Below are 253426 nucleotides of genomic sequence, written 5' to 3' on the forward strand. Positions count from 1 at the left end.
ATTATCTATTACTCTTAACCTGTTTTGCTTATGGGGTGTGGGAATACAGGGCAGTGTGCAAGCGGAAGTCGACAAACCAGACACGTTGACTGTGGTGCCACAAGATGGAACTGAGTTGGACTCAGCCAGCTGTGGACACAATCCTGAAGACATGTCAGATGTGAGCCCTGAAAAATCCCAAAATGACAGACTCAGCAAGCTGTGAGCCCCTGCTGGAAGTCCGCCAAGACACAGATAACAGTCTTTCATCACCAAATGACAATGAATCATCATCTGTGGATGACAGCCAAGAGGTAAACTTAGATTATTTAAAAAAAAAGCTTTGGAAGTACGTCAGTTTAAGTGGGTTAGAATGAATTGATAAAAAGTTAAATAGCTATTCATTTTTACATCTAAATGTTAGATTCTCAGCTTTCAAATGTGTTAAACATTTATATTTTTTAAGAACAACTATTTTGGGAGTATTGTGAATGACATTTGCTATTTCTGAGGGATGTCCTTTTACAGAAAAAAAACATCTTCTTATCCTTACATTGTATGATAAAATTTGAAATATGCAGTTTGGATTTGGCAATTGGATATACTTGAATGCATATCCATGCATACCAGCTTCTAATCTACCTTTCTTACAACTTGTGTTTGCAGAATACCAGCAGTGCCTGCAGTAGTAGCAGTACTACATCATCTACAAAGGACGAAGAGAAGCAGAAATACTTCACCCACAAATTGCCTGAGCAACCCTGTTTTTTTTTCATTCCACACAAGGAATGGAGAAAACTCAGAAAGACCCAACAAAAACGGCAGTTCAAAAGTTTGCATTGGACAAATGTGATTGCAAAAAGGTATCCGAAGTGTCCATCCACACTGTAGTTTTGGTTTCAAGAGGCACAGTGTGAAAATGAGAGGCTCTATGACAAAAAAGCCACTGTTTACCTGCACTGGGTACTGCCGTTTTGATGACTGTCAGGTTAAAGTAAATGTCAAAGTGGAAAGTGAGTCGTCCCTCAAGGCTGTTGTTTGCTTCCAGGGGGGCATTGTGCGGCACAGCCTTCAACAGCTGAGAAGGAGGCCAATTAGAGCTGAAGAAAGGCAGCTGATAGCAGACACTCTTAGCTCTAAACTCCCAAGAACTGTATATTTACAAAGCTTGAACAAGTTGGAGGTAACTGTTCTGCAATCTGGTTGCAGAGATGAGGTGCCGACAACTGGAGTCTTTATCTTGGGGTGAAAGGGAAAAGCAGAGAAGGGACGAAAATGAGATGGTGAGTCTGCAACTTATGTCTGAGGATGTTCAAGACAAAGATGACCAGTGGATTCAGAAGGTAATCCTGCAGCCAAAAGGTGTCATGCTTTGGTCTAAGAGAACAATTAGGTTATTCCATGACAGATCGAAGGAGGACATTGTCTACCTAGATGCCACAGGTAGCATTGTTAAAAAGGCAAAAGGGGAGAGCACACCTTTTTACATCTACGAACTTGTGGTCAGAAATCCAGTAAAAGGTTGCTCCCCTGTCCCTGTTGCCACATATGTTACCTGTGAACACACCACAGCATCGATAACATACTTTCTTGGCTCTTTCATCACAGACTGTGTCAAACAACATGGGCCAAAAATTCGCAGAAGACCAGTTATGTTACTTTGTGATGGCTCTGTAGTTTTGATGCAGGCAATGGCTCATAATCTATGTGGCCTTAGTCTCAATGAACTACTATCACAATATTATCACATTGTGACGGGACAAGGAAAGGAGCATGCACTTGCACTTCCTATCCTACATAGATGCCTGAGCCATGTCATGAAAAACGCAAAGGACCTCTGCAAAAAACAGTGAGTGATGTCTTCAAATGAATATGATTTAGTTATATTTTAGTTTAGAGTATAGTGGCATTGTAGTAGTATTAATTCTGTAAATTCTTCCTCACAGTGCCGCAAAACACGATCGTCTGTGCATGCATGTCTTCGGGCTAATGACCCAGGCTACTACTCTAAAAGAACTTGATCAAGTAGTAGTTAGTGCCACCGTGCTGCTGGCAAGTCCATGCAGTGGGGAAAATGTTGAGAAACATTTTAAAGACCTTCAGACGCTTTTGACAGCAGTTGCCCAGCCAGTCATTGATGACTCAGGCATTGCTGAGGAAGACTTTGTGGTAGGTAATCCTTTGTAGAATTGTAAAATAAAATTGACGAAAAAGTAAATATTGTCTAAAAGTAAATATTCTCTGATTCCAGCTTCTTAAATGTGAATATTTTATGCTATATTTACTCCTTTATGACAGTAAATTGAATATCTTTGAGTTGTGGACAAAACAAGACATTTGAGTATGTCATGTTGGGCTTTGGGAAACACTGATTTTCTGAGATTTTATAGACCAAGCAACTAATCGATTAATCAAGAAAATTATCAACAGATTAGTTGACATTGAAAATAATTGTTATTTGCAGCCCTAATGTTTGTGTTTTTCTGGGTGCTTTGAGTATTTCCCTTTTGTGAGTTATGCCTAAATGGGTATAATCTGTATGGACTTTTTTCCTTTGTAGAAATGTTCAGCAGATATTAATTTGTAACTGCAGTCCATGCAAATACAAAATACACAATTACATGGACCAAAGAATTATAATATTGTAAGTAACATCTGGTTTAGTACTCAAAAATGCACCAAAATTACATGAACGTGATTATGTGTCTTACAGAATGATTTGAGCCCAACACCGTTTGACTACCACTTTAAGGATGTCATCCAGCAGGCATTATTGGATAAAGTTGGAGAGCCAAATGAGTACTTTTGCCCAAACTTTACCCCCAAGCTGCTCAAGTACTTTCTGCCTCAGGCTGCTCTGTGGTCAAGACTACTACTGGGTTAGTTAACTTCCTCTTCTTCATGTATGTTTTAATTTTAAGCTTGTTTTTCCTATTATTAAAGTTAGATGCTTCTATGGCAGGTGACCTTGGACGTCATGGAAGAGGTCCCTTTTATGAAAAGCTGTCAAAGAGGTTCAAGACAGTTGCCCAGAAATCAACACAGGTAAACTTGAACAAAAAAACATAATTACAGCTAACCACAACTTTATGACATGGTTGATATCCATACAGTTGTAGGCACACTAATTCACCAAAGAGCTGTTATTTAACAGAACTACACTAAAGACAACATGACCCAGGGGATTATGGAGAAGAGCCAGTGGGATCTTAAAAAGATTCGCTTTCAGCAGAAGAGGCTCACAAGACTGGATGACTTTGTGCACACATACAAGGTCATGCACAACGCACTGTTGAGAGAATACCAAGACTCTCTGAAGACAAAGAACAAGGTATGATATTTTGGAAAAGTCTTTACTTATTGTAATTGCCTTTCTCTGTCATCGCTGTCCTTGTTTGAGGGATCATAATGTGATCAAACTAATAACTTTGATCAAAGTTTTATATTTTCAGTTCTGTCACTGAACATGTTTTTGCAGAAATTGACACTACATACGTGTAACATAGTAGCTGATGTGAAAGTATATATTCATTTCTTTGCATAGCAGAATTACTTTAAATTAGTTGTTAACTTTTTGTTAATGCAAATTACATCCCATTACAGGTCAGAATCACTTGCAGGACTAAGACAACCTCAGGTTTAAGCACCATATATATTATTGAAAACATCAACTAACCATAGGTGATGAAATTGCCATCACATAGTTGTCTAGTTTTGCCACATATCCACTAATGTGTGCCAATTTATACAGAATGCAATTGAAAATGTTGTGGAAATATTGTCTTCCATTTATAGTAACTACACCTATTGCTCTGTGTTTATTATAATTAAGACCCACAGGGTAGATGTGGAACGGTGGAAACAGAGGAAACGGAGGAGGAGAGGTGTATATGTTACACCAATCACAAAGCCTTTTGATTTCAAGAAATCTAAAGCAAAGAAGGTAAAGGAAAGGTTACTTCATTGATCACCATTTTTTACAAGTGATGCTATGTGTTTATATAATACAGATAATATAAAATGTTGACGTCAAGTACATTTGGGATTAAACACAGACAGCTTTCCACAGCACACACCATCTCAGGTTAGTGCCTAACATTTTGCTCCATTTATTTTTAAATGTCCTTCAATTGTAAAAGATGACAGAATGGCTTTTTTCCTTCTACTAGAAAGAACAAAGAATTACAGTTCTTCTTTAAGAAGATCTCATGATGATCTTATGAAATGTTGTTGATGTATCTTGTAACTTTTCTATGTGTAACATTTCTTGTCTCCAACTTTTGTGTTTACCATGACATGCTATCCCTCCCATCTCATTCTGAGGGACATGGACAAATAGTCAAATAGCTAATGTACATGTTTTATAATGGGGTGATGTTTGTATTTCATGGAATTATCTGTATTACATTGTTCACAGCTCAAGTCCCCCCACCAGTCAACATCAGTCATCACTGATGCACATGAACAGAAGCCCTCTCCAGAACATGTGACATCACAGGTCAATTTTCTTAACAAAGCATTAAGATATATTTTAGGAATAATGTATTTTTTAAATTATTAACATTAATCCAGGGATGATACTACAAGACTGTAGTATCATAATAACATTTTCAAAATTGCATTTAGATATTGACTTGCAACACAGATGTCATTGGCTAATTGGTCATTTTATTTTATTTTTCTTACATGGACTTTAAGTATATGTTCAGTGATAAAGGATGGACAGTATTACATATACATTTTTGAATGTATTCTGAATAACTTTGTTTACTGGTCACTCATAACTTTATGTCTGTTTTAGATTTTACAGTTAATATGTTTAAACTTAAATGTTCCCTTTTATCTGAATATTAATTATGTAGAGTTTTGGATAATTTATCATAAATATAGTAAGACTGATTTTTTTTTTTTTAACAAGTTGTTAATTTGTTTCTGCAGCTAACATCAATGTGGAAAAGGAAGGACACTGAAGTTGTAGTTTCTGTGCTCCCCTCCCATATTAGAGGGAACAATTTGTTGATCCACCACAGTGAGCTTGAGACCTCACCAGTGGCTAACAGGCGAGGTATTTTGTGGTTAAAAAAATATTATCCACAGTAAAAAAAAAAAAAAAAAAGTTTAGTATGTAATTGTATTATATATTTTATTAGTGTTTAATCCGCTGCATTTTTTTTCTGTCTTCATGTCAATTATCGGATTTAGGTTATTGAGGGCCTATTCCATCTGTATGCCAGCCAGTTCAACACTGGAAACACAATTTACATACTCAATCATTACACAGCAGGTATTATACTTTTTGGAGAACGAACCCAGCTCAGTCGGCACGGCTTGCCAAAGGTAATGTGTGTTTTCATGCCTTTTACCTATCCACACCTTGTAGAGCCAAAATTGGCTGTGAAATGGCTTACTTGCATGTGTACATTGTGTGTTATAGTACTTTGGGTTTTGTAATTTAATATACAAATTCAAACAGCATGATTTATTTTTAATAAAATAAGGCATCATATTCCTAAGAAATCTTAAAAAAAAGTATTTTTATTGCTGTTATAGATCAACTTTAATGATTATCAAGTCGTGATCGCCTTTGTAAATATTGAAAGAACACTGGAAGTTGCTGGTTAGTGATTGTTTTCATTCAGAAATCCCTTTCATTTAAATATGTATATATGTTTGATGCTGTTTTGAAATAACATCCCTTTTTTTTTAGTACTTATTTCCTGCCATAAGATCAGTATTTTTGGTGGATCCAGCGGCAAATTCCGAAGAGAAAGCAGACTCGTAAAATGCTACGAAAAGAGTACGGTAAGTCAGCAAATTAGATATAAAGTGATCTTAGAATTATATTTAGTGCTGTGTGTTAACAGAAATTCCCAAACCCACACCACTGAAGCATTTATTTTGTGCTTGGTGGTCTCAGCTGGTTTTTAAATGATATTTCCTTATCCCGCCCTTAGTATCTGTGTACACAATTCTAAATGAAGTAGCTCAGTAAGCAAGGTAACCTACAATATTTTCCAGTGTCCATACTGTTGGGATGGAGTGTTTTTATTTTACACAATATTTAAAGATTTGTATTCTACATGTGTCTGTTGGGAGTTACATTAGAGACTATTCCACAATGTGTTTTACAAAGGGAATACTTCAAGATGAGGACCTGCTATGGCAAGGAGGACTGGGGGACTGTCAAATGGAGAGGAGCAACCATGCACCATCCAGTTCAACGTGATGGCAGTAGCTGTGGGGTCATTGTTACCATGGTAACATAGTTTTTTACTTCAACTACTGTATGTAATATTTATGCTTCTGCTACATATATATATATTCTTACATTTATTTCAGTGTCTTGATTATTATACAAGTTTAAAGTATAAAATAGTCAATGATGTTAAAAAATAAGTCATTAGTTTCTGAATTATCAATTTTCAGTTTATTTTTTAGGGGAATTGTGTAAAAGTGATGAGAGGGCTGGTTGTTGACACAGCCCATGTAGTTTGTCATGTACATTCTTCAAGTTGTGTTAATGACCTCATTACAACTATTAGTTATTAATTAGAGATGATCCGATCACGTGATCGGGGATCGGAGCCTATCACTTGATTTTCAAAAGATCGGAATCGGGAGAAAAAAATCGGGGATCGGGAATTTAAAAAAAAAAAATGTATATATAATTCTTTTTATTATTTAATGTTACAAAACTAAAATGACCATGTTCACGTCTTAAAGTCATCCTGAGGTCTTAGTTTTGGTTTAAAATGACACAACATCATGTATGTGTTGCTTCTTTTGGCTTGTTTTCATAGACCTGGTTGCTTATTTCTCTCAAATCTGGCAACAGAGTGGGCGCAGTGTCTAATAGTAGCAGTAAGCTAACGAGAGGCTACGTTCAGCTGGTGACTCGGGAGTTGGGACGGAGAAAATGTCAGGAGTTTGGAAGTATTATAAAATTGAAAGCGAAGGCTGTGGAACAGCCAGATGCAATGTTTGCAAGGCGGAGGTTCCGCGTGGTGGAAAGAACAGAGCTACGTTCAACACGACCAATCTAATACGCCGCCTGAGAAAAAAACATCAACAACAACAGGACGAGTACACAGCGGCCACTCAGGGAACAGCACTGACACAACCGACACTTTCAGAGACTTTTAAAAGGAAAGAGAAACTGCCCCAGAACAGTGAAAAGGCCAAAAAACAACAGCCAAGATAGCTGAATTCATCGCGTTGGATGACCAGCCGTTATCTGTTACCTTTTTTTTCTCTTAATGCATTGCATAAAGATCGGATCGGGAAAAATCGGTATCGGCAGATTGTCAAAATCAAATGATCGGAATCGGATCGGGAGCAAAAAAAGGTGATCGGGACATCCCTATTATTAATAGTTTGATCATTTTTTATTGAAATATCAATTCAATGTTGTAATTTTACTGGCAAAAACAATGTAGCGCAGATGAGAAGTGTGATTCTGTGTGTTGGTGTGTAGATGGCAAGAGCAGTGATGGAAGCCTTTCCTGCATTACCAATTATGTCCTTTGGGACATCCAAAAAGGAGATGGCTTGTGAGAGGAGAAAGTTTGCACTTTCAATACTCAATGCTTCAGGTTTGTAAGTCATTTGTCCTGCTTTATGTTATGGTTCTTAGTTAGTTGTTATGGAAATGATGAACTTCCATTAATCCAATGCAATCAAATCTACAATAACTACAGCCTGTAAAATTGCCTTTGAGTCCACACACTACAGCATTTATAGCCTACAGCATCATTGATTTTAAGCACAGGGCCCAAACCAAATATTCCATACATATCTCAGTTGAACCCATAACTTATATTTCTCTCACACACACTCCATTGAGACATTAACAGTTGAGGAATAACTTTCTTTCCTGCTGCAATAAGGAATGTAAATACTGACACTTAAACTGTCACGGTTTGTGTCAGGAGAGCAGGGAAGAGGAAACGAATACAGATTGTACCAGGCAGGCAACCAGGAACAGTTTATAGGTGGTTTATTGAAAGCTTACAGGCAGAGTGGCATGGGTGAAATATGGAAATATGGAACACAAAACAGGGCTTAGAGTGAAACAGTGACAAATATAAATTCCTGCATTTTTTAATTTGTTGCATACAGGTTATTGCCTAGTGATGTTTAGAATATTCCGGATTGTTTATGTATGTCTGCTTATATGTTGTTCTGTTCACACTGTGTACATAGTCTTCTTTTTAAAACATCCATCCTTAAGTTTAAAACATATTAAACCTGTGTTAATGATCCCATTCATGATCCATTTAGAGTTCATAAGCTATAATTTACAGCTGAACAGCTGCATAGAATTTGACTGCACTTCTGCTGCCAATAAACTGTTAACTGTATACATATACAGTATGTCTAAATAACATATTTTCTTTTCCTGCAGTGTTTCACATGGAGAACAACTGTGCAATGTGCTCTGCCTCAAAGCCCCCAGGATCTGGGCCTCCCACTACAGATTGGGTGAGTATTTGTCGTAGTGTAGTTATAATGGGGCTTCATCATATTCGAATCAAATTCAATTTATGATATTAGATGTATTTACAAAACTGTTGAGTCACTGGGTCTATCCAGATCAGGCGGTCCAGCGAAAACGCTGCAGGGCCATGCTTCGATTTCTACTTTTCGGCGCATGCCGAATTATTTTTTTACGGCAACCTCGTGCGTCGCTGCAGCCCACACACATTAACTCTATTCAAAATGACTGTGGAACCGATATAAATTGATTCACTAACAAAACAGTCGAGACAACTTCTCTCAGATAAATGGTAATGTATATACATTGTTTACACATAATGAACAGAGAGAATATAAAATGTGATGAGTAGTGGAATAGGGATACTGACAATTCTAATCATGTCTAATAGCAACATATTAAATTAAAGTGTAACTTCACCCCAGGTTTGAGTCTAAGTCCACCCACATGATGACAATAGCCTCAATGCAGCGTTGGCAAAGCTACATTAGCTTGGAAAATAGCAATATGGGGCACTGAATTAGCGCACCCCGCGGTTCCTCCACCTCACTCTACGCCGCTGGGAGACTGACGGTACATGTCCACCAGATCAGGCCTGGAAACCAAGTTATACCTTGAGGCAACACTCCTAATGTAAAACGGACCACTTGGAAAGAGGTTTGTGTGTTTTATCTGCTGATGTCCTCTTTCACACACCAACATCCTGTAAGTCACTATCAAAATATGGCAAGCAGGGAGAAGCAGCTCGTATGCAATACATAACTGACCAATTAAGAATACCAAAAGGTAACAACATTATAGTGATGCAACATGGGGTTTTCCCAGAACTATAAATCTTCTACCTATAACTACCTAAAAAACATTTTTATTTGAAAAACTGAAAATGTAGACATAATATAGTTATTTTCAGATATTAAACTGGTGTTTGAGGTGAGTATGCTACAGACTATAGCTACATGTAATAAAGTTGACATGAATCTAATTTTGCCAAAATTATTCTCTATTGCACTTCATTACTTCATCATTTCCGATGACAAAATGTATCAGATTTGATGGTCACTCATTTCATTTTACAGATACAGTGTGACATCTGTGAAAGATGGTTCCATGAGCAGTGCCTGGGGATGAATCAGGACCAACTCCAAGAAGCCAGGGCAAGCAATTGGAATTGCTTTCTCTGCAACTAGGGCAGAAGAACATGGCAGTGTCATATGTCTATGGAAGAAATGTTTTTTAGACCACATTAAAGTTGACACTCATTCTTGTTCTCTGGAAGGGACTTTGAAACTCAAATTACTGAAAAAGTACACAGTAAAAGTAGTTCATATTATTTTTGCAAGTAGTCCTAGAAGTACTAAGTACAGACATGGCAGTTTCATAAACTACTTATGGAGGAAATGTTTTTTAGACCACATCAAAGTTGACAAAAAATGATCATTCTTGTTCTCCAGAGAGGACTTTGAAACTCAAAGTACACAGTAAAAGTAGTTCATATTATTTGTGCAAGTAGTCCTAGAAGTACTAAGTACAGACATGGCAGTTTCATAAACTACTTATGGAGGAAATGTTTTTTAGACCACATCAAAGTTGAAAAATGCTCATTCTTGTTCTCCAGAGGACTTTAAAACTCAGATTACTCAAAAAGTACACGGTAAAAGTAGTTCATATTATTTGTGCAAGTAGTCCTAGAAGTACTAAGTACAAACATGGCAGTTTCATAAACTACTTATGGAGGAAATGTTTTTTATCCCACAGCAAAGTTGACAAAAATGCTCATTCTTGTTCTCTGGAGGGGACTTTGAAACTCAAATTACTCAAAAAGTACACAGTAAAAGTAGTTCATATTATTTGTGCAAGTAGTCCTAGAAGTACTAAGTACAAACATGGCAGTTTCATAAACTACTTATGGAGGAAATGTTTTTATCCCACAGCAAAGTTGACAAAAATGCTCATTCTTGTTCTCTGGAGGGGACTTTGAAACTCAAATTACTCAAAAAGTACACAGTAAAAGTAGTTCATATTATTTGTGCAAGTAGTCCTAGAAGTACTAAGTACAAACATGGCAGTTTCATAAACTACTTATGGAGGAAATGTTTTTTATCCCACAGCAAAGTTGACAAAAATGCTCATTCTTGTTCTCTGGAGGGGACTTTGAAACTCAAATTACTCAAAAAGTACACAGTAAAAGTAGTTCATATTATTTGTGCAAGTAGTCCTAGAAGTACTAAGTACAAACATGGCAGTTTCATAAACTACTTATGGAGGAAATGTTTTTATCCCACATCAAAGTTGACAAAAATATTCTGTTTAAAACAAACAATGTATCTACCATGACTGTGTAAATGCTATGCTAATTCTATGCTACCGAGGTAAACACGAGGGCTAACGAGCATTCCCAGACCTCAACACCGATGTTAGCACATGGCCTTACGTGTATCTCATAGCAGGAGAATGTCTGCAAACACACATGAAATACTCATAGACAGTATACTCCGGGTGATTTAACCGTAAGGTCAGTAATTACAGTTGCCGTTCGTGTATTCTACCGAGCTACCATTAATAAGCTAAGCTAGAAGCTCTAACCTAGAGATGTTATGAAAAACATTGTTTTCATGCCAGCTACAATGAATGACCGAACGTAGCAGACTAACTGTATAATATTGCAATTGTAAGATGTTCTTGCTAAGCCTAGACTAGCTGTTAAACTGCATATTAGGTTAGCATATTAGCTGGCAAGCTAACTGTGTTGATTACTGATAGATAATCATAGCTGGAGAATTTCGTCTGCAAACACACACGAAATACTCATAGACAGTATACTCTGGCTGATTTAACGTACGGTCAGTCGCCAAACATAATTACATTGAAGTTGGCAGTCCTAGCAGCTATGCTACTGAGCTACAAAGAGTCTGAAATATTACGCTACATGGGAAAAGGTAGCAGACTATCTGTAGAACATTGTAATTGTAAAAGTGTTGCTTTTATTAAATTGACTGTTTTCCTCGGATACAAAATTAATTGTATGAATACTATGTATCTTTCTTAGAGTACATCACAGCAGGAACACAATACCCACCGCTCCAGTACAGTCGGATGTCAAACAGACCGTCCACAGACTGTTTGTGTGGGAACTCAGAGGGTTGAGACACGGTCTGTGGGAACACAGACAGTGGAATGTAAAGTGTCCGCCATTTCTGTTGCTACACAGTTGGCCCGGGGAACACTGAAATCGGCACACGTGAGAAGCAAAGGTAGACTATAACACTGACAAATCACAGATAAATTACCTTAATTGTACTTTTATTACATGTACAGCACTTGGGCTCGACCAAAAATCGATTTTAAATGTGCTCTATAAATAAAACCTTATTTGATATTATTGTATATCACAGAAATACTGTTATGTTGACTACAAGAAATACAGTGCTGTTTGTAGTTTGTACATTTTTCATGAATTAATCTGTCAGATGTACACAAGTTGTTGGCCTTTTACAATGTATTAGTGTCTTATCTACTGTACATAGTATTTATGCACTTTTCCCTTTTTATTAACAGGCATCCAGGCGACGGTGTCTTTCAAAAGTGTTGGCACTAAAACTTCCACCTGCACAGAAATCCCCTTGTCCTCTACACCAATAAAGGGCACAGGATTGGGACCTCGCAAGAGACCTCGACTGGAGTTGGAGGAGGAACAAGCAGAGACGTCGACAGAATTTGAGGAGACTCTGGGTTCGAGTTACCACCCTGATGATACTGTAGAAGAATGCGACGTATCGTAAGTTTGGTACATTTGGTACACATTACTATTACTGTTTTTCAGAGTTGAAATCTAAAACTTATTTTTAATTTTTTTTGTTACATTAGACCAAAGGCACAATCCACGCACCGTGACGTAAAGTACATTGTTTTTGAAAGCTGCCTCAGACAGCTGTTTGAAAAATGTCCGGTGTGTAAGACAGACTGTGATGTCCAAACAAGAAAAGTGGGGACCTATGTGGCGTTCACACAGCGTTGTTCAAACTGCAGTTACTTCAGAAAATGGGAGAGCCAGCCCGTCATCGGAAGTACCCCGGTTGGCAACTTACAATTATCCGCTGCTACATACTTCACTGGGGGTTCCTTCTTCCAACTACGAAAGGTATTTTACCATCTCTAACATCTATAGCAGGGGTAGCCAACACGGTGCCCGCGGGCACTTAGTCGCCCGCAGGGGCAACGTGAGTCGCCCGCCGGGCATGTTCTAAAAATAGCTCGCCAAGCAAATCCAAAATGTATAAAATACACAAAACAAAAAAGGAAATGTAATTAAAAGAATCTACCCTATGCAAAAACGAAACCTAAATCATAGCGAACTCTATCTACTTACTACAACTCTATAACACCCCTCCCCCACCCCCACTATGAATATCGACCAATCACGTTCTTGCTTGATTTGCGGGACCAGCGTTGCAGTCGGGAAGAAAACCAATTTGTCACCTCCCCGCTGATTTTCCTTCTGGCAGAATCTACACTACACATCAGCCCCATTGAACACAGCCTATCATGCGAGCCTATACAACACATGAGGGGCAGAGTTTTACTCTGTGTGTTGTAACTTATATATTTATTGCACTTGACGCACACACACACGCATGGCGTAATTTCCACTGGGGCACTTTTCGAAATCACCTTTGTGTCCCCACTTTACAAATATGTTATTTTTTAACGCAATCCGTCATCGCCACGGAGGAGCACACAGCCTTTGTGAGCGAGCGAGACAGAGTGAGCGAGCTAGGGAGGGAGGGAGAGAGAGAGACGGAGAGAAAGAGAGCTAGGGAGAGCACACCTTTATCTATTTAATATAGATAAAGTAAGAAATAATTCCAATGTGTACTATAGGACAGTAAAAAAAACAGTTTAAAAGGGGAGTGGTTAGTAAAATATGCATAAAGAAAGAATGCTAATAGGTAACATAAGATAAGAATAAACAAGTTTAAATTATTTGTTATTGGTTGTGATCATATTCTAAAGATGTATGGATTATTGAAAATACAGCTCCCTTTCATGGGAGTGTTGAGAGCTGTATCCATCAATTCATGTTGTGCTCAAAGTGCACCAGATTGATGCATTTCACTTCAACATTTAAAAAAAAAAAATCTTCCATGCATGCTCATGAGGCGGTAAGGACCCCCCTAGAGGAGGTGAGATCCACCCCCAAATAAAGCAGGTTAAATTAATTAAATTGCAAACATTTTCTTTTAGTAAACACTGCAAACGGGTCCCACAGACCCAAACAGCACACAAAGGTTAAAGGTCAGCATATAATAATGTTAAAATGTGTTAAATATATACACTGCAAAAAACAAAAAAAAGAGGAGTAAAAGTAGCCCTCGACTTGTTTTATTATTTGAAAGTAGCCCTCACCCTAAAAAAGGTTGGTGACCCCTGATCTATAGCATATGAAAAAGGACAGCAGTGGACTTTTTCAAAAACGTTTCCTTTTTTTCGATTTATTCATGGGTATGCAGAGCCATGCAGCTGGAGATCATCGGGTATGGGACCTTCAGGAGGCATGCTAAGAGTTACCTGGAGCCTGCTATTATCCACAAGTGGAACACTGATCAGCAGCAGAATTTCGATAATCTAAAACAACAGGGGGGAAAGGTCGCAGTTGCAGGAGATATGAGAGCAGACTCTCCAGGTAAGCAGAAACAGACAAGACAGTCTAGTGCCAGAGTTACTGGTGTATATTACAATTCATCTACTTATCCATTGAAGTTCTGTTGAAAAGCCTTGAAACCTCCTGTATTATATTTTCTTCAGGACACTCGGCTAAGTTCGGGAGCTACACACTCATGAACCTGGGAAGCAACACCATTCTGGACTTCCAGCTTGTTCAGGTGTGATTCTCTTTCTGGGTGCTATCATTTTAGGCTTGCTGGCTGTTGATGCAGGCTTCTGTGTATGTATGCCCCATTTGTTATTCCCCAACAGAGCAATGAAGTAGGTGGTAGTTACCACATGGAAAAGGAGGCACTCAAAAGATGCCTAGATCATCTGGAGTCCAAGGATTTGGCGGTTGAGTACATTGTGACTGACCGTCATCCTCAGATCCAGAAGTACCTGAGGGAACGCAACATCGAACAATTCTATGATGTGTTGCACTTTGAAAAAGGTACCGTACTTTTCGGACTATAAAGTGCACCTGCATATAAGCCGAAGCAGCTAAATTGTCCGTCTGTCTTGCTCTCGTTCTGTCTCTCGGTTCCACTTTTACTTTGGCGCGCTACCTGTCACTCTTTTCTGGCCTCCAGCTTTTCCTGCTGGAGCCCGCCCCTTAAAGGTGGCGGGCGCGGACCGGTCATAGAGCCCATAGTGTTAAAGGTGGTTAATTTTACCTGTAAAATCCATAGATTTAGGAGGTTCCCTATTGGCCGTTAGCTGTACAAAAAAAATGGGGGAAAAAAGTCGCGGCTTATAGTCCGAAAAGTACGGTATTTATCCCTATATGTTGTAATGGAAGAATACCAAATCAGAGGCACTGTACTTTGTTAAGATATTCCTTTGTTTTACTATGCAATTTATCCTGAGCTTCTAATCGGCAGCAGACATGACATAATGTCTGAATACATTCATTATATCTTCTACAATTTGGCCTGCCAGACCACTTGATCACAGCACCTTTTCTCATTGTAAATTACATTTCACTCACTAATCCTAGGATAATGTGAGTACTCTTTAGAATGGGAATTTACAGTGATATGAATATGTATGGAGGTTTCCTGGCTATGAAATGTTTTCAGACAGAAGGGTGTCGCACTGACAGGCAATTATCATGTGTATGTTATGGTTGATGATATATGAAGTGTGGAATTTCCACCACACCCTTGAATGTTGTCCATCACAGCACGTCATTTCCACACTATGGCTTGAATATTAACTTGTGCATGTGCTTTTTTTTAATCAGGTTTGTCCAAGAAACTTCTGAAACTTACACAGAACAAGGACTGTGACACGAAGTTGGTTTTAGAGGTGGCTGCGCAGCATAAAAAACCATGTCTACTGGAGTGCGACGAGCACAACCTCGGGGCCGGAGAAGGTGGCAAGGTGGACGTCACTGGTCAACCACCTACAAAACGTTCACGTGCATGATGACCCCCTGTTCCCCAAGTGCACACATCCTGTCGGAGCCGCAAGCGATGCAAATAAACCTTACCTAAAAGGTGGTAAGTTCAATATTTCACTTCCTTCATAAGATCAACAATATAGAATGTAAATATAACATTGTTGTTATGGCAAATTATTGTTGTAATGTTCTAATGTGCTGGTGATTTACCTAATGTCTTTGTCATTTTACTCAAGGCTCAATAACACTCGCCAGAGTTGAAACGATACTCACCAACAAGAGAGTTCTCAAAGATGTGCTAAAGCTAAGCCATCACTACCAGACCTCATCCCTGGAGTCCTTCCACAACTTAATTCTGCGTTTTACCCCAACAAATATGGTTTTCCCCTTCATTGGAATGTTGTGCAGGTAATACACTGTATACTTTATTCTGTAGCATCTTATAATACAGTCACTGTTTAGTGGCATGAGGGTTTTATTCTGTCATAACACAAAGTCTCATTTTATTTAGCTATTCTATAGGTTGTGTCTAGCAGCAATGCATCACAACGAGAATGCTGGGCGTGACCAAGTGACAACTGCTGCAGGAAAACTTGTCTTCAAATTGGCTTATCCAAAATCAAAGAGGGGAGAGTGTACGGTCAAGCCTGTTAAGAACGACCCTACATACAGTAAGTTGTGAAATATTTGTTTTTAGTTTTTATTATTATTAACAGAACTTACATTTCAAATGATTAAAGATACAATGAACAATAAAAGTATTACATTAAATACAAAAAGTGAATAACAATAACAAATTATTTATACAATGCTTTCTTTTTCAGTCTATGTGGATGAGCTGACGAGGCTTGTGTTTCACAAAGTCTTTCTGGACCCTACACCCTTTGTGGACGAGCTGAAACGAATCCACGTCCCAGAGGACCTGTCAACTCAATTTGACAGGCCCCCCAAGGAGGAAATGATTGTCAGCCGTTTCTCCCGTTTCCCCCCAAAGGAGGTCGAAATCCTACATATTGTCCAGCCAGATCTGGAAACTCCTGGCGGATCCGGAGCACAACACACGACGGAATCACCGCTCTGATGCCTCGCCCTAAATATCCCCAGCACCAGCTTACAAAGCTGCGATACGCAAGATATAGAAAACGCCTATCAGGAGAGGAATGGATGATGTACAGTGTATAAATATACATTCACACATTTTGTACATTTGTAAAAATAAAATTTGATGGAAATACTTAGTAGCCTTTCTTTCCTGAATTATTTGCTCCTAGAACATATCATTCCTATATAGCAAACCATGATTTGATTTTTCATCAAACGGTAGTAGTTTATTACAGGTAACAATAACTTACTCTTCTTCCGTTGTATTTGTCAAAGGTCCGAAACTGTATTTATAAATATTGTGGAGATTCTGCAGGGTGTATGGGTTCAAGCAGTTAGGCTCTAGTCCTGGGTGGTCAACCATGCAGTTAATGGGTTCTGGAACTTGCAGCATGCGTGTTACAACGTATGAAGGTAAGATGTGTTACAAAACACGTTTAGCAATTAAACCAACTATGGGAAAGGTTTACAAAATAAACATTCAATTACTAAGGAAGTAATAAAAGTGCATATAATAGTCTATTGACATTGAAATATGTATGCTGTATATCTTGGTATATGTGTGCTACTGTTGGTGTTTTCAGCTAGCTGCCGACATAATGTAACTAAGCTAGGCTACCTTTCTTATGCTATTGCAGCACACTATTTATCTATATAACTCTATCGATTCTCAAATCTAGTATTGCTATGTTGCTAAGTACCCGCTAAACCACTTTACGGCAGATGTCAACAGGGGCAGAGCCTCTCTGGTGGTTGACTAATCGGAACAGAGTGGCAGAGCTGACCAATTGGAGCACACTGGACGCACAGGAGGGTGGGGGCAGGAACTCCATCGAGCCGTTTAGCACAGGGAGTGAAAACTCATACTATACAGAGATAATGTATGAGAAACCAATCTGAGTTTGGAAAATGGCACAGTATTTTTCTATTGTAATATCCTTCAACAATGGTATTATGATCAGTAGAAAGGACCATGCCATGGGACCTTTAAGTTAAATCTACCTGATTTTCATATCTACTGTGCTAACAAAATAGCTAGTTGAAGAGATATGAAAATGTTTAAGTTAAAGATACTTGATCTTTATATGTACAGTGTTAACAAAAAATATTAGTTTAAATAACTTAATATATCCATGTTTCTTTAACTTAAAACAATATGTTTGTCACTTAAAAAATTACTAGTAAATAGAACTCAATTGATAAGATTATACTTTAACTTAAAACATTTAAGTTATGGTACTCAAAAATGTCGATGTAATCAGTTTCAAAAAAACGTTTGAGTTCTATTAACTTGTCAGGTTTTACAGTGAGTGGGGCAAAAAAGTATTTAGTCAGCCACCAATTGTGCAAGTTCTCCCACTTAAAAAGATGAGAGGCCTGTAATTTTCATCCTAGGTACACTTCAACTATGAGAGACAGAATGGGGGGGGATCGGGATTTTTTTAATTTTTTTTTATAAAATATATTTTTTTTATTTAATGTTACAAAACAAAAATGACCATGTTCACGTCTTAAAGTCATCCTGAGGACTTAGTTTTGGTTTAAAATTACACAACATCATGTATGTGTTGCTTTCTTTGGGCTTGTTTTCATAGACCTGGTTGCTTATTTCTCTCAAATCTGGCAACAGAGTGGGCGCAGTGTCTAATAGTAGCAGTAAGCTAACGAGAGGCTACGTTCAGCTGGTGACTCGGGAGTTGGGACGGAGAAAATGTCAGGAGTTTGGAAGTATTATAAAATTGAAAGCGAAGGCAGTGTGACAGCCAGATGCAATGTTTGCAAGGCGGAGGTTCCGCGTGGTGGAAAGAACAGAGCTACGTTCAACGCGAGCAATCTAATACGCTACCTGAGAAACAAACACCAACAACAACACGGCGAGTACACAGCGGCCACTCAGGTAACGGCACTGAAACAACCGACACTTTCAGAGACTTTTAAAAGGAAAGAGAAACTGCCCCAGAACAGTGAAAAGGCCAACACAATAACAGCCAAGATAGCTGAATTCATCGCGTTGGATGACCAGCCGTTATCTGTTACCTTTTTTTTCTCTTAATGCATTGCATAAAGATCGGATCGGGAAAAATCGGTATCGGCAGATTGTCAAAATCAAATGATCGGAATCGGATCGGGAGCAAAAAAAGGTGATCGGGACATCCCTAACTAGAATATATGTATGTTACACTGTTTTTGCACAAGAATCAGCCAACTAGGCTTCCTTTTTATAGTAGTTTCTTAACAACCTTTTTTTCCTTTTACAGCGTGAGTGCCTCTCAATCCACGTTGGTCAGGCTGGTGTGCAGATTGGCAATTCCTGTTGGGAGCTTTACTGTCTGGGACATGGGATCCAGCCGGACGACAGGAAGCCTGGTGACCAGGGCCCTTTCTCATTTCATCAAATCCCCCTCCTCGACTCCTCGGTCCTCCGGTAGTGACCCGGAAATGAATTTCAGCGCGCCATGTTGAAGGACATCTCATTTCTCTAAATGCACTTCGAGCGTCGAGGAGGCTCTCTGGAGGAGCTATAACCGAGGATACACTGATGGGTCCTCCACGGCTCCTTCGTGGATGCATTTCCGGGAACAGAGATGTGACGCACGGCCGGACTTATCTCAGCTAATGACAGCTCTGCATGTGTCCCCTGGATATTATTTTATTAACTGCTTTCATCGCGATGCGATGTTTACAGTGAGAACAGCTGTGAGGTCGTGCAGAAAGCAAAGCAGTGTGTATAATATATATCACTCAGTATAAGAGGCCTACTGTTTTTATTTGCTTTAGTTTAGTAGATATCTACAAAGAGTATATCTTTTTGAAAATTCCTAAAACCATTTAGTGCTTCACATAATAAAATACACAACGGCTGTAGCCTGTTTTAGGAACTGTATGTGCGTGTGTGTGGTACAGCGTGTAGGTGTGTGTGTTGTACAGTGCGTGGATGCAGCGGACAGACAGGTCTATATATATATATCCAGTCTCCGATAGTGTTACGTTATTATGAGAGTGCTCTGTTTGATTTTGAAATTGTATATATTTATATATATATATATATATATATATATATGTGTGTGTGTGTGCATGTCCGCATCTGTAGCCTGTTATTGTCTCATTATACCGCACTGTGAATGAATCAAAGTAAATATAGATGTCGTCATGAACACATCTGTCCATCAGACAGAGGGCTGCTGTGCCTCCTGTCATCATTAATGGATGTCTCTTTAAAATGATCGCTCAGAGGAGAGGAGTTCTCATTTCTCTAACCGCCTGCTGCTTCCCCTCCTCTCTCCTCGGTTCCCCTCCTTGGCTCCTCCGCTCGCATCTCCTGTGGGCGGGACTAAGTATCGAGGATAGGAGTCGAGGAGGGGAGTTAGAGAAATGAGAAAGGGCCCAGAACATCTCAGGAGGAGGAGGAGGGGACGATTCCTTCAACACCTTCTTCATGGAGACTGGAGCTGGAAAGCACGTCCCCAGAGTTGTGTTTGTTGACCTGGAGCCCACTGTCATCGGTAAATTCTCATTAATTATAAATGATAAAAGTATCATAAATGCCTTTCCCCCCCCTCTGTCATTCAAAACCTATAATAATCTAATGCTCATTAAACCTTAGATGAGGTGCACACTGGGACTTACCGCCTGAGCAGCTGATCACTGGCAAGGAGGATGCTGCCAACAACTACGCCCGAGGGCACTACACCATCGGCAAGGAGCTCATTGACACTGATGGACAGAATCCGAAAGCTGGTCAGTACATTTAGAACAGAAGTCAATTTTGCTGAAGAGTATTAAATGGAAATGAATCAGTTTATTGCTAAGCAGGTTTTCACATACAATCATATTGTGGTGAATGGCAAAAATAAATATTGCAAAAGCCAAGTATCATAATTAATGTGAAGTATGTTTTTAAAATGTAGAGCTGTACAGTGTTTTAAACAAACACAAGACATAACAATCTTGTATCACTCTTTCAAAGTGAGCATATTTCCCCGATTCTGGCCCACTTGCATCGGCTTCCTCCACCCTGCAGAATTCAGTTTAAGATCCTCCTGATCGCATTCAAAGCCCTCCATGGTATGGCACCCTCTTATCTCTGATCTGTTCATTTAATCTATATGTTTACATGCTGTGTGCACTAATACGCTTTTTTATCATTAGCTGTGAACCTAGCTGTTGTCTTTGTATTATATAAATACATTTATTATTTGATGATTTTCTCTTTTTGTTTCAGTCTGACCCATGCACCGGTCTTCAGGGTTTCCTGGTGTTCCACAGCTTCGGAGGGGGCACAATGCCATCCTGACATCAAATTGTTCACAGGCCAAAACATCCCCTTCTGTTGTGTATCGATATACATCTGTAAATTGAGGAACTTACATCATGCAGTGATTGTTTGTTTTTTTATTAACATAAATCCTTTCTCTTGTTTGCTCATTCTATTTAAAATCTAACAGGAACATACAGTAGCCTACTGTGACACTCATAAGCTATTGCCCCCGTTTTCAGCTCCCAAACCAAAGCAGCAAATTGACAATAATGCACATAAATCCCAGTGAAAAGAGAAAGTTTCACAGTGTACAGTGCACCATGTCTCAAATGCAATTAGTTGAAATGTAACTCGACATGCTTTGGAGTCTTAAGAGACAGAGCAGCAGCAAGATGAAAACAAAAACACTGGCTTAATGTTAGATTGCACTATTTCAGCAGTTTTTTGTTGAAAATTGTAGATAGTTAAAACAATAATACCACAAACTTATCTCGTGCCCTCATTGGTCATGTGCGCGTTCGTGCGTGTTGGAGGAGGGGCTTTGTATGGAAGTCTGAAGGAATGGGCAGATTTTTTTCGGCGGCGTACTCCCGCACTCGAGCTGGTTTCTCCATTCTTAACTACCCTACCTTAAAGTAAACTCATTTTAATGTACATTTAAAGATAAGTAATGAAATCCTATCAGACATTCCGTTGAAGACATGTTATGTTTACACCAGCAGATGTCAGCGTCGAGCCACGTTGCTATTACGCCACCGGGGGGATTCGCAATTTCGCATAACGGAGTGCTGACGTCACATGTCAACACTACGCAAACGTCTCCTTGGTGGCCAATCAGCTTGAAGCCACAGAGACTCTTGTAAAGATGGCGACTGTGGGGCACAGGAGTGAAAACTGGACTCATTACCGTTATCAAACATAGCTGCTCCAGGGACAGTAACAATTGACACGGCAGCGGGAGCGAAAGCTAATCCACCCGTGTGTCAGCTGCAGAAAGCTGTTCGATGCTGGGAGCTGTCACTGCGGGCCTGCTTGCTTTTGTTTTCGGTTGTCGTTGCCTTGGATAGCTTATTAGCTTCAACTTGGAAAGCGAATGCTAACCCAGGGCTAGCCTTGTAGCTCCATCGGCTGTTGGGAGCTCTCTACGGCTTTCATGGATTGATATGCTAGTTTTATAATGATGTATTGCATGTAGCTATTTAAAGTTTGAATTTTAACTCCTTTGACTTGCTTGGATTAAACACTTCAGGAGGAATAAGGGGTGCCGAATACCTGGCATTGCGACACTGTTTTGAGTGCCGAGGCGGAGTGAGTTTACCGTCATGTATTTTCTAACCGGCTGGCCACGGAGGCTGCTTTGTCCGCTGAGGAGTGAAGAGGAGCCGTTCCACGTCCAGCCCAGTTCCCAGAGGTTTTACTTCGCCGTGCTGTCAGAGACCCAGCTCAGCATCTGGTTTAGTCGGGTAAGTGAAGCCTGCCTCGCTTCAGGCATACTCAGCTGTACCGACAAAAACAATGGGTACTGTGCTGCTTTCATTTGTGCTTACATGTTGCACATAGTATACCATAGTTACCTTATTACCCATACTGTTCAACCACCATTATTTTTTAATCGGTTGCACTACTGCGTGGCATTCTGGCTGTCTGCCCGACATATTTATTAAAGGGGTAATAAATAAACATGTACAGCAACCATGGTGTCTTAAGTGATGAGCTGGAGGTAATTCTGAATGTGTTGGCAACCTGTGCTAACTACACACCTATCACACAGGTGACATCCGTACGCATTAGGACAGTGTGAGTATATCCGTATACGTGTGACTCACTGTCATAAAGACACTTGTTTGTGAATGGCATTCCACGTGCGTATTTCCTCCCATTTACTCACTCATTAATGACAGGCTGTGTTTAATTATTTCAGTTAGAGGCACTGAAGTTCACTTAAGGGAATTTTCCATGTCAGATAGAAGAAAGGTGTCCACTAGTTGAGTTTTTCTAGTACATTCCGAACTTTTTCTATTTGTATCACTCTGACCCAGAAGGCTCATTGAGTTCAAAGTGTATGGTGTGTTCAAAACAAATACTCTTGACTGCATGGTGACATTTTAACTGGTTTATTATCCCTGGTTGATATTCAGTACTTTTGGTGACATTTTAAGTTTGTATCACTCTGCCTCAAAAGGCTCCTCAAGTTCAAAGTTGAAGTTACTATCGGCAAGGGAATTACAATAGTGTTTAAAACAAATACCCACTGACCGCATGTTCAGGCAAGAGATCAAGAGCTTTTAGGCTACCAGAGTTAAATGATTATGTAAATAACTGTCAGCACATCATTTGATCCCTGCAACTGCAGTTATAAATTATAGCATAATACAGAAGCAAAGCTGCTTTTTAAGACAGTGTGTCTTGATGGGTTATTCTCTGCAATGAATCATCTGAAGGCCAGTGTCGACTTGCTTTCAACAAGAGTATAAAAAAAAGAAGTATTTATAAAGTAAAAAGTATTTTTGGGGTTGTGAGAGGTATGGCTAAACACAAAAGGGCCTTGCTCGAAATGCACCCTCATTACAAAATATTGACCCCTTTAAAGTGCCATGTCAAGAACAACTGCTTAAATTGATTGCCCCTGAAGTAGCTGGTCTAGAGCCAGGCGACCTGTACAGTAAGCTGAAGGATAGTGTCATAAACCTGCCATACATAACAGACCAGAATCGCTGTGTGAACAGAGAGAATATTACAATTCTGACCTTAGAGAAAAAAACCAAAAGAGAGTAATAGTATAAGACAGTGTTCTGTCAAAATGATGAATGCTGGTACTGGTTATCTTTTTCGTAAGAGAGAAATGCCAAAAATAATTATTTCTACGAAAAGCTTGGTGTCTGCTGGGAGCAGATATAAGAGGGAACAATGTTTTTCAGGACAAGGGAAACAAATCCTTTGACGGAAAACATTAATCCTTTGACTGAAAATATTAATAAGTAGTATTTAGTGAGTCCTAACCAAAGACTGTTCTAAGGTTTAAAAAGTGGTGCAGAACAATCCACTACAGATAATTTAATTGTGCAAGATAATGGCACCTTCCACAGATGAGTTCTCATTTTTACCATTGTTTATATACATTCATTAGATATTGTAACTGCATGACAACGAACATTTCTGGCTGTCGAGCCATTTGTTACTAAGGATTTCCTCTACCTAGACAAGTTAGTAACTTAAATGTTGTAGAAATGCAGAATGACTTATGACATGTTGAATGTGTTAGCACTGTTTCCAGGGTCAACACCAGCACCTTGTGAAGTAGAAAAGTCCTCAAATTCCAAGAAGCCCTGTGCTGTGAGCCCTGTGAATCTCATTTGTTTTTTAAAACCACATATAATGCTTATAGCAGTCTGTGTTCTATACAGTTTGTATATTATTTAGGTGTGGCAACAATGGATCGGGGTCACTGTTTATTTCCTGAGGCCCACTCAAGATGTGACCATGTTTTCCTTCCCCTCTTTCTCAAGAACTTTGCCTGTGAGTGTCAATGAGGCGTTCAGGAAAAGGACATTGTCAGGAATAACGATTGGAGCAACTTCTTCCTCTTCACATGCACCTTTCACAGCTGTTCTATCCATTATCTCACTTCACAGGGATCTAGTTGAGGGTTTTGTTTTTCAAAAGAAGTATTATCCTCTGAATGAATGTAAATACTATATTCTTCTACATAACAACAAGCAATTAAGCATGTTGCTCAGGTTATTTGTCATATCGGTGATTGTAAATCTGCCATTTCCCATCAGCCACCACGCCTATTTTCTTTAATCCTTCCTATCTATCCTCGACCTTGGCCAGCGCAGCCTCAGCCAGACTTGTTCTGACCGAGGCGCAATCGCTTAATCCGTGTAGCACAGTAGCTTAGCCTTTTAGTCATTCTGCTCTGTCTCCTTACAAGAGCCTGGAGGGAGGTCACCATGTCTAGGAATAGAGGGATAGAGATATTGGTGAAGCTGCATTGGTACCATAGTAGGCCTTTGGGTGCCTGCAAAAATTAGCCACATTGTGTGTGTACATGCTCATGTTTGGTTGCACTAGTGTGTGTGTGTAAAGATCTACACTCCCCTGGGATTTATTTGGTTACAGTAGCTGACTGAATTTAATTGTGGTTGAGCAGTGAAATAGCAATTTAGGAGAACAAGCTTGAGCCACTAGTTCACTATAAACCACTTCTCTTTTAGGCTAAATGTAAATTATATATACTGGTTCTTTATTTGGGATGTTGTCATGCAAACACAGGTCATTGCGTTCTGTTTGCAGGCCTGTCTGTGTTGATGAATCCTATGAGCATTTCAATTAATAGTTCATTCCCTTTGCCATTTACGTTTATTCCAGATTAAGTTTGAGGTATTTGTTTTGCAGTAAATGGTATCTGATATCAATCAATCAATGTTTATTTATATAGCCCAATATCACAAATGTTACATTTGTCTCGGTGGACTTCACAGTTTGTACAGAATATCAGTATGACAATACGACACACGACACCCTCTGTCCTTAGACCCTCACATCGTACAAGGAAAAACTTCCAGAGAAAAACCCCACAGTTTAAAGGGGAACATGGGAGAAACCTCAGGTAGAGCAACAGAGGATCCCTCTCCCAGGACGGACAGACGTGCAGTAGATGCCATGTGTAAATCGAAGAGATAATACATTTACAACATAGGTAGTCCAAATGTTTGGAAATGCGTGTGTCTATAATAGGAAGATGAATCCACAAGGATATCCATCCAGGACTCAAGATCCAGGGCTCGCGATCCAGGACTCAGGACCGCAGCAACACGATCAGCCACGACTTAAGATCCAGGGCTCGCAATCCAGGACTCAGGACCACAGCAACAGGATCAGCCACGACTCGGGATCCTGGCGTAGATAGACGCCAACATTTTTTTTGGGGAAGCTGGGTTATTCGGAACATGAGAATACAGTACACATACAGAAGGCGGTCCTTGAAATTGATTTTACGTGGGCGTTAAAGGATAAATCCTGATCAAATATAACACAAATATTATTGCAATTGGTAAGGTTCTCGTTCTGTTTCTAACAGGGCAAGCTTTACCAGTACAGGTATCGTTGGCATTATTAAGATTTCATGCTACGAGAGAGACACTATCAGATACCTGAAACCTGCTCTCATGACGGTGACTGGGTACGAGGTGTAATGTTGCTCAACTGGAATTACATAAGATCTTTCCCTGCTTTTGTTATCTGGCCATAGTGATTCAGTGTCCAGCATTCTTTAACGTTGAGACCTGTCACTTGTCTTAACTCGTTTCATTACATTGACAGTATGACTCTATTATTCTGCTCACCACTTTTGGTTGAAGTTGCACATTTACAGCCACTCAATTGTTGTTATTTGACTGCAGATAAACACAATATTGTTGGTGGTGATATATTAGGGCGTTGGAATGAACCGTGTTGTGATCCAGACAAATATCTACCCTAGCGATACAGGGGTAAAAGCAAATTAAGGGCAACTGCCTCAGACAAGGTCTGGTTGTGTACGCCTGTTTATCTTTCAATCTGTGTTGTATGGTTTTGCTTGCTAGGCTCAAATGTAGCCTATTACTCAAAGTAAATTAGCCTCACAAGGAGACGACAAGCAGTTTAACAACAGTCAGTTATCCTGTTCTCCAGGAGATACTTTTATCTGTACTGCCTCTTGCCTAAAAACCAACATTCAGTTACAAATACAGTTTTCATAAATGGTGGTGTGTTGCTGGTTTGTTTTTAGTTAGTCTGCATTCAAATATTTAACCATAAAAATGACATGGCATTAAGTTGTATTTTTGTTTTTGTTCAAATGTCATTTAAGTAAGAACCTTAAGAAAATTGACACAGTCAACAATTTCCTCGAGCTAATGTAAATGTCCAACCAACAAAACAAAATGCTTTCATTTTTCTGTAAATATATCAAATCTTTTAAAATCAACCTCATTTTTAGCACCGATGGTTATCCTGTGGATGTTTTTGGTTGTAATATGTGACTGTCTTTGACCTGCAGTATGTTTAACATGCTCATTTTTTTTCCCATATCCCTATTCCCCACCCACAGCCCAGTGTTTTGATAGTCAGCTATATCGAGTCTGCAAAGGCGGCTACCCAGTTTGGCTTCTACCAGAAAGCAGAATGGAAACCAGACGACTCCATGATAGCTGTGGCGGTAAGTACAGCGATGCTCCTTCTCATCTCACGTTTGACAAACTTTGCCCCATATACTTACACTGTACGTACATTGATATCAGGTCAGCAGAAAGTCTACACATCCTCCGTAGCAGACTGAAAACCCATCTGTTTTCACTGCTTCTTGGCCAATGGAAAAAGCATAATTTCCCTCTTCTGTATCTGACACAACATTTGGCTTGTTTGAAGCTAATGCATTAGCATTTGCAATGGTTTGTCTTAGTGAAAGCTAATGTAATTGCAGGATTCTTGCTGTTTCTTTATGGTTGAAAGCACTTATTGTAAGTCGCTTTGGATAAAAGCCTCAGATAAATGTAATGTGATTACTCCAAGAATGCTAAACTTATTGGATTTTCAATCTCTAAACCTCTGACGCTAAGCCAACGGTCGGTGTCGTCGTGTTTTTCCATGTGTGGTTGACTGTCTCTTGTAATCACCCCTTTGTCTCGTCCTCTGTCATCATCTTCTTTGTCTTACCTGTTTGTTTTTCTTTTTACTTTCCATGACAGTCATGTCCAATCATCACTTATTGCACGTGGAGTTTCAGTTAGTGGATTAAAGATGCTTTAAGTAATGAACCACTGAAAATAGGATTTGATCCGGATCCTTCAGTTATATTAAACCACGAGAGCAGCTTCCTAACAAATGCAGTGCATCACAGTAACATGACACATGCTAGAAAGAGAACAATGAAAGTGTGGCTGCGCTTCACTTAACAGCAGAGTTTATCCTATTTTTAGTTTGCTCCAGATAAAAGGAAGGTATTCCTCCAGCAATAAGTGCAGGATTGAAAACAACTACCTAAGCGTCCTACATCATGTAACCGCTTCACCGTTAATCAAAGTGTCTTCCAATGCAGTGAGCCATGGTGTCACATTAGTGTGCACTTGCAATTTCCAAATGCTACGAAAAAACTGCAAAGGCAATGTTGAGAAATACTTCGTATATTATAGGTAAATTAATAAGGGTTTAATGAACAGACCGGCCTATAACATGTTGAGTTAACATTTGAAAGACACAGTTAATCTTTGCTCCCTATCTGACTGAGTCAATCAACTCAAAGTGAAACCGTTTTTTTAATAACAGAGCATGATGTTTTGTGTTTAATCACAAATTTATTTACTTTACTATCAAAGTAGCCAGCCAACCTCTTTTAGATTTATAAATAAGGTAGACATCACTCACCTTTGCCCTTGAACCCTGACCTCATTCATAACAGGTTGTGGTTGTGGGCGAGATATTTTTGGAACAGATTACAGCAGTCTGAAAGGATCTTGCTTCATCAGCTCTTTTTTTTGGGGACATGGAGCGAGCCTTTTTTGTTGTGTGTTTTGCAAATCGATACAAATTCACTCTGATGGGGGGAGGACACACAGCCTGTGCCCGCCTGAGTAATCATGAGATATCTCCCCAGGTTCTTCCTGCCTGCCTTTGTGTAAAGTCGTGGTAGAGACCCACAACCCATAATGCAAATGATCAGCCCACGAAGCTCGAAAGATATCATTTTTAAAATTCATGCTCATTTCCATGGAGATAAAATGTTCTCGCCAGCATGTTACTGTATGTAAGTCAAGCCCACACACGATTACTGATGCTAGTTTGGACACATCTCTCCTACACTGTCACGCTTTTCGGATCATCATACCATCACCTATAACAATATGAAACATGAAATTGAATTGTATGTTCATAATAATGTCCACTGTAATATAAGAATTATTTTTATTTTAGGGCAGTTTTTCAAAGCAAATGAACATGCCTACATTTCTGTGAAGCATTATGCAACACTTTCTATTTGATATTCTGACATCATCACTGTCCTTGTTTCTTACACACAGGTTTCCACTTTTCAGTTTGAAAGCACTACCAATATAATATTTAAATAAAATGCCCCAAACAGTGTCCTTGTTCAGGGAGAGACAGCATGTTTGATACACTCTCTCTGAGCATTGTCCCTGGAAGGTTGCATCGTACATCTTGGTTGGATTTGTTGCTCTTATCTAATTTCAGGATTGAATGTAAATCGTTCCTATCGAGCGTAATCCTCGATAAGAGAATTTAATTAGTGTTCAAGTAATGTCTGAATGCATGCTGAGAGGGGGGATGCTGCATCTGCTGTGTAAAAGGTTTTCATGTAAATAACCAGAAAGCTTATCAGCATAAATGTGTGATATAAGCATTACTCAGCTTTCCAGTGTTGCATCTGGTCTTGTGCATTAGTTTGAAAGAAAATAATGCCCCTCAAAGATGAGGGGTATTATTATTATACCATCTAGTTTCATTGTTTACCCAAAACAAAGGGTGCAAAGTTTTCTTGTAACTGCTTTGAAAGCACAATACATTCTGGAAAAAATGATAGCGCTGAACTTCAAGATACATCAATCGCTGACATTTTTGTGTTCTTGCTACCATTACTCATGATTGCTAGCTGAGCAATCGTCACCTTAGATGACTGTGCGAATAAAGTGTCTTGTTGAGTAAACTCACACAAGGCAAGCGCCCGAGTCAGCAGATGACTCAATCGGCTTCCAAAGGCCGTGATGTGTAACACATAGGGTGACCGCCAAGACCCAGATCAGAAGCAAACGGCATCAAAACAAAGCACACACGGATTAAAACCATTAGATCACACTGGTAATGCTTTGTGTTTGTGTGCGCTTGTTGTATCTCTGCTTACACATGTGTGGACTCAGTTAGATGCCTGCAGTACTACAGCTTTTGCAGGTAAACATTTGAAAAGTCAACAACGATAGAACGCAGGTAATTTAAAGCAAACAGCTGTGTATTGGTACAATATTGAAATAATATTTAGACATTGTAAATCAGAATGGAAATCTGACCACGTACCTAACAAAACTAATGCTAGGTTTTCTTAACAAAATAATCCCGCAGGATAATATGTCTCAAGAGTATAGTTTTGAATTCATCCACATATTGCAGGACCAGATAATTTCCTGTAGAAGTGTTCTTGGGTTTAGCAGTTTCATCCTGGATAAGCCATATTATTTGGTTTCTTTCATACAGTATCATAACCATATTTAGAATGTGCTGGATCAGAGTTTCTCATTTATTTATTATATAGCCGCTTAATGCAAAACAACCTGTTGATTTTAAGGTTTATTAAAAAGAAGGATGTTTCTTGAATAATGCAGCTCTGTATTCAAGAAGTTCAGAATCCCTTTTTTTCTATGTTTCATCAAAAAATTAGAAAAGCGTATTTTGCACCTTTTTGTAAACACTGCCAGGAAATACTGTCAAGGACACACGAGGCTGTTTTGAAGTCAGTCTGGCAGAGGGCTGCAGTGCACTTTTGGGGGAAAAAAAATTCGCTGTCATTTGGATGGCGGTAAACACAGATTCTGAAGTTTTCAGCAATCACATAAAAAACTTAAGAAAACGCGCTTTTAAAAAAAAAAAATCTACAAGAAGCCCAATTATGATGGTCAGACAGGCAAACTATTAATAAATGTCATTGGACATGGATGACCTGCGTCGATTTATAGTTTAATTTAAATCAATAGGGAAATTATGAATTAGATCGTTTCTTTTACTGTCCTTTTTTCTGTAGTGGAAGTAAAGAAACCGTAACTCGCCATGTGTTTGTTGTTTGAGGTGCAATATATGACTCGGCAGCTTTAAGACATGAAGAAATTATTTTATTTTTGGCAATTCGCTCTGATGCATTGTTTTCCCCCTAAAGTGGGCGGGCCGTACTTTTTCCAGGAAGTGACGTATGTGTTACTCTCATCTCTGGTCTCATGTAAATTGTCAACACAGAAATGGCCGATTGATTAAATAAAGTGACTACTCTGCATAAGGTATTGGAAAATATTACCACAGTGACCTCTTGGTGTCCGTCTCCGCCCCCCCTCCCTTTCATACCCACCCGAGTACACATGAATGAATGCAGTGAATGTGTCTGGAAAAGCAGTAACTCGGGCTCTAACCCGGGCCAACCATCCAAACACAACAGGTAGCAGGTGGAGGAGCTACAAATAACAGTTCCCTCACTTTCTGGGCTCCAAAAACACATAGTTAGATTTTCACTCATGACTGGTGAAAAGTATTTCATTTTAATGATGGGAAGACTGGCCATGCTATGTGTTCTGCCAGTAGTCCTGTGGCATAAATGTGTATCGACTGGAAACACCACCATCGCAACCACAAACTGTATGTGATTTGCAACCGAAATCCCTCTTTATTGCCAACAATGTTGAAGCCCAATATGAGCTGCAGCTTTAATTCTAATCAAGCTTTCAAATGACTCATTATCCTTGAGTCCCAGATGAATTCAACTTGACAAACCTTCTTTCATCAAACCTGAAATGCCTTTTAGGAGGATGTTATCATATTTTGTTGTGCGTTTCTTTCTCCAAGTTTATTCTTTTTGGCACTTCCTTTCACACACAAAATGTTTATTGCAAGGGCTTGTTCACTTGAGAGCAACAGTTTAGGTGCGAGGGTCTGCATTTGGTTTTTCAAGTCATGAAGTGAGATCTACCGACTAGAAACAGCGCTTTTAACTGCAGTGACTAGTCGTATATCTAAAGGTTGCATTATCTAACTTCCTGAAAAGGGGCAATAAGGAGAGAGTGATATGTAGTTTAAATATTGTGTCCCAAACCAAGCATTCACTATGTTTGCTGTACATTTCCATTTCCATAAACCTATAGAGAAATCAGAACAGAGCTCTGTATTCTACTCAAATAAGATTTGAAAAAACATTTGACGGCCGTCCTTAAAATCTGTTATCTTTTGCGCCTTCAGTGGCTTCAGTCCCTGCAAATAATCCAATGGCTATTTCATGTTTTGACTAGCTGCCCTCTTTTTTAAATCTTCAAGAAGCCATAACATTTCTCACCCTCGCTAGCATTGTAATTTAATTATAGGGTGAGCAGTCTTAAAAAAGTCAGGGACAGCAGAACTACAAACGCCATGGTTGCAGGCAAAAGATCCTGGCCTAGGCTACCAGCTGTTACCCAGATGTTTGACTGCTCACACACCCTGCAGACCTCGAAGCAGACGTAATCACCCTCATAAACCGTAGCTATCTTTAGTAGAGTGTGTCTGCATGTGAGAGTGAAAAACGTCTACAGCAACTGAGAGAGCAAAAGGGACTGACTTTGTTTTTGTGCGGCGGGAGTCAGAAAGGATCTTCTAACAGAGGAAATGCTTTCAAGCGTTTAGCTCTGTGTGTTGGGATCTATCCAAGGCCAAAAAGTTCCCTCTCTCCTTTTAGACTCTCGGTCACAGCACTGTTTTTAACTCTGTTTTTCTCTGAAACAGACATTCAACATCTCTTAAAGGGGACCTATCATGCAAAATGCACTTTTTGATGTCTTTTATACATAAACATGTGTCCCCGGTGTGTCGGGGAACTCACCCACCATCAGAAAAGAAAACCCTCTCTCTTTCCCTCCGTACCCAAATCTCTAAAAAAGGGGGTAGAACGGAGCTGATCCAGATTTGCGTCCGTTATGACGTAATATCGGAAATGCGAACTCACAGCCCTATCGGAAACAATGCCCGACGTGTTTTGGTCGTAATATGGTCTTTGTTTACATTAGCAAGCATCGCTAACACTCAGAGCTAACCTGTACTGTATGTGTAAAAAAGCAGGAAATAAAAAAAGGAACCCGCAAGAGAAAAAGCATTTGAGCTCCATACTGTTTCAGAAATAATCCTGGATGTGGTTTGGAACATGATATGGCGTTTAATTACGGGAGCACTTCGCTGAGTATCTCTTAGAATTCCGAGCAGGCACAAGCTTCCCTTTTCTTTTTTTCAAGCTATGGACCCCGAACCTGCAGTTCTCTAACAGGCCTGAAACAGAGGGATATGAGAGATTTTTTTCTATCTGAGACACATAATATATGCCTAAAAATAGCATGATAGGAGACCTTTTTAAGTACATTTGAGCTTATTCTAGATATAAGCATTGAATGAGGGAAATGCACATGGTTTTCCAGCTGGAGTCAACAGGGTGAAAATGTAAATAAGGAACAGATTGCTCAAATTGCACAGTCAAGATTTCCTGAAGCAGTTTATGTTTTTGTCAACATTTGCAACCCTCAGCTTCTTATCTTATCTCAAGCACATACTTTCAGGATGTGTATGCAATAACAGGAGCAAACATACCTCTGCAATAAGCATAGTTCTGCTGAGACTGCATCAGATATTTCTCTGGATACTACGTGGCTTTACTTTGTGTTGTGGCTTTTTCTAGATTAGATGCTCCTTTTTATTGTGTCGCTTCCTTTATCAGACACAGCTGGTAAAAGATGTCTTGTTGGAGAGAAACAGTTGTATTCTTTTTTGTTTTTCCTTTCCTTTATTCTAATTGAAGAGGCTAGCTTTGCCTAATACACTTTCTGCACCCGCATCTACGGTCTGTGATCGCATCCTTTTATATTGAAAGTACACTTCATTTCAGAGAGCCATTGCAGATATCCACAAGCCTTTGTGTGTGTTACTGTTTTTGGATTTCTAGGGCTTGTTGAAACATGCATAAAAAAGAGGCCCCAGTACGCTGGTGCAGCTTTGTGCTGACTCAACACTATCTCTGCGAACCACCGACTTTCATTCTACATGCAAGCCTGAACTCGAGTAGCTACCAGTCAGCTGTTTCTTCTTCATTTCTATTCACTTTGTATTTTACAGCAACATTAGGTCGTTCCTTTGATGTCCCACCCTTTCAAAATGCGGCATCATGTCGTAACAGTTGGTTTGCAGCGTAGAAGTGCCTACGAAAGAAGAGGAAGTGTTATGTGACAAGAATTAAAGCCCTGTCTTAAGTCCTATAAATATAGCATCATCTATTATGCTCCTCTCGCATAACAACTGTTGTATGTCCTAACTCTATGTGCCCAAGTTATTAAGAGAAACCAGGTTAAAGCAGGACATCAGAAGACCAGCACAGCAATGAAAAATGTATTTGCGTTAACTAGGTTTCCCTCAATTCCAATCCTCACTTATATTTTAGAAAGGAAACCTGTTTTATTGATTATTTGGTACATGTACAATACATGAAATAAATGATAGAGTAGAACAAATAAGTGAATTTGGCACTTATGTTTTTGTCTTGATTATGTTTTGTTGAGAGGGACTTCCTACTGGCCATGCGGTCCTGTATCTGCAGTGGAAACAGCTGGTCCTTTGATCCCTCATTTGTAGATGTATCCTATTTAGCAGGCTCATGAAAGACATTAAAGTACCACCGACTGATTCAGGAGCTGCCGCTATTTGTTGTGTCACCCATTTGTCAGAGGACATAAAGAGAGAACTTTAAACTTCCCCCCACATTGATCCACTGGCTGCCTTTTTTATTGGGCCTTATTTAACAAAGACCGGCGTCCTGCCTCTTCCTGTGTCATTACCTCTGCATGTGGGAACGTATCTGAATTCAGGCGTCCCCCACCTATTTCTTCCACAGTTTTTCCCTTACTATCTGACAGGTTGAGTAGAAATGAAGCTCATCATAGTCCCATGAAAAGATGAATGGTTGTGTGAATGCTTTTGTGTATGTAGTGTGATCAAACCACAGATGAAAGGGAAGTGATGTTGATAGAGGGAGACACTGCTGAAGTTTGCCCTGGGTTGCCAACTAGTTGTACCACCCCTCCCCCTCCTATCCTTGATACTTCTGTGAAGATCCCTTCCTTCTGTAATAGGCATGCTTTTGAAGTACAAGCCCGCGTCTGGGATAGAAGCTTTGTCTGATTCTGTGACTGTCTGTTGTCAATAAATACTAATGGAGAGTAGATTTACTAAAGAAATGTACCGGACTCAAGTAAAATGAGATGCCAATGTTACCTAACTTTATACTTCTACTCCAGCACACTTTAGAAGGTAATATTTGGTTTTTTGCCTTCATTTCTATAAGAGATATGGGTACGTAATGAGCATTGTTAGGGTTTAACGAGTAGGTTCACAACCATAACAACACCTATAGAAATACCTGAATAACAGTGTCTTCTCATGTGGTTTCAATTTAAATAAGTGTTAACTGTGTATTGGTAATGAACCATCACATTAAGATGCAGAACCACATGCAGTTTCAAAAATTAAAAACATTTCCTGTTGTTAAATGATCAGCCGGTGTGCAGGTACACGCTCTGCGAGTGCTTACTCGTTTTCTATGTGGGCTGCATAAGTAAGTCGGGCTTTAATAACTAAACTAGGTCATTGTAATCAGACTGGGTCCTACTGTGTTCATATTGAACTATATACAGTGCCAACGTGAATATGAAATGGCTCTTTCATCTCTGCAGTCTCAGTGCAGAATAGATGAATTCTTAACATACGTAATGCATGTAACATTGATTATATCTCCTCAAAGTCTTAGGATCACCTCATGGTTAATGAAACTCGGTAAAGGTCATGGTGCAGTCGCGGACCGGTTGTCAATTTGAACTGATTTTAATATTTACTCACCACCAGCAGGTAGTAACAGAGGCTAATTGTATGTAACAGCCTGAACAAATACTAGAACAATATGCATCCAAAACATATGAACAACGTTTAAAAAAGAACCAGTGTCGTTTTTTGGAAAACCAAAAAGCCAACGTTATTCAGTTTTTAAACCAAAACGGGAAAACCGATAAATCAACTGTGTGTGTGTGTGTGTGTCGACAGCATTTAGCACAACATCAAGATTAAACTAACTTCTTATGGGAACACCCGCACATACCTGTGGAGTTAGCCAGATGTGTGTAAATTACTGTTCATGGTCATTTGAAAACAAATAACGGTGTCGGGCAGAGCACATACACACACACACATCATGCGCCTTGGTAACTGGACATCTCCTTCATAAAACTATTAAAAGGGGGAGCACTCGGGCAGTTCGATGTGTGTGTGTGGTTAACACGTAGCAGCCTGTAGTCACTCTTAAGCTGTTCTGATGAAGGTAAACACAGTGAAGGCGGTGCGTAAAAAGGAACATCTTTACCCGCTGGCTGGTGCTGCACTTCTCAGAGGCGGAGTATACGTCCCGCTGCCTCCTGATGCTGCAGCCATTTCATGAAGTGAAGGAGGTTTTCCTTCTATAAAACAGCTGCGGGCAGCAGATACTGCGAGAGTCCTGGACATGAATTCATAGATCAAGGCATGGTTTACTCTCCTGTTTTGCCAATCCGGTGCTTAAACAAATGGCTCTACACCCCTGGCCGACATGTCCTTAAAATGAAGTCCGAGTTTGAAATATATCTCAAATAATGTATGCACTGCCATTTCCCCACATAAACATAACAGTCTGCAATCAAACGGTTGTCTCCTGTGCGCTCCTCTTCCTACTTGGCGCACCGGTAACTTTCTCGTGCGCACGAGAGGCTGAGACCAGGCTGATCCGCCGAATCGCTCGGAACATCATAAAAGCCATTTTCAACGGTTTTCTGGTGAAAGATTAACTAGGAACCCCTGGTCTAGATCAGGGGTTCTCAACCTTTATTGTGCCAAGGACCGGCAGATACATACAAAAAAATGTGCGGACCGGTTGTCAATTTGAACTGATTTTAATATTTACTCACCACCAGCAGGTAGCAACAGAGGCTAATTGTATGTATTGTGTGTGTGTGTGTGTGTCACTGTTGCAGAGATGGGGAGTCTGCGACTCGGACTCGAGTCGCACTTAAGTCGCACACACAGAGACTCCAGACTTGACTTGGACTCGTGACCAAAAGACTTCAGACTCGACTTGGACTCGTGTGTTGGGACTCGTGAACAATCATTGTGTTTTCTATTTTTTCCGTATTAAAGGTGGGGTAGGTCAATTTGAGAGAAACCGGCTCGAGATCGCTAGAATTTGAAAATATACAACCGGAGATAATCTGCTAGAGGCTGCTACTTCCTTATAGAGCCCGCCTCCTCCAACACACACAAACGCACACATGACCAATGAGGGCACGAGATAAGTTTGTGCCCAGATGGAAGGCTGACAGGCAGGTAGGCCATCCAGTTACTTTAGCCGGGCTTGAATTTCATCAGGCACTTGAAAACTCACCCGGAGAGGTCCGTCAGTCACATTAACGCATGGACGGTTAGCAAACATGTTTAGCTCGGCATCAGCTATGTAATGTTAACTTAGCTTGCTACTAGCTTTGTAACTGAATATTTGAAAAGATTAGTGAATTGCTTGTCACACTTGTTTGAGTTGAGTGGCGTTGACATCCAACTCTTGACATGACATAAAAAAGGTCGGTAACGTTAATCATATTGCATTGCAATAGCCTGTTTAAAGTGATCATATAACAAACAACTAATCAGTACTGATACTGTATGCTAATAGATATAGGAGTGATAATAACACAGTAAATGCTTTGAATTTCTTAGATATAGCTGTGCAGTATTCTTAACAGACTGGATAGCAGCAGACAATAGAAGGCTTATTACAACCAGAAGAGACATGAGACTTTTATTTTTTTAGAGACTTGACTTGGACTCGTGACCAGAGACTTGATCAAGTCTCACCCCACAAAGACTTGAGACTTGACTTGGACTCGTGACCAAAGACTTGAGACTTGACTTGGACTTGCAAAAAAAGACTTGTGAACATCTCTGCACTGTTGTTCTCCCAAGTATTGTGCTTAACTCCGCTAATATGTTTGACATCATGGATGCAAGCTATAGTGTAAGCTTCTCCACAGTTCACAGCCTGGAGCGTGTTTTTAAAAAAACCGCATCATTATCAGTAACAGCCCAGCCTTTTTAGGAGTTTGCTCTGCAGGAGAATGTCAACTATCATTCCCTGCGCATACAAATATTTACTTTACTATGCAGGTGTATTGTGAATATAATCCTTAATAGCTCACAGGGGAAAACCATGAATTACAGATACAATTAGGGCTGCTCTATTATGGCAAAATCATAATCTCGATTATGTGGGTCAATCATTGTAATTGCGATTATTCATTGACTTTGAAAACATCCATTTATTGAAGAAAAAAAATGTGAACAGTATGTTTTTCACAGTTGATTACCCTTTACTTTAAGTATAATTCAACTGAATAAAAAAATAATCATTTTATTTAGATTACGTTTTCGTAATCGTTGCAAGCCGTAATCGCGATTAAAATACGATTAATTGAGCAGCCCTACATAAAATACTGTTCAAGACTTCAGGATTCAGATGGACTCTACATCAAACCGTATGGGGGTGGATTCGGTTTTCTTGAGATAATTAGAAGGTCCTTTTTTTAACAAGCACGCACAGCGTAATGGATTCTGTTGCCTTCTCTGTGACGGATGATGTTTTTGTTTACTGCTGGACCTTTTTTCTTCCTTCCAGTTTGCTGCATAAAAAGGCAAGGGGTGACTTTGCATATGTGAGGACATTCAAATAATACAAATATAAATTCTACTTACCCGACACTTCTCTTTCCATTTCTCTGTCTGAGAAAGACACAGTGACTGAACTATATTGATGTGTTTTTTAATGGCAGTCCCTTCTCTCTGTTTTTCAGACTGCCAACGGCTACATCCTCCTGTTTGATGTGCTGGGTGGGGGGGGGGACAAGTACCTCTATGAGCCTGTCTATCCAAAGTGAGTGCAGCACACACACACTCACACACGATGACACACACGCTTTAGCAAAGTGTGTGCCCCCAGTGAGGTGCCCCCAAGCTTGTCTCTGTTCCTTTACTAATCCCGCCATTTCTGTGCTTTGTATCAAGTGTCCATTTCTATTGTGTATGTGGTGTTGTGTGGCCAGAGTGTGTGTGTGTGTGTGTGTGTGTGTGTGTGTGTGTGTGTGTCTTTCACATTCCTTGACAGCATACCAGCAGAGGTCAGGCAAGTCGGGAAGTATTCTGTGATCCTTTCCAGCTCCTGTTCACCCTCAAGTTCTCCTCCTAAATCATTCCAATGATTCTGTGTATCATTATATTGTGTGTTTGCACAGAGGGAGTCCTCGTGTGAAGGTGACTCCGGGCTATAAGGAGGAACAGTGTGCCCCTGCTTTGTCTCTAGAGATGAAGAAGCCTGTGGATCTGGAGGCCCCCATCACCAGGTATGATAACATCTTATCTCCTTCTCTCGTTCTCCGTTTTTATCTCCCTCTTGGTTTTCTCTGTTGTGTCTTCCCTCTGCCTCTTCCCCACATAGACCCCAGCTAAGATTCAAAATCACACCAAAAGATATGATCACGGTTATGTCTTGATGTTTTTTAACCCTCCCCTTGTGCATTGCTTTACAATTGTATATACAGAAAGGTTCCTATTCTTTCAGAAAATATTCTAAAGACGTAAACTACAAACTGGCGAGTTGTCTTCAATTAAAAACGACACAAAAAAAGCATTGTTTTTGATAAGCTCTTGCATTTAGTATCTATTATACATTTCAAAGTGTGGAACTCACTGACACTATGATTTAAACTGCAGTCATGTTATGTTTGCTTATGCAGCTCACCAGGGGATATTGAAATAATGTCCTCCATACTTGTAGCTGTTAGAAGTGACCCTCTCTTTGTGCATGGAAAGGGCATTTAGCTCAGAATAAAACTGGGGAAATTCTCTTCCTCCTCTAATGGAAAGTCAACATTGGCAGTGAGAGATGGCTGAGGCTCAGCTCCTTCAGTCAACGGCAGAGAGAATTTACAAATCTGCAGAGAATCATGGATGTGTGCGACGTGATGGACGGATGAAATTAGGCGGGTGGAAGGGTTTAGTGATGATTGATGAAAGGACGACAGAAGCTAACTTTATTTCAGTGCTGGCTGGATGGGATTAAGCGCTGCCTGGAGCGTAAACGGGTTTAAATCAGCCTCATCCGTTTTCTAGACGGTATTTATTCAGCTTATAAACAAGGCATTTTAGGAAATTCACTTAAGTGAGATTGATTACCTGTTAAGCTGCTTATTACATATTCAGGAGCCGTTTCTATTTCGTCTCGTCAGCTACATAACATATTATTTGGATGAATTCGTTACTTCATTGTTTAAATGGCTTGTCACCATTTTAGATGGCTCAACCTGATTTTTGTAATACTTTAATAAATCAGCATTACCTGTATGAAGACAGATCCATTTGTAAGACTTTAGCGATGTTGACACACTGCACAAACCGGCCAGCTGTAAAAAATAAAACATCTTTTTAAAACCACCCTAGATGTGAGATCACAGCATTCATTCAAAACATTTATCTGAGCAAGTCCTTTCATTTTCATCTAAGCCAATGTTAAATGTACGGTCAGTGAGAAGAAAATATACACGGTAGATCTACATACGGATATGCACATCCCATGCAGTTTTATGGAGAGGTGCCAGAGTAAGAGGCTGCCAGGTTTTCCTGTGCCAAGGAGTTGTTTGGGTTCAATCCCTTGCTCAAGGACTCCTCTGCAGTTCCCAGGAGAGGAACTGGCACCTCTCCAGCTACCAGTGCACACCGTTATCTTTGTGGTGCGATTGTCCCTCATCTCAGATAAGATCTAGTGTCTCCTTCCTTCTTATTTTCTTGGGTTTTCTCCTTTTTGTGCTTCTTTCCTTTTAGTTTTTCACCTTTTACTCTTGTCATCCCCACATCTTGACGTCTTTGTTTGTCGAGTGACTGGAACGGCTCTGCTCTTTTGTCACTATTTGTGTTTGTCTTGTGGTTATACCGCCTGCGTCTTTCAATGCCTTGTGTTCATCTGTCACATCTCCGCTGTGTGCACTTGACAGAGATTACAGAGTAGTCGTGTGAATGAGAGAACTCCTGTCGGCATTTCAAAGGCACAGCTTGACGAGTGGGTATCTCCTGCTGTTACACTGCAGAACAAGTTGTTGCTTCCTCCACAGTTAAAGCCAACTTCGCTTGACATTCTCAATTGTATTTCTTTTTTGCTTGCTTTTCTCCTCTTAGTTGTCCCATCCTCATCTTAAGTCTTAGACCTGTTATGGATGTGGGAACAGAATGAAGGTCTTTACTCACAAGCACACTGTTTGTTTGTTCCCTTGTGTATATAGAGGACAGTGAGAGTTGGCACGGGCAGCTGTGTGGCCTCATCACAGCTGCCCAGTGAACGCTTCAGGCTCCACTCGGCTGGATGCTGACTACTCCTCTGTTTTCTAACACTGCTGTTTATCATCTCATGTCCACTTCCTACCTACCACCCCTGCCTGCTTTCTTTCACTTCCTCCTCCACACTTTCTGTCTTAGCTTTTGAACCTCAATGCTCATTTCTGTGTTTCCTCCTCCTCCTCCTCCCACCAGTCTGCAGTCCCTCCAGGAGGACTTGCTGGTGTGCACTGCAGACGGATACCTGCATGTGCTGCACTGGGATGGGCTCGGCAGCAACGGACGCAAAGCCATCTGCCTCACGACAATCCCCTTCTCACTAGACCTGCAGTCTGCTCGAGGTTAGAGGAGACCCAAACACATAGCTGAACATAAGCGAAGAGAGCACACATTATTCTAGTTGACAGTAAATGTCCTGATTTCTAATGCTACGATATCAAATCTCAATACAAAGTGGACTTTTTGAATATACACAGACATGTTTTGGCTACTTCAGCTCCTGTTTCAGTCCTTTTGTATGGTATAATACTTCCACCCCTGTGTGTGTGTTCAGGTGGTCCCTCTCCTGACCTGGAGGGAGTGTATATCCGTTGTATGGAGTATTGTGTGACGCTGGACGGCTTCGCTGTGGTGCTGAGTGACGGACGCCTGGGCTTCATCACGCCGCTCACCAACACCATCACCGCAGATGTAAGAATACTCACAGATTAAAACGAGCACACAGTTTACTGAAGGGCAAACATCCACACATAGATTATGAACAATATAATAGTTACTCATTTAAAGGCTGAAGAAAGTCTCTGATTCCTCTTTTTAAGACGTCTGTGACAGCGGAACTGTCACCAAACTATCAGGAAATGAAATGTTAACCAGGCCTTTGTCCCACTTTTGAGTGGCTAAGGGCATTTATAAACAGCCATATGATGTGATATTCATGTGAGGGCATCATTTAAGGAACATATACGATTATCATTAATACATACATAGAGGCAAAGTGTAAGATAAGGGAGCTTTTGAGAAGCGACACCGAGATGATCATCTGTAGCAATGAGGCAACATGTTCTGGTCAACAAGTTTTTGTGGTTTCATAAATAGCGCTGGCAGTGGCAGCTCAATTTCTTTAATTAATATCATGATACGATGATTCATTACAGGCCTCGCGGCTATTACTTTATCTAGGCAGCATTTAAAAGGCGATTACATTATCTTGAAATTGGAAAGTGGGTGTTATTTACTGCTTCTTCAAGATGAGTCCAGTGTTTGACTCAAATCGGGACCAAGCAGTCTGTTGTAGAGTCTCATTTAGACTTCTCAGTACATCCATGAGATACATGTAAAGAATGAAGCAGTTTAAACGCATGTTGCTGACCTGCGACCGACTTCACACACACTTGTTATTCAAACATGTTTGGCATGTGTGTGTCCAGCAGCTGCAGGGCGTCTGGGCAGCAGATGTGACTGACGGTACCTGCGTGGCTGTCAACAACAAGTACAGACTGATGGCCTTTGGCTGTGCCAGGTACGTGTCTCCCGGTCTGAATATTTACAAATAAGTGAAATCCTGTATCTGTTTGTTTGCACCCTTGTGTTCCAGAGGTACATTGTTGTCCTTGTGGTGTGTGTCCAGTGTGAGAATCTGTCCGTTTGTGTTTGCAGAGGCTTACCTAGTGTGTGCTTGTTTAAAAACTCAGAATGGATTGTGCAATCTGTCAGGTTGGCAGGAATTCCTCATCTACTTCTCAATCTCAGTCTGAAAGTTGTCTGGGTTTTGTACCTCATTGACGCACATGCAGTAGTCTTTTTCTTTGTCATATTTTCCCTAACGAGGAGATAAAGTAGAGGATGAAATCAGTCATGCTGTAGAAGAGGAACATATTTTCAGTCTTTAAAACAATTTGGGATTTTGCACCTTTTGACCTTTTAGATCAAAGTGCTTAATACTCTGATGTGATTTTCACTTATGAATGAGCAGGAGGTAACATGTCAGTTAGCAGCAATTGAAGAAACTAGATGAAAGCCTCTATGATTAATCATTTGCACACACACAACTCAAATAATGACCTTGATCGTGTTTTTGAGTTAGAGGTACATGCTTGTGTGTATGTGCAGTCAACGAGAGGTGTAGCTTGGAGGTGCAGCTCTAAATTACAGCCCCAGGTCACTGGCAGTGAAGCAGCCTACTGACCTGTAGTTTGTTCATGTTGTATCACTGCACAGCTTTTACTCCCTGACGCAACTTGTTTCCATCACAGCGGCTCAGTGCTGGTGTACACGATAGACACTGCGACAGGATCAATGCAGCTCTCACACAAACTGGAGCTCACCCCCAAACACTACCCAGGTATCACAACACATCTCTCTCTTTCCCTCTCCTCTCTGGTTGTCCCTCTCCTCTCTGGTCACAGATCCGCTCAGATTCCTCTGTGAGATCCTTTGCATTCCTTCAGTTTCCTTTGTCTTGGGTTCACAGGCCTGTTATTCCCCTCAGGTCACATCTGTTTTAGTCCTGTAATAGGATCTAAAGCCATGGCTCCCCCTAGTGGTGGAACAGCCATCATAGGGCCAACACCACTCTAACAATGAACCTAATTCCTTTATCCATGACTAATTATTATTATTGGTATTAAATTAAGTTTCCTCAAGAAAATGGCATGAGAAGGTATTAAAATGTCTTAAATCTAATTAAGGAATAGTGTAAATATTTTCTATTGCCTGCTAGGCAGTGATTGGCCGGTATGAAATGTTATTGTATCTGAAAATGGGCCGTCTGAAGACGTCACCCATTTGTGGAACTGAGGCAGCACCATTAGACCTATGATAAGTTCTGTCACTTCTTCTAGCTGCGTTTGTGCATCAAATTGTCTTCTATACAGAAAGTCATTCTCTAGCAAGTCTTGATACATGTGGAGATTTTGTAGCGAGCATACAGAAGCAACGAGAAAAGATTCTTTAACAAACTCTGCCAGGTTAGCCTGTTAATAATAATAATAATAATAATAAAGTAATACATAAATAATAAATCACAATATAATGTGATTCAGTGTGAAATGTGAGAGAATACACATCAATAAATCAATTGCCCCTTTGTAAAAGCATATACTCCATTTAAAATATAAAACTATAACTAAAGCTTTTTAACTTTTATGTGTTCTTTCCCTGTTCAGACATTTATAACAAGACGGGTGCAGTCAAGCTGATCTGCTGGTCACCTGACTACAGTGTTACCATGGTTACATGGGAGTGTGGCGGCCTATCGCTGTGGAGTGTCTTCGGAGCTCACCTTATCTGCACTCTGGGCGAGGACTTTGCGTAGGTGGACACACACACACATACACACTTCATGAAATGCAAATTCCATTCAACATTTTTTGAATGTGCCCTCTCCTCAGGTATCGTTCTGATGGTACCAAGAAGGAACCAATTAAAATCAGCTCTATGGCAAGTGGATTATTTAATACTGTCCCACCCACCTATTACCATTAAAGGGACATTTCAATTTAAAATGGTTAATATTTTTAAGAAATATAATAAGAGAGTTGAAGTTACATAAATCAATAAAATGTTTAAAATTATATAAACAATGGCTACAAACGAGTCGTATGAGTACAGGTGTCATGTTTCTAAATACTATCCACTTCATCCTGCTTTTTCTTTATTAAATGTTTTATTGGATGTATTTAAATACTTTCTCTACTCATATATAATTTATCTTTGACATGTTAATGTTTTTTGTTATCATTTTGCATAATGACTTGCACTCTTCCCCCTCCAGAGCTGGGGCGCGGAGGGCTACCACCTTTGGGTGATCCCTATCAAGCAGGAGAAGAAGAAGGAGCAGGAGGTGGAGGAGATGGAGACCCCCCCTCACCCCACCCTGCAGGCCGGCATACTGCAGTTCCACTTCATCAAAAGTGCCCTCACAGTCAACCCGTGCACGGTGAGAGGAAAATACATTGTCATATTTGTACACACATACGCACACTCCAAATACTAATGCTTTCTTTGCTCCTCTCGGCCGTATAGAGTAACCAGGAGCAGGTGCTGCTGCACGGGGAGGACCGCCTCTACCTGACTTGTGGTGATCCGTCGCAGGTCAACAACCCCTCTGACACACATCCACACACACACGTACACCCGCACGACGGCAGCCCGCTGCACCACCCCCCCAACCCAGACTCCTCTCTCTCTCAGGGACTCAGCACTTTACTGGGACACAAGCACTGGCACGTGGTCCAGGTAAGGATCATCACACCTGCTTTTGGGAGATTTATTTCACAGGGTCAGAGTTTTGAAATATTTCTTGGGACATATTATATTTGACTGCAGCCTCAGGCCATCCTGTACGATCAGCAACAGCGGCTTTAAGAGTTGTGATCATTATTAGTGGATATGCCCATTTTTTTTTTTTTACAATTGATTCATCATTTTATCATAACAGCAGACAATAAATACCTATCACAATTTCACAGCTCATAAACCCCAAAGTATTCAATTATATAATGTAGTGCAAGTAAATGCTACATGCTTCTCATATGAAAAGCAGGAATCATCTAATATGGGGCATTCAAGCTAGACTTTTACATGATTTATCAAAATAGTTGTCTGTATATTTCAGTATGACTTGAGTTGCAACCAATGAAAACCATGATGCACTGAGAGCAACTGCATATGCTTGGTAGTTATGTATTCAATAAGGGCAGATTTGCATCTATGTGTATTGTTTAATGCATATAACTAAGGTATCATTTGCTATCTTTTATTAATCATTTTTTGTCTTCCTCTAGATTCACAGCACATACCTAGAGAGCAACTGGCCTATAAGGGTAAGTATCCAAATGTGTGTTATGCTTCCTGCTTCATTAGGTCAAGTGTCAGGAAGGTTGTGAATCATACAAAAAAACATATTAAATCATCTTTGAAATGATCCGGTCTGATCTGGTTCCTCTAACATTAGTCACAGTCATCATTTCTCCCATGTGTGCTCAGACTCAGAAGCTGCTCTAGTCCTGGGTACACAAAGCAGTATTGTTTACAAAGTACTCTAATCATACTGCCTTCACAAGGTTGTGTATATAAGCTGAATTAGAAAAGCCTATAAAGCACATGTTGTATGATAGATGGCTTTACAAACAAACCTGACTGAGCTACTATATCAGTAGCTAATACGATTAAAACTGTTTTTGTTTATTGTGTTTGTGAGTGTTTTTATGCTCTGTCAATACATTACATGTTATTGTTTGCCTTATTGACTTGTGTGTTTATATATGTGTGTGCAGTTTGCAGCCATAGACACAGCAGGCCAGTGCATGGCTGTAGCAGGGAGGCGGGGCTTTGCACACTACTCCTTATTCACCAGAAAATGGAAGCTGTTTGGAAACATCACTCAGGTATGTGACATTTGTAGGCCAAGATAAATAACATGTTAAATGACATATTTTCTAGATTTATTTAATATATTCTCTATTCTTTTTTAGATTTTGTCCAGATGATGGTCGTTATCTTCTGTATTATGATCTAGCTTTCAAAACATAATTTAAGCATCTTGTTGGGAATCTTAGGTTTGTTAAGTTTGAAAATATTGCCAGTTGTGTTTCATGCTGAAATAAAAAACCGTGTGTTTGCATGTGTGTGTAGGAGCAGAACATGACGGTGACAGGAGGGCTGGCTTGGTGGAAGGACTTTGTGGTGGTGGCCTGTTACAATTATATAGACCAGCAAGAGCAGGTGAGACTGAAGCACCACCTTTATTTTCTCTTAAATTCCCCTTTCTGTTTATCTAGATTCCAGTTGTGTAAGTCAGGTTCTGAAGTTTCCTTCTGTTGACTCTAGTTGAGGCTCTATCAGCGCTCGGCAAACCTGGACAACGCCTTTGCATCCGTCACTAAGCTGCAGTCAGACACTCTGCTGCTGAACGTCTTCAGAGACATGGTCATCCTGTTCAGAGCCGACTGCTCCATCTGCCTCTACAGCCTGGAGCGGAGGAACGACAGGTACACATCACACATCACACCTTCAGTCTTACATTCAGAACTAGCATCGCTCCCACCGTCACCTTTCTGACTCTGGCTAGGAAAACCCTATGTTGATTAAATATACTATAAATAATATTTTCCCGTCAACTTTTAATAATCCCTGAGGGGAAAGTCAGCACCAGTAGTCATATTGTTAGGTAATATGTTCCTCTGCCACATTTCCCCTTGGGAAAAGAGGCATTTAGTAAAAGCTATTGACTCGACACGACAGAAGTGTTCCTCAGCATTATGTCTGTTGAGATTATACATTGCTTTTAATGAAGTATTTGGCGGTCTTCATAACCTTTAAAGGTTGCCAGATCTGTAAGGATTCCTGCTTACTTCCTTATTTTTAATGACATTTATTTCAAGTCAGACACAAGCGATTCATTAAATCAGGGAACCTTCCTGAATAAAACATTAAATTGAGCAACATCAAGTTGTCTGTCGACATTGACTGCATTGACGTTTAAAGAAAATGAGATTCTGTTTGTCAGTCGAATGCTGTTCCCTCGGATACGGAAAGCCCTGCATTTCTTTGCGTTAGGATTTGTTGGAGCTTTAGTGGTTTACCTGGAAGATATGATTCTGCCTTTAATAATGTTCGCCTTTATTTCCTGTTTCAGTCCACACCCGACAGCCAGTGTGGAGTTGTTGCAGGAGGTGTCGATGTCTCGCTACATCCCTCACCCCGCCCTGGTGGTCTCTGTCACACTCACCTCTGTGCGCACAGAGACCGGCATCACATTGAAAGCCCCGCAGCAGGTAAGAAAGCTACACACACTTTCTGATATATACTGCCTCTAAAGTACCTTCATGTTTAACATATGTGTGTGCGTGTGTCCATCTCAGGCCTGCATGGCAGAGAGCATCATGTTGAACCTGGCTGGCCAGCTGATTATGCTGCAGAGGGACCGCTCAGGGCCGCAGGTACGGGAGAAGGAGACGCCTGCCAACTCCAAGAAGCTGGTGAGTCCCAACAATAACCAATGCATTGTCTCCAGTTTTACTTTAAAGGTCCCCGATTATACTATTTTTCATCAATATATCATATTTCTCAGTTATATACAAAACATGTCTCTGAAGTAGGCCTGTCGCGATAAGGAATTAATTGACTTATTGTACGATAAATAAAAATGAACTCGATAACTTTTCTGACTCGATAAATTGCCGTTTACATGCGTGTTTGTTTACATAATGATGTGACCGGCTAAGCGCGCTGTGGCTGCGGGTCACTCTACCGGCCAGGCGCGCTGTGGCTGCGGCCACTCTACCGGCCAGGCTCGCTGTGGCTGCGGGCCACTCTACCGGCCATGCGCGCTGTGGCTGCGGCCACTCTACCGGCCAGGCGCGCTGTGGCTGCCGGCCCGGTGCGCTGTGAGGGGCGGGGCTCACACACAGCCATGTCAGGACACTCCGCGTGCAACAGTGTAGCAGCCAAATGAATAATATAGAGACAAGCAGAAGACAACGTGTGACTTATTCGAGGGGAATTTGAAGTGAAATGGAATTTGTCGCAAAACCTAATTCCACATCCCCGGTGTGGGAATATTTTGGATTTAAGCCAAATCAACAAGGCGAACCTACGGACTTGAATGAGCCGGACAGTGTGTCGCATTTTTTTTAAAAAGGTAGCAACAAAAGCTAGCAATACGACCGACCTTAAACTGCACCTGAAACACAACCACCCCATTTCGTTTTCCCAGCTGGGAGCAAACACGCTGGAGAAGGAGAGCCCCCACCATCCCGACTTACTTTATTTTTAAAAAACATTTTTTACTACTGCATTTTCACAAAAGCAATTGTGTGTTTTGGCCACAAGGGAGCTCTGTTTTCCAGCCTGAGTCTATTTCATTTATTGTTTTGGTTGTGTGTGATTTTATTTAATAATTTTTAAATAATTTAATTTATTTGTTTTATTTATTATATATCATTTATATATTTAAATATTATTTCACGTTTAATTTGTTGAATGTTCAATAAAAAAGGATGTACTTGAATTATTATTATATATTATCTAGTGCTGTCAAAATTATCGCGTTAACGGCGGTAATTAATTTTTTGAATTAATTGCGTTAAAATATTTAACGCATTTAACGCATGTGCAGAATGGCCCGCCCCATACGTGCCACCAGTGGCAGCGCCAGGGTATGGCTGGGGTAGGCTACACCCATACCAAGAAATGGCTTAGCCCCATCATGAAAAATGATGTTAAAGTAAGCAAAATAAAGTCTGCCAACTCGCGCGGAGTAAATTGCACAGACAGCAGTTAGTAAGATTGATTTCAGTAGCCACGGTTTTGAAAACTTTTGTCACGTAGTGATCGTCTTCTCAATAGAACATCTTTGATAACGGCGTGGTGTTGTTGCAGGAAGTCCCGACGGAGAATACTTTTGCTTAGTAAATATACAAAGAATAGACACTGAACATGTATTGCCTGTGCCCTAGAGATACTAATATCTAACTAATATAACTAATTATCTCTCTATGGCTCTGCTTTTGGTGTAGTACAGGGGTGCACATAACTGGTACGCAGGTTATGTGCGTAATCTGAAATGAGTACCGTCACTTGTGTCACAAAGCGCATTTGCGTACCGACGTACTTGTGAAGCTTTTCCAGAAGGCGGTTAGATCACCGGACGACAGAGTCGGTGCACAGACAGAGAGCTGTTAACGTCGGTCTGTACAACGGACTTGTGCCAAAACTACGCCAACCGGCTGCGGAGGGAGAATCTCCCCCCCCCCCCCCCCCTCACTGGAGAACTGCGCTAAAACAGCTGATCACAACGTTCACACTCTGTGGTCACGAAGTACTCCACTAGCACAAAATCTGATCAGCTCATTTTCAGACAGGATTTTATATAAATGGATCAGGACAAAAAGAGAGGGTGTCTTTTTTCCTGAAACTTCCAGAATCTCTTTACACAGAGGGGACACATGTTGATGTATAAAATACATGACAAAGTGGACCTTGCATAATGGGTGACCTTTTAAGTCGTTTTTTCCTTTGAAATGCTACAAAAACATGCAGGGGGAACAATGAACCAATACTGAGACAGCCTGTTTGAGTTTTACATTATTTATTTTGCTAGCCTCCTAACTGACTGGGGAAATGTTGCTTACAAATCACTGGTGTTCATATTCGTTTCCTGTGCTAGCTTATACCACAGATGCATTCAACGTTCAGTAGTTGATGGCAGGGGATGTTGATGCTGGCCCTGATAACTTTTTCTTACGGGGCTATTTTTATCAGGTCTGTAGCCTTTGGTGTCACTGGCTTAATGCTTATGTTAAATACTGTTCAAGCATTCTAAAGCAGACTAAAGTGCCAGTGATGGTAAATCAGTAACCAGAGGTGTGTCCTATAAAAGACACTGTTGGGGTTAGTTATAATCTTTAATGCCAGTGGTCTTAAAACCTTAAGCAACTTCACACATCTTGTCAATAGAAACATAACACAACCTGCACCCCAAAAAAGGGTGTTATACAAGTTGAGGTTAGATTTGTTGTCCCCAGGAGCAGCATATTAAGTCTAGGTTGTGTTAATGAATCCCTTTCCTTTTCCCCTAGCTACAATTTTGTCCTCCCGTGGTGCTGGCCCAGTGTGTGGAGAACGTGTGGACCACCTGTCGCTCCAACAGGAAGAAGCGCCACCTGCTGGAGGCCCTGTGGTTGTCCTGCGGCGAGGCGGGCATGAAGGTGTGGCTGCCTCTGTTTCCCCGAGACCACCGCAAGCCCCACTCCTTCCTCTCCAGACGCATCATGCTGCCCTTCCACATCAACATCTACCCTCTGGCCGTGCTGTTCGAGGACGCCCTGGTGCTGGGGGCCTCCAACGAGACGGTGCTCTACGACGGGCTGCAGGGCCCCTCTGAGCCGCTGGAGGCGCTGTTCCCCTACTGCACCGTGGAGAGGACGTCCCAGATCTACCTCCACCACATCCTGAGGCAGCTGCTGGTGCGCAACCTGGGTGAACAGGTACGAGGAGCCGCCATACTTTGGGAGAAATCAATATGAGTGTACTTACGCATTCTAAAACGGTTCCATTACATGATGAGGCTTTGCTTGTTTGCACTCCTACAAAGTACATAGACTCCTTTCCATTACTTTAAAACAATTAGATTTTTTGTTTAGAGAAAAGCCATTTTGGTACATCAATGGTAACCACAGTTACAGAATAAAAACAACCCGTGATCGTCGTAGTCTTAACTTCTATTGTACATCGACTGAAGAGCCATGCTTTTGAATTTGTTCCCTGTTTGTTCTTCTCCTGAAGTCATACAAAATTCAAACACACATTCATAACCAAAACAAACCAGTCAACCAAAAAGGGAGAGAGTAATGCGCAAACTGACAGATAAAAAAGCATACAAATAAAAGGAAACGGATGAGGGACGGTGTCTCCATTAGACAAAAATGGACAACATTGAAGAAGGGCTGCCACTTAGTGTAAGACGTACAGGAATCGCCTCGGAGATGATTTCATCTTTTCCAGTTTGAGGAAAGACATAACGTCCCTGAGCCACTTATTTGGAAGTGTTTTATTCCATGACTTAACGTCCTCTCTACCACAGGCTTTGATGCTGGCTCAGTCCTGTGCCTCCCTGCCCTACTTCCCCCACGTCATGGAACTGATGGTGCACGTGGTGCTGGAGGAAGAGGCCACGTCGCGGGAGCCCATCCCCGACCCTCTGCTGCCCACCGTGGCCAAGTTCATCACCGAGTTCCCCCTCTTCCTCCAGACCATCGTCCACTGTGCCAGGAAGACGGAGTACGCCCTGTGGAACTACCTGTTTGCCGCCGTGGGAAACCCCAAAGATCTGTTTGAGGAGTGTCTCATGGCCCAAGACCTGGACACAGCAGCCTCCTATCTGATTATACTGCAGGTAGAGACACGATGACTCTGCATGTTCATGATCAGTTAGCTGTTCAGAGCATAATGCAGCGATGATCAGACATCTTTTGCCTATTTAGCCTATTAATAACTATAACAAAGTCTCATTTCTAGTGCGAGCACAAATTAATTCATTGTGATACCTGACTTAAAACTGTTCAGGGCGTCATGCTATCAAAGAAAGCTCACAGTCTCCATCTGTCTCCATTTCTGCTCCTTCTCTCTCTGTGAAGAACATGGAGGTTCCAGCAGTGAGCAGACAACACGCCACTTTACTCTTCAACACGGCACTCGAGCAGGGCAAGTGGGACCTCTGCCGGCACATGATCCGATTCCTCAAAGCCATCGGATCTGGGGAGATGGATACTCCTCCCCCAACACCCACCACTCAGGTAGAGAACTTTCAATAATCTCTACAAACATTTATTTCCTTTGTTTGACACTTTTCTTTGACTAGCTCTATAGAAATCAGTCAGCAATCCGTTGGAATCTGTCCAACGTTTTTTATCTCAATTGTGTTTTTATTCATCAACATTGAAAATGCCACCTTATTGTTTTCCCTAATCCACAAAACCTGAAAAAAGTGGAATAATATGGTATAAAATACGTCATTTAATTCCTATCCATTTGCCATGTCGATTCCTGCTTTAAAACAAGTACCAATGTATTCATTCCTGATGTTTTAAATACTAACAACTATTCAAAAAGCAGACGATCAAAGTGACTAAATGCCATTTTATAACAATTCAACATAAAGAGGCAACTCAAAGAAGTGCAGAACAGGCATCAATTTAGTCGGTAGTAATCTGTCCTTGATCAAGCTAGTCTGAAACACTTTACACTCTAACATGAAAGTTGAACTGTGTGTCTCTGTGTTTAGGAACCCAGCAGCTCAAGTGGCGGTTTTGAGTTCTTCAGAAATCGCAGCATCAGTTTGTCGCAGTCAGCGGACGCCATCGCTACGGGGAAGTTCAACCTGCAGAAGACCTTCAGTATGCCCTCGGGACCCTCGGCTAAAGGGTAGGGACACACGGGGTATGTTTTCTTCAAAATGTCCTCACAGCAACATCTAAATTCTTCTTCTCCTTCTTCCTGTGTTCTTCCTGTCAGTCGGGAGGTGGACTGTGCGGAGAACATGTACATCGACCTGATGCTGTGGCGTCACGCCCGCCACCTCCTGGAGCAGGTCCGCCTCCGAGACCTGGGATGCTTCTCCGCACAGCTGAGCTTCGAACTCATCGGCTGGTTGTGTCGGGAACGGAACCGCGTGGCCCGGGTCGAGGACTTTGTGTCTGCGTTGAAGCGACTCCATAAGGACTTCCTCTGGCCCTTCCCTGTTATCCCCGTGGGAAGCATCAGCTCGCCTCTGAAGAACGGACGCTGTCGCCCAGGTGAGCGAGACACGATCGAGGCAACACAGGAGCTGTCTGGGGAAACTTGACAGTTTTTAGGTTTTATTAAGGGTCCCCTATTTTAGTCTTTTTCATCAATATATTATAGTTATCGGTTATATATAAAACATGTCTCTGAAGTGTTTGGTCAAAACACCAAACGGATCATTGCAGCATCCTATAATCCCCTCTGTTTCAGCCCTGTTTCCAAAGTGCTGATTCTGTCTTTTACTTTAGATGAAAATAAGGAGCCCCTCCCCACGCCGCTCTGAGAGATATTTGGTTAAAAAGAACACAATGTTGCTCTAGGAGGAGATTCAGGTGATAAGGTGGGGGGGGGGTTACCTTGGTTGGTGATTGGCTAATGGTTACACAACCCAAAAAAACATTATGACATCATAAAGTGGCCAAAATCTGATCAGCTCACTTTCAGACAGGATTTTGAGAGAAGGGAATGAATCTTTGTTCCTGAAACGTTCAGAATGTCTTCACACAGAGGGGACACATGTTTATGTTTTAAAATACATGAAAAAGTGGGTTTAGCATAATAGGTGACCTTTAACATGAACCTCTGCTTCCCCAGTTAGCAATACTCTCAGCTCTATCCTAATATTTCATGTTGTGTTTTTGTTGTTTCCTAAGCGCTGAGCACTCGGCTGTTGAAGTCTCAGTCGGCTGACAGTCTGCTGAACAGCGACATGGACACGGAGCCCCTTCAGGTGGACAACACCAGCCACAGCTGGCTGGACAGGCTGGAGGACAGAGCCAAGGACATGGACACAGCCTCCTCCGCCCACTCCAACCAACACTCCCCACAGACACACGACGCCATCCTGTCTCTGCTCACCAACAAAGGTAAACAACAGTTACTAACAGGAGAAGTATTTAAATGAATCCCCATTTCCTCTCTTAACCCTTCTCTTTCTCTCCCCTCTAGTGGAGGAGTACAGCGTGGGCTCGGCCACAGACCTGACGGAGACCAGCTCGGTGGTGGATGGTGATTGGATGATGGTTGATGAGAACTCGTCCACTCTGAGTCTCAGTCAGGCCGAGTTGGAGCACATCTCCATGGAGCTGGCTAACAAAGGCCCGCACAAGTCACAGGTGCAGCTCAGGTGAGACCCTAAACAACACTAACTTTGATCCAATGTAAATCATAAGCCTGTATTTGACAGCGGTGCCTCTCTTCCCCTTCAGGTATCTCCTTCATGTGTTTATGGAGGCGGGCTGTCTGGAGTGGTGTGTGGTGATTGGTTTGATCCTGCGGGATGCCAACGTCATAAAGCAGGTGATCTGCTTCCTGGACAGCCCCGAGGTCCCCCAGGAAACTGTGCAGAGCATCCGGAACGGCCTATTGGCTGTCGACTCGTGGGTGTCCACTAACTGGTGGGTGTAACTTTGAAGTGTAATGAAATAGGTACTTTTACATAGAAAGCATCATTTTTGGAATCAGAATATAAGTGATTAGTAGCCATTATGTGATGAACTCTACAGCATTGGTTAAGGCAGCTGTGAACACAAACATGGAATAAGTGTTTTAACACTCTGGATGTTTGTGATGTGAGATTCAAGCTTAGTTTCTTTAGAGCACATTTTAAAACAACAGAGGTTGACCAAAGTCAAACATCCAACAATGCAATGTATAGGAAATCTTAAAACATAACAAAAATAGATACAACCAGAACAGTGAACATTTCCCCGTTGTGAGACTTGTATATAGTTTTCTTGTCTTAACAATGACAGTGGCGTGTATAAAACAAAATGAGGGCAAATTCATTCATAAATATATATCAGAGTATTCATTTGTGCCCATTTTTCAAATAAATTAAAGTTGGAAACATTTTCAAACTAATCTTAGTTCATTTAAAAAGCCCAATCACTTAGTTGCATATCAAATCTTTTTATAAGCAATCTGAAGCTTCTGTTTTAAGGCATGAGCTGCAAACTAAATGAAGTAAACCCTATGGAGAGCTGTGATGAAGGCTGTTGTGTTTCTAGCAGTATCAAGAATCATTGACCTACATTGGATAGATGTTTCCAACTTATAACTGAACTTAAGAGGCAATAATCCTCACCTCTAGTGAGCGGCCCAGCCCTTCATATATTTTTCTGTATGTGGCCCTCGGTGAAAAAGGTTTGGACACCCCTGTGTTGGAACAATCCAAAAAGGGTAGAAAATGTACCCACTTTAACCTCTTTCCCTCCTCACTCTCATCCTTTCTCCAGCTTGGGCTACAAGCCCTTCCTGAGCCTGATCCAGCCCCAGCTGCAGGACCTGATGGAGGCGGCGGTGGAGGCGGTGCAGCCCGAGGCCTTCCAGCCCACCAGCCAGAGCTCCAAGCTGGGCGGCTCCGAGGGTCCGGGAGGGGCCGCGGCGCCCCGGGCGGAGGACATCCGAGGAGTAGCGGCTCCTCTGGGCCTCGCCCTGCCCTCCCTGGAACCCCCGGGAGGGTTCCCCCGTCCCCCCTCTGCGGACTGTCCCCCCGAGCAGACGGAGGAGCAGGGGAAGGAGGAGGGGGCCTACGACTGCACCCTGTCATGAAGCCAGGAGCCTCCTCTGGACTCACACCTGTGACGGAGGGGGGCGCAGCAGGGGCTGGACTGGAAATATACTCGTGTGTGTGTGTGTGCGTGCGTGCGTGCGTGCGTGTGTGGAGAAAGTACCTCTCCTGCAGGTTCTTACTTCAGTCAGTATTATCCACTCTTCAGATGTACCCCCCTGTGGATACCGAGCTACAAAGCAGACATCTCACAGACCATAATGTGCTGTTAGACAAAAGCCACCTATCAGGTGTGTGGAAGCTGTGGACCAGCACATTTCATTTGTTCAAATTCCAAGACAAATATTCTGTGTGCGTAGCTTTTCTTTGACACTCAAGTTCAACTGGAGGCTTTGGAACGTTTTATTTGTTTCACTGTCCAGACAAGAAGCTCCATTGTTTCCTTTGGTGTAATGTGTGCAAGAATCAGTTCACAGACGAGCCCGGAGTGTGTTAGCATCATGCTACATCGCCTAGCAAAACGTAGAACAAAAAACCATTTACAGGAAGTGTGACTGAGCACACAGCGTGCACGAGGTGTTTCATACTTTCATACCTCATATGATTTAAAAATATTTTGTGATACCTTTTTCAATAATGTAACAGTGTACAAAATAACATTATTTTTCTATCCATTACACCTCGTCCTTCATGAGCCTCCCCTTAGAAGCATGGTATGAATTATTTGAGAAGTGGTGCCCTGAGCATTTCTCAGAATACGATCGCGGATTAGTTTCCAAACACATTTCGTACACCACCTTTGCTGATACCAGACCCAAATATGTCCGAGTGCGCTGTCTGATATTCTTCACGTGTTCCAGATGTAAGACAACAATCAGAGCAGTGTTGAGCAGATTTTAAAGCGCCATAAAAACCAAATGATGTGATATGTTCTCCAGCTTTTAAACACACATTTGGGTTTAAGTGTCCGTCTAGGAGATGAGAATGTGTTTCCTTTCATCAGCGAGGCAGATTTTGTGTTATTAAATCCATCCTACTCTGAAGACTTCATGCTTCCTTCCCTCAGCAGCAGTGTTAACAGTCAGTATCATTTTTGAAGTGAGAATGGTTGCATTGGCTATGTAATGGAAGAATTGTAATTTGACTCGTCTTTCTTTCACACCTCCCTGAACCTCTAAGACTATGAATTCTGGTTTGTGTACCACATTGTATTGAGAATGTGTCGACTTGCTTGGTGACTCATCACATGCAAATAGATTTTAATCGTATTAGTCTTCATTTATGGTATTATTTATTGGCATTATAGCTGCCTCTGAATTTTGCTCGGTTTGTTTTTACTGACTGATAACAAACTTGTCCCCCTTTAATGAAATCAAACTCGTATTGGCTCTCTACCGCAGGAACTAAACGGTTCATCAGTCAGTATTATATTGTGCAATGTATCGAAATGTTACTCAGCTTTATTTTTGTATGTTCTTTTCCCCAGCTTTTACTGACCATGATAGACCAAATTATATTTTATAGATACCTTTTAGCTCTCTTGTAATGAGATGAGTCGGGTGTCGTATCTGTATGAAATTCTTCAATGTATGAATTTCCTGTTTTGTTCAAACACTCACAAAAGGGCAGAGTGATGAACTCAACATAACCCCCCCCCCCCCGAACAAGTGTACAGCAACACTACGCTGCTCCGCTGTGCGCTTTACTTGAAAAACGGTAGCACGACGAACCAAAGACTTGACGTCCAGAGGCCTTCTGCTCCCACCGGTTGCTTCAAATCGAGTGTCTCACAATGCAAAGGGGAGACAACAAAAACACCCGCCCCCCTCCCCTCTCTTCAGAAACTAACCATTGATGCTCAAACTCATTCTGACGAGACAGTTTCCTAGGGAAATGATGAATACTGCAGATGTTTTCTGGTTCCCTTCTCTGCAGGTGGGCAGGTCATGGTACTCTAGGTGCACCCCCCCTCCGTGTACAGTTTAAATTGTTGCCTGATTCTTGAGTAGATTTGTTTTCTTTCTTTTTTTCTGGGGCATCGGCTGCAAACGTACTCTCTTGTACATTTGCCTTTTCTACTCATGTTTGGTTTTCTACTTCATTTTTTTTCCTTGTACATAAAGACCAATAAATTATTTTTAAAAATGATGAGTGGCCTGTGTTTCTCCTGTTTGTGTTTACATGTGATATGAGTTACTGAATTAATAACAATAAAACCAGTTGTCTTATCTGTAAAGCTTGATTCTAATTTCTGGTATTGGTCACATGACATGGAGGCTATTGAAAGATGAACCGAGTTTAAAAAGGACAATACAACCAACAACAATATTGTAATAAGCGTTTTTAATGCTGTACAGGTGCTAATTTAATTCAAGCTTTTTGCATAAGATCAAATCATCCTGTCCAATCAACATGGATACCCTGTCACCAGATCAATCCCGTCATATCAATCAGTTCATTACAATTGACTGACAAATATGCAATTTTAAAAAAAAAAGCAGTTCAAGGAGTTATTGAACATTTCAAATAAATCACAAAAATGAACTAAATCAGTTTAAAAAAAAACAACATTCATTTAACAACAGTTAGAGAAGTAGGCATGAGTGATGTTGGAACAAAAGCGTTAATTTGAACATCTTTTAAAAAATAAGGACATCCAGTTTCCCTCTGTCCCAGAATAGATGTCAGTACATTGTGTGATGAAGGTAAAGCTACATCCTAGTGTGATGTTACTCCGCCTCTCAGTCTAAACTGAGTTACATTAATATATCAGATTCTGTTGCAAACTATTTCAAATCACTGTTTAATTTATGTTAAGCTCTCTCTGTATCTTTACTCTCACAGTGGGAGCGTCAGGGGAGCCGTTTCACAGCGTTTTATATCGAGACGTCTTTCATCTGTGTCCGACGTTTACAGCAGTTCCTCCTGTGGTCGGGCTTTTATTGAAACGAACGGACCTCTTGTCGGTCATTACCCGCCAACACATATAACTCTAAACACATCTTGAAATGGTCAGACTCTGAAGGTCGTTTGACAAACTGTTATCTTGTTGGAAATATGAAGCTCAGAACATTTGGGGAAAAAAATCTTGTTTCCATGTTTTCCTTCAGTGTCTAACAAAATCACTATATGACTTTTCCACAGATTATTAGAAAATAACCATTTAAACTTGTTAATAAAGCTTTTCCTCCCGGAGACGCTCTGCATATTCACTTTCAATAAAACAGATTTAGATCAACTCAAGTCACTTACATAAGCATCTACGCACTGATGTGTCTCTCTGTTGAGGTTCGGGGAGAGCAGCACTGAGTTAACGCAGCAGCAGCAGCATCTGTTACACACATTTACATTACTGCCAACTCCTGTCCATGGGTTTGACTTGCTTTCACTGCTGTAGTATCTGGGGTTAATGGCTAAAACGCACACAAAACACAGATATGGTCCTATTAGGATTGACAAAAAGAAACAAACGTGATGAGTAGAATCAAATCTCTTTCACCGGCCAATTACAACAAACTATTCCTACAATACAGTCTAAGTGAATTCATAACAGAAGAGGTCTGATGTGTTTAGTTAGTTATAGGGACACTGAGGACAGATGTGTCACCTGCTCTCACACACAGATGGAGTTAGAGTACGTTAAAGACGTGTGCATAAGAGAAGGAGCAGAGTAGGACCGTTAACTGCCGAGTGTCGTCTAAGGCTGGGATGGATTTAAGTTTAAACTCTCCAACAGCATAAAAACAGTGCGGCACCTGATAGCTTTAAAAACCACTGAGTCGTTGGTGTCCACGACAGTAAACAGTTTGTGTCGTTGAAGCGAAATGTTAAGGCCTCCTTCATGTCAGCATGTCGGAAAACATGGATCACAACGACATGTGTACACAAAGCGGACAAAAGACGAGTTTTTCTCCCACGCCTTTACAACCCGATGTCACATTGAGAGGGAGTCAAACTTTAGACAAGCAACAGTGGACATTGTTGTTTGAACAGATTCCTCAGTGGGGGACGGTCACTTGATAACAGATGCGATTTAACCGACTGCAGAAATCAGAGGTAACTGCAGATCATCATAACGGTGCTAAATAATCTCTCTAAAATGAATTGGCTAAATCATTCCCATATGTTCAACAGTCACATTCAAACCACGACACGAGGACAATAAAAGCTGTTATCACAAAGTATGGATCACTGCTGAGGTAGCGGTGACACTCAAGGGGCCAGTATACTCCCTCAGACGGCTTGTTAGGTGGTGGTGAAACAGCTCCGTGAAGCCCCTCCCCCACACCTGTTCATTTCTAGAACTTTCCGAAACCAGCATTAACAACCACTTTGCACTTAAATGACCGATGTTACGGTGATCCTTGAACCTTCCTCTAGCTTTATTGGCACTACAATTTGCGTCACTTTTCACATGAGCGACCAAGTGCAACACGCAGAGTGCATTTCCTCCGGGAGAGATTGACCTTTACCCCCGTGTGTAATCTCTCCAGTCACTGCGCCGCTTCTCTTCAAGTGTGACCCGGCCCTGAATGTACCGTGGTGCTGTCAGGGGCCGGCTATCTGAAGGAGCAAGTTGTGGTACTTAGGCTCTAGATGGAAAGGCTCCACATGAGATGAGTGAACTATGTGAAATATTAGCAATACACACACAAGATAAGATACTGCTAAGAGCTGTCGGCAGCAGCACCGATGTGAACGTTTAAATGATTGAGGGCATCTACATTTAATTGACCCTTAAATAAAACCTATATAACTGCTTTTGGTGATGCCTAATGTCTGTTATTTCCCAATGACCTCAGAGGGTATTTTCTGTAGATAGTGATGACATTTGGTAACAATTATAGTTTGGAGTTGGTTGGCTTTCCGGCCGCTCACCCTCAAGGCCCCGGGGAATAATGCTAGTCACGGGACATTCAGACTGCCCCTGTTTCCCTGGGAGTTCTCATCAAGACCATTTCAACACAAGTTAGCTTGATCCCACCCGGGTGAAACATTAAGACTTATATCGCCCTCTGCACAGACTCCCCAGGAAGGCTGCTCCTTTAAAAAGGACACATTGACATTTTGATTCTAGTCAGCTGTTGCCAGCTCTCTAACAGTTAACGCATATTGTTGGCGTTCCTCATGTAAACACAGCGGTACGACTTGCTAATCAGTGGTGCTACTGAGGAGTTAAAATGAGTAATTTCACTGTTAACAGAAAAACGATTTGCTCAGAATATAATATAAATGTTGGTGAAAAGCAACTTTCAAATTGTCAACGTTTCCAGTCAAAGTCAGTGAAAGGGTCAAACAGTTCCATCGGTATGTATCTACACCTACAGTGGTTCTACAGGTAGTGTTCATTCCTGCATAGGAAGCCTGATGTAATCTGAGGGGTTAGCAGGGGAAGTGGTTATTCATTCAGGAGGAATGGGCGAGGAAGGAGGCATGAGGGAAAGTGAGGCGGAGGAGGGTGAGATGAATCGAGTAAAGCAAAGGCACGACAGATTGATTAAAAAAAAATAAAAAAGGAAAACGGAACCCCTTTGTTTCGCTAACCCAGGAGAGAGCACGAGGCTTGTGTTTGTAAGCTCTCTGATAGGCTTACCTCTGCCGTGTCTCCGCGCCTCCTCCTGCTCCGTTAGCTATAAGCCTGCTGACACAGTGATGGGGGTCTCTCAGGGAGCAGGAGTGTGTTAGAGTGTCAGAGAGGAAAGGCGCCCGGGCTGGTCCTCAGTATTGTTCCTTTAAAATCAGTTTGTATGTCTCAGGGGGGGACCTTTGACCCTCAGCTCTCCTCAGCACCGTCCTCTGCGATATGTGGCGTCCCTCAGTATCGGTACATGTCGTAGGTACTGACCCAAGACGAAGGAAAAGCCCATGAGGGAAACCTGCGGAGGACTTCCTCCAGCTGAGCAGTCCTACTGTCCTGTCCGAAGAAATAGTGGGTGGAGATGGCAACGGAGATCATCCCCTCGGGGCCTGAGGGGTCCGGGTCCCTGGGGGGCTGAGGAGGAGAAGGACAGACCCCTGGTTAACACAGTTACCATGTGAGAGGACCAGCAGTGATCCCAGGCCTTAAGAAAAGAACACCTTGTCTTTGGCTTAGTTACGCTGCATGTGTTTGAGCTTATGCAACGGATTTCAAAAGAGTCTTTAAAAGGTCATGGAGTTTGTCTCAACAATTGGTCAAATGAAGTTTAAAATTGGAAGTTTAAAGGTTCTCCCATGACAGCAGCCCAGCTGTGTCCTGCCAGGAGCTAATCTCCTACAGACATCACTGAAGCGAAGGTATTCAGAAATGCAGAGATGTGAGGAATGAAAGGAATGACATCAAAACAAAACTCAACATCTGTCTAAATACTACACTGTCAAAGGTGCAGCAGTGCCTGGTGATTTACAGAATGTTGGAGGCAAGGAAAACAGTGTTCAAATAATAGTTTGGGTATTTTGTTGTTGGGCATAGGAGCTGGTTAGGTTAGCTTAGCATACATACAGGGAAGAGGGGTAAAGAACCAGCCTGGCTCTGTCTAAAAATAGAAGCCACTGTTATCAATTATTTCCTTTAAATACACAGGTTATAACCAATTCATAAAAAAACATGTAATTTAACATTTAGAAAATGAGTCTGTGATATAAAAATGTTCTGCCAAAAAAATGTCAATGCAATTTATCTTCAAAACCCAAGCCAACAGATGGCAATGACTAACAGATTATATTCTCTTACCAAAAATAGAAAGCAGTTTGAGCAAAAAAATATGAAAACAACACCAATATAAAATGTTATTGCACAATGTGTACAGACTCTTCTCGGGCTGCAGGCAGTACCTGTATTTCAAACCAGAAGGTCCACGAGGGGGCGTCGAGGCCTCGAGAATAGAACACAAAATATTCTCCACTCAGATCGAACTGAGGCGTCCCGTCTCCGAAGGACCACGTGGAGAGGCCGGCTCCTCGATGGGGCATCAGATACAGGGACATGTGACTGGGGCCTGCACGTAAACACAGACACATCAAGATCAGCCAATTGAGAAATGAATGCATCCCATTATTGATAGTTTATATCCGTGACAGTGGTTATACTTTATTGGTTACAGCAGAACCGCTTGGCACCAGGGACCTAAACTGAAATGTAAACAAAGACTTAATACACTATAATAATGAAAGCATATCACATGCTGTTCCTCTGCAAAGGGTTTTTATGGCAAGATGGACTTGTTCCAATGTTCTTACGGTGCTCTTGAACATCAACATTTCTATGACAACTTGGTAAACTTGACCTGTAGACGAAGGTTTGTTTTAAAGCTCTCAAGCAGCTACCGAATGGACCTCGGATAAAGTCATTTTTCATTATGTTAACAAGATCAAAGTTGACCTTTCAATCAATAACTTCATGTCTTAAATATCCCTGTGCAGACATCGTCTCAGTGCTGATGTAAACTCTCCACCTCATTTTATGTGTAACCAGATATTTTGTGTGTGCCCAGTCAGCCTGTCTGAATATGCTGCCGTCATCAGGGAGATTCTCTGCACTAATCCTCTGACTCAAGTTCAACTCAAGTCACATGACATTGGGGCTTTTTTATCGTGTCTCTTACCCCTGCCTGCAGGTCCTTAGAGCAGGGGTGTCAAACTCAATTTCATCGCGGGCCACATTAGCATTACGGTTGCACTCAAAGGGCCGGTTGTAACTTTCAATCTCAATCTTTATTTATTTATATTGCACATTTAAAACCACCTCAGTTGACCAAAGTGCTGTACAGGGAACACATATAAAAGAACACAATGGGAGTAAAATAATAAAAGGATAATTAAAAACAAGATAAAAAGCACAATAACTAGAAACATATAGAAACACATACAAATATCAAAATGTTATGTTCAACTAGTATTAAAATCCAGTGCAAAACTTTAAGACTATATATAAATATATATACATAAATATTTAATATATATAAAATAATGTATTATATTACATTATTGCCTCTGCATTGGATTATTATGGGATAGGGTAATAACTTCATAATTAACTACATCTGAAAGCAGAAGTCTATGGCAAATAATTGCAAATCTCTTCAGTGTGCACGTCATAGAATGAGATGCATTGTGGGACATGTAGTTTATGTGCAATGTGCTTCTGTAAAGCGGCATTCAACCATGTAATAAACATATGATATTCTTTGCAAGCTCTTGCGGGCCACATAAAATGAAGTCGAGGGCCGGATTTGGCTCCCAGGCCTTGAGTTTGACACCCCTGCCTTAGAGGAATGTGTGTTCTTGGTGTCGTATTTGTGAAGATCTGATTACATTAAGTGCTCCTGACCTTTCACACTGAAGGTCATCTTGACCGTCCCCCAGCTGGTCTCCTCTCTGGACAGCAGGCTGAACTCCACAGGAGAGCTGGGAGACACTTCTGGAGCAGGGAGGTACCAGTTCTTCCTGGAAATGCAATCAAAACACTTTAAGGATTAATATGAAATATGAAAATCAACATGAAGTCCATTCACAATTCAACAAAACAAAGTGCAGGGAAACAGCGCATTCAGCTAAAAGCATGTTTTATGCATTACTGACTTGCTGAGGAACTTGACGGGCAGGAACCAGGGGTAACCGCAGAAGGGCCGGTCCTCGCGGCAGCTGGTGCGGATGCTGTCGTTGATGTCGGGGATGTGAGGCGTGATGTGCTGGATGCCTGTGTAGTCAAAACTGTTGATCCACAGACCTGAGTCCCGGCTCTCCACCTGGCCCTGCAGGTTGTGGAAGGTCCGCGTCGTGTGCTGAGAGGGAGGGTGGAGGAAACAAAGGTTTCATGTACTTTGAAGGGAGACACTACAGGTGAATATGGTCAAATGTTTACAAATAGATCAAATGACGAAACTTCCACAGTTTATTACTTAGTTTTAGAAATGTTGTATTTATATAGCCTAATGAGGAATTACCCAATGAATCTGCAGAAACAAATAGGTAAACTCTATTAAAATAAACACCTCTGTATTTGTAATGCATTCCTTCCAGTAGTCTGAAATCTTTTGGGAGTAAAATAGCCAAACCTCTCACATTTGACCAGTGCATGAAACAAATATATTTCTGCCTGTCATGTCCCTCCTGAGCTCTCTGTGATTTACATCAGCAAGAGGTGGAATCAGAGCACTTCTATCCAATCACTATATCTTGTTGAGAGATGTCATGGTGTGCCGTGTTCCAGTTACAAAAGAAACACGATGAATAGTGGCTTTGTATTTCACCTGCTGTCAACAAGAGATTTTAATCAGGCACAAAAAAATGTGTGGCCAAAGAAAAGGCCGAAAAAATGCAATTGAATGTTACTTTTTAAATGGATTTCCACCCAGTGAATAGAACATGAGTAATGTATGGGGGTTTTCAATATGCTTTCCTTAGCCAGTATTAGAATACATGTTTATGAATGAGTCTGAGGGCACATATTTGTGCTTCTGTGAGTGTGACTTCTAACCTGCAGGAAAACTCTTTTTGGCCTCGGGCTTTCTGGACTGGCCGAATAAGGAAAGAGGAAGCCACAGGACATCATCAGGAACGTGACGACGAAGACTGATGCCAGACCAGCCAGGATCCACTTAGTGCTCCGTGCCAAGTAGATGAAATGCAGCTGAGACACACAGGGAAACATAAGATGTTACGGGAAACAAATATGAGGATTTTTTTATGTTATGGTGGATTATTCATTTAAAAAGAATAGTTTCAGACAATAATCCAGTCTCGGGTGTCCCCCCACAGCCTGTGTCCAGCCGTTCGCGGACCGGTTGTCAATTTTAACTGGTTTAACTGGTATTTACTCACCAGGTAGCAACAGAGGCTAATTGTATTTAACAGCCTGAAGAAATACCAATATGCATCCAAAACATATTAACAACATTTAAAACCAGGATACAATTAAAACAAAAAAATCAGGACCGCTTTACAAATATTAATATAGCCTAATATAGGTGACAACAGTGGCTAATTGTATGTAACAGCCTGAACAAATAATAGAACAATATGCATCCAAAACATATTAACAAAGTTTAAAACCAGGATACAATTAAAACTAATTAGGACCACTGTACACATATTGATACAACTGAAATGTCAGTGAGATCCCTGGGCTTGTTTGCCAGCCATAATAACCTAGGAGTTGGCCAGATGTGTGTAAATTACTGTTCATGGTCATTTGAAAACAAATGCCGTTGTTGGACTGGACACGCCACGCAGAGCGCCACACACACACACACACACACACACACACACACACACACACACACACACACACACACAACACACACACACACACACACACACACCACACCACACACACACACACACACACACACACACACACACACACACACACACACACACACACACACACACACACACACACACACCACACACACACACACACACACACACACACACACACACACACACACACACACACACACCTTTGTGACCGGACATTTCGTAGCAGCCTGCAGTGGGGAACACAGTGAAGGCGGTGTGTACACGCTGGTGCTGCACTTCTCAGAGGCTGCCTCCTGATGCTGCAGCCATTTCATGAAGTGAAGGAGATTTTACAAATAAAAAAAAATAGCCCTACACCCCGGGCCGCAATTTCCTTAAAATGAAGTCCGAGTTCGAAATATATCTCAAACTCAAATAATGTATGCACTGCCATTTCCCCACATAAACATAACAGTCTGCGATGAAACGGTTGTCTCCTGTGTGCTCCACTTCCTATTGGCGCACCGGTAACTTTCTTTGGGCACGAGAGGCTGAGACCTTATGCTAACCAATTTTGATTTATTTTGTATGTAATAATATGACTGGTATAGGTGCGAAAATGTAAAAAGAAAATTCAATATTTTTTTTTATAAAATATTTTTATATATTTATAATTCTGCAAATATTACAATAAACTCACAGCTATTTCGCGGCCCGGCAGTAACACCTCCGCCGCCCGGTACCGGTCCGCGGACCGGGGGTTGGGAACCCCTGCTCTAGAAGGCCCGCTAGTTAACTGGTTCGAGACAGAGGATCTAGATCAGGGATGGGCAACTTTGATGGTGGTGGGGGCCACATCATTGATGTACTGGCCACCAGGGGGCCGCAGATTCACTTGGAACACACACACACAACAATTCCATGTGTTGTATGTAATTATAAACAAATATACTAAGTCTGACATCTTCATTGACATTTTACAATCAAAAGGGAACATCCCCAAAAAATGGGAACATCTTCTAATAAACTCACTAAACAAATATCAGTTCACAGAAATGTTATTTCATTTTTACAAGTGGCATGTTTGTATTGAACAGGTTATTAAACAGTGGAATAAAACTATTTTAAACTATTGGAAAGCACGGAAAATGTGTGTGTATTGAGATTAACCATTAGATGACATACACATTAAGTCATGAACACTAACCCAGACATTAGTTGTCTAACTTGAACCTAAAACACTTGTAGCCAGTCTCTGCATTCCCCTTATTCCACAATAAGGGGAATGTCAACACAGACACCTGTCAGCCCGCACTCTGCTGTTCCTCAGCGCCACTCCCCCTCCCTCCCGCTGAAATTATGAATGAAAAGCGTAGTAATCATAGATAACACGGCAGGGTCCGTGACAGTTTGTTTTCATCTGATTTCAAATAAACAAAGTCTTGGTTTTAAGAATATTAAACTTGTTTCGCCAAATTCAGATGATAAAAACAACTTTTAAGCTTGTAAAGGCATAATTACAAGAGGCAACTTAACGTCACAGCAGGCATAACAACAGCCGGTGTTTCTTGTGAGGGTTTCCCCGGGAAACAAACACAATACACACAAATGCATCACAGATTATTTTGTGGTATTTGAAATCATCTACGCAGCTCGCGACGTAACTAGGAGTCTAGTGGACGGTATCAGTACTACAAGTAACAAACATTTTTCTTATCAATTACGTTGTTTATAAATTAATCTGAGGGCCGCAAAAAGAGGAGGTGGGGGCCGCCATTTGCCCATCCCTGATCTAGATGAATGCGACGAAGCAATTCATGCCGTTTTATTGTTTTTAACGTTGAAATGACAAGTGCAACAGGTGAAGATGAAGTTGTTGCGGAATTGTTGTTTTCACAAATAGAATAAAGGTTTCACAAATCTGAAACGGTGTTATAAAGAATCTTTAGCCTCTCTGGGATAATCCAGTCCAGATTTGATGAGACTAGGTCTAGTGGTTTTAGATCAGGACCTGGTCTAATGTGGTCTATATGTAAAAAAAGCGCTGAAATCTCCCTTTTTGTATTTTCACAAATAGAATAAAGGTTTCACAAATCTGAAACTGTGTTATAAAGAATGTTTAGACTCTCTGGGATAATCCAGTCCAAATAAATCGGCTATGCAGCGATTTAAGAGGTTCAAACACGGAGGATTGTTCGCTCAGCGCTGTAAATTAAATGTCCCTTAACTTTCCCCTTAACTGCCGAATCGGATGCTCTGAATCGGAAGCCAACTTCAGCGTCGTGTAGGTTTGCTTATCTGTAGGCAAATAATGTCTGTCAATAAATTGTTTAAACAAAACTTTGCTACCAGATTTCTACCAGTCAGTGCTTACACTCCCCAATAGTACTTTTCCCTTTTAGTTCAGATAGTTCCTGGGAGTTTGCGTTCACACCAAAAAGAGAACTTAGTTCATGAGAAATGTCCCCCCCTTTTTAGTCCCTGCTAGAGAGCAGGTACTTTCCTGGGGAGAAAAAAGTTCCCATTTCTGATTGGCTGGGCGAATTGCAAATCACGCCCAGTAAAACTCTGAAAAGTTTTGTGAAGCCGCCTTTGTATTTGCTGGCATTAGCATTATTAGCATTAGCCCAGCGCACCAACGGAGAGAGACTAATTTATGGCAACACAAAAAAAAACCTAGGAGCGGTGGAGTGATGAGGAGGTGTCGGCGTTCTGGCGATTTACTCGGAAGGCTTCAGTAGAAGCTGCTGGCCAGTCCCCAACTCCGGGGACTTCGGGTGGCAGTATACGCCGTGAAGTTGTTTGTGGCCTGCCAGACAGTAAACCCAAAGCAGAAGAAGAAGTGACATCAGCGACTTCATTTGCGTAATCTTCCCTCAGGGACTTATTCCGGTGTGAACGCGATCTGCTCTTTAGTTCCATGGGGGAACTAAGTGCTGGGAACAAAGTACGGAAAAGTACTTGGTGTGAAAGCAGCTAATGTGACCTCAAGGTGAATCTTCTGTAGAAATAAGATATATACCTTGTATTCATTGTTGTACACAATGTGGGAATACTCACAAAAAAGGAGGAGAGGAAGATGGTTGCCAGGGTGACGAGGGTGGCCATTACTACCTCAGGCGGTATCTCGGTGCCGCTGCGACCCATAATAGGTGTGAAGATCTCAAACACCACCCAGATGAGGAACATGAAGTGGACGTAAGGCAGCCCCAGGCCCAACAGATAGAGCACACTGTACTTCAGTGACGCTCCTGCAGGAAGAGAGAGGGAACAGTTGTTCAAATTAAACAGCCAAAGATCCGACATTAAAGAATATTTTGGCTGCCCTGTAGGTTTTTTTTAATGTCTTTATGTCTTTATCAGGATCCCCATTAGCACTAGCATGAGCATTGGCTATTCTTCCTGGGGTCCTCACACACACAAAACATACATACAACAACATTTTAAAAAACAGCTCATCATTTCATGCAATTTACGGTGCTGTATTAATTGAAAAGTAAAATGGTCATCCAGTTATCGCCATTCTAAGGCTACTTTTATATACTGAATATAAATGACTAACTGTTAACACTTCTGTATATGTATACTTATCTTAATGCATATATATATTTACTATATCCCTGTTTACATTGAAATCATTATTTTGTAATTACTGCTTGATATTAAATGTATAGACTATCATTATATTTGTATTGCTTTATCTTCTTTTCATTTATAATACATATTTACTTATTGCTAGTGAAAGCCTGAGACTTAATATTTGTTTTTCTAAAGATTGCTTTTATGTAATAGTTTTGTGTACGATGAACAAATAACTTTAATATTTTACTCAACTCAGATCTATTTTCCATTCAAATGTGTCCCAGTTTCTAGTAAATGATTCCCTATACCATTAAACATCCATTGTGAATAAAGTTGAGTTGAATGTGTACCTCTGTTTTTAAACTCTCGGGCCAGCAGCAGTCTGGTGGCCAGGGGGAAAGCCACCATGAGCATGGGGACATAGGCTGAGCACAGGCCCTGCTGGGTGAGCCACACCAGGCTGCAGCACCATAGCAACAGGCTCACGTCAAAGTAGAGATCGCCCAGCTCCACCAACCGCACACCCTGCAGGGAACACACACAACAGCGCTTTGATGTGTGTGGAATCAGCTGAGTGTATTAATATGCCAAAAAGAAAACTCTTGGGACTGAATTATGTTGACATAGAGGTATGCTAAAAAAATTGAGAATCGCACTCCTTGCTCATCACGTAAACAGCCTCATGTAGAATAACTCAGTGGAGGTTGTTTCATAGGTTACTGATATAATGAGGTCAGATCAGTCACTGCCTTGTATAAAAGCAAAATTCATCACAAATTATATTTATCTTTTTACAAATCACTGCGGAAAAGACAATCACTACCTCTGTTGTGGATGAACACCAAACAGGAACAATCAATACATTTGACTTCCTAGTTTCTACATGGGGAACTTTACACCATGGCCACAGTGTTCTGAACATCCAGATCACAGCGTCACTGAGAGGCCCTCGCCCTGCTCTTCATGGTGTTTTAGGTTGAATGATTTGGTAACCAGCTGTTATATAGAAAGCCCTCGTATACAAAAATAAATATGTACAGCAGTGTTTGGTCTTGCATCACTGCCACACAAATAAATCCCCAGTGGGAGCTTCGCACTGCAGATTCTTGTCTTTATTGATGTGGAGCTACATCCACACACAGTTCCAATTCAACCATTTGCATGTACTTTTGTAGGCAAAACTAATGTATGATTGAATCAGCTCTTACACTTGTGTTTTATTTCAGAGTGCAAAAGAAAATATTTAGCGATGAGCGGAAAGTGGACAGTTAGCTAAATTTAACTGATAAATGGGTGAAAATGATAGTTACAATTGTAAAATAGCTAAAAGTAAAGCATAAAGTTATGAAATAGTCAGGTAAAAGTAGCTTATGAATGGTTGGGAACATACAGCGTAGGCCACTGGCATTTCTTGAAAAACAAACCCACTATTACATCCACTTTAACATCATTTATAGGAAATTATATTCAGTTTAAAATCAATATCATCAATATAAATGAGTTAATTTGGAACATAATGATTGCTGTTAATGCAGCAATACATTACACTCAGGAAAGAAAGGTTTAGAAACCACAGAACCACAGTACAAAATGATCAGTAAGTAGACAAGCAATTTGTACAAATAAGTAGAGAGAGACAGCCTCTTGCTTGCTCGCGGGAGTGTCAGCCTCACTCGCTCGCAGAGTCTGTCTGCGCCAGCATGAATAGTTTGGGGCGGAGCCACTGGACTTTGATTGACAGCTGCCAGGAAACCTGGAGTTGCCAGGTTGGATAAATGCCTGAACTACCAAGAGCCGAGGAGTGACAGCAGCAAGATCAGTTGGACGAGATTAAATGGTAAAGATGTCCATAAAAAAACGTTGTATTCGTAAAGTGTACAGCTAATAATAAACAATATATTTTTGAGTGGGCTGTATCTGTCGAAAACTGCTAGCTACTGTCTGCTGTAAGCACCTCCCTTACGAAATGAACTATAAATGAACTATATATAGTATTACTATAGTATACTATAAGAATTGTATAGTGTCCCATAGTAAGTTTGTAGTATTTTTCACCAGCTATCGTATTACTATAGTTTTTTCTGTAGTGCCATTTTATTAGCTATAGTAGCCCTATAATATTTCAATAGTAATACTAGACCTTTGTAGTATTCCTATATTATTTTAAATAGTATAACTATAGTATAATATAGTGTTTCATAGTTGTTGTTTTTAAACACACTATAGAACACTCCTAGTAATAGCATGATATTGTCATATAAATGCATATTATTACTATAGTGTTTGTAAAAGTATTACTATAGTGTTTTTTTTGGTGTTTCCGGATTAAGACTATATTATTTTAAATAGTACTACTATAGTATAATATATAGTGTTTCTGTAGTTGTTTTTTGAACACACTATAGAACACTCCTATAGTAATAGTATGATATTGTCATAATGAATGCATATTATTACTATAGTGTTTGTAAAAGTATTACACTCCTAGAATGAATGTGTCAATTTTTTATATCAAATTAATTGAGATATATATATTAGCTGTACACTTTACGAATATAATAGTTTTTTATGGACAACTTTACCATTCAATCTCGTCCAACTGATCTTGCTGCTGTCACTCCTCGGCTTGGTAGTTCAGGCATTTATCAAACCTGGCAACTCCGGGCTTCCTGGCAGCTGTCAATCAAAGTCCAGTGGCTCCGCCTCAAAGTGTCAGAAACTTGTCACCAGCGCGCAGACCATAGAGGTTTCTCAATACTCTAATTTCCCCTCCTCGACTCCTTTCCTCGACTCCTATCCTCGATACTTAGTCCCGCCCACAGGAGATGCGAGCGGAGGACTGAGGAGGGGAACCGAGGAGAGAGGAGGGGAAGCTGCAGGCGGTTAGAGAAATGAGAACTCCTCTCCTCTGAGCGGTCATTTTAAGGAGAGACGTCCATTAATGATGACAGGAGGCACAGCAGCCCTCTGTCTGATGGACAGATGTGTTCATGACGACTTATATATTTACTTTTAATTAATTGACAGTGCGGTATAATGAGACAATAACATGCTACAGATGCGGATATATATATATATATATATATATATATATATATATATATATTAGTGCTGTCAAAATTATCGCGTTAACGGCGGTAATTAATTGTTTGAATTAATTGCGTTAAAATATTTAACGCATGTGCAGAATGGCCCGCCCCATACGTGCCACCAGTGGCAGCGCCAGGGTATGGCTGGGGTAGGCTACACTCATACCAAGAAATGGCTTAGCCCCACCTTGAAAAACGATGTTAAAGTAAGCAAAATAAAGTCTGCCAACTCGCGGAGTAAATTGCACAGACAGCAGTTAGTAAGATTGATTTCAGTAGCCACGGTTTTGAAAACTTTTGTCACGTAGTGATCGTCTTCTCAATAGAACATCTTTGATAACGGCGTGGTGTTGTTGCAGGAAGTCCCGACGGAGAATACTCTTGCTGTAGTACAGGGCAGAGCCATATAATAGTAATAATATGGCTCTGGTACAGGGGTGCACATAACTGGTACGCAGGTTATGTGCATAATCTGAAATGCGTACCGTCACTTGTGTCACAAAGCGCATTTGCGTACCGACGTACTTGTGAAGCTTTTCCAGAAGGCGGTTAGATCACCGGACGACAGAGTCGGTCTCCGTGTGCACAGACAGGGCTGCTGTTAACGTCGGTCTGTACAACGGAACTGTGCCCCCCCCCCCTCTGTCGACTTTCCTGAAGTACTCCCCGTTGATAGAAATCAACACGTAATGAATTAAGACCCCACGGTTTGATGATTGATAGGTGTGGGCTGTCTTTCATTTTGACATGCAGAAAAATGTTATAATAAACATAAATACTGTATGTTAAATGAATATATCCGCCTTCTTTCATTTATCTTTCCATTCCCACAACAATATACATAAATAAATGGCATATTTTGGACATAGTTCGAATGGTGATTAATCATGATTAATTAATTTTTAAACTGTGATTAATCTGATTACAAATTGTAATCGTTTGACAGCCCTAATATATATATATCAGTGGCGGTTCTACGGGGTAGCACGGGGTGGCAGCTGCCACCTCAGAAAAAGGCCTTGCCACCCCAGCTGCCACCCCATTTGGCAGCTTTGTTTTGAAAGAAAAGTTGAGGCTCATCGGACATTTATGAGAGAAAATCTCTAATGTCCGAGTGCAAGTGAATGCAGCACAAGACGCGAGCCTTGTAACCCCTCCCCCCCTGGCGCGAGCGTGGAAATATGATTGGCGGCGATTTCATTTGAACGGGGGACAGCTCAAAACGAGAAGCATTTCGGATCCAAGTAGACGGAAGGAATGAGGTATTTGCGGTCAGGGTATGGCTGGGGTAGGCTACAGCCATACCAAGAAATGGCTTAGCCCCACCATGAAAAATTATGTTAAAGTAAGCAAAATAAAGTCCGCCAACTCGCGGAGTAAATTGCACAGACAGCAGTTAGTAAGATTTATTTAGTAGCCACTTGTCTGGAAATACCGAAGACTAGAAACGGTTTTGAAAACTTTTGTCACGTAGTGATTGTCTTCTCAATAGAACATCTTTGATAATGTCTTCTGGCCAATCAGAATAAAGATAACGGCGTGGTGTTGTTGCAGGAAGTCCCGACGGAGAATACTTTTGCTGTAGTACATCTCTATATACATCGATACAACATTACGTGTTGATAGAAATCATCAACACGTAATGAAATAAGACCCCACGGTTTGATGATTGATAGGTGTGTGGGCTGTCTTTCATTTTGACACACAGAACAATGGGGGCTATCCACCCTTATCCACAATGTAAAGTAATTCACAGCCTCTTCCCTCTGTGAGGAGCAGCAGGTTCAGCTTTCAGAACACAGTAACACAAAACTAAAATGGCATTCATTTTTTAAATGTGTAGAAATAGATTTATTTATTTTTCTTCTCAAGAGAGTACCAGAATGTGTATTTGATGTTAGTATTTCAAAAAGTCTCCTGGGGGAGAATCCCCCCCAGACCCCCCTGCAGGGGTTGGGTTTTCAGCATGTCAACTCTTTCACTTGTGGGAACATTGCAGGATTGGCTCCAGGTCGCCCTTTTTATTTACTACAAGACAAATGTGCCTTTTTATTTCATACAGTTCAATTTGGATTGAGACAGGGAAATTATCTAAACCTCACGTGTGGCGTTTCACTGTCAAGGCGAGCGTGTATGTAATTACATTGCAAATACTGACTTGAGCCCCACCACTGTATGGGTTAGCCCTACCATAGATTACCCAACACAAATACTCTGGATCCGCCACTGTTTGCGGTCTACAATGACAGAGAAGAGCCTGTCAAGTTTGACTGTACTCAGCATTGAATCAAAACGCACCATAGCTTTAGATCTTAATAAGTTTGTGAGGCATTTTGCTGATCAAGATGGTAATCGCCACATTCAGCTGTTATAGGCATGCCAACTTGATGCTCTGCTCACGGATGAGTCGATGAGAATAAAAAACTGTTCAGATGATGACCTTACATGTGTATCACATTTGTCTTCTTTGTGGGGTTCTGCCCCCAAAAAACTGTTTCAAGTCCTGAGAATGTCAAATAAGACGGTGTGTAAAACTACACTGCCCAGCCAACAGAAAGTAACCACTTTGATTGAACTAGGCCAGTAGGTAAGGACTTTCCACTGGATAATAACTGCAGCGATGTTGTTTTAGCTGAATACACGTTTTTTAACCCTAACTGAGGCAGTTAGTCACTTCTTTAATATTTGTTCTATCTGATGTAAAGTCAAGGTTGTAACTGTTTGCAATGAAGTTGTGGGGCGCTGAACTGTTCTTTTGAATATTTTGATTTATGATAGTAATTACTTGTCTTTCAAATTTGAAGGAGGGTGAGCAAGCATTTTGAGGAACATTCATCATTAACTTAAAATATAGTTTATTTAATAATAACACTGAATATATGAATCATAACAGTGATTGACAGCCGATAGGAATAATATGATTGTTAATATTATCATATTCATACAGACACACATCGACGAGACAGTTAATTAATGTACTTATTGCAGCAGTCTTCATAGATTTGGTACCCCTGCTAGTCTAAGAGTGAAACAAACTCATTCAGTTATTGTTCAGTTAAAATTCATTCAATTATGTCTGCCACCTTATATATGTATATGTAAGGCTTTACTGATGTGCCACAATAATGTCACCAAATGTTATTGAGTTAAAATATCAATATTGTGGCTTTCCAAGTTAACATTGTTGATATGACTGCGATTAAATCAGCATATACTTCTGCCAGGGGATGCCATCTCTGAAATTCTCCTGCCACCCCATGAATATTTGTCTAGATCCGCCCCCGATATATATATATATATATATATATATATATATATATATATATATATAATTTCAGAATCAAATAAGTATGAGAGCACTCTCATAATAACGTAACACAATCAGAGACTGGATATATCCCCCCCCTCCCTCTGGTTGCTGAAATGGGGAATTGAAATTACGGGCCAAAAGTTGTATTTGCAAGTATTAAAAGTAAGCACAGGACACCAAACCAACTGAGACCCGTCTGTCCGTCGCATCGACGCACTGTACAGTACAACACACACACACCTAGACACTGTACCACACGCACCTACAGCTCCTAAAGCATAATCAGGCTACAGCCGTTGTGTATTTTATTATGTGAAGCACTAAATGGTCTTAGAAAAATATCGACTCTTTGTTTGTAGATATCTACTAAACTAAAGCATACAAATACAGAGAGTAATGTAGGCCTGTTATACTGAGTGATATATATATTTTACACACTGCTCTGCTTTCTGCACGGACCTCACAGCTGTTCTCACTGTAAACATCGCGTCGCCATGAAAGCAGTTTCTAAAATAATATCCAGGGGATGGATGCAGAGCTGTCATTGGCTGAGATAAGTCCGGCCGTGCGTCACGCCTCCATCATTCCCGGAAATGCGTCCGCGGAGGAGCCGTGGAGGACCCATCAGTGTCTCCTCGGTTAGAGATGCTCGATACTCGGTCCTCGATGTGCATTTAGAGAAATGAGATGTCCTTCAACATGGCGCGCTGAAATCAATTTCCGGGTCACTACCGGAGGACCGAGGAGTTGAGGAATCGAGGAGGGGAAATTAGAGTATTGAGAAACCTCTCATGGCGCAGACAGACTCCGCGAGCAAGAGAGGCTGACACTCCTGCGAGCGAGCAAGAGGGCTGTCTCTCTCGCGAGCGAGCGCATAGCCGCTCGCGGGGGTTTAATCTGCACGCGAGGGTCATTTCACACGCGTGTAAAAGCACATTTTCCGCTCGTGAGTAGCTAGCTTGTTTTGCGCGCTAGAATATTGACCCAAATCTGACTCCATTGTAAAATGAGGCCGAAGATGACTTGTGCTCTTTCAATAGAGATTTAGAGAGGATGAAGCCTTATGTGGTCTGGCACAAAGGTTAGTCTGTGTCCTTCCTGGAAAATGTCCATGGAAAGCTGGAATTCACAATGTGTTCAGCTCCAGATGAAAATAAACCTTCTCTAATGGTTTCAATCTCAAATACAAAATGTCAGAGGGACAATATTTCAGCTGAACAGCTCCTAAAATTACAGAAAGAAGAAGTAGAGATGTGAAGAAGTTTACCAAAAAGGCTCAAACATTGTTCTTGGCCAGAATAGGCTTTGTTATAAGCAGGTGGATATCAAAAGCACAGTGAGAGTGCTCCATTGTGTGCCAGCAGTAAATACTTATTTGGTAAAGGAGTGACACGTGACTGCCACATGGCTGCTGGTCTTACACATCACCAGTTTTATTATCGAGCACACACACAAAGAGCTGCTGTTCTCTAGTCAAGACGAACTGTCTGACTTTCTCCTATTTGCACTTTAGTACCCATTAAACATTATCTCAATCAGTCAACATGAGATATAATAGGGCTGGCCTACTTAGTTCATTAAGCAAAAGCTCACAATTTAAAGATAGTTTTGTGTTGAATGAATCTAAGTCCATTCTTCGCGCTTTAACAGAGCAAATATTTAACCACTCACTATCGGACTTGACCTATGGCTACACATCATTTCTCCATTCAACTTTTCATTAGAATTGGATTTTTTGAAATAAGTGATTTGACATTCTGAAGTTTCCAAAAGTGTGATTTCTACTCGTGATTTCTTAAAATTCCCCTTTCCCATTTCACTTCTCTGATTTAAAAGTTCCTCCAAAGTTAAGAAATTATTTACTTTTAATTTCCCATCTTGCCAAGTTAGATAATAAAACATAAAGCCGGAACCAGGTGGTTAGGTTAGCTTAGCCTACACACTGAAAACATCAAGAGAGCTAGTACATCTATCTCCAAAAATGTCATATACCTTTGAAAAAGACTTAGATTAAACACTCTACTTACTCCGTAGTACAAGTTCTTGGCCAGGGTGTGGATGAGGACCATCTTGCCCGTGGCAGCAGCCCCATACAGGCAGATGGATGCGTAGAAGTGGTTGTACCAGAACATGGAGCTGCCCAGCAGAGTGACGAGCAGAGCAAGTATCAGCACCGACAGCAGCGTGACGACCCAACTCAGGACTGCTACACCTGTGGCACAGGCCAGTTCCCGGACATATCGGCCACCTGAGGGAGATGCAGATGAAAGGTAAGTGAAGACCAAGCATCTAACTCTTCTAGAGCAAAGAGAAACAACAATTGTGATTTGACTCCACAAGCCAATTATTTTCCTGATTAATTGATTAACACTTGGTTGTAAAATGTCCATCCCTGCTTCTCTAAGTAATTATAATATCTGTATATGTTTTATCCAGCCAGGACATAAAGATATTAATTTTCAAATAATACAGAAAAATCCACTTTTTCTGATATTTTTTCATGAGAAGATTTCTTAAAAGTTTAATCGATTATTAAAATAAATGGCCAATATTTATTGACTGTTGACTAATCATTGCAGATCTATCTGCAAGTTTGGACTGGGCCATTCTCATCTTACAGTTTGCAAGAAAACACTTTAATAATCCCAAAGGGGAGAACACATGCATCCAACACAGGAAATGGAGACCTACCCCCATTGCCTGGCATTGAGGCTTTCTTAGCCAGATAGAGGAAGGTGGCTGTGGCTACCATGTAGTTCAGGATGGTGCCTACACGGGCAGGGTAAGCCACCACAAATACCCCCAGCAGGTCGTAAAACACCATGTTGCCATGACGATACTCGGAGGAATCGGCCAGCTTCTCTGAATTCACAAGGTACTTTAGGACCGCCAGGATGTTGTCGCCTGTAAACAGGAAGCGAGTTTCAAGGTGAAGAGGTTCAAAGCTGACACAATGAAGCCATTGAGCTGCATTGATTTCTGCAGTATAGAGACAACCAGAGGGCTTGATCCCAACTTTAAAAACGGACACATAATAGAATAGAAAGAGACAAAATGGGAAATACTGAGTTTAATCTATTTTGGTTTTCGGTTTCCACCGTTTGTTTCCACCCTAACATTAACAGGAAGAAAGTGTTTGATATGACTGAACATGAAAGCGATAACTTTCATAATGACACAAAGGGTTCATCTTTCAGAGCTGAAACAACACAAGCAGTACATTTTATTGCTGACTCAGAATCACCTTGTGACCAGCAGGGACCGGCTACACTGACGTAATGCTCTGTATCATCCCTGCACGGCCACCCAGACAGAATCTCTGCAGCACACATTGTTAGGTCTTCACATCTTTCACTACTTTCTGAAAATGTAATGTATTTTAATGTTATGCTTTGTTAGCCCAATCCCTAAACTACAAAAAGCGAAAAAAGGCAGGAAATCTCCATATTTCAGAGACTTAAAAGGCATTTTCTGTTACTTTTGCATGAAGGATAAATTAAAACAATTGATTGAATTTCAAATACCTGCTGATTTTTTTTCTGCCATCTACTTTCCATTGCAGAAATATCCCACACATACTTACAAATCCTTAGATACAAATTCATAAATGTATACTACCTTTAATGCTCTCCCACATATAACCTCTTAGCCTTGAATACACTACTCAAGTGTTTTCATGGTGTTTATGAGTGTTTGATGTGTGTACGCAAATAACACAGTAGTGTGTCAAAGTGTATGATGGCGTATGTGTGAGTAAGCTTAAGTCAGATATATGACCTAAATGGCTTCTCCTAGTTACTCAACAGTTGTATACCAGCATGTGGGACATGTAGAGGACTTCTAATGCAATTGGCTAAACAAATACGTATAATGTAGTTAACAATCTGGCAACGTAAATGATCAGTAAGAGGTCGCTGTGTGGGTTACTGCCACCCGAGGCCAAGTCTCTTTTATCTGTGCTGCACTATGTCACACACACACACACACACACACACACACACACACACACACACACACACACACACACACACACACACACACACACACACACACACACACACACACACACACACACACACACACACACACACACACACACACACACACACACACACACACACACACACACACACACACACACACACACACACACACACACACACACACACACACACACACACACACACACACACACCTCCATTGTTCTTCCGCCTGGTAGGCTCACTGTGGCCTAAAAGAGTAAACAAGTGAGTGTACAACATCTACTTGTTCTTGTTGGGTTTTCTGCTTAGCTACACCGTTCTTCATAGTGACAGACCAACATCTCTTCTTTCCAAATACAACTATGACAACACAAAAACAAAGATAAGATTAATTTAAGAATGATATTTACTAACTTTACTCACACTGCCATTTAATAGTTATATTGCCAAGCTCTTAGGTATATAACTCATTATAATGACTGACTCTAATGTAGGCCATTGACTACAAATTCCCTCTACCTATATCTACGATCTCACTTCCTCTGTGTAATAATTCAAGCCTTTCATTGAGAATTACTGTTCGCAGAATAAGAGGAGGGAGATGTCTAGTTCCTGCTGATGGAGAGAGGAAACATGCCAACAGTCTCAGGTTTAAGTGCTGACTGGGACTGGATGTGTCTGCTAAGTAAAGCAAAAAAGTATTCAGCAACACAGATGCACAAATGAGGGCAAGTGCAACAGTAAAGGTGTGTGGCTGCAATGTACAGTGTTTACACGCGTGTGCATTTCTTAGTTCTCAGGGACATAATGAGATCAGCAGAGTGCTGACCCGTCTGAAACAGAGGGACGGAGCACAGCATGTGTTGGTGACAGAAAAACAGCGTAGGCAGTTGTTTTTACAACTCAGGTTGACTGCTACAGTGACCGCTCTCTCCTTCACAGAACGAAACAACCAGTATCTCCCAAGTGCTGAATCTATTTGCAATGCGTGGTAAATAAAAGCACAAGATGAAACCTATGTGAGTTTAGTTCATGTTGGTATACTAGGGGAGGAGTTGAAAATATCATGTCATGCTTATCCTGGTCAAATTAACTGCAACACATAGTAGTATACTGATAATCATCAACATATGCTTTAGTAAATGGCACTGAACCGTACTGGAATAACTTAGTTGTATAAATAAAAGATAAACAAATAGCAACATTCTGTAAATGTGTTCCTTTTTACATGATAATTCCTGTATTTTTCTAATCTGACTATTTTGCACTTTTCTATCAATACAATGAGCTAGACAGCTTTTTAAAGGATATTCACAATCATCCAATGACTTGAAATTCATCAAATTCAGTCCTATATAGTCCCCGCAGACTGCGTGCGTGCGTGCGTGTGCGTGTTGCATACCGGCTCTCTGAATGGAGTCGGTCAGGATCCTGTCAGCGGTGTCGTACTTGGTGTGATAGATGAAGCCGTTTTCAATGAAAGCCAGATCAATGCCTATAAAGATAATAAATAAAAAGGAGGGAGAAAAATAAATAGAATAAAAGCGCATTTAATGAATCGGCCACTGGACAATTTTGACACATAAATGCTCCATACTTCAAATATAGATTTCTATTTTTGTACTTTAAAGACTGTTCTGCATTACCTGGGATGTTTCCAAAGTCCCTGTAGATGCGGAAGTCAGTATCAGAGGGGATGATGCCGCTCTGAAAGACCTCCTGGCCCACCACAGAGGCAAAGGGGTGTTTGGCTGCTTGAACGTAGGCCTGGACCAGCCAAGGGTTCTCTGGACCTTTAGGGAACAGGAAAATAAATTATAGATATTTTATATATCGGACAACTATCTCATCAAAGAATAATTATCCTGTATGAAAAGGTCTATAACCCTATTTCTTTCTGTCTTTGATTGTAGCCGTTTTGGTGTTTTAGGCATAAGCTTGTTTGTGTCACTTTCAGACAGTTCACTTGTTTAACAGAAAAAAGGCATTGCAATTATTTGAATGCTTTTCCAGTTACATGAGAAAGATATGCGTACAAACAAATATATGCAAAACTAAAATGCAGAGGATATCAGAGGGAAAACATGCTCATAAAAAAACAGAACTTTTGTTTGATACAGTACCTGTCTGGAAAACAACTTCTTTGCCCCCAACACCTGCAGCCTCCAAGTTAATAAAGGCTCGCACCTGCTTTGCCCATGGATGCTGAGTAATGAAACCATGACTGGCCTGATGGAGAAGAAGAATAAAAAAGGGGACAAATAGTTAGAGAGGGAGGAAGTTAGAATGAAAGAGAGGGAAACACAACATAAACTAGAAAATGCATTTCCTGCAGGAAATGCGTGCGAATGTTGTAAAACATTTGTGGCTGAATTTAGCTGAAAATGCAGAAAAAGCTGAATATTGTATTAGTTGAACAGTCTCTGTAGCTGCTTTCAGCTACAAAAACCAAGTAAGTGTGTTGCTGAACTTAGCAGAGAAATGCAGAAAAGTGAAATTATTTGAATCAAAATTGTTCCAGCTCAAATGCATTGCAATGACTTCTGTTTGTCATTGTTTGTTTCGGTGCTGAGCACCTAATCATAACACCTGTGTCGTGTGTGAGTCCAGAGATCAAAGGTGTCCATGGTGACGACGTTATCAAACACCTGTGTGCAGAGATCACAGGTTTCCATGGTGATGTGCAGTGATCTGTGAGAGGAGAGCCTTTCCACTGATCTGAAATAAACCTCTTACATTTGAACGTTTTGTTGAAGAACCGTAGCAGCTTTCGGTAAAATATCAACGCGTGAAGCATGTCAGGACCGTGAGGAGCATCGGAGTCTGCTTTTTGTGCACTTTCGGGTCAATAATGTGGCATTTTTGGCCGATTTACTAAAAGGTGTGCAGCTGCTGATGTGAGGAAAGATCAGGCTGAATTTACAATGGGCCTTAATGGAGACATGTTGAAAGCTTTTGTGACTTCATGCCCTCAATTGTTTTTTATTTTTCAACGTAGGCGACGTTTTCAAGGAAAATGATGTCCAAGGAGTGTAGGGTTTGGGAGTTATGGCAGATTAAAAAAATTAAATTGGGCGAATTTCCAGCACTCCTGCACTCTGTTTTGAGATCGAAGCACTCTAGACTTAACGAGCTGCGCAATACACACTAATGTTAAAATCTGAAGAAGGCCTCTTTACCAAGCTCCAAACTAAGTTAAATATCTCAAAAAGTGTAAAAGATATCAAAAATCTGAATACGATTTTAATAGCTGAAGGTCTTGTGATCATTCTAAAGTTGGAATTAAGTGTCTAGCTGAAAGTATGTGGAAGGAGTAGCATTTGGCGCAAGGTGTAGGTAAAAGAGAATTTGAAGGTTCCTCCCATTGAGTTCCATGTTAAAAAAAGAGTTTAAAAAGCTTTTCCCATCATGTGCTGCAAAGGCTGAATAGTTTGATATTTGAATGGTTTCTGTAGCTGAAAGTATGCTGAAGTTATCCGACGGCAAAATATCGGTTGAAATAATAATAAGAAGATTAAAGAGAAACAGAAGAACTATAGTGGAATGCTACTAAATTTGACACTTGTCACTTAAATGTACCTGCAGGATATTTTCCTCCGCCCCATTAAAGAGGAAGACAACTCCATGAAGAAGAGGAGTGGACTGATTGGCCAGAGAATGGAGGACCTCCAGCATCACTGCACAGCTCACTGCATCATCACTGGCACCTAAGACATGAAACCAGTGAGTGTTTGTCAAAAATACAAAAAATAAACCCAGTTTTTACTTGTCGTTCACATTTGCATCAGGCAACAGAAGCTTGGCACCTGTTTACAAAGATCACCCAACTTTCCAAAACTCTGTGGCTCAGTCTGAGATTAAAACACATGGAGGAGATAGGGCTGATGTGTATTAAAATATCACAAACACTTGAGAATGAAGGCTGAGTGCAAACATGTGAAGAATGTGACTAGCTGGTATTACCCCGGTGGATAATGGTGAGAGCACAACGGAGAAGGGGGTAACAGTGAGAAGAAAAGAAAAGAGCATGTGAACAGGGCATGTGATGCGATAAGATTACACAGGTTGGTGGTGACGAGGAACACAATTGACTGAGGATAAAAGGGAACAAGAATGCCCGAAGATCAGAGAGCCACACTCAGACATCATGTGCTCCAGCTTTCTGGATTGACTGTGTTCACGAGGTTCAGACCAGAGCCTGTTCACTGTCTGTCTGCGTACCATTCATGCTCCTGTCGCTGCCACTTATGTCAGCATCATATTAAACCTTGTCCCCCAAAACAATCTCTGAGAGTGTAGAAAATGGCGATCACATAGAAAGCCTGAATAGTTCCCCTGTGCCTGTTCATAATGTTAAGTAAAACAAAAGTGTTCCCCCCCCTTTTTATTTTGAGCAAGAACAATTGTGGAATAGCCTCCCAACTGAGATACGGGATTGTCCCACTCTCAATCATTTCAAAGGTCAACTCAAAGAATGGTTGAGAAACAAACAGACGTGCAATCACCGCTAAATGCACTTTAATACAGGGGTATCTCCTTTTGCACTTTATGTAGCTTTTGTATCTTCTCTTGCACTTTATATGTCATTGCTGCTATATTGTATTACCATGGCATAAATACTTGTGTGTGCTGCTCTTGCTCTCTTGCACTTTTTGCATAACATGTATTTTGTTTTTACAATGTTTGTAAAATGTACATTTCTTAAATGTTTTTATGTGAGGGACTGCGGATGGAAATGAGCTGAAAGCTAAATCTGGCACTGTTACGCTTGACACATTTTAATGTTTGAAGTGTTCATTACCGTGCATTGTCCCTGCGAAATAAACGATTACATACAATTATGTACAGTTCCTTCCCAGATATCAAAGGCCTGGCAGGCAGCATTTGGACAATATAATCTATGTGTACCTTCCTGGTCCACACCTCTTGGATCTACTTCTTTTTGCTCCTGTAGCTGTGTGTGCTCATGTGTTTGTATTTAAGGGGGAAATATGTCTCTCCAGCAGGCACAAGGGCGTGGTGTGCAACTCTGAAAGTTCCCGAATTTAGACTAATAAATCATGCCAGCACAGCACACCACAATGTGCAATCTATCATCAACAAACAAGGTTATTACTGTGCAGCGTAGATATGATGCAGGCCATTTGCATGCCCTGATATCCAAATGATGTGGATTGGTTGAATTTCACACTGTGTGGTCCACATGACTACTTTGCCAACCATAGGGCACAAATGAGGGCATTTTTATCATAAAACACATTGAGACCTGGAGACTTATGGCTTTTGCACGCTGTAAGAAAAAAGCTGCATGTCCTCAGCCATGCTAGCAGCTCTGTAAGGCTGTATATATAGCTATATTATCATACTAGCATGCTAACCATAACATTGCTAGTATGTTGATATTAGGAAATAAATTATGTTTAACATATCTGCTGTTTTTTTTTTTTTAAACTTAAGTTCTGCTAATAATCTAAACATAAAGTAGAGTGAGGTTTCAGGGGTTGCTTTTCACAGTTTATCCTCTGGGCACCATGAATGCCTGACCCAAATGTCTTGACAAACCACCACGTAGTTATCAAAAATATTTCACTGTGAGAAAAGAAAAAGCACAGAGGATTCCCAAAATCAGTGTGCTTCAACACCCCCTAGAGCCGCTAGCTTGGCTTTAAATACATATTTTAATAAATACAAAGGAATAGACTATAAAAGGCTCTTCAGAACAGTATCAGGACATGACAAAGCAATATAACCTAAAAGCAGACACCACAGGTTCAAATTGTGGATATGCAAGATGGCCCTTAAGGAACAGAAAGTTGTAGAAGTTGAAATCAATTAAAAAAATAGTTATGATCAAATATAAAAGGTGTTGTTGTTCAAATGTATATTCACTTGTATTTACAAATTGATATTAAGTCCTTTCCTTTCTGGGAATTCAGGTTTGAAAACAGGTGGGAATGGATTCTGCATGCTCTTACATGCAAACTGAGTGCTAACACTATTCACCTGAGGCTAAAACACTTGAATTGAACTCAGTTCTCAATAGGCAGGATCCTAAAGTATAGGAGGAACGTTTTCGTACCTGGACTGTTGGCCACTGTGTCAAAGTGGCAGTTGGCGAGCATGAAATGCTGCGACCCGGATTTAGGCTCCAGCCGGACAGCAATGTTGGTGACACGGTCATAGAAGCTGGTGAAGCCTCCCAGAAAGTCAATGGAGAAAGTGCCGGTGGGACGCTGCACATCTACCGTGACTTTATGGGGGCCCGCTGCGGTCTCAACCCGGATTTTCTCGATCTGCTCCAACAGGTAGCCCACTGTCAGGACTTCGTTCTCATGGCTGCCCACTGGCCGAGGGCCCACGCTGGTGATCTTCTCCAAGTGCTGTCTACATTTGGAGGAGAGAGAAAGAGGATATTGTGATGCTTTTTAAGGAGGAGGACCAAGCCTATTTGTTCCATCACCACATTACAGCATTTCTAATTCATATCCTGCATTTCAATGTTACTGTTAAAGTGAATCATCGCATCTTTGTACAAGAGCAGAGTCTATAGCTCTTTCTTTTCAAACCACCTTGAGGTTACAAATCTTAAACTAAATGTGTTTCCTGAAGATATTGATGTGCTTGCTGACTTGCATGCACACATAGTTTGTGGCATTTACAGTACAGTGTGTTCCAGATACACCTTTTCTAAATATTACAGATGCACCGTACAGGAGAGTGCTACTGCTTTCTTGAAAATTAAATGATGAAGTGAAACCAGATATCTTTACCAACTCTGGTGTGGTCTTGAATAGGAGCTTAGGGGGACGATTATGCACGTTTCATTTCCATTTATGTCAGACAATTAACGGGCAATGATGCCTATAAGTATGTGTGTTGGCCCGTGGTCAGAAAAGAGTAATATCAACTTGTTCCATGAACACAGTGTTTTCAAGGAATATACAAGTTAAAACATTAGATGACATCCCTTATTCACATGGCGACCTGGAAGATCCAACAGAAGACACCATAACAAAATAATGTTTTGACATCAAACAGGGTATAACCTGCCTCTGTTATGCTAGCAGAGTCCTGAGTTTGGACCCTGCAGGCACAGTATTCCATGTTTCTGTAACACTGTGACCCGATCTACCTCATCCCCACACAGACTATTAGATGGAAGCAGAATATGAAGCTACGGAACCCATAAGGCAATCAAAACAGATGTTTTCTTTAAGAAGCAGCTGCTGCTGGGGTTTGCTGCAGCTGTTCTACAAATGCCATGCCATGTATTTGATCCCAAGCATAGATCAAACACAGCATGTTGGCTTTTGGTTTGTTGTTTCTTCCAAAGTCCACCCATAAATGTATTCCTCTTGTAGTGACAAAATGGTACTAAATGATAATGATTTCATTTCATTCTTACAGCAGCGTTTAAAGCATTGTTTTATGCTTAGGCTCATAATTTAAATCTGGATTGGAAGAGGATGGACTCATGACAGCCATGATTCTGACCAAAGAAGCTCAGAGCGCTAATCAGTTCAATGCAGCATGCTCCACTCATGTATAGAGCAACCAGCCAAATGATGGCAAATCCCGTCGCCCAAGCACTTTCAAGAGCTCAACTGCAGCCCTGCGGACCTCAGATTCAGCATAATCCCCACCTCTCTTCTCACAGGGACGTAAAATCTGATCAAAACTGCTGCACTGTAAATCTGAAGAGCTCTTTAATCTGAAAATCTTACAGCTACTTGGAATTAACCAGAGTCATAAAGCTTTCTGTAGTTGCGCAGTAAGATTTCTATATTGAATTAATCTTTATAATATTTCTTTGTTCAGATTTCTGTGCCATAAAATGTCAGAAATTCCATCTTATCACAGGTTACAAGTGCCCCTTTTTCTCACGCAATGTTTCATTTTCAAAGGACCCACAACCCGGAGATATTCATGATACAATAACATCCAAGAGAAATTGCTCACAAATATTTGACAAATTATTGATATTAACCTTAACAATTAGAACAACATTTTTAAATTCAGTTTTTTTTAATGATGCATTTCCTGTTTAATGTCCATTTTTCACTTTTTGGGGGCATTTTTCATTTGAATGAAAAATGTCACTGATTTGAAATATTTTGGTTTTTGAAGGATTCATCTAATAAAGAAGTATTTAGAGTATTTTTTTAATTGAAAGACATAGGTAATTTTTTAACTGCTTATAGTAAAGAAGGTGTTTTAAGTCAAATGCGTTACCTTACCTGCCAAATCTACTATCAGAGCTTGATATTCCATGTTTGGAATTTGAGTCAGTGTGTAAAATAACTAAGTATATTTACTGAAATACTGTACTTAAGTACAATTTAGAGAGAGACTACATGTTGTGCTACTTTGTACTTCTACCCCAATTTAATTCAGAGGTAAATAGTGTCCTTTTACTGCACTACATTTATGTAATATCTTTAGTTACTTTGCAGAAGACTTTAGTTACACCTCGAGTTACATTCTACAATGCAGCATACAAAGTAATTACAACTAGCTACACCTTTAACAGCTTTGATAAACACATAAATGCATCAGTAATTCTAACAAAATAAATATTATTCTGAAATGGGCCAATGAGTACTTTTGGGATTTGAAGTTTATTTGTATGCCAATACACTTGTACTTGAGTAACATTTTGAATGCAGGACTAGTTGTAACAGTTAACCTCAAAATGTTACTCTGGTACTTTTCCTTCAGTACAAGTTCTGAGTGCTTCTTCCACCTCTGCGTTGAGGTAATGGAATCATATTATTATTATTATATTTGGACTCTTATTGTTTAGGCTACTTTCCTAGAGGCTGTTGCAGCTCTTATCTCCCGGGCCAACAGTAGCCGTTAGAAACCGTTGAAACACCTGTCTGCCCTGCAGATTACCTTGGAGGTAAAAGGTGGAGGTGGAGGGGACACCCGGTAGTGGTTTCTAGGCGGGTCTAGTAGAAAGATTAGCTGGGGGACTCTGCTGCTTAGAGACCGTTAGCCAACATGTGAAGACAAAGGGGTATTTACACTAAGCAAGGTACACAACTCACCTTGCTCTCACTGCGTTGAAGTCTCCGCTCGGCTTGCCAATGACGAGCTGCTGTAACGACAAATGAACGAGTCCCCACAGCACCAAAATAAACACTGAGACCAGGGAAGCTGCCAGTCCTTCCCGCAGCAAATATAGGCTCACTTCGGGCTTCCTCTTCGGGTCACCGTTGTAGCCGTTATCCACGCCCCGGTCCCGAGAGCCGTCAGTATCTTGCGCTACATAATTCTGTGTCCCGAAGGGTTTTATTCTCCTGAAAGTGGTGTCGCTCTCCATTTTTGAGCCAGCGGTACATCAGCTGCAAGCGTCGCTCTCAGGCGTCGCTTTTTTCTTTCTGGACGAACGACGGAACGCGCTGAGGGATAAACCTCCTGAGAGGGCGGGCGGTCGAAGGCGGTTAGAAAATGAAAAGGCAGAGGAGGAGAACATATTTAACATACTAAAATTGTTATCTCTCCCACTTGAGTATAAAACGGGATAACCGGTTTTATACTTTAAAACATTATTCAAAAACCTATATTATTAGCTATCAATTATTGTGTAGACATTTAAAAAAATGCATTAATCGTAAATCATATTCTCTTTAGTTAGAGTTAGTTAAAGATATCAATATAATATCACTCTCTCAGCGTACACTAGTTATGATCTTATAATAACCTTCCCAAAAAGCAAATGTGTATTCCCAAAATGTCAAACTGCTTCTTTAACATGAACTCAATGAACCCTGAACCCCCCCCCCTTGTAAAAGTTCCCTAATGCAATCCAACCAGAAAGGCCTGACACACACACACACACACACACATACGCACACGCACACGCACACACACACACACACACACACACACACACACACACACACACACACACACACACACACACACACACACACACACACACACACACACACACACACACACACACACACACACACACACACACACACCAGGTTTATTGCCAAGAGTTTTTCATTACAAGGAATTCGCCTCGGAGTTTGGTGCATACAATATTACAATTAAATATAGTAAACTAGTTTTTACAATGAAAACTGTGCAGTTGTGTGCAACCATATCCAAAATGATGTCAATGGAATGTGCAAAGGTTCACAGTAAGATATACCTAATAATATTACCAACACAATATCCAACTCTTTTTTTTTTAAAGACGAAAATCCAGGCTATGGGGACATTACAAACATATTTTACAATTAGACTTTATAACAAATATTTGCCTAACTTTTATAAGCCAATTTATTTAACTCTTAGAAAAAATAGAACACAACATTATTTATTTATGTATTTGGCATAGTAATATTGCTGCTGGCTGAACTGAGATTGTGATGTGATTTGATTGATGTGACACTGGGAGTATGCAGATTTGGTGCTACTTTGTCTCCATCATGTGGACGAGATGAGAAAAGCAGATGAGGTGTTCTTCGGTTAAATTGATTCCTTGCGTCCCTCACTTGCGTCGTTTCCCTGCGACTAGTCCCTCCCACCAGGGAAGCATGGGCTGCAGTGGGATAGTTTAAAAATCAGCTCCTAAATTCTAACCCTATCGTCTATTCCTTGACCTCTGAGTGAAACGTCACGGGGTTAAGGGATAGTGGATAGGAGAATTCAAAAGGACTTAGGAGAAGAGACTGCGGTACTTTAGAGAATCCGAATGCACTTTCACTATCCGACGTGTTTATGATGGTCCAGCGGACGTCATTGTGTGCGTCTGCTGCTGTGGACGACAACATGGATGTTTAATAAGAACGAGGGACTACTGTAAACTCATCTAGAGACTCTGCACCGTGCTCTGATGCTGCTGCTTTGCTTTATGAACGTGGACAACAGAGAAACATATTCTTCATGACCAAAGTTGGAATTGAAATAAAAAAGGAAAGTGAAACTTCTGCTCGTCACCCTCTCCCTCCGGTCCACATTAATACAAATGATCCCAATACGTATGATTGTATGAACTAAAGATCTTAAAATCAATACAGATGTATTTATTATAAACGTTAGTCCTTAACATCTATCACTGCGTATATCACCATTCAAACATCTTTTAAAAGTTGAACAAACCCCACACAGTTCAGTAAAGACTGAAATGTTGACTTTATTTGATAATTTCAGTGAAAACTAACGTTCATATTTCTCTTTTTGATTATAACTGATGAACGTTCAAAACAAAGCACTTTGGCAACTTACCACCTATGTTTTAAAATGCTTAAAGGCCCTGACACACCAAGCAGTCACCAGAGGACTAGCCGACGCTGAAGTCGGCTGTTGCCTGGCCGTGTTCTCCTGCGTTTTGGCCATGTGTCGCACGGGAACACACCGCACCGACTTCAGTGCGTGAGTGGCAATAACTCTCCTTACCAGCAGGCGGCGGTAGTGTGTATTCGTCATTCAAAAGAGGCAACAACCGGAAGACAGAGAAGAAGAAGAGTATATTTTCTCCGTAATATCATACAGAGCTGGCCTCTCCTGGATCAAGGTGATGAGCAGGTCTTCGTTTGCATCATTCCAGATCGCCATGATGAGATGAAAATGAATAGCAGTCTGTGTGTGCCTTCTGAAATCGTTTGTTTACATCCCTCACTTCCGCTTCGCTTCTCATGCACTGATTTGCTAGCTGAACAGCCAATCAGAGTGATTATTTGGTCCGACTGCCAGACCCGATGCATGGCCGATTCAACATGTTGAATCGGCCATGCATCGGGTCTGGCAGTCCAAATAAGGCGTGTCACGGTCGACGGTGCGGGACACACCAACCTGACTACGGCGCCGCGAATGCCCGACAGCCTCTGACGGCCTCTGACTCCCAAAATCGGGTTGGTGTGTCAGGGCCTTAATAAGCACCGTAACTTTCATGATATCATTTCTCGGTCATAATCGGTTGTTTCCGTGAACGGCCGACTGTTGAGTGACGGCAAATGCTGCGGCTGCAAGGCATTGTGGGGCAGCATTTTCGCTTCTCCTGTCGGTTAGGGAGGTCCAGTGGTTCCTAAGCTAAAGGAGGTTATAAAGGAAGTTTGAAACCTCCTTTCCTATCATTCTCATCATTCTAGAGAATTCGAACGGCACTTATCGTGGCTGCCACTGAGGGACTTCCGGGTAATTTCACTCCTTTAGGAAGGTTCCTAAGCTAAATGGACTATTCGACTTCAGCCATGGAGAGACGCAAGGAAACCACGAGAAGCAGGGAAATGAGTTTTAAGAGCAATGGGACGTCCTTTCCTCCGGGGCGTCACGTGAAGCGACGTCCGTTTGTGATGACACCGCACAGCTGATCGTCTGACAGCAGCTCTGTCCCCGATGGGTTCACAAACACCCCCGCCTCTGTTAGTACACATTTACTGACACAAACATTTGTATCATCTGTTGTAGACCCAAATACATTAAATCAAATAAGAACTCATTCTCAAAAAAGATAAACGCCATTCTTAAAATGTATAAACGAACAATAGTTAGATTAATATTGATTAGAGTGCACAGTAGAAATAAAATAATTGAGAGAAGAAAAAGAGATATATTATCTATCAAAACCCAGTTAGATTAACATTCATTGGATTGCACACTTTGTTTGTTTGGATATGTAGCACATTAACATTTTAATAGCACTTAATGATTGACTGAATGGAAATGACAATAAATGAAAATGTAAAACGAAAAAAGCGATCATGAAAATGTTTCCAAAAAATGAATAAAATGATTTTTGACCACTTTGTTGTTCAGATATATCCACATATTTGTAACTAAATGATACATGAATTGAAACAAAACACGGTATAAACTGAGGAGGGACTCTCGTGAGGTTCATGTGTTTTCTTCACTCCGCTGGGAAACTGCTCTCATGTCAAGAAGCATCAGATCAGTGCATGCACTGCATCGTCCAATCAGTGAGCGATACACAGTAAGGGGGCGGGGCGAGTGTCTGAGGATTTAATCGAAGGATGGTCTGGTGGTTCCTCGATTAGCTCCTCCATTATCGCTCCTCGCTCCTCGCTCCTCTGGCAGAAATAAGGCCATTGGGACGCTACTCAAGATGGCGCAGACAAATCAACTTCCGGTGATACCGAGACCGAGGAAATGAAAAATAAGAGAAGTGAGAAGGGCCCTTAGTCATTGCACAGTGCACACTAGTCTTCCGGTAGCTGCCATTTTACGCGAGGTGCAACCAGGCAGGGGTTTCCGCCATGTTACTTACTTGTTAGTTACAATACTTTGAAGATGGTGAAGTGGTGTAGTGCTGGGACTTGTAGAAATCATCATTGGATGGCAGATAGTGATGGGAAATCCAAGTTTTCTTTCTTCAAGTTCCCCAGTCACGAAAAACAGCCAGGACGGAGGGCCCAGTGGGCGAGAGCTTGCGCTCGCGTTGATCCGATCACTCGCAAGCCGTGGAAACCCAAGGACACCGTGCAATATGTGTACATCTGCTCGGCACACTTCATTTGTGGTAAATTGAAGTTGTATTTCAGAACAACTACTATGTTTATGATTAATCTGATGTCCGCCGCTAGCCCGGACTGGACCAAACTACTGTTTACCTTTCTCTACAGCAGAATCATAGCATGGTAGCATCATGGTTGCTCTTATCTGTTTTTCAGGGCAGCCTTCTAAGGAGCTTGGCCATCCAGATTACATCCTGACCAGTAGGTGTTAGTTATCACCCCTGGTAGGGCTGTGCAATTAATTGTATTTTATATAAATGATATATATAAATATAAATGCATTTATATAATTTATGTTTGTATTGGTTTTTCAGTTAAATTATACGTTCAGGGTAAACAACAGTTAAAAAGATACTGTTCAAATTATTATTTGTTTTAAAGTTCAATACATTTATTTTTCTATGTCAATGAATAATCGTATTTAATAATCGTGATATCAATTATTGACCCAAATAATCGTGATTATGATTTTTGCCATAATCGCACCACCTTAACCCCTGGTATATGTAATTTTGTGTGTATTAGGTTCTCGAATGCTATGTGTCGTCATGGCAAGAAGATGCTTGGCAAAGCAAATGGGCCCTCAAAAAATAAGTGCAGAGTGGCTTACGCAGGACACATCCCTTGCATCCTCCGAACCTCCACAGCATCAACCTACTCCTGATTCGCCTCAACCGTCGACCAGTTCAGTGTCTCCACCTTCCGTGCCTCAACAGATGCTCTTTGATGAGATCTCTGCACTCAGGGCGGAAAGAGATGCTGCTTTTGCTGAGAGGGAACATGCTAGGGCCACCCTCAACTCTGTCCGGCTGTCTTCTAACACTGTTGCTGAAAACAATGAGAAGTGTCAGTATTACACCGGACTAACTTGGCCCATTTTTCTAGCCACTTTTCAATTCTTGCTAGTTTCGATGATATGCAAAGGTACCCCATCCATCCCCTACATTGATCAGTTTTTTTTATATGATAGTGAAGTTGAAACATGGCATGAAGTTTGAGTATTTGGCAGACCAGGTAGGCATCCCTCAGAGCACGCTCATAGATCATTTTTGGAAGTGGATGGATGTAGCCTTTGTGAAACTGAAGCGTGTTGTTAGTTGGCCAGAGAGGGAGCGCATATTTTATAATATGCCACCTGCATTCAAGGCTCTGTACCCTAGACTGACTTGTATCATAGATTGTTTTGAAGTGTTCATTGAATCTCCAGGGAACCTTAAAGCTCGTGCCCAAGTCTGGTCAAATTATAAGCGTCACACCACTATGAAGTTTCTTATTGGATGTAACCCACTTGGTGCCATTTGTTTTCTGTCTGATGCCTGGGGTGGGAGGGTGAGCGATGTGGAAATAGTACATCAAAGCGGATTCTTGACTAAATGTGACCATCACCCGGGTGACCAAGTTCTAGCGGATAGGGGGTTTACAATGAAGGAAGAGTTTGCGGGTATTGCTGGTGTAGAGCTGCTCACACCAGCATTCACTAAAGGGCAGAGTCAATTACCAGCCAAAGACCTTGAATCCTCTAGGAAATTGTCATCTGTGAGAATTCATATTGAGCGTGTGATTGGCCTAATGAAAAACCGTTTTGTTATTTTGCAAGGCACTTTGCCGATTCGACATATTACATCTCTGAAGGATGAGGCAGATCAGGTAGACAAATCAAGTGCAGATAAGATAGTTGGGGTATGTGCAATTTTGACTAACCTTGGGGGTGGGATTGTATACAAGGAATGAATTTGTATGTGTGGTTGCTAGTTCACATGCCTACATTTAGAGTTGACCATGTTATATTTTGTATGTTGATTCTGTGATACTTTACCTAGGATTCCATCCATATTTTCTGTATTATTGTCTTTGTTCAAATATTGACCTGGTGTCTTTGTATAAGACTATGATGGATTTTTTTGTGTCCCATAAATAATACATGTTCCCAACAATATCGTTTCAATTGTAATTTCATCTGGGTTTATGAAGGAGTACAATGATCCACAATAATATGAGAATTAATAATCCTTCTCGGATATAATTATTTATAAAACATAACATGAACACACATTTATAAACATGACATTGAAAAACTATACTACACATACTTTCAAAAACATGGCAGAATTGTGCCAAATGAGAAAGAGAAAGCGTCAAAGGAGACAGTGAACGTTCACTGTCGAAACGTTCACTGTCTCCTTTGTCGCTTTCTCTTGGTGTTGCTCGACTTGCAATTGTCGCAGTACCACGTTTTGGACCTAGGCTCCTTGGTAATGCCAACGCAAGCCCAGTGGAACCATTGGTGTGTGCATTTCTCATCATCACACCCTAGCATGGGTACACTATCTGCGGAGCCAAACGAACAATGACCCTGCTTGTTGCCATGTTCAGTTTGCTTTGTACCCAGTTCCAACTTTCTGAACAACAGCTCAAGGCGAATATGTCCCTCCCAAAATGCTGTTAAAACAGGCACAGAAGTTAGGGTGTACTCCTTGTCAGGGAAAACTGTGCATACATGACCCCCAGTGGGCAGCCACACAAGGAAGTCGCAATAGCTTGCACCAGTCACATACATCTGATGTTGCGTTTGGGTGTAGTACTGGTGTGACACCTGTAATAACTTTAGCACAGTTATTATGACAGTGCTCTCATACTTTAAATTGCATATATTTATATAAATATATTTGTGTGTGTGTGTCCGCATCTGTAGCCTGTTATTGTCTCATTATACCGCACTTTCAATGAATTCAAAGTAAATATGTGGGGGAACAATGTTCAGCTGATCTAACAGAGATTATAAAATATGACAAAACACTCGACAGCTGATGCAGCTGTTGCCATGTAATAATGAACGGACGTCGCTTTAATATGACCGCTCAGAGGAGAGGAGTTATCATTTCTTTAAACGTCTGCTGCTTCCCCTCCTCGGTCCTCCGCTCACATCTCCTGTGGGCGGGACTAAGTCTCGAGGAGGGGAATTGAGAAGCCTCTACTGACTTCTTTCCTGTAATGCTACCACTTTGTTGTGTGTGTTTATACTTCCAAGCAAAACATATGTATCTAATCAATTAATAGAATCTAATGATATATTTCATTATCTTCAGTTATTTATAGGAACTTTACAATCAGAAGTTTTCCATGTGAAACCTTCTAAATTAATATGCAAAGTAATAAGTAGCCTGTATCTATATGCAACAAATGTGCTGTAGTAATGAGTACAACATGTGTAGCCTATAGCCTAAAATGTAAACAATCACAATAATAAATACAAATACTTCACAAAATCGATTTAATATATTACTGTTAACACTCAGATACACAGGCCACATTAATTAAGACATTGTTAAAGGGATGAATGTCAGAATAAAGTAAAGGTCAATAAACATATTAAAATCATAGGCCTTTAGTGTCTTTGTTTTTCTATGTCCTCGGTACTTTTCCATTAGACGCCCTCATGTAAATACTATAGCCGCTAGCCTGTCGGCAGCTAACACAGGTAGCAGAAATGCTATTTGTTTTCAATATTCTGGAAGGACGCGTAGTTAGTTTTGATATTAAAATGAACTGTACTTTATACAAAATATATTGTTTAGTGGTGGTACTCTAGATATTATCCGGCGTTTTACATGTTATTTTATCAACGTGAAGTAACAGTCATTTTAACTAGGATGTTCAACGCTTAGCATTTATGCTTAGCATTAGCTTGTTAGCAGGAGTGTGAAGCTAGCTCAGTTGAGGCTTAGCTGTCAACATGGCTTCCTCTTTCAAAACAAGGTTCTGGAATAAGATATTAAAGATAATGTCTTTCATTCCAACCATACAGTCTATGATTCCAACCCTAGTCTATTTCTTGCCTGGGGACACTAGTGTAAAATAGTTTGTGCTTAACAGAACAGAATGGTGTCTGCTCACCTAAAATGCATCAAATAAATGCAGGGAGCTATAACACCCCCTTGTTATGTTAACAACGATTATCTTTAATGTATAAATGTTGTGAATAATGTTCTAAATTAATAATTTATATCGTTCTGTTGGATAATAAAATTATCTAAACAATTAAACAGAAATGATCCTAATGTGAAATATGAAAATGCTAAAATAATTGACTATCTTTTCATGAAAAATGTATTGTGGACAGGGACCTCAAATGTTAACTACATTCCAGAGAAATGACAATACAAATGGTAAATTATTTATAAAACACAGTATATTGAAAGCATGAAAGCTGTCAGCCATTATATTTGTCAAACAAACAGATTTCTTGTCTTATTATGGTTAAATTACATTGAGTATTTGCTGGTCTTAATGGAGCGAGAGGCACAGATGATGCAATTTGTAAGTCAATATTGTTTGTTAAATCTGCAATACAAATGTTACTAAAGATGTGATTGCTTTAACTGTGCATGAGCAAATAAAAACATTTTCGATGACTTGTATTTTGAAGGGGAAGAAAACAACCTGACGGAAACGTATGACTTTTATTTCGGGTGACTTGACTGTTGTTATCTCTACCAGCTTTCGACTCTGACCGATCATTAGCTAGCCAAACATTGCAGAGAGCAGTCAGCCCGTCGTGTCTCTACCCGAGGCCGGATGGTAAAATCCAACCTCCAGCGGATCCTAAACAGTCATTGCTTTGCTCGCGAGAAAGAAGGAAAACAACAGTCTTTAACTACCATGGCGGATTTAAGTAACGGTATCTGTGACATGATTGGGAAGTAAGTAAACGATTAAAAACACCAAACCTAGCTAACGGCTAACCGTGATGTGTGGGGGAGGGGTGGCTAAGCTAAGCTAGGAGCCACGGAAAAGCGGAAGTAAAACGCGTTTAACTTTAAATGTAAGGTTTACACTGTGTATCACCAATGTCACATCGTTACATCAGGTGATAGCTGCCGTTATAATGTTGTTTTAAAAATTGTCATGGTGAAATAAGCGACGGATATTAATTTGCTATATTAACAACCTTAGCTAACGTTAGCCAATGAACCTCGTTGAAATGGTAACGTTACATCACTGGAGTTAGGTTCGTCACCTAGCTCAATTATGATGCATCAACACTTCAACAGTTTCCGATTTTTATACGGAGAAAGTAAACTAGTTTAATTTGCCGTTTATACAAGGAACTTATACAAGGGAATTATACATACGTGTTTCAATTTCACGTTAGCCAATTTAAAGACCAAACATACTTCCATGTATATTAAATACACTGACAGTTTACGGTCAACAAGTGGGGACGAGGGTGACTTAAACGAGTGATATTATTTATTTGTTGCCGAAAAAAGTGCCTATTAAAACCATAGACTGTATTTAAGAAATTCCATCTTCGGTTAAAACGGTGTAGGGTTTCACCACATATGTATACACCTTAACTAACCCTATTATCATTGGTGATCAATAACAGGAAGACCAACACCAGGTTAAAAATGTGCCCGTAAAATCGTCAGGTCAGTACATATTTCTGGCCACGTTTATCTCGTGAGCTGACAAGAGCCAGGTTGCTTATTACGCAACTGACAGTTTACTGCTGCAGCTTCGTGACGGCACGACAGAGACTTAAACACGACAACATGGTGAATAATTAACATACACCAAGAGGTAATAGTTGTTCAATTAAATGTTTTACTCTTCGCTCCCATTCCTAATCTGCCTTTGCACAACAAACTGAGAGTATATCATCAGCCATCCACCGTGGGTGGACTTGTTGAATTATTTACAGAAGGCCTTAGAAAGCAATTATTCGACTGGTTAACGATTTCTCAATCGACAGATAATGTATTTGCAACACAAATCATAATACAATATATACTTATATTTCCCATTTATCCTAATAAATAAAATTATCCACGGTGGTTCAAATGTATTGATTAGGTGTATTTGTTTGTCATATATGATGGTAAACCGATGGCTAATTTCACTATTTTTAGACATTAGAAAAATGCATTTTCAATATAAATAACTAACAAATAATCAATCCATGATGGTAATGGTCAGTTGCATCCCTAATATAAACCAGCTAATGAGATAAGCTTATATTTGTATGATAATGTGCATTTGCATGGCTTTGTCAGTAGCTCTTTTACGCTGTGTACAAGGTCACAAGATAAGGTTTGTTTACCCAACAGGTTGTGCTGTTGGCAGCAAATCTTTTCACTTGGTTGCCTCCCACGGCATCCTGTTGTGTTGGTGCATCCTTTAAAATCGTTCTGTTAACAACTCAGTAAACACAGTGCCATTGTTTTGGGGAACATAAACTGTAAGCCTTTTGAAAGAACACTTAGGCCTGCTTATATTACACATGTTGTGGATTGAGCACTTATGTATGAATGTGGACCATATTTGTGAATTGATATAGCTAATTCTTCCTGGAACACAAGGACAATTTTGGTCAAGGTCTGAATTTGTCTATGTTGAGTCACTGCCATGACATGTCTTTGAAGGTTGTAGTTTATAAATCCAAATTATGTGCACAACACAATGTTGAATTACAGAAAAAACTTTATTACAAGTCCTTAACCGTGTTTGATTATCTCTTCCTCTGCAGTTTGTCCCTGCACTGTAGTAGTAGTACCCGCGGCCTGGGGCCTCAGTGGTGCTCCTGATGCCCCTCTCCCACCCCTGAAGATCCCAGGTGGGCGAGGGAATGGCACACGGGATCACACTCGGCCACTCCACTCTGTAAGTCTACACAGCATACAAACACACGCATGCAGACGCTCAGCAGTCACACATTGCTGAATTTCCTTTCCCGCAATAGTTCAATGTTTTAGCTTTATTTGATCAGCATTACAGACAGCATAAAAAGGCAATTTTCATGCTAGTTATATTATAATTGGACATGAAATATAACACACAAGTCACCCACTGCTGTTATAACATGTGGTAACTAACTAGTGTTTGTGTTTCTAGGATCGAAAGCTGACTGTAACGGAGGAACCAGCAGGGAATGGTCGCCCTGGGATCCTCCACTTCCAAAGTCGTCCCACCGTTACCAAGACGATACAGTGGGATGCTGTCTTGAGCAGCAGCGCACTTTACGTGGAGATACCTCTTGACCCTCTTCCTGAAGGCAGCAAGGAGAGGTGAGGCTACACAGTTAGCAGCAGGAGAAACCTCGAGTGGAATACACCGATTTTTATAATGGCACACTTTAGTCATATTTGGAGTAAAACACAAATACATTTCATATAAGTGTGTTTAACGGAAAGTGATCTGATCCTGGCAGCATGAACCAAATCAAGCTTTTATCGATGTTTAGCCTGATTTTACAGAATCAGGGAGGCCCTCTTTTCAATCTTCAAGGGAAGCCTAAGCAGAGCCTTTTTAAAATGATCATTTTTTTGGTGCTTTATGTTCTGAGGTTGTTTCCCATTTCTAACCCAAAGCCTCTTTCTGTTCTCCTTCCAGTTTTGCAGCTCTACTGGAGTATGCTGAAGAACATCTGAAAGTCGTTAGCGTGTTTGTCTGCTTTTACAAGAAAAGAGATGATCGTGGTAAGTGCTAACAACCCTGTTTTCCCCAGCCCACCTTCTTTCCTTCAGAATAACTTTAATAACATCATTATTTTTGGCTTCTGTGATGTGACTTTCACTGCAACCTAAAACCTGTTGCACCTGCCTTGTTCTTGCAGCTAAACTGGTGCGTACATTCAGTTTCCTGGGCTTTGAGATTGTGAAACCGGGCCATGCCCTTGTCCCACCTCGACCCGACGTATTCTTCATGGCCTACAACTTTGACCGGGACTCTTCGGATGAAGAGTAGCCCACTGGATAGCCCCCCCCTACTTCCCTCCCATTGTATGTTTGTCCATCCCGTCCCAGCTTACTCATATAAAGCACCGTCTGTGTTAAACCCTCTGCCGTAGCTCTGTATGCAAGTATCCATTTCCCCCATGCTTGTTGTGTTCAAGGGAATATGTAAGATGTGCATCTCCTGTTTCCACCATCTATCTCTGTGTTTTATTATACTCTTTTCACATTGAAGATTAATTGGTGTTGTCACCTTAAAAGGAGGGAACCTTTGTTTTGTTCAATCATATTGCAGTTGTCATAGCTATAAGTTCTGGTATATTTTCCATTTATTGTCAAGTCTTTGTTTTTATTGATATTTCCTTTTTATGATAGATTAAGGTGGAGGATTCTTCAGTTCTTGAATGTACAATAAAAAGGTCATCAGGTTTACACTCGGGTACTCCAGCTTTTTTTTGATTGGCTAAACAGTGGCTTTGGATTTGTCTCATTTTCTTTCTCTCTGAATGAAGTGACACTCATTTCAGTGGGACCAGTTTTATTATGTAGCACTAACATTCTCTTGAAAGTATTTGGATTTTTTCAAATGTTACTTTTGAATGACAGCCCCAATAATTGGTACTTCATAGCTGGATAGTGAATGCATTTAGATTAGGGCCAGAGTGAAAAGATGAATGCTGCTACATGTGTCTGATGTAAGCGCTTCAGTTTCACGGTAAATATCCTACGTCGAGTGTATTGGTACAACATGAAAGGAATAATCCAAAGTGCTTTCGCTTCTTTCGGCCATGTTTATCTTTATGATTTAGTATTTTGTTTTGGAGGCTGAACAAATGCTGTGATGTTATGAATAGTTATTTTTTGTCTTTTTATTAGCATTCCTTTTTACAACTTTGTTTCTCAAGATAGTATTGACTTTGTTGTTCAGCATAGTGGTACCTGTTGTGCTTCTGTGAAAATAAAACAAACAATCCATTGTGTACTTTTCTGCATCTGTTCAACACATAAATACACTCCAATATGTATTACCTTTGGGTTAGAAGAAATACTATACTACTTCAAATCAAGCAAAAAGGTATTTTATGACCATAACTCAATCATTTAAATCTAATCATAACTAAATGTCTTGCAAATTACCAATAGGATAAAACACTGCATTACCCATAATAAAAATAAACACAGACTGATCTGCAGGAGCATGTTGTACACACTGAAAGATGTAAGTCTCTTCATGATAAAGAGTATGATCTGTCCCTTCATAAAGAGAGTTTTAGAATGCTTTGAGCTCTATCATTCCTCTAGTCTATACTCTGTAAAAACAATTCTAAGTGAAGATGGAATGTTTCTTAATGGAAATATTCATTTAAATCATACAAGTCAATATAGTGACAACTTCCATTTCACCAAAAATACTGTACATTGAATTCCTTTTAATTTCTCCAATATAAGTCCACAGACATAGGCTTGAACTGGAACATATATATTCAGGCCTTGAATTCAGTTGTGTAAAGCCTGGATACATTATCTGACTAATGTAACTACTGGGGGTTAATTTATATGGTATGGATGGATTTAAAAATCAATGTAAACAATCATCTGTGCAATATACGTTATTAATATACATCATTACAAACGAACAGAGGAAACTATAAAGCACATTAATACTCATACTGAAACTATTATCCAACATGACGTATTTTGTGATTGTCATTTTGCGGACACAGAGCAGGGCAGACATCCAGAGCATGTCTTGAGTCTGCTCACCACCAGGGGGCTCCACAGGACTCGGGACCATTCAACTGCTGACTTAAAGCAGCATCTGCAGTAGGCCTATGTATCAATGTGAGCAGTTATACAAACAGAAGTGCTGCTCAACTCCCCAGGAGGCCTGAACTACAATAAGAGCTCAGGGTGAATGATAGTGATGGTGGGATGAAGCCTTATGAAGCTTTCCAGACAATTGGTTCGCAAAAGGGTTCATCTCATGAGGCTTCATCATGGGCTTCATTTGAACACAAACCCCCCTGTTGGTCAAAGTGTGTAAAACAGGCAGATTGGACATCTCAACAGTGTGCTCATCTCATACCGAGTTCCCATTGAGTAAAGCCTTAGAATACCTCTAAACAACGAACATTAAATCATATTTTCATGTTAACAATATTGTATTTATTGCAGTTTAATGAATGTGATTGAAAAGATAAGGAGGCTGGTAAACATTGCAAAGAGGGATTTGTATTCCTTAATAATATTCATAAACTTAACCATGTTGTAGCCTGAGACAGGCTAAACCATATCAAAGAATACATTTATTAACTACATTATCTCATTTAGCTGTAGCTTTTATAAACAACAAAAAATACGTATTGTTCAGTCGTTGAACCAGGGACCCTGCGGTCATGAGTCAGTAGGCTTGTTTGAGACAAGCAAGACCTGCGCAGTTGCGATCAACGTCTTGCTAGTGCGTTGCATGATGGTTAGTCATTTTGTCCGACTTGCTCTGGAGGCTTGCCCACATGAGACTTTGAAATCTCGCGGGACAAAGACGCCCGCAGCCTTGAGAGCGAGGCGAGTTGGCGCAGTTGGCGCAGTTGCTCTCCACGAGCTGTGGAAGCGAAATGCTTGATGGGAAACGACTCGCTGGTATCTCGAGCTGAGCGCTCATTGGTGGTTTTTACCACGTGCTGCTGATGAAACTCTCCAATTGGCTGGCAAAAGTTTGTTGTTGTTTTGTGTCAGTTTTACGTCGCCACATCCATTCCCATTTTTCATCATTGTTCCACAATGTTTATCATCATGAAATTAATATCTATATATTTTATACTATACTGCTTACCGTTTTCATACTTTATATATCTTAGCATATTCATACACACTGTTCATACTGCTAACAGGCTGATGTGTATTCATACCCCACTGTTTATTCATCATTCAATTCATTCTATATGTTATTCTGTAGATTGTGTACATTACTTTCCACTTCACTGCTTGTTGCACCTGGTTAGAAGCTAAACTGCATTTCGTTGTCTCAGTACCTGTAATATGTGCAATAACAATAAAGTTTCTCTTTAAGTTAAACCAAATCATTAAAATAAAATCTATTGTAATGTAATGATTTGGTTTAACCTTATTTATTGAATACATCATTTAAAATGGCAAGATTAAATCAAATTACATCCATGTTGTACACATCATAAAGCTTAAAGTGGCAGCTAAAGAATTAACACAGCAGCAGGTCTGTTCAATTCATGCTCATTAAGCTTCATGTGTGCGGATCTGAAGGGACTGATCATTTGTAGCCTGTCCACCTATCAGTTTTGCAAACATTAAGAGGGAGGAGCATTTCTAATTATAGAACCAAGTCGTGGTTCATCATCATGTCATTCTCCATACAATACATGTGGGATTTCTATAGCATCCACTTCATCTGCAACGAAAAACGCCAACGCAATTTCCGCCATTGCAAACCCAGCCAGTCAAGCCGACTTCGAGTCCGAGCTGTCCGACTTAAGACGAGCTTTTTGACACCTCCCCCGGCTGCGATCGGCTACTCTCGTCTACTTTCGAGGCGGGCCGCAATAGCCGCGTTCACACTGCGGTATTTTTCCCACAAAGGTTCATGCGAACTTAGTTCATGCGAACTCTTTAGTTCTCATGAACTAAGTACAGATCGCGTTCACACCGGAAAAGTCCCTGGGGGTGGATTAGGCAAATGAAGCCGCTGACGTCACTTCTTCTTCTTTTTCTGCTTTGGGTTTACTGGCAGGCCGCAAAGCACTTCACGGCGTATACTGCCGCCCAAAGTCCCCGGCCGGAAGTCCCCGGAGTTGGGGACTGGCTTCAGTAGAAGCTGCTGGGAGTCCCAGCAGCTTCTACTGAAGCCTTCCGAGTAAATTGCCAGAACGCCGACACCTCCTCATCTCCACCGCTCCCATGTTTTATTTTGTGTTGCCATAAGTTAGTCTCTCTGCGTTTCTGCGCTGGGCTAATGCTAATGCTAATAATTCTAATGCGAGGATAATAAAATGGCGGCTTCACAAAACTTTTTGGGAGTTTTACGGGGCGTGGTTTGCAATTCGCCCAGCCAATCAGACATATAGCTCTTTTCTCAAAAAAGAGCCGCTCGAAAGTCCCTGCTTTCTAGAGCCAGGCCCTCCCATTTGACATTCCTGCCCTCCCCCAATAAACACGTTTTTTATTATTTCTAAAAATAAAAAAATATATATATTTTATTATTTTAATTATAAATAAACTGTGAACTTTTATGCTACGATATATGTGATGTCAGAACTAAAAAAAAAAAATGCAGGCTACGTCAAATAAATGCATGTGTCTGTTGTGATTTGTGATTCGTCCCCATTTAGACCAATCACAGCGTCACACTCTGCCGCCTATTCTGGATTTGTTTATAGAGAGGCGAAGTCACGCCCATCTACTTCCGGCCCATGGGACCCCGGAAGCGAAAAATTAACATTGAATTCAATGGAGAGAGAACACGTATCTTTTGATCCCGTTTGAATTGTGCCGCGAACTACACATATGATGTTTGTCAATCTTAAACAATAAGTTCCATGTCAAAAAAGTCACATTTTGTCGTAAAACTGTTGAAATATAAGACTATGAAAAATACGCGACTACAAAGACTACAAATCCCATTCTGGCTCGCGTAAGTGATGTCACAGGCGATAATTCTCCAAGTGGTTGCGACTCGTAATTAAAGCGAAGAAGAAGAAGAAGATCTCATAACCGATTTATTCCCTCCAATAAATAAGAGATTGCTAAAAATAAATTCACTTTTACAAGATGCATGTGTGCTTTGTACCAGGTTGTAATCACATAAGTGATCAAACCACTTGCTCGTTCTATCGCTTCCCGTCTGATGAAAGGACCAGGAGTCGCCGGATCAGACATCTCAGGTAATATACATGTTGTGCATGGAACACAGTCAAGTTAGCTACCTAGCTAGTAGCGACGAGTAGCGAGCACGTTAGTTAGCATTACATTACGTAGCCTTGTCATTTTTAGTAGCCTTACCATGAAGTTATTATTTTATTACATGAAGTAAGAGTAAGAGTAGATGGTAAGCATTTCGTGAAACATTTGAAGAGTAGCCGACTGCGCCATCCACCGGGTGCTAGGGAAGCAGTCAGGGAGAGTCGAAGGCAGGCAGGGAGCTTTGCATGACAGATTCTTCTGGACGTGTTTCATTGTGATGACAGTAAGGGTGAGTCAATCTGTTTGTTGGAAAGACAGTAGTTGAGTGATTACTGAGAGAAAATTATTAGAAGAGATAATTATTCAGTGTTACTGTTGTGTTACTTTAAAGTGTTGTTACTGACCTTTTTCTCTTTTATTTCCTTTCCCTCACCTGTAACTGCTGAGACCCTGAGGAACATGCACACTGACCTGCTCTGGCAACCTGATTTCCACTGTACGTAATAGTATTTGGTTATGGTATATTATTTATATACATCAAAGGCACAATGCACCCCCCAGAGACACACATGTATTGAGTGTGATATTTTGCATAGGTCAAGTGAAATCATCTTTACACACTAGAAAACTGTAGGAGCGGCAACTTGTTTTGAAATTGAATTTTTAATATCCGATAATAAAGTGTATCTGTTTTCTTTATTCTTCTCTCTTCCCAGCTCCATCCATCACCGTGCTCTGTTCCTGCAGGTCCTGCTTGCTAATCATTATGCTCATATGTTTTCACACAATTACAAATAAAGTCAATGTATTGTATGACATGAAGTTGTGCTTCATTCGGAGTCAATAATACATTCATTCTGCCTTCATCCATTCTGCCTTCAACTGCACAATGACTGTGGACTGCACCGACATCCATTTAGCTGCCCCCAGTAAGATGAACCAAGCAAAGAGGGTCGCCATCATGCCCAAGGACATCCAGCTGCATCCGCGGAGAGAGGGCTTAGACTGACCTGAGACCAGCACACCCAAACACAACGGCTCTTTTAAGAGCCACCTACAGTTTCAAAGAGTTGCAATCCTACGTTGTTATAATGATCAAACCGGTTCATGTGTCACTTAGTTTACTGAACCGTGATGAATGAAAGAAATGAGTGAGGTAGTGGTTTACTGAAGTTACAAAGACATTACTATATGAGTAACAGGTCAGTGTAAACACAAGCTTCTGTCAATTATGGATCATTCAAACTATATACAAATAATATGTAATAAAGTTCTAAAATAAGTATTCGGTATATTCCTTGATAGCTTTTGGAGAAGGTTGTTTTTAAGTTTACTAAAAATCTATCGTTTCAACTGTTTCACTTTATAAAAAGGAACAGGTGAGTAGAGCATTATTGAGTTTCTTATTCTGTCAGTAAATTATCCAAATGAAATGTTTATCATTATTTTAGTCAACCCTAAACAAATTGATTGTACCTTTTTAATAATGACCTTACATGGTCGGCAAAGTTAAATTAACTTCAATCAAATCTGTTCTGAGAAAAAACTAATAAATGTTTAAAGATAGGAACTTGCCATCCCACTGAAGAACAGTCCGTAGAGATTTAAAGGCGTAGTTGTAGTTCAGTCCAACGTTTCATTTGGATTCATTTCGCCAACAGGCAACTATTTTCATAAAGAATATATATATTTTTCAAAGTCAACTTTATTGTCAATCTTACTCAGTTTGTGTTTATAGACAGAGAGATCAAAAAGACGTTTCCAACAATCCCAAATACGAAAAATTAAATTATACAATTTACAGATATGTAATGTATACAAATATATATATCCTATATACACCATCATGTATAATGATGGTGTATGATGTAGAAGGAAGTGTGGTAGATAACAAGTAAATATAGAGTTGCATATGTAACAGGCCCCGCTATGCAGGGCGCGATGACAGATAGTATTTCCTGTAAAACAGGAGAAATTATGAGCAGAGAATTCCTTTTACTGCTCGTTTGGCGGGTCTTGCCAGAATTTATTAACAATTGGCACAAAACACAATTGTCCTGGCCCTTTACTGCTCTCAATATAAACACATGTTTATATCTTCAAAATATACTTGTAGTATTCAAAATAAACACATTTGTGTATAACCAAGTGTCATTAACATCATGACTCCAAATAAGAATGTACTGCTTCAAAACAGATATTGGTGCTGTATTCAAACACTGTTAATTACCTTTTCAGGCAAAGTATTAGCATTGGTCTAATATATGCTAGCATTAGCATCAAGCAACACGCATTTATAATAATTCAATTATGACTGACCATAGGACCCATAGACCATACAAAACACACCTCAAACACTTCTTAGCTATAAACAATTCACTTGCATCACTAGCAACCGCCATTACACACACAGCCACCACGAGGTGGTCTTCTACGCGAGTCTACTACATCTAAATAGCGACCACCATTACACATACACACACAGCCACCACGAGGTGGTCTTCTACACGGCATTAAACATAATAAACAACATCTAAACACCACTTCAAACTCAAGACAATGTGATTTATAACATTTGTGACAATCTGTACACATTACTGACCTGTAAAACAGGAGAAATTATGAGCAGAGAATTCCTTTTACTGCTCGTTTGGCGGGTCTTGCCAGAATGGCAAGCTAACGTCAGCTCCGTCATCACGTTACGGTAGACGCGTAAATAATAACAAACCCCTTTATGGCAGTGTTACTCTGCCATCTACTGCCCCCTGCTGTCCATTGTTAAACAGGTAATATAAAATGATATTAAATATAAACATAAAATTGTGATCACACACTGTGTGGGTCACACACTCCCCGACAAAGAAAAATGGCTCCCGACATTAACCATCAACCTCTTAACTTGTGCCCCTTCTCTTTGAACTTAAAACACTTATACACACTCTCATAAGGGCACTTCTTTAAATGTACAGGTGAATACTGTACAATATGGATGAGAGTGGGTGTAACAATCTTTCCTTCTCAATATGCATGTATGTATGGTAGAATTACAGTGTAAGGCAGTGTCTGGTGTGTAGTGTAAGGCAGGGTCTGGTCTGTAGTGTAAGGCAGTGTCTGGTGTGTAGTGTAAGGCAGTGTCTGGTGTGTAGTGTAATGTGGCATAGGAACAGGCTGCATTCCCCAGAATGGCATGGCTTGTACAGTATAGAGTCTTGCTGGGTCTGTAGACCCACATGGTCTGGAGGATGGCTGCCCAAGGGAGTCATATGTCAGCGTTTGAGGAGGTCTCCTGTCCCGTGTGGATTTCCTCACTGGCTCATCCTGAGGTGTCACAGGTCGGTCATAGCCATAGGGTACTTGTACATACTCATGCTCTTCCGGTGCTTCAGAATCCACAGGCAGGTCTTCCTCATCAGCCCGTTCTTCTGGTTGTTCTTGTCTGGTTTCTCTCTCAGGTGTAACAACTCCATGTTGTTCTGGTGTATGATATCTCGATGGCACTCTGTATCTATGTGGTTCAGGTACCCTTTTCTGACCATCTGTGTTTCGCTGAGATCCAGAGCTAGGTTCAACATTCTGTGAGTGAAGTCCAGCTTGTGGAGGTACTCTTAGCCAGTATCGTACTCTAGGTGCCTCATCATCAGAGTTTTCTGAGTCACTGCTTTGTGATGTCTCTCTCCGTCGTTGTTTCTCAACATGATGACTCTTGCTTTTCCCTCTAGGTGGTAGCGGATTTCCTGTTAGTTCAGGCAAGTTTACAGGTAGGTCATTGACAACGTGTAGGAGATTTCGATGGAGGGTACGGATCTTATCACCACCTGTCTCGGGGCACACTTTGTACACAGGAATTTCACCAACTTGTTCTTTGACGACATACACAGTTTGTTCCCAATAGGACCTCAATTTTCCAGGTCCACCTCTCTCACTCATGTTGCGGACTAGGACTCTATCACCAGGTTGGAGCACAACTCCCTTGATGTGACAGTCATAGTACTTCTTGTTTCTTGCACTGGAGTGTTGACTGTTTTCAGATGCAATCCGGTAAGCCTCTTTCATTCTCAGAGACCATTTCTTAGCATAGCCCTGTGTTGTTTCAGTCTTACCTTTGGCTGACAGGCCAAACATTAAATCTACTGGGAGACACGGGTGTCGTCCAAACATGAGGTAGTGGGGTGAGAAGCCTGTTGCCTCATGCCTGGTGCAGTTGTATGCATGTACAACCAGGGATAAGTGGTCTTTCCAGTTGCTCTTTTCTTTTTCTCCCAGGGTCCTCAACATTTGAAGCAATGTTCTATTGAACCTCTCAGCTGGGTTTCCTTGGGGGTGGTATGGGGTTGTCCTTGAATGAGCAACTCCAGCCAGATGCCTCAGGGTCTTGAACAGGTCATTTTCGAACTCTCTGCCTTGGTCGTGGTGGAGCCTGGCCGGGTAGCCGAATCTTGGAATAAAGTCATTATAGATTTTTTCAGCAGCTGTTCTGCCAGATTTATTTTTTGTTGCATAGACTTGAGCAAATCTGGTAAAATGGTCAATAACTACTAAAATGTACTCGTAGCCCCCTTTGCTAGTTTCCAGGTGCATATAGTCTATAGACACAAGCTCAAGTGGTGCAGATGAAGTGATGCTGCCCATTGGTGCTCTGACGTGTGTCACAGGTTTCTTTTGTTTGATACAGGGACACTTTCTGGTTACATAGGTTTCAATGTCCTTTTTCATGAAAGGCCAGTAGAAACGGTCTCGAGCCAGGTGGATGACCCTCTCAGCCCCAACATGTCCCATGTCGTCATGGAGATGCTTTAGTACCAGGGGGTGGTATCGTGATGGTAAGACGAGCTGCTGCCGCTGACTGGCCGTCCGGTACAACAGTTGATTTTCCATGTGCAGTTTTCCCCACTCGTGCATGAGCTTTCTGAGTGTACCACTGGCTCTCTTCTTGTCCTCATTGGTCAATACTGCCTTGGCCTCTTTAAGTTTGATAAGCTCACCGATTGCATGGTCCTCCCTTTGAGCATTGACTAGCTCACTGTGGTCAATGGTAAGGGGTGACACATTCACAGGTGACTCTGAGCATGAAGCCAGGTCCAATGCAGCAACATAAGCAACATCCTGCCTCTTTGCAGACTCACAACCATCCCATGTGGTTTGAATGGTTTCTCTTGTGAGTTCCTCAGTACACTCTCTAACGTAGATGTCAATGTCAAGAGGGAGACGAGAGAGCGTGTCTGCGTCTATGTTCACTCTTCCTGGCCTGTATTTGACATCAAACCTAAAGTCTGCTAGCTCACCTACCCATCGGTGGCCCACAGCATTCAGCTTGGCAGTACTCATCATGTATGTGAGGGGATTATTGTCTGTGTATTCTGTGAAATGGGGTGCATAGAACAGGTCATCCCTAAATTTCACACATATCGCCCACTTAAGAGCAAGAAACTCCAGTTTCCCTGAGTGCATGTTGTAATTCTTCTCAGCGGGAGACAGAGTTCTTGAACCATAGGCAATGACTCTCAATTTTCCATCCTGTCGTTGATACAACACAGCGCCGAGTCCCTGCTGAGAGGCGTCAGTGTGGAGCACAAATGGCAGTTCGAAATCCGGATAGGCCAACACAGGTGGGTGTGAAAGCGTGTCAATCAGCTGTTCAAGAATCCTTTGGTGATCATCAGTCCACAGGACAGGTGTCCTTGATGGCATCTGAGCTCCTTTTCCCACCTTATGTTTCCCCTGTGTTACGGTAGAGTTTCCTTTAATTTTTAACAGATCATAAACTGGTTTTGCAATGCTTGAGAAGTTTTGAATATAGGCTCTATAGTAGCTTAGGAAACCCAGTAACTTCCGCACTTCTCCAACTGTGCTTGGCCTCTTCTCTTTCAGAGACATAATGGCATCAATGTCTTTTGGGTCAATCCTGACACCGTCTGCAGAGACCAGCCTCCCAACATACCTGACCTCTTTCTGGAACAGCTCACACTTTGTTGGTCGAAGCTTGACACCATGGGACTGCAAGGCTCTCAGGACTTGACGTACTCCCTCAACATGGCTAGTGAAGGAGTCGGAGTAGCAGAGGATGTCATCGAGGTAAGGGATACAGCAGTTGTCACGCAGAGAGTCCAACATTTCCTCCATGCTGCGCTGAAAAGCAGCAGGGGCGTTGGAGAGTCCAAAAGGTATCCTCACCCACTCATACAGCCCCCAAGGGGTGATGAAAGCCGTCATGTGTCTGGATCCTTCAGCAATGTAGCCTTGGTGGTAGGCCTTGCCTTGGTCTAAAATGCTGAACCAGCTTTGGCCTTTTAGGGTGTCGATGAGTTCCTGAATACGAGGCAATGGGTGACGGTCTGGTACCGTTTTCTGGTTTAACATTCTATAATCGATGCATAACCTTAGGGACCCATCCTTTTTCCTGACGCAGACAACAGGTGCTGAGTATGGAGATTTGGACTTAACTATCCACCCTTTTACAAGCAGGTCTTGGATGTACTCTTTAACCTCTTTATAAAGGGGCTTGGGTACTGCACTGTATGTGCGCTGAACTGGGATGTTGTCCTTTAAGTTGATGGACATTTGCAGGTTGGGAATGCAACCTATGTCCCCATCATCTTTAGCAAAGGCTGCCGATTCCTCGTGTAACATCTGTTCCACCTTCATCTGTTGCTCATCACTCAGGTGGCTGACATCCACAGGTGGGTGCCACAGTGCAGAAGTGGGTTTGTCACTGTTAGAGTGTGGTGATGTGGAAGAACTGGCTATATTTGCCTGGGCTTGATTGTCCTTGCTGCTTTGGTTATCTGTCTCTATCACTCTGTCAATGGTTTCGATGTTGCCTAGAACAGTACCGCTGGGCAGAGTCACAGCACTTCTGGAATGGTTTGACACAGGCACCTTTACGAAAGGTCTCTCTGTCTGTTGGATCGCCATTAGTCCTTCTCCAACACTCAGCTGTGCCAGGGGTGTAGCTTCTAGATTGGGTTCGAAAAGCACAAGTGAGTCAGATTCACTAATATCTACTGGTACCCTGCACTTAATATAAGCTACCTGGCCAGGATAAATAGTGACTTCTTTCCTGCCTATCTTTACTGCAGCATTCTGTTGTTTCTGTTTTTGCTCAGTCTTTATGAAACTCACCATAGCTTCTGCCATTGCACTGTCCATCTCCAAAGCACCCGTAAGCAAGTTGACAAGGATAGATATCACTTTGGGTCTACTTTCATGACTCCTAAAGAGTTCCTGGATGACATTAAAACCAACTATCGGTCTGTCTATTTTTATTCGACTCACTAGGAAAGGCACTCGAATAGATAAGTCTGGATCATCGTTTCCCTGCAGGTTTACTACCACTTCAATCCATCCTTCATAAGGTACTGCATCTCCTGTGACAGCCGTCACGTAGAGATCATCCTCCATGAGTTCACTGAGGGGTCTAATATCTTGTCCAGGTAAGTATCTGTCTTTCCAAGCATTGTCTATTATGCTCACATTGGCCCCAGAGTCTAAAAGAGCGGTTATGGCATAACCGTTCATGCTACATCTCAATAGCGACTTTCGACCAATTAGCGGAGCTATCTTTTTGATTGGGTGTTGTTCGTTATTGTTCTGCGTGTTGATAGGTGTATGACCAGTGCTTTGTCTTGCTGCTGCAACCTCCTGGGGGTGGGACTTTTCCTTTGGGTCGGTCAGTGGTCGTCCCGTTGCCCTGACCGGTGCCCGTTTCCCGCCTGCTTCTGTCTTTTCAAGCAGCCTATAGCACGATGACCCTCCTCCCCACAGAAAAAGCAGTGGCTACAATTTGGTTGAGCCTGAGCTATGCATTGTGGGCACCCATACGGTCTCCTGGTCTTCTTCTCTGGTCTGGTTTTGTCAGAGCAACACTGGCGAGTGGTTTGATGTAGCCCCTCAGGCACCTGGGTTGTTGTTGATAGCTGTTTCAGTGTTTCCATTGCCTGTGTTAAAGCCTCAACCTGTGCACTCAATCTCTGGATGACATTATCCTTACTTTTAGTCTCTCCCACACTGCTGAGTATCTCTTCAGGTTCAGCGAGTATGCTGTGTGCTTGAGTTAACTTGCGGTTGGAACTGCGTCCCAGTCTGCGCTTTCTTTCACTTTCTTCCATCGTAGTCTTGATAACCTGCCTTAACAGAGCTTCATCAGACACAGTGGGGTCAGCAAGCAGAGGTTTCAGCTCCCGTCTGACATCCTCATGTCTCTCTCCCATGCCTTGATAGACTGCATTCAAAAACACACCCTGCAGTGTAGACGCATCATACTTAATAAGTGCATTTTCCTGCCTGGAGGTGAACATTATTTTTTGTTTCAGTCCTATCATGCGGTATAGGAATTGCTGTGGAGCTTCATTTTCATGCTGTCTAGCACACATCAATTCCTGGAAGAGCTCTGTGCTGCTCTTCTCGCCAAGGTGGGACTGCAGGAAACTCTTCAGCTCGGTGACTGTAAGATCTTCCTTGTTTGTCAGCATGTCTTTAAAGTTTCCACCTTTTATTATGCGTGACACCCCTCTAATGATCTCGTCATCAGTGTGTTGCTCTCTGCAGCCTTCCTCAATCTGTTTACATAAGCTGTTAAAGCTAATGTCTGATGAAGTGTCAGTTATCTGCCCTCCATGAATCTTAAACTCCCTTCTGTGCAGAAATGAAAGATCTTTAAGGGAAATCATGCTCTCTCGGGTGGGATTAGAGAGTCCTTCTGTAGATGTATGTGGTGAGTTAGGTGTATGCTGCTTACTGGGTTGGCTAGAGTGAGGTTGCGGTGTGTCTGAACTAGGTGTGGTGACACTGCGTTGAAGTTTGTTTTGCACCTCCTCTAAGCCCCTTAACAGTTTCTGTATGTCTGCGTCATGAAGGCCAGTCTCAGTTGGATTGTCTAATGGCTCAAGTTGTTGGTTAGCGTTAACAGTAGCAGATAACATCAGAGGTGATTTAACAGAAGTATCAATTTCACCCTCTTTGGAACACACGGTACCACTGCTACGGTTTGCAATAATCAAATTAACAGTATCTTGTAGACACAACAACATTGACATTCCCTCATCTTCTAGGTTTAGTAGAGTCATACTGTTCATATTCGCAGCAATATACTCAACACAGCCCTCGTCGTCGTCCCTGTTTAGCTCTGATGAGTCAAGTTCTTCCACTGGATCGAGGTGTGTGGCAACTTCATACGCTTCATCTGCTGTTAGCTGATGAAGTCTTTTCTTGATGGACCAGCTTAGTCTCTTCCTCTCGTTGTCCGCCATCCTGTGTGTAGTGGGCAACTGTGGCAAACAGTTCTGCACTCCTAGGCGTAGATCCCCTTCAACCTGGTCTCTCTACCTCTTGAGTCGCTAACTGGAAGCACCTTCACTCCGGCAACACGTCGTCAGTCCGGTCCTTTAGGTCCAATATCACTGGATCAGCATGTGGTCGTCTCAAACGATGCTGATCCCGGACGAGCCCCCAAGAATCTGTAACAGGCCCCGCTATGCAGGGCGCGATGACAGATAGTATTTCCTGTAAAACAGGAGAAATTATGAGCAGAGAATTCCTTTTACTGCTCGTTTGGCGGGTCTTGCCAGAATTTATTAACAATTGGCACAAAACACAATTGTCCTGGCCCTTTACTGCTCTCAATATAAACACATGTTTATATCTTCAAAATATACTTGTAGTATTCAAAATAAACACATTTGTGTATAACCAAGTGTCATTAACATCATGACTCCAAATAAGAATGTACTGCTTCAAAACAGATATTGGTGCTGTATTCAAACACTGTTAATTACCTTTTCAGGCAAAGTATTAGCATTGGTCTAATATATGCTAGCATTAGCATCAAGCAACACGCATTTATAATAATTCAATTATGACTGACCATAGGACCCATAGACCATACAAAACACACCTCAAACACTTCTTAGCTATAAACAATTCACTTGCATCACTAGCAACCGCCATTACACACACAGCCACCACGAGGTGGTCTTCTACGCGAGTCTACTACATCTAAATAGCGACCACCATTACACATACACACACAGCCACCACGAGGTGGTCTTCTACACGGCATTAAACATAATAAACAACATCTAAACACCACTTCAAACTCAAGACATTGTGATTTATAACATTTGTGACAATCTGTACACATTACTGACCTGTAAAACAGGAGAAATTATGAGCAGAGAATTCCTTTTACTGCTCGTTTGGCGGGTCTTGCCAGAATGGCAAGCTAACGTCAGCTCCGTCATCACGTTACGGTAGACGCGTAAATAATAACAAACCCCTTTATGGCAGTGTTACTCTGCCATCTACTGCCCCCTGCTGTCCATTGTTAAACAGGTAATATAAAATGATATTAAATATAAACATAAAATTGTGATCACACACTGTGTGGGTCACACATACAATGTATGTACAGCAAAAGATGGAATAACTAAGAAGCACGCAGTATAATAATAATTACATGCAACAATTAAATAACTGCTCAGCATCTCCACCACAATCCCAATCTGCTGTGTCCTGTTTTCCTCCCCTCTGCATAACACCCATCGCACATACGGAACACAATGCAGAGTCTGAGGGTGTTAAGAGTATGTTTATTTAAATGTCCTCCTCTCTACTGGCCAACACAGGGAGCATATGCTGGGTGTAGAATTGTTCCAGGAGGAGGAGATTTCCATGCCATGCAGGGTCTTTGGGGATGAGGATGATGATCGCCTCCTTCGTGGTCCACACAACAAAGTAGCAGAGACTCCGGTCTGTGATGTGCAGCTGCCCTTGGACCTGGTGCCAGTATGGGTGATATATGACCCACCCTCCTCACGAAGACAGAAGGATGGTAACTGGACTGCCTCCGCGATGGTCATGTTCATGTCACCAAAATCCTTGAATCTACACACAGCAAATAAACTCAAATGACACATCGAGATGTAAAAGGAGATCACACATACAGTATAGAATATCCTGTATAGGCGATATAAAACTGGCCGCTTCAATCTGAAGAGCAACTAAAACAAAACACGGGAGTTTACCTTGTTCTTGTGAACACTAATGTTATCCACAGCACACACAGACCACGAAGTTCTAAAGGAGAACACTAGTTACTGAAACAAAACACGTTAGTGTACCTTGTTAGCTAATGTTAGCTAGCTGACATTAACGTTACACATTGCACTCATATTACTCACCAACATCTTGTAAAGCCGGTCCCGCTGCTCTTACAGAACCGACTAACTCCCCTTTCGTGTATGTACAGCTTTCAACGTGTCCAGACTTGTAGTCACCTCGTTTTATACTTTTATTCTCATTCTGAAAGAAACAGGTGAAATTTGCTAACGTGACGGCCATCTTTGTGATGGTGACGCGTATTGTGCGAGACGAGAGACCTGTAGTTCACTCAGCGGTTTCACACAAAAAAATGTGTAACTTCACAGTTTTACGACACATTTTAATTTTTTTGACTTGCAAAATATTCTTTTAAATTGACAAACATCATATGTGTCATTCGTGGCACAATTCAAACGGGATCAAAAGATAACCTTTCTCTCTCCATTGACTTCAATGTATAATTTTACGCTTCCGGGGTCCCATGGAGGCTCCCGGAAAGGGAGGGACTTCGCCTCTCTATAGGCTACATGCACAGTCACTTCCGCATTCTACTCAGAGCTGCTGATGCATTTCCTGTTGATGAAAAATGACGACCTTCTACACCAGCTGCCTACAAGAGCTTCCGAAATTAAAAATGTCGGATGTTCATCGGATTTGCCGGACGACTAAAGCCCCATCCAGCAAACTCGATAAAGGCTTCAAATTATATGCTGCGTCATATATACACAACTATGAAGGTAAGAAGGTAACAGGTACTAACCAGCTAGCTTATGCTCCGGGTTATGCTAACGTTAGCTGTCAAAAGCTAGGTAACGCCAGAGCCCTATAGTATAACTACTATTATTATTATACTATTACTATAGTAGACTACTATAGGGCTCTGGGTAACGCTATGTACTGTTTCTGGTGTTAATTCTTTAAAACATTAGCCATTTTGCTAACAAATACTATCGTTTAATAGCCTTATAGCCTAGCCAAGGTTGTCTTGTTGTTAGCCACACTGCATAATGGTATCAGCTTTTGTAAAGCAATGTTGCCATAGATGTTTTGACGTGAGTATAGATCTAACGCTGTTGCTCTGTTTTTTTTCATTCAGTGTCCAATAAAGACAGGCTGACAGGGCAGGTCAGCGTGAGAGCCTTGTGCTACAGGTCAATGAGGAAGAGCGAGACAGCACACAGTTTGAGTGTAGGCAGGCAACATTGCCACTGTGTTCCCCCCTGTTTATTGAGTTTCAGTTAAACATTAGTTTACCTTAAGGGAATCTCAACAGTGTCCTACTGCTTTATCACAGCTGATTGGTCAGATATTATTACATTGATTATGGATGTGTAAGTATGGGGGTTCAAATATATAGTCAAAACTGCTTTAATACAATTTTCAAGGCATCTTAGTTTCCAAAGAAAGTTCATTGTGGTATTGTAGGGTAAGAGGGTAACACTAAGCATTCAGGAATACATGCTTCTTCTAGGATAATGGGTCAGTAAAAATAACCAATAATTCTACTCATAACCTCCTGGCTCATTTACCACAAGTGAGGTTACTAATCACTAGTATTTCTTCTCTCTTTTTTAGATAACGCTTCGTGACTCATCACCAGTGGTGCTCACGCACAACCAGTGCTCCTGTGTTGCAGGAACTGTTTTGTGCAATCACACAGTAGCATTGCTGTTCCAAACAGCACATTACACTGAACTGAACATGTCAGTTGTGCCACCTGTGCATAGCTGTACTGAATCGGAACAGCAATGGCACAAGCCGCGAACAATGGTAATTTCAATGAGGTTCAAATACTTGTAATCTTTCACAGAGTTTTTGTTTTAAAGTGACTCAACGAACAGTACTTGTCTTTTCCTTAAGGGTGTGAAGCCAGGGCCCATCAACTCCATGGTCTTCACCAAGCCTGTACCAAATAGGATGGTGCAGACTGGAGTAAGGTCAGTTTAGCTGGAAAATTGTGTTTCCTGTGTTTTTTAAATTCATAATTCTGGTGCTGTATTCCTAACCTTTGTCACATTAATGTGCTATATTGTCTTTGCCATTCTTTGTAGGAGTGGATTCTACAGAGGCATGGTGGGGCCATTACCAGATCCCTGCCTGTTCAGAGTTACGGAGGCATACTCAGCGTTCAGCATTGAAGACAGACCGCTTGTGACCACAATGAACATGAGACCTGACAAGCCCCTTGTGGAAAGTGCCTTCGGGATTGTGCAGGAGGGCAGTGTTCTGTCCTATCAGATGCCTGCTTTGACGTCTCGGTACACCACACTTCACACTGACACACCACCAACACCCCACTTGCCCATAGAGGGGTATGTGATCTTGCCATGTGATTTACCGCTGGTGTGCTCAGAAGAGGAGCAACTGCATATTAACAGCTTATCTGTTGATTTAGAAATGTCTCACAAAATTGAGGAGGCTACCCGTGAGCAAAGCTCTAGCTCAGAGTGGCACCTGCTCCGCAAACCCAGGGTTACTGCCTCTAGGTTTAGAGAGATTTGTCACGTCAGAGGTGAGAGCTCTGCTAACTCTCTTGCAGAGCGAATACTCAAAGGTACAAGGCAGACTGCAGAAATGAGGAGAGGTGCAGAGATGGAGCCCACAGTAGCAGCTGAATACAGTAGACTGGCAAACATGAACTACTCCCCTTGTGGCCTTGTCATTCACCCCTCTACGCCCTGGCTTGGTGCCTCCCCTGATGGAGTTGTATTTGACCCAACAGAATATCCCCAATTTGGCCTTGTTGAATTCAAATGTCCCAATGTCCCAAATTATGTCGACTGCAAATATGTGCAGATGGAATGTGGCTCCCCTAAGCTCAAGAAGCCATGCCTATTACTGGCAAGTACAGGGTCAACTTCTTGTGTCTGGGATGCAGTGGTGTGACTTTGTAGTGTGGGCACAGGAGGACTACCTGGTGCAAAGAATATACACAGATCCAGAAGTGCAAAGAGCAATCAGAGAAAAAGTAGACTTATTTTTTTTTTACACATACATGCCGAAGTACCTGTCATTACAAAAGTAGTGGGCACTGCAGCCATTGATAACTCTGTGAGCAGTTAGCTGCTAGACCCTGGCTCAGCCGCCATTGTTTTTAGGAGGCAATCCCTCAATCATGTGTTCTGAATGACAACAAAATGTGAATTTAATATTTTGTTTTTGATATATATTGTTTATATTGTTTGTTTGTTCACATTTCATATATGTAAATAAATATACAATTGTATTTAAAAAGACAATAAAGTGAAGTGATTTTTTTGTAATGAATAGTAAATCATTGCATTTGTAAGAAATCATCAACGCATTGTAATTTGCTATTTACCATTTATTCAAACAAAACACTAGCGTGTGTCAGGCAAAACGGTGTGCTCACCCAGCTTAATCACAGCTACCTGCACAGGTGTCATCATCTTGTCTTATTTCACCCATTTCTTGACCAGTGCTTTGTTCTGATAGTTTGACAGCATACATGCTACTGCAAACAGCTGGGTGATGTTGTAGGCATGGGACAGGAGGATGACGCCATCAAAAAGTTTGTTCTCTTTTATCCTCCTGATGACACGCTCCACATGAACCCTCAGTCTGGCAATGGCCTGTGTCTCCCTCACCTGATAGGCCGGCATTTGCTTCTGCTTCGACAGAAAAGGTGGGCAGTACACTTTGCATTTGCAGCAATCGCTGATCAGGAAGCCCTTATCTACCATCACTGCCATGTTTTCAGTCAACAACGCAGCTATTCCAGACTGTTTGAAAATCTCCTTGTCGCTGACAGAACCACCATACAGACTGGAAACAAATGTCACTGCGCCATGTGGGGCTATGCCAACCAGGGCTTTCATGGTGCAGTGAGATTTGTATGTAGAATACATTTCACTTTGGAGGAGGAGTGAGGATGGTGTTTGACACCTCAGCTCTGTGCAATCCAGGATCACCTGTGTGTCTGGGAAATCTTTGAAGGCCTCTGGGAGGTGGGCTTGAACTTCTGCAGGTGTAAGCCAGATGCACTGTGACCCCAATAAAGTTGTAAGAAAACTTGTCCATGTTGCAATGATGCGGCTCACAGTGGACTGGTGTATGTTGAAGCGGTTTGCAAGGTCCCTTTCTTTCAAACCCACCGACAGGAAGCAGAGAAAAAGGAAGAACTCGTCAATTGGCTGAAGCAGCTGTCTCTGGAAGATAAAAACAAAAAAAGGGTACTATATTAATGTCATGAGAGTAGCACACGATGGGAAAAACATTAAGTTGTTTTAGTTCTCTGATGTATTCAAAAATGATTGAGTACTATAGCCTTTTAGCCAACACAAAAGCAATGAAATGTCAGAGAAACATTTTCCCTTCAGTTTGTGTTTAGAGTGTGTGTTAAAAGAAACGTAGCCTACCGTTGATGGACGTGCGTGTGTAACCACTTCTTAATTCCTCTTGGCAGCTGATATCGCTCTTGTGACACGAACCATTTTATAAATGGAAGGCTCAATCAGAAACCAGAAGGCCATCAGGTGGTTATAGCTCGGGAATCTGTACACAAAGACACATGTCAGTCATTAATGACTCGTTAACTGACACACATGGGCTAATGCTTTCCTCTTGTTTGCTGTAATACATTACAATTCAAATAGACTGATTAAGAAGGCACTTGGTGCAGGTATAGTAATATACAGCAGTAACATGTAACAACTACATTAAAGCAGCAGTAATAATCTAAAACATAAAGGGAACATTTTACACAGAATGACTACTTTTACTCTTCATTCTTAAGTGTGCAACTGGGAGAAACGCAGTGGATATTGACATGTACTTTTACTTTGGTAAGGTTTTGAAGATTTCCACTTGTAGTAAAGTATTATCAGTATGTTGTTAGTATAAGTATGTTTTACTCCACCACATTTAGTTAACCTTCATAGTTTCTAGTTACTTATAAAAACACATGATTTATGATTCTACATGTTCAGTTCAGGAGTATTTTCAAACCATAGTATTTGTACTTATACTTCAGTTAAGTTGAGTAGCCTACTTATTCCAACACTGCATGCATATAGTCAGCAGTCAAACGGCAGGTAAACAGGATTCTTTATAAGCTAACCCATCTCAAAAACTTGGATAGAATTTAGCCAAAACATTACCTGGTATAGAATCGGATGTTGTCGTCGGAGCCAGCAAACCGCTGTAAGCAAAACTCTCGCTGGACTCTTAACTCCTGCAGTTGCTTCTGCAGATCCTCCACTGTTTTGGAGTTGTCTTCTGTAGCTTGAGAGGACATGTCCAGTGAAGCTGGTTCAGGGGCTGAGCAGTAATCATGGTCACGGACATCCATGTGCTCTTCCTGCTCCTCCCGAGAGACTGGTTCAGTGGGCCGCTCCCTTCTCTCCCAAACACTACCCCGCGGTGTTTGAGCAGTGAAGTGATTCCACTCAAACAAAGTTGGTACAGCACCTTTCACAAGCCTCCTACGGCCATCAAGGGTTTTTGGCTATATTAGTTGATCCGTAGCGAAGTGACGACTGCAGACCTTGGAGTGAGAGGAGATTGTGAAGTTATCGCGTCGTATTTTAACCAGCCACTGTCTTCGCAGCTCGAGTTCGGTCGGAAAGCCATGGAAACTTAGGACCCCGTTAAATTTAGCTGATGCCGTACAAAGTGGGACACAGCAGTGCTCGGAGTAGTTCTTTACTTGTCTTTGCAAATGCTCCGTTTTGAAAATCTTCCGTCGACTCATATTTAAACCATAGATTTAAACAGTAAAACATTTGTGGACGCTCAGCTACGCAGACCGGAAGCAAACCGGAAGCTCCCAAGCAGTATTACGGCTAAGGCGGAAGTACGTCTCAGACCCTAGTGCATGTAGCCTATTGTGCATTCTGTAGACTCCCATTTCTGTTTGAATTACAAAATGGACATCAAAAATTGGCTTAAAAGGTCTAAGGATTTATTAAAACGAAATAGCGATGAAAGAACTGCAGCCTGCACCTGCCATTGCAGCAGCACGCCATGGCTGCAGTCCAGGGCTGAAGTCGAATAGTCCATTTAGCTTAGGAACCTTCCTAAAGGAGTGAAATGATCCGGAAGTCCCTCAGTGGCAGCCATGATAAGTGCCGTTCGAATTCTCTAGAATGATAGGAAAGGAGGTTTCAAACTTCCTTTATAACCTCCTTTAGCTTAGGAACCACTGGACCTCCCTAACCGACAGGAGAAGCGAAAATGCTGCCCCACAATGCCTTGCAGCCGCAGCATTTGCCGTCACTCGAGTCTCGGCCGTTCACGGAAACAACCGATTATGACCGAGAAATGATATCATGAAAGTTACGGTGCTTATTAAGCATTTTACAACATAGGTGGTAAGTTGCCAAAGTGCTTTGTTTTGAACGTTCATCAGTATTATAATCAAAGAGAGAAATATGAACGTTAGTTTTCACTGAAATTATCAAATAAAGTCAACATTTCACAGTCTTTACTGAGCTGTGTGGGGTTTGTTCAACTTCTAAAAGATGTTTGAATGGTGATATACACAGTGATAGATGTTAAGGACTAATGTTTATAATAAATACATTTGTATTGATTTTAAGATCTTTAGTTCATACAATCATATGTATTGGGATCATTTGTATTAATGTGGACCGGAGGGAGAGGTGACGAGCAGAAGTTTCACTTTCCTTTTTTATTTCAATTCCAACTTTGGTCCTGAAGAATATGTTTCTCTGTTGTCCACGTTCATAAAGCAAAGCAACAGCTTCAGAGCACGGTGCAGAGTCTCTAGATGAGTTTACAGAAGTCCCTCGTTCTTATTAAACATCCATGTTGTAGTCCGCTGTATAGAAAACTGTGGTTTCCATAGTTTCCCCACAGCAGCAGACGCACACAATGACGTCCGCTGGCGCATCATAAACACGTCGGATAGTGAAAGTGCATTCGGATTCTCTAAAGTACCGCAGTCTCTTCTCCTAAGTCCTTTTGAATTCTCCTGTCCACTATCCCTTAACCCCGTGACGTTTCACTCAGAGGTCAAGGAATAGACGATAGGGTTAGAATTTAGGAGCTGATCTTTGGACTATTCGACTTCAGCCGAATAGTCCAAAGATCAGCTCCTAAGTTCTAACAGCATTTTCGCTTCTCCTGTCGGTTAGGGAGGTACAGTGGTTCCTAAGCTAAAGGAGGTTATAAAGGAAGTTTGAAACCTCCTTTCCTATCATTCTCATCATTCTAGAGAATTCGAACGGCACTTATCATGGCTGCCACTGAGGGACTTCCGGGTCATTTCACTCCTTTAGGAAGGTTCCTAAGCTAAATGGACTATTCGACTTCAGCCCATGTCACAAGCTTGACCTCGGCAAACCCCGGGGCTGAGTTAGCGATGATCTTGGGGTTAATAAACCCAACAGGTGAAGCTGGATCGTTATCCAGGGAGATTGTTTTCAGGAAAGAAGCGCACTTTTGCCACTGCATGGTACAACAACAGACCATGGCTTGAATATTCGTTAAAAGCAGACGCAGCCTTTTGTTTCCCCTGTAGACAGTTTAAAGTAAATACGTCTTCATCTGATGTGGCTTTTACTGTCAAAGGTTTTTGCGACTGCAAACACGCATTACAGACTGCTAAGGCATGCCGCATCAAAAGAACACATTTCATGTGAGAGTTTGTGGAGAGAGAGAGAGAGAGACAGATACGCGAGGAAACAAATAAGGAAATTAGTACTTTGGTGCAGATCAGCTGGCACGGAGCCGTTATTACGTGTCAGCTGTCGTTGATATTATAGCTTTTTTAGCTGTCAACTCCTCTCAGAGGTGACCACGATTCACTCCACAGCATGTCCGAGTGCAGTGCATAGGAAAATAAACCATGCCCAAGGCGGGCTAAACAGTTCATCGTCTCTGTCTCTACTATTTGTCTCCGAGTGCAGCGATGAGGAAGCTGCCATCCGTAACCAGTGTGCCTTGCTCATGATTTACCAGTGTCTGTGCTGCCAGGCACACAATGTTTCAAAGTGGTTGCTATGTTGCCCTTTATTTGTGTATGTTTGCGATAAGTGTGCGTCTTTACCATACGCAATGCTGTTGGCCTTGCTGTTTGATATTGTGCCGCAGGCCCGCAGCACGTGACGGTTTTGTATGGGCTCAGAACAGTCTCATAATACACACATGCACACAGCAGGATTCAAACTTGTATTTCCGGATCCATACTTGTGTTTTTCAATGCACACACAAATGTATTCCGTTTCATATACATGTAAATAAAATCCAAATACAGAAAAAAGTTTTACATATGTATTTTTGATCCTCACTTATTAGTTTCCCGTTTAAATCCCCTGAACCTGCAAACACAAACAGCGTTCTGTGCACGGATCGCTTTGCATTCATGTGTGGGTTTTTTGAGACTCCCCTGACGGTCAGCCGATTCGTACTTGTAATTTTTTCTATCTATAGCCAATCAGATGTCTCCTCCATTCTAAACCAATCACACGAGCGCGCCCCCACGAGGGTATGATTACTTCATACGCATTTTGCGCAGTCCGGTCAGCTCGCTAAACAGAGGGAGGAGCATCAGGTGATTATGCAGAGCAGCGTGTCTCCATCAGACTCAGCAGCTGATCTGATCTCTCTCTCGCGTCCGGTTATACTTCACTCGCGTTTATGTCCATATCGATCAGATCCAGCTCTCCTGATCGGCCTTTATAGAGAGCACCGATCAAACTATTAAGAGTGAATATCGGCCGATAATGACCGACGGGGCTCCCCCCGTTAACAGGTCTAGCACTGGCTTCGTAGTGCACTGATCGATTAGGCTAAGCTAACCTGTAGCTGCTCCCTCCACACTCACAACAACTTCATACAGACATAAATAAAGCAGCTGTATTCGCCACACAGGAAACACACATTTAAAACGGTTTTGCCTGCCGTTTTTGTGTACACAAGCATTCATCCATGGTTTGGAAAGTGGCGCTGTACCTTAATAATATAAAGGCTTGTATTTGCGTGCATTTCCTGTTCGGAAAGTGGCGCTGTACTGAGAGTGGAGGGTGTCCTGACATTAGCGCCTGCAGGCAGGCTCCATGGAGCTGTCAGCTCCGGACTGCGCAAAATGCGTACATGAAGCGCTACGTCATGAACGCAAGAAATCTACCCTCGTGGGGGCGCGCTCATGTGATTGGCTTAGAATTGAGGAGACATCTGATTGGCTATAGATAGAAATAATTACAAGTACGAATCGGCTGACCATCAGGGGAGTCTCAAAAAACCCACACACGAATGCACAGCGATCCGTGCACAGAAAGCTGTGTTTGCAGGTTCAGGGGATTTAAACGGAAAACAAATATGTGAGGATCAAAAATACATATGTAAAACTTTTTTCTGTATTTGGATTTTATTTACATGCATATGAAACGGAATACATTTGTGTGTGCATTGAAAAACACAAGTGTGGATCCGGAAATACAAGTTTGAATCCTTTTGCGGATCATGAAATACAAGTGTGAATCCTTCTGTGCGCATGTGTGTATTATGAGACTGTTCTGAGCCCACAGTTTTGTGTGCCCTCCCATGAAAATCATATGCCCTTCCTTTAGATTTGTTCTGGCGCCGGGTCTGCACAGCACACACACTGAATATACCTGAAAACACTGCAACATATTTATTCCTGTATTTATTCATGTTTTTATTCCTACATTTATTTATGCTTGTATTTATACTTATGACATGTTTCGACCTCTATACAGGTGAGGGTCTGAGCTCTCTTGATTCCATCGTGTCACCGGGCCCGGGTACAGGAGGGGTAATATGGTTCTTATTATACATTCCATGGGTATTATGAGCGTTGTGGTTCAACGGTTCAACCGATTGAATCGCTTCGTGAAGCAGTCACGTGGTATCGACAGGCAGCGAGGCTTCGTTTGTCATCGATTACGTCACTGGCCCAAAATGATACAAGCCTCGATACATGCTTCACAAAAAGCTTCGGGGATTACTCGACACACGCTCCGAAGCCTCGGCGCAATACGTAACATCACTAGTGAAGGACAAGTCTTATTTAATATGTATGTATGTGTTCTGACTATGCTTGATAGATGGCGTGCCTTCCATTGCTTTGCTGCATCTTTAAACAGTTTAAATCGTTGTGATTAGATCAGTAGTCTGGTGACTTTGTTATTTCCAACATGGCTCTTATCTTCAACCTGAGCAGAGGTCCAATCAAGAGGAACTCAAAACACCTGTGTGGGTGTGCAGGGCTTTTAATTAAGAACGAAGCAACACCTGGTGCTCTTGATTGGGTTAGGAAGGCCTGTTTTTTCTACAGTAGCCATTTTGATTTGTTGGAAAAGCACAGGTGTTGCTAATACCATTAACGATGGCTCTATTCAATTCAAGCATCCCAGTAAGCCAGGACAGGACCATGGAACAGTAGCTGCGAAATTGGCTATCGTTTAGGATTGAAATAAAGGTAATTTGAACATGCTTATGATGTAATTCCTTATGGCATAGTGTAGTCTTCTGTAGATCTGCTTGATTTGTAATGTTATTTTGACTACTCTTTTAAATGCTAAAATGCTTTCAAATTGACTTTCTTTTACAAACATGCAAAGAAACGTGATTGTTTAAAATATCTGTAAAAACAACACCCATTTATCATATGTTTTAATACAGGACAAACACAGAAGAATAATTCGTTTTTCTGGAATCCAAATATTTAATAGGTACATATCAAGTATTATTATGACATGTATAAAATTTCAGATCACAATATGAAGCAATGAATCTCCTCAGACTGGCATATGTTTGAGGTTGCCACATAAAAATGACTAATGATTAAAGTAGAAGAGAAGCAACTAAAACAGTAGAAAAATGGTGTACAGACATAATAGTAAGCATTCTAAGAAAATTAAATGCAACTTTTTAAACTTTTTTTTCAATAGGGTGCAATAAAAACAACACAGCACTGAAGCCAAGCGTCCACAAGACGTCTAAAAAGTGTTAGTACTGTAGGTTCACGGAGGGCAAAGGACAACGGAGAGAAGAGAAGGTCACAGGAGAGAAAGAAACCGGGGCTAAGAGCTCGCCAGTCAATGCAGGGAGAAAATAATCTTTGAACAAGATTGAGCCACAGTTGAAGTAATGCACATCACAGTTAGCTTTAAAGACCATAGTAGCATTTGTACTTGCATGTTGTTAATATAAAAAAAATCCTGAATGATTGAACAGAAACAAGGACATCACCACAAACGAACAAACGGCCGATGAAAAGGGATCTGAACGTCGACAAAGCAGTAAGAAACGGATGTGTACAGCAGCGTGATATTTCTCTCAGCTCTACACTAAACATGGCTCTGCCTCGAAGGCTGATACCGGTGAGCGTGATGATATCAATGAACGAGGGCTACGTTTCCCCACAAAACCAACGACTAAGTATTCAAACTATTTTGGGAGCATTATCTGAAATTCAGTTCTAGTTCCTATCAAACCTGCCAACCTGAGACATTTTAAAGTACCATATCAGCAACGGAAAGGATGCTAATCTGTCAGCTGCTCAAGATAGGAATATGTATATGATGTGCGCAAAATATAAGTATTGGTGTGTCAGATGGAAATGTGAAGATTCAATAATGGAGCATGTGTTCATGGCTCCATAAGAATACACTTCCATCTATCCAGCTGTTCCATATTACCATGTGGTAATATGGAGAAGGTAAATAAAAAATATGTCAATGCTGATATACGTGTTCAGTCTTGGATCATGGTAAATTAGACCTGAAGATTTGTTCTGTTTTTGAGTTACACTGTTTCCTGTACAACAAATTCACCTCTGTCGCCAGAAAACTCAGAAATCAAATAAAAAAACAATCCATATCCTGACAAGATATTACTTTTATCTATCTGGAATCAACTGTCTGTTGCAAAAAGTGGGTCTCTGTATTTACTTTCCCATTTTTGATTCAAATCTGACTAATTATTAAGTTGAATGTGGATTGAAACACACTTCTTACTGTAACATTCAATATTGTTTTTATAAAACAACCACTGTAATGCTGTTGAAAAGCTCTCACTATTGAAAATGATTAACTGATCCTTAGCCCCAGCACAGAACATAAACCCATTGATACTTTTACAAGAATGACATGTAAACTGTTAAATGTTACCTTAACACAATAACACATATTACAACTTGGCCAAAATAAAATGGTCTAAATGTAGAATTTTAAATCAGCATGGAATAAGTAAGTAACATTAGCAAACTGACCAGGCATTGAATGCAGATTTCAGTACTTGACAGTTTTAGTGTAAAAGGCACTCTTTTCCTTGTGTCTGGACTACATAACAAAATATCATATTGACAATATCAGACTGGTCGCACAGTGTATTTCTGTCCATCTTACATTCTGTATACTGGGATGACTGCACATTTTGGCCTCTGAGACTCTGATGATGTGAATCTATATAAGGATCATAATGATTCCTCTTTGTCAGGGAATATAAATCTATTTTCTGCATGTAATGAGACAACAATTAACTCACATCATCCTGGCTGTGCAATCCCTAATAAGACTACGTTTGAAAAAAATTAAGCAGAAGCAGATTGAGTTGGATATCCAGAGCTCTCCAGAGATTATACTCAATCTAACAGAGAGAACAATAGCAGATGAATATCTGCTGAGCACAAAATATGCTAACCGTCTTTGTGTGAAGTCCTGGTTGATTATGGTTGCTTGGTAACACCGGGGACAACCAGTGTGCCCTTCGAGGCGTCGTTCAAAATAACAACTGCAGTGCAACTCACACTTTCAAGCTCTTCAGGTGCAAAGCCTGCTAGTCTTTGATTTCCACTACATCACGTAATGTAGAAGGACAGTTCAGTCTGAAAAAGTGCAGCTATGAATGAGAGTACATTATATAAATGTCTTAATATAAATGTTTAATGCATCATTTCAATAGTGTTAGAGGTTTCAACAGCTCTTGAGAGAGAGATCTAGTAACATGTTTGTCTGGCTTGCACATTTATTTGAAGCTGCTTGGAAATGGAACACAGTGCCTTTCTAGAGGAAGAATTGGCAAGGTCATGTTTGAGATAAGTGTGTTTTCTTTTCAGGTGTGGTTCCTCATTAGAAATGACTTTGTCCGGTTCTGCAGATATTTGCCTCTGAACTGCTCTAGCGCCTGATGTCTTTGGTATGTTTATGAACTTAATGCCTTTATTTCTCCTTATTAAATCTGAAAGAGTTGTGCCTGTTGATCAGTGTTACGAGGTTGCTCTTTTTTTAACGCAGAAATCTCCGGACGCTCCAAACAAACCGGACACTGCTGCCAAATTTCTGTTATCTGAAAATGCTCTGGCAAGACATTTTATAATGGCATTCTTCCAAGTGATAGGAGCAGTTAACGGATTGCCAACACATGCTCCTGGTTCACCTACAAAATAAGTCATGTCATGGATGACGTGCTTCAAAAGACATTAAACATTGCGTGCTTCTATTTTATATAGTAATACAAGTTAATTTCACCTTGCCAACTGGTCATGTAACCTTTTTGCTGATTCTGAATGTAGGGCAGTGGGTGTTATTTGCTGCTGTGCCTTTATCTCTGCATCTAACCAGAAACTTTATTTGCCAGCTGCCTAAAATACTGCAAATATTTGAAGCAGCTCAGTATTTTGCTTACATGGTACACAATTGCATACAGGTTGGCAGGAGAAGAAGGAACGATCACATAATATTGCCGGGGAGAAATTTGCACTCAAACATTGTCCTGTATGTCAACATATGAGTGAACACAGTGGAAGGGGAAACAAGGGAACTATATCTTGAGGTGGCTAGTGGGTTTGAATTTAAGCTCCTTTTGTGCGTGTATGGGGCTAGAGTAGGGAGCTTATAAAATGTCCTTTTGAATTTCAGGCTGGTGATGTTAATAGAGACAGTCCAGGTTTAACAGATGAGGTCAGGCCCTAGTGAGGTTGTTTGTGTATGAATGATTGTGTACATTAAATGGCTGTATATGCAATATACATTTGCCCGTGGGAAAGTACAGTATGTGTGCGTAATGCATTTAAAGTGGAGCTCTAGGTATTTGTACACAGGTGCACAGAATGGATGCTTATGTGCGCGTATGTACGTATTCTACTTATAAAGTTGATGTTGTCCTCATCGGCCCTTGCTGTAGCCGGGAAAGAACTGGTCGAGCAGCACCTGAAGCTTCGAGTTTTGGGTCATCACGTAGTCTGTGCCCAAGTCTTGACGGCAGGAGGGGCAGGTGTACACCTCCGCTCTGAACGACCGCTGTAGACAAGTCTGAGGAGAGAAGAGGGCAGCAACAATTCACATATACATTTAAGGACGGGGGTTTAGAGATGTGGTGGTTACAAATGCATCCAGTCTGCACCCACCTTGCAAACATTGTGTGCGCAGACAGTGGTGATGGGTTGGAAAGCCAGCTCCTGGCAGCACACACACATGAAGATCTGCTCCATCTTCTTCAGGAAATTCTATACATTTGCAAAGACAGAAGAACAGTGAATGAGGAAGGGGTAAAAAGGAAGGAAATACACACAGAAGAAAATATATAACAGTAGAAAGATAGCGAATTAGCGGAACAGCTGCAGAGCTACGAATCTGCGATGTCACTTTGTTCTGGTGAGATGCTGATATGGTTCTGACTCTTCAGAATGATTGCTAACAACACACTTTCTGCTGGTACAACGTAACTACAGACCAAGTTGTTTATTTCCCTCTATCTGCCCTGATATTGCTTCCCTTAAACAATACAAAGTTATAAACAATGACAAAAATTGTTAGCTTAATTTGATTTGGAATTTAAGATCTGTAGACTAAGGGGAATCATTCCATTTCCATGGTCAGTGTAATGGGATTCCTACCGGTCCCTCTGTAAGGTGTTCCATGGCTTCATCCCAGTTCTTCTTGTTGGCTGTGTCCTCCCGGATTAACTGCTTCTGCTGCTCAGACAGCTGGAACATTTCCTCCATCTTCACCCTCTTAGAGAGAGGCTCTGCCGCTGGTGATGATTCTGGTATAAATCGACAAACAATCTAAAAATACAGATATTCTTGGAGAATAAAAAACAGTATTCAAAATGAAGTCTACAATAGTGCTATCTTGTGGTAAAGATATTAAGGTTCTCTTAAAATAAGTGTTACTGCTCACGCTGTTCTCAGCTGTCTTCTTCTCACAACACCTTGTCTGACCTGCTTTGAGATACTTTTGTAAAATCACCCACCAATTTCTCTGGTTGTCTTCTTCTCTCCATTACTCTGTGGCTCCTCTTCATCCGTACTGGCAATTGGCTTTCCGTACTCCTCATCGTCGTCGTTATTCTCTTGTTTCTCCTTGATCTTACGTCTCCGTGGTCTCCCCCTCCCGGGATAGTGCTTGCCCCGGCCGCCCCGGCCGCCGCGACCTGGTCTGGCACAGGCCTCCTTCTTTGTTTTGTTAGCCATGGCAGACAAGTAGCCGGGTGGGAACTGCAGACAATGACTTAGTAAACACTTGATAAACATACTAGATGCAAAATGTATACAGTATTTTAATGAGACATTTAAAGCAAAGATAGGTATAGGTGGATATCTGAAGTTGCAGTCTCACCTGAACAACAAGGCCCAGTTTTGTGATCCTCTCTAGTCCTTCAGGTGTCCACGGTGCTGGTTCCAGATCGTCCCGTCTCAGCAGGTACCGCCATACCAGGTAACCACACTTTCCAATCTCTGGCCAGTATTTTACCACCTAAAATTCGTATATAAACCAGTATAACATTAAATACTGCCATGCTTCCCTATATTTCCTACTTGTTACTATGACATTGGCCCCAGCCCATATTTGTAAGGCACTATTTGTATGTGATGCGGCTCTATTTGAGGTTAGCAGACCTCTTTCAGAAAAACAACTACATGTGAGCCTGTACCTTGTAAATACCATCGTAGCGGTTTCCCTCCTCAGGAGCGTATTTGCTGATGCGTCGACCTTTAGAACTGCGCACCACTCTCACCGGCTTTCCGGCCCGCCAGTTCCTGGACTCTGCCCCGTCTTTGTCGTTCAGTGGTGCATCACAGTTTGCAGCCAACGCCCTGCAGGAGTCACCATTAAAGAGTTCTACTCAAAACACAATGATGTTCAAGTCTGACTAGCGATTAGGGATGGTAATAAATGATCAGGTAATGATTGATTTGATCAAGTTCATCACTAAAGCTTATCTATCTTTAGTAGTCTTTAAAAAAAATCTTTCTTTGTAGTCATCTTTAAGTGTTGTACCTGTTCATGTGGGTCAGGGTCTGGTCAAAAGAGTGCTCTCCAATCCGTTTGTTGCCTGAGAGGTCACGACCCCCGCTGCCGGTGTAGGTGAACTCATCCCCCCGATCCTACAGACAAGATATGGAAGACATAGTGAGGTGATCAGAAAATCACCTAATGCATACATGACTCAGTAAACTAAAGAGTAAAACAACAATGCAAACAACAACATAATAGATATTAAAAAAAAATGTTGGTTAAACCCACCACTTCATCCTCAAAGCCCCCAGCCAACACAAGCGAATAGGAACCATCGCTACCGCGCCCATGGATACCACCAACATGCGGCCTGTGAACACCTGCCTCACTCACCTGGACACAGACAGAGACAGAGACAGAGACAGAGACAGAGACAGAGACAGAGACAGAGACAGAGACAGAGACAGAGACGAGAGAGAGAGAGAGAGAGAGAGAGAGAGAGAGAGAGAGAGAGAGAGAGAGAGAGAGAGAGAGAGAGAGAGAGAGAGAGAGAGAGAGAGAGAGAGAGAGAGAGAGAGAGAGAGAGAGAGAGAGAGAGAGAGAGAGAGAGAGAGAGAGAGAGAGAGAGAGAGAGAGAGAGAGAGAGATGCATGAAAGAGCAGAGGAGAGCCATTCATGATACTGTATAGGCAGTGAAATAACAGATAGTATATTACCAAACATAAAGCATTACAACAATTCTTAATGCCATATTATTGACCAATAAGTAAAGAAGATGAGACATGGTTGACTGCTCAATTTTCTTTCAGTTTTTAATCAATTCTCAAAGTAAACCCACTTAATTTATGATGCACTGTAAAACTTTGCTAACCTGAACTCTGAATTTCCAGGTGGTTCCAACAGGAACACCAGGTATGGGTCCATAATGGTTTGAAGGAACAATTGTGCACTCCTTAGTACGCCCCACACAGGCCATACCCTGGAATTACATCAAGAAAAACAAAAAAGAATGTTAACTGCATGCAAAAAAATACCATTAAATGTCTCCACATCACACTTAAATATTGTTTATGAGCATAACTGCTGATGGGTTTTACCAGAAATCATCAGATTCACATTTAAGAGGCAACCCGGATTTTAAAAGTAAGAAGACTAAGAAAAGTATTTTGTTTCATCCATCCATCTTCTCCCGCTTATCCGTGGTCGGGTCGCGGGGGTAGCAGTTCCAGCAGAGAGCCCCAAACTTTCTTTTCCCTGGCGACATCAACCAGCTCTGACTGGGGGATCCCAAGGCGCTCCCAGGCCAGCGAAGAGATATAATCCCTCCACCTGGTCCTAGGTCTACCCCTTGGTCTCTTCCCAGCTGGACGTGCCTGGAACACCTCCCTAGGGAGGCGCCCAGGTGGCATCCTAACTAGGTGCCCGAACCACCTCAACTGGCTTCTTTCGACGCGAAGGAGGAGCGGCTCAACTCCGAGTCCCTCCCTGATGACCGAACTTCTCACCTTATCTCTAAGGGAGACACCAGCCACCCGGCGGAGGAAACCCATCTCGGCCGCTTGTATCCGCGATCTCGTTCTTTCGGTCATGACCCATCCTTCATGACCATAGGTGAGGGTAGGAACGAAAATGGCCCGGTAGACAGAGAGCTTTGCCTTCCGGCTCAGCTCCCTTTTCGTCACAACGGTGCGGTAAAGCGACTGCAATACCGCTCCCGCTGCTCCGATTCTCCGGCCCATCTCACGCTCCATTGATCCCTCACTCGAGAACAAGACCCCGAGATACTTGAACTCCTTCACTTGGGGTAAGGACTCATTCCCTACTTGGAGTGGACAGTCCATCGGTTTCCTGCTGAGAACCATGGCCTCAGATTTGGAGGTGCTGATCCTCATCCCAGCCGCTTCACACTCGGTTGCGAACCGATCCAGTGAGTGCTGAAGGTCGCAGACCGATGAAGCCATCAGAACCACATCATCTGCAAAAAGCAGTGGTGCAATCCTTAGTCCACCGAACTGCAGACCCCCCCCCCCACGACTACGCCTCGAAATCCGATCCATGTATATTACAAACAGGATTGGTGACAAAGCGCAGCCCTGGCGGGGGCCAACCCTCACCGGAAATGGGTCCGACTTACTGCCGAGGACCCGGACACAGCTCTCGCTTTGGGAGTACAGAGATTGGATGGCCCTGAGTAGAGACCCCCTCACCCCATACTCCCGCAGCACCTCCCACAGTAACTCCCTGGGAACCCGGTCATACGCCTTCTCCAAGTCTACAAAACACATGTAGACCGGATAAGCGTACTCCCAGGCCCCCTCCAGGATCCTTGCGAGAGTAAAAAGCTGATCCGTCGTTCCACGACCAGGACGGAATCCGCATTGTTCCTCCTCAATCTGAGGTTCGACAATCGGCCTGACCCTCCTTTCGAGTACCTTGGAGTAAACTTTCCCGGGGAGGCTGAGTAGTGTGATGCCTCTGTAATTGGCACACACTCTCTGATCCCCCTTTTTGAAAAGGGGGACCACCACCCCGGTCTGCCACTCCTTCGGTACCGTTTCCGACTTCCACGCAACGTTGATGAGACGTGTCAACCATGACAGTCCCTCAACACCCAGAGCCTTCAGCATTTCCGGGCGGATCTCATCCACCCCCGGGGCTTTGCCACTGTGGAGTTGTTTGACGACCTCAGTGACCTCCCCCCGGGAGATTGGCGTTGATCCCCCGTCATACTCCAGCTCTGCCTCTAACATAGAGGGCGGAGTTGTCGGGTTCAGGAGTTCCTCAAAGTGTTCCTTCCAACGTCCCAACACTCCATCAGTTGAGGTCAACAACGTCCCATCCTTACTGTACACAGCTTGGATGGTTCCCTGCTTCCCCCTCCTGAGGTGTCGGACAGTTTTCCAGAACAACTTTGGTGCCGCCCGAAAGTCCTTCTCCATGTCTTCTCCGAACTTCTCCCACACCCGCTGCTTTGCCTCGGCCACGGATGAGGCTGCTGCCCTTCGGGCCTGTCGGTACCTTGCAACTGCTTCGGGAGTCCCCCGGGATAACAAATCCCTGAAGGCCTCCTTCTTCAGTCGGACGGCTTCCCTGACCACCGGTGTCCACCAGGAGGTTCGAGGGTTACCGCCCCTTGAGGCACCTAAGACCTTGAGACCACAGCTCCCCACCGCGGCTTCGGCAATAGAGGCTTTGAACACCGACCACTCTGGTTCAATGTCCCCAACCTCCACAGGAATGCCCGAAAAGCTCCGCCGGAGGTGTGAGTTGAAGGCCTCCTGAACTTGGGCCTCCTCCAGACGTTCCCAGTTCACCCGAACTACACGTTTGGGCTTACCAGGTCTATCCAGAGGCTTCCCCCGCCACTCGACCCAACTCACCACCAGATGGTGATCAGTTGACAACTCCGCCCCTCTCTTTACCCGAGTGTCCAAAACATACGGCATCAGGTCCGATGATACGATAACGAAATCGATCATGGACCTTCTGCCTAGGGTGCTCTGGTACCACGTACACTTATGAGCATCCTTATGTTCGAACATGGTGTTTGTTATGGCCAATTCATGACTAGCACAGAAGTCCAGTAACAAACCACCACTCCGGTTCAGATCAGGGGGGCCGTTCCTCCCAATCACGCCCCTCCAAGTGTCTCCATCATTGCCCACATGTGCGTTGAAGTCTCCCAGCAAGACTAAGGAGTCCCCTTCAGGAGCCCCATACAGGACTCTTTCCAGGGTCTCCAAGAAGGCCGAATACTCTGAACTGCTGTTGGGTGCATAAGCACACACAACAGTCAGAGTTTTCCCCCCCATAACCCGCAGGCGTAGGGAGGCGACCCTCTCGTCCACTGGGGTAAACTCCAACAACGAAGCACCTAACCGGGGACTTGTGAGTATCCCCACACCCGCCCGGCGCCTCACACCTTGAGCAACTCCGGAGAAGAATAGAGTATAAGAATATTTTGTTTCAAGGGTTATAAAATTGCAATAATGTGAAAAGCATGAATAAATGCTGTGTGACTCACAGAACTTTAATGTGCCCAAACACACAAACCAGCCTGTTTTCAATTAGTCCACAGAGAAAGAGAGCATTCTGGTAAAGAAACTAGTTATTTTCCGTTGGCAGTTCCAGGAAAGTGGCTAAGTCATGCTTAATGGCATTGTTCACATTACACCAGGGAGACAGCCAGGCCAGGATAGGAAGGAGCCACACAATATCTCAAAGTGTTGCCATGAGAAGACTCCAAGGAGATTGTGAGGGGGAAAAAATTAAACAGTAGGCTATGCTTGAAACAGATGCTTTAAAAAAAACTATTTTAAATACATGTCATCTGTCCCCCTCGGTTTCATTTTCTGCCCCAGCAGCCAGCATGGGATGATTTAAGTGTTGCCATGTAAAAAATATAAATGTGATTTTAGCTTGATTAGTGATATGACTCAACCGACATTATCAAAATCATGTATTTTATTTAAAGAGTAAGTAAATAACAGGTATTGTTGACTGGATCTGATCTTATTGTTTGATTCTAGAGAAAATGAACATTTGGTACTTAGGCAATATTGAAAACTCTTCACATTAAACAAGATATTTATCTCCGATTGAGAATAGCACAACACAAAGCACAGAGAAGATTACTTGCTTCATTACTTTGCTACACAAGGTATTAACCACATACACTGAACAACAAACCTGTATGCAGGAAATGAAAGGGATATAATGTGTTTGATGCAGGAATAATGCACTGAATGAATGCTAATTAAAGAGTGGCTCACCCCAAGCATTGCATACTCAAATAGCCATTCAGTACTAAAAAATGCTGTACCACTGAATACATTTGAAAGTGCCAGTTTCATATGCAAATGTAGCTTTGTAGTTATGTCATATCATTATTATCAGCAATCTGGTGGTGATGTAATACATTGAAAATTGCTAGCAGGGTAAATCTGATGGTGGAAAATCTGTCTTCTATCTCTGTGGAGCATTAGCATACTTTTTTCTATCTATGCCCAATAAGGGAGCAGCATATTATTTTCCGTTCTAGAAATCACAGGCCCTCCTTTAGACTTACGGTTTTTATACAGCCGCTGTCAGTTCATCTAGTGTGTGTGTGTGTGTGTTAGTCTGTGTGTGTGTGTGTGTGTGTGTGTGTGTGTGTGTGTGTGTGTGTGTGTGTGTGTGTGTGTGTGTGTGTGTGTGTGTGTGTGTGTGTGTGTGTGTGTGTGTGTGTGTGTGTGTGTGTGTGTGTGTGTGTGTGTGTGTGTGTGTGTGTGTGTGTGTGTATCCTCTCGGGTCTCACCTTTCCCCAGTCCCTTTGACTTTCAGTTGTCGCCGAAGGCATCTTGGCTTTTTTCTTGCTGGCTTTGAGCTTCTCGCCTGCCTTAACAACCTCACTGGTGTCGTTCTTACAGGTGGGACAGTACCTGGCAGAATGAGAGGCAGTCGTGTGTGTGAGTAAGAGAGTTTGATAACAGCAGCAACAAAGCCCCAAATTAACCAGAAGCAAAGACTGACATTTTTCAACGCCCTAAAGAGAGATGTTGCAACAACTACATTTTTGTATTCAGTGAATATCAGAAGGTTGGAGACAGAGGTGGTTGAGTAATGCTGTTGGTCGATTTCATCTTTAACTTTTTGCTGTTTGAGTTCCATTCAGTAATACACGAGGCATTAAGCATGAGGACGAGGATCCTTCTCTCCATAACTGTCAAAATATAAAACAATATTCTCACCCTCATCTCCACTACATTAAAACAAACTCACACCTGCATTATGTCATTATTTTAAATTGATTTGAACCTCAATCACCCCTTAATTACTGCCTAAATGCACTTCAGCGTGTACTGAACACCATTAATCAGCATTGTTAAATTGATTGTGAAGTGGTGGTTAATTGCGGCGCTACGCTCTCTCTCACCAGTCCTCGTCATCTGGGATGGTGCCCAGCGGCGGGTTGAGGCAGTAGATGTGGAACGCCATGTTGCACTCGTCACACAGCAGCTGCATGTGAGCATCCTGCTTCCCGCCGCACACACAGCAGGAGCAGAAGCGACACTCTGCCTCAGGGTCAGCCTTGCAGTGCTTACACTCTGGCCCACTCTTCCCTGGAGGAGGAAACATTCATACACATGCACACGTGTTTGAAGATGTTCTTTTGCTATGGTCGCGGGCATGTTTTGTCACCTTTTTCACAGTGTGTTTGTATATGTGTGTGCAGTCTGTTGCATACGTTTAAATTGTCCGTCTGAAGCTGAGAGTGCAGGAGCTCCTGGTTTCTCCAACTGGTAGATTTCATCCAGAAAATGAACTTTACAATCCCCGATTATATCTCCAGAACCCCTGAAGGCAGGGCAAAACAAATAAAAGGATGGGAGAGAAAGCACAAGGAAATAAAACCAGAAGGGATGATGAAGACTTTTGACTGAGTACAGACTAAAGGATCATCTTAATGAGCAAAAAAAGATTATTGACCAAGCAGACATTCTAATGAAGATAAACGACTATCCCCATAACCTCCCACCTAGGAAGGAAGATCCTCACCCCAGGAGAATCTTGACTCGGAGCTCTTTGTTGGTGCGGGAGGGTTGGTTAAGGGCCTGAACCTCGGCATCAAACCAGAAGCCCCTCTCCTCTGGCGTCTCCATGTTGTAGTTGACCATCACCCGCATGCCCACCTGCAGCTGGTCCCACCGCAGCAGAGTCCTGGCACGGGGTCGCACATCCACCGGCCGTATCTCCACCACCCCGTTCTCTGGGTAGCTGGAGAAAGAAAAGGGGAGAAGGAAAGGAGTGAGAAATCTGCCTGCTATCATCACCTTGATGTTCACACTCCTGTCTTATTAGTCAATCAGAGGTTAATGGTTACAGACACTTTCTTTTCTTCAAAGATCAGATTTCTGTACATATTTAATGTGCATTTCATGAAAGTCACATTCTTTGATTAAAAGTGTTCACTTCTTATACATTAGCTGCATTCGCCATTGTTCGGAAGAGTTTAACCTTAGAAACAGGGTTCAACAGTGTACAAATAATTCCCAGCAGAAAGCAGCCATTCAGAACAGTGTTTGGTAAAAAGATGGATGTGAATAAAACTATTTACCAGCTCAATGCAGTGAGAGATTCACAGTCTGTCCAGTTGATAAGCAATACAAGCCTTTGTGCAGTCTGCTGAGCCACTACAGGCAAACACTGTCATGCATTTGGACTTTTCACAGAAAGCCAAATGCTGATTATAGGAATAAAGTCATGATTAGAGGCATTTTCTTATTTTAGCAACTTATTTAAATTACACAAATGATTTAACTATCCTTGTAAATTCTGTATATATAAAAAGAAATGGCTTTACATACTATAAGGCAATTCCACACAACAACTTCCTGACTGGGGTTTTGGAGCAAAGGATTATAAAGGATATTAACTGCTATTGCCTCCCTGTAAATCTACACATTCTAATTACAGCAGCCTTACAGCCCTAGTGACTTTTCTAGTCAAACAGTTTTTTAATTAGTCTTTTAAAAGTTATAGTCAGGAATCAGTCATTCATTCTTATGTTAAATTACGAATATTGAGGATATCTGGACTGGATCCGCTGTTTGAAGGGTGGCACTACATGGCACTACATTATATTCATGAATATTGTTTCTGCTCACTTAACACAGTCAAATGTTTATGCAAACTCCTGTCTGGGATGACCAGGCATGAGATTCCTACATCCTGAGTATGAGTGAGTAAAGATTTGAGGTGAGTAAAGATAACAACAGCCTTATTAAGCTTCTTTTGTAAAAGCCTCATGTGTCTTAAAGGTTTACTTTTCAGTTTTAAATAGGTTTTACGGTTAGGGTATATAGGGTAAGGGTTAAAAAAAAACACGTTACCCCACAACATTTGATTGCCAGCTTTACATAAGGAATAGTTTGATGGCTGTTTGCCTTTGAACAACAATTCAATTCTCGTCTTAATGTCGTTGTTAGTTTGCCAGGCAACCAATAGAGAATGCAGAAAGTTATTGCACCCGTCCAAGAATTTGTCTGGCACATTAAACCCCAACATGATGTTTTTATACCTCGGTGTTGGAACAGATTAAACAAAAGAGTGAGCTTTGGAGGTGCTAGTAAACAGATTTAGCTACATTTGTACAGAGCCAAACTAAAGCTGTATGCTCAAAGTTAGCCTTTAGCCTGTGTTCTCATCTATGTGCCATGCTAAGCTACCTAGCTTTATATTTCCTATACAGCCACTAAGATTTGATTGAACTCAGAAGTCTTAACAAACAAATTCCTAAATGTTTTTTTAAACTGTGATAAGGTTTTTTATTTTTAATGTTCATAAAGAAAATTAGTAGCAAATCTTGTTTAACTCAAAATGTTTCTCCTTCTGCCATAAGTATGAAAAGTATTCTTGTGTGGCAAAACTTGGAGATGTCATCATTAACTGTTAACAGATTAATTAACAGCTTGCCTGCGTGCCAATAACTGGAACTATGCTTCCATGAGTACAATGTGTTGGCAGAGAAGTTTTACTGCACAACAGCCTGCACGCTCAGAGCCGCTTACACAGTGGGAGGTGGAAGGGGAAGTTGAGAAACGTGTGCAAACTGTGTTTTTCAGGGAAAGTTGAGTCTAAGCGTGGTACTTTGGGAGTCTGAACCGATGACACAAATTAATTAACCAAAATTCCAGACATTTAAGATGTCTATCATTCCAGAAATTCCCTACTTAAGCTTTACTTTCTTACTAACAAGACCATGCTGCATGTTTTAAGCCATTGTAAATCGAGGAGAGGTCCTACAGAGGCAGACTGTAAGAGTAGCGCAAAGCTAGCGTTCTCCCAGGAAGAGGAGGCCGGGGCACAGTGTGGGGATTTCCTTTTTTAGGGCCAAGGGATTACTGCAGTTTTAGGTTTAGGATAAGGGGGGGTGAATACAAGCAACAGAAATGTAAACAGACACACACCAATATGGACATGTGTACACACTGAAACACACAGCGGAGCGGAATATCAACCTTGGAGCACATGAACAGAAGGAGAACACGGAGCAACACAAGAGGAGCAGAAGTACCCGAGTTTAAGACCACACAAGCTCACACTGTCTGTACTGTTGCACACTGGCCCTGCTCCAAACCCATGACAATTCACCAACTGAGGCACCAGATTAATTAGGAATTACATCAAATATCAATTTGCAAATGGAAACATCCTACATATTTTTTGAAACGCAATACAGTGTTTTCCTCCTTAAAACTGCTAGTTATTGCACCAGCAGATATCAAACAAGAAAAATAAGAATCTGTGCTGTAAGTCTGGAGGAATAAAGTCGAACATTTGAGGTACGAGGTTTAAACAAGAAACCAAAAATCACGTCAAGACTCTTATCAATGCATAGTTTACCTATATAGAATGCTGAAACCTTTTTAATCTGTAGGGAAATTGAGAAAACATGACTGATCTACAGACGAGCTCTTTTCTCTCAGTTTTTCTGTTATGAACCCATCATCAGCGTTTTGTGTGCTTAGCCGAGGTCCCTGTAAGGAGGGAGACAGGCAACGGAGAAAATGAGAAATCCTCAATTTGCTGATTAGCTGCCGAGTTAGAAATGCTCTGACACTAAACAAGCTGAATATAATTGCTTCAACTGTAGGGAGGGAAAGTGTCTGCATGCAGGCTCTCTCAACCTCGGCTTTGTTAGTAATTGAGGGCAAAATGGGAGCCTCTTTCATAAATATATATCTTAATTTAGTGAATGTTAGTATGAGACATTTTCAAGTTAAGTCACGAGAAAGACATCAAAAGACAACTTCAGGTATTAAAAAGAGCCACTTTAGTGATTTTAAACATGAATCCTATTATCCTAATGTGACATTTCTACTTCTTACCTCAAGTTGTAGTAGTATATATAATGTAGTAGTATATATAATGTAAACACTACAGCTTGACAAATATGGGATTATTGAAGCTCATACAGATATAAAACTGTGATGCTGAAAACGGTCTGATAAAGAGTCTGATAATATATATGTATATACAGTTGTGAATTAAGCTGTGTATGTAATAAGGCATGGTCTTACACAGTTGTTACATGTAGCAATCATGTGACTATTAATAACACCTGTGTGATCTCAATTGTGACAGGTAAAAATGTCCTTTGTGAAAAAGGCCTTTAAAGCACCATGTCAAGGATTACAGTCACAGTGAACATGCCCCTATTCCAAAATGCATAATATCAATCAATCAATCAATCAATCAATCAATCAATCAATCAATCAATCATATATCAATATCTGCTCACACCAATATAACTGTATAAGGCACATTTTTGACAGTCAGCATTTTGATACCCAACAATCATACAATAACTGTCTAGAAATTGTGATGGAGAGTGGGCGAGTGAGAAAGAGAAACTTATATGAAACTTCAATTAGACCTAATTTCATCCTCATTTCAATGTCACTTACATAATTGGAATCGCAGCAAAAAAAGCTCTCTGAAAGGCACTCAGATATCAGCCGCGTTCTAACAACTGCCACAGCTTTAGATGCTGCTGGTAAGATCTCTTCCACTGCTACGTTGATCCTGAACAATTAGCAGACAGAGCCCATTTAAGAAGAACGTAAGCCCAAAACACCAATTTTACTTTAAATAGCTACATATGAGATATTATTAAAAAAAACGATCACAAGGTGCAGTAATTAAGATAGCAATAACCCATTATTCACAAAAAGCTAAGGGGTTACTAAGAGCATTTACAATGGCTCTATTATATTCAGTGGTTCCAGTAAACAAGGGCAGTGTTACAGTGAGCCATGAACAACACTGTAACTAAATGGAATTAAGTTCTAGCTTCACTATTATTGACACAGGGGCTTTTCCTACAGACATGTACAATTGACCTCCATTGTGCCAAAAGTCTACCATGCTGCTGCAGATTCTGAAAGCTCGCCTGGGACTAATCCTCTTGTCTAGTCACTAAGGTTGAATGACGAGGGCAATATATATATATATATATATATATATATATATATAAAATAAAGTGTATGACATACTGTGTGGCTTTGGCATAACAAGTACTTTTCTCTTGATTGATCAGGCCAACATTTGCCATGAGTTCAGACTAGTGCTCAATGTTTAACAAGACTAATTCAGCTGGAACCTGAATATTTTCTTTCATTTTGGTCAAATGATGCAAGAGAAAGCACTGTTTTCTTTAAGGAGACATTCAATTTGTAATTTCTGTATTTTATTTTGTGTCACCTCTGTAAAATTAACTGACTTAAGACACAACCATACGTTAATTATCATTACATATTACACATATAATGGTCCACTTGAAAGTAGAACATATTATATTTGTCAATTTTATGTCTTTATTTACTCTCTGCAAAGATCATCTTAAACATGTTTAGCTGAACCATGGAACCATATCTGAAAGTATTGTTATGCACACACAAACACCACTTTATTTCCTGGTAGCAGCAGAGGGGAGGTTGACCCTACATATCCCTTTGATCATTACATTCTGTAAAAAACAGAGTTCATTTTGTAGGGCTGGTTTTCATTTCCCATGCAGGCAGGTGTTTAATGGGGGAGTATGTGTGCCTGCGTGGGAAGGCGGAGCAATCATTCCCACCAACCACTTTTCCCTGGCAAACAAACATATCTGCAGAAATCTGGAATGCCTCTCAGGACAAAGTACTACGCATTTAGTAAAAGGCAAAAGAGTATATTTTACAAGTAACCAGACAAACAGAAAGGTGAGAATTTAGATCTATTGCAGTTGTAGCAGCGGCTTCTCAGCAGCACACAAAACCGGGGTTGCATTTGTGGCTCATTTGGTGAAAATGCAAATCACACATGAGGGTGACGTCCTGGGTTTAAAACTAGCGTGGGCCCTTTGTTGTCATTTTTGTCTCACTCTCGCTACGTTCCCTGCCTCTCTACCCTGACTGTCAGCTATCAAATAAAGCAAATGGGGAACATGAGGCAAAAAACAATAATCTGAGTAAACAAACCAACAGATAAATAATGAAACCCACTGAATTCAAATAAATAGGAGCACACAAACGATGTGTATTGTTGCATTTTCCCTGCAGAAACACTCCTGTCCTGTTTTAAATGATGAAATGAATAAAAGCCAAATACCAGGGATTTGGAAGATTGCAGAATGTCAAATGGGAATGATGTCTGCCTGAACAAAAACCCACATTTATTGCTCAACAACCCTTGATGCTGTTTCTCTGGCATAACATCCCGTGACAGAAACACACAAACACACACACGCACAGGCACACACCGCATAGACGCAGTGAGGAGGCTATGTCTCACCGGTGGCATGTGCACAGCAATTACAGACAAAGCTGAAGGAGGCAAGCAAAGAAGTAATGCTCCTGAGAACTCGTGAGTTACCATGGAAACATCGGCTTCTGAATGAATTTGCTGGAAAAGCAGAGCGCAAGAGATAGAGTCCAAATTGTAGCACCAACTACCCAAACCCCCTCTTTCTATCCCCTGAACTGCCAGGGGACAGCAGAGGCTGCAATTCCCGACGCACCAAACACCGTAACTGATGCCTTGCATGGATGTATGTTTGGTGCACAGTTTTATCTTAAACACAACAGCATATTTTAAAAATTGATATCTAGTCAGAACATAACATTGTGCTGTTACACAGCGTATTAAAACGAGAAGGTAAAGAATCACAGTATCCTAATAGAGCCACAACACTGAGTTATATTCCAATCCTACACAGATATTCATTATCCAGAATGATCTACCTGACCAACCTGACCTGACCAAAATGCAGCAGCAAGGACACTGTGCAGATGTCTGCTTTAAAGGTCTCCTATCATGCTAAATGCACTTTTTAATGTCCTTTATACATAAATATGTGTCCCCGGGAACTCACAAAGAGTCAGAAAACAAAACCCTCTCTCTTTTCCTCTGTACCCAAATCTCAAAAAAATGGGGGTACAACGGAGCTGATCCAGATTTGCGTCCGATATGAGGTAATATCGGAAATGTGAAATCAGAGAGTTGCTATCAGAAACAATGCCTGACGTGTTTTGGACGTAATATGGTCTTTTCTTACATTAGCAAGCATCGCTAACACTCAGAGCTAACCTGTACTGGAGAGAGCATGTGTAAAAAAGCGGGAAATAAAGAAAGGAACTCACCTTGTGGTAAACCCGCAAGAGAAAAAGCATTTGAGCTCCATACTTTTTCAGAAATAATCCTTGATGTGGTTTGGAACATGATATGGCGTTTAATCACGGCAGCATTGAGCTGTATCTCGTAGAATTCTGAGTAGGCACAAGCTCCCCTTCCTCTTTTTTTTTTTTCAAGCTAAGGACCCAAAATCAGTGTTTCTCTAACAGGGCTGGAATAGAGGGGTATGAGGGATGTCAACAATTCATGATCTGAGCAAAACACATCATAGACATGTTGCCTAAAATATGTCTAAAAATTGCATAATAGGAGACTTTTTAAACAGAAATCTACTATTTTGATCAAATCTGTGATGATGTTTTTGTTATCGCAACAACTCAAATCAGCTCAGGTGCAGCAGGAACACATGTCACTTACTCGTCATATTTAATGTGGTACAATAGATCCTCTTCTTTCTCCTTGGTCTCTGAAGCTGCTGGAGAGTCTGTCTGCGAGGTGGAGGCTCCGTTACTCTCAGAGCTTAGCTCAACATTATTCCTGTTACTGTCTGTGGTTTGGCCCTGGCCGTGGGCCTGTCCCTGCTCGGCCTCCAGCTTTCCATTAGTCCTTTTTGGGGGCCGGCCCACCTTGCCCTTGGTGGGCGGTATCTGTCCTTTGGGAGTCCATGTCACGTTTTCGACGCAGGCCTCAAACCAGGCACCGATGCTGACGTCTCTACAGTCCACCAGCTCATGAAACTGTGAAGATACAAAGACAAAAATAACACCTGGCCTTTTGATCTTCTCTGTCTGCTGTTTGAACAAACACGCCATGTATCAGCCCATTTACTACACACCATTAAAATAGCTTTACAGAGAGTATCAGATGTAAAGAAAATGTTTTCCTACCCCTGGGAAGTCAAACAACTCATTAAAATACTCTGGGTAATAAAAGTTATGGGCAATTTATAGTAAACAAAAAGTGATACATGCAAACAACATTTTGCATTTATTCTTTTATTAGCTCTCTGCATTACATTCCTTCTACTTTTTAGAAATAGATGTAACCCCTAGCATCGTTTAGCTATATTCTGCTTTTAAATCAAATATAGCAGATTCTGTGGTGAATGTTCTGTGAAGAATATAAAAAGGCATTTGACCTTGATATCCAGTGAAGCTGCACAATTTAAATTTCATCTACTTAGTTACAGTATTGATCTCCCTGCATGCAGAATTGAACTTTTGGCATCCATCAAAAGAGTCCACTCATATCATTCTCAGACATGTGGGTCAGCCAGCCAGCAGAGCTCAGAACACATTAGAGTACACTCACAATCGTAAGGGTTTTGACTGCAGTCCATTTATAAATCTGTAAATTGGTTAGTGACAGGGTTGTAAAGATCTGATTCTTATGTGTGGCTTGGCCTGTGCCTCTCTGGTAAAGTTGGCCACATGCTTGTGTGGCATTAGTCCTAATAAAATCAAGGCATTCAGGGTGAGACAGAGCAGTTAAACAATGAGAATGAATGATTAATTTGGATAAAATACATCTAAATATCTAAGCTACAACACAAGACAGTGGGGAAAGGAATATAGGACTGCTTAGTAATTTAAAATAGAAGTAATTTCCAAGTACACATGGGAAAATAAAAAGCATAGTGGTATTGTTCCTTCATCATTTTTGTTAAGAAACTGCTGTAAAATAATAAAGTATTCAACCTACTGTAGAAGCATGTACACTACTTGTTTCATGCAAGCTAAATTACACAACTAAACATGTACTTTTTGTAACATCTCATTTATAAATTATGAAAGCGATTTACAGGGTGGTTTTGAAGTTTTAAACCACATTGGAGCACAAGATAAATAAAAAGTGCCCAGCCCAAGAAACTCTGGCATTGATTTGCCCAAATGCTCTGTAATTTAGCTAAAAGTCCAGCCAGTACCATGTAAAGCCTTGCAAATACATTAGGAAAATTAACCCTCTCATCCTCACCTTGTACACACCGATTCCCGGGTCCACTAGTGTGTTTCTGCTGGATGTGGGGGGCTGATTGTACCATGCTGGACTGGGGGTCTTGAACACACTTTTGGTACAGGCTGAATGACTGGTAGCGCTGGTGTCCGGCTTGGTTTCGTTAACAGTGCTGGTAGTGACGCTGCTGCGGTCATTGTCTATAGTGGGGGAGGTTTCCATAGCAGCGGGAGAGCCGGGAGCTGGGGAGTTGTGGCTTTCCGACCTGCAGTCAGTGGGGGGGGCTGAACTACAGGCCATTCCGGAGGAGTCCTTGGTGGCGGGGCTGTCCGGAGGCTCGGTCTGCGAGCGGATCAGCAGCTGCACGATGTCATTCAGTCCCACGTTATAGTCATACAGGGTATGGCCATCTTCCATCTAAAAAGATACAACATTAAAAAGTCACTGACATGCTTGAGTAGACACCACTTTACAGATGCTGAACATTCATATTTGTATATAGCGCTGCAACGCAATTATTTTTAACAGTCAGTCTTCAAAAGGCATGTTTTCTTTCTAGTCAGTAAACTCAATAAGAATTACATTTAATGTATACACATATATTCAAAAAAGAATCCAATACATTTAAAAAGCTATGACTAAACATGTTTTGTCCTTTGTTTTTTTTATGAACAAAAAATGATTAATCAAATCTTCAGTCAACTAGTTGTTGCAGCACACATAAAGATATCTTAAGCTTGCCCATCGATGTGTATGTGGACAATGACATAAATGTCCATGAAGACATATTTCATTAAATATTGTACCACAATTCTTTCCAAATAGGCATCTATGTGGTATGAAACGAAAACTGTGCCACAGAGCGCCCTCAGACAAATAAACTCGGCTGCTTGTCAAGGACAAACAAAGAACGAAAAAGACGGAAGACAACATTGAGCATAGTGAGAGAATACAATTATGTATTGTTAGTACTGCACTCAACAGCTACAGAGCACATCAAAATATACACACACAGCACTTTAAATACACCAGTGGTTGAGGACGATGCTAAGGAGTTTACTGAAAAACATCTGCTCTCTGCTTTAAATGGCCCGATGGTTTCCTAGTAGCCAATAAATATATGTACCTCTGAACTGATTTGTGTATAAGGGGGTAAACAAGGCAAAATATGCACTTATGACTGGTAAGCCGTTGCTTGGCATTACTGATTTGCCACGTTTGTATTAGTTAACATATCCAGTCCAATAGACATGGATTGCAAACCGCCGCTCCGTTCTCATAAATCCCACATCGCTTTTCAGCAAGACGAAAAAGAAATAAAAGAAACTAATGCATGAATTAAAGTGATGGGAGATGTAGCTGGGGGTGAAGAAATGAACTGGGTTGCTATGACAACCAAAAGAGAGCACCCCCACCCCCATGAACCTGAATCATGTATACAATCTCTGTCGACACCAACCCACCATCATCATCAGCGCCCTTTTCAGGCAGTGCGGCGTGTATGGGCATCAGAAAAATGGTTCTCTCGACAAAATCATGGGCCCGTTAGAAACCCGTATTTTACCACAACCAATCTACTGCTAAGTATACAGTACAGCTACTGCCTTAGGAATGGAGCTTATGGCAAGCAAGCCAACTCATTATAGACATCAGCTATTCATTTCAGCCCTCAACCCCACAAGCCCATTGTACGGGAGAGACGAGCATGGCCGCCACTCGCGCTCCCCTTCTCCTCTTCGTTATTTGACAGCGAGCAGCAAAGGGAGCAAGCGCAACGTCCCCATCCCTCCCTGTTTTTAATAGTCTCATGAAATTTAGATCAGAGGAGCACTGGTGCAAACACAGTGATTGCTATACTCACCTGTCTATCTGTTATTATAGGGTACTCTATCTCAGCATTTCTTTGTCTGTCCCCCTGCCTAAACTCCATCTTCGATTTGGTTTCAGTAATTGTCTATCCTCCTCCCTGCTTTGCTTGCTGATACTGCATCAAGAAAAACCATACGATTGTTGGTAGGACCTGCAGCAGGAAGCCTTGCTGGTGAGAAGTACTTGGTACGCAGACAGATTTTAGTATTAGAAAGATGCGGTTGAATTTCATGCACCGCAGCAAACCTCACAATTGATATCTAAGCTGTAGTCGCTTTCCACAGCGCCTTCATTGTGCGATCAGCCTCTCACTGCGAGGTGCAACAGCCCTGATATCAGTAACCAGCTGAAAAATCCTTCAAACAAAGAACCGCCATGCAAACAGGCAATGTCAGACATGTTTTTTCTGTTTTCATGGAGGTCAAGATCTCTTTGACAGAAATATTAGCTTTCTCTCGAGCGAGTAGGACGAATAACATCATCAAGGATATGACATTTTCTCCTACATCATAAATAATAAAGAAAATACATTATGGAATCTCTGTTATGTGATTGTGTTTCAGAGGGAGACTTTAGTTAACAGACCACGTTATAACAAAGCTTTAGACAAACCAGAGACTGTTAATATAAATTACTCCTCAAAATGCAAGAATAAATCACAGTTGGAATTCCTTGGCATGGCAACGGTGTGAATGCTTCCATGTCTACGTATGTGTGTATAACATTGTTCAGTTGATCAAATGAACACCTCTGTACTAATTTCAGTTTCGACAGGCAGTCTTTCTAACACTCATTTTTAGTATTGTAAGAGGAACAAAAGTACAGTCAGAAAGAACGTCATTCAATGACAAGAGAGACTGCATAGAGACTGAAAAAACCTCTTAGACATGCAGGCCGAAACATGTTCTACCTATTCTATACAAATATCAGTCATGAAACAAATGTGTTAACATTATGATAAAACTACAGACAATAATAACTACCATAGAGCAGAAACCGTGGGTGGGGTAAACCCCTTACTCCGACACGATTTCTTCTTCGCCGCCCACAGGCAGTCTTAGCATAGAGCTGAGAAAAATAGGTCAGATTTCCAAAAACAATGACATGGGGTGTGTCTGTGCGCCTGCATTACCGAGCGCCCATGTTCCGTCTTTTATCCCTCACTCTGCTCACAGTCGTTCAATCTTAAACCAACACTTTCCACTGTTAATTAGCACATTTAACCGAAAGGGGACTTGCTTGTTATTCGTTTGCTGCTGTTTTGATAACTTTATGTTAGTTCCTAAAAATAAGCATTTGGTCAATTTGTCACCTTCAAAATACATTCAAGGTCCCATGGTCATATACCACTCACAAAGTAGATGTAATACAAATCACAGTATTTCCCCCCAATAGATGATTAATTGTCATTAGGAAGGGAGAATGTAGGACAAAATAGTAATAAATACTATTTACTATAAGCGTAAACTTGCAGTATTCAAGTATATGTGACCAATATTTGTAGTTTATACCTATAAATATAGATTAAAAACATTACTAAAGTACAACTCTCTTCATTATCATAAAATAGCATGTTGTATATTAAACTGTTTATTCACGATGCATGTGTAGGCGCTAACATTTTGCATGTAGGCCATTTGACCACCAGGCAAGCTAGAGCTACTATTAGGAGTGAAGTAAATTATGAAAACATGGGGGAGTGTTAGAAAGCATGCAGTTGTACTCTAGATTTAGTGCCTCTCTTTGTCTTTGCTCTTTGTCCAGCCTATCTGTCGAAGAAGGGTGTGACTGGGTGTACATGCATGGCTGCAGCCAACTTCGTTTCCCCTGAAATTCTACCGCTTGGCAATGTCCAAAGAAAAGCCATCAATCGAGGAGCCACAACATCAATGCATGTATAATCAAATTGTAACTATATATCTAGGTCACTAGCCAATAAAGCTTCCGTACAGCCCAACAATAAGCAACAGCAAACAGTGGAGGACAGCCCAACCATTTAAACGTGAAACATGTTGCTGCCTCGAAAGAAAAAAGTGAACAGCCTCATATTTGAAGCACAGACGCAATACAATCTGAGCTACAAACAAGCTAATAAACAGGAAAAGGCTTCTTTTTTTATTAGTAAAGTAGTCTTCTGAAAAAGTGAGTGCAGGGGTGTAGCAGAAAGGCTGCATGGACAGTGGAAGGTGTGTATTAGTCTGCCCGTGAACAACAACGTTGCTCAATGTGAAACAGAGACATGAGGAGTTGACAGGAAAACTGCAAAACCAGTCAAAAAAGCTAAAAACAAACACTGGGGCCAAGTTGTGCGGCTGCTGGCTCGAGACACTTCCGAGTCAAGGGCAAGCATGACTTTGAACCGGAGAGGCAGCATGAGCAGTGAGCTGGGGGGAAAAACAAGACGCCATTTTGGAAAGGAATTAGAGTTATTCTGCTAGAAGTCCAAATCCCAACATGCATGTAAGGGCACTAGCTAGAATACGCTGCGTGTCGCTGCCTCATTCGATGCATTACTTAAAGTATGGAATTGCCCTAATCAACCCTCCCCACTTTATTTCCAGTGAAGGATTTGCTACACTGGCCTGGCCTTTGCAACCACATCTCCAACAGATCACTACAACTCAAGTGGTACAGATAATTAGTTGCTAATAGAGCAAATAAGAAAATGAACTGCATTGTGGCTTCTGCTGTGCTCCAATCTTGCTTTGTCACTGTGGTGTACTTAACTTGCACAAGGGTTTTGTTGAAGGATATTGGTCATAACTGCCTATATTTGTATGAGTTTATAAGTACAAATGCATCTGGGGCTTTCATAATAATGGTTTGCCAAGTGAACCATTGTTTGACAAAAAGCATGTGCTGTAGCCAACAGATATAAATATAAAAGCATTCTATGAATTACAATCTCTCAAACAGTTCATGAAGCATTTTTCTAATATCCATCCTGCAGTGGATCCAGCTCACAAACAAACAAACAAAAAACGACCTAAGTGGTCTGTACTAGGATTTAGAGTTCATTAATTACCTAACAGGAAGTAGATTAGACAACTCGAACATGCAGAAAGTCATTTATAAAGGAATTGTTTGCCCTACATTTCTGCCTGGCACATATTAATGAAGGAGAGTGTGACTAAATGTAAACAATGTGAGACCAACACACCATGTGGGCTGTTTGCTTCCTGGGGGCTATCTGCCTCGCTGACTCATGTTGAGTTATCAGTTTTGTAATGTTATTCCTAAATACTAAATAAATCATGTCCCCAGTTTCCTGTCAGAAGTGAGCATATCCTGCATATTACTGATAGAATAACAGCTGGTACTTTGAACACAACGTACACATTAGGATGCCTTTCTGTCTTTTATATAATGTCCTTATGTTCACATATTTGGAACAAACAAGAAATTATCTGAATAATAGGATGTCAAATCACATTAATGTTCAATCTGTAATGATTTTCCAGAGTCTAACAACTAAAATCTGACATAAATTGTGATTGATATGATAAGCAAAGACAATATTATCGTATATCATACAAGGGTTGGGTGGGTGATTTCGACAAAAATCAGTATTTTACAGTCTAATTATTGCAGCATTGCAGTGATATAAAAATACATATTTTAAATATTGTCTACCGTTTACAACAGTATTAAAACAAGTGTGTTAAAAAGGTTTAATTAATGTCAATCCCGCTCTGTTCCAGAAACAATATTACCAGTATTTGTTATTAAATGTCTAAGATCTCATGCTGTGGCAAAACATCTAAATCTATCACAACTAAATCACAATACCTTTAAGGAATGTTCCATGATACACATATATATAGGGGATAAAGTGCTTAGAAACATAGGTTCAATATACGCTCATTTCTAAAAGTCTGCATTACTGATGCAATTATACAGGTATGGAGTGTAGTAAACCAAAGCTACATTAAATAGTTGGTGGAGTGAGCAGATATCTAAAAAATGATTACTTTCTTCCTCATTTAGCTGGAGATAAATGTGAAATAAAGAGATTCTTAATGGTTTGCACAGGATTGCCCTATTGTTCAACAATGACTGATTACATTATCATTATGTTTAGAAAATGTAAGATTTACTGAAAAATAAAGCATAGCAATACAAATGAATGTGGTACTGAAGCAAGTCGTATTACTACAGAATGTATATTATTGTATCATGTTTTACAGGTGACAGCTTTGTCCATCCTCACTGTACTGTGTGCATATTTTAGTGACGCCAGGGTGTAAACACAACTGCCTTTAGCTGTCAAGGCACGTGGAGCCACGAGTCCACTCCTCCCTCAAATTATCATTAACATCATCATAACACACCACATGCACGAGCATGCTGGACCACTGAGTGCAGTTTAAAGCCACATGTGAACAATACAAAACAGATTTAGAAAGGAGATTTTGAATCTGACACACGGTTAAAAACAAGTGCTGCGGTATGGTGCACTATCTCCTTTGGTCTGCATGGGGAAACTGAGTGCGATGTTCTCTTTTCCCTCGCGTCGCAATGTAAACAAACATGTCTACGGTAGTGAGACATTTGTTGCACGCACTGCAAACCCAAACAATGGAGTACAGTGTGAAAATATGACCATGCATCCATGCAATGTTGCTGTTTTTCTCAGGGGCTGGCACACCGCGTACCTCAGGCTCTTGCGCAATAACTATTGGCGAATTCCTATCAAAACAGGAAGCTCGCATGGGTCCGAAAAATCGCTACAACACCAGAGATCACACACTCTCCACAAGCACCAAAACATTAAAAACTGACTGTTGCATGACGGGTTGACACGGGGTTTGTGTTTACCTGCTTTCCTCGGTAGAACAGGCGCTGCTGCTGTGGGTTTACACTGAAGATCTCCTGTATTTTCAAACGTAAAGACTCAATTTTGGTCAATCTAGAAAGATCCTCAACGGTTCGCGTCTCCTTCCCGTCTATCGTGCGAACCTGGATCCACATTGTTGCACCGCCCTGTAACGCTTCAGATAAATAGGAGATAAAGCAATATTTTGGATACGAGTTTTGTTTTCCAGGGGTAGAGGGAGATATAAAGGAAAGCGATCAGGGATCCATTGCGTTTTCCTCTGCAGAGGTAACGTCGGACTGGTTCGCGCTGGAGTCTCACATGAGGTCGCGGCGCCAAGCAAATCTCGCGAAACAACGTTTAAGCGATCACAGTGTGCCGTTAAAGGCGCAGCTCTCCATTTCATGTGCACAGAGGACAACATTCACAGCACTGTAGTGGTTGGAAGCTTACGAAGTTGCGTCTGAGAACAGTAATTCACCTGTCTTAATGTCTTTCATTTCTTTTTTGTAAAGCACTTTGAATTACCCTGCGTCGAAAAGTGCTATATAAATAAACTTGCCTTGCCTTGCCTTGTCTTCAAAAATCATTATTTGATTAGTTATGTATTCCTGATTTATTCTTAGTTTTACTTCAAAAACACTATTTTGTCGGACAGTTCCTTTGCAAATGTTCATAAAGAATTTGCTCATAAAAAAACATTGCTAAATCTAATAGGCTATCTATTGGTCAAAATGTAATAATATAATAGGATCGGGGGCCATTCTGCTGCACATTTCATACTTTACTGCCCCTCAAACATTTAGTAGATAGCATATTTAAAAAACACCATCTATTAAATGTGTTCTAAATATAACAATATAATTACATTTTTGCCATCCTGTTTTTTAACATGGCATAAAATAAAAGTGTCTACACTATATCTATTATTTAATTGATAAAATATGAGCCCGTTTAGCAGCATACTATCATCTTACTTTTACTGTGTAGCAAACTGTGTAAAAAGGTCCTTATCTAGACTTATCTAGGGGACCTATTGTGCAAAATCTGTGTAAAGAGATTCTGAAAGTTTCAGGAAACAAATATTCGCTCTCTTTTTGTCCTTATCCATTTATATAAAAACCTGTCTGAAAATGAGCTGATCAGATTTTGGCCACTTCATGATGTCATAAATATGTTTTGGCTTGTGTGACCATTAGCCAATCACCAACCAAGGTAACCCCCGCCCACCTTATCACCTGAATCTCCTCCTAGAGCACCATTGTGTTCTTTTTAACCAAATATCTCTCAGAGGGGCGTGGGGAGGGGCTCCTTATTTTCATCTAAAGTAAAAGTCAGAGAATCAGCACTTTTGAAACAGGGCTGAAACAGAGGGGTTTATGGGATGCTACAATGCATGATCTGTTTGGTGTTTCGAGCAAAACACTTCAGAGACATGTTTTGTATATATCTGAGACCTATAACATATTGATGAAAAACAGTATAATAGGGGACCTTTAATACCTAAAAGGCCTCAAGATCAGATCATGACTAGTGCAAAGTCCATATCCTTTTTTTAGATACCATTATTCAAATTACAAAGCACACACTTCATAGTGACCCGAGGAGTTTGCTGACCCCTCGGAATATGGGGCCCATTTAGTCTGAATAGTAATCCAATGATGGTTAAATATACTGGTACTCTTTAGGATTTCAAATGTTGTCATGTATTTCATTGCCTTAATCAAAATCTTGGATTTCTATCTTACAATAAATAAATGATGAACCGAAATAGCCTACACTCTCTGCAATTTCTCCCAACTTTAATCAATATAACATTTTCCTACGGTGAAGTAATGATGAATTATAATAATACCCTTTACAAATATTTTGATTAAAAAGCCAATCCATACAATTCCGAAGAGTAAATAAAAAAACGTAGTCTGGAATATAAATCTTACTTTCCCAAAACATATGGTTGGTAAAATCCAGGTTGTGTCTATTTGACAGAAGTGGATTGCATCTGTCTATGTTCCTTATCATATTATTACACACCACTAATGCACATCAGGGGGGAAAGCCTATAATCAAAGGAAAACCTCTTGCCCTGACTATTTCTCCTAGTTGAGCTAAAATCGCTGTAAAGCATATGCCTCTCGTGGCACAACTGCTTAATTAACAATTTCCCCAGCTGGAGACCTCTTCGATGTGCCACAGGCAAATCCATTATTGTCAGTATAGGGGAGGATAATAGGTATTTTGCTCGCTTTGCATTTGCTGTATGTCTTATCTTGCATGGTAGGCCTAGTAATATTAAACGAATATGGGTGCTAAATATATCTAAAAATACGGTTTTAAAAGATCAATCTGGTAACAAACAACTCTAATCTCACACCTCATCCTACAGCAGTGAAGGTCTACATTGAGCAGGCAAAATATTATGTGGGAGTCTATTACCCTGATGAAGGTTTCTCGTGCAGTCAATTTACTCAAGCGTTGTACAAATTCTGCTTCCTGACGATTTGATTAACACACAGTAGTCCATAAATAGATAAAACCAGAAAAAAAACATGTTGTGGAGCTTTTTGGGGGCGATAAATAGTCTGGGGTCAAGAGCTACCTGGAAGTCTAAACAAAGGGCAGTTAAACCCTTTAACGCCACTGCCTGTAGAACATTAGCGACTGGCGACATCTAGCGGTTAAAAGTAAGTCATGCGGGACACTGGACACTCAGGAGTTCACAGTGTGTCTTATTTAACTAACTGAAAGGCTATCCATTAATACGTTGACATTATGATGCTGCTTCCTTGCTGTTTTGCTGCCTATCGATATTGAGACATTTTATAAATAGGTTCGGATGACAGCTGTGTCCAGATCCTCCTCTTTCAGTTAGTTCAACGAGAGAACAAATCACAATAGGTGTGTGTAATAACACAACGTAAAGCGAATGAGTGTGTATGTGTGTGTCAGCAAGGACCCTAAAACAAAACTAACAATTTAATATAACACTGGACCATTTAGATAACGTGCGTAAGGCAGCGCACATTTGCATTGGGCGCACGAAGGGTGGAAGTGGAGTGGACGGGGTATTCAGGCAAATCAGACAGGCAGTTAGTGGGATACATGCTTCTCATAAATCCAACAGGGTTTAGAATATTTCTGACACATGACGCAAATGTGTCTCTAAAGTAAAACCAGATGTTCTTACTTGTCATAAAGTGACTGTTAACTTACAAACCTAGCTTGTTAGCTGGACAGCTAGTGATAATGAAGAGTCGGACAATCAGCTAGTGTTACACCGGCTAATGCTGCTTTAGCCATCTTCCTGTCACTGACATCACTCCTTACGCTGACGATATGAGATGTGTGCATGACTTTTTATCTGATGGACATGTTATTGCTACCCGTTTTTCATTATGGACAGCGATCTCAGCAATTGAAGGCCCCAGATTGGAGACAATGGCAAGCTAACCTGGCTAGCAAGTTGCCTTTGCTGCTAAGCTTGCTAAAAGCTGGTGCGTGTCTGCAGCCGCACTAGACACGTCGAGGTATGTTATTTAACCAGCCAAGCTCTGCCTGTGGTCTGTTTGTTTTGGTCATTATCTACACGTGACAGCACATGCTAAGGGAGTTCGCTGTATATGTTCCTATTAGCAAGCAGGACAAAGTTTGTTTACTTATTGTTGTGATAACTATCGTTAGCTAGCTCGCTAATAGCTAACTCCAAGCTAGCTAGCAAATGATCCGGGGGAAATAAAAAGTTTGAAAACATCAGGCAGGTGGATAAAGTGAGTATAACTGCTAGATATGTTAAACTATCCAATTGTGAAAACATTTCAGTGTTCAGGGCATCAAGTCTTTAATAGTGTCAGGATAAAATGACAGGATATGTAATGTCAGGAAACTTAGCCTAGCAATTTGTTATTTTAGGTAGGAAAGCCTCCTCTTGCTCTCATTTCTTCTTGATCTCTCAAAAATAAATGCTAAGTAAGCACCGTTTTTTTGTTTTGATTTATTTTGCCCTCGTGTCAAAACTGTGTTTGAGTGTTATTTGCATCTATGTTCACCATATGTGACACCTGTTACCCACTGCAGGTGTCTTCACCACGAATCAGGTGGATATGACAGACCAATTCACAGCAGCTTGTAGTCAACCGTTGTTTCCCAACCAAGACCAGGCTATGGCCGGCCAAGAATCATTCCCCCAGCAGCCCTACTCCAACATAATGTCTTCACAATCCAAATGGGTGAGCAGCAGCAGAACTGAAGACACTGACCTGATCATAACTGAGGATCTGCTCAGTAATGGCACCTGTGAGATTGAGACAATGGTAGCATTACACTGTCCTGGCGAGAGTGAAGATGTCATTGTTGAGGGTGACCACCTTGCACTAACCAATGATGGCATTACAGAGATTTCTAACAGTGACCTCTCTCTACCTGAGGTCTGCATTTCTACCAACAGCAATAGCTTTGAGGAGGATATGAACTATGAGGTGCAGCAAGCATATCGGATATTTAATGGCTTTCTCTTGGACAAGCACAAAGGGATCACCAGCCCGTTCCTCCAGCCAATAGGCCAGCAGGAAGCCCAGCATGGTATTGGAGGCGTGCGGGGCTGGAGTCAGGCACAGCTCAGGCAGTTGATGTGCTTGCGAAGGATGGAGGAGAAGTTTATCAACCAAGAGTACGAGACCATTACAGAGTTTGTTGCAGACTTTAGGCTGATGTTGGAGAACTGTTACCGTTACCATGGGGTGGACCACTGGATATCCAAGCAGGCTCAAAAGCTGGAAATCATGCTGGAGCAGAAGCTTACATTGCTATCTAGGTAAACATCATTTAAATACACTGTCTAGCCAATTTATTAGTTGGCAAATGTTTAAACCCACTATACTGCTATCGTGTATTTTACGTCACATGCATGATAAGTTAGTGTTGCAAGGCAATACATGTTTCTCTGTCAAGGATAGCCCTCAAACATTTTCTAAATAGCGTATTTAAAAAATGCCATCTATGAAATGTGTTCTAAATATAACAGTATAATTACATTTTTTCCATCCTGTATTTCATCATGGCATAAAATAAAAGTGTCTACACTATATCTATTGTTTATTGATAACATATGAGCCTGTTTAGCAGCATACTATGATCTTACAATAATGGTTCTCAAAAACATGTTTTAAAAAGGTAAACAAATCTATGCATTTTAAACAACTCTTGTTAAATTACATGGCTGCTAGGTTACAGTGGTGTAGATATACTGTCTTTTTATTTCAACCAATACTGACCTCTATAAAACAGATTTTTTTTCTGTCATTCCAGGACACTGCGAGAGAAGACTACTTTGGCAGTGACGTCTAAAGGACGTTTTGGTGCAGAGGAGGAACGAAGTTCAGGTGGCACCTCCACGAGGAGGAGGCTGGCACCTCGTAGCCTGGCAACCATCATTGTTGGTGGACATGAGTCTGTCATGGTTCAGGCCCTACGGATGGAAGAACAACAGAAGGCCAAGGAGGAGAAGAGGTGAGTGAATATTTGATAAAGGAAAAAAAAAAGATGCTGTCGTAAACCCACTAACAATATACATATTTTGTCTTACTTTTCAGGCAACGTGAGCTTGAGAAGAAAGAAGCAGAGGAAATGTCAGCCAAAGAGGTGGAAGAGTGGGAGCAGAATTTGCTGTCTCAGGCTTCCCCCCATACTGTGGACACACTTTGGGAAATCCCTGCTATAGGGCACTTCCTCTGTCTGGCTCAGTCTGCACTTAACCTCCCAGAGATTGTGTTTTTTGATCTGGAGCGTAGTTTGCTAATGCCCCGATGCAGCCTTCTTCTCTCCAAAATAATGTCTTCCCTGCTGTCCCCATCCCAGCGAAGGGCCACTCTGCACCGCCGTCCTGTACTGCCTTACCGTCGCTGGGAGTCAGAGCTCAGGCAGCGGGTCATGGGCTGGTATCGGTCCGTCGGTGCCTCCCATAATCAGCCAGGTCGGGCTGAGCAGCTGGGACTCTGCTACACATTTTTCAGCACCCTTGGAGAGGTGAGTCCTATGGAAGAGAAACCCTTTCACTTACTGCCCTTCTACCAGAGAGTATGGCTTCTGAAGGGGCTGTGTGATCATGTGTATGAGACACAGAAACATGTGCAGGATGCTCTCCTGGCCCAGCCAATCCATGAATGTAGGGAGTCTATTTTGGGATATGACAGCAAGGACAATGCCTATATACATTTCCCACATTTCTGTGGGGCAGACCTGAGGATATACTGCCAGAGCCCCAGCACAACCCCAGTGTCCCCTTTCCCTTCTGTGTGGGTCAAAAGGGTTGATATAGAGCAAGGGACGGAGGGTGAAGAGTCGGATGGAATGAAAGAAGAAGGGGTTACAGGTGGCGGTGGGTGTTATGAAGGCTCAATGGACACAGGAGAGTCTGATGACTTTGGAAAGGGGAGAGCAGAGACACTCAGGGGTTTAAAAGGGGAAAATGGGGATGGACAGGAAGATAACATATTTCAATCCTGGTCATTGAAGAAGAAGGAGGGGTCTGAATCAGTGTCCTCTGATGAAAACTCCTGTGAAGATAAATTGGACTTTAAAAAACACATTAATTCCATAACACTTTCACACACAAGTCCTATTGGTGGAAGTGATGCAGGAATACATTTGAATACAGAGACTGTAGAGCTAGAGCATCAAGCCAAGCAACGGACATTAAAACAGGAGCAGGGCCTCTCATTGGGCTCAATGCGCACCATTAAAGCAGAGATACAGGAGCCCTGTCTGAGTGTAGGGGAGCACAGCTACACAGGCAGGTCACCTGCTCGCTTGGTGAATCTTGCCTCCCCTATGAAACCAATCAAAAGGGGAGGAGGAAGTCCCAGTCAGGGGCAGCAAAGGTCTTCCTGTCTGGATTGTTGTAAAAGCAAAACTAGTAATGTTGAATCTAAGGAGCACGACTGCAGCTGTGGCACATCAGGGATAGCAACACAGTTGTCTCCCGAGAGTTCTCAAAATTCAAGTGATGAAAGGGTGAATGAAAAAATCTGGCCTAAGAAAAAAAAGCGAAAGAAAAGGCGAGGGAGGGAACAGCTGCCAAGGGTGAAAGGGGAGCACAAGCAGCTGCAGCCTGTGGACAGGATGAGGCTGTCCCCAGCGGAGACTACCAAGTCTGCGGTGCGGAAAATTGCCACACCGATCAATAGAAAAGACAGGAAGAGAAAACATAAAACAGGTGAGGAATAAAATGCACACTTCCTTCATTTAATTTAATATTTAGTTTATGTTTTTGAATAATAACTTGTTGGTTCAGTGTTTATATCTGCTATCTTGTTGACAGGAAAAAAGCTGGAATCTTCAATGAAAATTAAAGATGAACCTTCAGTTGAGCCATCATTTAAGGTAGTTGCACTGAAATATACTCTTATTTCTTTAGGAATGTATTTTGAATGCTATATTTATTGAGTTCACATTAACAATCAAATGTTATAACCAGTCTTAGCATACTCCTGTCCTTTTTTTTGATTTTCTTATGCAATCATGTTGTTATTTCTCTTCTGTAGTTGGTATGCTGCAGTCTTGAGGGGCTGCGAGCGCTGATCAGTAAGACAGAAGATGAGCTTGATGATCTGGAGAGCACCAAAAAGAGATTGGTAAGGGGCATTCTAAGTTTTGCAAAGAGACTCACTTGCTCGAGAGCCTTTTGCTTTTGGTGGAGAATGCAATGCAGTCGAACCTTTGCTCATATCTAATCCTGGTGACTTTAATAAAGTTTCGTCTGCATGTTTGGACTGACAGGGTCGGTGGTACCACAGGAGAGAAGCAGTAAAAGACCTCCACAGCACTCTAATCAGACTACTGAATGAGCTTTCACTCTGGGAACCCAAACTTGTAAAAGCCTTCCAAAGGAACAGGTATTACTTATTTGACATTTAAGAGGACCACCACAGCCACATACATAATCATGTCGCACATAGTGTTGGAAAGATAATACAAAGTTCACTCTCCATAAAAAGCCTACATGCACAGTATCTCAGCTTTTCTCAGAAATTTATAAATATACAACTGAATTTTACATTAAAGAACATTTATAACCAAAATGAACAAGGATCACATTTTTTTTTTTAAAAACCTCTTTGGGTCTTCAAATGATTGCTGGACTGAGATAAAACCTTGCTCTATCTTTTTCTTCTCTTGGTTCTACATCAGGCTTCGTTTGAAAAAGGAATGTAATGATTTCAAGAAGCACCCAGAATACAATAACTTTGTGCGTGAGGAGTGCATTTCATCATCATCATCATCAGATGAGGATGATGATGAGGATGATGAAGAGAGCGGTTTGGGAAAGGAGTTGTGTTCACCCTTGGATAATTACAGAAAATCCGAAGAGGAAGACCTGGAACATATGGTTCCAAGAGGTCTTTGGAGTGGAGGTACAGTATTTAACTTTGAATCTCACGTTTTGGATTTTGACTGTAATTGAAAAATGTGTTTTCCTTAAGGCTATAGATACACATTTCTGGTCTTATTATACACGTATAGATGGCTAATTAATCAGTGCATCCCTAACAGACATCTTTATTATTTTTTCAGCCACTAACAGAGAGTTTGAGGCAGAGTCTGCTGGAGAAAAAATGATGACCTACTTACCCCCCAACCACCTAAAACCATCCCTTTCCAGCACAGAGAAACACATCAGTCCACTGACAAGAAGTCAGGCTGGCAGCAGTATCAATCATTCAACCCCTGAATCTAGGAAACATTCTCGATTCGACCTGAGATCATCAAATCAATCCAAGGATTCCATCTCAACCCAGGCTCCACTATTACCCAGAACCCCCATCCTCCATCCCACCACTGGACTACCTAAGGGCTACACGCCCATCCCCACCCTGCTGGCTAAGAGTGTGGGAAACAAAGTGACCTTAATGAAACGGCCTGCTGATTTTACTACACAACTTTCAAAAGCACAATGTTCTCCATCCAGTTCGCGACAAATACAGATTCAAGGACTTAAACAAACAGAAGTACTAAGACAGCCAGGATTGGCTACAGCTCTTCCTAAATCGCAACAGGGGAAACCAACACAGACTTTACAAAATAATCCTGGCCAAGTTGTGTACACAGTACCTGACAGGCTGGGTCACCTTGTGAGGAAGGAGAGCCCAGTCAAGATCTCTGTTCATCCTGTTGTGGACCAGAACACTGGGGAGAAGATCATGCAGCAATTGGTGATTCTGCCTTCTAAGCTTCTCATTAACAACACTGAAGAAAATGTGTTTTCTAAGGGCGTTCAGGTCCCACTTTCTAAAGTGGCCGGCCCCTTCTGTATGTCTACCAATGTGCCTGGGTTCACTATTCCCGAAAACAAAATCCCTGTTCAGCAAGTGGCTCCCTTAAAATATGCCAGGACACCTTCTCCTTCCCCTCATCTAAACACAGCAGGGCTCAAGGGGATACAGTTTTGCAGTCCCCAAGCTAGCAAACCACAAAGTGTCATGCCAAACCCCTCACCGATCCCCACTCCTTCTCGTGCAGTTTCTACTGACCCTGATAAACCCACGTACCCTAAACAGGAGCTTAAGACTGTATGTATCCGTGACTCGCAGTCCATCCTGGTTACAACTAGAGGAGGCAACACGGGCATCGTCAGGGTCCAGACCTCCTCAGACCAGTATGCTCTTGGTTCGTTGACCAACAGTCCAGTCATCACCATCTCACCCCAGTTTAAAGCCTTCCTCATATCCAAGGCTCATTCTGCACAATCTCAGACTTCCCCTTGCACCGTCCCAGCGTTGACAAATATACCAGTGGCCCCAAATCAGGAGCAGGTTCCTGCATTCACTGGTGGCATTTCTGTTACACGTCCAGGAAGCCATACAGCAAGCACCACGGTTACACAAAATCAAAGCCCCAACACATCAACGAATTCAGCAAAGACACCCGCTCTTGGTTCTCATTTTCAAGCTTCATTAGGAAAAAACACAGTTGCTGTCTCATCATTGAGTAATTATGGTGTTCCCCAAGTTCTCACACAAGCTGAGTTCAACAAGACGGGTTTGAAGAGGGCCAGTACAGAGGAGAGATCCCAAGTTACTAAATTCATTCTAGTTACTCCCTCTTCTTCCTCTAATTCAGCCTTATCAAAAGGTAAACCCTCTTTCACCAAATCACTTCCTGGTTCAAGAGTCATGTTCATCAACCAACCCACAGCGACATCATCCATAACCTCTATGGGAAGCTTTCCTAAGCCGACAATAGCGCCAGGGGCGAGTGGACAGCTGCTGAGCACTTCCTTATCAGGTCAGACTCTACAGATGGCATCGAGCACAGGCCAACCTGCGGTCAACTCAGAAGCTTTCAAGAACATCACTCTGCCCTCAGGTGGGTTGGTCTGAGTTGATGAACTGTTATTCTCATGTCTGCTCTATTTATATTTGGGTTCAGTCAGTACATTTTTAAGCTGACACGATTAGTCAATAGAAGAAGATATTGGCAACATATCTTACAAATGTTAAAACCAATATACATTTTCTGATTCAAACCTCTTTTAGGCCGAACCAAACAAGTCATTTCAAGACAAAAAATGTGTTTATGTAGTTTTTACAATTATTATCTATTATTATTTTGAAAATAATTGGAATATATTGTAAGAAATTGTTACTTTCAGCCCTAGAAAATGCTGCAAGAATGGGACATTTTCTATTTAAACATATAGAAATAGCAGTTGGAGGAATGTAAAACCTTATTTTGTAAATTTGGTAAGACTAATGCCATACATTTAGCCCAATTATCAGTGTTGAGCTACTCAAACAAATATCTCTTGTGTGTCTCCAGGTGTTCAAATCCAGTTGTCAGGGAAGACAACAACCATTGGACAGACCATAGGTGCTCTGTCGCGCTCTCCTGCTAAGAGCACACCAGAAACAACCCGTCCATCAGCCACCACCACTGGTCTGGTCCCAGTTACAAGTTCAAATACCATCACAAGTTGTTCTGCTCAGCTTGCCTCTCAGGCGTCTCAGACCCCGAGCTCTAAGGGTATTTCATCCTTCAACATGATCTCCCAACCATTCTCTTCCACATCTACTTCTACCACTCTGCCTGCAGGAAACATCAACAAGAAGGCCGGTGGTATGCCAGCAGGTCGCTTGTTCAGCAACTCAACTGCTCAGGTAACTACTGCTGTGCAGAGTAACCTAGCTCAAACCTCCACATCCACGCTTGTTCATCAGCATTCAAATATCCAAAGTGGCATTGGTCAAGAAATCACTTCCTTCTCACCTCCCCAAACAACCATCCCCTCAGCATCAACCACCAATACCCCGTTCACCACCTCCACTCCTGGCACAATCCAGCAGCGCATAGTCATCAATACCTCTAAGCCCCTTGCTGCCGGTACACAGATCCTCCTCAACAATGCACGTTTTGTAGTCCCTCCCCAGGGTTTGGGCCCAGGCAGCCATGTCCTCATCATCTCTAACCCTGCGCCACAAAAAGTGCCTCCTGCCAGTGCCGCCAGCACTGGAGCATCAGGTCCTGCCCAAGTGGCAAGTCATGTCACTGTAGCCCCTCGAGCACCAAGTTTACCCCAATGCCCCGCCAGGCTGCCTGGTGTGCCAGCCGCGAGTTCTCCTTTTGTAGCATGCACACCTGCTGTTGGTCCATCGTTGCTAGCAAATACTTCAAATGTCCCGCCATGTCCGGGCTCCACGTGGTTACCCAGTAAAACAAAAGTAGTGTCTGCTCTGCCGAGACTGCCAGCTGCACAGGTCTGTAACTTTGCTTCTCCACCTGGAGGCACACCCTCTCTTATGTCATCACCACCTAGGTTTGGCAGTGTACCAGCTCTAGTTTCCCCAGTGGTAACCAGTGCCCCTGCTCTCAGCTCAGCACTCACTACCTTCAGGTTAGCTGCTGGCACTCCTATACCAGCTGAATGTTCTACCATTTCACCTGCAGTAGCATCCCCCTTGTCAAGATTGTTTGCACCTCTATCATCATTGCCTGTTTTATCAAGCCCTTCAGCTGTTGCCCGGCCCAGCACTGTCACACTGCCCCTCTCCTCAGCAGACGCCCCAGCTTTGCGTTCTTCTCTTCCTGCTCAGCAGGTGGTTTCAGCAACAACACTGGGCCCAGGCACACAGCAGACAGCAGTTGGAATTTCAGCCTACTCCACAGCTCCATCACAGGCTTTGCTGCACATGGGACTAGGCAACATAGCAGTCAAAAACATGGCGCCTGCAGTCATGCATCCAGTTCTTGCTGGCACACAGACACAGGTACTGCCCACAGTGGCTGTCCAGCCAATTGTAAGTACAGCGTCTAGGATGTAGACGCTGCCCATTGCTACAGTTACACCCAACGGAAGCACTCAACACCTGTGAAACAGCGCCTGTGGTCACAGCGCTCTCCTCCAGAAGCACTGTAGTAAGCACTCCATCACAACCAATCACATCACTGAAGACAAACACCATCCTACCACCTTTCGTTTCGACCAATCAAGCACTTGAAAAGCATACCAGTGTAGCATCCAAGCTACTCATTAGTCCTGATGGTGCTGTTTTGAACACAGTTCAGTGCCGGGTCAATTCAGTTGAGCTGACTGCCTGCCTCATACCGCTGGATGCACTGCTGGTTTCCCCCAACAATTCCACTGGAGCTCTACACACACAAGATTCCCCTTTACAACCTTCACACACAGACAGAAAGTGAACCGATAATCTCAGACTTTGACATCCATGTGAAGACTCAGATGCCACCTTTCAGATGCCTAGTTTTTCCAGGACTCATATCATCTTGTAGAAGTCCTGGGGTTAGTTGAAAACTGCTGTCCAGCTGTAGTTTGACTTACATTTAGAATGTAGTAGGTTATACCTTCCGGTTAGAACATCTTATAGGTAAAAGGTATGCTCAGACATACTGAACATGTGTACTGTGATGGTTTTCACAAGTGGAAAATGGGGAGGTTGCCCTAAGATGAATGTTGGAGACTTTCCTTTTTCTTAACTTTATGGCCAGTAATGTTATAAAAGAGCAGGGTAGATGCAATGAAGTTCAACTCCGGTATTTGTAATACTTTTCAATGCCATAACATACTGCTTCAATAAGGAATAATAGGATACTATTCACCAGTACAACTTGGCTTTACTTTATGTCTGTTTTACAATACGGATTGTTCAAATCCAGATTGTCATGTGGTCCTCTACAATTTAGAAATATTGATACATTTGTACTACATGTTGCACCCCATATACAATGTTTTAAATTCACAGTTATTTATTTTTACCATAGATTTTTCAACAAATATTTACTAGGTACATTTTCATTGAACAAATGTGGACGTTTCTGCATGGGAATAAACAATGCAACTGTCCCCAGCAAGTGTGTTTGAGCGGCTTCATTATAGACAGACTTGTGGAATCCTTTATTTATTTATTGAATCAACCTACAGTATATACAGTACATCGTGTTTGTTCATGGGAATAATTGTACAAAGTGAGGAATAGGATAGTTTCACATAATGGTACATTAAGCTACAAGGTATAAGGCACTCGAGTGACATAAAATGACATACAATCAGACTACGGATGAAGTTTAGAGTTTGTTGTCCAGTATTTTCCTTTCTTCTTCAGACATCTTTACATCTTCTAGAAGTCCTTTTAGGGGGAATATGGAGGGGGCATTGGCCCTGTAGACATCTTTTCGTAGGCTGGAGGAGCATTGGGAAGCTGAAATAGATTGGAACAAATACATCTGGATAAAACGGCTGTAAACAAAGTTTCCAAACACAGTCAAGGTAATATATTTCATTGAATCTCTATTAAGTTTTTAAGGATATTGAATATTTAAACCCATGTTGCCTTTGTATTTAAGGCTTTATCTACACATGGAATTCAGCACTGTTTGTTTAAACAACCTTGGGCTTTGTATCACATTAGATGTTTCAGTATGATTACTCTTAGAACTGGTGACTTCTGCAGCATTAAAGGACATTGTGCTTTTCCAACTTCATCTCACATGTGAGGGTGCTGATCTGCCCCCCACCCCCTTCACTTTTCCCACACATGGATACACATACCTCCCTCGGGAATTAAACATTTGTAAGACCTACCCCTGGTCTGATGACACAATAATCCCCCTAAAGGCATTCATTACATCAGCTTCACGTGTTTTACACTTTTGTACTAAACAAGTAGCCTTTGTCGAGGACTGTATACAGAGTTAAGGAATAGGAACTGTTGATTTAAAAGATTATAGCTATAATTAATATAGGCAAATATAATTATATGTATCCAATTGTTGACTGTGTTGCCAGTTTCCTGTGTTTGCAAATTCTTGATTTAGGTACTGTGATACAGGAAATTCAGTGATGGGGTAACTTCCTATGCCTCACCGCTGATTTGAAGCTGCCAAAATCAGTGAGAGCCGTCTTGTTATCTGCTGAAGTTCCTGTCTCTGAGAAATGGACTTCTGTCTGACGTGGAGACCCCGATCTAGGGCTCTGCAGGCAAGAGAAAGATTTATGAAAGTTATGAAAACAGATCAAAAAAATTAAGAAGGTGTGATATAGTGGGGGGAAATACAGTAAAGTAGAGTGGAAAGATATGTAAACAAGACTGGTATTTCACAAATGGTCGCACCCTGATTATTTTGTAGCCACTCCTCTTCTTGAAGTACCAGCAGCCCATGATGAGGAGAGCTGCCAGGATGACCACCAGCAGAACTATACCCACTGCCCTGTTTTTCACAACCAAATTCATTTTCAGTTAATGGATTTATCTATTATATTGTCATATCAGTTTTATTATATTCACCACAATGTAACAATAGAAGAAGAGGAAGATCATAATACAAAAAAGCTCCATGGAACACAGGCATTATTTTCTGATTACAAAAAAAAAAGTTACACATACTCCTCAGCTCTGACAAATCCTCCCCTGCTGCTGGAAAAATAAATGTTGAAGTCTCCACGAGGCATTCCGTCTGAACAATTACGCGGCATTAAGCTGAAAATCAACAGAAAATTCCTTCATAAACTAACCAAGTATGGACTAATACTTTGTACACTTTAATAAGACATTATGTACACAAAGGTTTTTTTAAAGTGTCTTTATAATAACAATTAATGCGAGACTATCATGTTAAGTCTGCTGTAATGAACAATTAAAATGCATTTGTCCAACACATTATTTTATCACCAGGTTGCATAATAATATAGTCTAGACACACTTATTTACCATGAAACTGGGCATTGTTTATTTGTTGCCTTTATATTACTATTTTCTTCTCATTAAGATGCAGCAATAGGAAATACTGTCATATTAACTATTTTATCCCAAAACTTTGAAGGATCTCATATATCCTCAAGTGTTCTAGCCTATTAGGAAAATATTATCTGTGACTGCTTTCCTCACGCCACTGCCCGGACTCTATGACTAATGCTTTAAACAAAAAAGTGAAAACATGATTTTTCTTTAGCGAATAACGAAAATTCGCATCTCAATGTGTCGTGTTTCACAACTCAACTTAGGCTGTATGAAATATGTAACTTAAAGCCTACAAATAAAAGCTTACATACGAATCAATAAGTTTTAATATGGTAAACCAATCGGAAATCTATCGATTATGCAACGTGGATCTCTTGATAGCACGAAGTGTCACTGTTATTCTGTTGGGTGACAGCATCACTTGTTTTAGAAGCAGTAAATGTTATAGTTTATTCAGAATTGATTTCAGAAAGTGTAAGGCAGCATCCAATGTATTTATCCCCTACTAATTCAGGTCATACCTATGTGGGTTGTAATATTCATTAAAAGCATCTATTTGCACAATACTACTCTGCTAGAGAAACAAACAAACGCACCATCATCTTACCAAATTGGATAATTCGAGTTCAGGGAGCAGCTCCTCTCGTCGGTCGGGATGCCTTCTCAGAATGACCTGTTCCTTAGCTCTGTGTTTCTCCCCTCCTCGGTTTGCCGGAGAACAGAGAGGGGCAGAAAACCCTCATGACCGTCACGGGATAGAGGCTCATGGATAAACCCATTGAAGTAGAGTAATTACCGTGAACCCCCGCGGTCCTGAACGCAACATTATTATCCACACGTGGAACTACAGGCGTCAGCTGCTGGCTTTTCATATGAGGGTGTCTCTGTCTGTGTGTGTGCTATTGTTGTTCCCACTTACCCTAATCCATGAGTTACAGTCAATGTATAGCTACTCTGTAAATAATAGATTACAAAATTGGTCGGGGATAGCATGTGCCTTGGTAATATTATGGTTGTATAAAAAAGAAAAGAAAAAGTTCCATAAGAAATATCAGTTGATTTAAGCTTCTTATCATAATCGTATAGCAAAGTAGAAACATGAATATTTCAACTGGTATATAACTGAGGACATTAGGCCTACTAATAATGTGTGTAACATGAAACCACAAGATGTGTCTTACCAGTGGTTCTCAACGTGGGGGGGGCAGAGGCATGCCATGGGGGGCGCGAGAGACCAGGAGGAAAAATGGTTATAAAAAAAAAAATCATATTTTTGAAAGATTGATTCGAAAATAATATGATGCAGTACAGTACTATTATATCTGGGTCTCTGTGTTTCATTAAAGCTCGTGTGTGTGTGTGTGTGTGTGTGTGTGTGTGTGTGTGTGTGTGTGTGTGTGTGTGTGTGTGTGTGTGTGTGTGTGTGTGTGTGTGTGTGTGTGTGTGTGTGTGTGTGTGTGTGTGTGTGTGTGTGTGTGTGTGTGTGTGTGGAACGAGCCATTTTGTGTGCGCGAGAGAGAGAGAGCGTGCACCAGTACCGGAGATCGTTGTTGTTAGCTTCTGGTGCTAGCGAGCTACGCTAACGGATATAAGGAGTTTTTTCAACAACAAAGTGGAGCAGAGTCCTCTCCTGTCAGACGCTCAGTGAACTAAAGCAGGGGTTCCCAACCTTTATTGTGCCAAGGACCGGCAGATACATTAAAAAAAAATCGTGGCCCGGTTGTCAATTTTAACTGATTTTAATATTTACTCACCACCAGCAGGTAGCAACAGAGGCTAATTGTATGTAACAGCCTGAACAAACACTAGAACAATATGCATCCATAACATATTAATGTTTAAAAAAGAACCGGTGTCGTTTTTCGGAAAACCAAAAAACCGACGTTATTCAGTTTTTAAACCAAACGGGAAAACAGATAAATCAACGTTTTGGTTTTGTTTGTATGATTTACGGATAATAATGGGAAAACAAGGAGAAGGCGTGTGTGTGTGTGTGTGTGTGTGTGTGTGTGTGTGTGTGTGTGTGTGTGTGTGTGTGTGTGTGTGTGTGTGTGTGTGTGTGTGTGTGTGTGTGTGTGTGTGTGTGTGTGTGTGTGTGTGTGGGTGTGTGTGTGTGTGTGTGTGTGTGTGTGTGTGTGTGTGTGTGTGTGTGTGTGTGTGTGTGTGTGTGTGTGTGTGTGTGTGTGTGTGTGTGGCAGGCATTTGTTTTCAGAAGATATTATGATAGTGACGTTCGTTCCGGTGCACGTCCGACAGCATTTAGCACTACATCGAGATTAAGATTAAACTAATTTATTTTGGGAACACCCGCATATAGGCTACCTATGGAGTTAGCCAAATGTGTGTAAATTACTGTTCATGGTCATTTGAAAACAAATGCTGGTGTCGGACAGACACAAACACACAGAGCAGAGCACGCGCACACACACACACATCATGCGCCTTGGTAACTGGACATCTCCTTCATAAAACTAATAAAAGGGGGAGCAATCGGGCAGTTCGATGTGTGTAGAGGTGTGTGTGGTTAACACGTAGCAGCCTGCAGTCACTCTTAAACTGTTCTGATGAAGGTAAACACAGCGAAGGCGGTGCGTAAAAAGGCACAGCTCTCGGCGCGCTGGTGCTGCACTTCAGGCGGAGTATACGTCCCGCTACCTCCTGATGCTGCAGCCATTTCATGAAGTGAAGGAGGTTTTCCTTCTATAAAACAGCTGCGGGCAGCAGATACCGCGAGAGTCCCGGACATGAATTCATAGATCAAGGCATGGTTTACTCTCCTGTTTTGCCAATCCGGTGCTTAAACAAATAGCTCTACACCTCTGGCCGACATGTCCTTAAAATGAAGTCCGAGTTTGAAATATATCTCAAATAATGTATGCACTGCCATTTCCCCACATAAACATAACAGTCTGCAATTAAACGGTTGTCTCCTGTACGCTCCTCTTCCTACTTGGCGCACCGGTAACTTTCTCGTGCGCACGAGAGGCTGAGACCAGGCTGATCCGCCGAATCCCTCGGAACATCATAAAAGCCATGGCATTTTTAACAGTTTTCTAGTGAAAGTTTAACCAGGCTACTGGATGAAATAATATGACTGGTATAGTTGCAAAAATTAAACACTTTTTGAAAAAAATATGATAAAATATTTTTAAATATTTATAATTCTGCAAATATTACGATAAACTCACAGCTATTTCGCGGCCCGGTACCGGTCCGCGGACCGGCGGTTGGGAACCCCTGAACTAAAGGACTCTCAGTGTTATTTCAGTGGGCCTCAAAAAGTTTTGGTCACCATTAATGTAAACAATTATTTCCGAGGCACACATTTATATGATCATTATAGTTATAAAAAAATAAGAGAATAAATGAAAAACAGCTATGAAATATTATATGACAGTAAAACAAGAATACAGTTTAAAAGGGTGATTTGTAAAATATCCATAAAGAAAAAGTAAATCTGTTTACAGTATATGTTTCAAATGGATATTGAGAGATGTATCCATAGATCTCTTCATTTTGCTCTCAAAGTGCACCAGATTGATGCATTTAACTTCAATATTTAAAAATAAATCTTCCCGGGGGAGCTTGCCCCCGGACCCCCTATGTGAGGTCCACACACCACCTATAAAAATAGCACTTGACCCCTGCTTACACCTATATGCCGTGAGCTGATTATCGAGCCTTCATTCTAACAGTTGCGGGTACACTGTGTATTTGCGTGGGGATTGTTGCAGTAGAAAATTCCACTGTAGCGACCGGTACATTAATGGGAAACCCTAAATGTTTGAGCACCCTCTATGAAACGTCAATCTACCCCACAGCACCCCCAAAATAAATCTCTGGCGCCGCCACGGAGCCTGACTATTTGTGTTGAGGGGGCCCGACTTTTTTTTTTCTCCAAAGGGGGGGCTTGACAGAAAAAGTTTGATTACCACTGGTCTAGACGGTGTCACTAATTTACGAATAAGACCAAAACTTCTCATCAACATTTCTGTTGCTTTTTAAATGTGGTAAAATGTTTTCATGAATGTATCGCTGTAGGGTCACCAGTCAACAAACTACAAGGATTTTCCTATAGGGAATAGTTTTGTGGTATTTAAATCAAATAAAAAGTAATCTTTTAAGAAAAATGGGAGCTCAGGGTTGTGTCTTTGTTGTGAACAAACAGGTTGATTCAGAATAAATACCAAATGTGTTTTAAAACTGTGATTGGTGCAAAGAAATGAACTCTGCCAACCAATAGGAGAAAAGAATGATTTGTATGATTCCTTAATCCTTAATAGTCTCAGATAAGAGTCAAATGGTCCATTACGCTCTTTAATAACAAATAAAAGAAGTATTATTTGTCAATGAATCACCCTATTGATCTTGAATAAAACTTAATCCAGATTAAAATTCAGAGTTTAAATATTTGTTTTTACAGTTGATAATCTCTTTAAATTTGTTTGTTTATTTGTTTACATCATCACACATTAACTACAAAGATATTTTCATCAGATTATCAAAATGGAAAGTGTGACAGTTTGAAAAGGGTTAACTGGAAGGTATAACAACTTGGTTGACAATGCAAAATAACTTACAATTATCCCCACAAGAGGGAGACCAAAACCTGTTTATAAAATTCAGTCAGTTTTGTCTCAAGCTGTAATTACTATTTCAATGCTTATCAAGTAGGCCTACATGTTGGCCTACTAGATAGAATACATTTATGAATATTTCCAGCTGATTCCCTTTTTGCTATACCTCTACATCCCTGAACAGTTTGGATAGATGCAAGAAAGCCTAACTTTAGCAGCTTTGTGTAATGCTTGGTCAGTTGTTTTGTGGGCAGCAGTCAGCTGATGTTTGTTGTGATGACAAGCCTACATACTTCACTTCTCATTAGAAATTACAGGCAACAATTTTAAAAGTGAACAGCATCTGAACAGAAAATAACATATAATGACACGTTCCCCCACTTGGCGCAGTATAATATGGCAAAGGACATTTAGTCGTGCTGGCCAAAGCTTTAAAGCGTCAGATATAAACTTCACCAATATCAGAATCAGAATACCTTTATTAGTCCCACGGATTGGACATTTGCGTAGTTACAGCAGGAACAAGAGCCACAGACAGCTTAATGTTACATATGTTACATATGTTACATGCATTAAAAAAAAAGTACTAAGTTAAGATATAATAAAAAATATAATAATACAAAATTAAAATAAAAGTTACATAATTTTCAAAATACACATCCTGTAACAGTTCTTAGGATTTAGCAGCCAAGTATATTACACAGTTATTAACGGCACATATAACACGTATATTGCACATTATATGATCCTAAACCTGAAAAAGACAATTTAATCAGAATTACAAATACTTTTATTGATCCCTGGGGGGAAAGTGGGTTAGGTTATAGTTAATCTCATTGTATATACATATAAGCATTGAGAAATTAATAGATACATATGAATGAAAAATAGGTATATGTGCATATGACAATATCACAGTATATAATAATGCTAAAATAGGTCTATAATTGCTACCATGCAGTAGTGGTCTATAAAATACGTTGAAAAGTGCAGTATTAATACAATAATAATATCACATTTTAATTATTATTATTACATAGTACATTTTTGTACACAACTATTGTACTTTTAAGTCAGTTGGGCAGAGTTGAAGGTATACATCATGATGGGGTTATCGCTGCTGACTGGAAGGCACATCAATAACGGTATTTCATGTATAATACTGTCTTTAAATTTGTGTACCATTTTAATAACATTAAATGGATCCAGGAGGTCCTTGCTGGCAGTTGTCAATGGTCACCAATGTTTATTAGCCTGGCTCCTCACCGGTTGAGGGAGTTATTCCCTTTACCGGTTCTTCCGGTCGGCATTTTGAGAGAGAGAAAGAGAGACAGAGAAAGAGAGGAAGAGAGAGAGAGAGGTAGGGGCTAGACAATGTGGATCCCCCTTTTCTCTGTCCCTCGATTGTTTTCATTCCCGAAAATAAACTCGCAAACACAACACCCAGCGTCTGATAAACTAGTCATCTGAATTTGAGAGGATGCTCCCCAGCTCCCAGCAGATGTACATGCTCACCGTGAGAGAGAAGAGAAGCCCCCGGTCCTCCCGACAGGGATCACTGCCGTTGTGTTAGCTGTTAACCGAAGGAGCTGTTTGAACGGTGGGACGGAGAGGGAGCTAGAGACTCTTCTCCAGCTGCCATCCTACTCCTGCTCCTCCCCCTCCCCCTCCTCCTCCTACACCACCAGAACCACTTCTCTTTCTCATCACATCCAGAGGTAAATAAGCCAGATTCAACAATAACAACCTCTATTCAGAGAAATCGTTCACCTTCCCCGAGTGTTTCCGGTTTGTCAGACACTCTCGGGCAGCCGTTGGTAACCGTTACCGGGATCAGCTAAAGGCGATCTGATTTGTGATGGGGTCTTTGCTTTGTACCCCTGCCTCCCTGGCGTCGGGTCGGGGTTACGCTTCCTAAGGCAAGTCCGAGGTCCACTTTGTGAGCTAGAGATGCGTCAGGGAAGGCCATAGTAAGTGTGAGGTGGAAATTTAAACCCATACACGACCTGCACGGTAAAGAAAAGAGCGTTACAGAGTATGCTAACCGGGTTTGATGCACTCCCGGTGATGCTAGCTTAACGTTAAGCAAGTTACAGCACCTTTCCAGTTAGCATACGTTAGCTAACTACATCTCCAGTCGCTGCTAATCGGCTAACCCCGAGTTGATTTAGTCACTTTAATAAACTTAGCTATGATGCTAGTTCTCTTAGCAAGTGTCTACAATAACAAGAAAATAAGAAATGAGTAATAATACCGTCATATGTGGGGATAAGATAAGCTAATGTTGCTGTTGTGTGTTTGGTCAGCCCCGGAAACCTTAACTGATACTGTAACAAAAGAAATAATTTTAGCCTAAACTACGAGGTTGTTTGAAATACGTTTGCTAGTAGACTTCATGTTTACGTCAATAAATAAAAACTCAGACTAGCTGACGTTTTACGTTGGAGACAGAAAGAGTGAGACAGAATCGTTGTAACTTTTTATCCTTAATTCTACCAGATAGCTAGCTATGTTTGTCACCACTGCATTGCACGACATCTGTATGAGAGCTAATATTGTTAATTGTATGTTTCTTCAGTTATGTAATGTTTGACTTAAGTTGGAATATCACAGGTAAAAAATAATACACACACTCAAGCTGTGTATGCAAAGTGGAAGAATCACCAGCAGGGGACAAGATGGTTTGGCCATAAGAAGCTGCCTTTAATCAATAACTTGTAAGGCATGCCCAGGCTTGCTATAAGGCTTCTATAAACTGTCTATGTCAGAGATGCAGTTATGTTGGCAGTTTAATAATGCACACTCATAAGCTGACACATCCCTAAAAGAAGCACACTATAGCTATATGGGGAACTATTAATTATCATACTCCTATCATGAACAGTGTTCATGATAGGAGGGTATCGATGCAATGGCATCGATACCTTCATGGTAGTGAACATTCTTTAAAAGTGTGTGTTGCCATTTTTTTGTTTTGTCTCCGCAGCCTTTGGAGATGTGAGGAATAGAAAGAGATTGGTGATATTGAGCAGCCTGTGCATTGACACGACCTCTTGACCTCATCTTCAGCATGAATGGTGATATGCCTCATGTTCCCATCACTACTCTTGCTGGAATTGCTAGCCTGACAGACTGTAAGTGCAACATCATCTCTCACTAATGCTGTCCACACAGCCTAAATACTAACATTTTAACCAAGTTATGGCCAGGTTAAGGAATTATTGACTGCCGAAATGTTACTATGTGAAGTCTTCTTGGGCTTCTAGTATAATGTGTAGTTATACTGGAAGCTAAATACTGGTAATTATGATGTTTTCACTACTGCTGATTTCAGGGCAGACAGGAGTGAAGTGGCTTATGTTCCTAAAAAAGGGAAGTTGTAGTCTTACAGACCTCAAACAAGTTTGATTTAAGAAAAATAGTAAAGCAACAATTATACAGATGACAAAGATATCATAGCCCTTTCATACTTGATTGTAATAGATTGTAAAAATCGAACTTGTTCAATGTAGAGGTTGATGGACCTTTATTTCTTTCATTAACTTTCAATATAATGCTACCATATATTGATGGCTTTTTGATTACAAAGATAGACAGAACTTAAAAAAATGTATTCTGAGGCCTTTAGTAAACGGATTAGAGATGTTAAAACCCCAACATTAAATCCTTTACTTTTTTATTTTAGCCTAAATATCAAGCTTAAATAAGCATACCCAAAATGTACTTTCTTAAAAAAAGAATTAAAGTGTATCATAGTCATTTGGCAATACTATCATCAAATAGTTGCATGGTCTACTAATACTTTTCCTAAACATTTTTTCTTTGATATCTTTCCCATCTTTCTTTCTTTTTATTTCCAACAAACCTAACTAGTCTGTGTATCATCCTTTTAGTGTTGAACCAGCTGCCCTTGCCTTCTCCTCTCCCTGCCACCACCGCTAAGAGTCTGCTCTACAATGGAAGGATCTCCGAAGAGGTCAGCAACCTCCTGGTGTGCCGGGACGAGAATCTGGTGACTCAGCTGGCCCATAGCCTCAACCAGGTCTCCACTGAACACATGTAAGTGCCAATCACTGATGTTTCACAACATCTTTTAATCATTTAAATTGAATAGACAAAAGCTTGCCAGTGGCTACTACAGTAGGTTTGTAAAAGTGTGATTTAAAAAATGGTTTACTAGTTAAATCACTAGTTTAACCTGCACAGGGAATGTAAATTGAGACTGGAAGGAATCAGATTGCATTACTCAATACTGCATTTAGGCCTAGTGTGCAGCTATTTCCTGCAATATGACTGTGTGCTATACTATTGTTTGCTTTTCAGAGAGTTGAAGGACAACTTGGGGAATGATGAACCTGAGGGTGACATGCCAGCGCTTCTACAAACTCTGCTGTCCAGGAACCCCAAAATATTTGGGGACAAACGTATGCCAAGTCATTACATTACTCAGTACTCTTGTTTTTTAATATGACTAGTTACAGCTAGGTACACACAAGGACTTCCTGTGTCAGATGCACTACTTTGGTGATTTTCTAACAACAGGGGCAGAAGTATTGCAAGAGGAAAAAATTCTTATTTCTATGGCTGAACTAACTCTTAAAAATGTGTAATGGACGGAGGTGAAATCTTTTTTTGGCCTCTGGGAATAAAGCATCTCATCCTGTCCCACTTAGTATAGTTAAAACAGCTTGTTAGATAAAGTTATTTCATTAGACATTTTAAGTAATAGTTGTTTAAGTATAGCACTTGTCACACCATTTTTAGCAACACAAAAATATTTACTAATAAACCCATACACAGCTCTTAAAGGCTTAGCTGTGTTTATTTTGTCATCATAGATTAAATGACTAATTGCCATAAATAGTTGAACATTTCTCTTTTAACTTTTGTTCAGGGAACCCTTCTAGTTTTATAAGCAGCTGCACTAGACTGCAATTACGGTTGATTATAATTACATAGTTTTCATGCCCACTTTCATACTAAATCATTATTTGAAGAGAAAAAATTAGGGATGCTCCGATCGCCGGAATCAGTATCGGCCGATACCGATCGCCGATCAGATCAAGTGGGAGGAAGATTTAAACATCACTTTAAATCTTCCATTTAAAGTGATATTTAAAACTCAGTTAATGGGGCTCATTCACTGGAGCTTCCACAAACAACAATCAACTTAATTATTACATTCAAATGATGTACATTATTCAAGTTTACATTCACTTTGGATAATAACACGGGAGAAATGAGCGGAAGCGCTCTCTTTCCCTCTCTCTCTCCCTCTCTCTCTCCCCCCCTCTCTCCCTCCTGACAGCCTGTCAGTATCTCATGCAGCTCACTGATCCAGTAATGAGTGACCCGACAGTCAAGAATAAATATATTTATAATAACTAGTTTAGCTTGTTCCAGAGGTAGATCAAATAGCTAAGTAGGTCTAACTCTTGTGTGTTTTGCTCCGCTCACCGGTCCGTCACCGCGGGTGGAGCTGCAGGATTTCTGCTTCACACACGTTGCAATACTGCCAGACCGGTGAAGCCATTTTGGCGAGCTTGTTTTGCCGCACACAGAGAAAAGTGTCATGTATTTTACGTAATGCGATCGGCTCTCGCGATCGGCATGTTTAGAGAGCACCGATCGATCGGTAGAGAGTGAGTGTCGGCCGATCTCGATCGGTGACCGATCGATCGGAGCACCCCTAGAAAAAATACAGAAAAGCTGTGTGCACAGTGTGAACTAAACAGCTTGTGTATGACTGAAATCTTGATTACTTCTTATTTTTTACAAATGTACACAGATTTACCAGTTGACTGTGTATACATGTAATTGTTTTCCCAAACCATTACTGCTACAAATCCTATATTTTACTTTCTTTAAAGCTTTAGTGTCATCTTGGTACTGATCTTGATTTAACTAAAGTAATTGGTAATTGATGACGCTGCATATGATGGGGGTGTTATGACATTGTTTGGTGTAGAGTACATAGGGTTTGGTTTAGTTATTTCACTTTTGATGTTGTTAAATCTGAGCTGCCATGTTTCAAGAAGTGTTTATGTTATCAAATATGTAACCCTATATTACTGAGTTGCTATTCCTGAGGTATGTTGGCGAGTTTTGTTGCTGTGGAATTGTGCATGTTCAGCTCATTGTTTGAACCAACGTTTTGTTTTCAATTCCTATCTCGTAGGTGTAATGCAACAGCCAATGGTGCAACAGTTTAAGATTTCTCAAAACCAGGTGCATGGGAGTCCAGGATCAAACTATCAGCAATCTCAGAGCCCAGCTGGGTAAGGCCTAGCCGGCATTCAGTCAGATGATGAAGATGTAAAAGTATCTGTATTTATAACAAGAGTACTTCTTCCTCCTTTGCAGATGTTTTGCATCGCCACAGTCTGGATCAGGTGCTCAGTTCGTCCCCCAGCAGAACAGCCCTATACCCAGTCCCTACACCCCCCAGAGTCCTGCAGACTACATGCCGTACAATCCACCCAGTTATTCCCAACACCAACAGACCCAGCAAGGTAAGTACCAATACAATCAAGAACATTTGAATTAGCTACCTGCCACACTTCTGCAATGGATAGCAAAAAGCAAACATTTAGATTTGAATGAACAACATAGAAAAACGGTTATTTATTTAATTTATTTTGTACACTTATTTGTATTCCAAGTCAAGGTGGAAACAATTCAACAAGAAAAGTACTGTGAATTCCCATTTTGATTTACCACATTTATTCTTTTTATACTTAAGCATTCTGCCTGAAACAGGAAGTGTTCTGCAAGAGACGACAGAACAAATAGTACTTAGTCAAGGTGTGGCTCTGAGGCGGTGATCACACATTTTTCCCCAGTACATACCTTTTAAAGTCCACCCACTATTCTTTGAGGGAAAACCCTTGTACAATTACACTGCCATTTCCTTAATATCTTTCATTTTTGTAAAGCACCAACTAGATGGTTTTTCTTCTTTCGTCGTGGTCAAAATGCTTATACTGTAACTTCACTTCTTACATTTATTAAACCATGGTTTCTGTGGTTCTTAAATTCAATTATCTGAAATTCAGGCACAAAGAAGTAAAATTGAGGTTTTCCAAGACGCTTAGAATTTACTTCAAATATTAATATAATGGTCTAACCCTCATTGCTCTTGAGTTCTCTATCGTATATCTAATAAGGGAAAAGGACAGAGACAAAATGACACAAACAAATCTTTAAAAATGTGATTAAATTAGGTCCAAATAGGTTTTGAAAGTCGTGAATTAACTTGTTGAAACCTGTGGTAAGCCATTTGCACGTCACAAATGATTAACCTGGAGATTTTCTTACGCTCTCTGTTTCAGTTCGAACCATCCATGACAACAAGGTCTCTGGTCAGCTGTCGGGTACTTCATCTAATCATAATGCGAGACTAGGCTCAGATGAGGACTACATCCACATGGCCCACAGACTGGGGAATGAGGTAATAAAGAATCAAACTACCTGACCTACAATTAGAAGACACTGACTGATAAACGTGATGCTAAATGTCTCGTGTTCCCACAGGTAAATGACCCCTCCATGAGGGCCTTTCAAGTGAAATCCCCACAGTCTGTGTGTTCCCCTGCTGGGAGTGAAGAGGCTGCAAAAAGTATGATCAATTCTTCTTCTTCTTAATAAAAGACAAAATCTTAGCTAGCTTAACCTTAAATATATTTGTGTTTAACCAGGGTCCAGGCCTCCCCTCATCATGCAGTCTCCTCCCCCCGATGGGCCCCCAGGTGCAGCAGCTGACGTGCTCCTCAGCTCCGGGGACCGCAAAAAGAAGCAGAAGGAAAGGAGTAGAGAAGAAAATGAGCACACGGAAAAAAATCTCTCGTACGACATTGTCAGTTCTCCCTCTAAACAGTCCGCCAAGCTTACTATAAAACTGTCCCGCATGAAGTATTCAGACTTGGATGAACCTGAAGAACATCCTCCGAGGTCACGGGTCGACTCAGACCGTGAAACTGATTTGATGTATAATAACATTAATCAGTTGTCAAGGTCTGCACAGGACTTGTCACACAAGTTAGGCGCTGAGGAGCAGGCCAACTGTCAGCAGATTCCTGTTCGGCCAATCACTAAGGAGTCCGGAGGCGTCAGCGGGGTCGTGTTTGATGACGCTGAGATGGACACACTAACGGAGATCGAGAGAATAGACCGCGAGTCGGCCAGCGAGAGAGAAAGGTGGTCTAAAGAAGTTCAGGATAAAGGTAATGTTCGTCTGCCTTTGCCCTGTTCTTTCTGATTCTTCCATGACCTACATCTGTTTGTAGAAGATCTCATTTTCATTTTTTTTATATCACAGATAAGCCACTGAAGAAACGAAAGCAAGACTCATATCCTCAGGAATCCGGAGCTGAGTCCAATGAAGGGCCCGCTGTACAAGTGTGCAACGCTGACAGCAAGTTGACACCCAAGAAGACGAATGCTGCGAGTAACGGAGCCGGTCGGCCTGCTTTGATGGTCAGTATTGATCTGCAGCAAGCTGGCAGAATGATAAGACAGCCTGTCGTGGTCTTGGAAGCACAGAAGATGTGTGACGACCACGTACTGCACATCAATTCAAAGAATGATGCAATCGCAGATAAAGTTGTTGAAAACACAGATAAAGTGGTTGAAAACGCAGATAAAGTTGTTGAAAACGCAGATAAAGTTGTTGAAAACAGACCTGGGATCATCAAACAGCATACTGACAGCCCCAGGAAGTCTGGCTCAGAGGGGCAACCTGTAATCCCCAAACAGAAGCAGGAAAGTCGACGCGATTCCAAACACAGACATGACGATAAAAAAACAGTCAGTGGCAAGGGACATGTCGACAAACAGCCAGACAAACAGCCAGACAAACAGTCAGACAAACAGCCAGACAAACAGCCAGACAAACAGCCAGACAAACAGCCAGACAAACAGCCAGACAAACTGCCAGACAAACTGCCAGACAAACTGCCAGACACACCGCGGCAGAAACATGACAAGCATTCAGACCCACGCCACAAAGAGGAAAAGAACCACAACAGTCATCGATCCAACGTCGGCCAACCTGAGACTCCAAAAACCCCGAGCAAGGCAGAGCGTAACTCCAAACATGGAGAAGACAAAGTCAAGGAAAAAGATAGGGATAAAGATAACGAAAAGGAAAAAAATATAGATAAAGAAAAAGATAGAGATAGGGATAAGGTTAGAGAACGAAAAAAAGAAAGAAATAAAGAAAGAGAAAAGGATAAGGTACGAGATAAAGATAGAGATAAGGAAAAAGACAGAGATAAAGAAACTGACAAAGATAAAGAAACTGACAGAGATAAAGACAAAGATAAAGAAACGGACATAAATAAAGAGAAAGATAAGGAAAGAGACAAAGAGAGAGATAAGGACGGAGTTAAAGACAAAGAGAGAGATAAGGACGGAGTTAAAGACAAAGAGAGAGATAAGGACGGAGTTAAAGACAAAGAGAGAGATAAGGACAGAGTTAAAGACAAAGAGAGGGAAAGGAAGCACAAAATGTCGAGGGAAAACTGCAACCGACCCTCTCCTGACGGGCATACTAAACCTGAGAGCCCGAGAGTGAAGCAGGATGGTAGCAGAAAATCTGCTGATCTCAATGGACGACAGAGGAAAGAGAGTTCCGGCCCTCAAAACTCCCAAAATAAGAAGGAGAGGAAAAGTGGGGAGGGAGTCGTTACTGGCCAAGCTGGAAACAAACAGCAGGCTGTGGAGGCCAAACCCAGCGAATTCCCCGCTTACCTGCTGGGGGGCAAGTCCACTCTGAAGAACTTTGTGATCCCTAAATTGAAACGCGATGTGAAAGAGAAAGACCCCCAACTCCTGAGCAAACTGACAGAGAGCGAGCCCCTGGTCCGGCTGGAGAGAGTGTCATTGGTGGAAAGTTTGAACAAGGGAGCCAAACCCCTTGTGGTGCTCAACAAACTCAGCATCGCTGAAGTCAAAACCATCATCAAGGAAAGCAGGAATTCACACAAATCCAAGACCTCAGGGAAAGGTACGATTTACTTTGAAATATGTACAATGGGCCCAGTTTCCAGATTGTGTATTTCCTTCACACCACTATCATTATTATTATTATCACAGTCTTTAATGACTCAGTAACTGATTGTATTTTCTTTTAAAGTACAGATGTGTCTGTGCAGGAAACTAACTCATCTCTTGTTTTTACAGAAATGTCTTCTGCTGAGAAGACAAACAAGCGGAATCACAGTTTGATCAGTAAGAAATCCAAGTACGCTGAGTCGGATGATGATGAAGAAGATGACAAAGAAGAAGATGAAGATTACTCTGAAAATGAGTGTTAGTATTTAACATAAGATTTTTTTATTTTTGCACACATCACAAAATAAGTCAAAAAGCACTTCTTGTACTAAATAAATCGAAGAAGAAAAAAAATATACAGTGGGGCAAAAAAGTATTTAGTCAGCCACCAATTGTGCAAAAAAAAGAATTTATTTGCAAATTATGGTGGAAAATAAGTATTTGGTCAATAACAAAAGTTAATCTCAATACTTTGTTATATACCCTTTGTTGACAGAGGTCAAACATTTTCTGTAAGTCTTCACAAGGTTTTCACACACTGTTGCTGGTATTTTGGCCCATTCCTCCATGCAGATCTCCTCTAGAGCAGTGATGTTTTGGGGCTGTCGCTGGGCAACATGGACTTTCAACTCCCTCCAAAGATTTTCTATGGGGTTGAAATCTGGAGACTGGCTAGGCCACTCCAGGACCTTGAAATGCTCCTTACGAAGCCACTCCTTCGTTGCCCGGGCGGTGTGTTTGGGATCATTGTCATGCTGAAAGACCCAGCCACTTTCATCTTCAATGCCCTTGCTGATGGAAGGAGGTTGTCACTCAAAATCTCACGATACATGGCCCCATTCATTCTTTCCTTTACACCAGGGGTGGGGAACCTCCGGCCTCCGGGCCGTATACGGCCCGCGAGACAATTTGGTACGGCCCTCAAGGTAATTTATAAACACACGCAAAAAAGAATAAAATGTAAGAAATCTAGACCGCAAAAAAATTAAACAAGCGAGTGCCTGTTTTTCCTGGCCAAGGTCAGGGTCCTTGAACACAACACGAGCCTAACGTGTCATCACGTGGTATATATGTCTCGACTGACAAGGGTGCAGTTCTGACGGAGAGCACCAGAACGCCACTCCAGCACTTCAGAAATTGCAGTACCGATAAGGAGCCTTACACATGCCGTAGTTTCTGTGTGTCTGTGTCTTTAGTTGAAAGCCCAGTGGCGATCTGTTCATCTGTCATACTGATCATACAGTCAATAACTTTGTTGTTATTAGCATCTGGTTAGCTAGCTATGCTAACGAATATAAGACGCTTTTTCTACAACCAGTGAGGTAAAGGCACATCTTTATATGATCATTATAGTTATAAAAAAATAAGAGAATAAAGTATAGGTTTAACAGGTATAAAATACTATATGACAGTAAAAAAAAGTTGTTATTAATAAAGAAGAATACAGTTTGAAAGGGGAGTGATTTGTCAAATATTCATAAAGAAAAATAAATCTGCTTCCAGTTCTGTTTCATATGGGTGTTGAGAGATGTATCCATAGATATCCTAATGTTGCTCTCAAAGTACACCAGATTGATGCTTTTAACTTCAACATTTAAAAAAAAAAAAAAATCTTCCCGGGGGAGCATGCCCCCGGACCCCCCTAGAGGAGGTTAGGTCTCAGCATTCTTTCTCCTCCAAACACGTCTAGTTGAGTTTTTACCAAAAAGTTCTATTTTGGTTTCATCTGACCATATGACATTCTCCCAATCCTCTTCTGGATCATCTAAATGCTCTCTAGCAAACTTCAGGCGAGCCTGGAGATGTACTGGCTTAAGCAGGGGGACACGTCTGGCACTGCAGGATTTGAGTCCCTGGCGGCGTAGTGTGTTACTGATGGTAGCCTTTGTTACTTTGGTCCCAGCTCTCTGCAGGTCATTGACTAGGTCCCCCCGTGTGGTTCTGGGATTTTTGCTCACCGTTCTTGTGATCATTTTGACCCCACAGGTTGAGATCTTGCGTGGAGCCCCAGATCGAGGGAGATTATCAGTGGTCTTGAATGTATTCCATTTTCTAATAATTGCTCCCACAGTTGATTTCTTCACACCAGGCTGCTTACCTATTGCAGATTCAGTCTTCCCAGCCTGGTGCAGGTCTACAATTTAGTTTCTGGTGTCCTTTGACAGCTCTTTGGTCTTGGCCATAGTGGAGTTTGGAGTGTGACTGTTTGAGGTTGTGGACAGGTGTCTTTTATACTGATAACGAGTTCAAACAGGTGCCATTAATACAGTTAACAAGTGGAGGACAGAGGAGGCTCTTAAAGAAGAAGTTACAGGTCAGTGAGAGCCAGAAATATTGTTTGTTTGTAGGTGACCAAATACTTATTTTACCGAGGAATTTACCAATTAATTAATTAAAAATCCTACAATGTGATTTCCTGGATTCTTTCCCCCCATTCTGTCTCTCATAGTTGAAGTGTACCTAGGATGAAAATTACAGGCCTCTCTCATCTTTTTAAGTGGGAGAACTTGCACAATTGGTGGCTGACTAAATACTTTTTTGCCCCACTGTATATAACAAAAATAAAAAGCACTTATGCTAGAATATTGTTTACAAATACCCTAGTTTTTAAGATTTAACCCAAAAAAAAAGCGGATATGTTTTGATTAGAATTATTGCAGCTATTGAGCAACAATTGGAGCTTATATTACTTGATATTTTCTGACCTATCTTTCCTGGGTTCTGTGTTTTTCTTGTTACAGCTCCAAAGAAAAGGTCTAAGAAAAGTCACGACAAACCATCTAAGTCTGAAAAGAGGGCGGGCTCTGGAGAGCACAGGCGAAGTAGCGGTTCCCACGCTGCCCGTCGGGGGTCCGGTGGCCGCAGCCGTGAACTGAGTGAATCAGAAGAAGGCAGCCCGACTCCAAGCCTGAGTGATTGTGAGTTTATTTTCCACAAGCTTAATATAAATAGATACAATTATAAAGGGTTTTTTGTTAAGTATCTCTAAGAAGACAACATGAATTTACCTTACACAGCATACACTTGTGTAGGTCAATGCAAATCGTGATTGCCGTGTCTGGCGGCTGTCGTTCAGATTATTGCCATCTGAAATCAATGATCCATCTGGCCAATCCCCTGGATAGTCAGATTACTGCACCAAGTCTTCCTCTAATAAATATTCAGAGCTCGAGGGTGAGCAGCTGCTGTCAAGGATTTGACAAATGTTGTTTTCCTTTTGGTCAGCTGCCAGAAAATTGAAGAAGAAGGAGAAACAGAAAAACAAGAAGGCGTATGATTCCAAGCTGACAACAGAGGGTATTCTTTCACCACGTTGATTACTTTTATACTAATGGTGCATTTTAAAGCTAAATATGTTTTTTTAATCAATTTGTTTACATTTCTTTTAACAGAAAAGATGGACTCCTCCTCATATAAGAGATTCCTGGCCAATGTGGACAGCATTCTTGAGAGCCTCGAGGATGTGGACCTCGCTGCTACAGGTGAACATTTACTGCTGCAATATTTTTATGACATTTGATGAATTGTTAAGACATTTTTTTGACTATTATAACTTTGTTCCCCTCTAACAGATGATGATGATGGCATACCTGAAGAGCTGTTGCTCGGAAAGCACCAGTTGAGTGAGCTCTGCAGTGATTCCACTAAGCTCAAAGCTATGCGCATCTTTCACAAGGTAAGAGGAGTGTGTTTGTGACACCGGTTGATATTTAGCTATTGTAAGTTTGATTGAAAGTAATCATTTCTTTGCTCCTTAGTTTCCGTCTGATAAACTGGTGAAATTTCTGAATATCCTGGAGAAGAACATTCAGGACAGCGTCAAACTTACCACGTTAATGAACCATGTAAGTTTACAGGCACCTATCATTTTTTTGTTGCTTACTTGATTTAACTTTTGAGCTTTTCAATAAGATTTTCTTTTGTTTCTGTAGGATAATGATTCATTGGACGAGGAGCGGTTGTGGCGTGACCTCATCATGGAGCGGGTGGCTAAGTCTGCTGATGCCTGTCTGACTGCTCTCAACATCATGACATCTCCACGCATGCCCAAGGTTGTTTACATAGAGGACGTGATTGAGAGGGTGCTGCAGTACTCCAAGTACCATCTGCAAAATTCTCTGTACCCTCAGTATGACCCCGCCTACAGAGTGGACCCCCATGGAGGTCAGCACACTTTTCTTCTTAGTTCTACAAAATCTGTGAGTGTTTTTGTGCGTGTGTTCATATAAGCTCCAATACAACTATTTTTTCAACTCCGATTTCTCTTTGTCTTCCTCACCTAAGGTGCTGTGCACACTCCAAAGTCCAAAAGAGGAAAGGGTTCCAGCCACAAACAGAAGGTGGTGGTCATGCTCTACAACAAAGTGTGTGATATTGTCAGCAACATGTCAGAGCTGCTGGAGATCCAGCTGCTCACTGACACCACCATTCTCCAGGTGAGACTCTTTATCTGTCTGTCATCATTTCAGTTCATGACCCTGTTAAACCTTTGAGTTCTAACACACCTGATACTCTTGTTTCCTACTTTTAGGTGTCGACTCTGGGTATAACACCTTTCTTTGTGGAGAATGTCAGTGATCTGCAGTTATGTGCCATCACACTAGTGACAGCAGTAAGTCTCCATGGCATCCATTTTCGTTTTATTTCAGCAGTCAGTTTTGTGTTTTATGACACCCACACAGTGTCTTCATTTTTCGTTTTGATTCATTGCTTTGCTTTTCTCCTCCTCAGGTGTTCACTCGCTACGAGAAGCACAGGCAGCTAATTCTTGAGGAGATATTCACCTCCCTGGCTAGACTGCCAACGAATAAACGCAGCCTCAGGAGCTTTAGGTTACTATATATTTAGTGAATTATATCATTAAAATAACATGAATCAAAAACGTTATCATTTAAGTGCTTTGTGTTTCTCTGTAAACCTAACGACAGTTGTTTCTCGCCCAGGCTAAACAGTGATTCAGGAGGAGATGTGTATATCCAGATGGTCACTGCACTGGTTCTTCAGCTCATCCAGTGTGTGGTTCACTTTCCAGAGAAGGACGGAGATGATGATCATAATAAGAAGGTAACCACCGCAGATTTAGAAAATACTAAAACCATATTTTTCAGAAATTATGCTTTTATTCAGAAATGATTTAACATATTGGATGCTTTTCTCTAGGTGGATAAAGATGTCTTCATCACAAACTCTTTTGAAACTGCCATGCGGACAGCTCAGAACTTCCTATCAGTTTTTCTCAAGAAGTAAGTCACTGTAGAACTTTAACACTTGTCTTTCATCGTTTTCACACTCTGTAAATAAACTTTTGTTCAGAAACATATACAAATACAGATATGTGTCGCTAAGACAGCTGAGAAATAGGTGTCAAAACTAATCACCAAACATTTAGGCAAAGGTTTCGCTCCACTCCACCCAATGCAGTTTGGTTTTCGTGCACACCACTCCACTGAGACAGCTAACTGTCTTTGTGGAAAAGGTTAAGTCTATGTTGGACACGAGCCCATATGTAGGTGCTGTCTTCCTTGATCTCAGGAAGGCTTTTGACACTGTTGACCACCAAGTGCTTCTTACAAAGCTCACTCATTTAAATTTGTCAGCAGTTTCGATACATTGGTTTAAGTCTTACTTATCGAACAGAAAACAGTGTGTTTCGGTCAAAGGTGCCAAATCCCCCTACCTTGTGAACCCTGTTGGGGTTCCACAAGGTTCCATTCTTGGACCATTACTGTTTTCACTGTACATAAATGACATGCCTAATGTATGTCCTGAGTTGAATGTGCAAATGTATGCCGATGATGCGGTGAAATGATCTCACCCTGTCTCTCAAATGCTTTGGACAAGGTTCAACACTGGCTGAACAACATTTGGCTGAACAACATTTGCTTACAGTTAAATGTAAAAAAACAGTATGCATGATGTTCGAAGGATCCAATGTGTTTTTAAACGGATCAGAACTAGAACTAGTCTCCCAGTTCAAGTATCTTGGAGTCATACTGGACTCAAACTTGACATATTAAGAAAGTATCCAACACAATTCAATTCAACTTGCGAAATGTTAAACAAATTAGACCTTTCTTAACTGTCAATGCTGCAAAGTCATACCTCCACTGTATGATTCTATCCCACATTGAATACTGTTTGACAAACTGGTCGTTTGCTTGTGCCACACAAGGTCGATCGCAAGGGTAGTGTGGGTAGATCGCATGGCATTGAAACCCTTTTTTCTTTTTTGGATTTTTTAATGTTAGCCTATCATCCATCCTTACTATGGCATTTGCCACTTGATTGACTTACAGGTAAGCCAGTCTGAGTTGTATTGTGCCATACGGGTTCATGCAGTTATGAGGGGGCCTCACCTCCTCATCTGAAGCGCAAATGCGGCACACTATTATACGCTTATGCGGCGCAATTAGTGTAAGCGCGCCACCGTTTATCCGCCGTTTCATCCACAAAAGACACACTGGACGCTGCACAAGGTCAGAAGCCAGAGGAGACTGTGAGGTCCACCATAGACGGACAACTTTTGGACAAAATGTACTATCAATTAAAGGCAGCTCATTGTGGAATAGCCTCCCAACTGAGATACGGGATTGTCCCACTTTGAACAGTTTTAAAGGTCAACTAAAAGAATGGTTGAGAAACAAACGTGCAATCACCGCTAAATGCACTTTAACACAGGGGTATCTCCTCTTGCACTTTAGGAAGCTCTTTTATCTTCTCTTGCACTTAATATGTCGTAGCTGCTACATTGTATTACCATGTGTTTAATGCTTGTATATGCTGCTCATGCTCTTTCTGCATATCAAGTATTTATTTTTGCTATGTATATAAATGTCATGTTCTTAAATGTTGTATGTGAGGGACTACGAATGGAAATTAGCTAAAAGCTCAAATCCGGCATATTTACATTTTGAAGCATTAATTGTTAAAAATGTTCATCAATGTGCATTGTCCCTCTTCAAATAAACGATTACATGAAAATGAAATGAAATATATTGTATTGTGTGTGTTTCAGGTGTGGCAGTAAGCAGGGAGAGGAGGACTACAGGCCTTTGTTTGAGAACTTTGTTCATGACCTGCTGTCTGCAGTCAACAGGCCTGAGTGGCCTGTAGCTGAACTGCTGCTCAGCTTACTGGGCCGGCTGCTGGTGAGTAACATCAATCACTTTAAAGGAATCACCCCCCATCATCTGCTCGGTAGAAACAGCTGCTGATTCCCCTCCACTTCTCGTGCTCCAGGTGCACCAGTTCAGCAACAAGCAGACAGAAATGGCGCTCAGGGTGGCGTCGCTCGACTACCTCGGCACCGTGGCATCTCGCCTGCGTAAAGATGCTGTCAATAGCAACATGGACCAAAAGACTATTGACCGCATCCTCAAAGAGGTAGACTAGATGATCACACAATTACTTTCACGGAGCTACATTAATAGTGGTGTTGAACTGCTTCTGAGCTGCTTCTGGTTTATTGATTTCCTTACAGACTCAAGGCAGTGATGAGATCCAGCAACTCCAGAAGGCCTTGCTGTACTACCTTAATGAAAACATTGAGACAGAACCCTCTCTTGTGGTAGGTGTTTAATATTCACCCACTAAACTGTGAATATACAGAAATCATTATGGGCACATTTAGGATTTTATTATGAATGGATACTAGGCAATGGTTAAACACATGGACTGTTTATATAGTTAGACAGGGTTCCTTGATGTCAGATTACTTTATAGTCTTCTTAATTACTTATGTATTCATTTGTTTCATATAGTTTGCCAGGAAGTTTTATATTGCCCAGTGGTTCAGGGACGCTACGACTGAGGCAGAGAAAGCGATAAAGTCTCAAAATGACGATGAGGAAGTGAAAGGCCTTCATCATTCCATGGAAGTTGACTCAACTGAGGAGATTATGCAGAAATCCGAGTCACGAAAGAAATTCCTCCGCAAAGTCATCAGGACATCACCGTCAGATTTCAACTCTCTGAGGTAAATACTACTGTACTCTGCATCAATGCCCTGATTTGGTACGCTGTTTGACCTTATCTCCAATCCTGTTTGACTCTTGATTGTTCTTTCAGGGTAAACTCTGACACGGTAGAGTATGAGGACTCATGTCTGATTGTCAGATATCTGGCCTCCATGAGGCCGTTTGCACAGAGCTTTGATATTTATTTATCACAGGTGAGAGGATTCATTGCAAATAAACGTCAGTGAGAGACTTTGTTGTGTTGGTAGTCTCTAACTTTTTTAAATCTTTTGTAATAGATTCTGAGGGTGCTTGGTGAGAGTGCCATCGCAGTCAGAACTAAAGCCATGAAGTGTTTGTCTGAAGTAGTAGCTGTGGATCCAAGTATTCTGGCGCGGGTAAGTCATCCTGTATTGTTGCTACATGATGCTCATATTACTGGATTGATAGGACCCAGATGAGGGTGTTGCACTTTTTCTTTGTACATGTGATGTGGGTGGCTGTGTGGATAGTGTGCTGGACTTCGAATCAGGGTATAGCAAGTTCGAGTCCCACTGCAGTCAGCATGTCGTTGTGTCCCTGAGACACTTCACCCCAAATTGCTCCTGTGGGGATTGCCCACAGTACTGAATGTATGTAAGTCGCTTTGGATAAAAGCGTCTAACAAATGACATGTAATATGATGTTTCGGTGTTGTTGTTTTTTGTTTTGTTTCATTCCGTTAACTGTCAAGTGGGAAGTACGTTTTCGTGTTTCTCTTATTATCCTATGATACTGTGTGAATAAGAAAATATGAAGGACAGACCATCTATTTCCATTTATTTATTTATTTTTTAGAAAGGGGCTAGTAACATAAGATTATTTTCTTCTCCCTGCTCCTTTTCGGTTAATGGTGCGTTAATAGAGACATGTTTTTTAAACAAGTATTAGACATTAAGTTGTGCATACCATGAACGGAACAAATACAAATTAAATTAAATAGAGGTAGCGCTAAATATGTTTTCATTTGACAGATAAAAACCTTTTTTTACTGTGAATCTAACAAATTCAACAGGAGATTCTGTTAAAGCCTGGTTGTAATGTTGCTACATTCTAACCAGCATAACGCTCAGTGATTTGTTTCTTTGCTTGACTTCTCTTTACGTTTTTGTTTTGCAGTTGGACATGCAGCGTGGGGTTCACTGTCGCCTCATGGATAACTCTACCAGTGTGCGAGAGGCGGCGGTGGAGCTGCTCGGCCGTTTCGTGCTAAGTCGACCGGAGCTCATTGAGCAGTACTACGACATGCTCATTGAAAGGATATTGGTAATTTCTTTAGCTTCTCTCTACATTTTGAACAGCTCAATGAGAGCTTCTGTATTATGAACAAATGAATCAACTCCTTCCCAGTTTAAAATGATTGGGTCACATCATTGCCATGGCTTACATTGGTCCAACTGAAGTGGAACCTTCCCACTTACTTAAGCAAACTCTGACCAAAAAGTTCATTTAAAGTGCCAAAGTTCAACTGAGGTTAAATCATATTCTCCCACACTGCCCCCTAAAGATCACATGTAGAACTACAACAATTTAGCAGTTTGAATATGCAATCGAGAAAGATATTTCTTATTGACTATACTGATCTTCCCTTTAACTCATGTTCACACAGGACACAGGTATTAGTGTCAGGAAGAGGGTCATCAAGATCTTGAGAGATATTTGCCTGGAGCAGCCGGACTTCCACAAGGTGACCGAGATGTGTGTGAGGATGATCCGAAGGGTCAACGATGAGGAGGGGATCAAGGTTAGTGTTTGTTACAATCTGAATGATGCTTACATGAGGCACATTAAAAAAAAAAAATCTTATATACTAACTTTTCTTTTCATATGCAGAAACTGGTGAATGAGACTTTCCAGAAAATCTGGTTCACCCCCACACCCAGTCATGACAAAAATGCAATGACCCGGAAGATCCTGAACATCACAGACGTGGTGCGTATTACCTTGGCTTCCTAATAAGAAACTAATTGTGCTGTTTCACTTTTTTATTTCCTGACTCATGTCCTGCTTTGATTTCATGCCAGGTGTCTGCATGCAAAGATTCAGGCTACGACTGGTTTGAGCAGCTTCTCCAAAATGTGAGTTGTTGACCTGTGTGGTCGTAGTGGTATCTCAACATCATGCCCTTTCTCTTTATGATAGCTGTTTTTTCGGGCATCTTACTGTATCCAACTTCTGTATTAAATCTGTTTAGCTGCTCAAGTCTGAAGAACAAGCGTCGTACAAGCCTGCCAAGAAGGCCTGTGTTCAGCTGGTGGACAATCTAGTGGAACACATCCTGACATATGAAGACACTCTTGCAGGTAATGAAAAAAACACCATATTAGCTTACTGCATTGTAGAGTATTGCATTGTTTTTGTGTTAGCTTTGACAAATCTCAATGCTCTTTGTGTTTTGCCATGTGTTCAGACTGTGAAGACAAAGGGGTCACCTCAGGTCGTCTGGTATCATGTATCACCACTCTATACCTGTTCTGCAAGATCAGAGCACAGCTGATGGTCAAACACGCCATGACTATGCAGCCCTACCTGACCTCCAAGAGCAATGTAAGTATCATCATTGGTTAAGTATAAGTCTAAAATTCTGACTTTTCTAAAAGTAAGAGTTATCATTTGTTGCTCTAAGGACAGATAGGAACAATACCAACTTGTATGTTGTGCTATAGGGCCATCTAGTGGCAGCCAAATGGAATGAACGCAGTCCTTCTCAGAATCAGAATGCCGTTATTTGTCCCACAGAGGGGAAATGTGCGTAGTTACAGCAGGAAAAAGGGCCACAGACAGCTTAATGTTACATATGTGACATGCATTTCAAAAAAAGTACTAAGTTATGATATAATAAAACAAATATAATAAAGAATAAAAAGTTACATAATTTAAAAAAAATGCACATCCTGTAACAGTTCTTAGGATTTAGCAGCCAGGTATATATTATACAGTTATTAACGGCATCTATATAAATTGCACATCTAGCACATATTGCACATAGGTGGTTGGTATTTAACAGCAGCAAGTTACCCAATTTACAAAATACACACCTTGTAACAGTTCTAAGGATTTAGCAGCCAGGTATATATTACACAGTTATTAACGGCATTTATATATTGCACATCTAGCACATAGTTTGTTGGTATTTAGCAGCAAGGGGTGATCTGTGTTGTGGTGTGTGTGTGTGGGGGGGGTCAACTAGGGGCTCTGCTGGTTGTACCCACATTTGCTGTAATGTGTGAGAAATCAATTGCTTACAATCAGTTGCCATATATAATGGGGCACACCTGTGTAATAAAGACATTCAAATACTAAATGCGTTATACTCAAATGCTAACACTAATTGTTTAATTAAGCTTTATATTGTAGGATAAACTATACAGTGTTGAATTCATAATAAAAATCCCACACTTTTGAGCTGAGAGGAGGAGTCTAAAGCAATTACTTGTTTTTCCGAAAGTTATTTCCCAGCTCAGCTTTGGACTGAGCAGCTGTCTCTGCATTTATATTCCAGACTCAGAACGACTTCATGGTGATCTGTAACGTGGCAAAGATCCTGGAGCTGGCCGTGCCTCTGATGGAGCAACCAAGTGAGACTTTCCTCACCACCATAGAAGAAGACTTGATGAAGCTCATTATCAAATATGGCATGACGGTCAGTGTGATTTACAGCTTTCACAAATATATCCCAGGAAAACATAACAAATTGAGATGTGATACTGCTCTGAGCGCACTGATTTTATTTTGATTCCATTTGTTGTGTTTGTTTCTCAGGTCGTACAACACTGTGTCAGCTGTCTTGGTGCTGTTGTGAACAAGGTCACACACAACTACAAGTTCGTCTGGGCGTGTTTCAATCGCTACTATGGTAAGGCTTCTGTAAACATCAATTATAACATAAACAACACACATTTTCTCATACCAGAATCAGCATTCAGCTTGAGATGGGAAAGGCTGGAAAGAAATGTGAGAATACACAAAAACATCGCAAAATATACGTAGGGATTATTATTGTTAACATGATAATTCACTTTCAAATGTACAGGGTTACATTATGCTCTTATCACCTCATTATACTCACTTTCATTTCACATGGATATAAATAAGAGCATTAAACACACCAAAAGTTATTTCTATAAACTAGAGAAACAGAAGTTGGTATTCAATGCCGATTTGTATCTTTCTATAGGAGCTCTTGCAAAACTGAAGACCCAGCACCAAGAGGACCCCACCAGTGTCACCCTGGCTACCAACAAACCTACTCTCCTGCGCTCACTCTTCACTGTGGGGGCTCTCTGCCGACACTTTGATTATGATCAAGAGGAGTTCAAGGGCACTAGCAAGGTAAACAGCAGCCCTCAAACTATTTCAATCATGTGCCTTCTGACTTCTGTTGAACCTGACTCATAAATGACTGCTTTCACTCAGATCGTCATCAAGGAGAAAGTGTTGGAGCTTCTGTTGTACTTCACCACTCATGAAGATGAAGAGGTCCAGATCAAGGCCATCATAGGTCTCGGTAAGTTGCTCCTCATCTCATACTAACATAACATAGATCACTGTCATGTCTTCTTTTTATTTGCATATGTCTTTGGGTTCCCTCTATATTTATTTAAATGATTTCCATTCTCTCCAGGCTTCCAGTTCATCATGCATCCAGAGCTCATGTTTGTTCAGGATGTGAAGGTCCTGTATAACAACACCCTGTCAGAGGATAACCCTTCGGTCAGTCGGAGGATCCAGGTGCTGAAAAACCTGCAGATATACCTGCAAGAGGAGGACTCTCGAATGCAGGTGGCCGATCGTGAATGTGAGTTTAATTAAATATTCCCATTTTGGCCTTATTGTGAAGACTAATCTGTTTGCATGGCTACTCAAAATGAATGTTCCTATTTAAATGCCCTGCTTGTATGTTCTATGTCAAACATGTAGCACCTTCGAAGACTAACCAAGCCAGTGGTCGCGTTAACCGAATATTTTCCTTCTATGACGATTTGTTTTTAATAATGACGGAAAAATTTGCCGTACAAATCATTGAAATGTCTGTGAGTTTCCGCTTGACGCTCCTGTGCACGCTCCCGCGAGGTGCATGCATATTTCGGTGGGCATGCATAACACGGCATAACACCGACGCTAACAGTTCTCTGCACCCCGACCCCCCCAAGATGACGGGCAGTGAAAAAGTCTAGCGCCACCACTGAACCAAGCTGATGCTTTTTTTTTTATTCAGGGAAGAATCAGGAAAAGCAGGAGGATCTGAAGGAAATGGGAGACATCTCATCAGGCATGAGCAGCTCCATAATGCAGATCTACCTGAAGCAGGTGCTGGAGTCCTTCTTCCACTCTCAGTCCACTGTTCGTCACTTCGCCCTGAGCGTCATCCTTCTGACTCTCAGCCAGGGCCTCATCCATCCTGTGCAGGTATGCTCACAGTCTCACTCCAGCACCCTCACACAAGACTGAGTTTAAGATCTTACAAGCAAGAACTGTTTTTTTGTCTCGTAGTCATAACTAGGTTGATGATTAGTCACATTTAAACCTCATTTTCTAATTGCAAAAGATTCAAAAGATTGTTGTTCTGCAGTGCCTTGTTGTTCTTTTTTATGATTGTATTTATGATGGTGATGTAAATATGATCTGTTTGCAAGGCTTGAAGTTACAGTTTACAATATTCTACTTTGTTGGAAGGTTTTTTACAATTGAAATGGTGACATGAGCGAGTGTATTTGACTGTTTTCCATGTTGTTCCACCCCAATGACAACATTCTCTTCCCGTCTTGAATGACTGATGAGCTGATCACTGATTTGAAATCTTTTTTTTTTAGTGTGTGCCATACTTGATTGCCATGGGAACCGACCCGGAGCCAACCATGAAGAACAAGGCCGATCAACAGCTGGTGGAGATTGACAAGAAATATATTGGCTTCATCCACGTGAGTGACTTGTTCGTTTATTAACGGCAAACTAGATAAGTTAGATTTTTGCATTTCTGTAAACGTACTCATCTCATAATGGACTTTGTGATAGGCATCGGAAGGATTTGGATCATTATCTATTATCTACATCCATGCTGAGTTGTATTTCTTTGTGAATCCACAGATGAAGGCCGTAGCAGGGTTGAAGATGTCTTATCAGGTGCAACAGGCCATAAACGGAGCCAAAAGCCCACTGCTTCGAGGTTTTCGTCCGGATGACACAGACACCGCTCTCTGCGCTCATCTCTACTCTATGGTGCGAGGGAACCGACAGCACAGGCGGGCTTTCCTCATTTCTCTGCTCAACCTGTTTGATGACAGCTCAGTAAGTCACCTTCAGTGCATCTCCAACCAGGCAGTATCCATTAATGCTGGCCATTAATAGTTCATTTAGGTCAGGGGTGTCAAAATCAATTTCATCTTGGGCCACATTAGCATCATGGTTGCACTCAAAGGGCCAGTTTTATATACAATAATATAAAAGATACATATATAAAAATGTAATATATATAAAATAATGTATTATATTACATTATTGCCTCTGCATTGGATTATTATCGGATAGGGTAATAACTGAATAAGTCTCTTCAGTGAGAATGTCACAAAATGATTTCAAAAGAAAAGCCAAATTCTGGAAAAAAAGTCAAAATCAAAAAAAAGATATTACATTTTGAAATAAAAGTCAGATTCTAAGAAAAATACAAATTCTGAGTGCTTCTGTAAATCGGCATGTAACCTTATAATAAACATATTATATTCTTTGCAAGCTCTTGTGGGCCACATAAAATAAAGTCACGGGCCGGATTTGGCCCCCGGGCCTTGAGTTTGACACCGCTGATTTAGGTAGTGATTTTCTACCTTTTGTCTCCTGCAGAAAACAGAGGTGAACATGCTGTTGTTCGTAGCAGACAACTTAGCCTGCTTCCCCTACCAGACCCAGGAGGAGCCTCTGTTCATCATGCATCATGTAGACATCACGCTGTCAGTCTCTGGCAGCAACCTGCTCCAGTCCTTCAAGGAGGTGCAAAGCTTGGTTTTACTTTGGATGGGAAATATTGCTCTTTTTTGTGAGATGAAAATAAAAGCTCAGGTAATACATCTTCTGAATGATTGGTATGCGTTTGGTTCTCTGTGCAGTCTTTACGGAAAGAGCCTGTCAATCAGGAAGAGGAGATGAAGGCAAAAAAGAAGAAGAAGAAGAAAAAGAAGAAGAAGAAGAAGCATCATAAGAGACAACTGGGCTCGGATGAGGACGATGAAGAGGAGGACGAGGAGCAGAGCAGTAGCTCCTCCAGCAGCAGCAGTGAGGAGGAAGAGGAGGTGGTGCACAGGGCGAAGAAACCTGTGGATCATGATTCTGACTTTGAAGATGAGGACGCAGTGATGTCCCGCCTGCCCGAAAACTCCAACCCTCTTCTGGAGTTTTCCAGCTCCTCGCAGGGCATCCTGCTGCTGCTGATGCTCAAACAACACCTGAAGAATCTGTTCGGTTTAACAGACAGGTGGGCCACCTCAGAAATGGACGGTTTAACCAATCTATATTTAAAAAAGTAATGCAATTGATAATATGACTCAGACTAAACTTGTTTTTTGTTTGCGTTTCAGCAAAATCCAGAAGTATTCCCCGACAGAGTCTGCCAAAGTGTACGACAAGGCTGTGAACAGGAAGTCTAAGGTGCACTTTAACCCCGGTCAGACACTGCTCTACCTGAAGAGTGATCTGGCCAACACGGAGCTCAGCCACGAGACCAAGAGGAATATTGTTAAACAGTATTTGGATGTAAGCATTCAGCACTATGTTCAAAGTGAATGTGTATTCATGTTTCAGTCTCAGGAGTATGACTAATATTATATCTGCTTTTATCTCTTAGTTCAAGGTACTGATGGAGCACTTGGATCGTGACGAAGAGGACCAAGAGGGTGAAGCGAATGCAAACGCCAGAAACAAAGCCATTACTTCACTGCTGAAGGGCCCAAAACCAGTGAACCACAACCACAATAACCACACTGCTCCAGTGGAGTCAGAGGAGGAGGAGAGTGAAGCTGAAGAGCCCCCTGTGGTAGGAATTTTAAAACATTTTAAAATAAAGAACCCACATAAGATTTCTATGTTCCTGTAATAAGACTGCATCAACGTGGGCAATAGTGAGGTGGATATCAAATTGAAGTTACAAACCAGAAGGGTTGAGGAAGGTTAATAAGAAATAAAAGAGAAAAAAAAATGTCATGATCAAATACAGGATATATTCTGTCGACCCATACAGAATGTCAATTTGACATGATATGACTGTAATGTCCATGACCTACACCAACATCTTAACATTCTTTGGATTATCTTCATTGTTGTAAACAGAAACTCAACTTTGATGGCCGTCTCACTGCAGCTTCACACATTATCCCAACAATTCTGTGAGATTTGTCTGTGGTGCCTCCTGTGTAATAAAGTTGTTTTCATGTGGTACACCCTCTGCTTCTTCCATCAACAGCGCAAACCGAAGAAAGCCGTAGAGACCCCAGAAGACACGGGCAACCTGCACGAGAGAGTAAAGGCCATGGACATCATTGCCCTCTGCTGTCCCAAATTCAAAGACAGACCACAGATCGCCAGGGTCATCCAGAGGATCAAAACTGGCTACAGCATACACTGGATGACTGGTTCTTACTCTGGGTCCTGGGCGGAGGTAAAGAAACGGGAAGGTCGCAAAAAGGTGCCTTGGGTTGACACCATCAAAGAATCAGACATCATTTACAAGAAAATATCCTTCGCAAGTGGACAAAAGCTGTCGAACAAAGTGGCACAGACGTTACGGGATCTATACGCTGCCAAGGACGGGGACTAAGAGTCACATGGAACCTCCTCCCACACCCCAAACCTGTGCGGACCCAGTATGTTACTCAGAGGAAATCAAACCTCTTTAGATTTAAGGACCAGAAGGAGGAAAAGTATTGTGAACTATGATCTGTTTAAATACAGACATGTTTAAGTTAAACACAAGAAAAACATAAGAAGGAAATGTTTGGGAAAACATTGTGTGGGAGTTCCTTCGCTGTTGTGCAGCAACTTCGTTGTTTGATTTTTACTCCCACTGTATAATAGTTTAACTAAACACATGTTTATATCTGAACATAATTCTGTAAAAAAGTAAACTGAATGTTGGAAATTAGTGTTATGATGATGTTCTTAATAAAGTGTTTTTGGAGTTTAAACTAGCACCAAATGAATTTATTCACTTGACCTGAGCTCCAAGAACTTTTAGCTTTCTTTTTTGTTCTTGTTTCGAACACTTTGTTGTTTACCTACACTGTGTAATGGAGTATCTTTGATATGTTTTATTTATGTTAAGAGCAGTGCAGTATCTGTGCCTATATGCAGGGGAAGTTATATTGTTTTTAATATAGATTTTGATGTTATAGAACACAGCAAGAAAAAAGTTATCCCCCGCTCTTCTGGTGAAACAAATACTGCAATAAATTTTTCTTACGTCTTTGTTACTTGTTTGCGTTTTTTTCCTCACCTAAGAATATTTATTGTGTCATTTTTAAAAACGAATGCCTCGTTTTTTTCTGTCTCACCTGTCTGATGGAGATTTAGAATAGTGAAGTAAGACTTGGAAGGTTTTTTACAGATCAAATTGGACGGCAAACAGCTCTATCCGTGCCTCTAAAGGAATCATAACAGAGCATCCTAAATGGTTATTTAATTATCTAATCATTAAGCAATGTTTGCCATAACAGCTCATCTTGCTTTGATTAAGACTGGAAGGTCATTTTATAAAAATCAGTTGGATGTTACTCCACACTAGTGGTTGATGTACTGTGCACAATTACGTTTTCTCTTTAGGATTATTTGCATTCTGGTAAAAAAACGTTTGATCAAGCAGATGATTTGAATTGAACAAGAATGCCCCTTTTCTACTTGTTTTTCCTCTCTTTATGCTTTAATTTATGATTGCTATGAAGCCACTTGCTTTTTGGAGAACAGGGAAACACAGGAAGTTCTTCGTAGTATCAAAACGATGGAAACCTCCTAAAATGTACATGTACTGTAACATTTGAAAGTGCTACAAAGTCATTATAAATCATGTCAAGGGAATCAGATATTCTTTATTTTGATGCTGAAATAAAAAACACTTGCAATATTTGTTAAGAATAGAAAATAAAACAATTCTATAAAAGAAAAAACAATTAGGTGTTTAATACCTCTTCTTTGAATACTAAGGCAACAGGTTCAGTTGATTTAAATTATTCACATATCATTTTTACAGGATTATTTACATGCTTTGTGCTGTGAATTACAGATAAAATAACATTGACCGCTGGGTGGCAGCATAACGTTTTACTTGTCCCAGTCTGCGAAAATTAGGGAGACGAAGAAGAATTTGGTCCACCGGAAAAAACCTTTCACCTCTGCCGCTGTGTGTGCATGAGGTTGGCGGGCTGCTAGTTGTATGTATTTGTTTAAATTCTGCTGCTCCATTGGCGAACACAACTTATTTGCCAAATAACCCATTACTACGCGGAATATTTTCAGTCGGGTAAAGCAACCAGTTCACTTTAAAACTCTTAATTTACACTTAGCTAGCATTTAGCTTGCAAGCTAAATAATAAGACGTTACTGCTAGCAGCGGGCTAACTAACCGGTGGTCTTCCATCAGCATGCTAACATCAGCTAGCACCAGACAGAACATTTGATTGGTAGTGAAGTTGGCAGGATATCTCTTTATTATTTACATTTAAAACCTGGCCACCTTTGCTGACACTATCGTTAACTCTCATTGAACGGTTCTGTAGGTAAGTTAGCGGAGGTAGCTCAGTCATGCCGTCCGGCGCTGGACCCAGCAGCCCCGCAGCTGCACTCGCTGAAGCGCTGGAAAACTCTTCCCGGCTGATCGACAAACATCTGCTGGAGGACCGATGCTTCCCTGACCTGTCGGAGCTGCTCAGCGTCCCATGTCACAGTGAGTCCTTTGGAGGGATGGATCACAGAGACCTTGGTGTAGCTATCAAACTTATGTGGTTCTGTTGACCAGTGGTGTAGTCTAACTTTGTGTAGTGGGTAGACTGTAATAATTGTACTCATCCATCCTAGAGCGACGCATCGCGGAGCGACACCTGTCTCGAAGCAACACCTCATGAACACCATCACACTCACTAATGCATAGACTAGTCTTGAGACTGGTTATGTGTTATCAACATGTCAATGTATTATAAGCATTTTTATGTGACTTTTAACTGCCAGTGACATTAACAATAAAAGAATGAACAATGATGGAAAAAGCCCACTTATCTTCTAGGGTTGAACAATCGACATTTTTATCAAAATCTCAATATGGCCTACTGCAATTTTCAAGTAATGTACAATAAATATGGTCTTGCTACAGATGTCCTGACCCACACATCATATTCTACACTTCAAAAAACATCTTTGTTTCGCATAGATCTGCACAAATATCACACAATAATCATTTTAAACATATTTTTCAATGCATTAGATATTTATTCAAACTTGTTCAGCCCTATTATCTTCCATAAATCATTGTCAAACTATGTACTGTATCAGCTTAAATTAACAAGCAAACATCCTTGAAGTGCTACAAGATAAATTAGCTTCAAACAAGAAACAAATTAACAAATAAGCTTCACCTCAATAAATGAGGGTTGAAAAAGCACTCAACATGTCCATACTGGGTTCACTGTGTTAGTCCACAAGCCCTGAAAAAAGGATGGAACACTTCTAGACATAGTCTGGTAGTCTACAGAGCTTTCCAGATATGTTTGTACTCATCTGAGGTGTGCATTGCCTCCTTGCTTGCGTGGCAGAGCGATGGCTTCTCAGCCATGTTGTGACGTACTTCCTTGGCTCAAAAAGTGTTACAGGGGGCCCATTGATGCTGATCATCATCAAATTACTTACATTTGACAAGAACAGTGTCGATCTCTTGTCTGTGCATATATTGTTCATGAGACTGAAGCCCCTTTCACACTCAGCAGTGCTGCAAGGGATGGTCTTCGTCGGGGCAATGTTAGTAACTGTAGTGTGATTACTGAATTATAAAAGTAGCGCGTTACACTACTCCGTTACCGACAAAAGTAATATTATTACAACCAACTATGCTGGCCATCCATCGTGTACTTAAAACTCTGCCAATTTTCAGGACTTGCGAGCCCACTTCTTGTGCTGCTTCCAGAAGCTCTCGAGAATTTTTATTGGACTGACTGTAGAGATTGTGGATCTTCTCTAGGAACACTTTGAAGTGGTTGACTGCCTGAACCTCATCCACAGCATCAGATACAGCCAGTTCCAAACGGTGGTTCATGCAGTGCCATGTGAAGAGGTTAGGGTACCTTGCTGTCAGCCTGGTTGCCACACCAGAGTTCTTGACTAACATGACACTGGCTCCATCAGAAACAAATGAGACCCAGTTCTTTTGAAGCCACTCTTCAGTGAAGCCTGCAGTGTCCAAACAGTTCAGCAGAGCTTCTTCTATATCCTTTGCACTTTGGCTCTCCAGCTCAATCAGCTCCAGGAACAAAAATTCAGGAGTAGCTCCATCCACTGAGGCTTTCAAGTTGACATACATTGCAGATTTGTGGCTGATAGATGTAGCCTCGTCAATGAGAACAGACAACTTGCTTGAAGATGTCACAATACTGTGAACAATTTTTTTCTGCATCTCTTTTGCTATGTGTTCTACAATTTGTGTGGAACTGTACCTTGAGTGCAGACTAGTGCCCATGTTGGCACCATTTTTTTCCTGAAGCTCAATGAGACTATCATGGTCAGTAAAAGGTCGATTCATCTTCGCAAGATAGTATGCTGTTCTGAATACAGAATCTGTCTCTGCAAACACAGTCTATGACACAGCTCTAACCAAATTTCCAACTAAATCCTGCCCACCCTTCTCTGTGAGCTCCTGGGCTATTTTGTGTGCTCTGGACGTCTCATGTCGTCTAATCTTGTTTTTAAGCGACCCAACGGAAGTTTATTGTAAAATGCGCCGCGGCCATAACTCCGGCTAGGAAGGTCGTATCAACGTACTCCCGTCTCTAGCACCCCCGCAGCCCGAGCTACGAGTGAAAGAACTAAACTTACATGAAACTTCCGTTGGGTTGCTTTAAAGTCAAGCTTCAGTTTAAGATTCACCCTGTAATAGATGTAAAACATGTGATGGAGCATTACTAACCTGACTCAGATGGTTTGTTTCACCAAACCATCTAAAGCTCCATTGGAAGCCATTTGGAAAGGGCAGGCACTTTCAAAAGCACTTGGCAGGTGATTGGATCAATCTGTCTATCACCTTCTATCATGGGCCAATTCTGATTGATTAACAATGGCTGGTACATGTGGAGCACAGCACTTCTGATTGGTGTGGATGGCTTTGCGATTTGATAATCGCATCATTTCAAATCGCGATTTCGATTTAAAATCGATTAATCGTTCAGCCCTAACACATACACATACACATACACACACGCGCGCGCACGCAGTATCTCACTCCCTTTCTCTTCCATTGATCCACCACACTAGCGTTGATCAAGTTAGCTAGTTCTAACCAACTATCCGGCTGCTACAGTTACGTTAATGATAACCATGCTAATTTCACTTACCGGGTAACTTTGCGGTAGCGCCGTGCTCGTTCTCTGTCACCTTTAGGACAGCCGCCTGACCTGGCTCTTCTTCTGTAGTGGTAGTAGGGGAAAACATTGAAATATTTTCGTCTGTTTTCGTTTCATGTTTGCTTCCTGTTTAACGCTCTGAGAACTTGAATGGTGGACGGATCAAATTCTGATTACGTTAGAGAAACGTGTGGTTTGTCAGAGCCGAACAAAGTGTGTTGCTGTTGCTTAGCAACAGGTGACGGAAGCCCCAGACGTCCAAAAGTATTAACACAGAAAGGGCGAAAGCGTGAAAGCACAGTCACAAAATGATGTTGTTACGTATCATCGCTCATTTTTAAGAGGGTATACGGAAATCACTGGCATTTTCTAGTGGGTATACGGCGTATACCAGCGTATCACGTAGACTAAGACTACACCACTGCTGTTGACACTTGGGCTGCCATGCCACAGTACAGATGTTGGTTTGATCAAATGGATATGGTGCTTTATAAGGATTGTTTTTAGGCAGATAAATGTTCGAGGAATGATCCTGTGGAATTGAGTATGATGACGAATAAAGGTAGCTTTATCATGTTATTGTAATCCATCAAAAGAGAAAGCAGTCATTCTGAGACAAAACATTGATCATGCTTAGAGAAGACCTTTTGCAACTCTTTCCACATGAACTACCAACAAGACACGGATATATGGCATTAGTTTTTCATTCCACTGTATATATAAGAAGAGAGACCACACCCTAACTAGATGTATTTACAGAAATAATGTGTTTACTGTTTGAACCTGTTTCTGTCAGAATCTGTTAAGCTCTTGAACATACAAGTTTTCTGGCACCCATGGTAACAGGGATGAAAATAGGCCAGCTGAAAGAGTGGAACCATCAACTGGTTGAATACACCAAAATACTTTCTGCTGACTTTCTAACACTATGATTGATTATGTTTGTATATAACTGATATATATTATGATTGGGATCCAATGTCTGGGAGAGTGCTTGATCTGCTGGTATTGCATGTGTTTATAGATATGCCGTCCCTCTCTGGAGTGTCGGACATGGACTACCCCCTGCAGGGACCGGGTTTACTCAGTGTGCCAAACCTCCCGGAGCTCAGTGCAGTCCGCCGGGTCCCTCTGCCGCCAGAGCTGGTGGAGCAGTTCAGCCGTATCCTTTTTATCATTCAGGAAATAAAATCGTTTCAAATTCACTGGACCAGGAGGTTTCTATCAAGCATATAGCACACAGTTTAGTTGATCCCTTTTTAGTTTTGCGTTGTATTTGAGTTTCAACTTAACAATTTCACAGATATGCAATGTAACTGCATGATGGGAGTTTTCCCAGAGATCTCTCGAGCATGGCTTACTATTGACAATGACATCTTTATGTGGAATTATGAAGATGGGTGAGTACATTTACTTTATGAGGAACACAGTGATGATCATGAGCAGCAAGGCAAGTTTATTTATAGCTCCTTTCAACACAAGGCAATTCAAGGTGCTTTAAAAAAAAATGAAACAAAGGCATTTAAAAACAGTCATTAAAAAGAAAAGATAATAAAATAAACATTAAAAGAAAAAATACATGAATAAAAAGTTACAGTGCAGTTTAAGATATGAATAGTTCACACAGAAGTTCCACTTTACTGATGCCTTTCTTTTAAGGTTTCTCCTAACATGAGCTGTGTACGCTTGTATGGCACATACGTCCCGAGCAGCATACACAGAGAAAATCAGCCAGGACAAAGTCCCCAGACACTGATACCCTGGGGTTACTAGCCCCAAATGTTCATTAACCAAAAAACGAAACACAACCGCTCGGTTTCAATTAAAAGCAGCGGCAAAAAGAAAAGTCTTCAGCCTGAAGACCTGAGAGATCTGGATGGTTCATAATTTAGCAGTAGGTCAGAAATGTATTTTGGGCCTAAACCATTCAAAGCTTTATAAACCAGCAGCAGTATTTTGAAATCTATTCTTTGACACACAGGAAGCCAGTGTAAAGACTTCAGAACAGGAGTGATGTGATCCACTTTCTTAGTGTTAGTGAGGACTCGAGCAGCAGCGTTCTGAATCAGCTGCAGCTTTCTAATAGATTTAGACCTGTAAAGACACCATTGCAGTAGTCCAGTCTACTGAAGATGGACAAGTTTTTCCAAATCCTGCTGTGACAGTACATAAAACCAGCTGAAGTTCACACGCAGTGCTTTTAAATTAATGGCTTTTTTCCATATTATTCTTTGTAGAGGAGATGTGGCCTATTTTGATGGCCTTATTGAAACAATTCTGGCTGTGGGCCTTGTAAAACCAAAACAAGGTATGTGTCAACTCATCATTCATTATTAATTTTTATTGAAGCACTTTAATTTGAGTAATGTTTATGTGTTGTGTTTTCCTTCTCAGGGATTTTACAGCCACATATCCACTACCTCTTAGTACTGGCCACCTCAGTGGATGTAGTGATCCTCGGGCTGAGCTTCCCCAAGAGCCAGGCTGGTGAGTTCTCCTTTGAATGTTGTGTTTCCAGCTTACTGTGAATAGTGTTTGGTTTCCTTACTCCAATGTGACAGTTAATTGTGGGCCTGGAGTAACACTGGTCCACATATTTGACTGTTTCTGACCTTTCTCTTTGTTTTGTCGTAGGGTTGAATGACAGCATGTCTGGTGCGATGCAGCTCCTTCCAGACCCCCTCTTCTCAATCCCCACAGACAACACCTACATCATTTCCATCACCTCCACAGACCTGGGACGCATCTTTATGGCAGGAAAGGACGGCTGCCTTTATGAGATCGCTTACCAGGCCGAGGCGGGATGGCTGAGCCAGCGCTGCAGAAAAATCAACCACTCCAAAAGCTCTCTGTCCTTCCTCGTGCCCTCTGTGCTCCAGTTCTCCTTCTCTGAAGACGGTGAGGAGAGGGACAGAAATCCATGTGGAAGAAACGTCCTTGATTTCATTAAAATTAAATATAACCTTTTGATGTCCTTGTCCTCCGCAGACCCCATTGTGCAGATTGCGATTGACAACTCCCGCAACACACTTTTCACACGCTCAGAGAAAGGTGTCCTGCAGGTATGGCGCTTTGTGAAATCCCATTTTAAAGTGTTGCTGTTTCGGATAAATTAAGAAACGTATCAAGGTCCAAAACGTAATATAAACTTGTCTGTGTTTTAGGTGTATGACCTGGGTGCTGATGGACAGGGCATGAGTCGTGTGGCAACCATGTCGCAGAACACAATTGTTGCTGTTGCTGGAAACATTGCCAGGTATGTCTGGGTTTGTTGATCCTTAAACGTGTTTGTTTCACATCTGTCATCTGGCTTTAACTCTCCTTCTTTTGCAGGACAATAGATCGTTCAGTATTCAAACCTATCGTCCAGATCTCTGTGATTGACAGATCTGAGTCGTCAGACTGTCACCTGCTTGCTGTCACTCATGCAGGTAAAGACATCAGAGCAGTAACGAAAAGTAACAAAACCAGTAGGACACGTGTTGAATAATATGCAGTGTTTCCCCTAGGATGGAGTCATAGCAGCGGTGCTAAGGCACGTGGGCCTAGCATAATGTGTGCGTGTGGAATTTTTTAGTGTGTGCACGTGCGAAGTGCACCCCGCCAATTTGTTTCTATGTGTCTGCCAGCACAAGAAAGGCGCTTGAGGCCTAGTACCAGGGCCGGTTCTAGCCAATTTGCTGCCCTAGGTGAGATTTTATAAGAATAAATGAAAAATCTCTACAAAAGACAAATACACTATTATTACTATTACTATTACATGTCATTTGTTAGAGGCTTTTATCCAAAGCGTCTTACATACATTGAATACTGTGGACAATCCCCACAGGAACAATTTGGGGTGAAGTGTCTTGTCCAGGGACACAACGACATGCTGACTGCAGTGGGACTCGAACTTGCTACCCCCTGATTAGAAGTCCAGCACTCTATCCACTGAGCCACAGCCGCCCCGAACTTGTTTTAATTGGGGGGTGGATGCCACATCCTCTAGGGGGGTCCGGGGGTATGTCCCCCCGGGTGGATTTTTTCTTTTTTAACATTTTAAAGTAAAATGCTTCAATCTGGTGCACTTTGAGCACACAATTACTAGAGACTAGATCTAGGGGGTACAACTCTAAAACACCCCTATGAAAAAGATCGGTTTACATTTTAATAACCAAATAAGTATGTGAACATAACCAATCACCTACCATAGCCTATAACAAATAAATGTAACTATTTTATTTTTGTTGTTCATTTATATCTTATTTTACCAGTTAACATTTATTTATGCATATTTTTGTATCTCTCCAACTTTAAACGATATTTTTGGTTTAATAATAATAATTAATAATTACAAGTATACATTAGTATTATACATGTATTGTAGACAATACCCACAGGAGCAAATCCGGGTGAAGTGTCTTGCCCAAGGACACAACGGCCTGACGCAGTGGCGGCAGGAGCAGGTTTCGAACTGGAGTTCCCCAGCACTCCCCCTTGATCTGATGATCGGATGCACAGACCACTGCGCCACCCGTCCCTACGGTTTACTGTCCTATAGTATACATTGGAATGATTTCAAACCTGTTTTTATTTATCCTAATAATTATAAAGGAGTGCTTTAGAAATATGTGCATAATTTGTAAACACATATTTGTTTGAGACCCACTGAGATAACTTAGACTAAAATTAACTATCTAAACACTCAGAGAGTCCTTTACCTCACTGAGCCTCTCAGTCTGACAGGAGAGCTCTCCTCCACCCTGGTTGTAGAAACATCTACTTCTTATATCTGTTAGCGCAGCTAGCACCACATTCTCATAACAACAGCGCCAGTACCAGTGCGCCCTCTCTCTCTCGCTCGCTCCCACGCTCGCACTTTGGCTGTGAGCTACGGGCGCCTGATAAGCCAACATCCCCCACTTTCATCACTTACAGCGCCCATCGTACAGGGCAAATTAAAAGTGTAACCCCCCCAGATCTGGCCCCCTACAGTGGCAATGTCTCAAGATTTAGCAAAAATACACCTTTATTGAACATACAGTAACACACATACTACAAATCCACATAACAAACAATCAAAAATGAAAAAGGGTCGCCACTTATTATTAAAAAAATATATATATTATATTCTTTTTGGGTACCTGCTGGCGCCCCCTAGCAGCGGCGCTGCGCCGCCACTATTTGTATATAGGGGAAACACTGATATGAAATGTCTATACTTTGTGTGCGCCATATCCCTTTCTCTAGGTGTGCGTCTCTACTTCAGCACTACACCTTTCTCCCTCCCACACCAGAGGCACCTGGCAGTGCGACCTAGCCTGCTGGCTTTGGTCCACGTCCGCCTGCCGCCCGGGTTTTCTGCATCCTCTACCCTCCAAAAACCTGCAAAGGTCCATAAGGCACTACACAGCAAAGGTACAACTCTTCTGTCTGCTATTCAGTTCCCCACAAGGACCAACTCACTCAAAACTCAACAAACTCCAATATTAAGAATAATCCAGATCTGCCCGTTTATAGCATTCGTCTTTTCTTTGTTTAAATCCTGCAGGTATTCTGTTAATGGCTGCTTCAGAGACAGAAGACAGTGACATCCTCTGGTGCATCAACCATGACTCCTTCCCCTTCAAGAAACCCTTGATGGAGACTCAGGTAGGCTCTCAAAACAAAACAAAGTTGAGGTGACAGTTAAGGTGTGCTGTTACTACTACTTCTACTGCTATCTATACTTACTTCTCGGTCAGAAATAATTCACTTTTTTTTTTTAAATCAAGAGTGCTTTACTACCAAAAAGCCAGGCTACACTGAAAGAAACCTTAAATGATGCCTATTTTTCTTCTGCCTTCTATTGCAGATGATGTCTAATGTCGATGGACACTCTTGGGCTCTTTGTGCCATTAATGAGGAGAGACCATCCAAGATATCTTCTCCTCTGAACACAGCACTGATCCCCATCACTGATTCCCCTGTGGTGGTCCAGCAGCACAACATCCCTCCACAAAAGTTTGTCCTTCTCTCTGCAAAGGTCAAAAATGTTTTCCCTCTCATTGTTCAATCAATCTTGTCAACCAATTTTTTTTAAAATTCTGTATACTAAGTGTAGACTTCTTGCCGTCTTGCAGGGGAGTCATATCTTCCAAAAACTGCGGCCGGTAGACCAGCTCCGTCACCTGCTGGTGAGCTGTGCCGGAGGAGAGAGTGAGGAGGTGGAGCGTTTCTTCAAGCTGCACAGGGTACGAAGCTTTTTCCCTCCTTCAAATGTTTTGATCCCCTTAAACCGGAAAAAGATACACATGTTTTCAGGCTACGCACTGTAACACAACCAGCAGTTGCACGACACACAAACATCATCGCTTAATGAATGCCTGCATAGACTGTATCAGGGTGTTTGTGGGGTCTTAAAAAGTATTAAAAGTTGATGAATCAATTTAGCGAAAATGTAAAGCTATTAAACGGCATTTTCCAAGGTATTACATTTTGTAGCTTGTTTTAATAAGTATATCAATTGTCCAAAGAGCTTGTATTCTACAGTCTGCCTGAATGTAATCATTGCGTAGGTGTGTCGTGTGATTCTGTGTAGTTTATTTATGGCGTCCTGTTGGATTTGACGTCATCTGAACAGGACATCGCGCGCTCACTGCTTGATAGCGCGCGAAGGTCCGTTTACGCCGGTTGTTAAACAACATCGTTATGGGGAAATGCAAGTTTGTGTCCAAATGGTTGGAAGCTAAGGAGGAAGGACAATCAATACTGTATATAGTCAATGTGAGGTAAAGTGTGTCGCCAATGTAACCAGTTAGAACTCGAAGTGGCGATGAAAAAAGGTATTACATTTGACTTCAGGATTCCTGCGTATACCCTGTGTATATATTTGAGTTGTTATTCATTTCCGTACAGGAGGAGCAGGCTTGTGGCACAGCACTGATCCTGGCCTGTTCCAGTTCCGCCTGTGACAGAGAGGTTTCACAGTGGGCCACCAGAGCTTTCTTCAGGTCAGAAGAAATTTTTACAACATGCTCATATTAACAATCACTTGCACTGCACATACAATTAAAAGCAGTTCCTTTGGTGTTGTTGTTGTTGTTGTGGTGATCAGATATGGAGGGGAAGCACAGATGAGATTCCCAGCAGCCATGGGATCTCCGAGTACTGTTGGACCTGTGATGAGCTCTCCAGCACCAGGTACATTATAAATAAATACTGACTGTGGGAATTATAGATAAAGACTAAACGTAGAAGCTTAAACTCACTGTCTATTTGGGTCAACAGAATATACAAATAAAATGTATTTACATTTCAAACACCACATTTTTTAATACTTTTATGAAAGGTGTGTGAGCTTCCTCTTACTCTGCCCTTAGGCATCGTGCCCCCAGCTTTGGCTTCACCTTTCACACCAATGCATTCTGGGTCGGCCCCCCTCACACCCATGACGGCTGGCCCAGAGGTGATCTTCTCAGGAAAACACAACGGCATCTGCATCTACTTTGCTCGCATTCTCGGGTAAGTAAATGCTGTCATTGGTTGTCACATCGACACATTATGAATCTGAAATATGTTCCTCTTCAGTCTGTATCAGCACTGATCATGTCTTTCTCCCCTGTTCCCTAACAGAAATATTTGGGATGGAAGTCTTGCTTTTGAGAAAACCGTGGCCAATGGGAGTCAGACTGTTACTATTGTGAGTATCCACGTATTTATTTAACAGTTTAACAGTTGATGTTTTTATAATAACGGTAGTAGTGGTTCGATAACACTTCCTTTTATCCGTCGTCTCCACAGTTGGAAAGCAGCGTTAGTTCATTTGATCTGGAGTCGGTACTTTTGGAGCTCGGCGGTTTGAGGGAGTTTCTGGATAAAAACTCTCAGTTCAGTCCCTCGGCTCTTGGTGCTGCAAGGTAGGAACTTTTACTCTACTTTATACGCCTTACCTCAAACTAAGGGTAATGTTGTTGATGGATTCTGTTAGTTCTCACACAAGTCAGTGCACACATGTCCTGACACTCAGGTGTTCTCAAGTAACGTACAAGAATCATGTAATAACAGGTGGTTGCGTTTCACTGATCAAAGCTAATAAGAACTACATCAATGCTGCATTTCTGTTGATATGAAAGCTTTCTCATGACTCAACTCATGGCTGATTATGTGGTTAACAATAATAAACATATTTACTCATTTCCTATTACTTCTACGTTGTCACTGTTAGTACTTACTACATGAAAACTAGATCTGATCAAACTCTACTGAACAACATCTGTGCTGCTCCCTGTTAGTTTCAGCTCCCCTGCCAACCTGCAGCAAAGGCTGCTTGGATTTATGCGTCCTGACGGAGCCAACTCTCAGCAGGTCCAGCAGGAACTCCAGAGGAAATTTCACAGTGAGTTATGAGGGCAGGTTTCACCCCTTTTTCTTCTGAATATTGGAAAGGAAGGATCCAAATCAATGTGATATATTTGATCTATAGGGAAAGAGTGAATGTGGATCTTTGACGTACTAACACAAGAAGAACAAGTTATTTATGTTTCTCTCTCGTTACTGATGTCTTTATTAATGTATCTCTCTCGGTTTTGTTTCCAGCCAAGGCTCAGGTGTATGAGAAAGTGTCTCTGCAGGGCATCCAGCAGTTGGTGCATCGCTGCTACCAGACTCTGGCCCTCCTGAAGCTTCTCTGTGATCATCAGTTCAGCCTCATTATGTCTGAGCTGCCGAAGGTACATCCCAAACAGATGCTCATACATTATCTCTGCATTATTCATCCACCTAATACACGTCCATTTTCCTCTTTAAACACAGTATACGATGTGTTTTCTCCATGGTTCCTCCTATTGCTGCTCACCCTGCCACTCTGTTTCTGGTTTCAGGAGTTTCAGGAGCAGATGAAGGCAGCAAGTTTTAAGGATGTAGTGATCCGGGGCAAGGAGCTGTCTGGAGCGCTCATCACCGCCGTCATTAATGTCTACATCAAAGATAACGCGTCTGTGGAGGCCATCAGCAATCACCTGCGAGATATCTGCCCCCTGCTGTACAGCAGCGACGACAGTGTCTGCTCCAAGGTACAAACATAATGTGTTATGGTTCATTAAAGGTTTTAGAAATACAATATATTCTTGTTAAGATCTTTTAAAATGCACCGGATAAAGTAGGACATAATCAGACCTTTCTCCTTATCTTTAACTATTATAATTGAATGACTATCCTAACAGTACAAATCCTGTCTGTACAGTTCTTGCAAACTTCCGGATGCTTTTGGGTGCATCAGTCATTCAACGGGATCGATTTAGCAGCATTGATTCATGTGTAGGGCTGCAACAAACGACTAATTTGATAATCGATTAATCTATCGATTAATGAAACGATTAATCGATTATTCGGACTATTATGCCTTGCACAATTTCTCAAACGCTCTTATTTATCAACTTTTAGATTTAGCTTGAGGTTGTTTTAGGCATGTGGAAACTAACAATGAAGACAATAAAAATGAATACTTGATTCAAAAATACATATATTATTAAATTAACTAAACACATTTTGAACAAAATTAACATTGCTTTTTATTTAAAGTAAATAAATAATATTTCACATGAAAAGAAACAACAATGTTTTAACAAATCGTATTAAATAATCTGATGACAGAACTGTAAACGGAATAGCTGAAACTTTAACAAAATAAAGAGTAACTCAGTTACCTCTAATCATTAAGCCATGTTTGTATAATGTAGTTAACTCGGTGTGTTGCTGCTAGTATACATAACACCTGACGTGGAAACGTTACTCGTGGATGGAGGGGGCTACAGAGCTACGAGAAAGACAGTCGAACCCGGTGCATTCCTCCGTCTGGATGTGGAGCACTTTTGCTAAATGTTTAGACAAATTGCTCGTGTTACCGCCCTTACATGCTAAACTCTTATTGCACTTTTGGCAACGAGCATTGTCGATCGAGACGGGTAAAGTTTAACCACACCTCGGGGCGCGTTCTCTCCGCCATCTCCGCAGTGTGTTGCTGCGTGTGTGTAAACTGCCCCGCCCCCTCGCACGCAGACCGGGGAGAGAGATCTCGTCTGATCGAAAATACATCATAGATGCATTTGTTTGTCTTTTTGCATATTAGAAACGAGTTGGCGACACTAAGACTGCGATATAATGTTTTTGTATCAACAATACATGACATATATTTTTTAAATGTCTCCAGTACCGATAAAAAGACCAATAACGTTGGAGCTTAACGGCGCGTAAAACACACGTGATGACGTCACCAACGAATCGACGACTGAATTAGTTGTTGCACCCCTATTCATGTGTCCTAATTTGTTGCTTTTGTCTCCCACTCAGGCGAATGAATTGCTGCAGAGCTCTAAGCAGATCCAGAACAAAGCCGATAAAGAGCGAACACTGAAGGAGTCTCTTCGGCTCTATCAGCAGATCAGCCAACACACAGATCTGCCGCTCGTCTGCTCCCAGTACAGACAAGGTGAGGACACACAACACACACGGTAATGCTGTGATTTGTTTTTTGACACCAATACTAATGCTTTTTGTTAATTGTCTCAGTCCGTTTCTACGAGGGCGTCCTTGAGTTGTGCCTCACAGCAGCAGACAAGAAGGACCCACAGAGGCTGGGGCCCCACTTCTACAAGAACGGAGAGCCCGAGGAGGACGGGGCGGGACAGCAGGCTTTCCAGGAAAGGTAATGCAGGAAAGAAACAGTACCCAAATCAGCAGCGTTGAAAGCCATTTCCTTTTCGTCACCAACATTTGTTCCCCCCTCCTCTGTCTGCTCCAGGCTTTGCTGCTATAAGTGCATCACAGACACCATGCAGGAGCTGGTGAACCAGAGCAAGGCGGCCCCTCAGTCCCCCAGCGTACCGAAGCAGCCCGGGCCTCCTGTCATGACCTCTGACCCCAACATGCTCAGTAATGAAGAAGCTACAGCTCATGTGAGTATAAAGGAGACAGTTGATGCTTAATTCTCACCGCAGCAGTGTTCAGGATCTGCATTATTAATGAGGATATGCCGTTTCCTTGTAGTTTGAGCAGATCCTGGGTCTGGCCCAGCGGTCTCAGGACGAGCTGTTTCACATCGCTCTGTACAACTGGCTGATTCAGGCCGACCTGACTGACAAGCTGCTAGAGGTAGGAATTCAATCTTGGTATTAATTAATTTCCTGTTTGTGTTTTCTATGTCCAGGCTTTTTCCCCTGCCTATTTTAATGACAAATCCCCAGACCTTTAGAAATGAGCAAATTATTCAGAGTTTATGACCCAAAAATCAACAACTTTTGTGTTTTCTAATGAATTGACACAATTTCCTGTTGTTGTTGTTGTTGCTTGCCATGTATCTTAGAGCTGTCTTCTGTTGTCCAGGTGAATTCTCCGTACCTGGAGGAACATCTGATGCATATGATCAAGCAGGACCAGAGTAAGGTGCACAACATGGACCTGTTGTGGCGCTACTACGAGAAGAACCGTAACTTTGGCAAAGCGGCTCACGTACTCGCTCGTCTCGCTGACATGCACAGGTTTGTACTCCCAACAACTGGATAATACGTCCCTGTATTCGGTTAGATTCAAATTAAATATCTCCAGATATAAATAAAAATGACATTAGACTAAAAAGATTCTTGATCCTTCTCTGATTCTGCAGCACTGAGATCTCACTGAAGCAGCGTTTGGAGTACATTGCCCGAGCCATCCTGTCTGCTAAGAGTTCCTCCTGCATCTCGGCTCAGGCGTCTGACGGAGAGTTCCTCCACGAGCTGGAAGAAAAGATGGAGGTACGTGTGTGGCAGTGATCACGCTGAGAGACATCTAGGAGTGATCAGGCGTTGTCACCGCTAACTTTCTGTGTTTTCTTCCCAGCTGGTGCGTATTCAAGTCCAGATCCAGGACACCCTGATCAGACAGTACTCCCATCATCCCTCAGTGAAAAATGTCATCTCTCAGTTAGACTCTGAGCTCATGGACATCACCAAGGTAACGCACACAGCAGCAGCAGAATAATGATGATGATGAGGAGCTGGGGGATTAGGAAGATAAAGTGATGGGAATCTTTTATAAATGCTGGGTTATTGTTCTCCGATGTAGCTCTACGGGGAGTTTGCTGACCATTTCAAATTGTCCGAGTGCAAACTGGCCATCATTCACTGTGCGGGACACTCCGACCCAATCCTGGTGCACTCGCTGTGGCAGGAGATCATGGAGAAAGGCAAGTGACAAGTCGGCAGCTTCTTAAAATAGTACCCTTTCATTCATTCATTTTATTTATTCATTCATATGTTTAAATAAAGATGCAAGTACAATTTACAATATATATAGAATGGAGAAAGTTCATGTGAACATTACAACCCAAACACATACCCCACACTAACCTAAAACCCTAAAAACTAAACCACTCTAACCAAAACTACTTAATGGTCTTAAATATTTATTTCGTCAGTCTAAACATTTGTTTCAAAAAAGTATGATGGTACACCTAAATGCATTTCAGAGGAAAGTAAATGTGTGTCGAAGTCCAAAGCCATTCAGTGTGTTAAATCTGCAATTGTTGCTTGCAAATCCTTTTTAAATGCCTTTTATTAGCTGCATGTGTGAATGATTATTGTTTTGTCTCTTCCAGAAATGGCGGACAGCGTGGCCATGAGTCCAGCAGACAGGATGAGGACTCTCAGTTTGAAACTGGTCTCACTGGGAAGGATTTACGCCGGAACACCAAGATATTTCCCTCTGGGTGAGCATATACCTTCCTGTAATTATGTTCAATTTTCCCCTCGTTAGAACTTTCCGTCTCGCTGTTTACTACTTTGTTAACAGTAATATAATTAGACTTCCCCTTTGCATCATACATGTCACCATGTCTCGCGGGCACAGGCCTGCAGGGTCACGGTGATTGCCCTCTCGTAACTGACAACCTGTTCCAACCTGTCCTCTCTACGGAGACAATCATTCATTTTATATACACCCTTGGTACCTCCTCCAGTGGTTCTCAAACTTTTTCTGTCAGGCCCCCCCCCCCCCAACACAAATAGTCACGTAATGGGCCAAGTTAACATTTATTAAAATACATCAATATGAACATGAGCATTCCCTTGCTAGAACAGTGATAATAAAACAATGCTCCATAAGTCTGTGCTAGAACAATACGTTATAATACTTTGCCACTTTGCAATCTGTGCAAAAAAATGAAAAGAAAGAAAATGCTGATATTTTGCAAAAAAGTGTGTCTTATCAGCATTAGTGGCTGCAATGAGCCTGTTTTGCACTGCACGTTTCTTCAAAACGGGGTTGCAGGCTCAGTGGCGGCGCCAGAGATTTCTTTTGGGGGTGCTGTGGGGTAGCTTGACGTTTCATAGAGGGTGCTCAATCATTTAGGGTTTCCCATCAATGTACCGGGCGCTACAGTTGAATTGTGTACTGCAACACTCCACGCAAATTAGGGATGCCAGCGATTATTCTATTTTTCGAATATTCGTTAGTCTCCATAATCGAAAATTATTTTTAAAATTCGATTTTATTTATATATTTTTGTATTATTTATGTTTTTTTTTTTTTTTTCTGGCTTAGTTTCAACCAAAATATAGACTAATGCTAATAATAGATTAATATTCGCCAGGGCTGTCCGATTTTCGAATTTGATCGTGGTCAGTTTCTGGCATCCCTAACGCAAATACACAGTGTACCCACGACTGTTACAATGAAGGCTCGATAATCAGCTCACGGCATATAGGTGTAAGCAGGGGTCAAGTGCTATTTTTACAAGTGGGGAGTGGAGCTAACATAAAGGGGTCCGGGGGCAAGATCTTTTTTAAAATATTGAAGTTAAAAGCATCAATCTGGTGCGATTTGAGAGCAACATGAAGAGATCTATGGATACATCTCTCAACACCATTTGAAACGGAACTGTAAACAGATTAACTTTTTCTTTATGGATATTTTACAAATCACTCCCCTTATAAACTTTATTTTTTTTTACTGTCATATAGTATTTCATACCTGTTTTTCCTTTATTGTCTTATTGTTTTATAACTATAATGATCATATAAACTAGGGTTGCCAGAAACTGACCATGATCGGCAGCCCTGGCGAATAATAATCGATTAATCGACCGACCCCCCCCTGTAGCCTGTATTATTAATAATAGCAGCGTTGCAATAAATAAATTGTGCGCGCATCGCGCATCTTCAAATGGATGCACTCAAAACGCATTGTTGAGGTTGAGCTGTGATAGACCAACGTCTTTTCGCAGAGCTTGCATTTAACTTCCTTTGCACTTGTAAGTTCGAAGGAGTTCCACGAGGAGGAACTCTTTTTACCTGCCGCTTTGTTCATCTTTAGTCGCACGTGTGAGGGAGAGGGGGGGCGGGGTCGGTGTGTAGCGTGCTGCAGCAGCAGTCTGCTCTGCACGCTGGCTTCCTCCAAGTTTACAGTAAAACAAACTGGTGGTGTGACCAATGGCCATTTACAATTATTATTAATACTATTACTATTATTAGCATTAGTCTATATTTTGGTTGAAACTAAGCCAGAGAAGAAAAAAAAAAATACATAAATAATAATAAAAATATATATAAATAAAATCGATTTTTAAGAATAATATTCTATTATGGAGACTGTAACGAATAATCGAATAATCACTGGCATCCCTAATATAAACCTGTGCCTCGGAAATAATTGTTTACATTAATCTTGACCAAACAGTTTAAGACCCGGCCACTAGCTCGCTAGCACCAGAAGCTAACAACAATCTCCGGTACCGGTGCGGCGGTGCGCTCTCTCTCTCTCGCTTGCGCACACACACAAAATGGCTCGTTCCACACACACACAGCCGAGCTTGAATGAAACGCAGAGACCCAGACGTACTGTATCATATTATTTTCGAATCAATAATCTTTCAAAATATGATTTTTTTTTTTTTTAAAACATTTTTACCTCTGGTCTGTCGCGCCCCCCTGTCATGCCTCTGCGCCCCCCACTTTGAGAAACACTGACCTACTCGCATGGACTCAATCAATTATGTGAATCCCAAATCCTTTCCCCCCCAGTGATGAACACTGTGCTGACATTGCAATGCTAATAAGTGTCGATGTCCTGTGATTTCAGAGTTCCTAGTGAAGTTTCTAGAGCAGGAAGTGTGTCGGCTGAACTGGGATGTGGGCTTCGTCACTTGCACCATGCAGGAGATCGGAGTTCAGTTACCGCGCCTCCTCGAGGTCTATGACCAACTCTTCAAAACCAGGGTACATGCTTAAAAAAACATTGTTTAAATCCATCCTTTTTTATAGTTTAGCTGAAATGAATGCACATGATTATAAGCAGCAGTTGTTGTTCTTGTGGACTGAAGACTAAATTGTATTGTATTGAATCCACCATTCTGCTTTGGGGCCTGTAGGATCCCTGTTGGCAGCGGCTGAAGAAACCTCTCCACCTGGTGGAGTGTATCCACGTTCTTCTGTCAGGATACGTGGATGATCCCAGCAGAGTACCAACCTATGACAGGTAATCACTGCTGTTCAGCTGCTGGCCTGCAGTGGGTGCTGTAGTGTTTGGCTTTGTTGATCATACTGAGGCATTTTTTGCTATTTTCTAGGCATCACATCGTGTCTGTCAATTTTGTTGTGCTCCCGCCAGCAGATACATTCAGTCAGTCAAACACACAGTAGATAGAAAAACTCTTGAGACAATACTCACAGGCCTGAATGTATAGAGAAAGGTTCATACATACATACTCCTGACCATTCATGCTGTGAAGAAATGTTTTCCTAAAGCTATTTCAATGTAAAGGATGGATAGTGATTTAAGTGCAAATTTCTCTACATTGCATCTCAGCTAGTAATCACTGCCTGGGGTAATAAAAACAAGAAATACAGAAGCTTATAGTGGCATCAGCACAGAACTAGTGTGAACAGAACTAGTGTGTTTTTAAACTGAGAAAACGTGCAATAAACCTACAGTAAACCCGGTTTAACAGCTTGGATTCCCTCCATTTAAGACGCCGGTTCACGAACGTGTGTCTGGACAACATCTGTGGATACCTGGTGGAGCTGCAGTCTCTGAGCCCCAACTCGGCCCTTCAACAAACCATCGGGAACTTCAAGTCCCTGCAGGCGAAGCTGGAGAAACTCCACTGACGCTAGCCATGCCGTTCTTCCAGGTGACCTCTGGATCTCGCACTGTTGGCCTTAATTAAACAGCTGATCGAGTTTGCTTCTTTTTCCCTTCAGTTTGAGACGTTCCAGCTTAGCGAGTGCTTTATAACGGACTTTGGTAGCCGATAACTCTTAAGTCTTCTGATAAAGATGAGGGAGACCGAAGAAGTTTTATAACTTATTTAATACATTTTGTTCTAAGTCTAAACATTATGCTGAAATACAACTTGGTTATCTGCATTGTGTTCAAATAGCTAGGTCTAAAATATGGATGTCTAAATTGACAAGATATTTGGGTTTTCATGTATTGAAAAAGCAGTTATTGATAATGAATTTTTGATATCGTATGACTACCCTATGTAAAGATACCTGACCTAAGTCTTTTGATCACAGGGGAGTCATTCAGATTTTTCTACGTTACCTCCAAACAAAGTGATGGATGTTGTAATTATGTACATAACTTGGCCACAATGTCGTCTCTTCTGCCAAAGGTCATTCAAACAACTCAACATTTTTTTTCCATGTGTATCATTTACATTTTGTCTTTTTGGCTGATTTAAGTGATTGTTTTGAATGTAGAGCAAGTTTTTATCCCGGTGCAGATCACAGTGCTACACCGAAATCTTTGAAAAAAACATAAAACATTTTTATAAAGAAATGAAACTTGTCATGGTTTTTGTGTATGTGGATGTTTTGAAAACACTAGAAAAACTAAACATTACGAACAATTAGCAGCAGAAAGGAGGATTTAATTGCTTTGGGTTTATTATGTGACTCTGCAGAGGGAGTGCAATATTAGACTTAATGGTGTCACTGTTTGTGTTCACACAATTATCTTTAATTGCAATGGGCACTCAGGACTTCTTACTGTCATCACCAACAGTGCAGTGTTTTCCTTCTTTCTCCAATTAGCTTTACACTCAAGTGCACAATTTGTAGCCTCATGAAAAAACAAAATCATTTTTACCTGATAGTGGGTTGATATATCTTAATAACAGTCACAAATACAAGAGCCAAAATATTGCGTACATCAGCCAGATTGGAAAGAAATGTCATCCGTGAGGAACTTTACATTTGTATAATGTCTTCATGCATCTCTGGGCACAACAGGGAGCTAGAATACATGAATGATATGTTCTCTTGTAAACTGCAGTGAGCAGCAATATTATATTTTCTAATCTTCACTACCAACATTTTGCATTGTGGTGTCTTTATGTCTGAACAACAGTCCAAACCCTGAATATCCACTTAACCATCACATAAGAGAACGCAAAGCAGCAAATCCTTATCTCTGAAGAACCGAAACTAGGGAATGTTTGGTATTTGACTTAAGTAATGATTTAGTTGCTGTCATTTTTCTCAAAGAAATGACTATACTGCTAAGCATTTCAGATCTAAAAGGAGATTAGCTACCAATTGGCTAGAACATTTGCACTTTACCCTGTTTATCCCCATCTATTTTGTTTCCTCAACAGCTAAAGGGTGTTTTAAATGATCAAATCTGATCATTTCCTCTGTCTGCGTTGTACACATTTCTACCTTTTGCATGAGCAAGACAGTTTTTTAACTCCGTACAGGAATATGTAGGGGATGATGCAGGTGTAGGAGGCTGCTATATAGCTTGCCACCTCCTTCACTATGGGCGATGTGTGGATGTTGTTGGTGATGCGGAGCAGCAGATGAGTCACCCAGCAGACCACGAACACGCTGGCTACAGCCACCACGCTCTTGGCTGCCCTCACCTGAGCGCTTGGAGAGTTACTGGGCTTAGCTGCCATCTTGCTGGCCTTTGAGACCTTTGGTGGAGGTCCATCACTGCTGTCTGTGTTTATTTCCTTTATGGGGCTGCTGTGACCCGTCAGGTCTCCATTTGGACCAGAAGGAGGCACGCCTGTGTAAACGTGTGTTGGAGAGTCTTTGGGATCTTTTGTGTTGCCTCCAACAGAAATAGTGCTAACTGATCTGTCATCGTTAATCTTTTCAACACTTTTATGTTTATCCTCAGCTATCGCCTTCGTAGCTTCAGAGTCGTTACCCTGTACGCGGAGCTGGTTTTGAAACAAAGTGATGACAATCTGTACACAGGTACATACAATACCAGCAATAGGGAGAGCATTAGCCAGGGTGAGATAGAAGATTTCGTAGATTTGTGCGGCTGTTGCTTCAGGAAACATATCCTCGCAGTCTAAGTGGCTGTTATTGCCTCTCACCAATCCGACGTACATATAGTGTGGCACGTTGAAGGCCACAGCCACCGTCCAGCTCCCGGCCGTCAGACAGCCCACCAAGAAGAGGTTGTCCAGCTTCACAGGGGCCCCTCCACGTTTCAGGGAGCCCACCAGCTTCTGGTGCCAGAAAATGCTGATGAAGAAGGTCGTCAAGATGCTGCTGGTTTCCGAGAGGTTTGCACAAAAATTAAACACTCTGCAGAATGTTTCCCCAAAGATCCAACGTCCAGCGAAATCTGATATGGTGTCAGGGAGGTCCACCAGGTAGTTGGTGATGAGGTTGGAAACGGCCAGGTTGATGAAAAGGAGCTCGTTGGTGCGGATGCCAGCTTTCTTCCCAGGCAGGGAGCATATAGCCAGCATGTTGTTTCCCAGAATCCCTGCCAAACACATGAGTCCTCTGATGAGGGATTCAATCAGCTGTTCAGCATCCATGGCTCACAGGATCAGGTGACACTTGAACTTCACTATACAGTCGACTGGTCTCACAGTTCTCTAAGCTTGTGATGTGTTATGGTATTTATAGAGTTAGGTAAGAAGCCAGGCCAAATCACTGTAGAGTTCAAACATCTTACTATTGGTTTCCCTCAATGAGCTGTCATCATAGTCCCACTGAGACCATGACACGCCCTCCCAACGAGTTTACCCTGACTTACCCTATTGTATTATCTGAACCACAATCAATAACCCTGTAGTGTCAAACAGTTGTTTCTATACTATAGGTTAGGTTAGGAAGAATTCCACCCTTATTATCATCTCTGCAGTTCAGTTCTACTTCTTTGCATATGACAAAATGAACTTTGAGTGAACTTCACGTGCAAGTGGGACCTTCATTTTTTTTTGATGTGTGGAAAAAATAACTTCTTAACTTCCAGCTGCACAGCGGGAGAGCCTATTAGTTCGTTATGCAGCACCGCATGGTTTTACACCCCAGTGGTGAGACAAATTCCTGATTTTCTCTCTGTGTAATGTGTATGCAATGTCTCGTCCCCCTTTTACATTGAACATGTTTCTGCGGTACGTTGGCACTTTCTCTTTTTTGTTTGGTCTCTTTGTATAAAAGGTCATGCAGGAGCAACTAAGGTCACTATGGTGAACTTGTTGTCATTATAACCCATCAATGAATGCTCATGGGTTCCTTTTTTTCCTCTCTTTTTTTTAAAGCCCCCTCTCTGTAATTGTAAGCACATCAAAAACATACTTTTGATAAAGTTTAGTAGTTTACTATTCTACATGTTAAATTACAATCATGGTATAAAAAATATTCATATTTGAAAATAATGATAAATTCATATTTGGTCCAACTAGCATAATCCTCTCAATTGGGCCTTACCATTAATAAAGCTATTAGTTAAACATTAAAGGTAGTTTTTACCGGATACAATCAAGAAGTGGTGATTTAGTGCTCTCGAAAAAAAAAAAGATCATATAATATATTTTCTTATATTAAATGTTGGATGTTATTAATAACTTCTTGTTACTATGAAAACCAAAAGACATGGCTGACTATTAATTATATAAAAAAAGAAAAAAGCTATCATTAGTTCACAGCGGGGCTCTGGCTATGTAGTAGTGCTCCACGTGATCCATGAGTAAAAGCTCCACCTTTTGGATAAACCAGAGGCGGCATCTGCGCGGCTGCTGCCTGCGGGACAGACGGACAGGACGGCATGCGGGAGTGAGCTGTGCCGCTGCGGGCTTTCAGGATTTTTTTCTTTTTTACTCCTTTTTCGACTATGATTTTCGCTTTCCGGCTCCCTGAGGTTGACGAAGGGCTCAGTCTGAGAGAAAGCGGCACACAAACAGGTCCTCGCGCGGTGCGTTCGCTGTCTTCCCGGTAGTATGAGGCTCTGATGAGACCGGAGAGGACAGGATGCCCGCCAGCGGCGCAGACTCCCTGAAGCCCAGCGCCTTCATCCCGGTATGCACGGCCGCCGTCCTCCTGGTCGGCTCCACCTCCCTGTTCTTCGTCTTCACGTAAGTGCGACCCTACAAATGAAAAGTTGGAGACATGCATTGTTGGTTTGCGCAACAGAAAAAAAATCATCCATCCATCCTGACACCACATCGCTGTTCATCCACCATGCATCAGGTACTCTTTCATTTAACGATGTCATTATTTGCATGTGGAAGTGGATTTTGAGTATAACATGTTGGTAATTCTCTTCTTTTCATGGTTAAAAGCGGAATATTGAACAGTATTTGACCCATTATTTGTGATTTAGTTAATTCTCAATAACCAGAAAGCTGCTGTAGTAACTAGCATAATAACCATTTAACTATAAATGTTCAAAACAACCATTTCTTCCTCACTGACTTCACCCTGTTGGCAGACGGTATCTGACCTTGTTGGCTCTCAATGTGGGCTATCCTGGGTGCCTGCCCAGTGCACCCTGAGGACTCGGAGTAAGCACAGTTGAGGGGATAAGCTACCCACAATCAACGTGTATCAAAGTGTCAATATGACCCACATGGGTAATATACATATAGCTGAAAGAAATCAATACTCTCTACACCAGAGAGTATTGATTTCTTTCAGCTATATGTATATTACCCATGTTTGCAAGATTTAAAATCAGCTTTTCTGATCTTGACACACACCGTGTCAAGATCAGAAAAGCTGACTTTAAATCTCAGTTTCAATACAACATGGTGATGAGGTGGTGAAATGGATAATTTTAGCCTCCTGTTTCTGACCTATTTGTGAGGAACTAGTGGGAGGCTGCACTAAAGCCAACGCTGGCATGCTGAAAACAATGAAACACAATATCCCATAATACCCTCGAATCCAATTGAAATGAGGCCTATAGGTTAGTCAGATTTCTCAATATTTAAAAAAGCCTTTACTTGTGTACATTCAGAAGCTAAAAAAACAAACACTGTCACATTTGACAGTACCCTACTTTGGAAATGAAACCCCCTCTGACATGATATGACTTACTGAGAAGGCTCCCACCTCATCAGCACTAGTCAACTGACCTTTGACCTCTGTAGCCATATCTGTCCTACTTTCTCCATGTTCTCCAGCAGTGCACCGTTTCCACTGGAAATCTGACACCAGATTGGGATTAGGATCCTCTTTTCATTGCCATGTGATCCCCCATCTGGAAAAAATGGAGGCTGGGGGTAATTGAATTCACTCTGCAGATGTTTACTCTTCCCTCTTTGGAAGGAATTTCACTATGAAATACAAGTAGTTTTAATCTTTTTTTCAGAAAGCTCCATTATCGTTCTCATATCTACCTTTGCCTTTCTTTATATATACCTTTTTTTTATAGATAACGTCAGGATTATAAACCCTTGTTTGCTGGAGATCCTGCTGGAAAAAAAAATAATATTGAACAGAAATTGAGTTTAGTTTTTAAACATATCATTTGAGAAGTATATAAAACACTTTCTTTACTTTAGGGTAGGGCTGGGCAATAATTCCATAAGATCATTTATCATCTTTAATAAAATCATGTTGTGATAAAACCATAAACATGAGACATTGTGATACAAAATTAGTCTGTCTAAACTAAAAATAACAAGCACATACTCGCTCAAATTTCTCCGGAAATCTCAAATCTACTGCAAAGTTAAATCTAACTATTGTCTTGATCTTATTATATTTTAGTAATATTAGAAATTACTTAAAGGGATTTGGAATTGTCTTAATCCATTTGGAGCGCTCTCCATGTTCTAATACACAGATATTCACAGCAGCTAATTGCTTGGGTCATGACGCCTTCGGGTGGCAGGCTCACAGGCCAGAAAAGGTGGAGAAACCTGGATGAACCCACTCATTCTCAGCGAGAGAAACAGAAATCAATGACCTGCTGACGTGATGGATTGAGATGAGACTTCTTAATTGGGACTGGACTGCTTAACCAGCAAAACCAGGACACTGCAAATGATTGAAAGAACAAGTGATGAATCTGCTGCTTCTTATGGGACAAGGGTTGCAATCTATCGCGACTGACCATATAACCTGAAAATCTTTATAATTAACAGAGTAATTAAAATAGAGCTCCTGGCTTAAAATAGTGAGTGTGTGTGCACGTTCTTAGTGTGATATATTGACCTTAAGGGAGAGTCATTTTTCCTTTATTCAAGAAAATGTACATGTCCATCAAACATTATACACAAACATGTACTTCACACATAGGTAGTTAGGTACATATAAAGAGTACAAAAACAGAATATAGTGATAAAAACAAAAGGTAATATTTCAAGTTAAATATTTATCAAATACACATTTGGTTTCATTGCATTCTTTTTTAGTAGTGGTGTCATATTGTTGTAATTCTAGGAAAATTGGGCAACATTTGGTTTCGAGTCAGTCAGTCAATTTCTTTGTAATAGAATGTGTTGTATGAAAATAACAATATTTTTATCACACCCATCATCTCTAAAGTCTATAACAATGTTCTCATCCTGAATTTGTCTCGTTTGTCCCGTTTATATTTTTCCAAAATACTCAACATCAGACCAAAACATTTGTACACGTATAATCTGACCAATAAGCGGTGTGATATCCTGTGAGTGTGCCCAGTCCGCAGCTGCAGACTCCTCTCCTCCAGAAGATGGACAGGTGCCACGCTCTGTCAACCTCGTCTCTGTAACACTGAGTCAAAGGGACACCGCTTGTCACCCGTCAAAACGTCACCTTGTTTTTACCCCCGGTTGCTGTGAACCATGGGAACACACATGAAAATCATCCAGCCTTGAGTCCTTTTTTTTGTCACCCGATGCATCCTTTTACCCATCATTTTAATCATAAACCCTGCAGTCAAATAACGTCGTAGCCCTTTCATCTTATCATCCAATATTCATGCTGTGTGTGGGTCTATGCGATTCCATTTCTGTTTCCACTGCCGGTTTGGTACAGTTACAAAACAACCTTTAAAAAGGCTCTTTTGTTTTCCTAAAATTCATCATCATTTCCTGCTTTTGTTCCTCTGACCGTGAACTGTTGTTTGGGTTAGTGCTCAAGGTTTTGTGCATTGTTAAACTCTGGGTCGCCTACGCCCAACAAAGACCACTGACATCAGAACGACCACAAAAATGTCCCTTGTTAATTAGGTTGTGTTTTGCTCTCGCTCAGAAAATGTGTTTAGAATACAGAAATATGTAGAAACTAGAATAACTACACTGCTGAAACGTCCACGTTGAAACGCTGCAGACAGGAATGTTGTTCTCTGGATGTGACATGTTGAAGGGGAGCTGCAGGTTACATTGATAAACCACTGAGTTCATTGAATTGAGCACGACTGCTTTTATTATCTCCGTCAGGAATAAGCCTGGTGGGAGATCATGCATTTAGTTGTGTGTGTGTGTGTGTGTGTGCATCTGTCTGCCTGCAGCTAAACTCGTATACTACTGGGCCCGTCACCGTAATACTTTTTGTGTACAACTCATGGACCTCTTGTAGTAGCACTGATTCACATTTATTTGTTATTGTCTATTTTATACTTTCCTTGACTGCTGACTTTTCATTCCTTTAATCGGCTGATAGTTATAAACAACTGCTTTCGTAGCCAATTTGAATTTCAGGCAATAGGCTTTGCTGAAAACAAGCCTTACTCAGTCTGTTGCAGGCCACTTTCTGGCTTGTGTTGTGGTTAGAAACTGACATCCATAGAAACATTTGGTCTCATGTTGAACGGGAACATTAGCATATTATTTGTATACAGTTATGTTTCATATGGGTGTTTCCATAGATCTATTCTCTTTATTTTGCCCTCAAAATGCACCAGATGCATTTGACTCCAAAATAATAAAAAAAGTGTTATGATCCACTAAAGTAAGACATGATACAAGATGAATAAGCTACTGTTCTTGTGACCTCTCCACCATTCTGACTGTAAGGATGCATTAGCGACCATTGTGGCCGATTCCAGTTTTTTTTTATAAAGAGAAAGTGAGAAACACAAGATTTAAGATTTCAACTTTTCATTTGCGAAGATAAATGTGTTGTGTCTCCTTTAAAAAATATAAAAAAATCCATATATCGAATATACAAACATAGACTTTCTATCCCTCATCCTCTGTCGTGTATAAAGCTTAAATTACTTTACTTGCATCAGAAAAATAAGTCCATTGAAAGGATTTTTTTGAACTTTTACACAATCATAATCCTGAATTGACTTTATCTCGATCTGATAATACACCGTGAGAACATGGATAAGGAAATAAGGAAGTCCTTGATCCCATGAAAAAGATTGAACCCACGACATCACCCCCAGTCCTTTCTGTTTATAAATCTGACACATCACATGGCAGTGATGTCCTTTATGTAACCGTGACAATGGCCCGTTTGAGGAAGGGAGCTCTGGCTGTCATCAGTGGCGAGCTCGCTGCTTGACCAATTGTTTGGCGTCTGCTGTGCCACTGACCCACTGCAGGGATGGGGGCAGTGTGCAGATTGCGAGTGCAGCTTACTGTTCTGTGTGATTTAATACAGCTCTGTGTAGGCTGTTTCATTAGGTGGGGCTTGTCTTTGCCGCGCTGCAGTGGAATGAACTGTTTCTTCCTGAGTTCCAGATGGCCTCAGAGCGATGATGGAGGCTGTCCACGCTGTAATCTGCTGCATAAGAAAATCAGACGGATGAACTCTTACCATGCTCCCAGTTCACCTTCATCTGCAGCGCCATTACTGATTGGGAACAGGCCTGTGTTTGTCATAATACACTAATTTGGCCTTGAAATGGAAAAAATAAATAATTAATCTGTGAATCTGAAGACAAAATAGAGAACATCAAATATACTATAGCATTTAAAAATCTCAGGGTTACAATTTATGATTGAAGGATTGTTTTTTTATTAGCATTTTTTTCATTCTGAGTAACTGTTATAACTAACCAGCTCGAGTTACACAGATTAATGATCTGATCAGCTATGACAAGATCATATTTAGTGAGAATGAGTTGGATGCATATCCTTAATACCAGCTTTACGGGGGGGCTGTGTTATGTTATGCTCCTTAATCTTTTTGTCACATATTTTAAGATACTCATAATTTCATTATTCTACATTTGTTGAAGTCTACAACAAAATCTTGTCCTTTCTCCAGTCTTTCCTAAGAATCTATAAGGGAGTCATCTCCGGGTATACCGTTAGTGAATCGATTTGATTTATGTCATGATATCCAGTATATAGTAAGGTGTGGTGTGATATATGGAGACCTCAGGATCTGTGTTTAATGTCTGATGTGAGGAAGCCACAATGCGCTGGACGAGCAGAAATGGTCTGTAATCCAGAGATCATAATCCAGGGATTACTGGGTTTGCAGCTGGCATGGCATCAGCAGGCGTTCCTCTTTCGGTGGAAGGTGGACCCCTCCCCCACAGCCTTAAACCAGCTGGGGGGTTTGGGGATTGAAGCAGCACTGGGATGAGGCGCATAATTGAGGCGGATGACTCTTAATTTAGTCAGCGTTTTCACTTAACATAAGACCTTTTGTTTTAATCACTCAAATGTATATATATATGGTTTTCTTTCCCGTGGAGAATATATCTGGAAAAGAGATTTAAAAATGGATTTAGACACCTGTTATACATTTTCCATTCAACAGTCCTACGAGGCCCTTTTTTCTCTAACTATGTCATACCAAAAACTATAACTTTAACTAATTCAACTAAAGAATTCCCACACAGTATATATGTAGGTTAACATGTGATGTTCAATCAAACACTGTTCATATAATCCAGTGAATCTTTTCCTCACTGTAGCCTGATTACACTGCCCCTCCCTCTAATCTCACACAGCAGAGATATAATCATACTCCCATTCAGTATAACACAAAACACACACAGTGTGTCGGTGAGAAATAAAGTGATGGTTCTCTAAGAATTTAGTCCAGTAAGAAATATGTTAAACTGGTTCGGACACTCGATTTTTCTTTTTTAAAATGAGTTTTAGTTAGTTTATTAATCAGTAAACAGTGGTAAAAAAATTGTAGAAAGCAGCAAATTGTAGGAAGGAAAGATCCAGATGTTTTATAGTTCGAGTTTCTCAAATGTGAGGGTTTACATACTTAAAGAGGACCTATCATGCAAAATGCACTTTTGTACGTCTTTTATACATGAATATGTGTCCCGGTGTGTCAGGGAACTCACCAAGTGTCAGAAAACACAACCCTCTCTCTTTTCCTCCATACCCAAATCTCTAAAAACGGGGCTGCAACGGATCTGATACAGATTTGAAAATGCTCTGACGTCAGGAACGAGGAGCTCCGCCTATATGGGCAACTCTCCACCTATCAGGGGAATGAGAGGTTGCGTGGCATGGTAACAGCATGGTAACAGCATGGTAACATGACGCTCGTGCCTCGCCCCCCTCCTTTGCAGGGGGGCGTGGTCAGCTGCTGCTCATTTGCCACAGAATCAGCCCTTGCAAAAACAGGGCTGGAATAGAGCAAATAGAGCGAAATGAGGCATGGCTAAAATGCATGATCTGTTTGGTATTTTGAAAAAAAACTTCACAGACATGTTTTATATAGGTATGGCCCTACAATATATTATTCAAATACAGCATGATAGGTCCACTTTAAGCTGTTTTATACACCATTGTTCATTAAATATATTTGAGTGTTGGACAGTTGATAAGCTAAAACGAGCCTTTTGCAACCTCACATCAAGAATGAGTAAGTTCAACATGCATCTTTTATTATTTTTGGACATTATATGCCAAAATAATGAACCGATAATGGAACCAAATGTCAGTGGCAGTATCCAGACCTGCTTCAGTGTGTACCACAGCTAGCTGCGTGCCTTTACTGCAGAGTTCAGAGACTCTTTGCCAGCAGAGACCCCAGCATTTAATCCCTTGTTGTGGGCACTAATGCATGCTTATCTTTCACTGTAAACAATTACTTTTGTGAGCCTCTGCTCCCATCAGAATAAATTGGATGAAGATTATCCCTTAAAATCTTTGTCATCGCCCTGCTTTGTCTTAACCTCAACTTCTGTAGGATGGATACTTGCAAGGCTAAAAAACCGTTGTAAAAGCTCTGATTTACAACGTGCATTTTGCTTTGAATTGACCCTCCGTTGTGCTTGTATACTCAGATGCCCGTGGCTGGCTGTGAACATCTGCCCTGCTGTGCCACCATGTTGTGCCATCCTCTTCCTTTTTGTGCTGGCCAACTTCACCATGGCAACCTTTATGGATGCTGGTGTGCTTCCAATAGGTTCGTAATCAAAGTGATGTTATGCTCACAGTAAAATGCAGTGTTTTTAATTTGTGGAGGTGTTATTTTAACAATTTCACATTTCCAGCAAACGAGGACGAGGACAAGGATGATGAGTTCCGCGCTCCGCTGTACAAAAACGTGGATGTGAAGGGCGTCCAGGTGCGGATGAAATGGTGCGCATCGTGTCATTTCTACAGACCCCCACGCTGCTCCCACTGCAGCGTCTGTGATCACTGTGTGGAGGTGAGTTCAATCTGAGAGAAGAGAATGGGAATTCATCGTTTTTAGTAAGGAAATCAGTCGTAGAGAATGAGTGATAACGGCATGGATGGACAGATTGGGGGAGAGTGGCGCTTATGAGTGAGTGTAGCAGTGTGTGTGTGTGTGTGTGTGTGGGGAAAGTCAATAAAGGGGATTTCTGCAGAGTGAATGATGGACAGAGTGTGATGGAGGGAGAGAGATCTCATTAATCAGGTTAATCCTTTTGTGGTCTCTGCAGAAATGCAATTTGAAAAAGGGTTCAGCATTAAACAAAGTGTATTTACAGAGCACATCGGATTCTACTGTGTTATGTATGTGTTCTTTTTTCTGTCTTTTAATTTTCTCCCACAATGTCCCCTCAGGACTTTGACCACCACTGTCCCTGGGTGAATAACTGCATCGGGAGGAGAAACTACCGCTACTTCTTCCTGTTTCTGTTTTCGCTAACAGCTCACATGATCTGTGTCTTCACCTTCGGCCTCATATACGTCCTGCACCACCGGGACGAGTTATGGAAGCTGCACTGCACTGTCACGTATCCTTATACACACTCAAGATGTGTGTGAGCGCATCTATCTGTGAGATTATTTGTGTTAATATATCAAACTTAAATGAGACTTATATCAAGCAGTTTTCCTTAACAGCATGTACAGTTTGGTGGTGATCAGTATATCAGGGCTGTTTATTCTCCCGGTCCTGGGACTCGCTGGATTCCACCTGTACCTGGTGTCCAGAGGACGAACCACCAATGAACAGGTCAGTCTGATTTAAAGTGAACTTTATAAGGTTCTGAAACACTTAACCAGGCCAGAAAAATGTTCCCCCTCATTATTCTTAAAATATGCTGAAACTGAAATCACTTTACCTTACATTTTGTCAAATAACATAACACATATTTTTTACACTTTCCTTCATGATGATTTCTATATTTTTAAACCAGGATCAGCTTTTTTAAGTAAATAATGTGATTATATTCATGATTATCCAGATAAAAGTAATTCACCATGATCAACTTATTATGTTTTTTTAATGCGATCCAAGATAAAATCCCATATGGTTCCATTCTTAGATTTACCAGCTGTGTTATTCTAAAGTATTATCCCTGACATGATTTATCTAAATATAATGAATACATGTGTACTGTTATCTTCCTGATGCCACAGGTCACTGGGAAGTTTCAAGGAGGAGTAAATCCCTTCACACGAGGTTGTTGTAACAATCTGGAGTATCTGGTGTGCAGCCCCATCACTCCAAAGTAAGATCCATTACTTCTACTCAATGTTCCGTTTTTCCGGAAGCTTTATAACTCACTGTCTGACGCCCCGTTTGTCATGTGACTCCAGCTACACAGCGAGGCCCTGTAAGAAAGCAGTGATTCACGTCCAGGCTCCGTTCCTCAGACCAGAGATTGACAGGCAGAGGCCGGTGAAGGTCAGGGACAACGGGATACAGAGCCAGGATCTCCAAAATAAAGTATGACAAATTCGAAGTTAAATATGTTCTCACACCACGTCTAAGGGTTGTAACTCCAGTTGTCAAGAGATCAGATCCCTCACGCTTCTCTGTGTTTTGTTCTCCTGCCAGCGAACGTCAGCTGGAGCTGTGGAGCCTGTGAAGACCCCTCCACCGCTGCCCCCCAAACCAGACCACGGCCTGCTGAAAAGCCAATTCACTGTTATGGACGGTACTGTTGGATGACACATATATACTCTGTTAAACACATATTTATACACGATACCAAGTATATATAGTATACATCTAATTTCATAAGCCTGCAGAGTCATTTAAAGGATATGTCTAGTGATATTTATTTCAAATCCTATTCATGGTGATGATGGTCATGGTGCCAAAATACGTATTGTGGGCAATTTTTTACACTAACTGCAGTTCCTCCTATTTGAGTATCTTTGCTACTACAGTGCCAAAGTGTTTTAGGAAGTAGCCATTTGTTAAATATGAATATTTTAGTTGTAAAATATATATATATGACTTACATAATCACTAGGTACTAATCATACCAGCTAACTCAACATTAGTTTGGTCTTTTTTGGAATTTGAATGAGAAAATTACAAACATATCTACCTTCTGTATCCTCCAATTAATCACAATGTGTTTTCTGTTTTAGAAATGGGACATCATACCAAATCTATCATTCCTGTATCAATTCCCACTGTGCCGCAGCTACGGCCGGTCCTGGAAGCTATATCCAGAGGATCGTCACCCATTCCTCCGGAGCAGGTGCTTTTCAGTCTGATATTAATGTGGTAGGGTGTTTTTTTCCATATATCGTAGTTTGATCCTTGTCTAACAGATATTTATGTCTTTGTGTTTTTAGTTGCTGAAGACATCAGAGCAGCAAGGGAACACCAACAGGCATGACTCCCGCTCTGAGCCTAAAGAAAGCCCTGCGAGAGGAAGTCAGCAGATCGGACTTCCTGTCCAGACCAACCGCAGCTCCAGCCCGATGCAGCTCAACTCTCTGACGCTCAACTCCCGCTCCCTCACCCTCAGACACAACAATCGCCACGGCAGCAAATCTCACCTACCTGCCATGCACGGTGAAGGTTTGGGATCCAATCCCCCACCGGGAATCATCAACTCTTCCAACCTGCTGGCCAACCACAGCAGCAGCCTCTCCTACGATAACATCATCATCAGCCCTGCAGACCCTCAGTTCCGGGCTCAGAGAGGGGCTCCTCCGGTGGGCTATCACCCTCACTATATGACCCTGGGCTCAGACGGGACTGTGGTGCAGCGGGCCTCTCCTCACGACTACAGCCCCGTGTTCATGGGCGTCACCAGGCAGTCCCCTCAGCCTCGAGACTCCTCCCCCTCACTGCAGGGTCTCTCCTCAAGAGAGCCCTCGCCGTCCTTCCAAGGTTTCATCCAAAGAGACCCTTCTCCCAATTTTCAAGGAATGATGCCGAGGGACCTGGCCTCCCAGAGCTTAACATCGCGAGACGTCGCCCCTCCAGGTCTGGCGATGCGAGATCTGACCTCTCAGAGTCTCCGAGACAGCCTCCGCGATCTGGGTCCGCAGGGTTTGGCGCCTCAGAAGTCTTCCACTGCACGCTACGACAGCTTTTCAAAAACCATCATGGCATCCATCCAGGAGAGACGAGAGATGGATGAGAGGGACAGGATGCTGCGTCTCCAAGCCAGGACCCAGGCCCTGTACGGCCCAGATGTGGGGATCTATGACATCCCCAGCAGGAGGAGTCTCCCGCCGGAGAACATCCGACCCCCAGGCTCCCGTGGCCCCACTCCTCCGGCCTACGGCTCCAGGGAGTTCCTGATGAGTACAGGCATCCTGGGGTACGGCATGAGGACCTCGCCTCTCTCCAGCTCCTCCACGTCGTCTCTGACTCGAGGCCCGAAAACGTCCAGCTCCCCCCTGCAGAGCAGCAGCAGCAGCAGCCTGCAGAGCAAGGGCCGCTCTTCCTCTCCGGCGTACGGCCCCGCGGACAGACAGACTCAACCCTTCCCCTCCTCTACATCCACTCTGCCCCGTTTACCCTCCTCCTCCACCCCCTCGTACGCCTCCACTAAACGATCCTCGCTCCCATTCTCCTCCGAGGGGAAGGACTCAGTCACTCTGGGAGCCCTGAAATAAATACTCCCATGTTTCTGATGGTGTGAATGAATCATCTATGCAGTGTTAGTCTCAGTCTTCACAGCTCCGAAATACTTTGTAAATAAGAGGCCATACGGGACTTTCATCTGTGGGAGGGTGTGTGAGAATACACAGTGGAGGACACATTTAGGATTATTCAGTCATGCAAGTTCCAAATCTGCAAAACGGTGAATCTCAGGATAGTTGTGCCTCCTCTTACAAACAGAGTGAGCTCTACAAACACTCAGTGAAACCAGAAGAGCTATGTGAAGAATACAGGTTAACTTATTATCTGTTTGTATGTGTTTTGATATTGCTTTTGTGAAACAATATAATACCGTATCATCCAATATGTCTCCCGCTGAAAAACACCCATTTTAATAGAATTTTGTAGTTGTTTATATGAATAAACTTATTTTGTAATTTTAATTTCTGTTTCACGCTATTTTCTTATCTGAATGGCTGCCAGTGAAGCCACCTGCACAGCGCTGCAGAATAAAATGGATGACTGTGAATGAGGTTTTACATTTTTAAAGCACCTGCTTCTCTAAGTTGCAAAAGGAAAAATGCATTTTACTGCTGGTGATCAATCTTACTACAAAGATATTATACTACAACACTTTTTTTAGTGCGCCACATCCACAAGATAATTTGTTCTCATTACAGATGATATGCTTCACTGAAATATAGCAACTATGCACTTTACAGTCATTTCTATTATAAACTGGGACCGTTCATACATCTGTTTAGCAGCGATCGAAGCGCTTATGGAAATCAAAGAAGACATGTAATGGGGAGTTTAAAATACATCTAAATGTGGTGGATTGATTCACTGGATCTGCAATGCCTGTTTCTGCATCGCATTTGTGTTTGGCACCCTCTAGTGAACAGTTTCAGAAGGAGGTGTGACGTTGGCTAGGCAGCGAGCTCCAGCAGATGATGCTATTGTGTGGAAAATGCCAAAAAACAGCATGTTGTCCATGTCAAGGACTACAACTAATGGAAAAGTCCCGGGGAGGCTTGATAGTGTGCCCTATATTTCAGAAAGTCCCTTTCACACTGCACTTTATTATCACTACAGGTAGTTCACATTAAAAAAATAATAGGAAAATCAAGAATATAAAAACTTCCCAAGGCACACATCTCCTTTAACCTTTTTTCATGTAATCTACAAGTGAAAAAGACATCTATGGGAAGTGTGTTTAATGTTTTTGCAGGGTCAGATGAGAAATCCAGTGACTCATTTTGCATTTTTCTTCAAACGTCTGCTCTTCTGAATGGCCTTCATTCTCAGGACAGCCTCGTGAGTCATTCAGGGTCTTTGCGGCAGAAATGTTTGGAGTTTTTATTACCTCGCGCCATGATAGACAATCACACGTTTGTGTTTAAGCAATAAATGACATTCTTGACTTTGACGCTGGAGCTTTTCATGTGAGTTATTGTTGCACTTTACCTTATAGCAGGTGCAGATTCGACAACAGGAAAGCTTGAAAGGATTTAGTGATTTAAACTGTTGGCAGGAATTTACAACACAGCTGAATAACTGACAGATCTCACACTAGACCGGTTAATTCAGTGATGTAAAAACAACTCGCCTAGTTAAAGACCTGAGAACAACTAAAGATGTGAAGCATTTACAGAAAAAAGCCTCTCAGTTAAAGTGCCAGAGAATAACAAGGAAAGTGTAAACAGCATTGTTCGGGATTCATCGGAGCATTAGCTCTTGCCAAAATTATGTCTAACAAGATTGCAAATGATATTACACAGTCTTTTCACTCATGACATTGTGCAGACGTCTGTAAGGAATTCAGAAGCTGTTGAATATATTGGTGCATAAAGCATCATCAGAAGAGGGGTGTGAACAAATTATATGCAAGCTATTATCTCAAGTGCTTTAGTGCTAATCTATTATTTTCTTTTTACAGTCCCACTTTTATAGGGACACGTGCAATATTGACCAGAAACCACTGCAATCACTGTCTGCTAGAACAGTTTGAAATGCCTGTCTTCATAAAAATTCACGGTAACACATTATATTAAGGTACACTTATTCACCATCAACTATTTGTTAATTAACCTATTAGAGACAAACTATTAGCTTGTTTGTTATGAACAAGACTTCACTTTAAAATAGGGAACATAATATGTTTCTGAGTTGGAAATACCAAATCTTTTGTTATATATAAAAATAAACACTTGTAGTTTCATGTCTTGTTAATAAGAATATACCATATTTGTTATTATGGGAGAATTACTATTCTTGTGGTACTACTGCCTTATTAGGCCCATATTGAGCATATTAACACCAAAACTCATTTACAACAACTTCTTTACTTGCAATAAATAAGCACTAATTAGAGGGTTATTGAGGAAAAACTCTTAACTAATGGCCTAGTACTTGTAGAATATGGTCATGTAGAATTAGGCATTAATACGTGTTTTATAATGACTAATAAAGAGCCAATATACTGCTAATATGCATGTGAAGTTGATGGTGAATATGTTTACCTTAATATAAAGTGTTAACAAATTTACACAGATCAACAAAAAAAGAAAAGGGATCCAGTTAGAGATACCTTATCTGCCATGATTACATTTTTCAAAGATATCCTGTTTATTAAGGGACAGATTCACAGTTTATCAAATGCCCACATTGAAACAGTTTGTGGTCCCTGCAAATATTCATACTGAATGTGAAGATAACCTTCCTTTAATAATTATAATGTAAGACATGTTCTCCTCCCACAAAGTGGCTCCATTATGATCTATGAGTGGATGAATCTTACAAATGCTAGCTTTGTGTGTAAGAGTACATCTGCTTTAAGTCGGTTTATTTCAACACTGTTTTTCATGACCAGAAATATAACTTTTCCAATCCCACTCAGTTTGGAAAGTGCTAATTTGTTTTTTCTTCTGTTTAAAATGTAAACTGTACCAATTTAAAAGCACTCCCAATAAGAGTTCAACAGAAAATTACAAGACACAATTTAAAAAAGAAACACTTTACAATCATACTTTCATCACTGTTGGAAACATCTAGTGCACATCCATATTTTTTACCTGCTTGCTCAAGCTAAAATTGTTACAATTATGGGTACCACTTTACAATAAGACTACCCTTATAAAGGGTTTACGAATAGTTTGTAATTAATTTATTAATTAGGTTGTGAACACTTTATAAATAATAATAAATATGTCTTTTATAAGACATGAGATAAACAGGGCAACTGTGACCGGTTGCTTGCCTAATAGTGAGCCCACATTGATCTGTACTGCTAAGCCTTATTATTAGAAATGGTAGTAACTCATTCATAAATGGGAATGTGTTTTACACTTTACAATAAGGCTCCCTTTTGGCAACTATAAATGTTAGTAACTCGTAAATAAATAGTCATAAAGAGATGCCAAGAAACATCAAGATGGAAGGGGGGGGGAATCAACTCGGTGAACAACAGATACCAAGGATGTTGGCTGCCAAATAGTGAGCCTGTGTTGATGTATGACAACTATTTTAGAACAGGTTTATAAATAGTTCTTAATGATTAATAAAGTGCTCACAACCTAATTAATAACCTAATTATAAGCCCTTTATGAATCCTTTATAAGAGTAGTCTTATTGTAAAGTGGCACCCAATTATGTTCCCAGGATAGACATTTGGATCTTCTGATGTTACTTTTTGTCTTTTTGGCAGTTAAAAAGCTTGGCAGTAAAAAATTACAGCGAATATTTTGTTCATAGTTTTGTACAATGAAAAGGAAGAAAAACGGTTTTAGGGGAGTGGAGGGGCGTGTCTGTGGGTGATTGACAGCAGGTGGCAGATTGAGTCCCTGCACCTCCTGAACAAGAGGGAGTAAACAAACCTTAGCTACCGATTACAAAAAGTCATGGGCAGATAGTGTTTTCTAGAATTGAAGAACACCAAACCTGCATTTTCGAAAATTATACCTGCAGGTGAGTGTGTGTTTAATGAGCTGCAGCTGGGCAGACAATTAGCTAACTGTGAATTAGTGGCTAGTTCAACAAGCTAGCTGCAGCTCAAGACGAATATGGATCAGTTTTGTGATTAAATAATAACAAGATTTTAGCAGGAAGCTAATATGGGTTGTTGTTCAAACTCTGTAGCTCTTATCTTATGTTGCAGGCTGCTTTCTTTCTCTCATATGTTATGTAGCCTGTAGGTGGTTATAGATGGATATCACACATTAAATGAAAATAATACAAATATACATACATACATACATACATACATACATACATACATACATACATACATACATACATACATACATACATACATACATACATACATACATACATACATACATACATACATACATACATACATACATACATACATACATACATACACAAGTACAATAAACCATCTACTAATATAATCCAACCTCAGAACCCAAACCATTGTTATTGCTGGTGCTTTAGGTTCAAATGAGCCACATCTTTAAATACCTTGTTTTTATTTGTGTCCAACCAAGTGGGATTTTAGTCTTTGGTTTTTCTGATTTATTGATCTAATGGGAATACATGGTTGTGGATGAAGAGACCATAACAGTATGCTCTAGAAGAGAAACTAAGACGCCAAATAAACTTTCTTTCAGTTGAAATGTAAAGGGTCTGTTCACCCAAAGTACAAGTCATTTGTGCCAATCATTTATTGGTAAAAAAAAAGCATTTTAAATTCAGTTAAAGCGAAATAGTTTTATTTGTCTGTGTTAGACAAACACAGTGGGTATATTCTAATGGTGGATCATCTAAGTATGGATTTAATTTTAAAAAGGCATACCCACAATGATTGTGTCCTCATAATTTATCAAGGATGGCTCTCATAACACATCCAATGTGGACATCATGAATATTACAGCCACTCTGACTCAGTAGCGTAGGCAGAAATGTACTTTAGGGTGGGCCTGTAAAAAAAAGGGTGGGCCAGATTTTTCTTCTGCGCATCAGAAGCTAACAACAATCCCCGCCGGTACCGGTGGCAGATTACTTTTAGAATACTTTCTTTTTCCATAACAGATGGGTAGGTTTTGGTGAACATGAGACACGTATTTTACTGTTTTAATGGCTTATCAAGAGCACAAACACAACATCTTGGTGTCATTCTGGACAGCTCTCTCATCTGCACCCACATAAAAAACATCACCCGGACTGCATTCTTTGTACTGTCTTAAAACCTTTCCTTAGAATATGTTATGAATTGTAAGGTGTCCTTGGGTGCTTTGAAAGACGCCCCTAAATAGAATGAATCATCATCATCATTATTATTATTTATTATTATTATTATTATTATTATTATTATTATTATTATTATTATTATTATTATCTGAAACGATGTAATAACTTTTAAAACTTTTTCCAGTCACTTGCCCCATGCATTCAGCAGCAGCAGCAGGCCATTCACTTTGATTTTATCCCGTTATAAATGTCATCATTTCGACAATAAATAAATGCTACATAAACGTTATCTTGCACATTTTATCTAACCATCTCCGTTTCTAACTTTGAATATATTTTAAGAGAGAGAGATCTCTCTCTCTCTGCGTGCGGGGGCGGGGCCTCACAGACACGCTGCATCTCTCTCTCGCTCACAGAGTGACATGCTGCAGCGCCGTGCAGTGTGCACACAGTTCTGCCGGTGTCGGTACACGATGTGTTCGGGGGCCGTCTCCTACCAATGACGTCACACATTGTACGCATTGTGATTGGCTGTACGGTAATTTACCCAGGGGTGCTCGGGGGCAAATCACATCTACAGATCATGACGAACCGAATTGAAGTATTCCTATACTCCTAGCGTGTGAAAATGTTTGTGAAAAACATGTTAAAAAACATGAAAATGGAGCAATGGCTGTACGCCATTGGCTGTACGGCAACTCAAGAGGACCATCATACACGGTCAAATTCCGAACATTTAAACATAGCCTACACTTCATTCTTTACTTTGTCCGTTATTATATGTAGAAGATATTACTTTTTTCTCCGTGATGTTGTTTCCATAGAATCCTTTTCCGTTTCACAGAACACAAATTGGGTTATTTACATAATTATGTTTACACTATTACTCCCATACTCCTAGCGTGTGGCTGCGATGCTTGCTTTGCGGCTAGCGGTTAGCATTTTAAATGGAAATATACATCGAAACATCATGTTTCAGTAAAAAGAAGGCCCCACTGATCATCTACTCTCTGAGACGATTCCAGGGATGCCTGACTTGAGTTTCTAGCACCAGGGAAAGTGGACAAAAGTGCCCCAGATCAGCCTCTTAATTTGCCCAGGGCCTAGTGCTTGGCTTTGGGCATGAAAATTCAGGAAACTCCCCTGAGTGTTTTATAGACAGCTTGGGTAAATTACCGTCCAGCCAATCACAATGCGTGACGTCATTGACGTCGTTACGTCGTGACGTTGTGACGTCACTGGTAAGAGACGGACCCCGAACACATCGTGTACCCCGAAGACATCGTGTACCGACACCGGTAATGAATATTACATTTTGTGAGGAAACTTTTCCACCAATAATTCCAATAAGTATTCCAAAATGTATTCACTTCAGGTTTACGAAAGTAACTGTAATCAGATTATTCGTTTTTCAAATGTAACGCCAGCTGAATACACTTGATTTTTGTATTCTGATTATGTAATCCCGTTACATGTAGGCTATTCCGTTACAACCATGGTTACAACCCAACCCTGTGTATATCTCTCCAGACTGTCCACCAGCAGATGAAAAACACCCACCTCTCCGCCTCTTTCAAGGGACGAGGGAACCGTGCGGCAGAGTTTCCGTTAACATTTGTTTTCTTCTGACAGCCCAGCAGCAGGAGAGGTGGGGAGAGGGAGACGTGGGGAGAGGGAGGCGGGGATATTTCATCGTTATCAGAAAATGATCGTATAGATCGCTGCTAGATGAGGGCAGTCTGGCTTTTTAAAAAAAAACAAAGTTCATTAGTGAACTTTGAGCCATCATTTATTTTGCAGGCAACTCTCTGCCTCTCTCACGTTATAGCAGTGGTTCTCAAACTTTTTCTGTCAGGCCCCCCCTTTGTAAAAAAAAAAAAAGTCGGGCCCCCCCAACACAAATAGTCAGGCTCAGTGGCGACACCAGAGATTTATTTTGGGGGTGCTGTGGGGTAGCTTGACGTTTCATAGAGGGTGCTCAAACATTTAGGGTTTCCCATTAATGTACCGGTCGCTAAAGTGGAATTTTCTATTGCAACAATCCCCACGCACATACACAATGTACCCGCGACTGTTACAATGAAGGCTCGATATCAGCTCACGGCATATAGGTGTAAGCAGGGGTAAAGTGCTATTTTTACAGGTGGTGTGTGGACCTCACATAGGGGCTTCCAGGGGCAAGCTCCCCCGGGAAGATTTTTAAATATTGAAGTTAAAAGTATCAATCTGGTGCACTTTGAGAGCAAAATGAAGACATCTATGGATACATCTCTCAACACCCATTTGAAACAGAACTGTAAACAGATTTACTTTTTTTTAATGGATATTTTACAAATCACTCCCTTTTAAACTTTATTCTTTTTTTAATGTCATATAGTATTTCATACCTGTTTTTAATTTATTCTCTTATTTTTTTATAACTATAATGATCATATGTGTGCCTCGGAAATAATTGTTTACATTAATGGTGACCAAAACGTTTGAGTCCCACTGAGATAACAGTGAGAGAGTCCTTTAGCTCACTGAGTCTCTCAGTCTGACAGGAGAGGGCTCTCCTCCACTTTGTTGTTGAAAAAACTCCTTATATCCGTTAGCGTAGCTCGCTAGCACCAGAAGCTAACAACAACGATCCCCGGTACCGGTGCGCTCTCTCTCTCTCTCTCTCTCTCTCTCTCGCTCGCGCACGCACACAAAATGGCTCGTTCCACACACACACAGAGCCAAGCTTTAATGAAACACAGAGACCCAGACGTAATAGTACTGCATCATATTATTTTCGAATCAATAATTTTTCTAAATTCTTTTTTTAAATAACCATTTTTCCTCCTGGTCTCTCACTGTCATGCCTCTGCGCCCCCCTGGGGGTGCGTGCCCCCCACTTTGAGAACCACTGCATTATAGAGTGGCGAAGTCACGCCCATCTACTTCCGGTTTATGGGACCTTATTTCGGAAAAATAATGTATTGAAGTCAATGGAGAGAGAAAACGTATCTTTCGATCCCGTTTGAATTGTGCCATGAATTACACATGATGTTTGTCAATCTTAAAAAATAATTTCCATGTCAAAACAGTCACAGTTTGTCGTAAAACTGTTGAAATATAAGACTATGAAAAATACGCAACTAGAAAGACTACAAATCCCAGAGTCGTGTAAGTGATGTCACAATTGTTTTCCTCCACTAAGAGATAGCTAAGATCTGGCTAAGATAAGATAACTTTAACAAGATGCCTGTGTGCTTAGTACCAGGTTGTTATCATACCAGCAATGGGTCTTGCTAGTTCTTTCGCTTCCCGTCTGATGAAAGGACCAGGAGTGGCTGGATCAAGTTAGCTACCTAGCTAGTAGCTAGCACGTTAGTTAGCATTACAGCCTTGTCATTTTTATTAGCCTTAATATGAAGTAACATTAAGTAACCCAAAATGTTAAACAGTATGAGTAGTAGTCATATTTTGTGAACCCTTTGAAGAGTACTGTCACCGGTGTGATCATTCTATAATACACAATTTAAGCCCGGGGGAGAAATGCTAACGCTAGCATCGGCGATCGCCGATCTTTTCTACTTCATGCTATCTGCACAAATGGTTGACATTAAACATTAAAAAGACCAGGCAGTTCAGAGAGAATCAAAGGAAGGCAGGCAGGCAGCTTTGCATGACATTCTTCTGGACGCGTTTCATTGTGGTGATAGTGAGGGTAGTCAATCGTTTTGTTGACAAGACAGTAGTGACGGCCATCTTGGTGACGTGTGTTGTTCTGTGAGACCAGAGATGTAGTTCATTGAGCTTTTCACACAAACAAATGTGTTACTTCACAGTTTTACGACACATTTTTTTTTTTTGTACTTGCAAAATGATCTTTTAAATTGACAAACATCATATTATAATTCATTGCAAAATTCAAACGGGATCGAAAGATAATCTTTCTCTCTCCATTGACTTCAATACATAATTTTTTCGAAATAAGATCTTATGGAGGTCCACCGGAAGAGGAGGGACTTCGCCACTCTATTATGGCAGATTTGTATCTGTGATCTATGGTTCTTCTTGCATATGCATGATGTTTTGAAAAACAGAGCAATACAAAAAGAGTAAACAGTGTGAGAGTTCATCTGAGGAACACAGACTCCTAAACTTGGGGTAATTTACTCTGATACATTTTCAAATCTCCTAAATTGTTTATGATAATTCTAGCGACGCTGCATACTGACCTACATTTGTGCCACTGACTCTCTGTAGCAGTGGTTGTGTGTGTGTGTGTGTGTCTCTCTCTCTCTCTCTCTCTCTCTCTCCCTCTCAGTCTCTTTTCTCTCAGCTCATTGATATGCCTGATCATCAGAGACATCTCTGAACTGGCTGATTGTCATTTTCAGCTGCAGTGCCACTGATGCATTTCATTTCCTCCCCGGGCTCTCCCTGGGTGTGATTAAGCACTTGCTGCAGTCACACTTGACAAAGAGAAGTTGGATTAATAGCACCCTGGTTGGTTTCTCCTCTGGATGGGAGGGGGCTGTTTTATAATATTTACATTATTAATCAAAATCACAGGGAAGGGATGTATTGTAGTGCTGCCTCAGGAGAAGTTGTGCTTGTGTGATCCTGCCTGGTGGAAGTTCCTAAAACTCACCATGGGGGGACTGCTTTGTCATTTATAGTCTGAGGACAAACTCTCAATCTGACTGGATCCTTTCCAGAAGTAGCATAATGTACTGATTTCCTGTTATACTTCTGCAAATTGGTGTTGCTTATGTGATCATCTTTGAATATTTGAATATGAAAATTAAATGTGACCTTTTTGCCGATTTTGGTGACCTTTTCTGGTATTTCCAGTGTTATTATGCACTGTGTGTAAAGGGGGCCATCTGAAATACAAGCAGGATTTAACACATTGCTGGCACCAATTTCTTATTTTTTGTAAACTCTTGATAGACGTTTTGTCTCAGCGTTAAATTGAATTAGGCTCAGCTCAACATGCCAGTCTGAGCAGAGCAGAGGTGGGCAGTGTGGGTTTTAATTAGGACAAAAATGTGCACTGACTGTGCCTCTGTGTGGCAGTGTACACAGGAAAAGGATGTTAAATTCCCCGCTGAGCACCAAAGACTGTGTGGGCATCTGTTCATTTCAATTCATTCAGCTCCATACATGCTGCAAATGTAATATTAATTTATCTGTGTGGGTGTTTGTCGACTGTGTTTAGATAATAGGCAGCAATAATTAGATTCATCTCTGTCACATGGTTGGTTGTGCCAATTTTCGATACAGTTATTGTGGCTATGACGACTTTAACAAAACCGCATGTACACATAAAGCTGAGGTGTCTAATTGGAGGAATGTGTGGCTCTTTCTCCTCTTTTTAATTCATCAATGCATTCAGGACAATTGGATTTATTCTTGCTGTTAACATAGAGAACATTATTTCCTACGTGTGTGTGAGGGGTATCAGGCCAGGCGATGGGAACCGAGAATAAATCAATGTACAGATTGTAGAAAATAGTTGAAAGCTACAGTAGTTGCCCAGGTAGACTGTAGGAGAACATGAAAAGAAAAGTAAAACGTGATCGGAGTTATAATATTTGAATCCAAACACACGATGTCCTTGGTGGCAACAAAGTACGAGGGTAGTCGTTGCTGGCGATTCAGGTTGTTTTTGCAGATTTGTATTAGTTAGTAAACTGAGAGTAAACACTGGAGAGCTCTATGAAATATAGGTAGAGAACGCGAGAGGGTAATAAGACCCAGGATGCTGCACGAGTATGAATGAAAATACACAGTATTCAACTGTTTACTGTTTAGCTTCCCAACTTGCTGATTTTTTACACATCAAATCTTGAAATGTATTTATTTATGCAGAATTGATTTGCAAAACATCTCATGAATTTGCAGAACTGATAATTTTGTTATACCCTGCTATAATTGGACAGAGAATAGTCATCTTTAAAATTCTTGATCCCTGGAAGTGCTCAACCCCTTTAGGCATTTACCACAAATAGACCTTGGTGGTTGTTTAGATTTCAGCCAGTTACGTCTTTTTAAGTAAACAGAATATTAAATGTTCACCTTTCCACAACTGATCTCCATCTTTAGGACCAGGCTAATATAACATGGAGTTTTAAAAAAAAATATTTAAAGATGTCCCTGGCAGTCTTGATTACTACCTGAGTCAAATAACACATACATGGCTAAATGAAAGGCTGAAATATCTGGAAAATAACCTACAACACTGCACACGTCACTGAGAAAGCATAATAAAGGATGGACAGAAACTAGTTTGTGAGCTTGAAAAACATGTGACTGCTATTCCATTCAGCAAATGGTTATGTATTTAACAAATAAGATTGTAATGGGACAAAAGGTTTCAAAAATTCGATAGATACAGTACAATAGATGCCCAGGTGTCACGATCTGTCTCTATGGTGTCTTGTCTAGATCTATTTTTGGTTTTCTGTCTGCGTTTTGTCTTGTTTAAATCTGTCTGTGGTTCCCTGTCGTTAGTTTCCCTGGTGTGTCTAATTTACCCGATTGTGTTCACCTGGTGTCCCCGTGTTTTCTCCTCCCTCCTCACCTGTGTCTTGTGTGTATTTAAGTTCTGGTTTTTCTGTCTGTCTTTGTCGGTTCGTCTTTTGTTGGTGACTGAGTTCACCGGTGAGTGTTCTGTTTAGTCTGTATTAGTTTCATTATCCTTGAAATAAAGGTTTATCAGAGTTATCTGCATTTGGGTCCTGCTTCCTTCACTCAACCGTGACAGTACGAACCGACCAGAAATGGACCCAGCAGATGATCCTTTTGAGGTGGAACTACAACATTTTTCCTTTTATTTGTCTTGCTGCTATGATTGGTGGAAGGGAGCGTCCAGTGTTCTGCAGAAGGAGGCCGCTCTGGTAGAGGCACACCGGTTGGCTATGGAGAAACCAGACTTGGTGAAATTCTTACCTGGCTGGATTTTGAACTTCCTCTGGGTGTGTAATTTCCAGCCTGCTGACTACAAACGTCTCGGTGTGTTCCGTCTGGAGTCAACCCATGCTTCTGCCCCAGTTCCTGCTCCTGTCCAGGAGTCGTATTCTGGAACTCGTCTGGCTTATGGAGGTCCACGGAGTATTCAGGCGGCTGCTAAGAGGAGTCGCAAGGCCAAGCTAGCAACCCGAGCCCCAAGAGCCATGGTTCCAGCCCCAGTCCTGGCCCCAGCAACCATGGTTCCAGCCCTGGTTCCAGCCCCAGCAGCCATGGTTCGGGCTCCAGTACAGGTCCCAGAAGCCATGGTTCCGGCAACAGAACTGGCCGACACAGCCATGGTTCCAGCTCCAGTGCTGGCCCCAACAGCCATGGTTTCGACTCCAGCCCCTCGTCTCCGGCCGACGCCAGCTCACCGTATCCTTTTGGCGTACCGGCCGACTCCAGCACCTCGTCTCCTGCTGGCTCTGCAGCCGACGCCAGCTCCCCGAGTCCTGTCAGCATACCGGCCGACTCCAGCACCTCGTCTCCTACTGGCTCTCCAGCCGACACCAGCTCCCCGAGTCCAGTCAGCATACCGGCCGACTCCAGCCCCCCGTGTTCTGTTGGCGAACCAACTCTCTCAAGTTTCCTCTCCAGTTCCCTCTCGAGTCTCCTCTCGAGTCCCCTCTCGAGTCTCCTTTCAAGTCACCCCTCCAGTTCCCTCTCGAGTTCCCTCTCAAGTCTCCTCTTGAGTTCCCTCTCGAGCTACCTCTCGAGTCACCTCTCGAGTCCCCTCCCGAGTCATCTCTCAAGTTTCCTCTCCAGTTTCCTCTCGAGTCTCCTCTCGAGTCCCCCCTCCAGTCTCCTTTCAAGTCACCCCTCCAGTTCCCTCTCGAGTTCCCTCTCGAGTCCACTCTCAAGTCTTCTCTCAAGTTCCCTCTCAAATCCCCTCTCGAGTTCCCTTTCAATTCATCTCTCAAATCTCCTCTCGAGTTACCTCTCGAGTCCCCTCTCGAGTCCCTGTTCAAGACACTTCTCAAGTCCCCTCTCAAGTTCCCTCTCGAGTCTCTTCTCAAGTTCCTTCTCGAGTCTCCTCTCGAGTTCCCTCTCGAGTCTCTTCTCAAGTTCCTTCTCGAGTCCCCTCTCAAGTTCCCTCTCGAGTCTCTTCTCAAGTTCCTTCTCGAGTCTCCTCTCGAGTCCCCTCTCAAGTTCCCTCTCGAGTCTCCTCGCCAGTCACCTCTCGAGTTTCCTCTCGAGTTCCCACTCAAGTCCCTACTCCTGCCCCGTTGGAGGTTCCGCTGGGGACCCTGCCAGCTCCTTGTGCTGTCCCGTTGGAGGTCCCGCCGACTACTCTCCTGCCGGGGGTCCTGCCAACCCTTTGTCCTGTCTCGTTGGAGGTCCCGCCGTCTACTCTCCTGCCGGGGGTCCTGCCAATCCTATGTCCTGTGCCGTTGGAGGCCCCGCCGACTACTCTCCTGCCGGGGGTCCTGCCAACCCTTTGTCCTGTCTCGTTGGAGGTCCCGCCGTCAACTCTCCTGCCGGGGGTCCTGCCAATCCTATGTCCTGTGCTGTTGGAGGTCCCGCCGACTACTCTTCTTCTGGGGGTCCTGCCAACCCTATGTCCTGTGCCGTTGGAGGCCCCGCCGACTACTCTCCTGCCGGGGGTCCTGCCAACCCTGTGTCCTGTCTCGTTGGAGGCCCCGCCGACTACTCTTCTGCCGGGGGTCCTGCCAACCCTGTGTCCTGCCAACCCTGTGTCCTGTGCCGTTGGAGGCCCCGCCAACTACTCTTCTGCCGGGGGTCCTGCCAGCCCTATGTCCTTTTCCGTTGGAGGACCCGCTGAGAGTCCTGCCAATCCCATGTCTTGTTCCATTGGAGGTCCCGCCGTTACCTGTCTCGCCGGGGGTCCTGCCAACTCCTGGTCCTCTTCCGTTGGGGATCCTGCCGAAGCCTGTCCCACCGGCTCTGGTTCCTGCCCGGCCTCCGGAGCTGTCCCGTCAGCGCCTTCCTGCCCGGCCTCCGGAGCTGTCCCGTCAGCGCCTTCCTGCCCGGCCTCCGGAGCTGTCCCTTCAGCGCCTTCCTGCTCGGCCTCCGGAGCTGTCTGGTCTTCGCCCTCGAGCCCGGCCCTCTGAGAGCCGCGGTCTTCGCCTTCGAGCCCGGCTCCCTGAGTGCCACGGTCTTCGCCCTCCTGCTCGGCCCCCTGACTCTTCCTGCCGCTGCCTTCACTCATGCTCGGCCCCCTGAGTTTGCCCGCTGTGGTCTTCGCCCCTCCATGGACTCTGCCTTGCCCCCGGGCCGTCCGCCCGAGACCCCCACCTTGAACTCTGCCTTGCCCCCGGGCCGTCCGCCCGAGAGCCCCTCCTTGAACTCTGCCTTGCCCCCGGGCCGTCCGCCCGAGATCCCTTCCTGGTCCTCTGCTGTGCTCCTTGGCGGTCAGCTCAGTCCCGTCCTCCTGACCCCCTCCACCCACCCTGGTGGCCTAGTGATACGTCCCTCCGCTGGACCCCCTCCACCCACCCTGCTTGAGGTTTTGGACTTTTGTGTTCTTTTTCTGGGACGTCTGGGATCCGTCTCTTGAGGGGGGGGTACTGTCACGATCTGTCTCTATGGTGTCTTGTCTAGATCTATTTTTGGTTTTCTGTCTGCGTTTTGTCTTGTTTAAATCCGTCTGTGGTTCCCTGTCGTTAGTTTCCCTGGTGTGTCTAATTTACCCGATTGTGTTCACCTGGTGTCCCCGTGTTTTCTCCTCCCTCCTCACCTGTGTCTTGTGTGTATTTAAGTTCTGGTTTTTCTGTCTGTCTTTGTCGGTTCGTCTTTTGTTGGTGACTGAGTTCACCGGTGAGTGTTCTGTTTAGTCTGTATTAGTTTCATTATCCTTGAAATAAAGGTTTATCAGAGTTATCTGCATTTGGGTCCTGCTTCCTTCACTCAACCGTGACACCAGGCAGCTTACTAAAGCATTGTACATTCATTTTTCTATTGTATCATAAAGGGACTATAACGTGAATGTTTTCCCTCACTGTGTTGTAGAATGACAATAATTGAACCTTGACTTGAAATCGAAGAAGAATGAGATGCAATATAAAATA

General features: G+C 41.5%; 11 protein-coding genes, 5 long non-coding RNA genes and 1 pseudogene across 20 annotated transcripts; 12 read left to right on the forward strand and 5 right to left on the reverse strand.

Annotated features, from left to right (window-relative positions):
* Window positions 1–5536: 5536 nt before the first annotated feature.
* Window positions 5537–6214, forward strand: LOC117455973 (uncharacterized). Its single transcript, XR_004553216.2, has 3 exons — window positions 5537–5596; window positions 5687–5781; window positions 6113–6214. It is a non-coding gene; the product is annotated as an uncharacterized lncRNA (long non-coding RNA).
* Window positions 6215–11521: 5307 nt separating this feature from the next.
* Window positions 11522–12609, forward strand: LOC117456575 (uncharacterized). The gene is made up of 3 exons (XR_011644212.1): window positions 11522–11724; window positions 12029–12248; window positions 12338–12609. It is a non-coding gene; the product is annotated as an uncharacterized lncRNA (long non-coding RNA).
* Window positions 12610–15439: 2830 nt separating this feature from the next.
* LOC117456634 (uncharacterized) lies at window positions 15440–16747 on the forward strand. Its single transcript, XR_004553259.1, has 4 exons — window positions 15440–15678; window positions 15815–15986; window positions 16090–16249; window positions 16403–16747. It is a non-coding gene; the product is annotated as an uncharacterized lncRNA (long non-coding RNA).
* A 340-nt stretch (window positions 16748–17087) lies between these two features.
* On the forward strand, window positions 17088–20973 carry LOC117456577 (tubulin alpha chain-like; annotated as a pseudogene).
* A 799-nt stretch (window positions 20974–21772) lies between these two features.
* ric1 (RIC1 homolog, RAB6A GEF complex partner 1) lies at window positions 21773–58093 on the forward strand. 2 transcript variants are annotated; one of them, XM_034095712.2, is made up of 27 exons: window positions 21773–22400; window positions 27032–27139; window positions 38619–38698; window positions 39057–39164; window positions 41344–41489; window positions 41702–41838; window positions 42576–42667; window positions 43401–43489; window positions 44313–44457; window positions 44538–44586; window positions 44921–45085; window positions 45172–45384; window positions 45933–45971; window positions 46425–46535; window positions 46783–46872; window positions 46978–47138; window positions 47786–47924; window positions 48012–48128; window positions 50730–51137; window positions 51734–52045; window positions 52287–52445; window positions 52934–53073; window positions 53164–53444; window positions 54087–54299; window positions 54382–54559; window positions 54642–54830; window positions 55671–58093. In XM_034095712.2, exons 1-27 carry the CDS (start codon window positions 22260–22262, stop codon window positions 55984–55986), a joined length of 4326 nt encoding a protein of 1441 aa, XP_033951603.1. In that variant the 5' UTR covers window positions 21773–22259; the 3' UTR covers window positions 55987–58093. The 2 variants fall into 2 exon arrangements, with proteins under 2 accessions (XP_033951603.1, XP_033951604.1); XM_034095713.2 differs by having other exon boundaries at window positions 42579–42667.
* A 180-nt stretch (window positions 58094–58273) lies between these two features.
* Window positions 58274–89504, reverse strand: LOC117455962 (endoplasmic reticulum metallopeptidase 1). The gene is made up of 15 exons (XM_034095636.2): window positions 89181–89504; window positions 86210–86514; window positions 83710–83837; window positions 82254–82359; window positions 81777–81923; window positions 81533–81625; window positions 78839–79051; window positions 78175–78395; window positions 70099–70273; window positions 69227–69417; window positions 65403–65555; window positions 64505–64707; window positions 64254–64369; window positions 62759–62922; window positions 58274–61937 (listed from the first exon to the last, which is right to left on the reverse strand). The coding sequence occupies exons 1-15, from the start codon at window positions 89453–89455 to the stop codon at window positions 61761–61763; spliced, it is 2667 nt and encodes an 888-aa protein (XP_033951527.1). The 5' UTR covers window positions 89456–89504; the 3' UTR covers window positions 58274–61760.
* A 2993-nt stretch (window positions 89505–92497) lies between these two features.
* LOC117456304 (uncharacterized) lies at window positions 92498–95550 on the forward strand. The gene is made up of 3 exons (XR_004553229.2): window positions 92498–93628; window positions 93780–93847; window positions 94149–95550. It is a non-coding gene; the product is annotated as an uncharacterized lncRNA (long non-coding RNA).
* A 2571-nt stretch (window positions 95551–98121) lies between these two features.
* On the forward strand, window positions 98122–102336 carry oaz1b (ornithine decarboxylase antizyme 1b). The gene is given in 6 exon segments (XM_034096064.2): window positions 98122–98323; window positions 100153–100207; window positions 100209–100286; window positions 100518–100690; window positions 101016–101101; window positions 101239–102336. Coding segments are annotated over 6 exon segments (648 nt in total). The 5' UTR covers window positions 98122–98198; the 3' UTR covers window positions 101370–102336.
* Window positions 102337–117955: 15619 nt separating this feature from the next.
* On the forward strand, window positions 117956–120618 carry LOC117456648 (uncharacterized). Its single transcript, XM_034096583.2, has 4 exons — window positions 117956–118119; window positions 118958–119152; window positions 119243–119319; window positions 119434–120618. Exons 1-4 carry the CDS (start codon window positions 118024–118026, stop codon window positions 120266–120268), a joined length of 1203 nt encoding a protein of 400 aa, XP_033952474.1. The 5' UTR covers window positions 117956–118023; the 3' UTR covers window positions 120269–120618.
* Window positions 120619–120687: 69 nt separating this feature from the next.
* LOC117456649 (uncharacterized) lies at window positions 120688–123196 on the reverse strand. Its single transcript, XR_004553262.2, has 3 exons — window positions 122503–123196; window positions 121762–121897; window positions 120688–121551 (listed from the first exon to the last, which is right to left on the reverse strand). It is a non-coding gene; the product is annotated as an uncharacterized lncRNA (long non-coding RNA).
* A 6877-nt stretch (window positions 123197–130073) lies between these two features.
* LOC117455957 (E3 ubiquitin-protein ligase UHRF2-like) lies at window positions 130074–155685 on the reverse strand. Its single transcript, XM_034095629.1, has 16 exons — window positions 155368–155685; window positions 148702–149097; window positions 147145–147464; window positions 140110–140328; window positions 139799–139908; window positions 139487–139673; window positions 138869–138992; window positions 134444–134551; window positions 133861–133965; window positions 133615–133721; window positions 133268–133430; window positions 132952–133089; window positions 132587–132830; window positions 132228–132376; window positions 131739–131837; window positions 130074–131643 (listed from the first exon to the last, which is right to left on the reverse strand). The coding sequence occupies exons 1-16, from the start codon at window positions 155518–155520 to the stop codon at window positions 131497–131499; spliced, it is 2769 nt and encodes a 922-aa protein (XP_033951520.1). The 5' UTR covers window positions 155521–155685; the 3' UTR covers window positions 130074–131496.
* Window positions 155686–158417: 2732 nt separating this feature from the next.
* Window positions 158418–167679, forward strand: LOC117456097 (uncharacterized bromodomain-containing protein 10). The gene is made up of 10 exons (XM_034095840.2): window positions 158418–158892; window positions 159440–160175; window positions 160670–160870; window positions 160954–162575; window positions 162681–162742; window positions 162904–162993; window positions 163139–163254; window positions 163550–163773; window positions 163934–165724; window positions 166178–167679. Exons 2-10 carry the CDS (start codon window positions 159466–159468, stop codon window positions 167674–167676), a joined length of 6315 nt encoding a protein of 2104 aa, XP_033951731.1. The 5' UTR covers window positions 158418–158892; window positions 159440–159465; the 3' UTR covers window positions 167677–167679.
* Window positions 167680–168987: 1308 nt separating this feature from the next.
* Window positions 168988–171255, reverse strand: mlana (melan-A). Its single transcript, XM_034096505.2, has 5 exons — window positions 171218–171255; window positions 170257–170349; window positions 169984–170080; window positions 169737–169844; window positions 168988–169071 (listed from the first exon to the last, which is right to left on the reverse strand). The coding sequence occupies exons 2-5, from the start codon at window positions 170343–170345 to the stop codon at window positions 169003–169005; spliced, it is 363 nt and encodes a 120-aa protein (XP_033952396.2). The 5' UTR covers window positions 170346–170349; window positions 171218–171255; the 3' UTR covers window positions 168988–169002.
* A 5228-nt stretch (window positions 171256–176483) lies between these two features.
* On the forward strand, window positions 176484–202685 carry LOC117456096 (nipped-B-like protein B). 2 transcript variants are annotated; one of them, XM_034095838.2, is made up of 47 exons: window positions 176484–176905; window positions 178174–178321; window positions 179081–179246; window positions 179511–179611; window positions 181366–181465; window positions 181551–181699; window positions 182519–182637; window positions 182721–182805; window positions 182885–183409; window positions 183505–185193; window positions 185370–185498; window positions 187982–188158; window positions 188466–188537; window positions 188633–188722; window positions 188813–188916; window positions 188999–189085; window positions 189173–189404; window positions 189525–189676; window positions 189772–189852; window positions 189972–190072; window positions 190184–190304; window positions 190401–190483; window positions 192256–192388; window positions 192480–192623; window positions 192721–192807; window positions 193001–193215; window positions 193308–193410; window positions 193495–193593; window positions 194354–194500; window positions 194844–194978; window positions 195068–195166; window positions 195259–195312; window positions 195429–195537; window positions 195645–195781; window positions 196737–196877; window positions 196997–197090; window positions 197412–197566; window positions 197651–197741; window positions 197859–198032; window positions 198453–198643; window positions 199048–199155; window positions 199322–199522; window positions 200072–200218; window positions 200335–200699; window positions 200803–200977; window positions 201069–201257; window positions 201684–202685. In XM_034095838.2, exons 2-47 carry the CDS (start codon window positions 178258–178260, stop codon window positions 202035–202037), a joined length of 8274 nt encoding a protein of 2757 aa, XP_033951729.1. In that variant the 5' UTR covers window positions 176484–176905; window positions 178174–178257; the 3' UTR covers window positions 202038–202685. The 2 variants fall into 2 exon arrangements, with proteins under 2 accessions (XP_033951729.1, XP_071061108.1); XM_071205007.1 differs by lacking the exon at window positions 176484–176905 and adding an exon at window positions 176914–177106.
* An 872-nt stretch (window positions 202686–203557) lies between these two features.
* Window positions 203558–223726, forward strand: nup155 (nucleoporin 155). 2 transcript variants are annotated; one of them, XM_034095620.2, is made up of 34 exons: window positions 203558–203643; window positions 203989–204155; window positions 207839–207976; window positions 208118–208214; window positions 209052–209122; window positions 209209–209301; window positions 209449–209712; window positions 209803–209876; window positions 209979–210070; window positions 210148–210245; window positions 212047–212214; window positions 212348–212448; window positions 212651–212821; window positions 212919–213029; window positions 213694–213788; window positions 213893–213978; window positions 214158–214299; window positions 214411–214477; window positions 214579–214694; window positions 215070–215173; window positions 215374–215507; window positions 215658–215849; window positions 217126–217264; window positions 217345–217480; window positions 217577–217730; window positions 217822–217926; window positions 218158–218312; window positions 218438–218567; window positions 218653–218766; window positions 218878–218998; window positions 219410–219520; window positions 221890–222026; window positions 222179–222285; window positions 222779–223726. In XM_034095620.2, the coding sequence occupies exons 2-34, from the start codon at window positions 204014–204016 to the stop codon at window positions 222915–222917; spliced, it is 4104 nt and encodes a 1367-aa protein (XP_033951511.1). In that variant the 5' UTR covers window positions 203558–203643; window positions 203989–204013; the 3' UTR covers window positions 222918–223726. The 2 variants fall into 2 exon arrangements, with proteins under 2 accessions (XP_033951511.1, XP_033951510.1); XM_034095619.2 differs by having other exon boundaries at window positions 203563–203732.
* A 107-nt stretch (window positions 223727–223833) lies between these two features.
* ora5 (olfactory receptor class A related 5) lies at window positions 223834–225724 on the reverse strand. Its single transcript, XM_034095623.1, has one exon. The coding sequence runs from the start codon at window positions 225596–225598 to the stop codon at window positions 224471–224473; it is 1128 nt and encodes a 375-aa protein (XP_033951514.1). The 5' UTR covers window positions 225599–225724; the 3' UTR covers window positions 223834–224470.
* A 1108-nt stretch (window positions 225725–226832) lies between these two features.
* On the forward strand, window positions 226833–238642 carry zdhhc8a (zinc finger DHHC-type palmitoyltransferase 8a). 2 transcript variants are annotated; one of them, XM_034095621.1, is made up of 10 exons: window positions 226833–227140; window positions 234214–234335; window positions 234424–234581; window positions 234962–235134; window positions 235253–235355; window positions 235763–235854; window positions 235943–236072; window positions 236184–236283; window positions 236726–236838; window positions 236936–238642. In XM_034095621.1, exons 1-10 carry the CDS (start codon window positions 227037–227039, stop codon window positions 238211–238213), a joined length of 2373 nt encoding a protein of 790 aa, XP_033951512.1. In that variant the 5' UTR covers window positions 226833–227036; the 3' UTR covers window positions 238214–238642. The 2 variants fall into 2 exon arrangements, with proteins under 2 accessions (XP_033951512.1, XP_033951513.1); XM_034095622.1 differs by having other exon boundaries at window positions 227047–227255.
* The last annotated feature ends 14784 nt before the right edge of the window (window positions 238643–253426 follow it).

Source organism: Pseudochaenichthys georgianus, chromosome 12, assembly GCF_902827115.2.
Source record: "Pseudochaenichthys georgianus chromosome 12, fPseGeo1.2, whole genome shotgun sequence".
In the NCBI taxonomy this organism is placed as follows: domain Eukaryota; kingdom Metazoa; phylum Chordata; class Actinopteri; order Perciformes; family Channichthyidae; genus Pseudochaenichthys; species Pseudochaenichthys georgianus.

Coding starts and splice junctions, on each gene's coding strand:
- LOC117456648 (XM_034096583.2), top strand. CDS start 118,024: ATGTTCATCGGATTTGCCGGACGACTAAAGCCCCATCCAGCAAACTCG. Junction 119,153..119,242: donor GGCACAAGCCGCGAACAATG/GTAATTTCAATG, acceptor CTTTTCCTTAAG/GGTGTGAAGCCAGGGCCCAT. Junction 119,320..119,433: donor ATGGTGCAGACTGGAGTAAG/GTCAGTTTAGCT, acceptor CATTCTTTGTAG/GAGTGGATTCTACAGAGGCA.
- ora5 (XM_034095623.1), bottom strand. CDS start 225,598: ATGGATGCTGAACAGCTGATTGAATCCCTCATCAGAGGACTCATGTGT.
- LOC117456096 (XM_034095838.2), top strand. CDS start 178,258: ATGAATGGTGATATGCCTCATGTTCCCATCACTACTCTTGCTGGAATT. Junction 193,216..193,307: donor TCAGATTTCAACTCTCTGAG/GTAAATACTACT, acceptor TTGTTCTTTCAG/GGTAAACTCTGACACGGTAG. Junction 200,978..201,068: donor TTGTTAAACAGTATTTGGAT/GTAAGCATTCAG, acceptor TTTATCTCTTAG/TTCAAGGTACTGATGGAGCA.
- LOC117455962 (XM_034095636.2), bottom strand. CDS start 89,455: ATGGAGAGCGACACCACTTTCAGGAGAATAAAACCCTTCGGGACACAG. Junction 83,838..86,209: donor CACAGTGGCCAACAGTCCAG/GTACGAAAACGT, acceptor TTCATGTCTTAG/GTGCCAGTGATGATGCAGTG. Junction 64,370..64,504: donor CCCGTCAAGTTCCTCAGCAA/GTCAGTAATGCA, acceptor TTGCATTTCCAG/GAAGAACTGGTACCTCCCTG.
- nup155 (XM_034095620.2), top strand. CDS start 204,014: ATGCCGTCCGGCGCTGGACCCAGCAGCCCCGCAGCTGCACTCGCTGAA. Junction 208,215..209,051: donor ATGTGGAATTATGAAGATGG/GTGAGTACATTT, acceptor TATTCTTTGTAG/AGGAGATGTGGCCTATTTTG. Junction 217,265..217,344: donor CTGCTCCCAGTACAGACAAG/GTGAGGACACAC, acceptor TAATTGTCTCAG/TCCGTTTCTACGAGGGCGTC.
- mlana (XM_034096505.2), bottom strand. CDS start 170,345: ATGCCGCGTAATTGTTCAGACGGAATGCCTCGTGGAGACTTCAACATT. Junction 170,081..170,256: donor GGATTTGTCAGAGCTGAGGA/GTATGTGTAACT, acceptor TGTGAAAAACAG/GGCAGTGGGTATAGTTCTGC. Junction 169,845..169,983: donor GTGGCTACAAAATAATCAGG/GTGCGACCATTT, acceptor TCTTGCCTGCAG/AGCCCTAGATCGGGGTCTCC.
- ric1 (XM_034095712.2), top strand. CDS start 22,260: ATGTATTTTCTAACCGGCTGGCCACGGAGGCTGCTTTGTCCGCTGAGG. Junction 44,587..44,920: donor CAATTAAAATCAGCTCTATG/GCAAGTGGATTA, acceptor TTCCCCCTCCAG/AGCTGGGGCGCGGAGGGCTA. Junction 52,046..52,286: donor CCTATCTGATTATACTGCAG/GTAGAGACACGA, acceptor CTCTCTGTGAAG/AACATGGAGGTTCCAGCAGT.
- LOC117455957 (XM_034095629.1), bottom strand. CDS start 155,520: ATGTGGATCCAGGTTCGCACGATAGACGGGAAGGAGACGCGAACCGTT. Junction 140,329..147,144: donor TACCACATTAAATATGACGA/GTAAGTGACATG, acceptor TTCTTTCTCCAG/CTACCCAGAGAACGGGGTGG. Junction 133,966..134,443: donor CCTGGAAATTCAGAGTTCAG/GTTAGCAAAGTT, acceptor GTCTGTGTCCAG/GTGAGTGAGGCAGGTGTTCA.
- LOC117456097 (XM_034095840.2), top strand. CDS start 159,466: ATGACAGACCAATTCACAGCAGCTTGTAGTCAACCGTTGTTTCCCAAC. Junction 160,871..160,953: donor AAGGCCAAGGAGGAGAAGAG/GTGAGTGAATAT, acceptor CTTACTTTTCAG/GCAACGTGAGCTTGAGAAGA. Junction 162,743..162,903: donor CAGTTGAGCCATCATTTAAG/GTAGTTGCACTG, acceptor TCTCTTCTGTAG/TTGGTATGCTGCAGTCTTGA.
- zdhhc8a (XM_034095621.1), top strand. CDS start 227,037: ATGCCCGCCAGCGGCGCAGACTCCCTGAAGCCCAGCGCCTTCATCCCG. Junction 235,356..235,762: donor GACGAACCACCAATGAACAG/GTCAGTCTGATT, acceptor CTGATGCCACAG/GTCACTGGGAAGTTTCAAGG. Junction 236,839..236,935: donor CACCCATTCCTCCGGAGCAG/GTGCTTTTCAGT, acceptor TTGTGTTTTTAG/TTGCTGAAGACATCAGAGCA.